Here is a 243,009-nt window from a genome sequence, read left to right as displayed (position 1 = left end):
ATAAACTTTCATGAACCAATGTTTTTTCCGTGGTGTAAAGCGGGTCCCCAACCCCTGGCTGTGGACCAATACCGGTCCATGGCCAGTTAGAAATCAGGCTGCACAGCTGGAGGTGAACAGCGAGTGAATCTGCACATACAGGGATCTAGGTTGCATGCGCCTGTGCCCCGCCCCAGCGGGCCCATGAAAAATTGTCTTCCATGAAACAATCCAAAAATGCCAAAAATGTTGGGTATTGGGGATGTAAAATTGCTAGAACCTCAAATCTATCACTTCCATTTGTAAATGTGTTGCTATGTTCATATAGCATGTAACTTGTGTAACTGAATCAGGATTTCTTCAACTCAATATTCTGGATATGCAAAGCATATTGAATTACCTATACTGAGTTCACACAACTAAGCTAAAATGTAGTTGGCTAGTGTTCTGTAGTCTGTCAGGCAACCATCTAAATTGAGGGAAAACACAGCTCTTTGTTGTTGCTAAATGACATGTCAACTGTCAGTATCAGGGATGGGAAGACATTGAGAATTCTAGAAAATCAGATTTCTCACAACTGAAGAAATATTGTATCACCATGAAACCAAATTTTTGTTGACATCACATGGAGCCATATAAACCATAGTGGGTTTTTGGTGCGTGGTATGAAAAGAATTGGGCCATATTGTATCATTTGTTGTGTATCTAAATGTTTCATGCTATGCTTCAATCAAACGCTGCCAAATTAGTTTACATATACAATATCAAACTACTGTAGGAGGCAAAATCAGAATAGCCATTTCCACTAGATGGAAGCCGAGGGATAAAAAAAGCTCTTTACTGTGTCTGGCAGTCGTGGGAATGTTTGCAGTCCATATAGGGTAGCCTACAAAAGCATTTCTTCTGGGAATTTAGACCATTTTAGACATAAAATAAACCTCATTTAAACCCGCAAGAATACTCGATATTATTAGGAAACTATCATCTTGCGGTGCAAATAGTTCACTTTAGGGGAGCAGTGCTCCTCCGGAAATAAATTCAACAACTGGAATTGAAAGAGGGAAAGTGGAAAAGCTCTACAGAGTTAACGCCACTTTGTGGTGGGTTTTTCTTTTCCTTTTTTTGGATATAATTCTTCAAACGCTTCCAGCTCAACTCCTTTCCTCCGTGGCAAAACGGAGCAGAATCGACCCTTTTCACAGTTGCTGGCCACCTGAAAGCGAGGCAGACTCGCTGTAAATTCCTTTTCTGCATAGCTTCAGTAATTCTTTGGTTCCCCGCTTACGAATAAAACAGGCTCCGGGCGAGCGGCGCAACCAAGCAAAGTGGTTTCAACAGCCTGAACTCTTTTGTGAGAGGCTTCGAGTTTCCTGTGGGAAACGCTGACGGCCAACATGAAGGGTTTTCTCACTTCCTGTGGGCGAACTACTTAGGGGACCGACGGCTGTCTTGCGGGGGCGACTCCCTGCCCTCGTCTGTGATATTGATGGAGGAAGGGGGTCTCCATTTCCTGAACGGGCTTCTGATGAGGTTTCCTGTGTGGATCATCAAAGAAGTGGGCGAAGACAGAGGCTTTTTGCGCGTGCATTAGGCGGGGTACGCTTCCCCCCGAGTGGCGGAATAGCAGATCACAAACGCCGAGCGTTTGCTGCTTCCTGCAGGGGATCCCCAAGCGGAGGCGGTGAGGTCGGAAGCGGCTTGAGCGCGTTCTGGAGTGGGAAGCCCGCCGTCGGGGCTCTTGTGCCCGCTTGTTTCCGCCGCGATGCTGCAGTTGCAAGAAAAAGGGGCATCTCGCCGTTTCGCGCCTGAAAAATTAATGTGGGAATTCAGTGGTCCTAGAGGCGGCTCTGGAGCTCGGCTCATTGTTCTCCGCGAACATCGGTCGCCTCTCCACGGAGCCCTTCAAGCCGCGCCTTCCCTACCCTTTTAAATCCGCCCAGCTCCTCCTCGCGGATTCACGGGACGAGCCCAGAGCCACCTTGGGGCGTTGAGAGTTTCCCTCCCCCGCCCGTCCCTTTCCACGCCCCCTTTTGAACTGACGCCCAATCCCCAGGGACTGGAGAAATCTGTCCTTGCCGCGCCGGACCTGACCGGCACAGTCAGTTGGAAGAAGTGGGGGGAGGGGTATACCTCTTTCCATTGGCTCAGGGTCACAACCAATGGCGCGGTAAGGGAAAAGTGCCGTCAGGGAAAAGGAAAACCCTGAGACTGTGACGTAAAGAAACGGAGGGGAACAACTGGGTCGGGGGAAATGGAATCCCGGGAGAAGAAAAGACTAGCGCTCAGCAATAGGTGTGTGTAAAGAACGGAAACGGGGCGGGCCGGCAGGATGCCCTTAAGGGCTGTGGAGGCTCGAGAGTTTCCAGACAAGAAAAAACGCGCGGCAGCGATGCCGGGTTTCTGTGCGTATAGGTGGGAAGGCAGCTGTGTGTGGATGTGTCAAAGAAACCAGGGACAGCGGAAGTTAGGAGGGGCGGTTTGGGTTGGGTGTGTGTGTGTGTGTGTAAGGGAGCACATGAAAGACGGGGGGAAATTTGCGAGCCACCCGGAGATTTCAACCGAGGTGCGGGGACGTCGGGGACGGCGATCTCTGTGCACCTGGAAGGGTTCTAGGAGTAGAAAAAAGCCTTATAGGCTTAATGGGAGACGGAAGGAACGACTTGTTCTCATTTCAACCTGGTTTTTTTGCAGATTATAAAGTTCTTTCTTATTTAAAGCAAAGACTCTGTTATCTTTCATCGGGAAGTCTTTACTTACATTTCCAGAAACTCTTCCCAAAGAGAACCTGTTTTTCAAGAATGAGCCATTTTATTTCGCTAGATAATTTTGTTTTGTTACTCCTACCTCCTTGAATAGTCACTGTGGTATAAATGAAATCTGAATCTTAAGTTAAAGAGGCTATTACAATTCCATATTTGTATTCAGTATGGGCATGCAAACTCTACAAAACTTGTACTTAGGACTACTGGCAAGTTACACAAGCATTTGCATTGTTCAAGATTTTGCAATGAGCTTGAGTGATTCACTGAGGATCTTTTCAACTTGGTAAAGCCTCCATTTTCAGGAAGTTTGTGTGTCACAACCTAAGCTAGTTTTCAGACTAGTTCCAGCAAAGTACTTCTTACTCATGCTTACGCTTCCTGAAACATGCTATTCCATTATCTGTAAAAGAATCTTAAGTAGTCTAAATATGTATGAAGAATAAGGATATTGCTTAACATTTTGCACAAAGGATTCTGAAATACTGTTTCAGAACTATTTAGCAGTGAAAAATTTACATTGAATTATGTATGCTGGTTTCCTAAACACAAGAAAATGCAGAACTGACAGGTTTCTATCCAAGCTTGCGTCCTGCCCTGACACATGTTAGTGACATTACAAAAACACTGAAGACAGCTTCTCATCCTGTTCTATAAGCACCTTATATGTTTAATCACTTAGGCAGTGATTAAACCAAATTGCCCATGAACAAATTTACCTTGTTTCTGCTTTTCTATTTTTTTTAAAAAGTGGATCTATTGTTTTCAGGGTTATGAATAATGTATTTTTGGAATTTAAGTGAGACTATTGTATGTTTGATAAAGATCTGTCACTAAAACTGAAATAGTGAATTTTGTTATAAGTTCATCTTAATAAAGTGTTGTTCAATTAAAAAAATTTTCCCTAATTAATATTTTAACTGGAACATGATGCCTTTTGAGACCTCCCCACTTGCCTTCCCTTCTTTTTTTGACATGGGAATGTATTCTCTTTTTCTTTGTAAAAGTCTCTCAGAACATCTTATCATGAATCATGCCTCAATTCTGGTTGTATTTATCTTATCTCTTCTATTTATCAAGATAATATTAATTTTTTAAGAAATTATCTTGAATGAAAAAGGAGGCCTGCCCCTCTCCTCTCCCCCCACACACAAATTTGAAGTCAAGACAATCAACTATCAAGAATACAGTTCTAAACAACCTGCCATGGTATATGAAAATATAGACTGTGCTAAAGATTTTTTCCAAATTAAAATGAAAAAATGATCAGCATCAAAAGAATATGGGATTAATTTTGTTGCTAAGTATTAGTGTTTGTCCTCCCTTTCACCATATCTGCTTAATTAACAAATTTATGCATTTAATAGGCAAATATTTGTTTCTAGTATAAATCTCAGAAGTATGTAGGATAATACCTAAAACCTCACAAAGCCATAGTTAAGCATTTTATGTACTGATAAACACATATATTCAGTTGGTTTTTAGTGATACTATCAATATATTGCCAGCTGGGCAAGATAATATTTCTCCTGATCTTAAATAAACTTACGCCTTTTCTCTTGAACAATAAGCTCTTAGATTGTATTATATTTGATACCTTGGTTTGAACCTCTATGATTTAATTCTTATTTTTCTAGAAGCAGGTCTCAGTGAACTCATATGTTTACAATTGTATTCTGTTACATTGAAACAAATTAATTACTCATTACTAATGTCATGGTTGAAAAATATTTAATTGAGACTTGTATGATCTTAGAGAACAACTCGTGAGTGATTCACGATATAAGAAGCTTTTAATCAACCTTTAAGACAACATTTATTGCTGATATATGATTTATCACCTATTGAAATTCCAGAGTTCTGAATTCAGCTGAAATGTAAGAGAGAAAAATGTTGAATTAAGAGGAAATAATATCCAACAGATCCTAACTGATAATGTAGCAGACAATGAAATTATACACTTTCAGTTTAATGCCGACATTCTCTAATATAACTTTATATTCATGCAGTAATTTCATATAAGTCTCAGAACATACAGTATTTTATTGAATATTATGGGAAAATAGGTAATCTTGGATTCTTTCAATGGATAATACTGTGAGTAGTATAGGTTTATGGCCAATCCATTCTTTTATATTTATGAAATGACATAAAAAGTTTTGTGTTACTAGGGAAGCAAGTGTGTTAGATAAGAAATTGCCTCCTACTTTTGTTCTGGTTGCAGTCATCTTTTTCTTTATTATTAATTGTAAAAAATAATTGCCTGCTTTGTTTCAAGTAAAATTAATAGAGTGAACAGTATTCCACTGTTTTGTTTACATGGACCAAGTGTAACAATGTGGCTTTTCTAATGGATGAACAATGAAGGTTGGCTGCTTTAGATGTGAAATCAGAGTTTAAATATAAATATGTTAAATATGTTTCAAAATAGACTCAAAATCCATACAGAATCCCTTGCTCGATTGTAGATTGTACAGTGATTCCATCAGTTGTGATTTCTTGCTAAGGACATGTATACCACAAATATGTAAACGTGTGTATGTGTGTGTGTTGGTGAGTGAGTGATATTATAAGGAATGTGAATAAACAGACAACTGCATTTGTAACATAAATCAATTTAAATGTCTCTAAAACCTTCTTTCCTTCAGATCCAAATTATAGTTTGCAGAGGGCTGTAATTGATCAAATGACTGGTACAATAATATATATATAGTACAGATTCAACTTTTTGAAAATCATTTTTAAAAAATGTTCCAACACTTAATCCATGGCAGTATCCGTGGTCTGTTAAGAAATTGTGTTTCATGAAGTGTTTTATTCCAAAACAGCAGATCAATCTGGCAACCTCTTACTACTTAATCCCTAAAGAAGTTTCTGCTATACATTCAAAAGAGTCTGTTTTATTAAGTGCTGGCTACCAGTGAATGCTGGAATTCCTGAACAGCATGCATCTGAAGACTAAACCAAAATATCAGTATCTTTGTATACTTACCACAAGAGAAATGTGGATTCATGCCCATTTCTGGTCATCCATATGTATAGTATTATGTTAGAAATTAGAAGCTACTTGGGGGTAGGGAGAAGTTATATATTAACTCTCTGAATGTATGGACGTGTGTCATGACCTGCTGTAAGGCGTATCCAGTGCCTGCTCTGAGAAAATCTGAAATGAATGGATCGTAATAATGACTTGTGCTAAGGAATTTCTGATGGCAGTGTAGAATGGCAAAAAACCTTGAAAATACTTATTTGAAAATGACACCTGTAAACTGCAAGAAATGAAAGAAAGAGGTGAGTGGAATAGTACAGATTAAATTGTAACATGCTCTTAAAAGACTCACATGTTAGTGTGAACTGGGGCAATAGATGTGGAATTCACAGCATGGAAATATGTATTCAACAGATGTGGAATACCCATGTTTAGCAAAAACTATAGCCAATTATACTCTCAGACATAATAACCCAAAAGCTAGGTTATGTGTTCATTGAAAGAAGCACACACTAAATAGGTATTCATGCTGATATATCTGAATATTACATGATGTATCTGTATACATATTAGTTAAGCTTCTTAATCTATTGGAAATCAATTAATTTAGGACAAGTGAAAAAAAATGTTGGACATATTTATCTTATAATTAGGTGGTGTGACTTAACAGGAAATTTTGGTAACTAAATATAAGTGTAACTAATGCTTAAAACACTATTATATACTATTGCATTGTAGAATAGATTATACATACATACATACATACATACATACATACATACATACATACATACATATATATATTATGTACCTTGATGAACGTATCTTTTATGTACACTGAGAGCATATGCACCAAGACAAATTCCTTGTGTGTCCAATCACACTTGGCCAATAAAAATTCTATTTCTATTTCTATATATATATATATATGCATTATCTTATTCCTAGATTGAGGGGCCCTACACGTAACTCATTCCCAGGTATCTCTGATTGGACTCTTTGTGGGGCTGCCTTTGAAGAGTATTTGGACATTTCAGCTGGTACAAAAATGCAGCAGCACAGGCAGTTATGTGTGTTTTGGTAGAACACATTACACTTCTGTTCTGTGAGCTTAATTGGTTACCAGTTTGTCTCAGGATCCAAGTCAAGATGCTGGTGTTCACCTTTATATTCCTAAATGGCATGGGACTGGGTTATTTGAGGGACTATATTTTGTTTTCTTCTGCAGTTCTTTCTCTTCTACTCTGAGGACTCCAGGTATTGCCACGTCTACAATCCACACTTTTTTGCCTTTCTTATTGACAATTGTTAAGTCACGGGTGCCTATTATGTGGCAGATGCTTGTTTGTTTGAATTCTAAAGTCCCAGAGCACTTTAGCTGCTTCATTTTCTACTTCTTTCTCTATTTCATGTTCCCATCAATTCTTGCTTTCAGACAAATAGTATTTCTTGCAGATCTTTTAATGCACAACTGTTGCTACTTTGTCATGCTGTTGTTTGTATCAGTCTGTGCAACCTTCTTGAAGCAGCTAACCAGGTAATCCACTGTTTCTTCAGCTTCTTTGCAGAGGTGGCACTTGCTATCTGTTGCTGTTTTCTCAACAGTTTTCTCATGACTTTGTATGAATTTGTTCTTAAGGCTTGATTTTGTGCAGCCAGAATAACCCTCTCTTTCTTCAACTTTATTGCTCTTAGCCATTATTGGACCTTGCTATTATCTGTTTCCCCTACTATTTTTTAAATGAACTGGTTATGTAATGCTTTGCCTTCCAGTGCCTCTTTTCTGTTCTTCATTTGGTCTTTTTTGGTAGGCCAGTTTGGTCTCTCCAGTACTGAGTCAGCCTTCTTGGTATTCTTCCAATGGTCTATTTTTTTTCTTCAACAATCTGATATACTTGCAACATTCCCTGCCCACTTATTTTCCTTGACAGTAGAGTCTGACAACATTGCTGCATGGATGAAGGGCATGATTCAGAATAAGAGAATAACAGAGTTGGAAAGGACATTGGAGGTCTTCTAGTCCACCACCACCACCACCCGCTTAGACAGGAAACCCTACACCACTTCAGACAAATGGTTATCCAATATCTTCTTTAAAACTTCAAGTGTTGTAGCATTGACAACTTCTGGAGGCAAGTTGTTCACTGATTAATTGTTCTAACTGTCAGGAAATTTCTCTTTTGTTCTAGGTTGCTTCTCTCTTTATTAGTTTCCACCCATTGCTTCTTGTCCTGCCCTCAGGAGCTTTGGTGAATAGCTTGACTGCCTCTTCTTTGTGGCAGCCCCTGAGATATTGAAACACTGCTGTCATGTCTCTTCTTTTCATTAAACTAGACATACCCAGTTACTGCAACTGCTCTTCATATGTTTTAGCCTCCAGTTTAATTATTGTTATTATCAATTCATTATTATTATTTTCCTGGTTATCCTATCCAGGGCTTTTAGTTATGCTTGAGTCCTTTTCACTATTCCAGATGTGTATCTAATGACTGGAATTGCCCAGGTGTTAATTGTCTTGATGGTATTGGTTCCATTAGTTTGGACTTTAAGATCCTTCTCACTCTCTTGGTGTATTCATTTCTAACCTTGTTCTTGACTTCAGTATGCTTGATGTTGTCACCTTGAAGGATGCCCATATATTTGTAATGATTTCATCCAGACTCTTAATGTGATTTCCATAGGGCGTCTTGATTTTTTATATTTCCATAGGGCATATTGACATCACTATTTTTCCCCATTTGATGGTAAACATGCACATTTGTCCAGTCCAAACTCCATTGCAATATCTTGGCTGTATATATGGACAGTGTTGAACAGCAATTCTATTTCAGATGGTGTTTATGGTTTGTTGCACAGTCAGCCAGAAATTGAGACTGAAATTGGCATTTTTATCCATCTATTGAGTCCTTCCCAAGGATCTGGGTTAGGCGGATGTTTATGTTTGATAGTGTTAGTAGTATTGTTGTAGGATATAAGCTATTCTAAGCAAAGCTGCCTTTTGCAATTATCATGAACTATTTTTTAGATTGTTGTACATTTCCCAGAGTAATTTGTTTTGTGAAATAAATAAAAAAATAAAATAAAATTATGCCATACTGTATTGCACTACAGTATACAGGTAGTCCTCGATTTACAGCCATTCATTTAGTGATTGTTCAAGGTTACAATGGCATTGAAAAAAGAGACTCATGACCATTTTCACACTTATGACTGTTGCAGAATTCCCATGGTCATGTCATCAAAATTTGGATGCTTGGCAATTGGCATGTATTTATGATAGTTGCAGTGTCCTGTGGTCATGTGATCACATTTTGCAGCCCTCTGTCAAACAAAGTCAATGGGTAACCAGGTTCACTTAATAACCATGTTATTAACTTAATAACTGCAGTGAGTCATTTAACAACTGTTGCAAGAAAGTTCATAAAATGGGACAAAATTCACTTATAACTATCTTGCTTAGTAATGGAAATTTTGGGTTCAGTTGTGATCATAAGTTGATGAATATCTGTATTGCATTGAGATTCCTGACTCACTGTTTATTACATTTGTCTTGCCTTTTTATCAGGAAGAAAAAAGTTAGTGTGCTGTTCCTCCCACTATTTATATTAGTGGCCTAATGCCTAGTGCAAGAGCCAGTCTGGTTAGTTATTAAGGCATCAGGCTAGAAACCAGGTGACTCTTCTGCCTTCAGCATGAAGACAGTTGGGTAACCTTGGGCCAGTAACTTTCTTTTAGTCCTATGAAGAAAGCAATGGCAAACCATTTCTTAAAAACCTTGTCAAGAAAACTGTAGGAAATTGCTCAGACAGTCTTTGAGACTCATATTATTGATTGAAAGAAAAAACATGGCTGGTCTTTCAAACTCAAGGTAATCAACTGTAGCTTCAATACTTAAAATGTGTTCACCATTGTTTGTTACATTTGCTGTGTGTTTGAATGTTTGTACTTGAACACTACTTTGCTAACTACTTTAGCCTGTTTATAGCTTCCAGCCATCTTAGGTTTCAGTATTCAGTGAATAGGGTTGTAAGACATTAATATGAAACCCATATCCATGACAAATTGCCTATACAGGCAGTTCTTATTTAACAATGATTTTTTAACTGACCATTTGAAGTTACAGTAGTGATGAAAAATTAACTTTATGACTAATTCTCACTTTTATGGCCTTTGCAGGCCTGTAAAGCAAAGGAAAACTGAAGTAAGATCGTAACTACAGTCATAGTTTCACTTACCATAGTAACTGCTTCATTTAACAATCAATTTGCTGGCCCCAATTGTGGTTGTTAAATGTACATCTTACATATGTACTAATCTCAGCTCACAATCTTCTAACAGCCCATAACACAAAATTAAATCCTGCTTCCTACACAAAATATTTACATACTATAATTTTGACTAATGGAGAAAAACAGTTTGGGGAAAAGTTATTTGAATAAATCTTTGAATATTTTGGGGGGTGCGGTTACGCTGTGTCCAAATTTTTTTCCATTAATTAATTTGGACAACATCTTTTGTAAAGAAATTTCAATTGCACGTATATCAATTATTCACCAATACTTGTCCAATGGAACTTAGATGTTCTAATAATTTCAAGTTGACTTAATTTTTTTCTTGTATGTTAAGTAAAACTTTCAATTCTTGTTGAAGGTTTTTGTCTTTAACTTGCAAAAAATTCTTTAAGATTGAAGCGAGTCTTTTGTATGGAGATATAAAATATATGTTCTTCAGTGGTGAAATCCAATTTTTTTTTACTACTGGTTCTGTGGGCGTGATGTGGTGGGTGTGGCTTGGTGGGCATGGCAGGGCAAGGATACTGTGAAATCTCCATTCCCACCCCACTCCAAGGGGAAGGATGTTGCAAAATGTCCATTCCCACCCCAATCTGGGGCCAGCCAGAGGTGGTATTTGCTGGTTCTACTGAACTACTGAAAATTTCTGCTACCAGTTCTCCAGAACCTGCTGGATTTCACCCCTGATGTTCTTGCCGTAAACTATTTAGAGAAAATAAAAGGATTTAATTGTTTTAAGATTCCTTATGTTTCCAACGGAACGCACCAACCTGTGCGCTCTCACAGAGAGGGACTCCTTAGGGTGCCGTCCGCCAAGCAATGTCAGCTGGCGACCCCCAGGGGAAAGGCCTTTTCTGTGGGGGCTCCCACCTTCTGGAATGAACTTCCCCCAGGACTCCGCCAACTTCCTGACCTTCGAACCTTTCGCCGCGAGCTGAAGACATATTTATTTATTCACGCAGGACTGGCATAGAATTTTAGATTTTATTTGGTTTTTAATTTTTTAGTGGGTTTTATTGTTTTAAATATATTTTAATCTGGGCCAAATTTAATACATTTTTTAAATATTATTTTATCTTGTATTTATTCTGTTGTTATGTTTTATCTGGTTGTAAACCGCCCTGAGTCCTTTGGGAGAAGGGCTGTATAAAAATCTAAATAAATAAATAAATAAGTACATACATACATACTTTATATTATGTTTCTTGAAAACTATGAAATCTTACCAGATGCCTCCTTAAACTGGAATTTATGTCTGCTACAAGATTGGTGGTAAATAAATAAATTCAATCAGTCAATAAATATGTACAGAAATGTATTTTTTCATAAAAATGTAATAAAATTTCATTAAAAAATGTATTTTTTCCTAACTCTTCCAAAGTATGCTTGTGTTAAGACTTTAATTTGAATTCTGATAGATTTAATGCATTTATTATTCGAATGCATATGAATGCCCATCTTAAATTCATGAATCTGGGCAGCTAACAGTTAAAAACATTATAAAAATATAACAATACAAACATATCAAAGTATATGCCATAGATTTTGTGCCATAGATAGTGTTTTACATATACTCATAGAAACATAGAAATATGTAGGCCATTTACCCATTTCCCTTCTCAGTGTAACAATCTAAATTAAAGCATTCCCAGCAGACTGACCATTAACCTCTGCTTTTGCTCAGTGAGTGAAGAAGAGCTTACCATCCTCCTAGTCAAATGGTTTCTTTCCCCTAAACTTCATATGAAATTTACTTCCTATAATTTAAAACTATCATTCTGAACTTTGAAATTATTGAGAACAGGGTTTTTGTGTGTGTAATATTTCATATATTTGAAGAATGTTGTATCTCTCTTCAGTTATCCTTTCTCAAGGCTAAACATGCAGCTCCTTCAATTTCTCTTTATAGATTTTAGTTTCTAGTCTCTGATCATTTTTGTTGCACTTCTCTGATTATGTTCTAGTTTGTCTGAATGTTTCTTAAGTGCAGTACCCAGAAATGAAATTAGTAGTGATGAGATCTGATCAGTGCAGAATAAAGTTGATCTATGTGATATACAGTATTCTTTTCTAATCTAACGACAGGTTATTTCTGTCTTCTAGAGTATTAACTGTACCAATAAAGGACAATATTTGTAGCTCAGGGTTGAAATGAAGGGTCTCTGATACTTTCTCAGCTTGCTTATTTTCGTGCAGATGTTTCATTACCCAAACTACATTACATCATCAGTGCTCTGCAAGAAAACAACCAAACTCAGAAAGCCCCAAGGATCCCTCAACATTAGCTGCTCCATCCAATTTTGTGTTATCCAAAATGTGATAAGGATTCCTCCATTTCTTAGTCCAACTCACAATATAAATATTTAAATAAGGTATTTGAACCTTCTTGAACTTCTCTAATTTGATGAACAACCATTGGCGAACATTCTTTGAATATTTTATAATAGTTATTCCTTTCATCATGCACCTAGTCTATACTTAACTTGCTGCTCAAAATTCAATGGATACTTTTTAAATGCTTTGCTGAAATAAAGATATATTAAATGTATATCATTTCCACAATGATCATTTTCACAAAGCTTCCACAAAGTTTGTTTTCAACAAATATATAATTCTGGTAATTGCCACATTGTTTTTAAGATGTTCATGATACTACTTTATAATTTGTATGAAAACTTCTTAAGTATTGATGTCAAATTGATTAGTAATTCTATGTAGCCTCCTTTTCTCCATTTTTGAAAATAGGAATGATATATAGACAAATATATGTGACAAATAACTAGTCAATAACTAGTGGTTAATACCTTTAATACTCATATGGTCTGGACATCTAAGCAGTCAAGAGATAGTCCCAGACCATGTTTCTATGAGTCCCATACTTTAATCCTATCTCTTTCCTCATCCTACTTTTCACAAATTTGCATACTTTCTTTTGTTAGAGAGTTTGAAGCAAATAGAACAGGAAGTTGGGTATGTTTAGCTGCTTTATTATTAGCATTTTGCCATTTTACTGAGCATTTTTATTTTGAATGTATCTTAAAGTTACATGTAGACCATGCAACAGCTAAACTGGTAAATTTCAACATTCAAAGCCTCAGCCACATTGTCAATCTGTGTTATCAATTTATATTAAAAAGAAGCTTCCTGTATTTTCATGCAAAAGTAGAATTGAAAACTGTATGGAAATCCTGCAGGCCAGCTCAACTTGAGTTAGGTAGACCAATATTCTAATTTGATATCGGACACCATCTTCAGTGCATTACTCACTGAGCAGGTGCTTCCAATAATTGAGAAAGATATTTTAAATGTGCACCTGTTACTCTGCCAGTTTCACATATACAAAAACTGTGAATTAAATCATGAACTAAACTCTATGAGAAAAATAAGAGTAGATGGTAGGGATGACAGCTAGTAAACATGGATTTTGTTGATTCAGACATAAGGAACTTAGAAGAAAATGGTCAGTGACCTAACCACAGTATTCACCTGGATTTCATGTCTGTTAACTTGGGTATCCTATTTCACTCTAACTTCTGAAGGCATACTGTAATATCTTCCAATTAAACTCTTTAAAAATGTTAAGTTTTGCTCTGTATAATTATAACCAAATTCAGACACCTCCCAAAATTATATTAAGAGTTTTAATTTGGGAATAGTGGGCACCCTGGCAATGCTTGTGCTTCTCTACTTCAGTCCATATACTACTAGAGTTTAACATTTCATAGTCTTTACAGTTCAGGGGATATATAGAATTTCTCCCCCTGTATGCTATATCCAGGGATCTCTTGGGAGCCATAATGGAAAAAGAAGATGGCCATCTGTATTATGGAATTCACTTAGGGTATTTGGGCAAGACTCCCATGATAATTTCTGACAGGTCCACATCATCCTGCATCCTGTGGTCTAGTATTTATTGCACATGCTGTACCACTGAGGCAGTCCTAATGTAACTTGGAAAGAGCACGTCCAAGACCTCGTGTTTCTTGGGGGGGGGGAAATCCGCTAGATTTGGTAGACTACAGTCCCTATTAACTTGGTCACGATGGCCCAAGTATAGCGAAGGGATCAGACAAGGGAGCCCCGAGGATCCGTCCAAGGGAGAAATCGCCGTCCCGTGTTGAGGGATCCTGCAACTCTGCTGTTAACAGACGGATTCCCAGAAACCGGCTCCTCGCTGAAGCGGAAAATTCAAGATTTGCGAAAGGCTCTTATTTGCAGGTGCCTTTCTTTATTCTTTCCCAAACTTGGTAACCGACAAACAAGTTTTCCTGCTCCTGAAGGTCGAAAAACTTTTCCAAGCCAAGAAGAGGAGCAGCAGCAGGAGCAAACTGCCGGCCAAGGCGGGTTCTGTGTGGGCAGCTTAGCGCTGCGTCTGCAGGAGGCCACGAGGACTCCGGTAAATGCCGCCTTTCCTTTCGGGGTTCTCGGGCAATAGCCTGTGGGGCAAGTAGATAAGGAAGGGCGCCGCTACAGCTTCTGTAGCGGCACGTTAAACTCGACCTCCTCTTTCCTCTCCTCGATGGGCGGGAGGGAAGGAGGGAGCGATAGGAGAGCCGGGTGTTGACTTGTCTGAGCGCTTGTGTCCCCAGCGCCCTGTCAACATTTGACGTCCCCTCCCCCACTACACATCTTCCCTGCGTCCTCCTTTCCCGGGAGAGGATGGGAGGAGCTTCCTCTCGGACTGAAAAGGCCACCGCGAGTGGGGGGGGGGAAGGTTAGTGACCTGACCCCTTCCCCCTCCGCTTTTTAGGAGATCTGGATTCTTGCATAAATTATGCCAGCAGTTGATGACGTTAGGGGGCGGGGCCTGGGGAGTGCGCGCTCTTTCCTCCCTCCCGCTCGCCCACGGGAAGGAGGGTGGATAGTGGCGTCGGGGGCGCGCCTCGTGGCGGGCGGAGGGAGCCAGCGAGCGGACAGGCAGGGGGCGGTAGCAGCGGCAGCCGCCTGGCTGGCTGGTGTGTCGCTCGGCTTCTGCGGACGCGCTCGGGAACTATCGGATTAAACTTGAATCGAGTGAAATTACACAAAGGAGGGAAGCGGATCCGGGACCCGGTGGAAACCTCGAGGACCCTCAGTGACCCCCTGGCCGGCCCGGATCAGGGGTTTCCGCCCGCCTCGCTTTGATTGCCCGGCCGAAACCAACTCCCGGTGCGTGTGCGCCTGTGTGGGTCTCTTCTCTCCGCGCTTGCTTGCTTGTTTGTTTGTTTGCGGGGAAGAGGTGCTCCCGGGCGCCCCGGCTCTCCTCGCCCCCTACTCCGCTTCCGAAGACGGCGGCGAGCCCATCCCGACCCGGTAAGCGACCTCGCCTTGAGAATCGGGGAGAGCCGGAGGGCAAAGGCGCACCGGCTCTGGAGCTACTGCCCGGCTGGCCGGGCCCCACAGCAGGTCGGGGGAGGGGTAAGGAGAGCAATGGAGCCAGTGTGTGCGTGCGCGGATCCTCGCCCGGTTTCCGCCGGTGCTGCTCTCTGGTCCATGTGCATCCCCGGCCGAGGAGCTTTCCAGGATGTGGGGGTGGGGTGGGGTGTGGGGAAACGAGAGAAAGGAAGGAGGAGGAAGCGACTACACCGGAGAGCGGGAGCCGGAGCGACTCCGGCGGCGCTTCTCTTTCTGACCTCTTCTCCCCTTCCCTCCCCCCCTCCACCCGGTTCTTTCCTCGAGCGCAAGTTTGGAGGGCGATTAAAATAGGAGGAAAAGTTGGATGAAAGTCTCCTTGAAGGCAGGGGGAGAAGCGGGGCTGGCTGAGGAATCGAAGGGGGCGCGGGGGAGGGTGGGTTGGCGGAGGCGGAGGACTGAGGGACTCCCGGGAACGCTCTCCCTCCGCCCTGCTGGCCATGCCGAGCGCTCCTGGCCCTGGCAGCACAACAAGCGCTAACAAAGTGCGGGGGCCGGCCCTCCCCGCCTCCCGCTAGCCTGATCCGGGGGCTCATCGCGCGGACACATGGAGCCGTTGGAGGCGGCGGGGAGAAGTGAAGGAGAGAAAGAGGAGAGGGAGCGCGAGGGAGCCGAAGGAAATGGAGGTGATGGTGGGGCGGGGGGGGTTGGTGGCTGTGGCTGGGTGGGGGGGGGGGGGAGAGGCACGAGGTTGCGCCGGGGTTATTTGTCTTCCCTGAAGAGGAGCGGGGAGGTTGGCGGTGGGAGTGAAACGGGAGTCACACGCGGGGGACGGTGCGGGGAGGGGTTCCCTACTGTTTCCTAACAACCCAAGAAGAAAACTGAGGGGGGTGGTGGCGGGAGAGGGAGGGAGAGGAGAAGGGGGAGAGAGAGACGCTGTCTAAGCGGGCTGGCGGCGGCAGCAACAACAACATAATAGAGACTTAACCCCGCGGACCAAGTCTGCTTCCCTTTCTCTCTCTCCGTGTATGTCTTTCTCTCCTCCTCCCCCATCGCCACCTTTCGCCTGCGCGCTTCTGTCTCTTCTTCCCTGGTCAGAAGCGGGTCGCCGAGAAGCTTTCTCCGGTGTCCATAGTTTTCCCCCTCCCTTCCCGAAACCAAGGCCATTTTGAGGGTGAGCGGAAAAGGTGGTTTGAGGCCAGGCGGTCAGGGAGTGTGTCTGTTTAGGTTTGATTCAGCCGAGGACGCGGAGCTAGCCAGGGATTTGGTTTCTGTCGGGCTGGGGTGGGTGGGTGCGTTGGTGCGGGGCGCTGGGCTGGTGGAAGTGAGAAGCGGACGCTGGAGGGGTGGATGTTGGCGGGGGGAGTTGATGAGGGGGGTGGGGAGAGTGTTGTGAGTGGGTCTCGGGGAGAAGGAGCAGCCATCATTATACTGCATTCATTTTTTTTCTTGATGGTATTGCATAAGGAACACTCTCTCCTGGAGCGTTTGACACCCTCTTAAACTGAGAATGGGGGCAGTCCTGGGGAGACATCAGGCTTATGGGACGGGTCTGGGTAGGCAGTAAATTGGAGAGTTTCTCCAAAGCACTTTTGAATATTGCTCAGGCTTTGCTTGAAAGTAGTTTCTTTAAGGAGACAATAGACAAAAGAAAAGTAGCAGGACACGGGGAGTTTCCTTTGAAATATTGAGGGAATGTTAGGTGCAACAGTCTACTCTTTCTAGTTTGCCTTTGTTTTTGTTTGGTGAGGTGTTCAGTATGGTTTTTAGAAGGCTTGGGTTTTAAAAAAAGTGATTTCCCCCCACTACTTGGTCCTTGTATATTTCAGTTTGGAAAGTTAAAATCTCAAATCAGTAATTGCCCCTGTCCTGCAAAAGAAATGAGTTCCATAATTTTATTTCCTGAGAACTACTGGTAACTCATCTTTTTAATTGAAGAATATCTATTTTTATGTATCATAATATGCACAATAAATACAAGAATAAAAGTTGAATGAAATATTTCTCTTTTCTCACAGATCATCCTGTGTAACGGAGACAAAAAAATCATAGTGACTATGACTCTAGCAGCATGGGTAGCTGATTTATCCCAATTATAAAGCCAGTTAGTTTGCAGTAATGTGTGAGTATTGTTAATTTTAAAAATCAGAGTTGTTAATTATTTTTGTAGATGCCATGATTCATAATTTTCCAGTTAGAACACTACATCTGTTGCTTGAAGTGTGCTTGTTTTACTGCTGAACAGCAGAGGCTCTCAGTCTTTAACCTAAAATGGCAGCTTAATTTGACTAGGGCCCCATTCATTGACAATGATAATAAAAAGGCTGAAAGCTAAATGTAGCTGAATACATTGTTTAGAATACAACTGAGAATTCTGCCTTCCTTTATAGGATATGCAGAGACCACAACTTGCATCAAGACTATGAAAGTTCCCCCCAAAAAACTGGTAAATGTGGAATTGATTTATGAAGAACACATGGTTAATAATTGGCAAGATAATGTAGTGATCATGAAATAGCCAGTTCTAAAATAGAAAAGCAGAAAAGTGATCTCTTTCAAACCCCTTTTCATTGGGTTTGAAGATGTGAGATATATATATATGAAGCATAAAACAGGTGAACTGTCACTCATATTTAAAAACAAAATTGCTTTTTTGGCCATCATTTTAATAATAATTCAAAATGTAACTTATTTTTGACAAATTTGTTCTTTTTAACATAAGAAAACCAATTATTGCAAATTGACTGTAATTTTTATTGCAAGTGTCTAGTTTCAAAAAAAAATTTCACTCTTCCAGAACTCAACATTTTTAGAACATCTGTATATTTAAAGGTACACAAATAGCATATCTTTACTATTACATTTTATTATGTTACTACTTCTAGGATCTAGGGGAGCCCATTTTGTAAAGGTTATCAATTTCCTAAGTTTAATTAGAAATATACAAGTTTTAGAAACTCTTGCTTCCTTTTTCGTGCAATTTTTAAACAGGTTATTGTTGGGAATATTTTATTGATTTTTCAAAGAAATGGTTGTTGAAATAAGATACAGGACATATTTAAGATCTGCAAATAAATGTAGTCTTGAAAACTTTCTATGAGTGAAGAGATATTTTAATCAACTCTATTGTAGCAAATAACTCACAGTAACTTGAGAATCTTATGACATTATTATTCTAAAACTCTTCCAAGACAAGGAGATTGTATTGATGCTGATTTTGAAGATTGATAGAAAAATTCTCGAAGATTCAGACTGCACTGTTATAACATAAAGCATTTATTTATTAATTTTGTCTGACTCTGGAAGTTAAACAGAAACTCTTTCAGCTTATGTAGAAAAAGAACCTTGCAGTTCCCACAGTTCACATTGCAGATTTGGGAAAGTTGAAAAATCTTCAGCTTCTAAATGGGAAATATTCTTTCACATATAAAACAATAACCATTAGGAAAAAACACATGATATTAGATATATGTTATGTGGCCGAATATTCACAGATGTAAAGTTAAAAGCATCTTTCAGTTGCTGAAAGTTCAGGTGGAGGTAGATTCTTGAGAGGCATTTTAAGGTTTTCTGCAGCACAGGACAGGGAAATACCCTTAACCATTTTGAATGTCTGCCTTATCTTTACAGTTATGCTCACCTTTGAATTTAGCATAATATTCAAAAAGAAAACAATACCTTTCCCTCTAAGAGACAGTGATAGATGTAAATTTTGGCTGATTTCTAAAGCTAACAGAATTTGAAGCTCTGTGGAATTAGTTGCCGGGAAGAGCTTTTTTAAGCTATTTTGGGGAGATGTGAAAAATGGAGATCAACAAAGCATTTTGTAGGGCTTTTTACCTTTAAGTTTTGATCTATGAATCAAATTATTTCAGTCATGTTGGGTTGTAGAAACCTCATATCTTCCTCAATATGGCTCTAGATTTTACGTGGACATTCCATTTGCCACATCTTGAGTAACTGTGCAAATTATGCACAATCTTAAAACATCTGTACATAGCTCTAGAAACCATCGTTCAATAGGAGATTCCAATTGTATGTGGGTGTTTTGAAACTGCATATCAGATTTCATGTTCTTTTGAGGAAACACAGTTGTACCCACAACAAGCATGATTACCACATAGTGCAGAACAATCCTTGCTGTGGAACGTACCAGATACCCTTAATTTAGGAACTTTTATTCAGTGATATATCTGGCAGCAATTTTAATGTTTTGAGGTGATTAGAACAAGTCCCATGCATTACCATCAACCATATCTGAATGGTCTGCTTGCTTTTAGTTTATTTCAGAGAGATAGTCAACATTTTTTGAAGCAACCATTATGTTTTATACATAATGATTTATGGGTAAAAGAAATACTGTAGCCCAGAAATTTTCTTTTGGCTGATCATACTGTATTAAGTAGTGATGCTTTATCATATTTGTCTATTATTATAAGATTTAATTACAGACTATATACATTCAGAAATAACTGAGATAAAAAGTACAAAATATACGTAATATTCAGAAACCCATCACTAGAATACATGCTTGCCTCTTTTATTGTAAGTTTTTTTTCCTTTGTAATGGAAGTGTATATATGCTTTTTTAGTATTTTTTTCTGGGTAAGTATTTTTAGGATTACAGCCTGAAATATTTAGGTACAGTATTTGATTGGAAAGATTATGTAGTTTTTCTCACCAGCACATCTTGTAGCATGTCCTTATCATCTTATGTTCAAAACAGATTAGTTGTTAACTATATATTATGATTTCTTAAATAACCTACAACTGTCTATTCATCCAACTGCAGACCCAAACTAATTAGATCATATTATAGAATATCATAAATTATGAGTCCATCCACCCTTCACATTAAAATAGAAGTAAAATACAATATTCTTTTATCGCACTGATCAATGATTTGTATAATTGCTAATATCTACAAAGTTTTCTGAATTAAATATTCTAAAGTTTGAAATACATTCCAAAATTCTTAAGCACTTACATAGTGATCAGTTTCTAGGTTTCAGTACTATCCTTTTGATTCTGTAAATGTAAATTTAGGTAAATACTTGAAAATTTTAGACTGTTAAAAAGTATAATTTTGATCTTTTAAAATTCTAAATTAAGAATTAAGACTAGATATATTAAAATGGAATTGGTTTGGTTATTTTCTGTAGGCTATATTCTATATAAGATTTATTTGTTCATTTGGGACTCTTTAATTCATTTTTTAACATTTATAGTTTTTGTAACAACCATATGAATCAGAATTTCTGATATTGTGGTAAACCAGTTTGAAATTAGATCAAATCAGTGGAATTATGAAGCCGATTCTACCAGTATAGTACAGATAGTCCTCAATTTAAAACCACAGTTGAATGCAAAATTTCTCTTGCTAAGCAAGACAGTTCTTAATGAGTTTTGCCCTATTTTACCATCTTTCTTACTACATTTGTTAAGTGAATCACTGCAGTTATTAAGTTAGAAATATGGTTGTTAAGTCTGGCTTCCCTATTGACTTTGCTTGTCAGAATATTGCAAAAAGTGATCACATGACCCAGGGACATTGCAACTGTCATGTTAGTTGCCAAGTGTCCAAATTTTGATCACATGACTGAAGATGCTACAATAGTCATAAGTGTGAAAAATGGTATAAGTCACCTTTTTCAATGTTGTAACATCAAATGGTCAGTAAATTAATGGTTGTAAATCGAGAACTACCTTTATTTTGATGTTTACTCAGTCAAAATATAGTGTTTGACCTCATGAGATCCTTGAATTTAACCTAATTGCCAGTATTTCATGTTTGTCTAATTGTTGGCAAAGTTTCCCCGTTTGGGCTTCCAGTATTCCAAGATAGAGTGTATGAAATAATAATGTGTACATAGAAGGAACAACATCTATCTATAATTCCCAGGCAAGTGAATCTGGCTGATATAACATACCCAAAAAACTATGATATATGTTCAGATAAAAGATGTAGTGCTGAATTAGAAAACAGAGGTTTGAAATGAACACAGGGCTGTCAAACTCCTGGCCCATGGACTGGATGAGTCACGTGTTGGCCACGCCCAAGCACAGTTTAGTGAAGGGGGGAAAAGTCCCGATACATCACGTGATGCCGCCATGATGCCGTGAGTTTGACAACCCTGCCCTAGGGAATATCAGTTCAGCAGGAACTTGAAAAAAAAGTAATGGCAAAAATAGTCAGTACTTTTCTTAGAGATTTCCATGGTCCCCAAACCCAAGTCCAAAGTTAAGAGGACTGAATTTCAAATTAGAAAATTGGAATATGATAGACTAAACAGTGAAAAAGCAAATTTGAATATTCTATGAAATTTGTATTTATTCTATCTCAGACATAGAATGAATTTCAGGGTGAGTAAACCTGTAAGAGTATTTGATGAGATCTTTCTGCAGACATGGGAGAATTTTCACTATAAATGTTAACTTGATCAAACTTGTAAAAAATTGATCTTAGTGCTTATGTCTGAAATGATAGCAGTGTTCCAAAATTTGAGGGGCTGCCACAGAGAGGAAGGGGTCAAGCTATTTTCCAAGACACTTGAAGGCCAGACACAGAATAATGGATGAAAGTATAAATGTAAACAAAAAAAAACTGATCAAGGAGAGATTCAACCTAGAAATAAGGAAAAAATTTCTGACAGTGAGAACAATCAACCAATGGAACAGTTGTGGGAGCTTCAGCACTGAAGCCTTTCAAGAAGAAATTGGACTGCCATTTGTCAGAAATGGTGTAGGGTCTCCTGCTTGGGTGTGGGGGCTGGACTAGATTACCTACAAGGTCCCTTCAAACTCTGTTAATCTAAAAATAAGTGGAAAGTGGTATAGTTGTACAGAAATTTTGGAATTTGAGATTCTCTGTTTACATAGCTCAGTATCATTTACTATCGACAGTTTATTGACACTGTGAATATCTTTTTGACATAGTGCATTCTCACTGTAGGAATTCAGACTATAATATCTATGAGAGAAATCTATCTATCCTCTTTTTGAATACATCCACTGAAGGAAAACTTGCTACCTTGATTGCTCTTAAATTTTGCCTACAATTTGCTTTCCTATAACAAGACATTGTTTTCTATTCTGCATTCTGGAATTATTTAATAGGTCTTGATCTCCCTGCTGCCTTTTCTCTTAGTTTCTTCTCATATGAAATTTCCAGTACTCTTGTTGTTTATCTCTGCAGCTTTTTGGGGTTTTCTGATTTGTTTTTAAAATTTAGTTCCCGTTAGTGATAACAGAACTTGAGCTGAGTTAAGCAATGAAAGATATAATAAAGTGGTTCTTATGATTTGAAAGTATACTTTTATTAAATGCAGCTTAACATTACTCCATGTAGTTATTTCAGACCATTTTAACCATCAAGAATATTTTCTTTTATTTCTTCCTGCTAGATAGATAGAATCTATCTTGTCCAGTTTTGTGCACTGCAAATTTAATTTACTTTATTTCTTAATTCAATTCATTAATAAAAGACTAGGAAGGATATATTGCCCTGATTGAGAGACACACCACTCGGTACTTCAGTTCATGAAGAACAGCTGATTAGCAATATTTGACTGTTATGGTCAAGTCAGTTGTGCTTTTACCTACTAGACATGATATCTAGCTCATATGTAAGTATAATGCTAATCAGAATATGATAAAGTATTTTGTCAGATTGTTAAGATTCAGTTGAGCATTCCCATAATCTACTAAGGAATTCAAAATAAGATTAATATGATGATATATATTCTTACAAATTCATGCTGGTGTCTGGTAAATTACTGGTTACAGATTTTAGGATCTGCTGTACAATCTTCAGTTATTTATTTATTTATCTGTTTGTTTGTTTATTTATTTAACTATTTTCTCACATTTATTATTTTTATAAATGTTTACAAATAACTCAATGTGCCACACATTCAGCACACCTTCCTTTTCCTATTTTCCCCACAACAACAACCCTTTGAGATTGGTTGGGTTGAATGAGTGACTGGCCCAAAGTTAACCAGCTGGCTTTAGTGTCTAACTCAGGATTTGAACTTATGGTCTCCTGCATTCAAGCGTGGTGTCTTAACCACTAGACCAAATATTGATGTCAGACTGACTGGTCTGTAGTGTTCTGAACCTTCCTTTCTTTCTTTTTGTAGACAAGACCACACTTGTTATCTTCCAATATTCTGCAGGATAGACAATCAATTATTCCTCTCTCCCTCATTTATAGTAGTAATATTTGTGTACCGAAGGCTATGAGTGACTAACAGTCAGAACCATCTTAGAAACTCTTAATACAAATAAATAAGCTCACCAAGGGTTTTTTAACATTTATATAAAAATATAATATTTAATATGTAATATAAATAATATAATATAAAATATATAATATAAAATTTAAAAAAATATAATTATGACAGCATTATAAGAGATTTTAAAAAACCCAAAGTCATATGTTCACTAGCATAGGGTTTTTGATTTTATCTGGTTTTAATTTGAGTGGGTTTTATTTTTTTAATTGTATTTTTAACATGGGCCAAATGGAATCAGTTTTTTAAATTGTATTTTATTCTGTATTTATTTTGTTTGGTGTTTTTATCTGGGAGAAGGGCGGTATAAAAATTTGATTAATAAATAAATAAATAAATAAACTAATACATAACAATATTAAAAGCAATATCCAAGCCTTTTTCTTGGACTAGAGTGTAAAGGCAGCTCTTCTGAAACTCGGGACAAAAGAATAGACTCTACCTCAAAAGGGCATGTGGTCAGCGATTAAAATACTCATTTTCTAGGACCTAAATGAAGTTGATCCTGTTCAATCTGTTTGAACGGGCGGATGAATATGGGAAAAAACAGTCACTCATATAACCCTGCCAGGAGCCATTTTGAACTTTAAAGGTGATAACCAGCATGTTGAATCACACTCGTAATCCCACTGGAAGCCAGTTATGCTACGTTGGATTCACTTGATCCATAGTCTCAAAACTGTTGTTTTGGAGAGGTTTAATCCCAGTCTATATTGATAGAATATCCTCTTTTCAGAAAAGATGTTCTGATAGTGGTTTTCTAGCTTTTCTAAGAATAAAAAAAAACAAAAACGGGAACATAATGGTTTTTTTTATTATTTTGATTGAACAAAAAGTTTGATGTTAAAGTATGATAGAAACAAGTATATGAAGTCACATGCAGAATCCTAAGTATGTTTTCACACACTTATCTGTTGTAAGATTTATTAGAACATCTCCTAAATCAGGGGAAGTCAACCTTTTTACACCTACCGCCCACATTTGTATCTCTGTTAGTAGTAAAATTTTCTAACTGCCCACCGGTTCGGGGGGAGATGTGTGAGCTATTCTGGGACAAGGCTCTTTTGTTTGTGGTCGCACTATAGCACCATTTAGTTTCACTTATGTAACGTGAACTAAACTTATGCGCAGGCGATACAAATAGTATATTTTCAGAAATTTAAATTGTGACAGGGAATTTTATGAAAACCTAATGAAAATGTTTTTAAATAATGCTATGAAAATTTTTTAAAAAGTCAATTAAATTAAAAGGAAAGTTCTTCAGTATTGGACAAAACCCCTACCGCCCACCATAAAAGCTGGAACGCCCACTAGTGGGTGGTAGGGACCAGGTTGACTACCACTGTCCTAAATGAACAATGATGTTTTCCAGACTACTAATTATATGTATATGTATGGAAACTTAATTGACTACAATTTAATAATTTTTAAAATTATGTAAGAGCTCTCATTGGTACATTTTTAATATTTTTCTTCGAATGTCCTCTCTAGGATACTTAGGTCATTTTCCCTTTTTGCTGCTAAGCCTCATTAATATGCAACTAATTTTAATTGGCAATCTGTAGGGAATTGGTCTGCTCATAATACATAGGAGTGAATCATCACATAACAGTGACAGTATTCATCACTGAGTAGCAGTGCATTCTTAAAACTCATGTCTGTGGTCAGGTCTGTCTTATCATAACATAAAATTACCTTGAAGTAGATACCACTGACCACATCCATTGGGTTAGATCATTTTTAATCTATTAATTTTATTTAGAAGAGTGCATAAACACAAATAGAAAATAGAAAACAGATAAAAAGTACAAACAAAGCATAAATAAGTAAACAAGAGAACTAAAAAAATCAATGAAGTTGTGGCTTTCTAGTATATCATTACTATAATAAATTATGAAAATTGAATATATTGCTGTAAATATCTTAAAACATGTTTGAAGTATAAGCAAAGGTAAATAGAAGTATTGTTTCAAAAGTTTTGCTATTTTGCTATTTGTTTTGCTATTTGAAAAACATTTGGTGATTATGATAGACCGCCTTCAAGATATAATTTATACAGATATAGTTTCAGAATAATTCTATGTAGGAATCTTGAGAAATAATGAAATAAACTTTTAATAACTATAATATATTTAATTGCATAATGTTTTTGAAGCTGCATGAGTTCAACAAGGCTAAAAGTATATTTTTGTTGATTCATTTGTATTTGGTGCAGTGTCCAATAATAGCCGGCCAGCAATAAGGGATTTTAGTTGCCCTGATGCTGTTTTTCCATTGTGACAGTATGCTGGTGAAAACTTTCACCATTTTCATCACTGACTGCACTTAGATTATAGGGAAAGAAGTTCAAGTGTGAATGCAGAAAATGGATCTTCAGTGACATTTCATAGTCTTGTATGATGTAAGAAGTTTGTAAACCAGCGGAATGTACCGTATTTTTTGGAGTATAAGACACTTTTTCCCCCCAAAAGAGGATGAAAATTTGGGTGTGTCTTATACACCAAGTGTCGACCCGCTGGACCCCACCCTTTTGGAAGCTGGATATGCAGCCTCCCAAACAGAGAGCCTCTCAAACAGCCTCCAAAAGGTCCATTTGAGAAGCTCCCTTTGCAAAGAGAAGCTCCTTTGCAAACGGAACTTTTGGAGGCTGCAAACACAGCGTCTCAAAAGGAGAGCCTCTCAAACAGAATTTTTTTTTCTTATTTTCCTCCCCCCAAAATAAGGTGTGTCTTACCCTCCGGAGCATCTTATACTCTGAAAAATACGGTAGTTGGTGTTCTGTAATTGCCAAGAAAACTTTCAACTACATCCATGAATGGTTTCCAGGCAAATTTCTCTGGCCTAAAAACAAGTCCTTGAACTGCTAGTCATTGATGAAGTATGTGATTTGTGGATCAACAAAAATGCCTTTTTTAATCTTGGCATCAGTTATTCTTGGAAACTTCAGTCTCAAATAATTTAAACTTCACTTTCCTTGTTCATCGCTTTAACAAACATTTTCATCATTCCAAGTGGACACAAAATATCTTTGTCAGGTCAACATGTGATTCATGAGCCACATATTTCTATCCTGGAACCGAACTGTTTCTAAATGGCCATTTTGTTTAATGCATGACTTTTTTGCATGACTTTCACATTTGCATATGTAACAACAGTATTTGGTATATCCGAGATGCATTCCAAGCAGTAGAGCCACTGCTTTTAGATCTCCAGTACCTGGTATACTGGATGTACTTCAACAACACTAACGTATTTTCTTCCATGTGTACCAATAGGTATTGAAGGATGTACATTGCCATGGTATAAAGACAGATGATTTCTATAAAACAGTATTTGATAGGCTAATTTACAAGTTATTTTCATGATTAGCAGCCAAAAATCTGTAAGATACAAAATCTTTGTTATCCAGTGTAATTTTCAGTGTAATGTTGAGCTTTAGAACATTGCCACCAGATAGGGAAAAAACTATCTGACTTGCTCATTATATTTCCAACAATTTTTAGAGAAAAAATTATCCAATTTCACAATTTATTCAAAATAAATTTAATATTCTTTTTACCCTGAAATTATTATTTTTCCATTTTTGTTACTGCATTCGGACTCTGCATTCATTTGATTATGCAGGTTCAGATTCTGAGATTCAGATTCTTCAGATTCTTGTTCAGATTTGAACTTTATAGTTCATCAATATACAATAAAGCAGGATAAATTGCATGCTATAAGACTGTGATGGTGAACCTATGGCACGTGTGTCAGAGGTGGCACACAGAATTCTCTCTGGGCATGTACGCCATCACCAGTGCTCTTTTGGATTCCAGCACTGGACTTTGCGCATGCCAGAGCACCGGAAACTCGAAGACCAACTAGCTGGTGTGAATGCATGCACTGGCCAGGTGGTCTTCGAGTTTCCGGCTTGTGCATGTGTTCCATTTTGGGTACTCGGTGCCAAAAAGGCCTCCGGACTCTCAGCTGTTTCAGGCTGTAGGGATTGCCATTGCCTATTGCTGCGTGGGCCTCTGCTACTTGCTGCAAGGAGGTAAATTGCTGGTAGCAGATTTTTTTTTCTTGTGCTAATCAAGCAATGCTGAAAATGAAAGTAAAGCAGGCTGTTTACTGTTTGCTGAAAGGAGACAAAATTGCTGGGAGGCAAAGGCAGATTTCTTTTTCTTGTTTTCCTCACCAGAAAAGTTAGGTGCATCTTACAATCCGGAGCGTTTTATACTCCGAAAAATACGGTATATATGATTACAAAATTATCAAAATTGATTACAAAAAATATTCACTTTTTTCCCAATATCCAGTTTTTTTCTAATCATTAAAACCACAAGTCATAAGTGCATTATTTTCTGTTTCATGCAAATCGTATATAAGGAGTTTCCAGGCAGCTCTAAATGTAGACACTGTCTTTTCTCTGATCAAGGAAGTTAAATTAGCTGTCTTTGCAAACTACTCCATCTTCTTCACCAATCAATCCTCCATTGTGGGTGGTGTTGAACCTTTCCACTTTTGAGGATATAATAATCTCACTGCAGTTGTCATGTATAAATACTGAGTTTTAATGACTGTTTGTAGTTGTCTGTCACCATTGAACAAATTTGTTAACACATTTTTTTTTAATGAACGGACATTTAATAGGAAGTGAGAAGAGAGAAATCTGGACTTACTATTTTTCTATGTCCGTACCACACATCAATATATTATGTATTATTGCATGATCTCTTATAAATTGTTTATTTCTGTTTGTATCAACCCGAGATATTTATGCAGACCATCTGGAAATCTTGCGCTTTCTATAGAATTAGCTGAGCCATAAGGAGATATAATCCATTCTGAGACCCATGTTAAACAAATTAGCATGGTAATACAGTTTAAAGTTCAGAACTGCTAATCCACCCTCTGTTTTGAATAATTTTGGATTTCTAGTGGATTGTATAGAAATGAAGACTTGATTTGTTTGGTTGCTCTGAAGTTTACAAATTCCATTATAAAATGTAGTATTCCCAGTATAAAGAATTTCAACTAAGCTATATGGATGAATAGTTCAACTTTATATAAGACAGCTTTTTAAAAGTGCTTTTGCCTGCCCCATTTGTATGCAGGTTAACTTGATATAGGTACTAAATATAGCTAGGACCAATTTATAAAATCTTTTTCTCACAGGGAAAGACTGTGTATGGTTATAATGTGCATAGTATTCAGATTGCTAGTTGACAAGTATGCATATGGAAGGATGAGGTTAATTATACACAAGTTACTGTCAGGTGAAATATTACGGTTCCTAAATTATAGTAGGTTTTTTTTTTAACAGTACCTCTTCAGATTTAATCGGAATCTGAAAGACTCCAAGGTTTCCTTAAAAGTAGTCACTTGAAAATTTTGTGGATGAATCTTGGTGTTCAGACCAAGTGGGAAATCACTCTTTCCCATACTTAACATTAGCCTTTTCTATTCCTTCCCTTTCTATTATATTTCTTCTACAGCAAACAGTAGCTATAACCTACCCTTTCCTCACATATAATCTGCAAGGCATCTTACTGAATACAAAGTTTAGAGATTGACCGGAGTCACTCTTTGAGGGAGATGTGCAGTTCAGAAGTTTGAAAAATAAATAACTATGTATTTCCCAGTGGAATATTTAATATATCTAAGAAAAGTTTGAAAGACTGTAATTCAGCTGCCAATCAGAGTGGACGAAATTAAAAATAATAATAGTTTGATTTAAGAGGTTTCTTTTGTTAATAAATAATGGCTACTATAACCAAACTTTGGCCTAGATGTGTAACTCATGCAATGATTTGCATGCAATCAGAAAGATGTAGTAAAATAATTTTATATAAGTAATCCTCAAGTTATAACCACAGTTGGTATCAGAATTTACTTTGCAATAAGCCCCTGAGTTGCAATGCAGTGTAATGCCACAGCTGACCCCAGAGTGTCTGCTACTCCAGCCTAACCCAGCAGCCTGGCACAAAGGCACAGCTTCCTGGGAAGCACTAGGACCGTGATGGCGAATCTGTGGCACACATGCCACAGGTGGCATGCGGAGCCCTCTCTGCGGGCATGCAAGCCGTTGGCCAGCTCAGCTCCAGTGTGCATGTGAACGTGCCTCCCCCCGGCCAGATGATTTTCGGGTCTCTGCAGCAGGGGGCGGGGAGCATGTGGGAGATGTGCATGCATGCCCGGGGGGAGGGTTGCGTGCATGTGCAAGGTGGGGGAGTGCAGGGGGGAAAGGCATGCCCCCCCATGCCAAAGGGGATAGTGAGGGTTGTCTGCAGCACTCCATCCCACTGTCTCTCAGCTTGCCTGTGGCTGTGCCGAACAAGCCCCAGGACAGGGCGTCGGGATTGCCTGCCTCCTCCATGCTTCTGCCTTGACTTGCTGCTGGTGCCTACAACCAGAAGCCCCGTGCCCAGAAAAAGATGAGCGAAAGTCATGCTGCCAGCTGTGCACGGTTTGCTACATTGCCCAGATAGGAAGGCAGAGGGCGGAGCCGCGCGTAATGCCCACAAAACGATTCCCACTCCTGCTGGGTTAACGCACAGCTCCTTGCCTTCACTTTCACAGAGCCCTCACTACCCCCCACTTGGCCCTTTTTTGACTCATTGAGGGGCATAGCAGGCAGCGCTTCCCTGAGCCAGGCTTGTGGACCAGGGAAGCTGACCCTCCAACTCACAGAGCCGGCAGTAGCAGCACGTTTGAGTTCCTCAGTAGCGGCATTTTTGGGGCATGGCAGGATTCTGAGGAGCTTCCTCTTCTTCTGCACAGAGAGCTTATTACTGGTAGTGAGGGCTTGCGGAGGGCGGAGGAACGCGCACCAATTTCATTTTCATGACAACTGGCTTAAGAGTGCTGGGTGTGGGAGAAGAGAGAGAGAAAGCGTTTCGCTTTTTATGCATATCTTTTCACTTTTCACTAAGTTTAAAGGTGTATTTCTCTCTGTGTGGTGGGGAGCGGAGCTGTTTCCAAGAAGAGATACGGTGCTCGCTGTGTATTTTCAGGGCAGCGAGAAGACTCAGAAAGAGCTCCGCTACACACACACACACACACACACACACACACACACACACACACACACTTAAACTTAGTGAAAAGTGAAAAGGCTTTCTCTCTCTCTTCTCCCACACCCAGCACTCATGAGGATCCAGGGCAGGCATGCCTTGTCAACAGTAGGAAGAATGTAGTGAAGGTAAGCTGGGCTGGAGGGGAATGTGGAGTGCAGCAGACCAAATGTCATAGATGGCAGCAGTTGAAGCAGCCCTGCAGTTGTAAGTATGAGTGGGTTGCCAAATGCCTGAATTTTGAAACATGACTGCAGGGACGCTGCAATAGCTGTAACTTCAGGGATCGGTCACTGAAAGAATAGTAAGTAGCAAGTGCGAGGACTACTTACATAACCTGGCCTTTTAAAAATAGGCTATTTTTAGTTGGCTTACTATAGATAATTGTAACCCTAACTCATATGATTTATGTACTAATGGATAGATCAAGAATTTTGAAAGAAGTGTCCTACTAGCTTTATTAGTTAACATTTCTGTAATAAGTGATATAAAATGTGAAACTTGCATTCTTTTTAATATGACAAGTTTTTTTCTGTCTGAAGTTACCTAAAAGAAGAGTGATTTGGTAAATTGAACACATCAGAGAGATAACCAAAATAATTTTTGTTGGTTGCATTTATAGCCTCTTCCTGAATTTTGCAGTAAGACCTAGAAGGATCACAGCTTTGTAAGCTTAATGGCCAACAGATGGAGCTGAGTTAGCATCTCTCTGCTACTTCGGGATGCAGGAATAGAAGACTTAGGAGAGGCAACAGTCAAAAGAGAAAAGGAAATACGTGGATGAGCAGCAAGGGTTGCAAATGCTGTAAAAGTGAGGTAGAAGTGAGCAATTTGTTAACATATTTTCATAGTAAAATTTATAAATGGATTTCCAACAAATTGTAGAGAATAAAAAATGTAATACAGAACTGTATATCTGTCAAGTTATATGTAAGTGACAGAACAAAGCAACTTAACTCAGTGGGTTATATAGGTAGTCCCTCGACTTACGACCACAATTCAGGTCAAAGGTTTAGTTGCTAAGCAAGAGAATTGTTAACTGAATTTTGCCCCATTTTACAACCTTTCAGTTGTTAAGTGAATCACTGCAGCTGTTAGATTAATAACATGGTTGTTAAGTGAATCTGGCTTCCCCATTGACTTTGCTTGTCAGAAAGTCACAAAAGGTGGACACTGGAATCGTCATAAACATGAACCCATTGCCAAACATCTGAATTTTGATCATGTGACTAAGGGGATGTGGCAACAGTCATAAGTGTGAAAAGTGTTCATAAGCCATTTTTTTCAGTCCCATTGTAACTTTGTACACACACACACACACACCCCAAAAAGAGATCTTGCAAAAAGCGCAAGCTGCATCATTCAGTAAAAAAGGTAATTGGAAAGGAAATGGAAAGAATCTTGACCATGTTACACAATCTTAGCATTATATAAACAAAATGGCAGTGGAGAAGAGAGATGGCTTGCATCTCTTCCCACTGGATTTATGAATTTCACAGGAGGTTTCAGTGAAACCAGATTTTATCTCCTGGAAAAATTTAAGTTCCTTATTGTTTGAAAAGGAAAAGAAATCCTATCCAATGTTTTAGGTTATTGAAAAAGTACCACAGCCCATCATATCCCATTGCTACTCTCTACAGAAAGAAACAAGGGAATCAGTTGTTTGCTTCAGAAAGAAAAAAGGGGGCATAGCTGCTCAGTCTGCCTTACAGATTTCATCAATTCAGTTCTAATGCATTGTCAGAATATTTTGAGGGTGAAAAGAAATTTTATGCAAGTAGGATTTCTTGGAGTATAGGGAGCAAGTCAGCTGTCAATAGCAAAGAAACAAATGAATTTATTAAATTTGCACTTGCTATTTGGCCTTATTAGTACTTCCTTCATTAGAAATAAATAGCATGGTTTAAATTATACTGAACTACAAACTCCAGTCAGTCAATTTAGCTAGTAGTATGGATGATAGGAGCTAACTTTGTAAATAAGGCAGGCCTAGAACTCACAATGTCCCTGTTTGTAGCTCATTCTTTACCATTACGCCAAACTGGGTCTCACTGCATATTTTATTACAATACAAAATCTTGTCTCTTAGTACACATCTCTTGTCTCTCGTTAAATATATAGGGATCATAACAAGTTCAGGCCTTGGATTACCTCAATAGGTCTGAGAAGTACTTCAAAACCCTTCAAAACCTACTATTAGATATAGAAATATAGTTTAACTTGCTTTATCAAGATATTTTTCTGATAAGCATTATCAGGTAAAATGTTATTTGTGAAGATTGTCAAGAAGAAGTAATGATGATCTTCATTATGCTTTTTTTGTAATAGCCTTAGAGATACTTTAATGGATATATGTGAATATTTAAGAGGTTTGACTGGAAAGTTCTGATACAAGTACTGATATTGTGGCTTTATACCTTTGCTATACTTTTGTAATGCTTTGTGGTTGTGTCTCTTTAATGCAATCTGTGTTCATGTTCGGTGAGGGAATTTTGAAGTAGAATTGTTCTTAATTCCAGTAGAAGACAATATATGTAGCTGAGGTTAGAATTGTGGAGTCCTTGGTGCTCTCTGAGCTTGCTTGCTTGCTTGCTTGCAGATATTTCATTACCCAGCTAGCTAACATCATCAGTGACTTAATTATATAACAACGTAGCTCATCTAAATATTTTACTGCAACTATTCTGCAGTTAGGATTTGGTTATTTAATTTATTTGTTATTTTTTTTGCCATCTATCTCACCAAAGTCCTCAATGTATGACTATTCATTCAGTGACCATTTGAAGTTAGTGCTGAATGAATGGTGGTTAGAAGTGGTCTTCAGAGTTCTGACACCCCTGAAAGTCAATGGTGAAGGTGCCAGGGAATGTTGCAAATCATTAAGAGTAAGTCTCCCCTCCCTGCACACCCTCTCCCAGTCTATCTGCTTTCATATTGTGTTGACTACTGCATCCTCCCAAACCTCATCACACTTCTCTTTCATCATTGTGCATCCTTCCTAACCCTCATTGTGCCTACTTTAAATAACCCTGTGGTTCTTTCAAGCACCCTCTCAGAACCTTGCCATCTTCTCTTGCATCCTCATATACCAGACATTTCCATTGACCCTTGTTCTGCCTCCCTCTCACCCTTACACAGTTTTTTGTGCGTTCTCCCACTTGGCAACAGCCAGTTACTTGCCTGCTGGTCTGCTTGCAGTCCACCTGCAACTTGCAACTTCCTGCAGTCGTATTCACTGTTTTGGTTGTGGAAAACTGGGAGGAAATTGCTTCACCTAACAACTGTGAGAGACATCAACTGAGTCTGCATTAGTAATGTGGTCGTGCTTTATGATCGCATTGCTTAGCAGTGGAAATTACAGTCCCAATTGCTGGTATAAGTTGAAAACTCTTTGTACCGCAATAAGAAATATTATTGCCTTTTTCAAGTATACCACCAATTCACTTTACTACTGATGATGGTCTATAAAGCATTCTTTATTTAAAAGCAATATTAATTCCCATGGACAGCATACCAGTTAGAGAATTCCCATTTACCAAAAGATGAATGCATGAGTTACATTTCCAGGTTATTTTTCCTGACATGATGTTACGATACTGTTCACCACATCAACTTACTTTTTGTCTTTTTTGATAATGTGGACACACTTTAAACAAACCATTGGTTGTAGCCTCAAATCGTTACTTTGGAATCTATGTGAAATAAATACGATACTGATGGCTGGTAACACACCTTTCCTTGCAGACCATTTCTGTCATGTTTCTTTGTAGAAAAGATCTGTAAAATATGAAAAAATGAAGCAGAATATCCCACCTGTTATTAGGAGCATACTATCCATCTGGAAGCTGTGCATATAAGATTAATCAAGCCATTCAGGATGGATACCAGAAACAACCAGAGCTGAAAATCTGATGGAATCACTTTTAAAATGCCAAGTTGTACAAACCTCAAGATGGGCAGGGAATTCGAAAGAATAAGGTCACAACAGAACACCCACCCCCAATCTATCATTTAGTCCAGTTTGCCTTACCTTCACATGGAGGGGGGAACTCTCAGGGCCCTCTTTAGATGTTTTTAACTATATAGCTTTGATAAGGTGATACCTGATTTATTTTCAATGCTACACTATAAAGTTTATATTCATGACAATGTTTTTTTATTTGGTCCAGAAGCCTCTTGGTAGCTAGAACAGTGCTTTCCTAAGCAATAATACCCTCAATAGCGGGCTTAACCTGCCAGCCACCTAGACACGTTGGATTTGCTGTGGATTCCATGTCATCTCCAAAGACTTCCTTTATAGTGTACATTATGAAAATCTAAAGTAGTTTTGATCAAAGTATGAATTATCATCTGCAGAGTGATTATCTTAGTTCAGGTATGATTGTAACCTGACTATCATAACTAATGCACCAGCCAAAGCTGCGCAAAAGCCAACCTCATTGTAGCTTCCATCTACTCTTTTAAGCAATAGACATTGACCAAGAGAATCAACAGGTCATGAGCCAACTACTTCAGGAGGAACATAACCAGAATAACTACCAAAACACATGTTTCTAGATATTTAATAATATATAGCAATCCAGTTTTGAAGGATTAAATATGAGCTTACTTCACCCTTTACACACCACTACGGATACAGGTCTAACCTTAGGTAGATCCTTGGCTCAACATGGAGTGATGATATGCAGCTGAATACCTTCAGCATACTGTTGAATTCTCACCTAAACATATGAAGACTTCTTCCTACTGCTTCATATAGAAGTTAAATAATATAGGGAAGAATATTGAACCTTAAGGCACACTAGAGCAACCATATCTTTGAGCACCCCTGACTAAAAAGTTACACTGGACCTCTTTCTCAGGGCATGGAAATACCTTGTGGAACTTCGATCTTATGAGTTCTATCACAAGCAGCAGCTTGTGGAGGATCATTAAATGTATCAGTTGTAGGAATTTTAATTATCATATTCTGAGGCTGTATGCCTTTGAATAACGGATTCTAGAGGGACAGTACTGTTGTTTTCCTACTTTGTTAAAGAGTTCCTGGACAGGTGTTGTCATGATTGGAAATTATCTCATTCATCAAGAACCCAGTGATTTTATAAAATAATTCCCACTTACTGTAATAAAAGTATACCATCAGAACATTTTATTTATGAAAAAGTTTCAGCAGGATGGTTGTTTTTACTTTGAAGGAATACTCTATTCACACTTGTTTATCCAAGTGCTAGAAGCCATAACAATATATCTTCCCATTTATGTTCTTTCAGTAGGACATGCTAGAAAATATACTTAGACACTGATGATTAAAATTTTAATGATTAAAACAGCAATATGTACCAATAAGGGAGAATATTCATAGCTCAGGGTTGATATGAGAAGTCCTTGGTGTTGTCTGAGCTTGACTGCCAAGTTTAGAGAGCATCAAGGACCCCAGCAATATACACATAAATACAAAACACTTGATCCAAACAAATAAACTGCAGGTTGAAACTAAAAATCTCAGAGTAATAACAGTTCCTGACCCCATCCATGGGCAAAGATTGGGATCATTCTAATCTCCAGTGGTAAGGTGCTTCACAGAGCAAGCTCCATGACTGGTGCTACTATTCATATTACTCACTTTTGTCCTTGGACTTGGGAAAAATATCAGGCAGGAAGGCATTATTTCTACCATAGGAGGATGCTTTTGAGGGTGTTTCTGAAAGTAATACTATATTATTATCAGATACCTGTCCTTTCTTCCTATCATCATTTTATAAAAGAAGACATTATATCAAATCCTATAAGTATACGCAAAGAAGTCGAAAGAGACTTTTCTTTTGTAAGAAGGAAAGCATACAAAAGGAAGCCCACTTCCTAATGAGAATCGTACTAATGTTACTCAAATATATTTAATAATGGTGTGCAGTTCTTCAAATGTAAATGATGCTGTGCAGTTTTTAAATAAAAAGAGTATAATATTATTATCCATACATAGACTTGCATAATCGTAGACTTTTTTTCCTTGAAAGAAAGCATAGATTTAGTCCTGCAGCCTCTGTATAGTGACATTATTTTAACTGCATATGAAAACCAAAGAGGAAAAATTATGTAAAGTTATTTCATATAAATGTTGACTTCAGGTATTTATTTTTGAGATAACTTATTATTAAATACTTAAACTTCATTAATGCCAGTTAATCCACCCGGACTATAAATCCTCTTAATTCTTTTCAAGTTTTCTTGTCTCAACATCATAGGTTATATAAAACAATTATTGTATCATGGACGCAAGCTGTAAAGGCTGCAATTAGGCTGATATTAGTCAATGGACATGAAGCTGCAGCTGGATTGTTGTCAACTGGGTTCCTTTTCTCAGATATTTTTAAGCTTATGGTTCTTGAATAAGATTAAAAATCTGGGCTTGGAAAATATTTTAGTTTTGTAATGTAATCTACATTCAGAAGTTTTAAAAAATATATAACTCGTTCTACATTATTATACATTATAAAGGATGCTTTTTTTCTGGGTTCCTGGAGATGATGGCTTTAAGACAACAAATCAATAAAGCACAAAAACATATTTTCTAACATTGCTAGCATATGCCCATGGAACCCATTTGTCCATTTGTTCTGTCTGATTTTTAAAATTATTAGGAAGCAATAAACAAAACTTTACTAAATGCTTGTTTTGTGATTGAGCATCCCCACCGTAACAGCTGATTCATTTTTAAATAAGATTCTTTGCCCAGCTAATAGATGCTTTGTGAGAAGTCTTTGGACTTTCTCCATTGTGGTGGGGAAGATCATCCAGGAATGGGTAATACTCTGTGTCTCTGCTTGGAGACCGAGTCAGTTTTTCTTGGCCACGCCTCCCCTGCTTGGGTGCTCCCCAGTTCGATTCAGTCTTCCACGAGTAGAGACTGAGAAAAAGAAGCTCACCCATTCCTGGATTTCTTCACTCCGTGAGACGGAAAGGCCTTAAATTTCCTTACCAAGCAAGACTTGGTGATTGCTGGAGAGCGATCTGGGGGGTTACCGGTCTGCCAGTAAGGATCAGCCGAGACCCCTGCCGGTCCTGCGCCTAGCGGAGGGGGTCACTGCCTGACAACGGGCAGCCCCTGGCAATCATAGAGGGGCTCAGTCACTGTCTGGTTTTGTCCAGACACACTGATAGCGGCGAGGGCTTCTTGCGCCAGAAGAGCCACCTGCTGGCAGAAGAGCTCTGGCAAGCCAGTCTGCCCCATCTAACAAGGTAACGTGCGGATGCGACCAGTGGCGTTGCAGCGACAGCAGGAGAGCTCCTTTCGAGCCAGGCTGCTTTCTACCATAACACGAAGGACGTGCCCTGTGCCATTACAGCCGTGCCAGGAGAGTTCCCTTCGAGCCAGTCTGCCTTGTAACCTGAGGTGAAACAGCTGATGCGCCTAGTGCTATGGCAACTGGACAGGAGAGCTCATTTCGAGCCAATCTGCCTGTTTCCACACATGTAACATGGCAAAAGTGCTTTGCACCATTTGAGCTGTAGTGAGAGGGCTCAGGGTGAGCCAGCCTGCTTGGAGTTAAAAGAAAAGAAAAGCAGCATGAATATTGGCGCCATTTTAGCTGCTTCATCGGCTCCGCCTAATCTGCCCCGTGATAACATGGTGGGCGGTCTTATCAGCATTGGAACATGAGTGGCAGTTGCTCTTTATGAGCCAGTCTGATTCGCTGTGCCTGGAGGGGGTGATTAACATGATTAGAGCACTGGAGAGACGGAATAGGGGAGAGAGTCGCTCATGGGAGATTTTGCCTAGTATTAGGCATAGCCCTCTGCCAGCCATCAGCGTTCAAGTCTTCATAGAGCTCCTCTCAAGCAGCACCCGTAGGGTGGATATGGCAGCCTCGAGCTGCAGGGCTCACTGGCAGACAGCCAGTTGGTCTAGTGGTTAAGACACCAGGCTAGAACCCAAGCGACTGTGAGTTCTAGTCCTGCCTAAAACTGTGGCAGAGATGGTAGAACTATGGGAGAGGTCAGACTCCTCTCAGGAATCTGCTGGGCCACAGGTGGCGCTTGATAGCAAGCCTTTCACATGCGATCTCTACCTTGACAGATCTGGTCTCCCTTGACCTGCAGATTACAGCTTGTTCATGTCTGAAACAGTAGACCTGCTCCCTCGGGGGAGACTTTGTCACTCCTGCCATGATCTTCACCCACACAGTGGTGGGGTCTGTCCCAGTTGAGGAGCAGAGCCAGGTTTAGCTGACTACCTGACTGTTAATTTCTTAAACCGCTCGCCCTTAACACAACTACAGGCTGCAGCAAATTCACTCTCTAAGAACTATGCACAATATCACTGCCCTCACTTGGCAACCATGCCACAGGGCTCACATGGAGACTTTCACAGTCTTCCTCCACAGGTTCTCTCCAGTCAGTGTGGGTTTCTTATAACAGAGACTATCAAGATCACACATTATATACAAATATACAACATGGCCTCTGTTCCATCAGTCTCTCCCGGCCCATCGTCTTGCCCTAATTAAGTCCGGGCTCTGCAGGACCTAGACCACAGCCTGCCTGGTATCAGAACTAGCTTCCAGGCCCTTCTCGGGAGGCAACATGCTCTGCCTACATGCGGTTGGGAACCAACGGCAGATTCTGGTTATTCTGTCGCTCGTTCCTTCCTGGCCATGCTCCAGAGACGGGGTCAACTCAGGGGTGGGATCTCCCATCTCCTGGCACTGGAACAGCCCTTCATTCGGTAACATGGTCCTCGCTGCGTTACTACAAGCACCGGAGGCTACCACGGTGACAGCCTTAATTTCAGCCTCTCCCTTGTCTATAGACACGAGGAGAGATTTTCCCACTGAGAACATGATGGCAGCTGCTACTTAATCAGGGCATACGGTCAGCCACCTGGGCTATTGCACCCTCAGCAGCCATTCCCCCCCCCTTTCCTTACTGGACCTCGTTGTGAAGGCTATGCCTCATTCAAAGGAACATTCACCTGGCAATGTACATTCACATCAGGGAGGTGGCGACCTTAGGAACGCAGCTGGATTTAGGTCAAGACCATTCTCAGTGCGATACAATTTATCCACTGCTTCCTCGTTGATGATCCATCCTCGGCCCTGGTCTTGCCATTGGCTGGCGATGATTAAGAATAAGTGGTAGTTGACCTGGGAACCTCTTAAGGGTTCTACCCTCCTGGGGGAAGCGCTTGCTCCGGTCCTGACTGGTATTAAAGGTGTAGGTGAGACCAGCCTGCCAGATTCCGACAACCATCCTGTCACTTCTTTCCTTCTTCTCAAAGATGGTTCTTTCAGGCCAGAGTGGGCTTTGATTTCAGCCAACCTCAGGTGCCCTTTCTGGCAGGAAGGGCAGCCAAGGAGCCATTTGGGTGATTGGAATCACCAATGGCCACAAGGTAGGAAGTCATTTTGGACCTGGGGGTATCGGCCCTTGCTCAAACACATTAATTTCAGGTCGGCTGACCCCATTGGCACAAGCTTTGGCCTCTTCAACCAACACGGGGCCGCTACCCTAGGTCCCTAGGGACTGATGGGGTTGTGGTACTATTCATCCCTCTTTGGGGTTTCCCTGGGTTTTGGAGGACGAGGGAGCATCTCTTGACTTCGAAGGGCATTCTCGCCTCAATGGCTCTCTGCTGTTGTCACACAGGAACTCTCGCTATATGATAGGCATTCCTTCAAGTCTTAGGGCAGCCGATATCCTCGACACCATGATATTCGGCCTTTTGTAGGCACCCACGACGTACAAGTGGTTGAGGGTAATCTTCCCTATTTACCTTAGGTGAGGCCACTAAGGCGCCAGTAGTATCTGGATGTCAGCAAATTTCCAGTCATCCTCTGGCCTTCTGACAGGACAAGGTTTACGAATACCGAGACAGGGTTCCATGAATTGATCCTTTTAACACTCCTTGCAGGTAGCTAAGTTAGTCTGCGAGCTTACTCACATGGGGTGAGTAGGGCCCTCAGCTCTTCCCCAGCTATAATACCAAACTCAGGCTCCATGGCCAATCTAGGGCATACCTGCACTCCAGATGCTGAAAGGGGTCTCCTGCCTTGCCATAGTTGGGCAGGGGTGCCATTCCTACCACAGTTGGGATTTCTCAACCGGTATAACTGGGGTGTCACTGCTGCATATCCTATACATTCAAGGGACGTGGTTTCTCAGTTCCGTCCAGCCAGCGTTCCCTTAAGGGTCAGCCATTGGCAGAGGAGGAAGAGATCTCCAAGCATGCTACCTATTGACCGGGGGAATCATTGTCTTGAGCCACCACATCACTAAAACAGTTCAGGAGCTCTATGTTAGACCGACACACCTTGCTGTTCCCAGGCTACCTAACTGCAGATATTAGAGGACACCTTGCAAGTTCCCGTTCTCGGGCCCTAGGGGAGGGCCCGGATTCCTTGAGCCTATGGGTGGAGAGACCCTTCAGTTCTCAGGGAAGGCTAAGTCTATATGGGACTCACTGCCTTGTGCCACCTCTCAACGGACAGGAGCGTTGGATGGGCTCTGACATTACGGAGTTCAGCAGCTCTGGGTTGGACTAACGCATCTTACTTGACCCAGACTACCTATCTGTACACAGATTTTAGACCGCCTTGTTGGTCCCTGTTCCTGTGCCCTCCGGCAGGATGCAGATTCCTTGTGCTTCTAGGTAGAGAGACCCTTAGGTTCTCAAGGAACGCTGAGTATGCGCAGGTACCGCGAACAGAGGGACAGGCGTTGCCAGACGGCACCCACTTCTGTCACTGCTCCAGCACCTGGGGATTGGCTTCAGGTTCCAGTCCTGGTTTTGTAGACCATGGCCACGGTTTACCATGACGACCTTGTCCACAGGTAAGCAACAGTGGGGACGGGGGACACATTTACTGTTCAGCTCCCCAGGGGTGCTCATCCACTTCCCTCCCACCTGTCTTGGATCCGGGACCGTGTGGTTCAGGCTGACCACCCAGCGTTCCCAGTGAATCCTGGGATGGGATATCCCCCCAGTGTAATTCTGGTCATTACTGTCTCTGGGTGGCCGTTCCGATGGCAGGCAATGATGACCTGCCCAGTCAACCTTGGCTTAGGAATCCAGCATGGGCATTGGTCTGAATGCTGCTTCTATTTCATGTCTGGAGTTTCTCTGCTGCAGAATATTCATAGGATGGGCACTTGATAACCCTTTGTGGGCAGGGAGTCACCTGTCTTCAGTGTTGACAGTGGGGCTTGGAGTTACTTCCCAGCAACCATGGAGCGCTGTTACCTCCAGGACTGAGTGGCCTTGCGACTTCCAATGCTGCTCAACCTCATGACCAGACCCTAGCGAGGTTTGGGAAGTCTTCCATAGGTGGCGGGCCACTATGGGGGTAGTGGGCCTGGGCGGAGTCCAGCCCTACAAGGTGGGCTTCCAGTTGGACCTTTCCTTCCATCCAAGGCATTTTCCTGGAGCCACAGGTGCCCAGAGATTTTTCCGCTGCCTTTCTGCGACGGTCTCGTCCGTTAACTGCAGATTGCCTGGCAGAGCTTGACCAACTGGGTTTCACCTCATTTCCCTATGGAGGTCCTCCTCCTTTGGAGGTGGGGGACAGAGTTTCTTCTTTCTTACTTCCAGGGTTCTCCAGGGGCACCAAGATCAGGCCATCGGCTCTGGGACCTTGGATTTGGGCGGGCATTGCCTCGCATGCGTTCTTCTGGATCTGCCAGTGCCTCATGCGTCTCAGCGATTCCACTTGATGCGCGGTGACGCTTGTGACGCGGGATGCACATTCTTCTATTGGGTAGGTAGGTAGAGCCATTTGGTCTCCCCCATCCCCAGTCTCTGCTGTCGCAGGGTGGATGCTCGCTTTTCGATTAGGTCAGCCTTGGTCAGGCGAGTCCTCCAGAGCGCTTGAGCAGAGCAGAGGACTTCAGACCAGACTGCTTCCCTCCCGTAAGACTAACCGGCTTTGGTAAGTCCCATTCCTGGATGATCTTCCCCACCACAATAGAGAAGGGGCATTGGTGTTACCTGATACGCTCCTGTTGTGTCTGCGCCCCCGAACCGGCCCTCCTGCCAGAAACTGACTTGGAGCCGGGCCTGCTGCCAGAAAGTGACTTGGAAAGTGAGGGGGAAGGGCCGTCAGGACTTACCTCGGGAGCACCGGCTTCCCTGGCTCAGCTCCAGCAGCCAGAATCAGGCCAGGTGGAAGAGATAACGAGGCCTCCATCCCCTGACTCTTTCCCCCCACAGGCCATGCCTGCAGACCCAGCTGACGGCAATCAGGCTTGGTTGGACCTTAGGTTTCGTAGGCAGGAGAGGAGGGAACAACAGAAGCAGGGGTGGGGCAGGCCTAGGAAGTGCTGAGTCATGGAGCCACACCCCACAGGATATAAAAGGCAGCAAGAGCTGCTGTGTCTCTTTGTAACAGGCAAATCCACTGATTGACTAAGAGCTGAAGTTTGTTCCTGGGTGACTCACCAACGTCGTGGAAGATAACGAAGGCTCTTGGCAGACGCTGGCTATTCTGCTGCCAGAGCTGATAGTGCCGGCTAATTAAGCCATCACTCAGATGGAGGCGAAGGAGGACAGAACAGCTCCTTAGGGTGCAGGGAAGATTATCCAGCTCCACCCCGGTGACCGTCTCGTCCTTAGTCTGGGAGGGGCTTCTGTTTTCGCAGATTGTGAGCCTCATCATCATCATCGCTGCTCCTTTGTCGAACTGGGGAGCACCCAGGCAGGGAAGGCGTGGCCAAGAAAAATTGACTTGATCTCCAAGCAGAGAAGCAGAGTATTACCCATTCCTGGATGATCTTCCCCACACCCTGAGAAAGAGCGTATCAGGTAGGACCAGCGCCCCATCTGAAATTTTAAATATGCCATTGATCCAAAAAGTTTTTTTAAAGCCTGCATGATAGTTTGTTCAATTTAAATTGAAGTTACTTGGCAACTATTGTGCAAAAACCAGAATAGTAGCAAGAACTGTAAACTCAAGCAAGTTTTAAGTTATTTATTTAGGTTGTTCAGTTCCAAATCTTTGTGATCCAATGGACCACAGTCTGTTAGAACTATTGTATTTATGAATATTCTAGTTTTGATCAAATTGATCTGTTAAATATTTTGAGCAAGACATTTTTCTGATAGACTTATACATATCAGACAAAGGTTAGTAATCAATATGCATGCTTTGCATCCATTTTTTGCTCTTCGAGGGCAAAAAGAGGCTGTTGTGAGTGACCATGTCTTTAAGTGGAACTAGCCAGCCAGTATAGAACTATAAGCTGAGCCTAGTGTTTATCTATGTAAAAAATTTACTTCTTGACTGGTTAAAGAATATTGAGAACTGATCATTACCTAGTTGATAACAAGCATGAATGAACTACTGTTATTTCATTTATTTCATAACCTAATCATTACTTTTTAAAATTCTATCAATACCACAGTAATAAACAGTTTCTATTTCTGCTCAAGATATTTTTTGAAATAACATTTTTGTACCATCATAAAACAAACTCAGTGCAAGTGTATTTATGGTTTATTTAAGTAGCAGAGGAGCAGGTGTATATTTATGGAATTACTTGGTACACTGTAAATGTAGCACTATTATCCACTACTATCTTAGAAATATGTGTGAGGTGCCACAGGAGTCAGTGCTCTCTCCACTCCTATTGAATATCTACATGAGTCCACTTGGTGAGCTCAACCGTCATATGCTGATGATACCCAAATATACATCTCTGCCCCTGCTGAACTAAACAAAGCAGTGGATGCTTTTTTTTCAGTTCCTGGAGGCTGTGAGGATCTGAATAGGGTTGGGGGGGAGGGGACGCACAACAGATTTCAGCTGAACGCTGGTAGGACTGAGTGTCTTTGGATTTTGAGGTCCTCTGGTTCTAGTATTATTCCATCTTTGGTGCTGGATGGAGTTGAACTACCCCAAAGAGATCCTTTGCTTAATCCTAAATTCATGATTCCTACTTCAGCAGCAGGTGGCAATCATGGTTAAGAGGGTCTTTGCTCAGCTTAATGTTGTGTGCTTGTTGCATTCCTTCCTAGATCGAGGAACCCTATTCAATCACTTATACCCTAATCACCTCTTGATTGGACTACAGATACTTATGAAGTATCTGTAAGCTTCAGCAAAGGCAGAATGCAGCAGCATGAACAGTCATATGTTAGCAGAAGAGCACGTTAACATCTGTGTTCCAACAAGGTGCATTTGTTATCAGTTTGTTTCAGGTCCACTCTAAAATACTGCTGTTGACCTTTAAATCCCTAAATAGCATGGGGCTGGGTTATTTCAGTAACTATCTTTCCCTGATTAAATCTGCCCATCACACCAGATTTCAGTGCAAAGGGCATGTTGCAAGTTCTGTTGACAAGGGAGTTTCATTTAGTGGGTCCTAGCTGGTGGATCCTTTCTGCTGTGGGCCCCAATTTATGGAACATCTTTCCCCTGAATTGAAGCTGGCCTCATCCCTCAAAGCTAGTTGTGTCAGCAAGCATGGGGACTGGTGAAATATTGAGATGGCTCTTGGCTAGTTAAACACCTCCTTTTCTTCTAATCTCTTTTTATGCTGTTTTTTATGACATAATTTTAAAGTTAACTTTGTTTTTAACCTTCTTGTAAACTGCCCAGAGTTACTTGATTGTGTGATAAGAGGTTATATGATTTATAAACAAATAAAAATGAACCTACCCTGATTGTTGTTTTTTTGCGTTTATTGATGTTTCTTAATGGATGATTTTTTTTTCCATTCCTTTTCCAATATAAATACAGTTGGTATGCATTTAACGAAAATAATTATTACATGCATACAAAATAATCAGAGATATTTTTCTTCTTCTGATAGCTCTTATTCATGCTCTATAATTGTCCCTGCCATAACTAAAAGTTGTTAGGGAATGCCTTTACTTCTCTTTTATTGTGTTGGTGAGCTGCCAGCCAATAACCTTGTTCAGGGTAGCCAATTCCCTGTTGGAGAAAGGCTATCAATTAAAATGGCCTGCCTAACCACTGGGACCAATTTGCATCTCATAAAATTGCTCAGAATTGCCAGATTCTTGACATTTCTCCTGTGCGCTGCTTGGAGAGTCCAAGAATGGGTTTCAATTCATCTGATTGGCCAGAGACTGAGTTGCAAATTCTTTGGCCACGCCTCTTCCTCCCAGCCGAGCCTCAGTTTTTTCAACTCAGTTGGCCTAGAGAGACTTATAGTGAATTGATCCATCAAATAATTAGATTATAATTAGGACAATTAGAAAAAAAACTTTCATCTATTCTTTGAAGTGGCTGGAGCACTGAGAATGTGATCGGCTTGCCTTCCGCGCCAGGAGTAGTGCTGCGATTGGGCTAGAGCTGCCATTGCTGCGTGATTGGCTCATTAGATCAGCCGAGGTGACTGAGGCCACAGGAAATTGAAACCGGCTTTTGGAGACCAAGGCTTTGGTGTGGAGCTTGCTGACTGCTACGAGTTGCAGTTGAGGTTCACATGCCAGACAATCGGAACACTGATAGCCCTCATTGTTGTGTCTTGCCCGCTCTCACCGCAGCCGGGGTCTGCTTATCTGCTTCCGAACGCTGAAGAATGTCCTCCCGGCCCCAGCCCTGGCTCCATGCCCAGACAGGCTGAAGAGGGGGCATCTCCCGGCCCCAGCCCTGGCTCCATGCCCAAGCAGGCTGCAGAGGAGGGAGCACCCCCCAGCCCCAGCCCTGGCTCCATGCCCAGGCAAACGGAGCAGCTAGACCCCTCCCCCTCCTCCACAGCATGTGAGCCTGAGGAAAGTTTATTTCCAACAGCTGCTGACTGGAGTGACCCTCGCATCAGAAGACTGGATAGGCGGAGGCAACAGAAGGAAGGGAGGGGCAGGCCTTAATGAGTGCTGAGTCATGGAGCCACACCCCATGGCCTATATAAAGGATCTGCTTTCTGGCAGTCTCTGAGTCAGGCAAAGTCAAACTTATCTTGCTGAAGTCACTTTCTGGTCTCCTGCCTGCTCTGAGGACTTTGCTAGGACTTTGGGCAGAGCTGCAGAGGCAAGCCTGATTCGGATTTCCCTGACCCGGCCGTCAGCGGAGGAGTGGGACACGACACTCATTTTGTGGGCAGCAGCCATGATCACCAAGCTGCTGCGTGCTGCGAGTGGAGCCAGGAGGCTTGTGAGGCAGCATCGGTGCTGTGTGAAGCTCCCTGACGATGAGGCTTTGGTCAGGAGCCAGGAAGGCAACATTTACGCGCAAGTAAACTGTGTTGCTGGTTTCAGGTGCTGATTGCAGTGTGGCGTTTGTAACCATTTTGCTGGTTGCCGTTTTCTTACTGCTGCTGCTGCTTTGCAGCTTGTCTTGTGCTAACAAGCCATGTTGTCGGTTTGGCCCTATTCTGAGGACTAGACTGCGCAATATCTACCCCAGCATCCTTGATCAGTGCTAAATCATTCCTCAGGGAATTAATTGCAGTCTGTGAGTCCTTGGCAAGGCAATCACTAATAGCGGTTACAGCTATAATGGCAGACCACATGGATTTTGATAGCAGTAATTCTGGGGCATCTTTACCCAGGCAGCACGTGGCTTAGTGTTCTGAGCCTAAGAAGGGTAGGTCAGTAGACAAAGGGCCTTCTATTAGATCCGAGGCCAGATATTCCTAACCAAGATCTTCAGCATCTGAAAAAGATGCCAAAAGAAAGCAAAAGGTCCTGAAAAGCATTTTGCAAAAGGCAGAGGCAGCAAGAACCCCAGTAATATTAGGGAGTGCTAGTATGTCTTCCATCTCCTTAGCACCAGAGATACCATCACAAACACTATTGGAGGACCAGTTAAATTGATCTCCTAATGTGATTCCGGATCTGCAGGGAATCTGCTATTCCCTTTTAGGAAGTGGGTGAGCATGCATCCGGTCTGCTTCAGAATTGCTTGCTGTGTCTGGCAACAGATCTTCCACTCCTTCTGCCACATTCACATTCCTACAGCGGCGGGACTCCACCCTCAGGAGAATCCTGACCAGGGGTTGTCTGTGGAATTATGCAATGCCATTGCACACACCATTGCTCAAGGTATTGATGCAGCTCTCACCCAAAGTGGATTAATGCGTCTGGGCCCCTGCATCATTACTTGCATCCAGAGAAAAGTTATATCAGGGAATCTCATTCCCCACCTCCATCAATGCCAAGTGAGACCTCACTGGAAGGGGAGGAGAAATTGGGGGAATTTTGAGTTTTCCAAGGATAAAGGGGTCTCCCCAGACAAACCCAGGTATTCTGGGCTTTTTTGGCCTAACTTATATAAGACCTCATTGTTTAAGGCCAAAACAATAACCAACATGGGAAGAACGGGGAGTATTGAGGAGAACCCCATGGAATCTCAGGATCCTAGTTGCCAGCCTCTTTACAGAGCAGGTCACAGCACAGGAGGTGATTCCATCACCAAAATTTTTTGTGGATGTCATTCAAAGGTATTGGGATCAGCCTGGCTTTATCCCTGCCCCTAGTGGCATGGATAAGAGAATGTACCCAGCGGAGTAGGAGCTAGAAGAACTCCTGCAGATTCTAACGATACGCCACTGGCCACCTTGGCTTCAGTGGCTATTCTCCTTCTGACTTTGCTGAAGGGCAGAGGACAGGAAAGCAGAACCCTAAAACTCATCAGGCTGCCGCATGGGCAATTAGATCGGCCACAGTAGCTTCCTTTTTCTCTAGAACATCGCTCTTGTGGCTGTGACAAATGCAGGCCAGGGTCTCTCCAGAGGATACCCATCTGCAGCAAGATATCAGTAAACTCATCGCAGCAGTTGAGTACTCCGCTGATCTGGCTCCTAATGTTTCCAAGTTTGCCTTAAGAGCTCTAGCATCCAATGTTACCTCCAGGCACTTGTTATGGCTACGCCAGTGGCAAGCTGACATGAAATCCAAATGGAGGTTAGCATCAGGTCCATTCAAGGTTTGGGGCAGCTGTTTGGGGAAGTATTAGATCCAATCCTGGTGGAAGGGAAAGATAAACGCAAGGTACTTCCTCATCTTTCCAAACGAGCAGATACGAGATCTGCTTCCTTTTGTGGCTTGAGGCGGGATTCTCTGCCCCTCAATACCAGAGACAGTATCCCTATAGTATGGATAGGTCACAGGACAGGTCAGCCTTCTGTGACAGGGCTCGTCAATCACAATCCAGACGGCTCTATTGGAGTGCCAATAACTGACCTTGCCACTGCATGAAGCGACTCTCTGTCACACATCCCCATTGGCAGCCGGTTAAAGATGTTTGCCAGCCAGTGGCAGGAGACCATTACCGATGCTTGGGCATTACAAACAGTGAGGCTTGGGCTCACTCTGGAATTTTGTTCAAGCCCTCCATGATGCTTTATTCAGTGCCCTGTGGCCAGGGATGCTAACAAGAAGGCCCTGATGGAAGCTGATATTCAGCACCTCCTGGACATCATGGCCATGCCAGTAGGTTAGAGAAGTCTCGGCTTTTATTCCATCCTCTTTCTGGTTCCCAAGACTTCGGAAGGACACAGGGCCATTTTGAATTTGAAAGATCTCAATGTATATATAAAATACAAGAGGTTCAAAATGCAATCCCTACATACTATCCTGCGTGGCATCAGACAGGGAGATCTTTTAACATCCATAGATCTCAAGGAGGCATACCTCCGTGTTCCCATCAGACTGTCTCAGGTAGTTCCTCAGATTCTCATATGCAGGCCACCATTGGCAATACAGGGCGCTATCCTTCAGCTTCTCCTTGGCCCCACGCTCGTTCACCAAGCTTCTAGATATCATAGCAGTGCATCTGCGGGCGAGGCCTATTCGCCTGCAATGTTACTTGGACAACGTGTTAATCCAGTCATCGTCCTTACTGCAGGTGAGCAAGACCTTCAGTTCACGATCCAAACTCTCCAGTATCACTGCTTTTCTGTGAACTGGGAGAAAAGCCATCTAACACCATCCAACAGTGTAGCCCATCTAGGGGCGGTGATCAACACCCAGACATTGCAGGTATTCCTGTTTCAGGAACGCCGAGCCAGTATCAGAGAGATGGTATCACGGGTCAAGTCATTGGAGCTAGTTCCCTTATTGCTTCTTTCCCAACTATTAGGGAAAATGATATCCTGCCTAGCTATAGTCTCTTTGGCTCAATTACATACCAGGGCCTTACAAGGGCTGCTCTTGCCCATTCAGAGATCAGGGCACAGCAATTCAATTTCCAAGATCAGGGTTCCCAAACAGTACTCCGCTCCTTGGATTGGTGGATGTCAGCGACCATGAAGAAAGGCTGTCTCTTCCGAGAATCTTCCCAGCTGGTTCTGATCTCAGATGCCAGTCTCTTCGTCTGGGGTGTCCACCTGGACTCCAGGATGATTCAAAGTTGTTGGTCCCAGCAGGACCTTCTCAACAACATCAATTGGCTGGAACTGAGAGCGGCTTATCTGGCACTACGCTATTTTCAAACCAAATTGTCAGATTAGCACTTACTGCTCCTGACAGACAATGTAACAGCCAAAGCGCATGTAAACAGGCAGAGAAGTACCCGTTCCAGGGTCCCAATGCATGAGGCGAAGGTCTTAGGCCTTTGGGCAGAAAGACATCTGTGGTCCTTGCGAGCGGAACACATTTCCAGGATGGCCAATACCCAAGCGGACTGGTTGAGCAGAACAACCATTGACCAGTTCGAATGGCGTCTCCATGCAGACCTCTTTCACCAAATAATGAAATGGTTCAGTCTTCCGGTACTGGACTTATTTGCCAGCCCACAGAACACTCAGCTGCCGAGATTTTTTTCTTGGTTCAGGATACACATGACAGAGGGAATCAATGCTTTCCATTGCCCGTGACTAGCCGGATTGTTATCTGCTTTTCCTCCAACCCCCTCTACTACCGAGGGTCATCAGGAAGATCTTGACAGAGGAGGGAGAGGTACTATTAGTAGCACTTCACTGGCCACAACGCCCATGTTTTGCGGACCTGGTGACACTTTCCATCTCTTGCCCATGGAAAATTCCTCCTCAAAGCATCTCCCTGTTGTGACCGAGGCCCTAGTAGTGATTACCAAACACAATTGAGGCCTGAACAAACTTATTTTATTAAAACAGCTGAGAATTAATCCATTCTCAGCTTAGTCCAAAATAAATTCTTAATAAACAATCTTGTGGCCTTATCACCAACCTTTTTTGTCTGGCAAAGTTCAAGAGACAAAGTTCAAGAGACGCTGACAAGAAGCACTGGAATCAACATTGCTTTTCCACAAAGAACCCAATGGCTCATTGATGCTCTTTTAAGCTTTCTGGGAGTGGCCAATCATCTTCTGGCCTTACTCCTGAGTTGTCCATTTTGCTTCAACTGCTCTTGCCTTCTGGCAGTTCTTTTTATGTGTGCACTAGAAACAGGCTCCTCCTGTTCCTCTGCCTCTCTGCTGTCCACCTCTGGAGGTTCCGGAGTCCATGCGTCGCTCCCAGATGGCTCTGGCCCCATTTCTGCCTTTGACGCAGAGGCCTCGGCCAGGCCTTCCCCTGATTCCAGGACTGGCCCATCGTCCTCCATAGCCTCCTCATTGTCTGACTCTGCTGCCATGTCCGCAGGCTGCTGGCAGACCACAACACTCCCTCAGCCAAGGGGCCCTACAACACCCAGACCCTCAATGGCTCCATTTGGTTGTTGGCACTTGAAAGGGAGATCCTCCAGAAGGGACTATTTTCTGGCAAAGTAATTTCGAATATTCTTGTTTCCCAATGGGTGTCAATGAACAGGATATACGAGGCCACATGGCCTTCGTTTTCTCTCTGGTGCGCTAAGGAAATCTTGGTTCTGACATCAGCGACAGTTCCACAGCTCTTAGATTTTTTACAACTGGGTCTTGATAAAGATTTATCCACAAACACCCTCCAAAGGCAGGTGGCAACCTTGGCCACTATTATATCAGGCAAGGGTGCGAGTCCTCTTGCTCAGCACCCTCAGGTGCATAGTTTTTTGAAAGGGGTGTCCAACCGGTTACCACCAACAGTCCACAGATACCCAACTTGGGATCTGTCAGTTTGGGATTGCAGGCGCTCACGTCCACCCCATTTGAGCCCTTAGGATCAGGCAGTGTCCAGCTGCTTACCTTCAAGTTTGCCTTTCTCATAGCAATCACATCTGCATGCAGGATTTCAGAGCTGGCGGCTCTCTCTGCGCGACAAGACTTGTGCATTTTTTACGGATAGAGTAGTTCTCTGTTTGGACCCGACATTTGTGCCAGAGATTAACACCTGGTTCCACAAGGCACAAGAAATGATTCTACCAGACTTCTGTCTAAACCCCAGACACCTGCATAAACGACGCTGGCATATGTTACATGTCCGCAGAGCACTGCATAAGTACATACACTGGACGGCATCCTTCTGACAGATGGAAGCTCTGTTCGTTTCATTTCAACCCAGATCTATGGGCAAGAAGGTGCCTCCATCCACCATTGGATGATGGCTAAAGACATGCATTGGGTTGGCCTATGAACAACAGGCCAGGCCAGCACCGAGCCACATCACGGCGCACTCAACCAGAAGTGCTGCGACCATAGTGGTGGCCTGGGCTATGCAATCTTCAAACCTTGAGATTTGCAGGGCAGCTACTGGGCTTTTCCCTCACCATTTGTGAGGAATTAAAAATTGGACATGTTTGCCTCGGCGAAGGTGGCATTCGGAAGATAGGTGCTCAAGCCGGTTTTGCTGGCCAAGGGGACCCTGAACCAAACGTTTACCCACCCTACGAGCATTTAGCTTGGGTATATCCCATGCTTGGACTCTCCAAGCAACGCACAGGAGAAGAACGTTGGACTTACCTGAATGTTCTTTCTATGTGCACTGTGGGAGAGTACAATCCGAGGTCCAGGAGTGATCAATTTCATCAGTTGGGCTATGTCCTCTCCAGATCCATCTTTCATTGAAAAAACTGAGGCTTGGCTTGGAGGAAGAGGCGTGGCCAAAGAATTTGCAACTCAGTCTCTGGCCAATCAGAAGAATTGAAACCCATGCTGGGACTCTACTGCAGTGCACATAGAAAGAACGTTTAGGTAAGTCCAACATTCCTTCTTTTTTTTATTTATATATAAAGAGTTTTTATTGGTCAAAAAAGATTTATGCAAATACATATCAGGTATGGTAAATTTTCATTTTTCTTATACATGATAAGAATTTTACTCAAAATTTTAAACACATACAACAGCCATATGGCAAGCAGGTGACACGAAGTAGCTAAGTTTCAATCTTACATACACAATAAGGAAGGGTCAAGAATAATCAGAATATCATACGAAAGAGAATAAGGAAAACCAACACAATACCAAATATCTTTGTCACTTCCTAGTTTTGGATCTCAGAACTCTGGGTTCAGCCTGACCCAACTCCAGGGCGCAACATCGCAGCCGCCCGCCCCCATGGTCTATAACCTCCCTTCTTCAATTCCTGGGTCATCTAAATCCAGGAGGGCTTTGTGTTCCTCCACGAGGCCGCAGCCTCCGCAATTGTACTAATTTTTTCGTAATGCCCTCCCGGAAAATCATCAATCCCTCTGGCATCAGCCATCTGAAGCCCACTCCTTCTGGTACAATTTGCTTGATAAAAAGTAATATTTCTTTCTCATTTCACGTACCTGTCTGGGAATCTGCCTCAGAATGGCTATCTCCTGCCCCTATAAGTCAGTGCCCCACTCCTATGTTTTCTAAGAATTTCATCTCTCGTCTCTCTTTTCACAAATTTGACATGAACCTCTCTAGGAACTGCATGCGTGCATATTGTGAATTAACTCTATAAACTCGATCCACATCCCAATTCATAAAATCAACACCTCTCCCAAGAAATTCTCCCAACAGTTTAGTCACAACATCTCTCAAGTCTTCTTGGTCCACTTCTTCCAAATTTTGAAACCTAAGGAAATAAGACATTTTATCCATCTGTAGTCCAAGCACAGCATTGCTTGTCGCCTCCTCTTTTCTGCACTGCCCGCATCTCACCCTCCAGACCTTCCACTTTCTGCTTAATTTCTGCTGAGACTTGTTGAGTATCCTTTAAATCCTTTTGGATAGTCACAATTTCTGCTCTTATTTCAACCAGTTTCTTGTCCATATTAGATAACTTTTCCAGAATTCTCCATTTCTCCAGCAGTTGGTCTCTGACCTTTGCCATTTAAAAAAAATTTTCAAAATCCTCAGGCAAGCACAGTATCCTTATAATTTCCTCCGGATCCACCAGGGGCACTCACAGGAGCAACGAGTCCAGAGTACAGTTAGTCAACCAGGAAGTCAAGGGAAGTGATGTCATCAAGATTCTCATAGTGAAGGCGGAAGCTGGACGCCACCATTGTTCCTCAGAGGAGGGGGGCCTCAAACCTCCCTCCTAAATTTCTCCATCACCTCTTCTCTCCAGAGCTCCACAAAACCGTAATCTTGTTATTTTAAGTTCTCCTCTCTCCAAAGTGATTCGCTCCTTCCAGTCGCAGGGGAGAAAACCCCCGCACTCCGGAGTACTCCACTCACGTTTGCCGATATTCCCTTCCCTTCTTCATTCCTCAATTCTTCTCCGTTCCCTGTTCACCACCAGGCTGCTGCAATTATAAATCCAAAGCCCCGGTGTCACCGGGCACAGCGGCCCAGGCGACGACCAAAGTAATGGCCGCGGCCTGTGGCCTCCGAACCCCGCCGAGCCTAGGACGCGCCAGCATCGGTCCCCCCAGTCCTGTATATCGGCTGGGAGACCCCTGGCGAGCCGTCCGTGCGGCAGGTGTCCTTTTCGGAACATTCCTTCTTGACATTTCATGAATGAAATCATAGGACAACTGGAACAACATGTTGTGTTATCTGGAATTCATTCCGCAGTGGATAGGATGTTCTATTTCTCTTCAACTACCTGTAGTGGTGGTTCTCAGTGTATATTATGTTAATCCCTTGCTTTAGGAAGTGGTACTGTAATTCTAGAGCCTGAACGGTGATGTACTTCCTGCCTAATATGCCACCCTTAACTTTGCCATCTTTGATTGTTAGTTCCATCTCAAACCTCTTCTGGAAAATTATTGAGATTTTGGTTATTGGATATCTCCAGAGTACCCTAATGGATTATCGGATCTATATAGTCTGGATTCTGATTGGAGCATGGGAGGAGGCAACATTGGAGGGACTTCAGTGGGGGTAAAGTGCCCCCCCCCAATCCTTTTAGATCCTTTGATAATCATCAAACAAGGATCCAGATATCTTTCTGAGTCACGTGAAAGGGTTGGGAACTGAAAGCATTGTTTTATAGTAGTCTCATTCCTTTCACAGGGAACATTTGCAGGCTGTCATTGCTGGAGCACAGTGATCATGCAGGCTGTTACTGTACTGTCTTATGGAGAGCTACATGTCTCTCTGTTTTTTTATTTAATTCAATATTAAATGCAAAAGTTGCTCAATATCATAATCACCCCTGAATTTCCTACCTGATTTTGCAAAGGGAGTATGATATTTAGTCCATACTTAAGGGAGTAAGTATAGGCTAAATATCAGTTACCAGAACAGGAAGCCACGCAACAGTCATCTGAGTCTTGTCTGAATTTTCAGTTTATTGTCCCTCATCAGTCCATTACCATGCTCTGATATTGATTCAGGTAATTCACTGCCTCACCCGTATTGGGTGAATTAGATAGTATTCTGTAATATGAAAAATTCAAATAAGCCTCAGGGAGGGTCATGATTCAGGTTCTCTAGAGTAGAGCTGTAATCTCCCATTCATACTTCACTCGAAGCAGCCGGTCAGATAGGAGCCAAACCACTGTAAAACAGTGAACTGAACTCAGAAGATTTTCATTATGTATGGAATAAAAAGGTTAATGAGTGAATCTGTTAAATGCTATATATTTGAGCCTGTCTCCCTCTGGCTTCATTAGTTTTGTTTCTGAGATCTCTAGATGTTGTTTTTAAGCCTCTATAACAGGGGTGTCAAACTCACGGCCTGCAGGCTGGATGCGTCACATGCTGGCCATCCCATCCCCGTTTTAGTGAAGGGGAAAAAACGTTGTGATATGTCATGTGATGACGTGTTGTTGTAAGTTTGATATCCCTGCTTTATAAGCTACCCAGAGATGCTTGGTAATTGGTAACTTGGAAACGGAATAAATAGAGAAAGGAAGAATTGGATTGCATGTAGTCTCACATATAACTAAGGTCTTGCTATCCCAAAGGAGTCTTTGAGAGTTTCTCCTCTTTTTGAAACATTACTTATGACCAATATGTTTTATAGATGAGATATTTTATTAGGCCAATTGAAAATTATTAAATAATGTACAAACATTTGAGCTTCTGTAAATACATCCAGGAAAGATAATTTAAAATCCCAAACTCAGGCTGGAGGAGAAAATGGTTAGTAGCACATCTTCATCTGTTTCAAATATGGTAATGGCTTTGAGTTGCACCAAGGACTCTCCCATGCTATTTGGAAGGTTAAATCTATGTTCATTATATACAAGTTTCAATGGAACAAAATTGGATAAGATTACTTTGTAATAGAAGAGAATACATGTAATTATCTTACCCATAAGTAGTCTTTCAAAGTTATTTTAGGGCTGTGCATTGGATTTGGCCAAACCTCAGACTTCAGATGGAACAGGCTAGTCTAAACCTGCTCCATTCCAATTCCAGACTCCTCATCTGATCTGTATCTGCAGTTTAGAGATATTGTAGGAGTGGATTGAAAAGGCTGTCTTTTATATTTTTGCTTCAGTTCCATTGAACTCTGGAAAAATGCCACCATTTTCATATGAACAACTTTTCATTGTATACTCATCCCTCAATCAGACATTTGGCATGGGACTATAACTGTAATAAATTTTTTCACTGTCTGTCTCAAAGGCACAGAGACATCCATTTAAAAAATTGATATTTTTTTTCAGAGAGAGAATAGGTCAAAACTCATGCTCCAATTTCTATACAATTTGGCATGCTTCATTGTTTCATAAACTTCTAGCCAATCTGCAAACTTCCTGCCATTTTGCTGAAAAAACAAAAGTGACCATTCAAGTTTTTCTATTTTAGATTATGGGATAGTGAACACTTATTTTCCCTGTATTGTGCTCTGGAGCCAGACAGTGAGTCAGATGAAACTATTCTGGATTGTCCTGAACTGGGCTGTTTTCATAGTTCGGAATTAAGTGGTATTTTTCCATACATAATTTATTCATATAACTAAATTTACTTCAGTAGATTGACTTAATAAAGCTCTTTTTCAGGTTTTATAAGCTGGAAATTGTATTCATATACACTTATTAGTAAATAGTTATCACTTGATCTTAAATTTTCCCACAAAGTTACTGTTTTCAAATTCAGATTCTAGTTTGGGCTACCTTACTTTCAGTTAGTAATTGGGCTATATTTACTTTGTGTTTTGCTTTTGCACACATAGTGCATATGCTTTATGTGCCAAGATCTGCTGGTTTATACAGTGGTTTGCAGTATTGTTGCTGTGTATAGCCTTTTGTTGAAATACCTATTGTATGAATGGGCATTTGTGAAATAAAACAGTAAACACTGCTCTGTACTTTTCTATTATCTTGGCTAAAGCAGAGCATCAAAATGAAATAGCATATATTTTGTATTCAGGAGCCACAAGGAGCCACTTGTTTGGGCACATACAGAAGTTGAATGAATGAATGAATGAATGAATGAATGAATTTATTTTGAAATTTAAATCTTTGGTTGAGAAGAAATACTTCAATGTTCCATAAATACTTTCATGTAATATTGTAGCTGATCAATTTGTTCCTCACACAGTCAGTATGTGTTTTACTAGCCATCTAGTACACTTTCTATTTTAGGTATATGGTTTAGTACATTGCATTCAGGAAGTGTACATTTTGGGGCAAGTTGATAAAATTACAAGTTGCCTCAATTTCTATAAAAATAATCAGAGAAATATTTAATAAGGTAAAGGTTCCCCTTGCACATATGTACTAGTCGTTCCTGACTCTAGGGGGCAATGCTCATCTCCATTTCAAAGCCGAAGAGCTGGCGCTATCTGAAGACGTCTCCGTGGTCATGTGGCGGGCATGACTAAACACCAAAGGTGCACCAAACGCTGTTACCTTCCCACCAGAGGTGGTCCCTATTTTTCTACTTGCATTTTTTATGTGCTTTCAAATTGCTAGGTTGGCAGAAGCTGGGACAAGTAACGGGAGCTCACCCCATTACGCAGCACTAGGGATTTGAACCGCTGAACTGCCAACCTTTTGATCAACAAATTCAGTGTCTTAGCCACTGAGCCATCAAATATAAATAGTTATATTTTATAACATAGTGCTTCTGGATTGATGAATATTATATTAACATGATTCTGCATTGCAAAGAAAAGATTTTATATAAAAAATATAGGTTGGAATCTTGAAGCCCTGCTGTTGATCTTCAAAGGCCACTTAAATTTTCCAGTAATTAAAGAACACTTGGTAATAAGACTGACTATAACTGTCCTATTCCTTCTACTATCTTGGTGTTTGGGTTTTTACCTGATGAAGAATGAAATAGAAATGAAGTTCGTAAACCAAAATTTTGCAACTGCTCTTGTTACATGTAGTATACATATGCAGAAAACAACGATTCTATGGTTGACCCTGTGATTTATCTTAGGAAAGCTAGTTTGATTCCTAAGTAAAAAAAAAATTACTATGGTGACCATATATCTCTCTCCTTTCCCAAACAGCCTAGACATATACTTTGCCCTTTTTCCCATTGCTGGGAACCTGCTGGTAGTGGGATGATGAACTAGTGTTGGGTGCCTTTCCCAGAAAAAGGAAGGCCATTGTCAGTGAAGCAGCTGAAGAAAGATATATATTCTCTATCAATGGCAATTAAAACTGATGCTTTGTGTGTATGTTCCTTCCTTGATCGGGATGCCTTGTGCACGGTCACTCATGCGCTCGTTACCTCTCGCTTGGATTATTGTAATGCTCTCTACATGGGGCTCCCCTTGAAGTGCACTCGGAGGCTTCAGTTAGTCCAGAATGCAGCTGCGCGGGTGATAGAAGGAGCTCCGCGTAGCTCCCATATAACACCGCTCCTGCGCAGACTGCACTGGCTACCTGTGGCCTTTCGAATGCACTTTAAGGTGTTGGTTACTACCTTTAAAGCGCTCCATGGCTTAGGGCCTGGGTACTTACGGGACCGCCTGCTGTTACCACATGCCTCCCACCGACCCGTACGCTCTCACAGAGAGGGACTTCTCAGGGTACCGTCCGCCAAGCAATGTCGGCTGGCGGCCCCCAGGGGAAGGTCCTTCTCTGTGGGGGCTCCCACCCTCTGGAACGAACTTCCCCTGGATTTACGCCAAATACCTGACCTTCGGACATTCCGTCGCGAACTGAAGACATCTTTTTATTCGCGCGGGGCTGGCTTAAATTGATTTTGACAATTTTTTAAATTCTTAGAAATTAATTTTAAATGGGGTTTTTTAGCTTATTATATATTTTACTTCTCAGCCCAATTTTAAAATAAGTTTTTTAACTGCATTTTAAATTTGTATATTGTACCGTCTGTTTTATTCTTGCCTGTACACCGCCCTGAGTCCTTCGGGAGAAGGGCGGTATAGAAATCAAATAAATAAAATAAATAAATAAATAAAATGTATGAGGATTATGCAGCTAGATGTATTCCAGAATGTGTGTGAATGTGCCTGTTGTTAACAGATGTGTGGTTCCAGCCAATACATACTTCAGATTTCTCCATGTCAAAATGCTACACAGACTTAGTATATATATATATGTATGAATAGAGGGAGAAGGAGAGGGGAAAGGAGAGAAAGAAAGAAAGAGGGAGAGAGAGAGAGAGTTATGAGTGCATGAAGGCTATTTCCACGTGATAGACACTACCTGGCCTGCCTTGGTACCTGATGCATATTTGATCTGCAAATATTGCTTATCCTTGATCTAGAGGCTGTACATTGATAAAAGACAAATACAGGAGAATATAAAAATGCTGTAGTAAAAATATTTTAAATACAATAATTTTATAAATATGCTTTCAACATAAATTCAAGCAAATAGTTGTACTTAGTGTCTTCCTGAGATATATAAAATAACTGAATATATTGGTCTGCATTGAACTTTCTATTTGTAAAAGTTTCTCTTATTCTTGATTTTTTTTCATTATAGCTTTTTTCAATAACATCTCATTTCTGGAAAATTATGAAATAAATTATACATTTTTATTATGGGTATATGAGCTATATTATCAAAAAACATTTTAAGGAATTCAGATACATGAACATTGGTTATATACCGTGTTTTCCCCGAAACGAAGACCTCTCCGGATAATAAGCCCAATCGGGCTTTTCAGCGCATGTGTTAAAATAAGCCCCCCACCAAATTAAGTTCCCCACCAATTACTTACATGAATGCACAACTGGTCCTGCCATTTCCTCAGGTTGCTTGATGCGCAAACAACACGTTGTAAAAAACTCTTCTCGTGAGTTCAATAAAGTTTTTTTTACAACATGTTTCCCTGGACACAATACTGAGGAACACGACGGAGCTTGAAAGGTAAGACGTGCGTCCTGCTTCCCGCCCACCCCACTTGCCACCCCCAAATTGCATCCCTAAAGGGGGCGGGTGGCTAAGCAAGGGGAAGGAGCCCTGCCAAGCCAGGCAGGGTGGGGGTGGGGAGAAGAGATGGCAAGGGGAGCCATGTCTCGCTCCATGCATCTCGCTTTCCCCCCGTCCCACCTGCCACCCATCTCAATAAAGAGACGCCAAGGGAAGCAGCCAGGCTGCTGTTGCCATTAGGGTGGAGTGGGATGTGTTGGGCTGTGAGATATGCATCTTACCTTTCTAGCTCGGTGGCATTCCTCACTGTTGTGTCCAGGAAAACACGTTGTAAAAGAAAACTTCTCACAAGTTCGGAAAGTTTGATTTAACTCGTGAGTAGGGTTTTTTTTTTAACGTGTTTCCCTGGACAGAATGGCGAGGAATGCCACGGAGCTTGAAAGGTAAGACGCACGTCCCACTTCTTGCCCATCCCACCTGCCACCCCCATATTGCATCCCTAAAGGGGGAGGGTGGCTAAAGAGGGAGGGTGGCTAAGCAAGGGGCAGGAGCCCTGCCATGCCCGGTGAGGGGAGGAGAAGACACAGCAAGGGGAGCCACGTCTTGCTCCACACATCTTGCTTCTCCCTGTCCCACCTGTCAGAAATGACTCTTGTGAGATTTATCGCACCACCGCCGCCTCATGGAGCAAGACTTGTGCTGTTGCACACACAAATGGCAGCACTGCTGCGAGATTCAACATCCCGGCACAGCCACGAGCGGCAGGACTCCAGCTGTGCCAGTATGTTGAAGCTCTTAGCGGTGCTGCAATTTGTGTGTGCAACGGCACAACAAGGCTTGCAGAGTCCTGCTCCATGGGGCAGCAGCGGTAGCAGCGGTGGGACATGTCAGGGCAGCGGTGGCCAGCTGCTCGGCCAGTGCAAAGAACAGGGAGGGGAGGTGGCAGCGACGATGGGACAGCCAATTCCATGCTTCCCGCCTCCACCCCCAAAATAATAACTTCCCGATAATAAGGCCAAGCCTTTATTTTGGGGTTACCAAGCCCTTATTTCAGGGTTCAAAAGAAAGTAAGACCCCGTCTTATTTTCAGGAAACACGATAGTATACTGACCAATTGCCATTAGTGGTGTATAAAAAGATAAACGTTATTTTTGAATCTGAAAGAAATGATCAGAAACTGGAGGATCTTTTGAATTCCTTCACACTGGTCGTAGTTTACCAGAAACAAAACCTGGAAAATTTTGGTTGTTCTGGGTTTTAGCCAAAACAAAATTCAGATCATAGAATGATTTTGCAATACAAATAGAGAAAGACAGGTCACTTTCTGCTCCTGAATAGTCTATATATCAATTTGCCCTCTTTCCATTTTTTCTAAAGCTTCCCATCTATGGTTCCCCTCAGCTGACTCTGTTGCAGTGGCCCAGCTCATCATATCCCACCAGCCTTCTCAGACCTTGGATTTTTTCTTCTCATCTTCCTTTCCCTCCTTCCCCGATTCCCTCAGATGCTATTACCAAATGGCACAATGTGGGATATACTATCAGCACAATTGTCTTTGCAGTGTTCTTATCATCTAACCAGGCCATTTATTCTGTCTTTGCTATTGGAGACCCCCTCCCCCCCCCGATTCAGAATGGGACAACTTGCCGCAACCAACCTAACCTGTTGTGGCCAACTTGTCATGCGCAACTCGCCATGGTGCAATTTAACAATTAGAGAACAGAGAATAGAATAGAGAATAGAATTTTATTGGCCAAGTGTGATTGGACACACAAGGAATTTGTCTTGGTGCATATGCTCTCAGTGTACATAAAAGAAAAGATACGTTCATCAAGGTACAACATTTACAACACAATTGATGGTCAATATATCAATATAAATCATAAGGATTGCCAGCAACAAGTTATAGTCATACAGTCATAAGTGGAAAGAGATTGGTGATGGGAACTATGAAACGATTAATAGTAGTGCAGATTCAGTAAATAGTCTGACAGTGTTGAGGGAATTATTTGTTTAGCAGAGTGATGGTCTTCGGGGAAAAACTGTTCTTGTGTCTAGTTGTTCTGGTGTGCAGTGCTCTATAGCGTCGTTTTGAGGGTAGTAGTTGAAAAGTTTATGTCCAGGATGCGAGGGATCTCAATTTAATTATTATTTTAATTTTTGTCATTCATATTTCATTCTGTCCCTCCTTTTGCATCTTTTCTTTAATAATTCTATTCCCCCATTTGATATTAGTGTAACTTTTCCTGCAGCGAGTTCACTGCAGCATGTTGGCTATGATGAGTTGGCCACGGCAAGTTGGCCATGGCAAATTGTCATACACCACCCCTAGATTCAACTGTGTCTGGAAAAAGTGCAATGATTTCTAAAAGAATATATCTGCCTGGTGCAATACATACTAGTGATCAAAATATATCTGACACAAATATATAAACTGTGGCATTAGCATAATGACATCATTTCCCATGTTTTATCATTTGCCACATAATGGTTTCTTTTTTTTTATTGAAAAAGTTTTACAAGATTTTTCCCCCATACATCCCCCCTCCCCCCCAACCCCAACCCTTAGCCTCCCTCCTTCCCCCCTCCCCCCCCGACTTCCCAGAGCAAATACAGGGTATCGTATCTAACAATCATAAACTAAAATATGCTAATTAACAAAAAAATCCCATCCCTGTTTTTGAACCTCAACTCCCCTTTTCCATAAAAAAAGAAGAAAAAAGAAAATACTAATACAATTACCTTCTATTCATTTAAAAGCTATTTAGTATTTTGTTATTTCAATCTCCATTATATATATCTTCCAAAAATAATCTTTCAAATATGCTGATAATTCTACCTTCTCATCTAAGTCCATTAAGTTTAAAGTCCAATCTTCTGTAATAAACAGTATCCCATCTTCTAATATTGTAATATCAAAAATTATTCCTCCGTATACCTTATAATCCATCATATTTATATATCCATCATACATAATAATAAACATAATCTTTCCTTATATAAATTTAACATTTACTTCATATTCTTCCCCATATTTCCCATACCATAAATTTCTAAACAATTTACACCCCATTTATCATAAAATCCATAACTTCTTTCAACTTTTTATATTCAGAAATATCGCTTATAATTTACCCTATCCCATGAAAGGAAAGTCTTTTCATTTGAAAATATTACTTCTTTACTCCTTGCTCTTTACGTTTAATAGTTACAACCATACTTTGATCCTTCCCTACGGCTTTCTGTGTTTCTTCTCCCAAATTTACAGCCCCAATTTTAGATTGTATTTGCTTTGCTTCCTTTTCCCTTTTTTAAGCATTCCCACCTCTCCTTTCGTCTTAACTTCTATCAATTGCAAACTTCCAACCTTCAATACTTTAGTATAAAAATCTCTTGCTTTAAAAACTATATTAAGACAATATTTCCCTCCTTTATAGTTTACTGTTAATCCAGCTGGTACATTCCATCTATACTGTATCTGGAGATTTCTAAGCTGATCCACCAAAAAAGCATATTCTTTTCTATTTCTTAACGTTTTAGGAGGAATTTCTTTCGATACCAATACCTTTTGTCCCAATATTTGAATTTTATTTCTATAAGAAACTTGTGAAATTTCATTCCTGATCTTCCTAGATGTAAAATAAATTACTACATCTCTTGGCAAATGTCTCTGCTTTGCAACCCTTTGCAAACTTTGCAAAAATTGCTTTGCAATTAACACGGTAAATTTTTTCAATTTGGATTTCCAAGTCCACTGGTTCCTGTCCAATCAGCTGTGAAAAAGCCTCTGCAAAAATCTTTTTAAGTCCTCTTGTTTATTTTCTTTCAAACCTCTTACTCTCAATGCAAATTCCATAACTCTGTATTGCAATAACACCCGCTCTTCTTCTGCTCTCTCCGCCTTGATCTGGAGCACCTCTATTTTATTTTTTAAGTCCAAGTTAACTTGATTAATTTCTTCAACTCTATCATCCAACTGCTTTATATTTTCCACCTTGGTCTGAAGCTCCTCTATTTTGCTTTTTAAGTTTGAATTAATTTGATCCATCTCTTCCACTTTTTCATCCAATTGTTTTGTGTATTCAACCAAAGTCTTAAATGCTACCACCACTACTTCTCTTATCTCTTCATCCTCAGCTGCAACCAAGTCTTTAATTTTCAATATTTTTTCCTCAATTTCCTTAATTTTTTTATCCCGAACAGAAATTTGAGCCTTCAGAAATTTCTTCAGCTCTTCTTGTAATTTATGTAGTTGAACTAACGGCACTCCAACTTCCTTGAAAACAGCAGGCTGTATTTATACAGAAGCCATCTTACTTTAATTTTATAATTTGAAACAAAGTCAAAGTCTTTTCATAAGCACAGTATTTAAGTTAAATAAGTCAATTGTATAATCCTTCCAGCTTTCATTATAGTTTCTTCATATAAACGTAAAATCCAGCAAATTTAAGCAAAGTTTTAACTGTAACAGTGTTAATAAACACCTCTTTGACTTTCACTTTCATACCCATTATACTCAGACGCCATTTCCTTTCTTCTCAAATGGAATCCACAAATGGGGTTGAGGTCTAGTACTTACATCTACATTGCCTCCTGACATTACTCTGTCTGGTTAAATCAAAAATCCATTTAAACTCAATATTGATCGCAGATGTGGTTGCGGCGTTTTGCTCTGTCAAAAAAGACAGAGACGTCCTGGATCCGGAGCTCTTCGGGTTCCCAAGGGAGCTCTCCCCTTCAAGCCTCCAGGATCATTCCTGGTGCTGTTGGAGGGGCTCTACCTCCACCCGATCGCTCACGTTTCCCTCTTCACCCGAGGGAAAGGTTTCCAAGCCGCTAGACAGCTGATTTTTGCTGTCTTAGCGGCTCTACGCGATCCAGGGCTGGCAGTCTAAAAAGACCGTCCTCAACAACCAGTGTAGCCACAGGAAGTCATAATGGTTTCTTTTTTATAATAGCTTCTTCTGTGTTAAACAATGTTTATAAAATATAGGAAAATAAAGTAAGTAAACTTTTCTTACAGGACTGTGAGTTTCAAAATACATTAAGATTTACATGGCAGGAAATATCTTTAATTTCACTCAGTTCCTTTCTTTTCTTTATAGCGTGTCATCATCGCAAGTTAAATATAATATGTTGCCTATTGATTCACATTATAGGCTTTATGGTAGAACAGAACAGAACAGAACAGAACAGAACAGAACAGAACAGAATAGAATAGAATAGAATAGAATTTTTTATTGGCCAAGTGTGATTGTACACACAAGGAATTTGTCTTGGTAGTTGGAGTACTTCAAAATTTTCTGTGTAGACAAACCTGAACATAGATGTCTTCTTTAAAAGCAGAATTGTAATTATTTCAATATGAACAATATGAAAATTTAAGCAACCTTCCACTGATATACAAATATGTAGGAATATTATTTTGTACAATTGAATTAGATTTTCTGGGAAGCAGCTGTACAAGAAATCAGTATTAAGTTTGGGAAGATATAAAGTGAAGTAAAATACAGGCAAGATCACTATAACATAACTAAGCTTGCAATCTTATATATACTGTTTCCCCAAAAATAAGATCTATCCAGAAAATAAGATACAGCATGTTTTAATGTGTGCGCCTTATATAAACTCTACCCCAAAAATAAACCCGTCTTAAGACCCTGTACAGCCAGCCGCCTGCTCATTCAGTCTCCTTGCGGTGCTGCAACCACAAGACGGGGTGGTGGTGGAGCTGCTCCATGCACCCCACAACGGCTTATTTTAGGGCCTCTGCAGCCCAGGCAATCGATGCCCTGACAATTGCCTCGTGTTGGCATCACCAACAGCCATATGCAGCAGGAGCCCATGTGCCGGCCCACTTTTTCTGCTTGCTCATGGCTGCAACGGAGCATGAGGGTTAGTGATGTGTTGGTGCTGTGGCCGTGAGGTGAGGCAAGTGTTGGGGCATGGATGGCCTGGCTGCAGAGGCCCTGAGGTAAGCCAGTGGAGAACGCATAGGGCAGCTCCACCTCCCCGACTGGTGGCACAGTCATGCTGTGTGGCCTCTTGCCCCACCGCGAGCAAGCAGAAGTGGGTCTCACATATATGAGGGGAAAAAAAGACAGCCTTGAAAATAAGATCTGGTGCTTATTTTGGTGCCCAAAAGAAAATAAGACCTGTTTTTATTTTCAGAGAACCACAGGTAGGTGCTTATACCTATATAGGGATGTTTTATAACTATATCTGTTTAACAAATATTAGAGCTATTCTTGTATGTACAATTATCAACAAGCTACATTACTCATTATGAAGAACTTTACAAGATAATTTAGTTAAATTGTTACATTTCTAATATTTAGGGGTCTTAGTGTGTGTTACATAGCAGATTATATATGGGTTAAGTAACATTTTATGTTACTTTTATAACAATTAAAACAAGCAACATTAAGCAAGAGTTTAAATATTTGGTTTTATATGCCAGAAAATAGATTAAGCATCCTTGCATTAACAGCCACTGCTTAGTACAAAATCTCCAGCTCACTGTTGTAACCTTTACCTTTTTGTGTCCTGTGACACTCATTTTGTCTTTGTGCTCCAATTCATGATGGTTATATTTTCCTCCCAATCACATATGTGGTGTTATTACAGAAAGAATAGATAAATTATTTTCAGCAATGCCAAATTTGAAAGAAAGAATATTAATTGTGTACAAGAATAGCTTGTTTAAGCTGGGACTTTTCTGTTGCATGCCGAGGACAAGACGGAATCCTCTATAAAATCAAAGAAGCTGGTTTTCAGGTAGTTTTTAAATGTTGTACAAGTAGGTAGTCATCAGATGACTTAATTAATGAAAATAATGCAGTAAGCTAGCTTGTTTGTTTTGGATACTGTGTTTTCCCAAAAATAAGACCCTGTTTTATATATTTTTTTGCCACCAAAAAAGGCACTAAGTCTTATTTTCGGGGTGGTGGTGGTGTCATCCACTGACTCATCTCACTTGCGTGCGTTGTCCCCGGTCTCCTTTTCCTGCCAGAGGCCTTCAGGAAATTCTGAGAACTGCAAGGCTTTCCTGAAGACCTCTGCAGCCAATAATAGAGCTCTGGATTGGTCCACTCAGAATATAGCTTGTATTTGAATTTTTTTCTAATTTAAATAAGTAAAAAGAAAGTAGAATAAGATAATAATGAATTGAATATTTTACTGCATTCAGTAGCCATATAAGTTTATCTGTAAGTTTCCTTTTAAAATCATCCTATATACAGACTATAATCTAAACTTCAGTTTAGAGTATGAACAACCACGGCAAAACATTAGAATAATTACAGTGACTGAAAAGGTAAAATGTACTTTTAAACTTCAGCTGCTGCCATAATTATAAACAAGCAGTGTGGCAAGGTATAACATCAAACTGTTAATCTCGTATTTTTCAGGAGAAATGGGTAACCACAGGTCCTGTTACATAGTTTAAAGGCTTAAAATATGATTGATTAGGTAAAAGTTTTTCTAAATAGGATTTATTAAAACATCAGTTTTCTGCCATTTTGAAATTGAAAATATAACAAAAATTACCATATTTGTGGACTATAAGACGCACCTAGCTTTTGGGGAGGGAAACAAGTAAAAAATTCTGCCTCTGCCTCCCAGCAATTTGCCTCCTCGCAACAAACAGCAAACAGCCTGGTCAGCTTCAGCACAGCCTGATTTAGCAGGAGCAGCTGATTGGTGGTTGGATTGGCCTCCCAGAATACTACCAATTAGCTGTTCCAGGTTGCAGTGATTGCTGCTGTTGCCGCCCATCGCTGCCACCACTTACTTGCCCCATTTTCAGTCTCCATGTGCTCCATTTTCAGCCTCCGTGCATCCTGTTTTTGGCCTGTTCCAAGCAGTGAGGATTGCTGCCGCCACCTATCCCCGCCGCCTGGAATGGGCCGAAAACAAGATGCATGGAGGCTGAAAATGGGATTCACAGTCTAAAATGGGCACGGAGAGGCGACGATGGGCAGCGGCGATCCCTGCAGCCTGGAACAGCTGATTGGCGGTATTCCAGGAGGCAACTGCCAATCAGCTGTTTGTGCTAAATCAGGCTGTGCTGAAGCTGATCAGGCTGCTTGCTGTTTGCTGCAAGGAGGCAAATTGCTGAGAGGCAGAGGCCGAAGGGTGGGCGGGACTTCAGCAACATTTGTTCTATAAGATGCATAGACATTTCCACCCACTTTTTTGGGGGGGAAGTGTGTCTTATAGACCGAAATGTCAACGTTCCAGAAAACCCCTCCTGCAGAAAAGACTTGAAACCAACATCTTTCAAAGTTCTTTTACTAGCATAGGTAAACTTGCACAGTTGGATGAAAACCGAAACTTGGGATTCCGGCTCATCCCTCAGTAATACAAATCCCAAAATCTCCACCCTCATGACCCCTCTGCCGGTCACATGCTCCAATCCTCAACCATCCCATGCGAAGCATCACTCCAGCCATACCTCCTGATGCGAACCCAGCCTGACCTTGACCGGCAGGAAAAAAATGTTGTTATGTCTAATTCTCCCTTGCACTACCACCCTCCTCCCCTCCTTTCCCACAGAAGAGAATTGTGACAGCGAATGGAAGCCTTCGGCCTAGTATGCTACCTTTATAAACAAAGCCCACAATTCTTTCTGTACATTTGATGTGGTCTGCATAGTTTGTAGACCCTATCAATCCTTCTAAAGTGTTAATTGTGGTATTTGGCCAACACATATACAAACAAAATAAAAATTTACCCACTTTTAGGAGTAAACATCATTCCCAGATAAACTGTGGCAGATGGTTCATCCTGCAACATTATTTCCATTTTCCTTTAATTAAATTCACCTTATTTTAATTCTATCAAATAACTCACAATTCCATCTAAATTCTAATATTAATCTAAATCCGGGAGTCCAAATAAAGTTTCTAGACCAGGAGTGGGCAATTAGTTTTTCCCAAGAAGCCATATGAGAAATGAGGATTGTTGTGGAGGGCTGCCACTGTCCCGCCCCTGCTGCTTTCCCACCTCTACCCCGCCCCCCTGCCACTGTCCTGACATTGTTCTCCACCATTGCCACTTTGCTCCCCATTGTTGCTGCCATGGGCCAGACAGGGACAAAAGGCTAGATGTGTTCCATGGGCCCTAAAATGCCCAAGTCTGTTCTAGACAAGATGGTATAAGAATCATACCTTCAGTCTGCAAGTATGTTTTTTTCTTCTCTGTTGGTGAGATACAAATAAACTGCTATAGAGTATGAAGTGGGATTTGTGGGCAGTTCCTACCCAGATGGAACGAGATAAAATGCCTACAGGGCCTTTATGCTGTTATCTATCCTATTATTGTAAGAAATATCCTTTGAGAATGTTCCAAAACTTCAGCTAGTGCAAAGAATGGGCAGGCTGCTTTCTAATACAAACTTCATTGACCATAGAACATCTGTCTTGCATTATCTGGGTAACTCCTATTTTGTTTTCAGTTAGGCAGAATTACACATGTGGTTTCTTTCCTATAATTCCTCAAATTGCTTGAAACCATAACATTAAAATGCTGTTTCCTTCTATACAGTCATCTCTAAATTAAAGATGAGCTTATCTACTTATCACAAGAAGTATCTGAACTAGATGGCAAAGTCCACCATAGATAAAAGCAGTAAATGTATTTCCCTCATTCATCCAGAAATGAAAGACATGAGGTTTCATAGAAGCATTGAAGCAGCCTGACTCTTCCACAAGCATGAAACATACATGGAGTGCATATAAAAGTACTAGCTGAAAATCCGTGCTCTGCTACAAAACTATGTGATCAGGCTTGATAAATTGACACTTAGAGTTTGAAAATAATGAGTAGTTACGATCTGGCCTCTCCTCTCTACTTCTCTCCCTCAGCCTTGCCCCACAGAAACGTCTCCTATCCTATCCCTTTCTCTCTCTCAGGCTTTCTAGCCCCTTCTCTCCATGAGGCTTGCCTCACAGAAGCCTCTGTCCTATGCTATCCCATTCTCCCCAGAGTTATTTTCAAGTTGGGAGGGGGGAGTAGAACTAATTAGCATCAGAGCATGTTATAATAATATAGGAAATACTAATGCTGTCATGGTCATTTTTAAAAATCCTTTCTTTGTGAGCACCTAGAAGCCACGAGGGACATACATGGCAAATTTCAAGTTTGTAGGCTTCACGGTTCTGGAGATTTCATGATTAATGCATGAGTGGTTTTCGCTTTTATATATGTAGATAAGGGGTTGGGGGGCAGAACCCACATCAAATAACGTTCCCTGGGAAGCAAACCTTAAAAATTCGTGTCAGTGACAAGAATAGGAAGTAAAGAAATTGAGTACAGTACTTTCGATCCTTCAAAAATTGCTTCCGGAGCTTCCGGTTTGGCTCCGCTTCGTTGATGGCAGTCTTTTTTAGACTGCTAACCCCGTAGTCTGTAGAGCTGCCAGGACAGCGTCAATCAGCTGTCTGGCAGCTTGTAAATTTCCCCCTCGGGCAAAGAGGGAGAGATGAGCATTCAGCCTGAAGTTGAGCCATCCAGAGAAGCCCCAGAAAAGTTTCTGGAGGCTTGAGGGGAGTGCTCCTTCCAAAGCCTGAAAAAAGCTCCAGACTTGGAGGGCATCTGCCTTTTGGCAGGAAAAAACGTAGCATCCAATCTCAGCGGCAGAAATTGATTTGTGATGGATTGTAACGCGGACAGAGCAGAAACTGGGGTTCTAGCATTTGTTTGTAAGAAGACTGCAAGCCCCTAATAGAGGATACATTTGTTGCGAAGATAGGAGAGAAGAATGCAATTGGCGTTTTGTGGAATGCAAGCAAATGGCGATTTGTGTATTGGAAATAAAAGTCAAGGAAATGCTTAACAGCTAGTGTGGAACTAGGAGATATACAAGAAGATACTGACTAAATGGAAGAAATGAGAATTTTATGATTTATATTTTTTCTTCTTCTTTGGGATTATAGTGATTTAGAAGAAAAGTTTTTTGAATCTTTCCTTTTTAAACCCTTTTTGTCCTCTGTTACTCGGTAGGTTATATATTTTTAAAAAATGGCTTTTAAGCAAATAGTACCAAAAGCCACTAAAAACTTTGAAATTTCTTCAGTTCAGATATGAAAATTAAAAGAAGAAATTAAAGAAGAATTAAGAAATTTTTTACAGGAGTTTCTGGAGACTCGTTTTTCAGAAATAAAACAAAAATTTGATGAAATAGAGAAAGAGATGTTGGATTTTAAGGAAGTGGTAGAAGAGCAGAAGAGGGAAATGAAAATGGTAAAGGATGCAATTTCGCAAATATTAAGGTCTTGTATTCAGATGGAGGATTGTTTGGAAGAAATTAATAAAGCTAATTTAGAGTTGCAAAGGAAAATAGAGGAAATTCAAAAGAATCAAAACAATTGGAACTTAGATAATAGGATGGAAGATATACAGGCAAAGGTAGATAGGGCAGATGAAGAAAAAGTAATATTACAATATAGATTAATGGAATATGCTATAAGGGTGAGGGGGTTGAGGGAAAGTAGGAAGGAAAATTTAAAAGAGATTTTTACGCAAGCTTTTGCTCAGATAAAGGGTGTGGAGCCAGAAGACTTTGAGATTAATATTGAAAGAATTTATCGTGTTAATTCTTGGTGGTCAAGACAAAATAGATTACCGAGGAATGTGGTTATTTATTTTACAACTAGAAAGGTTAGGTATGAAATCTTGCAAGCCTTTTATAAAAATAAATTTCAAATATTGGGACAAGATATAAAAATGATGAAGGAAATTCCTCCTAAAATGTTAAGAAAGGGGGTGGGAATAATACATGGATTGGTTATTAATGTACAGTAATGGTTGAAGATATGAAATTAAAATTTGAAATGATATTGGGGCTGCCCGACTGCCATTTCAGAAAGAAAGGGAGAGAGGAGTAGAAGGAGGGAAGAAAGTAGGTAGGAAAGAGTTGAGAAGGAGGAGGGGAATAAGAAGGTTAAAAAGGGTGGAAGAAGGGAGGAGTGGAGAAGGAGGAGAGGAAGTAGTAAAGTGAAGGGGAAAGTAGTAGAGGGTAGAGGGAGGTGGTGAAGAAAGGAAGTGGCAGTCGGGCAGGCCCGAATCAGCAATAAATAAAAATTAATGATTAATGATGGATAACAGACCGTACATAAATATGATGTTGGAAAATGGAAATAAAAAAAATTATATAAAAAAAATAAATAAAAAAAGTAAAAATTGCTTACTACATACTATGATGCTTATGAAATGGTGAGTTAGATGGGAAAGAATAGTTCCCGTTTTTTTTAATGATTTTAATGAGTTTAAGATCTTTATTTACTTCCTAAAAACTATGCAAGTTATTAATATATTATTAGGAGTCTGCAAAGATGATACATAGGAGTCTTTTCTTAATTTGTTTACATAGGAACTCTTATTTTTATTTTTACTTTTCTGCTTTTTATAATTCTGAAGTTTTTAATATTAATATCTGGCCTCCAGCTGCTGTTATTCAGTGCCAGATCAGTCTGCAATAAGGGCTCTTTTATGACAGGGCTACCTAATGTGTATTACCAAAATCTGGCTGGGTCTGGTAAAGTGATAGCGATTTTGGAAATATGTAGAGGGGGTTTGGGGTGTGGTATTAGCTGAAAGTCTGTGGCGGGGCATGAGTGAGGCCTTTGTTATCCAGAATTCTTTACTTTTTCAGGGACACTGCATTGCAGGTCATTAAGTTGGGTTATAGGGATCAGTTGAGACTGTTGACATTGTACCACCCTCTCTCCCCCACCATTTTGGGGTTGGCAATAGAATTACCCAAACTTATTGTTTTAGGGGACTTCACTATGCCTTCTCAAATTTAAGATGATTTCGGAGTTTATGGCCACCATGATGGCCATGAGCCTATCCTAGTTCATTCAGAGCCTGAGACAGGACAGGCATCACATTCTGGCTATGTGATCTGAAATTGGGGAAGCTGTTGGTGTCTACCTTGCCATGGTCTCCATGGGATTCTCTTGTGTCTGTATTCTTGTGTCTAAACCTATTAGAGTGATCCATGCACTGGTGATTGATGGACCTGCATAAGTATCAGAGGAGGCTGGGGGTTTGTTGTGTCCCCCTTTCCACTTCACAGAGAAGACGCAGAGAAGCGCGTCCTCCAGTCCTTTATATTTGCAACAGACCTGATTTTCTCTAGTGAAAGCAAGACTTGGCAGCTACAATGCAATGGCCTGCCAAGTTCTGAGTCCTTTATCTCTTATGGAGACAGAAGCCCACGTGTCCAAGATCCGTTGCCAAGAGCTCACAGAAAAAAGAGCCTTTACACAGTCCAGGCCTTTAACTCCCAAACGACCGATCTGCAGTTCGCATTTGGTAGCTTTTGTCCGTCACAAGGGCCAGATGGCAACCCCACCCGCTTTTATCCCCTGTGGGATGTGGCTCAGTGACTCAGCATTCTCTGGGCCTGCCACACCTCTTTCTCTGCTGCACATGCCTCTCTTTCCGATGTTGCCTAGGGTCAATCCAGGATTGATCCTCCTCGTCCTCTGTCTGTGGGGGCTCTGACACGCCTTCTTCCTGGCCTTCCACTGGCACTTGAGGCGTTGCCAGGAAGGAGGGACCTGAGGGGGAGGCCTTGTCGGCTCATCTCCCTCACTATCTAAGTCATCCTCCTCCATGAGGACAGGCTTAGGGGCCGGAGTCACAACAGGGTTGTTCCTTTTGGTCTGTTGCATGATCCATCAGAAGCCTTGGTTGCCTAGAATACAATAAGGGGATGACTAAAAGTGTTGGATCATGCTTTCATGCTTGTGAAAAATAGAAATAATCATGGGATGTGTAATTCAAACAGTATTGTATGTCATTAGGTTAATTATTGCTAGTACTAGTATAAATATTGCAGCAAGCTTTCCCTGCTTATAGACAAGACCACTAGTTATCAGAAAGTACTGTGATTGCTCCCTGGTGATTGTGTACAAAGGCACATTTTGGAACAGTTGCTTTTTCTTCTAGAAGATGATGATTTGGTCATTTCAGGAATGGTTGGTGACTTTCTGGAAGTAAATCTATAACAGGAGGTGCTTTGTGTTCCAGACACAATTTGTGTTGCTAATTCTTGACTTAAGTAATAGTCTTCAAAAGTTTTAATTGATGATACACAGGTAGTATTCAATGTAAGAAATTGTACAGTTAAATTGCTGCATGTCCACCATGATCATTTGATTGCATTTTGGTTGCTTGGCATTTATGTTTGTAGCAATCCACAATCACATAATAACATTGTGATGTTTTTTGCCATTATCCAACATCCACTGGATAAAATGGATTCTCTTAAGGGCCACGTGATTCACTTAACAACCAACACTTAATGACTTTTGTTAACTTAAGCCCAAATTCCAGGCTCAATAGTGATTGTAAATTAAAGACTACCTGTAGAGAAAGAATTAGCAGACTAATTTGTAGATAAAGGTTTAGCAGTACTACAATACCAGAAGAAAAATACTGCCTTTTCCCCTGTCTCCTCCTCCTGATAGCATAACATTGAATGTCTGTCTGTCTGTCTGTCTGTCTGTCTGTCTGTCTCTCTATCTATCATGTTTTCCCAAAAATAAAACCCTGTCTTATATTTTTTTGAACCCTGAAATAAGCGCTAGGCCTTATTGCCATGCGCTCAAAAGCCTGATTTGGCTTATTGTCAGGGGATGTCTTATTTCGGAGGAAACAGGGTATCTATTTTTTTTTATATCTCAGCAGGTGGCAGCACCTGGCCCTGCCTTATCTACACATAACTTACTTAGAGTTTAGATGTAAGAATTCCTAGAAATGCTCTGTGTATGAAGTTGAAAAGAACAGTTGAAAGATTGCAATACAATAATGAGGTTCTATATTGTAGACCAGACAGATTATCTAATTCTACTTTATTGTAAGATTACATCAAGAGACTCTTGCAAGCCTCATAGTACAAATCTCCCACTATCTTTTTTCAGCCTGAGAATTTGGAGAATCTCTTTATATGCCTATTATGCATCTGTGGTCTATGTCCTCTCTTACCTGATTGTTCCCCAGGTAGCATCTCTCTCCCCCCCCCACAAAGGTCATTCTCACATACCATTACAGTTGTCAATATAACTGCATGGCTAGATCCATGTAATTATCTGAAGATAGATCTGAATTAAAGGCATCTGTCCCTTAGAACACAAATAAAATTATTTGAGTTAATTAGTTTTCAAGAGTTATAGCCTGCTTGTTCTTTTGCATAAGACAGCAATTCAGGCTCCAGGTCTGTCTGTCTATCTTTCTATCTTGTATTCTGTCTGACACCCAATGACTTTCACTCACAATGAAAATAAGAGAAGTACAATAATAACTCACAAAAAGAAAAAATAGTGAGAATGATAAACCAGATAGGAACAGTTAAAGGGTTTTTACTCTCCCTTATCAAAGGCCTGGGCAAAGATCCCAGCTTTATCCATTAAATTAATAGGTATATTTAAATTAAAACTACGGTAATTCTTGTTTTGGCTTTTTTGTTTAAATTCTGCAAATATTGTACAATACTTAGGGATATAAAAATTGTTTGCATCAAAAAATTTCTCAGTTACTTGAACTGAGAATTGCGTAATATATTATTTTGAACAGATTTTGAACAGAAACAAAAAAATGTTATTACATATGTAAGAGGGTTGTTCAGCAATTAAAGTGTCCCTGTTATAAGTAGCTACAAAAACAAAGAAAAAATAATATACATATATCCAATATTTTAATGAAGTTGTAATATCAAAACAAAAAGAAAATAAAAATTAAATAAAATAAGAGAGATGCATAGAAAAAAATCAAAAAAATGAACATGCTAAATTGAAATAAATGACCTAAATTCATATTTATTTAATCATTTATAATCATGAATTAAATTATTCATTAAATATGGATAATATTGACTTATAAAATCTATGTCAAAAGGAAGCATGTTAGGACATTCTTTGATTGGTAGAAAAAATACTATATTCAGAAATTATTAAATGGAAAATGAAAAAATGAAGAAATACCACAACATGAAGAAATAATTAAGAAAATACTAGAGTATTTGGATAGACTGACATTAAAAAGGAAACAGAAAGAAGATAAGGAATATTATCAAACATGGAATCTATTTTATCAGTGGTTGGAAAAAAGAGGTGGAGATTAAGAACGTAATATTTATTGTTAAGCAAGTTGAATAGCAAGGCAGCACGATATTTAAGCACTAAGAAATGTAATTAATAAAAAAATAATTAAAAAAGAAATTATTAAACAAATCTGTAATTATATTATATTTATAATATATAATATAGATTATATATAATACCTAATCTAAATATAATATAGATTGTATTATACATTTCTTGCATCTAGTGTTAGATATTTGGAGAATAATACTTTTCTGTTAATATAATTGATTGTGTCTTCTACATTCCCTGTATAACCAATATTTCTAAGAAAGCGTAATATTCCATAATTTTGGCTTATAATTCAAGATGCCATTAGCTTGGACAACATTTACCCATAGATTTCTTACATGTTACAAAAAGAAACCAGTAGCATATATGATTTAAATCATGAGTTTATGGACCTTCAGATTTCTTACGCCACCACAAACAAAATTTATAATCTAGTCCATATTTTCTGAAAGATTAATTTGGATGTATTGAGCTTCATTTATTTGGTATGCCAACTTGTTATTCTATAAATCGTAAGTGTCAATAATTTTGACATTAATGTTTTCCAATTTCTGATACAATTTTATTGTTTTCAGACATAGACTCTACTAAAAATGATAGCTTTTCATACTCTTGAGGCTGCTGACACATCTAGTTTAATCCTAATTGAGAAATTAAAAGTTATTTATATTGCTACTGATTTGTGTATTGGACAAAGAAAATAAAAATTAAATAAAATAAGAGAGATGCATAGAAAAAAATCAAAAAAATGAACATGCTAAATTGAAATAAATGACCTAAATTCATATTTATTTAATCATTTATAATCATGAATTAAATTATTCATTAAATATGGATAATATTGACTTATAAAATCTATGTCAAAAGGAAGCATGTTAGGACATTCTTTGATTGGTAGAAAAAATACTATATTCAGAAATTATTAAATGGAAAATGAAAAAATGAAGAAATACCACAACATGAAGAAATAATTAAGAAAATACTAGAGTATTTGGATAGACTGACATTAAAAAGGAAACAGAAAGAAGATAAGGAATATTATCAAACATGGAATCTATTTTATCAGTGGTTGGAAAAAAGAGGTGGAGATTAAGAACGTAATATTTATTGTTAAGCAAGTTGAATAGCAAGGCAGCACGATATTTAAGCACTAAGAAATGTAATTAATAAAAAAATAATTAAAAAAGAAATTATTAAACAAATCTGTAATTATATTATATTTATAATATATAATATAGATTATATATAATACCTAATCTAAATATAATATAGATTGTATTATACATTTCTTGCATCTAGTGTTAGATATTTGGAGAATAATACTTTTCTGTTAATATAATTGATTGTGTCTTCTACATTCCCTGTATAACCAATATTTCTAAGAAAGCGTAATATTCCATAATTTTGGCTTATAATTCAAGATGCCATTAGCTTGGACAACATTTACCCATAGATTTCTTACATGTTACAAAAAGAAACCAGTAGCATATATGATTTAAATCATGAGTTTATGGACCTTCAGATTTCTTACGCCACCACAAACAAAATTTATAATCTAGTCCATATTTTCTGAAAGATTAATTTGGATGTATTGAGCTTCATTTATTTGGTATGCCAACTTGTTATTCTATAAATCGTAAGTGTCAATAATTTTGACATTAATGTTTTCCAATTTCTGATACAATTTTATTGTTTTCAGACATAGACTCTACTAAAAATGATAGCTTTTCATACTCTTGAGGCTGCTGACACATCTAGTTTAATCCTAATTGAGAAATTAAAAGTTATTTATATTGCTACTGATTTGTGTATTGGACAAAGAAAATTTCTAATTGCAGTAGTTGAAAATCAAAATAATCATTATGAAGTAATTGATTTAAAACAGCTATTCCAGATTCTGCCTCATTTCCAATAAAACATTACACCGCTTATGTTTAAAACATTTTTTTTCATAATGTTAAATGTTCATGAGACTCTGAGTTAGAACTTTATCTGTATCCTAATAGGTTCCAAATATATCTAGCTGCACATAAACAGAAAATGAAAGATCATTTTTTCAAAATGTTGCCCTGGGTAATTGCCATGATTTTAACAGAGGTACGTAATAACTTTCCAAAAGAGGCCATACGTGTTGATAATCAGTTAAATGTGATCTGTTCTTGTTGAAATTTTGTTTTCTTAAATTGTGTTTGGACTAAATAATTTATTTAAATTGACATTCCTTTCATGAAAACCATTTTATTTATTTTGATATTTTAAAACTTACTAACTGAAATTCTGGAATTTATTATCAAAATAAATCATTTTATCTACCTAGAATGAATTTCTGAATACTAGAATGCTAAAGTTTTGAAAGGATGATTTGATTTGAAGGAAATTAGATCATATCAGTCCTTTGAATTAAATCTTAAAATCAATGTAAAGGATCAAATCACATGCTGCAAAACACTTCAGAGAGATTTGAAGGAGGTTCAGTGATTTAGTTTTCCAATTTCTTGGTCATCATTAAAGTTTCTTTCCATATGTGAATGACATTGATGCTGACATCTGAGGTGCATAATGAGCCAAATCTCATTATGCACCTCAGCCTCATGTAAACAATGTCATGCAAGCAAGCCTGTCTGTTCGGGAAACAAAATGGTCAAGAGTGGTTTTCTCCTTGATGTTTTGGATATAAATGTGAACTGTACACATTTTTATTTTTAAAATAAAGAATTTCCTGCACTGGATCACAGTTTCTCTCTAGGGTCTTTGCCTCATAATTTGGAAAGTCCCTCTCCTCCCATCTCGGGTGTCTTAGAGATACATGGCGAATATTTCACAAATTTGCGATGGAAAAACCCAGTTTCTATTTCTATCCTATTCTGCCAAAAAATGAAATACTTGAAGGCATTTTGATAGACTAGAAAGTAAATATTTTACTGAATCCCAAATCAGCTTGAAATTTAATCTTGTTACCATCATATTTCAAATTTGAATATTGCTATATCAGATCACAAAATTCATACATACCTATGATATATGTGTTCCATGGTTTCCACATGTTTCCACTACCATTCAATTTCTTATTCTCAGGGAATAGTGAAGAGAAGATATAGCTTAAAAATGATTGACAGAGCAGTCAGATGTTAGTCCCAAACAGTTTATTTTTACCAGTGTCTTATAACTAGCATTTTAGTGGCAGATTTTAAAGGCATTAAAGATTCACCTGGTGTTAGGTAATATATGTAATATTTTAGTTTTAGAAACATTTTAGAGTTTAAATACTGTAATGTATAGCTATAGAACCATAAAATTGTTAGGAGGCATTTAGCACAAAGTAAGCCCTAATAGTGGCTTTAATCCATGTAATCTCTCTAAACCAGAGGGAGTTTTAAAAACCCTGCATAATCCAATCCAAAGCCCTGTCCGCTCCCTTATCCTAGTGACTACCAATCTTGTTTAAACCATACAGCAGACCCTCTGGAATAACCCTAAATTCCTTCTGGAACCTAATCAGACATACTAGTCACCTAATTAACTAAGTGATTAATTATTTGACTAACATTAGTCTAGCAAGATTTATCTTCGATAAATTCAATTCTGATAATTAGCCCATTATTTTCAAGATATTTAACAGACTGTTTTCTGCTCTAGACAGCAGCATCCAAGCAGGTACTGTATAGTTTTTAAAAATTAGAATCATCATCTATTTCAAATCATTTATCACTTCTGTAGGATTTGTAATATTACATCCACTTATCCAACATCCTAATACATTCATGTGATCGTGGAGTTTAAAACATTTGAAGTTGTGTTTCCTGACCATGTTTATATCAGTCTCAAGCATTGGTCCTGCCCCTTGATTCTGTTTTCACTTTTCTTATTATAGTTGAAAATTGAACCAAAAAAAAAGTACTCATCCCTTTTCTTTTTTACTTATTAGCATTTTGTCATTACTATAGAGAAGTTGGTATTCTTTCTTTTTCTTTTTTGTTCTTAGAATTCTTTGCTACTCTTGGCTCATTTTGAGCTTTTGTTTTTATTGAATTATCATCCTGCAACATATCATGAAACTCTAAACTTCTTGAACAAACATATTGATAATAACACAAAAAATAACTGTATCTGCAGCAGGTTATACCAAAAGCAATAACAGCAACCCTACCCGAGTTTAATAGTAGTAATCCTGTTAAAGCACAGTCTTAATTTCTTCCAGCCTGTAATTTCCAACAACTCTTCTTGTGGCAACATAATCTTAATTTGTCTTGTAATATACAGCAGCCCAATCTCAAACCCCTTTGAATGATCATCATCCATTTGGAAAACTTCAGGCTTTTTTTGGGGGGGGTGTCAATCACTCTCAGCATAGCCACAGGGAATGACTGTGTTGATAATTCATTGTTGAGTATTTCCTCTATACTTCCTTCTTTGGAACTAGTGGTGCAGATGACACAGGACTGCTTGAAGTAACAGGATCAGGTTGGCAGACTGCCTGCACAGTTGTTCCACATGTCACTTTAAACCTGCCCATCTGCCAACTGCACAATATAGGAAGCAGGTTCTGGAACCCCCACTATAGTAGATGGAGTCCATTGTGATAAGCATGCACAAAGTCCAGTGGATGAAACAAGCATAACTTCAGTGATTCAGTTCAAGAATCCCTGAAGTCCTTCAAGAACTGAATCTACTTCTTCTCTTGAATTGTGAATCTCTGACTTGTTTGCACTTATGCTTTTAATATTTTCTGTTGAAGCCCCACCAATTTTTACTTCCTTTTCCTATTACTCTTCTACTGTGTGGGATCCTACTTATCCAAAGTTTTATTTATTTATGTACTAGCTGAATACCTGTGCTCCGCTACAAAACTATATGATCGGGCTTGATAAATTGACACTGAGTTTGAAAATTAATGAGTAGTTACGATCAGCCTCTCCTCTCCCCTTCTCTCCCTCAGGCTAGCCCTACAGAAGCCTTTCCTCTCTATTCCCTTCTCTGCCTCTGGCTGGCCCCACAGAAGCCTCTCCTGTCCTCTCTTCTCCTATCCCCCTTCTCTCCCTCAGGCTGGCCCCATATATACTCTTCTCTCCCCTTCTCTCCTCCAGGCTTGCCCCATAGAAGCCTCTCCCCTTCTGTCCCTCAGCCTTGCCACTCAGAAACGTCTTCTATTCTATCCCCTTCTCTCCCTCAGGCTTTCTAGCCCCTTCTCTCCATGAGGCTTGCCCCACAGAAGCCTGTCCTATGCTATCCCATTCTCCCCAGAGTTATTTTCAAGTTGGGAGTGGGGAGTAGAACATCTAACTAATCAGCATCAGAGTATATTATAATAACATAGAAAATACTAATGCTCTGATGGTCATTTCGAAAAATCCTTTCTTAGTGAACATCTAGAAGCCAAGAGGAACATACGTGGAATATTTCAAGTTTGTAGGCTTTATGGTTCTGGAGATTTCATGATTAATGTGTGAGTGGTTTTCGCTTTTATATAGATAGATAAATTAATACTATAAGTTACAGAAATGCAAAAGAAAATAGTAGGAAAGATAGGGGATATGAACGATAGAACCTACATATGCATACATTCCTCAGTCCTCTTATGACAGTTTAATGATGGTTAAAAGTTACTACAAATGTAGAAAAAGTGACTAACAACCTGTATCTTATTTATGACCATTATGTCACACACACCCCCGCAATCATGTAATTGCAATTAGGACACTTGACAGTTGACTTGCATTCATGACTACTTGCAGTGTCCTGTGGTCGCATTATCAAAATGATCATGTGCACCAAGACAAATTCCTTGTGTGTCCAATCACACTTGGCCAATTTAAAAAAAATTCTATTCTATTCTATTCTATTCCATTCCATTCCATTCCATTCCATTCCATTCCATTCCATTCCATTCTACATTGTGATGTGCAATAAAATGTAGCAGTGTTTATTAGCTGAATTCTGAGCAAAGCAATACTTTTAATTTAATGGGAAGAAAATATAAATATTTTCAGGCCTTTCCCTGTTGTGCTTTTATAGCAGTATAGGGCTTAAGTTTGGAACTGCTCTCAAGCCTGTGCCTGATGATTCAATTCTGATAATCCTTTGTTTAAATATAATTTTTATTAAAAGAAATGTTTACGTAAGATTAAAAAACTATGGAAAGGAAAAGTAGAAAGCATATTAAAATAAAAGAAAAGTGAATAGTAACAAAATAAAAAAGAGAAAAAGAAAGATATATAAAGAAGTTACTTCTGACTTTCTTTGGAGCAGCTACAAACATAGTAGATTTAGACTTTTGGAAAAGGAAAAGGACTAGCATCCTATAATATATTTCTTGTCTCCTTTATTTTCAAACTATAAGTTTTTGTTTCTTTTGGTCTTCCTATGCCAATAGTTTTCTTTTAATCAAATGAATTATTTGATCAGGTAGGTAAAATTTTCCTAGTTATATAGAGGTGGAGTTGCAAATCAGAAGATTTATAGTTTAAATGGTTCCTTTGCTGAAAATGTTGAACAAACAAAACGTTGAATCCTCTGATGTGAACTTTGATAGATGATCAGAGACGAGGTGCAGTTTCTCAACCTCAATTCTCTTTATCTATAATATGGAAATAATAATTTTGATTTATCTTTAATTGGTAGGATTATGCATGGGAATACTTGAAAGTACTAAACTAGTAGTATTAAACTTTAGTACTATATTACTCAAGCCAGTATTTGTTTGCAATTTAGATATTTATCAGATTGGATTTACATGTTAGTCAAATGACCAATAAATTGAGGGAAAAATATATTGGGGAACCTAACCATAAGCACTTGCCAGATCAGGTTTTAGTTTATTATAACATTTATTTAGGCTTTCTCTTTTAGCAGATTACATAGCTCGGGAATATATGGTTAAGGACATGTTGTTAGTAACTAGAGCATTTTCAGGATTTTGTTCAGCAGATGGGCTGTTTGCTTATATTCATGTATTATACTGCCTGCTGTGCAGCTGCTTCAGCTGTCTGTTGTATTCTTTTGTTCTGTCCAGGAATGGAAGATAAGAAAGTATAGGTAGTGGATTAACGTAAGATTACTGTTTCCTGCCTTTTGAATTTTTTATATAATAAATTTTCTTACCTGGGTAAATAAAAGTATTAAAAGCTTCCATGTGACATAAATATAAAGCTTTGATATCTATAATTATGACTTGGCTTTTTATTTCCAACCTATTTTTGTATTTTTATTTTTTAGGATTGGTAACAAGCTGCCTAACACTCCATGATCCACAAAATTAAGGAAATATGGAATGACATTAAGGCATTTGGTTGATGACTAAGGCTCTGAAGACAAACATCTTGGTGAGGTGAAACACAAACTAGTATTCTAGTTATAAGGCACTGCATGCTGCAACAAAGATGGCAGATCCAGGAATGATGAGTCTTTTTGGAGAAGATGGGAATATTTTCAGTGAAGGACTGGAAAGCCTAGGTGATTGCGGATATCCTGAAAATTCAGTAAACTCTATGGGGCAACAAATGCCTATTGATCAAGGATTTCCCTCACTACAGTCATCCCTTCATCATCCTACAACCAGTCAAAATCAAGCAAAGTTGACCCACTTCGATCACTATAATCAGTATGAGCAACAGAAAATGCATTTAATGGATCAGCCCAACAGAATGATGAGCAGTGCGCCTGGCAATGGCATAGCATCTCCTCATTCACAATATCACAATCCTCCAGTTCCTCATGGTGGAGGCACTGGTAGTCAGATGGGAGTCTATCCTGGTATGCAAAATGAAAGACATGGACAACCCTTTGTAGATGGCAGCTCTATGTGGGGGCCAAGGGCAGTACATGTGCCAGACCAGATACGGGCACCATACCAGCAGCAGCAACCACCACCTGCCCAGCCACCTTCAACACCATCGGGACCACAGGGACAGGGACATCCTCAGCATATGCAGCAGTTGGGAAATTACATGGCTCGTGGTGACTTTTCAATACAGCAGCACGGTCAACCCCAGCAACAGAGGATAAATCAGTTTTCTCAAAGCCAGGAAGGTCTAAATCAGGGAAATCCTTTTATTACCACCTCAGGACCTGGCCACATGTCTCATGTGCCCCAACAGAATCCAAGCATTGGGCCTTCTTTACGACACTCAGTGCAACAGTTTCATCATCATCCCCCCACAGCTCTCCATGGAGAATCAGTAGCCCACAGTCCCAGATTCTCTTCCAACCCTCCTCAACAGGGTGCCGTTAGGCCACAAACACTTAATTTTAGTTCTCGGGGCCAGACAGTACCTTCACCTACTATAAACAGCTCAGGGCAGTATTCTCGTTATCCTTACAGCAACATAAATCAGGGATTAGTAAACAATACAGGGATGAATCAAAATTTAGGCCTTACAAATAACACTCCAATGAATCAGTCTGTACCAAGGTACCCAAATGCCGTAGGGTTTCCATCTAACAGTAGTCAAGGACTAATACACCAGCAGCCCCTTCACCCTAGTGGCTCACTTAACCAAATGAACACTCAAGCTATGCACCCATCACAGCCTCAGGGAACTTATGCTTCTCCACCTCCCATGTCACCTATGAAAGCAATGAGTAACCCAGCAGGTACTCCTCCACCACAGGTCAGACCTGGTAGTGCTGGAATACCAATGGAAGTTGGCAGTTATCCAAATATACCACATCCTCAGCCATCTCACCAGTCATCTAGTGCCATGGGAATTGGACAGAGGGGTATGGGCCCTCGGAATATACAACAGAATCGTCCATTCATGGGTATGTCTTCAGCACCACGGGAAATGGGTGGTCACATGAGACCAAATGGTTGTCCAGGTGTTAGCCTTGCTGATCCACAAGCAATACAAGAACGATTAATATCTGGTCAGCAGCATCCCAGTCAGTCATCTTTTCAACAGCAAATGCCAACATGTCCTCCCATGCAGCCTCATGCGGGAATTCATCATCAGTCTTCACCACCACCACCACATTCTCACCATCAGCCTTGGGCACAGCTTCACCAATCACCACAGAACACACCGCAAAAAGTGCCTGTCCTTCAGGTAGGGAATGTATTGAATAAAATTTAACTTAATGGACCATTTTCAAAATAATCCTATTAATTTGTGGTTAATGCGGCTGCCTTGTCTTTTATGGGGAATTGCATATACATTAGTGAATTCAATAAATGTATTTTGATTTTGAACAAAATTAAGTTATAGTCATATGTATTTAACAATCATATATTTTTAGCCAAATGTTTTTTTGCATATTGTTTCTAAATATTTTACTTTTTGTGCTGTATTACAAAATATGCATTTCAACCTGTAAAGTCAAGAAAAAGTTGCAAAGGAACAGTTAATTAAATAATCTCCTATAAATTCAAGTATATTATGACAGGGTCATAAATTCAAGAGTATTTCATGTTGGAGTTCATTTGCCACCAATAATTTTTAGTTGCCCTTCCTTGCACTTGTCTTTTTTTTTAATTGAAACCTACAACTGATACTTGAACTTTTTTTCTACTTAATTTTTGTCTTTTGTGCTAAAAAGCCTAAGTGAAAACACTACCTTTTATTTTTTTTTAAGTCATTGTTTTGGCTGAAGATGGTCCAATCATATTTCATACATCTGACGGTGAAGGGGTAACAAAATAAATGATAAGGGGAAACATCAGATATGAGGGGAAAAGGAGAATCATACTTTGAATAGGGAAGAGAATGATGACAAGCTACAATAAGACTGAAAAGGAATCTATTCCCTGCATCAAGGGATGCACGATTTCTAACATTGTCTAATATTTGGGATATGCTATATAATGCAAAACTTTAGAGAATGTAAGCGTTGCTCAAGACCTGTAAAAAAGAAGGAAAGTTCCACACCTTCTGAGTCTAACTAAAAAAGCTATTCAGATTAAAACCTGCTTTTATTCTGAGACTATAATGTCACTAACGATATTAATTTGATTATTTATTTGAAACATTTATGCTTTGCCTTCATCCTGGAAGATCTATAAATATTTTGTAATATAATAATAGTAAAAGATCTCCATTGGTTACAAACTAAATGCATGCCGTGTTTCCCTGAAAATAAGACCCAGTCTTGTTTTCTTTTGGGCCCCAAAATAAGCACCAGGTCTTATTTTCAGGGGATGTCTTACCTGCTTACCTTAGGACCACCATAGTGACACATTCCACACCACGACACCTATCGCACTGCTGTACAACTTACTTGGCCATTTGTGGCCAGATGCCACATGGCTCGTTGTGCAGTCCGTGGAATCTGTCTCCAAGCTATAATGCTGTCTCCCAGCTGTTTTTCAACTGATTAAAACAGTTTTAACTTCTGGAGGATTTTTTTTTGGGGGGGGGATGAAATAATGTTTTAAAAAGCTACCATCAGCTATCCTTTTCCTTTTGGATAAACTCATCTAAGTCCACTCCTACCATTTCCACTTGACTGTACTTTCTTTCACTCTTGCTTCCGTTCTGAGAGGTCAGAAAAGAATGCAAGCCAAGTATGCATATGGTATGTTGCCACTTGTGGCAAGAGGCTATGTGCCACATCGCACCGGTGCTGCCAGTCAAGGCAGAGGTCTACATGGTGAATTGTGCTGGTGCTGCCGCTTGCGGCAGGACACCACAAGGCTTATTGTCTCAGTGCCGCCGCTTGCAGCAGGATGCAGCATGTCATGTCATGCCGTTGTTGTTTTTTTTTTAATTTGCATTTATATGCCGCCCTTCTCTGGAGACTCAGGGCGGTTAACACTATGTTAGCAATAGTCTTCATTCTATTTGTATATTTATATACGAAGTCAACTTATTGCCCCCAACAATCTGGGTCCTCATTTTACCTACCTTATAAAGGATGGAAGGCTGAGTCAACCTTGGGCCTGGTGGGACTAGAACCTGCAATAATTGCAGGCAGCTGCTGTTAATAACAGACTGCATTAGCAGCCTGAGCCACAGAGGCCCTATGTTGCACATGTGAGCAGCGGCCCAGGTGCCACTTAGCCTCCTGCCATGAGTGGCAGCATACCGTATACATGTTTGGCTTACACCCTTTTCTGCCCCCTCAGAAGGGAAGCAAGAGTGAAAGAAAGTGCAGTCAAGTAGAAATGGTTGAAGTGCATTTAGAGGAATTGAGGCAAAAGGAAAAGGATAGCTGATATAGCTTTTTAAAACATTATTTTGTAAAAAAAAAATCCTACAGAAGTTAAAATTGTTTTAATCAGCTGAAAAACAGCTGGGAGACAGCTTTACAGCTCAGAGACAGCTTGAAAGGGGTGCGTGACGAGTCAGCCACAGAAGAAATCGGGCAGCAGTGCAACAGTTGTCGGGGCATGGGAGGCCTGGCTGAGGCAGTCCTAAGGTAAGTAGGTGCAGGGAGCATGGGGCAGCTTCCCCCCGCCCTAGCTCGATTTTTACGCATGCGCCTCAGCCCACCTCGTACAACCAGACGCTGGGTGGGGCTTAAATAGGGCTTAATTTTGGGGTAGGGCTTAAATTAGGCACATGCATGAAAATCGGGCTAGAGTAATGATGGTTAACCTTTTTGCCATCACGTGCCAGGAGGAGGGGCGGGGGGGTTGTGTGCATGCATGCCCACGCGTGCGTGCGTGCCTCCGCGCATGCGTGTGCAACTTCCCCCCCCCCCATTCCTGGCACGCAATGGTCCGGTAGTCCCATTTTTCTTTCTCACCTTGCTCCATAGCCTCTCTGTGAATCTTGGGAGGGTGAAAACTGCCTCCCCTCCCACCCCTGGCAACCCTCTGGAGGCCAGAAACAGCCTGTTTCCCGACTTCTGGGGGGTCCAGAAGCCCCCAAAATCAGCTGGGCGGCATGCACATGCGTGCCAGAGCTGAGCTCATGTGCCCACTGATATGGCTATGCGTGCCACCTGTGGCATGTGTGCCATAGGTTCGCCGTCACAGGGCTAGGGCATTTTTCAGGGAAACACGGTAACACAGGAAAGGTGAGGAAAGACTGTGAAAATAAGTTGAAATAAGATGAAAATTTAGTCACTAGGGTTTCATTATTTTAATTATAGAAATGGGCCACTCAGAATTAACAGCCCACCAGTCCAACCTACCCCAAAAACCCACAGGCAACAGAATCATCTTAATGCCTCTGCTGCTTTCGTCATGTTGACCAGTCCTGACGTCTTATGATATGTTGAAAATTTCAGGTTATTTCTCTATAATCAGTGGCTATATTTGGAACTCTGTTTAAGAAAGTTGTCTCAAATTCTACATCTCATGGGACTAATTATAAAACTTATTTGTTAACTACAAAAAATTGCCTTCTAAAACAGGGAAATTATGCATGGACTAAAATGAATTTCCCATAGTTATTTCAGTTACATGATTTATATAAATGGAACTGAGATATATTTAGCTTAAGAATTATATCTGTTTAAAGATTTCTAGTAAAGGTCTACTATCTCCTAAAGCAATCTGTTCCACTGTTGAATAGCTCTTACCATCAGATAACAGCAAACTGAAAGCTGCCTCCTTATAATTCAGCTCATTCTGTCTTGTCTTTTCCTCTGGAATACCTCTGAATATTTCTTCTCTCATCTTTTCATGTTATAAATCTTCAGATACTTGAATATCATTATTACACCTCCTTGCAGATCTTCTCCAGGCTAAGAATTCCCAGTCCTTCCTATTCCTCATATGGTTTTCCTTTATATATCCCTCATCAGCTTGGCCATCTTTTTCTATAATTTCTACAATTCAAGTATGTTTAGAAAAAACAACCAACCTGATGAGGGGTATAAAAGAAAATCATATGAGGACTGCAGTGCCTAGAACTAGGCGCAGTATTTTAGCTGTAGTAAGACCAATGGGAGAGAAAGAGGAATTAAGATTTTTCTTGATCTTGACCTATACGTCTGTTTATTCCATCTAGGATGACTTTTTTTTGTAGTTACAGCTGCCCATTATAATGACTGTGCCTCCTGTTCAATTTTTGATGTAAGGCTTTGTATTTGTGTCTCTTGAAATGAATCTTGCTGGTTTTTGTTTCTTATTTCAACTTTTCCAAGATGCTCTTGAATCTTGACTGTCTTCTAAATTCTTTGCAATCCACCTATGTTTGTGTTATTTGCAAATTCGATAAAGTCATGTATAAATGCATTGAATAGTACCTGACATATACTATCTGATACTTCAGTTTGCAGAGTTATTGATATATACTGGTTGGATATGATTGTTCAGCCAACTCTGTATCCCTCTGTATCCCAACATAATCCATTACTTTACTAGAATCTCATGGTAAGTTTCTTGAATGCTTTGCTGAAGACATTCCTACATTTAAGTAAACTGGTCATTCTATCAGGAAAGAAAACCGGGTTAGTCACTTAATGGCCAGTCACTTAACGACTGTACGAAGTTACCAGGGACTTTAAAAAAGCTTATGACCCATTCTCAAAGCTAATACTGCTGCAGGAACCTCCCCCCCCCCCCCATGCACACAGAGAGTCATGATCATCTTTTAGGTGCTTGGCAAATGTCCTGTCCTTGTCCATGCACGCATAACACCAAAACCTCAAATCTTTATTGAGGTTTTGCAAGCCCCTTAAAGTTATTCTGCAGGTCCCACTCACACAGAAACACAAATCCCAATGAATCAAAGTCATGAGCAACACAAAGTCTGAGGGCAAGGCATAAGTCCGCAAATCCACATGCAAAGTCCAAGGTCCAGATCAACAATATTCACTGAAGAAACTTACAGGCTTGGCCAAATTGGTTTTACAACAGATGTTCAAGTTGTTGAAGTCTCATTATTATTATAACACAGATTTTTTATATACAAGAAGGGTATAATTCTTAGGGAAATCTGGAAAAAATCTGATCTAATGTAATTTAGAAATATGCTTTCCAATTAGACTTTGTACAGGAATTGTACAGTATTTAATCTTGCCGAAACTTTGCTTTCTTTTTTACTTCATTTGATTAAAAGGAAAAAAATCTATTAAAAGCAATAATGGGCACAAGGTTAGGATCAGGAGTCTCAGCCTTTTTTGAGAGGTGGACATAGAATTTTGAACACATACATGGCAATTCGCAAAAGGTAGCTGCTGTGGTGAATAAGGCAAGTCATAATACTCCCATTTACCAAAAGGTAAACAATTGAAGTTATTCCCAACTACCTCTTTTAGGTTTGCAGGCTATTCTTTACTATTCCAATAGGGCTTTGTCTCTGAGGAAGCATGCATGCTTCTAAACATTGACTTGCAGCTGTCTTTAATTTGGATTTTGAGTAAATTCCTGTGAGATATACAATATCCAGCAGTATTCTGGAAATAAAAGTTATATTTAAGGCTGAGACTGACCAAAAATCTTAATAGCAAATGATAACTCCATATTTCTTGGGTTCAATTTTAACCTACTTTGTCCCATCCAGACTCCTACAGCTTCCAGACTGGAGCAAGATTTCTAATGCATCACTGGGTGGGATGGTGTGGGGGAAGCAAAGTATAGGAGGATGTTGATGTTACTGCATTCCAAATTGACATGAAATCTTCCAACATCTTCACATTGGTGACAGCATCGGCAAAGGACTGAACCATGAGGCACTTCACATATTAAGGGCCAGGGGACCAACCTTTCTTCCCTTCTATATCACCACCATTTATAACTGTCCACTAAGAGAATATTTGCCACTTCCAATCCCTACTATTGGCCTGAAGGATACCATGATTGATGGTATGAAAAGCTGTTGAGAGTTCTGATAATGTAGAAAACCAGGCAGGTAGCCTTGAAGCAAATATTTAGGAACCATTAGTAAGCAAAAAGTACAAAACTGATTTCTTAAGTCCTGGGAAGAGAGATAAGTATTAACAAGTTTGGCCTCTTCCTCATTCACAGGAGTGCAAGAGGGATGGGATGAAAAGCACAATCAGTGTTGCAAGATTATGCTGTTATAAGATATTAATTACATATAAGAGCTAGTTTCAAGTAGTGGCTAAGGCAAAAGTTTAGAATCCAGGAGCCTGTTAATTCTATTCCTGTCTTAAGCACAAAACCAGCTGTGTAACCTAGGACCGGTCACTGTTTCAGCCTAGGAAAAAGGCAAGGGAAAACTACTTCTGAAAATCTTTCCAGGACTTAACACTAATTTGAAGGGACAAAACATTTTTTAAAAAAATATAATTCTGATTGTGCGTCTCCCCAAGCAACCAAGTCATACCCAGCACCAACAAGGGCCAGAAGAAGCTCCACAAGAGTGAGGGGCCAGGCGAGGAAGGGGATGGGCAAGGAAGGAAAGGCGAAGGAATACTAGAGGAAACTGACAAATGTGGTAACACACCAGCGAGGTGAAACGCCAACTTTGCAACAGTATGAGAGATGACACCTCCTGCAGACCTGGAAGGTTCCCTCCCTTCTCTGCAAGAGCATACCGTAAGCAGTTCCATCTGCCTGGTATTCCATCACCTTTCCTTCCTTTCTCCTTTCCCCACCCCACCCCAAAGCAGAGGGGATCACACCAAGAAGGAAGCCAAGGCCAAAGCTGGCCTCGTCCAGGAAGATGCCCTCCCCCACAACCTGTCAGGCTGGGTCCTCCCCCGTATCTCTTGTAGAAGTAGTCAGCCACTACTCCTCCAAGACCCGCTTGACGGTGGAGATTTTATCGAGGTGCATCTTCCCCCTCCCCTTCAAACGACTGATCAACCCCCCACCCCCATTCCCTGCTATACTATGCAAAGCGCTGTTTTCAGAGCTGCCTCTGGAGAAGCACGGTGCAACCCGAGGAATCCACATTGGCAAAAGCGTCGCCCGCCCGCGAAAGCTCAAGGAGATTGCCTTTTGCCTTCCTTCCCAAAGCATCAGCATCCCTAGCTCTTCTGCCTCTCCTCCTCCTCCACTGACCACGGCACGTGCAGTTAAGAGCGTGTATCTTCCTCCTCCCCTTCAAATGACTGATCAACCTCCCGCCCCCATTCCCTGCTATGCTATGCAAAGTGTTTTCCTCCCTGAATCCAAAAGCATGCCTTGCGGCTGGCGCTGCCCACCTGAAAATGCTTTCTTCCCTGGTTCCCTGAAGCACATTGGAGGGGAACCAGCCACCACCTGAAACGCGGTTCTGCGAATTGCATCGGGCCAACGGGTGGCGGTGCTGGAAAGAGGGACGTTTCGCTTAGGGGCTCCCAGGCACGGAGAGGGCTTAGACGGTGGCAGTGGTTCCTCACATTGCTGGTGAGTGAAGTCATTGTGGTCATTGTCTCCTCTGAGGTGCCCGCTGGGGGCCCCGCCTCGGTTGTTTGCTGAAACCGCCGGGCAGATTCCCCCACACCCGAAGAGGTTCGTTCCCCAGGTTGTGCCCCAACCCAAATCCCCACCACCTGGAACCGCCCAAAATGCGACACACGGAGGTCGAAATGTCCGAAGGGTGGGGGCTGGTGGGTGGGCGTGACTACATTCAGAATATAAGATGCACCCAGATTTTCATCCTCTTTTTGGGGGTAAAAAAGTGCATCTTATACTCCGAAAAATACGGTGTTTTACCATCCTCTCAACAACTTTTCCCAAAAGAGAGGGTTTGGACAATTATATTCAAATTGGACAATTATATTCAAATCTAGCTGAATGCAAGGAAGATATCAAATAAAAGGGAGCGTACCTCAGATTCTTTCAAGGCTGCAACTACCACTCCTTCTTCTAAAGAGGTATTGATAGTCTCCCAGATCCTAGACAATTACATATGTGCCTCTACTCTAAAGAAGCTGCAAGGATGGAGGCCAGAGCACAGGCAGCAGACCTCAACCTAGAAAACATGCTAGCCACTTCATCAGAGTCCTCAGGTCAAAAGGAATGTAAAAGATAACATGGTAACACATCAGATATTGTCCTTGAGGAATCAAGGTTTGGACAAATCTGAGTTATCATGCATCCCTAAAAAAGTATTACCTTTGTCAGGGCAACAATGGAGAAGTTGTAATTCTTTACCACCATTATCATGTAGGCCCAAACCTAGGCTCATACCTGTGGTCACTCAAATCCACTTTTTATCTTCTGGTTCGATGCTCCAGGGATTACATCTGCAGCTTTATCTCCCAAGATTCCTTAGTAAACCAAAAAGCCTATAAGATCACCAAGTAAAAAAAGGCCACTTAGGGACAATCATATTGAAAGCCTGGGTTGCTTCTTCATCTCTGATACACAGAAGACCCAGATTTCAACTTGTAGGGCTAAAGGAATATTTTAGGAGGGAACTACCCATTCCTGTCTGCAAGCCATGGATGCAATTTCCTCCACTTTTTTCAGCTTATTGTGTTCTGTTACACATTTCTTTTGCTAGGAATGTATGTACAGTGAAAATATTTTCATAGAAAAAATAAATGACAAATCTGAAAAAAGTACAAATCTGAAAGTACAAATTACACTTACACTTAAGTAAGAAAATAAGTATTAAAATGTATATGTTATAACTTTGCTTTACAAAAGAAAATTCAAGAGCAAACCCAAGAAAATAAATAATTAAATTAAATAAAAGACAGGTTTTTGAAACAAAGGACTGTTCTTTATAATAAAGGATATATGTTCACTAATTATTTATGCCAGTTTCCCAAAAAGATAACTTGCCTCCTACTTTTTAAAAAAGGAATAATGTCATTCAACAAATTCAGTACTTCTGCAGGATTTTGTATAATAAAGCACTTTTGATCTGATCTAACTACTGTATAAAGCAAATTGGCATAGCAAGGTACTTTACAAATATTTTTTTTATAATAACTTTATTAGAATTTTAAATGATTTTTAATTAATAAATTAATAAAAATTAATGTTTAGAGTAAAAGAAAGAAAAGTAAAGAAAGAAAAAAGGAACAAAGTCAAAACTGTAGAAAAAGAAAAAAAGTGAAGTTACTTCTTATTTTTTTGTAGCAGTTATAAGTACAACTGTAAATAACTTCCTTATGATTACAACATAAATTATTTTTTTCTGTAAATTTCTTTTAGTTATCAAAACCACGTATCATAAGTTCATTAAATTTAAGTCTCTTCTCTGATCAAAGCTTTTTAGAAATCTGGGCTGGCTGAGGAACGATTGCCAGCCACAGCAGAGGCTTCCCTTTGGCCGACCCTCCTCCTCCCCTTGTGACCCACTGGCCGGCTGTGGTGGGGCCAGAAGGGTGCACATGTGTGGGGAGACCCTCCTCAAGTAAGCGCCAAAGTGCAACAAAGGTATGCACGGGCGGGCGGCTGCTCGCTTACGGAGGGTCTCCCTGCACGTGTGCACCCTCCTGGCCCCCACAGCCAGCCAGGGGGTCACGAGAGGAGGGGGTGGAGGAGAAGGGTTGCTGGAGCCTTAGTGCAGGAGCAAGCAGTCCTGTACCTGCCTTTGCGCCACATTTGCCCGTAAGGCAGCATTCGCTTCTTGCTGCTTCAGGCTGGAGCTTGCGCCCTCCATCCTAAACCGAAGAGCTGCCGGGGGGACGACACGGCAAGGCGATGGCCGGAGTCTTAGTGCAGGAGAGAAGCTGTGTCTTGTTGCGTCCTGTTAAGACCCTCCCTGCATGCGCCTTTGTTGTGCTTTGGCACTTGCTTGAGGAGGATGTCCCTGTGCGTGCACACCCTCCAGGCCCCACCACAGCTGGCCAGGGGGTCACGGGAGGAGAAGAAGGGGGAAGAGGAGGACGGTCACCTGAAGGGAAGCATCCACCGTGGCAGGCAATCGTTCCTCAGCCAGCCCGGATTTCCAAAAAGAAGAAATAAAATGAGTAGCAAAGCGCCCCAAGGAGAGCTTGCTAGCTTGGCCCAGCCACTGCTTTCAGAGAGGTAGAGAGAGAGAGAGAAAGAGAAAGAGAAGACAGACAGACAGACAGACAGACACACAAACACACAGATAGAGAGAGGACAGAGAGAGACATAGGGAGACACAGAGTGATACACAGAGAGAAGGGGAGAGAGAGGGGAAGATAGGGAGAGGGGGAGACAGAGAGAGATAGAAGGGGGAGAGAAGGGAAGGAAAGATAGATGGGGGGAGAGAGGGGAAGGTAGGGAGAGGGACAGAGAGACACAGAGATACAGAGAGATACAGAAAGAGGGGAAAGAGGGGGAGAGAGATACAGAGAGGGGAAGCGAGGGGGGGGGGGAAGAGACAGGTACAGAGAGAGATACAGTCTAGTGATGCATCCCAGAATTTTGTTTTATTATTTTATTCCTTGACCATTTTGAAAGCTTGAATAATCTCTTTCCATGTGGATTTCCAATCTGTGCTTTGCTTTGCTAGTATGTGAAATTAAGAATATTCAACTAATTTGAATAGTCTGCTAAATCTACGTTCTTTGATATTGCTAAGTAGACTATCTTCTTACAATATGTTGGCTACTGTGTCATTCTTCTGATTTGCTGGCATGTTTTAGTTAGAACCTTTACAGATTTTTTCTTTGGTGCAAGCTTGCTGTTTTTGTACAATCGATATTCCATCTATTCCTATAGTCTTCTGACTGGGTAATAATCAGAATTTCATTAATAAATATAATATTTTGACTTATGTATAGAATTGTGCTATTTTTATCTAGTTTTAGGACATGTAGAGAACTGGGTCATTGGGTAGAGAACACTAGGTCATATTTATGCAGATATATTGAAAATTGAAAAGCATTCAAAAACTTTTAGGTACCACCAAACATCTCTCCTAATTATGAAAGCAATGCAGTTTCCTCTTTGTTTTTCATGTCTTGCATAGTAAATGCTCATCCCTGCCAGGAACTTAAATCCTAAACCCAACCATTGTTTTCCTCATTGAACAGATGAGGAAATTATTCCAAATTCATCTATATATCTAGAGTCACTCAAGGATTTTTATGACATAATATATTAGCTCACTTTAGTGATAATATAATTGGCATTTAATACCATTTGTATTGAGGGGAAAGGGGCAGTATCAGAAATATCACATCATTCCAGCCTTTTTCTACGTGCATTGTAATGTTGCATGCTTTCTCAAAATGCACAAGGAGTTACAGCATGAGGCCACTCCCATCATTCCCATCAAGTTTGCAGTTTTTTTGCTTTCCCCATCAGCTGATATTTATGTTACCTATCTCTGTTAGAGGTTTTCAGATCCATGTTTTTTGTTTCTTGTTTATATGTGATCATCTGTGAGATACAACATATTGACTCACATCTCCCACAACTAAAGCTGTCCCATGTTATAAGCTCTACTGCAGCAACTTTTTATATATATATTTGTACTTTAAAATGGAGCGTTTGAGAGGAGAGGAGATGTATGTGTGCAGTGCATTTTATGTTTTTCATCATTCTTTTGCTACAGTACAATGATCAATAACACAAGTTATTAATAGCTTTGTCAGTTAGCTCATTATTTGCCAAAACAAGCCATTCTTTCAGCTCCATTGCCATGCCTTCTTCTATAATAGTGACTTACTAAGGAGTAATTATAAGAAAACCCACTTAAAGTGCTTATAAGTTGAGGAAATATTTCTAATTATTACTTCCCCTGTTCTTTCTGTTTCCTCCCAGAAAGAGAATTCACAAAGATCTTTTTCTTCCTGCAAAAACAATAATTTAATTATAGTGATTAAAATATTTGATGACTTCACAATTCAGAAGCACAATTTCACTGATATGAATTATTATCTGTGTATTTGGGGCGGTCTCTCTCTTTTCTTGGTCTCTGCTTCTCTAATGTACCGCCTTAGTTCAGTAGTCAGTATTATGAATCTTTTTTAGCAGTCTCTAGGGCTTCAGGCGGTGCAGGGCACTTCACAGAATCGAGCTGCAGTTGCTCGCAAGACCTCCAAGGCAGCCGGGAAGGATGCACGCAGATGGGAGAAAGCCCTAGAGAAGCTGTGTGCCAAAGGGCAAAGAGAGGCTGCCAAGAGAAGCCTGCAAACACACCCCAAGGGGAGAATGACAGGTTCCCGCCATAACGGTGATGGTGCCAGACCCTTAAGACTGTGGAGCGAGCCAAGCCAAGCAAGACTTGCCATCAGGGGTAGCTGGAGAGCAGATTTCCCCACCAGACACACAAATGCCTGTCAGCAAGGCAGGTTACTGAACTCCCTGTCATATCTGCCTGTGGCTGCAGGAACTTGGGAGCAACCCTGCAAGGTGGCCAGGCCTGTTGCTGAAGCAACATTCACCCCCACAGCAGCGGGGTTGCACCCAGAGGAGGCAACAGAGCTTGAGCTTTCCTCAAGTTGCAATTGATCATTGCAGACACCATGGATTACAGCAGAGCAGGTGGGCTACTTCTGTAGTATCTGGATTCTCTATAGATCCAGGATTAGGCCAGGTAGCCCAGCTCCTGGGTGAGCTTTCAGCCTTTCCAGAGCCCTACTCCCCTGCTACCTCCCAGTAGAGCCAGTCATCGCTCTCAGGGGAGGAGGGGCAAAGGGAAATGGAGCTCTCTGAATATGAGGGACTAACACCGGACCAGCCGGTTTTTACAGGGCTATTCCATCCTGCCCTGTTCAAGGCTGTCCTCTTTAAGGCTAGAAATTCAACCGCTTGGGGGCAGATCATTCAGCTTCAGATACAGCTCTGGGCTCAGCTGATCCCACTGACCCCCTCTTCTCTGAACAGACCACGGAGGCAGAGGTTATCCCCTCCCCGAAAATGTTTATTGACGTGGTCCAGAGACAATGGGCTTCACCTGGGTCAGGTCCCAACCCATCCTCTTCTGACAAGAGATTCTACAATGTGGGCCCAAAGGTCACTAGGGCACTCCAGATACCAGCAGTGGATGCTCCTGTAGCTGCTATTTATTTATTTATTTTTATTTATTTATTTATTTTAGTCACAACATCATATAAAAAGGATTATATAGTATATAAACATATATATGAGTAAATATTAGGAGGTATAAGCACCAATATATATATAGGAAGAAGAAAACAACAACAACAACAATAGGACAGGAACGGTAGGCACATTTGTGCGCTTATGCACGCCCCTTATGGTCCTCTTAGGAATGGGGTGAGGTCAATAGTAGAAAGTTTTTGGTTGAAGCTTTTAGGATTATGGGAAGAGACCACAGAGTCAGGTAAAGTATTCCAAGCACTGATGATTCTGTTACAGAAGTCATATTTTCTATGCAATCCTCTTCTGCCATACCTGGTGATCCCAAGGAGACCCTTAAGGCAGAGGACAAAAGAGCAGAACAAACGCTCCAAAGGACCCATCATCCTGTGGCCTGGGCGGTCAGAGCCTCATTTTTCAACAGGGCCTCATTGATCTGGCTTCACCAGCTACAAAGGAGGCAACATGAGGATGCCTCAGGACATTAACAAACTTGTGGCAGCAGTGGAGTTCTCTGCTGATGCCACGCTTAACGCAGCCAAGTTTACCTCCAGGGCCATGGCTTCTTCCGTAGCATCGCTACATCAATGGCAGGTGGACACACTGCTCTGGCTACATCAATGGCAGGTGGACACACGACATAAGTGGAGGCTAGCCTCGGCCCCTTTCAAAGGGGAGAAGCTTTTGGGGCATTCTCTGGATACTATCTTGGTAAAGTCTAGAGACAAAAAAAAATCATGCCATCCTGCTCCAGACAGGGCAAATTTCGCTCTACACAAAGCGGTGGGGTGTATTTTCGCCACCCGTCCTTTCAGGCGATGGACACAGGTGCAGGATTTCCAGGTCCCCAGAGACCCTACAACCCCAGACAAGAGTAGCAGCAGGATCGGTCGGGTAGAAGTAGGCAATTTCAGGCCAAGCCGCCTTTTCAAGGTGGGAGAAGTCAGTCCTTTCGACACTCAAAAGTGACTGCCAGTCCAACCCTCCCATTGGGGATCATCTGGCCCTCTTTGCAGATCGATGGGAGGAGTTTACATTGGACGCCCGGGTCCTGGAGATGGTGAGGTCCGGCCTCTCCCTAGAGTTCCTCTCCACACCCCCGAGGTTTTTTATACCTTGTCCCATTTCAAGGTCCTCATGGAAACCGCTATTCAACATCTGTTGGGCATTTACGTGATCCAGCCAGTTCCAGAGGACCAACGGGATGGGATTCTCTTCCATTCTCTTTGTCATACCAAAGACCTCAGGGGGTGGGGGGTGGAGGGGAATTCTGGACCTGAAAAGGCTGAATCTCCTATTAATCTACAGGCAAGATGCAGTCGCTCCAATCCATCCTGGAGAGCGTCAGAGAGGGTGACTTCCTCACATCAATAGACATGACGGCGGCCTACCTGCACATCCCCATTTTACCGGTGCATCGACAATATCTCTGCTTCCATTACACTGGCCGACAGTTCCAGTACAGGGGCCTACCCTTTGGCCTATCATTGGCGCCCAGGACATTCACAAAGCTGTTATCTGCATTAGCGGCATATCTCTGGGCTCTTCCTGTGTGTGTCCAGTGTTACCTGGGGGATATCCTGATACAGTCCTCCTCTGGCCCCCAGGGAAGGGAGGACCTGCGGATAACAATCCAGGTGCTCCAGGACCACGGGTTCTCAATAAATGTAGACAAGAGCTACTTGTCACCAACAAACGGTTTGCTCTATCTAGGAGCAGTAATAGACACCATGGCGTGCAAGGTCTACCTCTCCCAGTAGCAACAGGTGAGCCTAAGGGATTGGCAAGTCGAGTCAGAAGGGATTGTACAGTACTATAGTACTGGCCCTTCTCTCCCAGCTCCTGGGCAAGATGGTGTTTTGTATTTCCATTGTCCCTTGGGCATGCCTGCACACCAGATTCCTACAGTGATTCCTCCTGCCTTACCAAAGGTCAGGCAGGAGCAATTCACCAGCCAAGGTCAGGATTCCACCGGGAGTGATCGGGTCCTTCCAGTGGTAGACTTCCCAGGCAATTACAGTAGGTGTCTATTCAAGGAAGTAGGCCCGCCTGACTGTTACTACAGATGCCAGCCTCTTTGGTTGGGGGGCTCATCTCCAGTCCAGGATGGTTCAGGGACAGTAGTTGCAGACAGACCTGGGCCACAATATCAACTGGCTGGAACTCAGGGCAGATCACCTGGCCCTCAGGCAGATCCAGGACACGGTGTCAGGCAAACACATATTGATCTTGACAATGTGGCCAACAAGGCCCATATAAACCACTAAGGGGACACCCATTCTAGGTCCCTCAAGCAGGAGGCCGAAAAACTAAGTCTCTGGGCAGAGAGACACCTTCTATCCATCTGGGCGGAACATATTTCTGGAGTAGTGAATATGCAGGTGGACTGGCTCAGCAGGGCCACAGTCGACAACTCAGAGTGGCGCCTGCATCCAACATTATTCCAGGAGCTGACGGATCGCTTTGGACTGCCTTCCATGGACCTGTTCACCACTCAGGACAACACACACCTGGCCAGATTCTGCACAAGGTTTGCAGTACCGGGGCCAGAGAGGATCAATGCTTTTCGAAGTCCCTGGCCCCGAGGACTTCTCTACGCTTTTCCTCCTCATCCCCTCATTCTGAAGGTGATCTAGAAGGTATTGATTGAAAAAGCGGAGGTCCTGCTTGTTGCACTCCACTGGCCCAGACGGCCATGGTTTGCCGACCTGGTCAACCTGTCGGTGGCCAGACCCTGGAGGATACTGCAAGACAGACTCTCCCTCAGCTAGGGGGCCTTGGTCCACCCAGACCCACAGTGGTTCCAACTGACTGTCTGGCATTTGAGCAGAGACTTCTGACCCGGGACAATTACTCCTCCAGGGTGATTCAGACTATATAGTCCTCTAAGAAGGCCTTCCACCAATCGGATATATGATGCGACCTGGAAAGTCTTCTGTTCCTGGTGTTCCAGGTCAGGATTGGACCTTGCATCGGTATCCATGGCCCAAATATTGGAGTTCTGCCAGGAAGGGGTGGACAAGGGGCTATTGCCCAACACTATCCATCGACAGGTAGCTGCCCTGTCCTCGGTCATATTTTGCAGGGATCTGGAGTCCCTCGCCCAGCACCCAACTGTGCGCAGGTTCATTAGGGACACAATGAACCTACAGCCTCCAGAGGTTCATAGGTACCCTACATGGGACCTGACCAAGGTACTGCTCTTGCTGACCAAGACCCCCTTCAAACCACTGAGATTGGCAACGCTGCGCTTCCTAACCTGCAAGGTGGCATTCCTGGTGGCCATCACATCGGCTAGATGGATTTCAGAGCTGGCGGCCCTCTCTGTCACGAAGGACCTCTGTATCTTCCACCCCGATAGGGTGGTCTTGCGGTTGGACCCTTCCTTTGTTCCCAAAGGCTTTCCACAGGACTCAAGAAGTCAAGCAAGAACTGCCTGACTTCTGTCTGGGCCCAGTAACGCCCTGGAGAAGAAGTGGCGCACTTTTGACGTAAGGAGGGCCCTCTGTATATATATTAAAAGGACTTCCTCCTTCAGGAAGACAGAGTCCTTCTTTGTGTCCTTCCAGCCATCTACCCTGGGCAACAAGGGTACTCCATTGATGTGGGGCACTGGATTTGGGTGTGCATCAATAACGCCTACGAAATCCAGGCCCTTCCATTATCTAGATGAATAACAGCCCATTCCACCAGGAGTGCAGCCTCGACAGCGGTGTGGCCGATGCAAACCTCTGTTGAGGAGGCTTGCTGAGCAGCTACATGGTCGTCTCCACCCCTTTCATCAGACATTACAAGCTGCACACCTTCATTTCAGCTGAACCAGCCTTTGGCAGATGGGTCCTCCAGATGGTCCATTCTGATCAGGGGACTTTGGACCAGACTGCGGCTCACCTGTAGGACAAGCCAGCTTTGGTATGTCCCATTCCTGGATGCTATCTCCACCACAATGGAGAAGGCCGTTGGTCTTACCTGATACGCTCCTTCTCATTGGTGCCGATAGCATCCAACCCTACCCTGAAGACTATCTGGTCCGAATCCAGAGGTGGGCACCGTTGACACGGAGACACATGAGTGTCTCCTACGCCTTAGCCAAAAGCTGGGGGCCATTGGAGGTGTGTCCTCACATCTCTGACAGACTCAGTCCAATCAGCTAGGAGATGAAGTCAACCCATTCCTGGATGCTATCTCCACCCAACGAGAAGGAGCGTATTAGGTAAGACCACACCCCTTTTCATAGAATTCAGTACAAGGAACACAAGGTTGTACCAGTAAACATGGATGGCAGTCCATATCCTTTGTCTGAAATGTGCAGAAAGTTTATTAAAAGCAATTTTTAAAAAGCATAATTTAAAGATATATCATTCAAAATCATTTATACTGAATTCTGTGAAATACTTCATAGTATTGAATGACATACTTCATTCCCTCCTAAAACTTTTAAGTTGCTTGCCCAGTCCTTCCTATTCAATAAAAAACAAAAATAAATTAAAATATTTTTATTTTGCCCATCATTTGGGCAAAATAATGAAAAAATGAGTTTTATTTTAATGAATCAAAAACTTCAAATCTGGACATCAATTTGGATGGTGTTACCTTCAAAGTAACCTGTATCAAATTGGACTTTCATTTATGTTTCAAAATGTTAATTAGTATGACTTTATGTGGATACCTTTTTTGTTGCTCAGAGGTTTATTTATTTTGACTGAAGTGAAGGTACTTGAATAACATCCACTAATTTGTTAAGGTTGACACATGTCCCATATTACATGAGTATATGCTTAACTGTAGATTCCTGTTATATTTTATACAATTAACTTTTTCCATGAAAGACATGAAAGGTGGGAATAAGACGAATGCAGAAAAGTATCTGGTTCATTCAGCAATAGAAGAATGATGAAAAGGGAGTCACGAACGCTGGGGAGAATTTGAAAAATAGGAAGACTGCAGGCATAGAATGAATAACTTTAGAATTATCATAATATAATTGTGGCTTGCTTATGGAATAGCTGTGCAGTTTGTTTATTTTATAGATATATGCTACTCCAAGATTGGTAAAATGGAAAAGTAAGACTAGTGTATGTAGAAATTCCATATAGGAGGATTACTTTCTGCCAGACAATGGATAAACAGACCAGATTTTTGCTGATATCTTGAAGATTTTTGCTAATATCCTGAAAAATGTATGGCTTTTGAGAAAGATAGTTTGTTGCACTTTTGTTGATTTAAAGAAAGAGTATGAAAAAATGATTAAGCTTGAATTATGAATGTTTTGTATGAATATGGAGTTGGAGTTGTGAATGACTAGCAGGGTATGAGATAAAAGTGAAATGTGGTTGAATAAATGTCATTCAAGTGGCTTGGAGGCCTGTTGGGGGTGTCCCACTTTGGAAGTGGTTAGTAGATTAGGAAAAGGTTTCAAAGTGGGACATCCCCATTTACATTATTGGTCCTTTTTATCTAGTTTTTTGTTAATTGTTAATGTTTCAATTTTTAATGCTTAATGTTTTTAATATTCTAATCGGTTTGTTCTTTTCTGATATTACAGGCTTCCCAGAGTCACTTCACAGTGAGATGGGCAGCATATACATTTAATTAATTAATTAGAAGCCAATGCAACTTGGGCAACAGAGATTATAAAGGTAAACTTAGGCTCATCCATCACTGTGTGTACCACTACCACATTCAGAACTAGTTGTAGCTTTCAGGTGGAGTTCAGGCAGTTCCATTGCAGTAATCCACATGAGAAGTGACCAGTGCATGAGTGATAAATCAGGTCAGGTCATGGTCAGATCATTCTCTCCTTCGTCTGGACTTTCAGACTGTTACCCACCGCCGCAGGGAGACGGAACCAATGCGTTGGTTCCGTCCCAGGCGCCTGATGGACCCTGAGAGGTTCCTGACGGAGCTTGGGCCGCTTCCCGAGAATCTGGCCAACGGCACAACTGAAGAGCTAGTCGCTGCCTGGGAACAGGCCGCGGCTGGAGCTTTGGACCGTGTCGTGCCTTTGTGGCCTCTGACCCGGCGTCGGTCTCAACCAGCTCCTTGGTTCTCCGAGGAGCTGAGGGAGATGAACGCCGGAGAAGACGCCTAGAGAGTGTCTGGAGATCCAGCCGTTCTGAGGCTGACCAGACACTAGTTAGGTCCTATAGCAGGACCTACCTAGTGGCACTGAGGGATGCGAAACGTTCCTACGTTTCCTCCCTCATTGCGTCGGCAGATAACGGCCCGGCCGCCCTGTTTCGGGTGACCCGTTCTCTCCTTCAACAGGAGGGGCGGGAGGACCCCCTACAAGGGCGTGCCGAGGAGTTTAACGGTTATCTATACGATAAAATCGTTCAGTTTCGGGACGGATTGGATCAAAATTGGGTAGATCCAGACGAGAGTTCCAAGACCCATCTTGTTGAGGTGGTTTGGGATAATTTTGACCTTGTGACTCCCGAGGACATGGACAGGTTGCTGGGTAGGCTGAATGCCACCACATGTTTACTGGATCCGTGCCCCTCCTGGTTAGTACTGGCTACACAGGAGGTGACACAAGGCTGGCTCCGGGGGATTGCAAATGCTTCTTTGCAGGAGGGGGTCTTTCCCGCTGCCTTGAAAGAGGCGGTGGTGAGACCCCTCCTCAAGAAGCCTTCCATGGACCCAGCTGTTTTAGGGAATTACCGGCCAGTCTCCAATCTTCGCTTTACGGCGGAGGTTGTAGAGAGTGTGGTGGCATGTCAGCTACCCCAGTACCTGAATGAAGCTGTCTATCTAGACCTGTTCCAGTCCGGCTTTCGGCCTGGATACAGTAAGGAGACAGCTTTGGTCGCGCTGGTGGATGATCTCTGGAGGGCCAGGGATAGGGGTTATTCCTCTGCCCTGGTCCTATTAGACCTCTCAGCGGCTTTTGATACCATTGACCATGGTATCCTGCTGCGCCGGTTGGAGGGGTTGGGAGTGGGAGGCACCGTTTATCGGTGGTTCTCCTCTTACCTCTCTGACCGGACGCAGACGGTGTTGACAGGGGGGCAGAGATCGACTCCGAGGCGCCTCATGTGTGGGGTGCCGCTGGGTGAGATCATCAGTGGCTTTGGGGTGAGATACCAACTGTACGCTGATGATACCCAGCTGTACTTTTCCACCCCGGGCCACCCCAGCGAAGCTGTCGAAGTGCTGTCCCGGTGTTTGGAAGCCGTACGGGTCTGGATGGGGAGGAACAGGCTCAAACTTAATCCCTCCAAGACGGAGTGGCTGTGGATGCCGGCACCCCGGTACAGACAGCTGCAGATGCGGCTGTCTATCGGGGGCGAGTTGTTGGCCCCGATGGAGAAGGTACGCAACTTGGGCGTGCTCCTGGATGGTCGGTTGTCCTTTGAAGATCATTTGGCGACCGTCTCCAGGAGAGCTTTTTATCAGGTTCGCCTGATCCGCCAGTTGTGTCCCTTCCTGGACCGGGATGCCCTTTGCACGGTCATTCATGCTCTCGTTACCTCTCGTCTGGACTACTGCAATGCTCTCTACATGGGGCTCCCCTTGAAGAGCACCCGGAGACTTCAGCTAGTCCAGAATGCGGCTGCGCGGGTTATTGAGGGAGCGGTTCGGAGCTCCCACGTAACACCTATCCTGCGCAGACTGCACTGGCTACCTGTTGTTTTCCGGGTGCGCTTCAAGGTATTGGTTACCACCTTTAAAGCGCTCCATGGCTTAGGACCGGGCTACTTACGGGACCGCCTACTGCCGGCCTCTATCTCCCAGCGTCCGGTGCGTTCCCACAGAGAGGGACTCCTCAGGGTGCCGTCAGCCAAACAATGTCGACTGGCGGCCCCCAGGGGGGGGGCCTTCTCTGTGGGGGCTCCTACCCTGTGGAACGAGCTTCCCCTCGGGCTTCGACAACTACCTGACCTTAGGATCTTTCGCCGCGAACTTAAAACCTATTTATTTCATATGGCTGGACTGGCCTGATTCTTAAATTTTTAAATTTTAATTGTGGGTTTTAAATTGTTGTAATTTGTATGGGTGTAATGTTATTTTAAATTTCTGGCATATTTGAATCAGTTTTTTAAGGGTTGTTTTAATTATGGTGTATATTTCTGTTTTGTATTTTACTTGCCTGTTCACCGCCCTGAGTCCTTCGGGAGAAGGGCGGTATACAAATTAAAACATTATTATTATTATTATTATTATTATAAATGAGCAAGGCCTGCAGGCAGGCGTGAAATGCTACCAGTTTGGATCGGTTCGCCTGAACCGGTAGTAATAAAAGCTACTGGTTTGGGCGAACTGGTAGTAAAAAAAATACTACTGGTTCGGAGGAACTGGTATTTCCGACGATCAGCTGTGGCACGTGATTTATATTTGCTAGAAAACAAGAAATCCTGCTTTCTAGCAAATCTAAATTGCGTGGCACAGCTGTTTCCCCCCCCCTGCTGTTCTATTTACCTTAAAAAGGCTTCTTAAGCCTCCTTTTTCAGCGCTGCGCAGTAGCACCAGCATGTGCGCAAAGTGCTGTTGGCGCACACTGCATATGCGTGCGTAAAGTGTGCATTTGGCACACACCGTGCATGCACCCACGCAGTGAACTGGTAGCAGACCTCGGAGCATTTCACCCTTGCCTGCAGGTCCATGAAAGGATGCAATTGGTGCATTAAATAAATCTGTTCCAAGGTGATAAATATGTCACCTCACCTTAGCTGTCATCTGCTGCTTGAGCAGGAGCCATGCTCTCTTCCCATCTTTCCTTCTTTTTCTTTGTCTTCCCTCTTTCCCTTTCTCCTTTCCTGTCCTTTCTTGTATGCTCAAATGCAAAAGGGGAAACATTTCTCTTTTGTTTCATTTTTAGTTTGTTTTGCCAGCCCTCTGCCAGGGAAACTGAGTTTGGGAGGGGCGTACATGGCCCCACCAGCCCCTGTTTTCTGCTGGGATGACGTCCTGCAGCCCTCTGCCAGCGAAAATGGAGCTCAGGAGGGCCGTGTGCACCCCTGGATCCCATTTTTGGCCAGGATTGCCTCTTGAAACCCTCTGCCAGTGAAAATGGAGGTCGGAAGGGCTGTGTACACCCCCCTGGGCCCTGTTTTAGGTTGGGACAGCCTCCTGAAGCCAGCCTCTCTGCCAGCGAAAGCTCAGAGGGCTGCACACGACCCTCCCATGCTCCATTTTTGCTGGTAGAGGCACCACAGGCTGGCCCTTTGCTGTTTCCAGGGCAGCTCCATGACCAGATCTAAGCACCCCGCGGGCTGGATTTGGCCTGCAGGCCTTGAGTTTGACACCCCTGTTGTACACCAACTCAGTCCAGATGTGTGCCACCCCATCTAGAATCAAAGTTGAAATAACAAAGAGCCACTACATTTTTCCAGAGTTGAGTTGAAGTCAGTTCGTCCCGATCTAGACTCTTATTGCCTTCAGGCAGGCAGTCAGCATTGCCACAGTATTATCTCTTCACTAGGTATGTAGATATAGAATTAGATGTCATCAGTATACTGATGATACCACATCCTATACTGACAGATGCATCCCCTGCAGTGGAATAGAGCAGAGCAGAATGAAAAATAAAAAGTAAGTTGAATACAGTTGAAATAAGATACTTAAGAAATATAAGATCAGTTAAAAAGTTTGGCAATGGCTTGGGTCCCTAGTCAATATATGGATGATGCCCAGTTGCCTGCTAATGCAGTCTAAATTTCCTTATTGACATGCCTGGAGTGTGTGCAGATATGGATAGGGAGGAGCACACTTTGGCTCAATCTGAACAAGACTGAAGAAGCTGTAGGCCCTAAGAGCCCTCTGTCTTTGGGGGATCATCCATTTTGGCTTGGACAAGGGAAGTTGTACTTCCCCATTCAAGACTGGTGCACAACTGGGGGTCATCTTTAACTCAAAGCTCCTGATCAAGGAGCAGGGAGCAGCTAAGGCTAAGAGGACTTTTGCACAAGCACACCTGGTGCATCAGTTGCAACCTTTCCTGAACTAATGCTTTAAGCACATCCTGAATGGATCGCTGCAATGTACTCTACATGGGACTGTCCTGGTCCAGAAGACAGTATTGTGGGCATGGTTGATCATGCCATATTAAATCTGTGTGACTCCACTGCTCTGCAAACTGCAGTGGTTGCCTGGTGGTTTCAGAGTACAATTCAAAATCCTAGTTATATTTACAAAGCACTTCATGGCATAGGTCCTGTTTATCTGAAGGATACCTATCTCTGGTTGTTTCTTTCTGTCTGGTGTGATTTGAGTCAGGATAGGAAGTGGATCGATAGTTTTGAAGTGTGGTGTTGTAGAATATTCCTGTTATGGGCAACCAAGAAAGCAAACAAATCAACTCTATGTACTCACTCAAGTCACAAATGACAAGGTTCTCTGGAGAAGGCTCTAAATGCTGGGAGAGGGAAGAGAAGATGGCAACTAGCAGCAAGATAAGCTAGATGGACTCAGTTACAGGGCAATGAATACATTATTGGAAGATCTGAAATAGTGACAAATAGTTATGGAGAAAATATATGTGTTCACCAAGAATTGACAATGGCTTGATGGCACTTAATCAAAAGGAAAAAGGGTTAACAATAAATGCAGTCAATTAAAATGGGTTGAATGCAAAAGAAATAATTCAGGAGGTATGATGGGATAGACAAAATGAAGAAGAATCAAATTGCAAAACAATTGTAAGGGCTGAAGTTGACAAGGAGGAAACCACTTAACAAGGCAGGAAATATTACACATAAATGCCAAGCAACTGGTTTCCAAACTGAAGTCTGTTAATTGAGCAGCAGAGGAAAAGTTCTAGGTTTTATACCTGAAGTAAACACACACACAATTTCTGTACTGTGCTGGAGGCTGATTTCTCCATATGTTTGTCTTTCATTTTGTCTGCGATAGTGTATCTTATATAGTTCTATTGTCTCTGAGCTTCTGCTATAAATGTATCCTTCTGTATGGGATTAAGTGTGTAGAGAAGTTTATTGCCAGTCCCAGCATGAAGTCTATCATATAAATATATACATGAACAGCATGAACAGCATATACATATATATGGAGTTAAGGAGTTCCTCAAAAAAAGTGGGAAGCTGAACAAGTAGAACAAAAAAATGTAGTAATTCCTACATGGAAAAGGCGGGGGGAGGGAGAGGGGGAGAGAGAGAGAGAGAGAGAGAGAAATGGTACAAATTTGTTTCCAAATGTTTGGAAACATTTTGAATGAATATAACAGCATTGGGGATCTCTATTTTGAATGTATATTTAAGCTCTACTTTAAGAAAGGTGTATGTTTTTAATGTATTTTTTATCCTTCCTTTACTGTAATTTTCACAAATAACTTAAGGCAGTGGGTGAACATACCTAATATTTCTTCCTCCTATTTTCTAAATTGGAAAAGTCAAAGTCAGCTTTTACTAAGTTTTATCAAGAGGCTTTATAGTTCAAATAAGCAAACTTGTTATCTTAATTAGCTTGATTTTAAAACTCATTTTAATATATTGTTGCATTACATATGCATAAATTGCCATCTGTCCTTCATTAAGCCTCTGAAAAAGATGTTTTCTAAACAGAATTTGCTTCCATGTCAGCAAATGATATTATCTACGGTAGGCATAGTTGGAGCACATATACTTGATGCCAATTTTAAATACTGCCACTTAATTTTCTTGTGTTTTAATGTCCATTTGAGTTTCAGACTGATAGAACTCATTTCATTTATAATGAGTATGAGTAATGAGCAACAGCTAAGCTGCTGAAATGTGTAGTTGTCAAGCACCAGGGAATCAGGAGATTCAGGCAGTTCAAATGAGTATAAAATTTATTGCAAGCTTAAGCTCTCTACAAAAATATGATCTACTAACGATCAAGGAAAATAAGAGGGAATAAGAAGGCATTCAAGGTGGGCTGGACTTAGATCTCTTTCAGGCTCATAGGGACTTGTGACTTACGATGTGTTTGACCAATGTCCCTTGGGCTCAGCTTGATCATCTCCTACGACGGCTTTTAAAATTGTTGTTAAAAACTTTACTAGCTTCTCATAAAATAAAATCTCAAATTAATTCAGATTAGCAAACTATATCCTATATTTTTGCCTTTATTATATATTAAATTTCTGAGTTTATATTTTCTTTAAATTTCTAGTTTCACATTTTCTAGAAATAAAACTTGTATAGTATTAGATCCATTTAGAAATAAACTTTGTATTGAAATTGTCTTATGAGTTTATACTACCATTCTTTACCTTTTAGTTGGTAGGGGAAGGAGTAAAAACACATTGTTAACTACAAGAAAAAGGGGATTTCCTCATATTTCAGAGGGTGATTATATTAATGTAAGAATTAGTATTATTAGTCTCTGGAACTTTGCATATTTTTCTTCAGTTTTATAAGTTTGAACTAGATTTGTGAGAAAAATGAAAGTTATAAAGATTAAATTTCAAATATTAAAAGCTTTTTCTAATATAACTCATTTTTAGATTAATTATTAAATATTAATATTGCAATGAACAAACAAGGTACATTTGTTATAGAAGAGTCATACAATTGAGAGCAACTGAGAATTGTTCTTTACATGTGTATTTTGAGTATATTATAGGAAACATCACGGAAAGAAGCTGCTGTTTGTTAGTGTTTTTCACCCGTTAACTTCGTAACTCAAATATTGTATGTGGGTGGGGGGGTTATTTTGCTGACATTTACTTCCCCTTTTATGGTGTATAACATAAGCTATTTTGGAGGATTTGTCTGTTTAGGTCTGCTAGAAATCCTCCAGCCTCTTGGCTGATTTGGGTTCTGCTTTATTTTTCTTGCTGAATGATGTCAGTCATTGAGCAAAGTTTTATATTTTATAGATGGAAGAGCATTTTCAGTACTTTTTTGGGTGGTGTTGATGTTAGTAAAAGTTTAAAAATACCATTAAAAAAATACAGTATACAAAGGGGGGGAAGGGAGAAAGAGAGAGAGAATCTTATTCTGTGTCAAAGAAGTTGATTTAGCTATCTGCAAATTCCTTCATCTGTATCAACATTCCACTTTTGTTGAATCTTTCCACTTTTGAGTGTATAAAATCTTGCTGCATATATAAAGACAGAGTTCCATGATTTTTTTTCTGGTTGCCTGTCCATTTGTCCAAACAAAATGCGTCTAGTTCCAATTGTTCTTTAAAGTCTTCTGAATTAATATATGTATTTGCTTCTTTTCCTTTTCCCCCCTTTTTCACACCTCCACGAAATATGTTAAAATATCCCTTCATGCTGTTCATGTTTCCCACAAAGATTCAAAGTATCATTGTACAGTCCAGGCAATTACTCTGGTGACAAATACCAACAATACATCATTTTGAGCCATAGTGGTGCAGTGGTTAGAGTGCATTACTACCAGCTGCCTGAAATTTGGCAGTTCAAATCTCACCAGACTCAAGGTTGTCTCAGCCTTCCATCCTTCCAAGGTGGGTAAAATGAGGACCCAAATTGTTGGGGCAATATGCTGGCTCTGTAAACCTCTTAGAGAGGGCTGTAAAGCACTGTAAAGCGGTATTTAAGTCTATTGCTATTGCTATTTTATTTTAAAAAATCTGTTTAAAATTAGAATATAAAGTAAATTTCAAATCTTTCAGCCACAAATTTTCCAATTGTTCCATTGTATATTATAACCAACATTTTAACCCATTTTATCATAGACGAAGTCCTCGAAATACAACTGGTTATTTAACAGCATCTGAAGTTATGACAAAAGCCCATAAGCGGGCTTCTGGTGGCTCCGCTCTCTCCGAAGGACGCCCTAAGGGCGCCCGCGCTGGGATTCTGTAAAAGCCGGCGAAATCAACGGCTGAAAGTACCTTCCCCAGTAAGGAGAAGGGAAAGAGCAGAAGAGGGAAGGGTAGAGCTCTCTCTAGAGGCCCCGTTTGGGGAACTCGAAAGGGAAAGTTCCCTGGAATTCCTTCTGCAAAGCTCCAGCCCCAGTGTGTTTCTGCTTTAAGCAGACAGAGAAGAGAGCGACCACTTCTGCTTCAATTGATTGTTATGGATATTTATAAGCAGACGGAATAAAACACAGGAGATCAGTCATTTAAATTGCAAGTATTAAATCTGACTTCTATTTTTTCTTTTAAAAAAATAATAATTTTTTCCCCTCTCATCTACAATCAACACAATGAAATAAAATGGCGTTTACTTGTTGAGAAAGTGAAACTGAATGGAGATTTTATCTTATTGTACTGGACTGTGGATTGTTGGATTATTTTAGTTTGTTTAAGTATTTCATAAGGGGATTTTCAGCAAGAACTTTGCCATGAAGGTTTTTTCAGAAGAATGGATTCGTGACTTTATACAGGATTATACAGAAAGAATGTATTTAATTATTCAACAATACAATTGGAAAAAATGGCGTTTTGGATGAGAGTTTGGAGAAATTAACCAAAGTAATCAGGACTTGGAATATGGAATGGATGTAAAGCCTTTTTAAAAGTCTGGATGAAAAGCCTGAAGTTGTGCTACAGGAGGCTGTCTCCCGAAATGGAAAAATTCACAGGGTTAATGCTTTCCAAGAGTTCTCTTTTCGGATTGAGGGAATATACGGCAGTAACTCGTGGATTCTTGGACATAAGGAACTATTAGGAAATATTGTGACTGACTTTTCAAAAGGAGTAATGAAGGAAAGACAGAGACTAATGCATCAAAAATGGCAAGAGACAAAAGTATCATTTTTGAAAGAATTTTTTTCCCCCGAAATATTAACAGAAAAGATTTTAGCCTTTCTGAAAGACAATACGTAAGGAAGATTTGGAAGAAATGGGTTGATTATATGTTTTATAACCATCATAAAAGACTAGATATTTGGATTTATACTGGATTTTGACGAGGAAGGACTAAAGTTGAACAGATATTGTAATTTCCCTGTATTGAAATTCTATAATCTGTTGTATTGAATTTTAAATAGAATATTCTCGAAAGATCTTATGTAAGAAAGACTTGGGGGGAAAATTATATGGTTATAGAAGTTATAAGGGAGATATTCTCTGAATTGGATTGGATTTTTATGCTTTAGCTGGTTTTAAATATTTTAGGATTAATTTGTTCTACTGATCTATATATTTTATTACTGTTTATTGTTAATTTTTTGAAGGATTTTGGTTATGTAAGGAGGAAGTCAGAGCTAGAGAGGGAGAATTGGTATAATAGTTTTGGGAAAAAAAATTTTTTTAGCATATGGTTGTTTTATTTTTAACTATACCTTGTGTTTGTTCCGGGAAGCCAGGGGGGGAGGGGGGAGGGGGTTTGTGAAGGGAGAGGGGTTGGGGGGAAAGGGGGGGAAAATTTTTTTTGTAAAACTTTTTGAATAATAATAAAAAAAAAAGCCCATAGGCTACTTACAGACCCATATCGAAGTTACAGCCACTGAAGCACCCCTGTGGCCATTTGTCCTTATGACTGACCACAGGGATGCTATACCACCGCCACTCTCCTCGCCCCCCAACTTGGTCCTCCAGGACCCTGGAGGACTTGGGGCTACTTACCACATGCCCATCACCCATCACACACTTATCTCCAAATCTCAAGTTGGGGAAGGAGGCTAGGCCAACATGTTCCTGGCCACATAGCTGCCTTCAAGAAGCAGCTGTCATTTTCAGCATGCCCAAAATTTCAATGATCAAGTGACAGACCGCTCCATTTTGCTGCCTTAATGTGGTCTACCCAGTAATTTTAATATTAATATCAATTTCTTACATTTTAAATATTAAAAATATTTCTTTTGTTCAATGTTCTGTTGAATTGTGGGGAAAATGCTCTCTGTCACTTGGTTTTCATTTGCAGCATTCCAGGACCATTATTTTAACTGCATATAATATAAATTCTACTTCAATAAATCTACCATGTTCATCAATTAATAAAACTTCTGGATTTAATTGAGGGTTGATATTCAAAACAATTCCATTTCTCTTTTTAATATATGCTGAAATAAATTCTTCACCCATTATTTGTAGACAAATAATGTCTTGCTTTAATTTTTTCAAATAATGATTTCCTTTTGAGAAGCATGTTAAAACATTTATAATTTATACTCCAAGAATTTAGAAAAGTCCATACCTTTAGTGCCTAGTTCAGTATCACCTTTTTCCAATTCCTGTTGCCTCTACTGTGACCATTGTGTTGATACCTATGAAGTCTCCATCTCCAATTCTCCTTTCTGTCTTTCTAAAAAATCTCTTGCCTTATGGACAGAATTCAATTTGAGTCTTTTGCTTTTAAAAATAAAAATTGTTCTTTCCAATTTATCTCATCAAAATGAGATCTATTTCTGTTTTAATTTTTCAGCAAAGAAGGATTTTCTTTTCTCCTACATAAAATCCTAAGAGGAATCCCTTTCAAAACAATTATATTAGTATTATCCATTTCAATCTTGTATTAAAATACTGCTTCAGGACTTGATCCGTTGTTTTCTTTCTAACAAAATACACTAAAATATCCCTTAGGGACATTCCTCCATTGTTAAAAAAATTTCTGAAGTATATCTTGTGTAAGTATTTTTTCCCTCACAGATTGCTCCAATGATTCTCTTTTCCCTCTCTTGCTATTTTTCTAGTAGCAATTTTTAATCCAAAAGTAAAGATGTCTCAAGCAGGCAAAATATAAAGATAAGCCTCCTTTTTTCCCAGCAACATCTTCTTGTTTCAGACACTTTCATTTTAGTAGCTCTGGATACCTTCAGCCACAACAAGCATCACATCTCCATGGCAACTAAAGTCACAGTCTGATTCTTTACCTTATCTTTTTTTATGCAGATTCTGCCAATTACATACACAATTTAAACCTTTAACAGGTCTAGTGAAAAATTATACCAAAGCACATTCATCAAAAATATGTAATAAAAATAAAAATAGGAAAAAAGAAAAATACTGTTTGCTTCTCCATTGAAAAACTTTCTTAGATCTTGTCTTATTTAAGGTGTTTACAAGTCTTGAATATTTAAATCAGTGTCTCATGCACTCTCATTTGTAATCTTGAAAGGTTTACTTCACCACAGAGTTTTATCTTTAGGGAAAGAAAATCACTCTTCATCTGAAGTTAATTACTTCCTGAAGTGTTTAGAAAGTGGGGTAAGCAAGGTTTTAATGTCACTTCTGCTGCAGTTGGGAGAACACATGGAATTTCAGGATTCCTAGCATCTCAACTCCGGTGCAAAACTTTTCCGATTTCTGCAGTTAACTTGGAAGGAACTGCCATCTGGAACACATGTGGTTTATCTCTTGATCTCCCTTTCATCTAGGGAGATTACATTGACCAGAATCTGACTTACAGATGGAATTCATAGCTGAGGTGGCTCTCCTCACCTTTGAAAAGCATCAGATTGCTATGATTCCTGACCAGAAGCTACCATTTCAGTACTTTCTAATGTGCAAAATAGCAAAAGAAAATATTTATAAATCTATACTGACTCAAAATGAAATCAGGTGCTTGTAATGAAGTAACTGGTTACAGATACTTCCCAAAATCTGATGGTGAATATAAATAGGGATTCAGAATTCTTGGATTATAATTACCAAAAAGTCAAAATGAATGGCAGGATATACATGAAATAAAGTGTCCTTGGTGTCCGCTTGTAGCATTTCCATATTCTTCCTAAATGTATTCTGTGTCTTCATCCCTACCCTGTTGTTCATGAGATGACTAAAATCTTTTGATCCAGCTCAGTGACATTATTATGGTCAGTCTTGGATAACTAGAAAAGCTAAATAAGGTCAGACCTGATTAGTACCTGAATGGTAATCCACTACAGAATCATAAGCTGTAGCATTGACCAAAATAATATGAATATTTTGATTAATTATTTTGAGTTATATACTATAATGATAAACCGTGTCCACCTGGTAATCACTATTTTGTTGCCAAGAAAACCATGTGGACAAGTCCACAAAGTCACCAGAAATTAATTTTAAATGTTTTGGCCTTGTTTTTTCTTTTGGTGCTTATAGACTGCTGCTCCTTGCACCAGTTGAGAACCTTCCCAACATAGCTTTGCGGCCCCATAATTCCTATATTCCAAAAAGTGTGGATGTCTAGACCGCTAAATCAAAAAAAGTATGCCTTTTAAGGCATAATAGAATGGCTTTTATACTTCTCAGTGTAAGCTCCTTTTATTTAAAGAAAAATGAAGTTTCCTTTGTGTCATCAATTTGCTTTACTAATAAATGTTCCAGTTGCTTCAGCTTTTTCTCTTATCAGTATTAGAATTTCCATCTCAGGTTTGTTATTAACATGGGATTTCTTACTAGCCCAAGAAATTATGACAGCATGGGGATACCAGCTACAATTTTCCCATTGCTGTTGAGTTAATGGGAGGGCTAATTTTAGTTTTTATACAAGTTGATGAATATTGCATGTTTTAAGCTAGTTCATGTGATCTATGTATACGTTACTCTTACATGATTGTAAGTATTGAATAGAATTAGGTTATTAAAATTAATAGTGCTTTAGTTTAGTTCTGAAGATCCATATGATTTTTATTGTATTTCAGTTTTATATTTCATATCTGTGCTAGGACAAATTTGAGTTTACTCTCCATTCTCTAAACTATGTCTACCAGGCATAGAATCTATAAGTATAGATTCGTAACTATAGACCTAAGTACCGCCTTTAATTTTGCTCCCCCACCCTCAGGCGAGTTTCCACTCTCCTTTGTGTTTTGGAATCACTCTCTGAGTGAAATAGGCAGTTTCCAGATTTGATATATAAATAAACAAAATAAATTAAACATCTGATCTCTTTCTCTTTTCAAGGATCTTATCAGTTCCATCCAACCATAGCTTTGTTGGTCTTCCTCTAGATACATTCATTTTTCCTTCATATATTTGTTTGGTAACTTCAATTTTCTGTTGTGTCTGCGCCCCCCAAGCCGGGTCTCCTGCCAGAAAGTGACTTGAAGCTGGGCCTCCTCCCAGAAAGTGACTTGGAAAGTGAGGGGGAAGGGCCGTCAGGACTTACCTCGAGAGCACCGGCTTCCCTGGCTCAGTTCCAGGAGCCAGAGGCAGGCCAGGTGGAAGAGATAATAAGGCCTCCGTCCCCTGACTCTTCCTCCACCCCCCCAGGCTACAACTTCAGACCCAGTTGATGGCAGTCAGGCTTGGTTGGACCCTAGGTTTTGTAGGCAGGAGAGGAGGGAACAACAGAAGCAGGAGTGGGGCAGGCCTAGGAAGTGCTGAGTCATGGAGCCACACCCCACAGGATATAAAGGCAGCAAGAACTGCTGTGCCTCTTCGTAGCAGGCAAACAAATTAACTAAGAGCTGAAGTTTGTTCCTGGGTGACTCATCGGCGTTGAGGGAGATAACAGAGTCACTTGGCAGATGCTCGCTATTTTGCTGCCAGAGCTGATAGTGCCGGTTAATTAAGCCATCAATCGGATGGAGGCGAAGGAGGACAGACCATTTTCATTCATTCTCTCTGTATGAGGAAATCATATCAAAATACTTCTTTCATACTAGTCACACATTTTAATGTTCACCACCCATTCTGACATATGATGAAGTAAATCAAAGCAAGTGTTAGGACAGCTTGCTCCACTCCAATACATAAGGCAGTACCAATCAGTACAAAGAAGCATCTCATACGAAGCATATTCATCTCATTCTATGTTGCCAGGATCAAACATGGATGCTTACAACAAAACATAAATGAAAGTTAGTCACCATGGAAATGAAATATTTGAGGAAAGCTGCTGGAGTGACCAGAAGAGGTAAAATAAAAAATGAGACCATAAGAGAAAGAATTGGCATAGTAGCAATCCTAAATTACAGAAAAATAGCAAATAAAGTGGATTGCTCACCTGGAGAGGATGTTGTAAGATTTCATACCACACAGGGTACCATATTTTTCGGTGCACCTAGCTTTTGGGGAGGAAAACAAAAAACAAAAAACCAGCAATCTGCCTCTGTCTCCCAGCAATTTGCCTCCTTGCAACAAACACCCTGGTTAGCTTCAGCACAGCCTGGTTTAGCATGAGCAGCTGATTTGCAATTGGATCGGCCTCCCAGAATACCACCGATCAGCTGTTCCAGGCTGTGGGGATCACCGCTCCCTCTGCACACCCCATTTTCAGCCTCCACGGATCCCATTTTCAGCCTTCGCATGTCCCGTTTTTGGCTCGTTCCAGGTGGGGATAGGTGGCAGTGATCCCCACTGCCTAAAATGGACTGAAAACAGGTTGCATGGAGGCAGAAAATGGGGCACAAAGGGGCCAAAAATGGGGTGCACGGAGGCAGTGATAGGTGGTCGGTGGTGTTCTGGGAGGCCGATCCAACCGCCAATCAGCTGCTCATGCTAAATCAGTCTGTGCTGAAGCTGACCAGGCTGTTTAATGCAAGGAGGCAAACTGCTGGGAGGCGGAGGCTGGTGGGGCTTCGGCAACATTCACTTTATAAGATGCACATACATTTCCACCCACTGTTTTTGGGGCGGGGGGAGTGTGTCTTATACATCGAAAAATACGGTGTATTCAAAAAAGAGAAGAAGGTCAAAGAACACGAGGCAGATCCAGAAGAAGATGGAGAGACAACACTACAACAACTATTAACAATGGTTGATACTGCCAGAAAAGTAGAGCCAGAACTTTGTATCTGCTTCAACTCCTGTGATAAGAAGAAGAGGAGGAGGAGAAGAGGAAGAAGGAAGAAAAGAAGACCTATTCAGTCTTGATCCTCTCTTCACATACACATTGATAACTCCTATTTCCACTATGGGGGTACTGGGCTAGAAACTACGGCAGTATTGGCGAAGCTATGGCACACGTGCCGAAAGTGGCACACGAAACCGTCCCAAGGCAAATGCGTGCCCTCGCCGGCTCCTCGTCACGTTCCTGTGCTCAAATGTGCACCGGTCAGCTGGCCGTCGGGTGCACGCGATGCCGGCGGACTGCGCATGTGTGAGGTGGCACACATGCCAGAGGTTCTCCAACTCACATGCGCGAGATGGCACGTGTGCCAGAGGTTCCCCAACACGCATGCTCGATGGACTGCCACCCTTTCGGGGTTGCCAGCACTGCGTGTGCGACGGCCAGCTGGCCGGTACGCTTTTGAGCACAGGAATGCAATGGGAGCCAGTGAGGCAGTGCATTTTCTTCAGGATGATTTCGCTTGCCACTTCCGACATGCGAGCGGTATGCGAGTGTTCTCCAACACTGAACTAGAGAATTATGAGTTCTAGTTCCATGAAACAAGCTGGTGATTTTGAGCCAGTTCCTTTCCTTCAACCCTAGACAGAAGGCAGTGGCTAATCATTTCTGAAAGAAAACTTCAAGGACATGTTCAAGCAGTTGTCAGGAGTTAACACTGACTTGAAGGCACACATAATAATAATAATAATAATAATAATAATAATAATAATAATAATAATAATAATAATAATAATAATAATAATAATAATAATAATAAAAAAATAATACAATGATGATGATTCCCATTGTATTCAAATTTTAGGTTTTTTAGTTTTTCAGAAATTTATGAAACACTTTCCTAGGAAGGCTTAACCACCTAATCCCGATAATTTTTGCAGCCTTTTTAATCTTTCATTTGTATATAGGAACAATAATAGTATTTTAAGATCAAGAGGCAGTTTTCATATATATATATTTAGTAACTGGATAGCGCTATAAGCAAAACACAAACACATTTTAACCTTCCTTCATTTATACTAATGTAGCTTAATCATTTTCAATATTGTAGTATTTATTATTTCATTATTTTTCCCTTGGACATTAATATTTATAGGTAGTCTTCTTAGCTACCACAATTGGGCCCAGAATTTTGGTCATAAATCGTCATTATTAAGTGGGACACCACATGATCTGGCTTGATTTTTCAATTGTTTTTACAATGGTAGTAAAGCAAATCACCACAGTAAGTGAATCACATAGTCATTAAATGAACCAATTAAGTGAATTCAGTATAGCCATATTTTTGCTGGAAAATGGCAGAAAACATCACAAATTAAGGTCATATAACCATGGGATCCTGCAACTGATCATAAATGCAACCAATCCTTTCCTTAACTGATCAAATGGATATTCAGCAAGGGCAGTTATTCTTTGCTTTCTTCCTAGTCCATTTCTTTGATACAAGTTTGTATAATGCTACAATTGTATTATACTACAATTAGCAGTTATATGATGTCCTTTGTTTGAAAAGAAGAAACATTACAGATCAGTCATGATAGTGAATGAGGTAGGACTCTTGGTGTCTTTCCATAAGAGCAGATGTCAAAAACTACTTTTTTATCATACTGTCAGTTTGCCAAGCCTTAAAAGGTAAACCTGTTACACAGTCTTCCTATTTAGATATTGGGATAGCTCCTCTGGTGCTTTATAACTGACCTAACAAATATCAAATATCTCAATGTTATTCTGATGGTAATTGACTTACACAGGGTGGTGGATCCTGTGTTGTATTATTGTTAGAATGCACAGCCTCTCTTATTTCTGGATGCACCTGGCTTTTTATCTTTTGTAGTAATGATATTATTATTATATGTTGCCAGAGTCATCCTGGAGTTGGGCAGCTTTATAAATTTAATAAATAAATAAATTTTCTGAAAAAGGCCTGTTCCATTTCTTCTTGTGACCTCCCCTCATCTCATTCAAAAAGCTTTCTGGAACCATAAGTTGGTTCAATATTTTTATTTCTCACAGGGACCTATAATTCATGGCACACTTTTTAATTCTTTTTTTCTATCTGTCACCTATAATGTATAGAGTAGAGCCAGGATTTTACTCTCATAAGATGCATGCTTTATTGATGGAATCCCATCCAGTCTTTAAGAAGCCAAGATTATTAATTCTTTCTCATTCTTCTAAGAAGGTAAAACCTTGTTTTTTAAATTCATCTAATTTAAAGTAGCAGCTTTAAACTTAACATAGCAGCTTTAAAAAGAATAAAATATCCACATTAGAAAAATAAGCCAGTTTCCTTATTTTTAAAAGTTCAAACAGACTTTTTTATAGATCTCTTCTTTGAAATCAAGTCCCTGAAATTAAGTCTATTTACCTAGCTATTACTTGTCCCCAGTACAAGTTTTTCTTTTTCAAAGTTGGCTTTTAAGGAGTGCAATTTCCCATGTATTAGAATGGTTGTATTATCTTGGGGCCATTTGTGATGTTTTCAAATGTCTTCCAACATGCAAAGTCAATGGGAGAAACATGCTTAGCGAGTGTGTGATTTGATTAATGACTATGCTGATTCACTCAAGGTCTGTGACCAAAAAAGTCAAAAACCTGGGTGTGATTCACTTAGCAAACACATCACTTACTAATAGAAGCTAGATTCTCAGTTGCAGTCATAAGTCAAGGATTTCCTGTGTTTTATATTGACACCAGATTTTATGGCATCTCCCAGTTATCTTGACCACCAGGAGGCACCAGCTTACCAGTTTCATCCTTATTGGGAATCATCAGATGTTGGCAGCCAACGGTTATTCAATAGGGTTCAATGGGATTCTATTGGGAATTGAACTGAGAGACCTTCACACTTTAAATACAGTGCATTAAGGTTAAAAACTATCCAGGTCATGGTGCTCAGCAGTTGCAGGAAGGGATGGTCGTCGTGAGCTAAAACACATTTTAACCTTCCTTCATTTATACTAATGTAGCTTAATCATTTTCAATATTGTAGTATTTATTATTTCATTATTTTTCCCTTGGACATTAATATTTATAGGTAGTCTTCTTAGCTACCACAATTGGGCCCAGAATTTTGGTCATAAATCGTCATTATTAAGTGGGACACCACATGATCTGGCTTGATTTTTCAATTGTTTTTACAATGGTAGTAAAGCAAATCACCACAGTAAGTGAATCACATAGTCATTAAATGAACCAATTAAGTGAATTCAGTATAGCCATATTTTTGCTGGAAAATGGCAGAAAACATCACAAATTAAGGTCATATAACCATGGGATCCTGCAACTGATCATAAATGCAACCAATCCTTTCCTTAACTGATCAAATGGATATTCAGCAAGGGCAGTTATTCTTTGCTTTCTCCCTAGTCCATTTCTTTGATACAAGTTTGTATAATGCTACAATTGTATTATACTACAATTAGCAGTTATATGATGTCCTTTGTTTGAAAAGAAGAAACATTACAGATCAGTCATGATAGTGAATGAGGTAGGACTCTTGGTGTCTTTCCATAAGAGCAGATGTCAAAAACTACTTTTTTTTATCATACTGTCAGTTTGCCAAGCCTTAAAAGGTAAACCTGTTACACAGTCTTCCTATTTAGATATTGGGATAGCTCCTCTGGTGCTTTATAACTGACCTAACAAATATCAAATATCTCAATGTTATTCTGATGGTAATTGACTTACACAGGGTGGTGGATCCTGTGTTGTATTATTGTTAGAATGCACAGCCTCTCTTATTTCTGGATGCACCTGGCTTTTTATCTTTTGTAGTAATGATATTATTATTATATGTTGCCAGAGTCATCCTGGAGTTGGACAGCTTTATAAATTTAATAAATAAATAAATTTTCTGAAAAAGGCCTGTTCCATTTCTTCTTGTGACCTCCCCTCATCTCATTCAAAAAGCTTTCTGGAACCATAAGTTGGTTCAATATTTTTATTTCTCACAGGAACCTATAATTCATGGCACACTTTTTAATTCTTTTTTTCTATCTGTCACCTATAATGTATAGAGTAGAGCCAGGATTTTACTCTCATAAGATGCATGCTTTATTGATGGAATCCCATCCAGTCTTTAAGAAGCCAAGATTATTAATTCTTTCTCATTCTTCTAAGAAGGTAAAACCTTGTTTTTTAAATTCATCTAATTTAAAGTAGCAGCTTTAAACTTAACATAGCAGCTTTAAAAAGAATAAAATATCCACATTAGAAAAATAAGCCAGTTTCCTTATTTTTAAAAGTTCAAACAGACTTTTTTATAGATCTCTTCTTTGAAATCAAGTCCCTGAAATTAAGTCTATTTACCTAGCTATTACTTGTCCCCAGTACAAGTTTTTCTTTTTCAAAGTTGGCTTTTAAGGAGTGCAATTTCCCATGTATTAGAATGGTTGTATTATCTTGGGGCCATTTGTGATGTTTTCAAATGTCTTCCAACATGCAAAGTCAATGGGAGAAACATGCTTAGCGAGTGTGTGATTTGATTAATGACCATGCTGATTCACTCAAGGTCTGTGACCAAAAAAGTCAAAAACCTGGGTGTGATTCACTTAGCAAACACATCACTTACTAATAGAAGCTAGATTCTCAGTTGCAGTCATAAGTCAAGGATTTCCTGTATTTTATATTGACACCAGATTTTATGGCATCTCCCAGTTATCTTGACCACCAGGAGGCACCAGTTTACCAGTTTCATCCTTATTGGGAATCATCAGATGTTGGCAGCCAACGGTTATTCAATAGGGTTCAATGGGATTCTATTGGGAATTGAACTGAGAGACCTTCACACTTTAAATACAGTGCATTAAGGTTAAAAACTATCCAGGTCATGGTGCTCAGCAGTTGCAGGAAGGGATGGTCGTCGTGAGCTAAAAACACATTTATTTATTCAAGCGGGACTGGCATAATAGTTTTAATTTTAAATTGGGGTTTTTATTGTTCTGGGTTTTTAAAAATTTTTTTATAATTTTAAATTTAAATTTTTAATTATCAGCCTTTTTGTAATCTGCTAGATTTTAATTGTTGGTTTTAATTGTTTATGTATTGTGTTTTATCTTTGGCTGTACACCGCCCTGAGTCCTTTGGGAGAAGGGCGGTATAAAAATTTAATTAATAATAATAATAATAATAATAATAATAATAATAATAATAATAATAATAATAATAATAATAATAATAATAATAATAATAATGGTTTATAGAATTCATCTTCCCTTAAGATACAGTTGATTTATTGTGTCATGCCCCCATATATTACATGATTTTAATACATGTACCATCTAGGAGTAGAATGGGATTCTGACTCTAACCTCTAATTATCTGCTTTCCTGACTGTTAATTTGGATCATCTCTTCTTCTTTTCAATAATAACACGTAACTTTTTGCAAGATACTCAACAGCTACGTTTTTTCTTTATTAGCCTTTTTATAATCTATTGGCTGGTAAGTTCTGTCAAAATTTAATCTAAGACAAGTGAATAGTCCTTTTTCACCACATAGCTGCATTGACTGAATGAAGCAATACCTTCATTATTTGGTAAACTAGCAGCAAAATAATTGGCCTGAAATTTTACATACAGCTGAATTTAGTTACAATACCTAAGTTCATCCGTTCACTCAAATTGTTCAATTTCAGACCAATTACTACTATGCCGGTACCTGGTGCTGAATGCCTTCCAGTTTTGCAAAGACTCATGTTTTCTCCACAAACTTCAGGCTTCTTGGGCTTTCTTAAAAGTAAAAAAGATCAGGTTAAATTCTCCTACAATTGCTCTGCTGATATTAGCATCGGGAAGCATCGTTGTCAAAGATCATGAGTGACTTTTTACCATGTTTATACCTTCCACATAAGAAAATGGATGTCAAATGTATTGGACTGTTTCCTGTGACGACAGAGATTAACCATTGCAGCTTCTATTCACACTGAAAATATCTACAGCTTTCCATCTTTTCTTCCTGATCCAGAAATGCCTTCATTGTATGCTTCTGCCTCTTTTCCACCTCCTATTTTGGAGTGGAGGAAAGATACTGTTGGCCTTCCCAGGTAAACCATACAGGAAACATAACTAGATTAGTTAAATCTAATTCATTATAAGGCTACATTAATACAATCTTGCAGGTACAATTTTTCTGCCTATTTTAACCGCTAGACGCATTAGGGCTGGTCCTTCCTAACTTTCTTGACTGCTAAATAAGTATGGACTCTTGTCTCTATTGTCCGATGATTTCCTAGACAGCATTCCCTCTCTTCTTTCTTCAAGGTTACCCATGCACCTCCATAACATGGAATTTGGGATGAAGCGTATTTCATACTTGTGGCATTGAAGGGGCAATCATGTCATAGCTGCCTATCTGGATATGTAGAGAAATGTCTATATTTCAGTGGTGTTGAAAATTAGGAGGAGGCAAGAGTTGCATTACTAATAGGACATCTATATTTTTTCATTTGAAGTTGAGAAAGGGACTCCTAAAATAAAAAGAAGAAAGAAGTATTAGATAAGATAAAAAGAAATATCTCCTTTTTCCACTGGTCACAGTCATGAAGGAGAAAAAAAATGAAGGGAATTCCCAAAATAGAAGGAGGACGACAATCCTACAGTTATCCATTAGCAGAAGAAGATTGGAAAGAATCTCAATACTTACGAACTTAGAAGGAAGAGAAAGAGGAAAGAATTATGGCTGGCTAGATGGGAACTGGCAATTTATGAAAAGATGGTCACCAAATTTTACAATCACCTGATTTAAATGCTATGCCAAGTAGTTTACTGCAAAGCTCAGATGTGAATTTTGATAGTTATTCTAAATAGGAGTGATTAGCCCAAGATTTCTCAGTGTGTTTCTAAGGTTTTATGTAATTGTACAGTAATCAAAATATGATCCACAGATTTAATCTACATAATAACACCAAAATATAGTTGATGTATGAAAAGGCAGACAAAATTAAAAACAAACACTACTGACGTTTTAAAAGGAAGAATAACATAAGAAGTGGAGTAGAGTTGCGGCCCCCTCTGCCCCATTTTCAGACTGAACGGCCTCCTGCAGCACTTTACTGGCCAAAACAGGGCATGGGGCCTCATGCGTCCTCCCTACACCTTATTTTCACCCTCCATGCCCTCCAGCAGCACTGCCGGCCAAAAATGGAACGCACAGAGGCCCTGCGAGGCCCCCGCGCTGCTTGTTTTTGCTCTCCAAGGCCTCCAGCAGCACTCTGCCAGCCAAAACAGGATCTGTGGAGGCCCCATGAGTCCTCCGCATGTCCCATTTTTGGCCAGCAGAGTGCTGCAGGAGGATGTGGAGGGTGAAAACAGGCCACATGGGGCTGCTCACGGCCTGTTTTGGCCAATAGAGACACTGCGGGCTAGTCCTTTTATATTTCCAGGTTGGCCCTGCAGGCCGAATTTAAGCACCCCACGGGCCAGATCTGACTCATGGGCCTTGAGTTTGAATCCCTGATCTAGTTCAACATTCTGTCAAGTGCAGGAATTAGTTCTATGGAATCAATAACAGATAGCTATCCAATTTCTCTTTAAATGCTTCTAGCACAGGAGAGTCTATACCTTCCAAGGCATTCTATTTCATTGTTGAACACCCCTTGATATTAGGAAATATGACTGGATGTAATTCTTTTCTTAAGTTTTTCCTTCCTTGGTTGTTTCTATAATCTTCTGACATTGCACTTATCTTCCATAATTTCTCAGATATCACAAGTCTGAGATAGTTTCAAGTTCCTTTGAGATTCAGATGTAATTATCTGGTCCTTGAAACACCTGTTGATGCTAGTTTCCCAGCTATTTCTTTACTTACTTTGGATTGTCACACTTTTTATGTCATTTGTTCTGCTTACATCCATTTGAACAAAATTCCCTTTTGGGGAGAAGCAACAATCAAAGAAGATTTGAAATGCTCTTCATTAGCCCTTCATCTGTTATTCTTCTATAGTCTTCTCTAAGCAGTGGGTCAACTTTTTACTTTTAGCTTTCCTAAAACCTAAATGGCTTTTGTGCTTTACCCTTTTTTAAATTTCAAATGTTCAGGTCTGTCAAGATCCTTTTGTATCCTGGGCTTCTGAGGTGTTGGCTATTCCTGTCAGCTTGGTGTTGCCTGCAAATTTGATGAGTTCCCCTTCTATTCCTTCATTTAAATCATTTATGAAGATATTAAAGAATACTGAGCCTAAAACAGAATCTTGGGGTACCCTATTGCTTACTTCCCTCTATGTAGATGAAGTTCCATTAAGGACTACACATTGAGTGTGTTTTGTCAGCCAGTTATGAATACATCTGGTAGTGATGCTATCTATCCCACATTTTTCTAACTTACTAAGAAGTAGGTTGTCCCAAAGGTGTTTTTTCAAGATGCAACTGGACTTTCTGGTTTTTCTCTGAAGACGTTTTGCTTCTCATCCAAGAAGCTTGGATAATTCTTGGATGAGAAGTGAAACATCTTCAAACTCTGACCTGGGTGACTGAGAATCTCTATAGACATTAAGAAGAAAGTTGTATCTACTTTGTCAAATGCCTTACTGAAATCCAAGTATACCGCATATGTCCACAGCATTTCGCTGGTCCACTAATTTAGGCACTTTGCTTAGTTATCAGAGCAAACAACTATCAAAATCTGGAAAAAATTGTGGAGATTGATAAATGATTAAATAGCAAGGTAGAAATGACTAAAAGAAAGGCATACTTGGAAAAATGGAATTAGGTAAAAAGAAGATAAATGAAAATATTAAAACAGTCACCAGAAGAAAGTATTTAGAATTTTATGAAACAAAACACAGTATGAAACTAATTCACGGCTTGTACATTTTGCACCTATGTATGAACTCTGAACATACCATATAAGTGGAAGTGTCTTATTTCTATTGATATGAGAGAAAAATCCAATTTGCCAAATCATCAAAATGCTTGTTATTAGTTTGTTTCATAATTCTGCCCTCTTCCTTCTTTCATAGTGATGAAGAGCTGTAGATTTGACAATACGTAACTGGATTTATCTTGCTTACATAAAAGTGCTCTTCATTTATAAACAGTTGATGAACAAGAGATTTTCTATAATTGAGGTAAATCTGGAATCCTGTATCATTAGTTTCTGAAGATGAAAGAGAATTCATCTTGAAAAACCTGCACTACGTGGTGGATTAAAAGAGAATCTTTTAATGTGGTTTGCCATGAACTTCTGTAATTACCACCAGCTGCTTGAGACAATGAAGTTTAAATAGTGGTATCTCCATACAAAGGGACGCGGTGGCTCAGTGGCTAAGATGCTGAGCTTGTCGATCAAAGGTTGGCAGTTCAGCGGTTGGAATCCCTAGTGCCGCATAACGGGGTGAGCTCCCGTTACTTGTCCCAGCTTCTGCCAACCTAGCAGTTTGAGAGCACGTAAAAAATGCAAGTAGAAAAATAGGGACCACCTTTGGTGGGAAGGTAACAGCGTTCCATGCGCCTTTGGTGTTTAGCCATGCTAGCCAATGACCACGGAGACATCTTCGTAGAGCGCTGGCTCTTCGGCTTTGAAATGGAGATGAGCACTGCCCCCTAGAGTCGAGAAAGACTATCACATATGTGTGAGGGGAACCTTTACCTTTATCTCCATACAGTAAATTCACCTAATCATCCCATCAGCTTTGCTCTTCCTGAGAAGAGCTTCTAGTTATATATTTCATTTTGTGAAGCAGAAGGAGGTGCTATTTCTCTGACACTGTTTTGCTATATGGAATAATTTCCCCTTTACACCATTTCTCTTAACATTCTAGAAGTTGCTTACGACCCTGCTCTTCTGTAGAGTGTTTGGTGGCTAGTTAATAGTTGCCATATTTTAACTTTAATTGTATTTTTATTTTTAATTTTTATTTTTTCATATATTTTGGTTGTGTTTACTTTTTCCTTTAGATGCTTAACAAAGTTTGATTTTAATACTTACATTGTGGTCACTTTAAGAGGTTGTATCTTTTTATTGGATTGCTATAAACTGCTGTGAGTCTTGATTGGCCGTGTATATCCTAAAGAAATAAATAAATGGCCTAAATTCTTTTAAGAACAACAGATTACAATTCTAATGTTAAGTTTTAAAACATGGACAGAGGAGATAAGCAATAGGCTTCAGGACCATATATCATTTTAAATTGCTTTGAATATTAATTTTGTACAAATTAATGTTCTGGCACATATGCCAGTGTGTTTTTTCAAATTTTCTTTTATAGCATTTTATTTGTCAGTCCCTTTTCAAGTCATTGATGTACCGATAACAAACAGGGTTATGTGATTTTAATAAGCTATTCATTAATTTGAACAAGGCAATAAAGTCATTCTAGATCTACAGTTAAAAGAATCATGTGTATTTTCATATTCTCTTACCTTTTGCCCCTTTTCATTTGGGTTTGAACATACTGAAGTAACCCTATCTTTCATGTTTCAGTTCCTATTCTAGCAGAAATATGCTTTATTAACAGTTTCTAGAATGGCTTTCCATTTAAAACCTGAAATGTATTTTTTGTTATTGATTTATAACCTGCATATTTTCCATGAACTAATTTAAAGCATTTAGTTATTTAATGTTCATTTATTTTTCCTAGCATTCTCCATCAGAACCCTTCCTAGAAAAACCAGTGCCAGACATGTCTCAGGTTAGTGGACCGAATGCCCAGCTCTTGAAAAGTGATGATTACCTTCCCTCAATTGAGCTACAACCACAGCAGAAGAAAAAGAAAAAGAAAAACAATCATATTGTTGCAGAAGGTTCCAGCAAAGGATTTGGTAAGGAAGGCTTTCCTAGTGGTCTTGATAACCAAGATCCTACCAGAAAAGCCCTAGAAAGCTCCCAGGAAGAAAAAAAGAAAAAAAAGAAACCGAAGGTGAAAAAGGATCCGAAGGATTTGAAGGAACCCAAGGAGAAGAAGGAGCCTAGGGAACCCAAGACACCCAAAACCCCCAAGATCCCCAAAGAGCCAAAGGAGAAGAAAGTAAAACACACTACACCAAAACCCAAGACCAGCAAAAAAGCAAGGTATGGAAGACAACAAATAGTTCCAGTGTTTTGCAAGTTTAATATGTTTAAATTAGTGGAAATGTTTTAAGATTCATTATAACCCATTTTAAATTGTTTTATATTGATTTAGAATTAACCAGCACAAACTAAAATGTTTTTCTTTTGTGGTTTCCAAAATGTATTGTATTATAGGCTGATTTGGACCCAGCTACAGGGCAGAGAAACATAAACCTTAATTTCAATCAGAATTGCAAGTCTGAGTTTGAGAAGATGAAGTTAATACAGGGACACTGACTTCACTAAACTACCCATTCACTTTCTCTTAACTTGTTCTTAAGAATTGGTCCCTCTGTCATTATAGTACCATTTTGGCGGGGAAACAGGATATATCTGCATTCTTCTGTATCAGTGATGGTTAACCTTTTTGGTGCTGAGTGCCCAAAGCGAATGTGTACGTGAATGCATGCCCGAATCTCCAAAATGCAAGCACATCCCCGTGCATGTGTCCCACACATGAGGGCCACCCCCGCGCCCGTTTTGGCTTCCAGGTTGGTGCAGGAGGCTTTCCAGGCCCAAAATGGGGCATGGGGGGGGCCACCTGAGGCCCCTCCGTGCCCCATTTTGGACCTGGAAAGCCTTTTGCACCAACCTGCAACCCTGCAATGCACCCTACTCCTCCGCACTTGCGTGCACGCGTCTCCCACATGCGCCCCACTTCCCAGGGGCACATGCATAGTTGGTGGGAGGCACATGCGCATGCGTGGTGGAGATGGACTGGGGTGACAGCTTGTGTGCCCTCAGAGAGGGCTCTGTGTGCCACCTGTGGCACACATGCCATAGGTTCGCCATCACGGTTCTATACTGTTCATTCCAAATTTTGTGCTGTTGAAACTACATTGTAAATATAACTGGAATCCTGAAAGTATTTTTAAATTTTCCATGAGATAGGATCTTATTGCAGTTTTCTAAATTATCTTTATGAGAATCACAAAATTCTTGGCTAATCACGGAAGAAAATGCAGGCAGGCAGAGGGAAAGAGAGGAAGGATGGGGGGAGGGAGGGAGAGGGAAAGGTAGGGAAAGTTTTTTGTGTGAATACTTCAGTGCCAAAATAGGATGTAATAGGTATATATCTTAACATGCAAGGCACAAATTCAATTTAACTATGCTGTTAATAATGTGACTTTATTTGATTTGAAAAGAATTCTAAAAAAAAATCATTATATCAGGGGACCAGATTTATTAACTATACTGTTAATAATGTGACTTTATTTGATTTGAAAAGAATTCTAAAAATAATATAACAGGGGAGCAGAATATTCATGTGTGACAAGATTGTCCTTATAGAGAAAACACTTAGTTTTGTATTGCTCATTTCATGACCCACTATCCCAGAAGTATAGATCTTTGCATTTATTTATTGTTTTGTTTTTAAATATTAGAAATGTAATAAATAAGGCACTTGAAAGTTGGTTGCATGACATGTTTTTTCAGGAATAATGAAACCTGTTTTGGATACATTTATAGAGGAAGCTTGATCCTCGTTTCTTTTATTTTCAGCCCCTTTTCTTTCTGCACTGCATAACTATTTTATCATGTAAATATATAATTTAAGGAACTTTTGTTAATTTTATGTATTTTGTGGAACGGAACTCAACATATTTTTTAAAGAAAAGCTTAGAACTATTAGTATGCAAACAAGTTAGGTTAAACAAATTAAGTATGATATTTTTCCTATACATCACGTTCATATTTTTAAGCTTGAAGTCATTCAACTGAGTTTAAAATGCAGGCAATCTTTAAAACCTGTAGAAAAAACTGTACTCATATATATTAAGGAGTTCCAAAAAATGATAAATCTGTCCAACAATATTCACAATTAAATCAACTGGATCAATAAGCTAAGTGATTGTCAAACAAAAGCTTTTCAATTCTTTAAAGGTACTTCATTTATCTTTTTGATCTACTGCTGTGATACAGATAAGAAAAAAATATGAAATGTATGATTGCTGTACGCAGCAAAAAGTACATTGTGATTATAGTGTAGTAATGGATATTATAGTTACTTTGTGTGTTCTGAACAGCAGATATGAAGCAATACTATAAGTCTACCACAGATTTGCAAGGATATAAAAGATAGCAGATAACTTATATAGCTTTCTCTAGCTACTTTTTAGTCCCTGCGGCCCATTTTGTTGGGTTATTGATCCTTTTAATTATAATTAGCTTTGTATATATTGGGAAAATGATAAGTTTTGGTCTGGGTGAATTAAAGTGGCTGCAATTTCTCAATGATTAATACCACACTTTTGTCAAACCCTTTGAGTTGAAGGTCTTCACTTCGCTTATATCTTGAATGTTTCTTTTCAAATTCAGTGTGATGATATACAGATGTGAAAACCTACCATTATCCTAATACAGTGATGGTTAACCTTTTTGATGCTGAGTGTCAAAAGTGCACATGCGTGCGAAAGCACATGTGCATGCCTGAACCCCCAAATTGCAACATGAGCATCCCGGTGCATGTGCCCTGCCCCTGCCCCTGCGCCTCAGCCCCAGGTGCCCCATTTTGGCTTCCAGGTTGGTGCAGGAGGCTTTCCAGGCCCAAAATGGGGTGGGGGTGCACACAACCCCCCAAAATGCCATGTGAACAGCCCCGCGCATGCGCGGCAAAGACCTGAAGACCAGCTGGCCAGCGGGAGGTGCACCCGCATGCACGGTGAAGCTTGACTGGGGTGACGGCTGTCATGCCTGCCGAGAGGTCTGTATGCCACAGGTTCACCATCACGGTCCTAATACAAACAAACCTGACTATAATATACTTTTATATTGGTCTTTCTGTATCTTGTCTACCATTCCCCCCCCCCCCAATTCAAGCTAGTTTTAGGAAGGAACACTAGCCGTGATGGCGGGTGAACCTATGGCACGCGTGCCTGAAATGGCACACAGACCCATGTGGCCTGCCAGATGCGGCGTTGCCCGTTCCTCTTCTGGGTTTCTGGCAGGCATGCTCACATACCTATCAGCTGGCCTTTGCGTATGTGGCAGTGCTGGAAACTGGAAGAGCTGGTTTTCTGTTTTCCAGCATGAGCATGTGCACCGGCCAGTTGATCGGCCCGTGTGCATGCGCGGCTGTAATCGGAAGTCTTGCTTGCAGATGTGCGTGTGCACTCTGGAGAATAGAACTACCTTATCCAGTGGCTGTATGCCCCCATGGCAGCTCCTGTTCCTTGTCGCAGCCCTGACAAGTATACAAAGTGCGCACACATGCGCAAAGTACTCCCTTTTTAGCACTTGGTGCCACGCATGCATGCGTGTGTTCCCTTTTCAGCACTCGGTGCCGAAAAGGTTCCCCATCACTGCTGCATAGAATAGGTGGTAAGAAGATTTAAGTTCTGACTTAAATCTTCTGATATTGCATGAAGGACAATCCATAGCATATATCTATAGCATTAAGAAGAATCTAGTGTAATCATTACAGGAGGAAGGAATTAAATGTTCCTGATCTCAGTGCTAGTTGCTGTGTGTATCATGAATGCGATCTGCCTGATTTTTAAAGTCCTTACATAAAAACTGTATAACTTGGTGTAGAGGTTATAGGTTGGGCATCGTTGTTTTTGTATGCTTCTTCAGTCATAGTAAAAAAAAAAAGTAATAAAAAATCACCGTGGTGTAATGATTAAGGTATGAATTAGAAGCTGGAAGACCAGGGTTCTTGAGATAGTTAACATAACATTGGAAGGGACCTTGGAGGTGTTCTAGTCCAACCCTCTGCCCAGGCAGGAAATCCTACACCATTTCAGACAAATGGCTATTCAACATTTTCTTAAAAATTTCCAGTGTTGGAGCATTCACAACTTCTGGAGGCAAGTTGTTCCACTTATTGATTGTTCTGTCAGGAAATTTCTCCTTAGTTCTAAGTTGCTTCTCTCCTTGATTAGTTTCCACCCATTGCTTCTTGTCCTGCTTTCAGGTGCTTTGGAGAATAGCTTGACTCCCTCTTCTTTGTGGCAGCCCCTGAGATATTGGAACACTGCTATCATGTCTCCCTTAGTCCTTCTTTTCATTAAACTAGACATACCCAGTTCCTGCAACCGTTCTTCATATGTTTTAGTCTCCAGTCTCCTAATCATGTTTGTTGCTCTTGAAACATAAGTTTGTATTTTTAGATTTAAGCACGTATCTCATAAAAATATTATTTTTTATTAATAATGATATCATGTTGCTTAGCAAGTTTTAAATGCCACAGTACATCAACTTTGCTTCAGAAATTGAATAATATTTGATTGTCTTCATTTCTTGAATTATTTGGTAACGTACATTTTATTTTTTGTTAATTTCCTATTGCAGTACCTTATGAAAATGCTAATTGAACACAATTTTTAAAGTTAACTTTCAGTAAGTTAGCAGCTTTAAAATTAAAGATACCTTAGTGAAAAGAAATGTCTAGTAATAAGTGTATGCATTACACAATAACCTTTTTCAAGTCCTTGGTGTCTGTGTATGTATGTAACAGTGGTGGGTTGTTCCCGGTTCTGTCCGGTTTTGGAAACTGGTAGTAAAAGTGGTGGGAGGCTCCGCCCACCCACCCGAACGTCATAATTGATGATATGTGCAGAAGTGCGAGCAAAGCGCAAGCGTGCGCTCCCGTTGCGAACCGGTAGTAAAGGTAAGTAGAACCCACCCCTGGTATGTAGATATAGGTATGCAGCAAAGAGCCCATGGGATTTCTTACTACTTGATCCTCCCAGTGAACTTCCAAACAGATTGACTTTATTTATTACCAATTATTTTATGCTACTTCAATCATCTGACTGGCTTACAGCACAGTATACTATGTATAACATAACAATAATTTAATAGTTTATCCACATTATAAAAGTATAATAAATACTTTCAACAGAACTAATGTCATAAAAATTATAAAACATTATAATATCAAAATAATTCCCCAAGTATATTGCCTATTCTTGGCTCAGTTCCAAAGCACACATTTAAAGATCCAAACTTTTAAAAATTTCATGGACATTAAAAGTGAGAGTATAGTTCTTTTATTTGATGGGAAGGCAATGTTCAGGAGGAGAAGTTATGCAGAGAATGCTTGCCTCCAAGTGTCCTTTTTTGTGCTTCATGAGGTATGGGGATTGTCAGCAAGTATGATTTCAGGCAAGTGTTGGACGTACAGATTCTGTTTGGGGCAAGCAGTCTTGCTAGATACAACTAGCTTTCTCGCCATTGTGTGCAGGGAAAGAAGTTTGTGGGACTAAAAAAAAGGTTCAATTAATCAATTCCAACTTCACAAGATCTTTTTTTTTTCACGAGAAGTTGGAATTGATTGATTGAAGGTTTTTTTTAGTCCCACAAACTTGTTTCCCTACATTAATTCCCTGCACACGACTCGACCGAGAAACGCGACAGATCTGGAAATCAGGTAGGCAAAGAAATGCTTGGGGGAAGCAAAGGCATCTGGGCGCCAGGCACTGAAACGAGCCAGTCTCTCTCTAGCAGTTGCCCAGGCCCACTGGAGGGAAGGCTGGCATCTACTGGCACTTAAACATGGTAGCATTCCAGCTCTGGCCAGGAAGAGGCAATCAGCATGGGTGCTGCAGGTAGGATGCCCGCTTGCTTCAGCATCCTCTCCCGACCCTCTGGCATTCTGCTGGCGCTTTGGCCCTGGGCTGCTGCCTTATGCGCAGACCCTGCCCACCGCCTGAGACAGTTTTTGCCTGATTTCTGAATTTTGGATAAGAAAAGGGGAGGTCTTATACATGGGGGTGTCATAGATGGAAAAATAAGATAAATCATAACATTTCTTTAAGCCTTTGTGGATCCCCTGTGACCTCCAGTGTCTGGACCACAGGTTGAGAACCACTGATCAGTTTTACAATTCCTCCAGCAATTCCTGACTGACATAGAAAGAAGCATTGTCCTAAAAAAGCAGCTTTGAAAAGCATCATTGGGACATTGTTCTAAAAGTACGTTAACAATATATGATTTATAAGTTAATATGAGACCTTGGTCCATCAGTTGGTATACTGGGGATTAAGATGCCAGTCTCCAGGTTCAAGTGTGCAACTATGAGGCTACAGGATGCCCAAGGAGTTGTTCACTAGCAGATGCTAGTTTCTTGGAGGTGAGATATATCTGTACCTTATGCAGAAAGAATTTAGCTTTATTCAAAGAAAAGTGCTGCATTCAACTCTATTTTCTTGTCTCACTAGAAGACAGCAAGATAGCTCTTATTCTTCCTTTTCAGGATAGCAGTACAATACAGGAGTATGGGCTTTACTGCATGCCAGAGATAAAGTTGCTTCTTGGCTTCCTTGAAACTGAATATCTTTTCTTTGTTTGCTGGTGGAAAAGGTTGGCACCTGCTTCCAAAGCAGCCAATCTCATCACCACTGAAGATTTAGCTCTGGCCTGCTTCCTCCAGAATCAGTAAGCCAATAGACCTTTGTGGGTTATCTTTGTGCTACCGGGATGGAGAGAGGGAAGTATAGGAGGTTAGCTGTATTGACTGCATATCTCATTATGTCATTTTTCACATCTGCCACTTAAGGAAAATGCTGACTATATTACTGCACTTGTTAAATTATTTTAGTAAAATAATTTATGTGAATCACTAGGTATTTAATAAATATTTAGATTGTATGGTATTTAATCCATAATTGCATATGCTGATAAACTAAAGGTTGCATGAAGTCTTGAAAGCAATTGTATTACCAAAAATTAACAGTAAATTGTGATTTTAAAATAATATAAAGACATTTATTAAATAGAAGAGGAATAATGTTAATTGTATTTAACTACTTCAATCAAATTTAAATAAATCAAATTCAGTTAGTAATCTGCTTTGAGTTGTGATCCTAGTATACCACTTGCATGATGTAAAAGTTGGATTAGGATTAGGACTGGAGACATTCACAGCCATGGAAGCTCTTTGTTTTGGCTAGTTATTCTGTCCCAGAGCCGTCTATGTTGTCATTCAGTGGGATTGCCAAGTACGCCACCTTGAGCTCCTAAAGAAAAAGTGAGATATAAATCTAACTAATAAATGAATGACCTACATATGGTTGTTGACCTGAAAGACTTGTATTTCCCTAATTTATAAAATAGCAGTACTGTCTGTATCTTAATTTTCACATTAACAGTTAAATTTGAGAAATTTTTGATTAAATTCTTGCAGTCTAGTTTTAGTAAAATGTTTTAAAAATAGTCAATATTAGGTTGGCAACATGGCAGTTTATTAATGTAACTTTAATAGAAAAAAGAAGTAACTGAAGGAAACTCCACCTCCATGAGAAAATAATTTAAGAATAATAACCAAATGGTTGCAAAACAAAGTCCCAGGGACTGCCTATATTAGGAATCAGCCTAGTACTACTGAAACTATAGATTATAATCCTAATAGAATTTTTTCCCCATTTATTTACTATGTTACAATGTTTTGATAATTTATTTGGCTGAAATGTTTCTGAATTATGAAAGAGGAATAAGAGTCATATATGGTTTTCTAGATGTATACTACATTATAGAATAAGATGCATTGGTTGAGTATATTAAGATGTGCAATAATTTATTCATATAAAGATGTAGTTAATGAAGCAGAATAAGAAACAGTATTGTGAGAGAAAAGAGGACACACAATTTTGAGAGGAAAGCGAAGGAAAAAATGAATTGTCTGGGAAAGCTAGACGTAGTCTTTGATTTGACCAGTACTCATACAGTGACCTTTTAAAGTGATGATGGTGCTGAACAAATGGAATATCAATTTCCTAAATTCTGTCCCTTGCAGAAGCACCATGTGATCAAAATTTGGATGCTTCGCAGCCCAGCCATGCTTATTATTGTAGCGGCACTCCAACCTTACCCCACCCCCCACCTATCTTTCTACCCGTCACCCTGTATCAACTACCCTCATCTTCACTGGTTTTGAGATGTGTCTGTCCTGGTTACTCAGGCTGACTTTGGGTTGCACTGTGAAAAAGGGGGAGCTGAAAGCAGTCGCCCCCTTTTTTTTTCACAATGCAAAGCAGCTTACTCTCCGCCTGTCTGCCAAGCTGGGCATGCCTCATCATCAACAGAACAGAAAGATGACAAAGTTTACTGAGGTGGCAGAGCATACGGCAGCAGGTGTCTTAGAGTGCAGGTATCTGGGATTGTGTTTGGGCTGTGCATTTCTGGGACTGCTTTCTGCCCTACATGGCAGGATGCAGGACAGCCAAAGGGCACAGATGTGTGTGTGTGGAGAGGTTGATGGATGGGAAAGTTGGAGGCAATCCTTACCTTACGTTCAGAGCTAAATGTAGTTCCAGCCTTCCAGTTCAAAACATTCTTGTAGATAGAGGTGAATTTTAATCTATGTGAGGAATGTTAACAGAACATTTATATAAAAATAAAGATAGATTTTATAAAATATTTTACTTAGTTTTTTATTTGTGTTGTAAAAATTATCTTTGTGAACAGGAGACATTTTACACACTCCCAATATGCTTTTATATAACCTTTATAGACTTGTAGAAGACATGAATAAGAAAGGATGCCTTAAAATCCTTCAGCTGTATCTTTTTCCCCAGACAATTGAATAACTATAAAGGTTCTGCTTGTGCAGTACAAGAAATTGATACTGTCCATATACTGTACCAAGAGTGCAAAATGTTATGCCTAAGGGCCATTATACATCTTTGTGGTATACCTATAGCATTGTTTTCCCCAAATACACTGTAATGTATAGTATGGATAATTAATAATACAGTGCTGTACGAATGCACCAATATCCTGAAAAGGCATCTGGAGAGTGAGCTGGTATGTAAGTATGTCTGTTTATATAGACAGAGAAAGACAGAACAAAATTCTCACCGGTCACCTAGTTTCGCAAGACTTCTTCAGTAGAAGTTTATAGGATTTCAAGTAAAGAGTGCTAAATTCTTGCAAGATTTTGGTTCTTGTGATACATAAACATGCCATTGTAGAGATGGGGGACTTTAACTACCCTGACATCAACTGGAAAACAAGTGAGAGATTGAAAATGTTCCTCATGTGCATACTGGCAACTTTATCTTCCAAATGTGGAGGAGGGAACTAGAGGGTCAGCTTAATACTTATTAATAGGGATGAAATGGTTGAGAGAGTGGAAATTGTAAATTTGGGAGAGAGTGATTATGCCATACTATCCTTCACCATAATGCAGGCAAGAGTAACTGAACAAAGACTAGTATTCTAGATTTTAAGAGACCGGACTTCAACAGACTTCAACAAAAGTAACAGTTCAGGATGCTTGGGAAACTCTGAAAACAAGGTAATAAACGCTTAAATACCACAAAGAAATTAAAATAGGACATTTGACAAGACCAATATGGTAGTACAAAGAGCTTTTTGACAAACTGAAGGTCCAAAAGGACAAGTGTAAAAAATGGAAAGATGAGTTTGTAACTACAGCAGAATACCAGCAAATAGCCCAAATCTGTAACATCAGTCGATACGTTGCAGGAATATCTGAAAAGCTCAGGAGGATTTTCAACCAACACAATATACATACACATTTTAAACTCAGAAATACACTAAGACAGACGTTTGTCCACCCCAAGGATAAAATATCCAGACCAGTGGTGGGTTGCTCCTGGTTCGCACCAGTTTGGGAGAACTGGTAGTAAAAATCTGTTGGCGTTCAGAGAACCGGTAGTAATGGTAACGCCCTCGAACCGGTTCCCCGGCCGTCATATTCATCACCGCCATATTCTTTGCGCATGTGCATCCCATTGCCTTGCAAGTCCAATGGGATGCGCATGTGCAAAGAACATGGGGACTTTTTGGCAGCCTGCAGAGAAAGCGGCTGGCAAAAAAGCCTTTTCAGAGGCTTCCTGGCCAGCCGCTTTCCAGCAGCAGTGGCTGGCTGGGGGCCTCTGAAAACTTGGGTCAGCTTGCCTTCCCGACTCTGAACCAGCCTCCGTGGAAGGTAAGCAGCCAAAAAATATGGCGGTGATGGGGGAGGAAGGCAGGCAAGCAGGCTTAGCCAAGGGGACCACTGGGAAAGCAGGCAAGCATGTTGGGGTCGCCCGGCTAGCTAGCTTCCTTCCCTGTGGCCCTGTCATGCTTGCCTGCCTTCTGGCCTGGCCAGTGGGTGGGCAGCCAGCCCTTCGAGGAGACGGAGCTGCTTTGCTGGAGGTGAGAGGGGCAGCGGCGGTGCTGGGGGGGGGCGGCCAGATGTCTCATACACACACACACGCACGCACACACACACACACAAGCCCCTGTGCCCCCACTGCCGCTTCTTTTGCTGCCCATTTCTCGCCATCCTTAAAGTCTATTGTGAAGAGCTGGAAGACATTTCCTTAGATCTTCCCAAGTCATTGTTAGAGCGTCAGAGATCTAAGAAAACGTCTTCCAGCTCTTAACTTTGTGTTGTGTCTTGCCCGCTCTCACAGCAGCCGGGGCCTTCTTATCTGCTCCCGAACATGGAGGAATGTATGCCTCCCGGCCCCAGTCCTGGCTCCATGCCCAGACAAGCTGAAGAGGAGGGGACACCTCCCGGTCCCAGCCCTGGCTCCATGCCCAAGCAGGCTGCAGATGAGGGAGCATCCCCCGACCCCAGCCCTGGCTCCATGCACAGGCAAACGGAGCAGCTAGACCCCTCCCCCTCCTCCACAGCATGTGAGCCTGAGGAAAGTTTATTTCCAACAGCTGCTGATTGGAGTGACCCTCGCATCAGAAGACTGGATAGGCAGAGGCAACAGAAGGAAGGGAGGGGCAGGCCTTAATGAATGCTGAGTCATGGAGCCACACCCCATGGCCTATATAAAGGATCTGCTTTCTGGCAGTCTCTGAGTCAGGCAAAGTCGAACTTATCTTGCTGAAGTCACTTTCTGGTCTCCTGCCTGCTCTGAGGACTTTGCTAGGACTTTGGGCAGAGCTGCAGAGGCAAGCCTGATTCGGATTTCCCTGACCCGGTCGTCAGCGGAGGAGTAGGACACGACACTTTAAGAATGGCAAGAAACAGGCAGCAAAAGAAGCGGCAGTGGAGGCGACGGCTGTGAGAGTGTGTGTGTCCCTTCGCAAGGACTTAAAGGCAGCTCCTCTGAGGAAAAGAGGAGGTGGTGAAGCCTGGCGGTTCCCCGGGAGAGGACCATGGAGGGATGCGCGTGCACGCACACACACACACACACACACACGCACACGCACACACACACAAAAGACCCTGTCGCCTCCGCTGCTCCTTCTCACCATTCTTAAAGTCTATCATGAACAGCTGGAAGACGTTCCTTAGATCTCCCCCAAGTCATTGTTGGAGCCTCAGAGATCTAAGAAAACGTCTTCCAGCTCTTTAACGATCAACTTTAAGAGTGGTGAGAAGCGACAGTGGAGGCGACGTGTGTGTGTGTGTGTGTGTGTGTGTGTGTGTGTGTCCCTCCGCGGTCCTCTCCTGGCGAACAGCCAGGGCTTCGCCGCCACCTCTTTTCCTCGGAGGAGCTGCCTCCAAGTCCTTGTGAAGGGAGACACAAACACACACATACACACACAGCCCTGACGCTCCAGCAATGACTTGGTGGAGATCTAAGGAAACGTCTTCCAGCTCTTAACGATCGACTTTAAGAATGGCGAGAAACAGGCAGCAATAGAAGCAGCAGTGGAGGTGACAGGGCAGTGTATGCTTGTATGTGTGTGTGTCCCTTCACAATGACTTGAAGGGAGCTCCTCTGAGGAAAAGAGGCGGCGAAGCCCTGGCTGTGCTCCGGCTGTGCCCCGGGAGAGGACTGCGGAAGGACGCACACCCACGCACACCCACACACAAGCCCCTGTCGCCTCTGCTGCCGCTTCTCACCATTCTTAAAGTCTATTGTGAAGAGCTGGAAGACCTTTCCTGTCGTGTCCCACTCCTCCGCTGACGGCCGGGTCAGGGAAATCCGAATCAGGCTTGCCTCTGCAGCTCTGCCCAAAGTCCTAGCAAAGTCCTCAGAGCAGGCAGGAGACCAGTAAGTGACTTCAGCAAGATAAGTTCGACTTTGCCTGACTCAGAGACTGCCAGAAAGCAGATCCTTTATATAGGCCATGGGGTGTGGCTCCATGACTCAGCACTCATTAAGGCCTGCCTCCTTCCTTCTGTTGCCTCTGCCTATCCAATCTTCTGATGCGAGAGTCACTCCAATCAGCTGTTGGTAATAAACCCTCCTCAGGCTCACATGCTGTGGAGGAGGGGGAGGGGTCTAGCTGCTCCGTTTGCCTGGGCATGGAGTCAGGGCTGGGGCCAGGAGGTGCTCCTTCTTCTGCAGTTTGTCTGGGCATGGAGCCAGGACTGGGGCCGGGAGGCATACATTCCTCCGTGTTCGGGAGCAGATAAGAAGGCCCCGGCTGCTCTGAGGGCGGGCAAGACACAACATTTCCTTAAATCTCCCCCAAGTCATTGTTGGAGCGTCAGAGATCTAAGAAAACGTCTTCCAGCTCTTTATCAACTTTAAGAGTGGTGAGAAGCGGCAGCGGAGGTGATGGCCATGTGTGTGTGTGTGTATCTGTGTTTCCCCCTTCACAAAGACTTGGAGGCAGCTCCTCTGAGGAAAAGAGGAGGCAGCGAAGCCCTGGCTGTCCCCTGGGAGAAATCGCCCTGTCTCTGCAGCATCGGTCATGTGACTCAGTGGGCGTGGCCAACATGATGTCACTCACAACTACCCATCTTGCCCTGAGTGACTTCAAGTTGGTCACGCCCACTCAGTCACATGACTACCAAGCCATGCCCACCAAATAAGCCACACCCACAGAACTGGTAATAAAATATTTTGGAACCACCCCTGATCCAGACACAAACTGAGCAGTGTGCTATATGCAGTATAATGCAGTGAGACATGTACATTGATCTGTACATTGGAGAAATCTACTGTACAAAATCCATATTTTGGACAGAGAGGACTACTGGTTTGAAAGAGGGGTTAAAGAGGCCATCTACATTAAGATTGAACAGCCCTGTCTCAGCAGAGAGAGAGAAAGATATGACACTAACTGTCTCCTGGTTATAACACAGTCCTTTCAGCAGTTCCAAAAAGGTTCTACATCCATTTGCACTATTCGAGTGACCCTGAGGGCACAGATAAACCTCTAAGTGGCCTCAACCAGTCTCAGAAAGAATGCTAACAACCAGATGATTGCAAGGAATATAAATCCTTCCATCCTCCACCATTCAGTTAGAACTGAAGAAATTCTTGGAGGAGAAGCAAAATGTCAACTGTCTTTTGAAAAAGCACATTGTGGACATACTGTTTCTACGACTGTGTTTCCCTGAAAATATGACCTATCCCAAAAGTAAATTCTAGCTTGATTATTACATGTGCCCAATATAAGCCCTACCCCCCCAAATAAGCCCTAATTAAGACCCCGCCCACTCCAAGGTGCACGGGTAAAAATTAAGCTAGGGTAGGGATGGGGGCGTTTTGGAGCTGCCCTATTACTTAACTTTGGACAGTTGCAGCCAGGCCTCACACCCCGACACCTGCCTTGCCAGCCCATTTATTCTGCTTGCAAGGCTTTCCTGAAGGCCTCTGCAGCAGATAACAGAGCTCCAGATTGATCTGGAGCTCTGTTATTGGCTGCAGAGGCCTTCAGGAAAGCCTTGCTGGCTGCAGAAGAAGTTCCTAAAGGCCTCCGACAGTGAAAAGGAGGCTGGGGATGACTTGCGTAATTGAAATGAGTCAGTGGATGACCCCCCACCTCCAAAATAAGACCTGGTGTGGGGGAAAACGGGTACTAGTGTGCTATTACTATAGCTATTTTACTATTACTACTAATATGCCACTATTTTATTTTTACACAGTCTGGTCTATCTTTAAATCCTCTTCCTAATTCTTTTCTAGGATTTCTTTTATTCTTAATTTCTACCTTATTAAAGGCAGCATGTAAAGCGTTGGCATTTTCGCAACATGGGTCTTGGCTGTGCCTCTTCATTTTCTTCCAAACCCTTTCCTTGTCTGTGAAGAAAATACCTTTTATTTAGCATCTTTGTTTTTCTGTTGCTGAATTATAAAAACCCACATATCTCCTCCCCCACCTGTTTCAAACTTAAGCCTTTTATAAGCAATTCTGCTGTGCTGCCACTGGGTAGAAGGCTCAAATAAGTGGGGTAAAAGACAACACAGGTGCCTGCAATTTTCCCAGCAGCCTGTTCTTCCACACTGTCTACCTATCTATCTCAGCAGAAAATAAGTTAGCATCTATAGTTAGTTTCTGGATAATTTGCAGTAGATCAAGAAAAGACTGCTGATCATTTTTATGAGTAGCAAGTTTCTTATCCGTCTCCACATAGTTAGGGTTCTGAAATGAAGAATTCAGTGGTAGAAAACTATGTAGAAGACATTGAGCCCAGTCTGAAACAACCAGAAGTCTTAAGTGCATCTTGTTTGTCTAGAGTCATTCCCTCGCTCTAGTTGATGGGTGTGGGTGATATTAATTAAAAAAAAAAAAAGCACAGCTGGTTCTGCAGACAATTCAGAGTGAAACTTCTTTCTGTGTAAGTACTTGAATTTTCTGTCTTAAAAAATAGAGAATACAAAGCACATAACCACTTTTTAGCTTTTTAGAATATTAGCATGTTATCAAACTTGCTCTAAAGAATTCATCAATATGTCAAGCTAGCCACCCATAAGCAGTATTGCGCACAAGGTATGCTAACCATTATTAAGCTAAACTGTATGGTCTGATTGATAGAGGTCACCAGTAAAAAGTAGTAACCTGTCGACTTGCTTTATCTGGCAACAGTTCAAGCACGACAGGCTTACCTTTGATTTAAACAAATTTAAGAAATATGTAAAGTTTGGGAAGCAGTTTTCCACTGATTTGATAAAAGAAACCACAAAATGCTGCAGCGCAGGTGTTGAAAATGTTTGAAAGCTGATTGAGGGAAGCAGATGGCTTTAGTCAGTGGCATCCAGCCAAAAGAGCAGGTGCTGGTCATGTGATCACTGGTTACCAGGGTAATCTGATTGCTCTTGGCGTGCAGATGAAAGGAAAGGGGCCCTGCATTCAGCTGTAGCATTGTATAATTTGTGGCAGTTAGAGCGGAAATAAATGCTGGAAATGGAGCCTCATAGTAGGGGAGGCTACTGTCCATGTAGTATATATACACTGGCATGGTTGGAAACAGAACAGTTGTGAAGATTCATTTTGAAGAAAATGATTGTCTTTTGACTCTTAACACGTATCAACCAATGTTCGGCAGTTTCAGAATTTTTTTTGAGCTTTTTGAAAATTAAATGTGTGTTTATAAATTGACATTTTGAAAGTATAAAGAATTTTATTCTTTATTCTTTGTAAAAATAATGGATTAGAATGATTCTCGATCAGTCTCTTTAGAAACCTTTTTGTTCGACTTAAACATAAAATGTCAAATGAAAACATTTAACTCAGTAAATTATCCAATCTCTCCTTCCTTCTTTCTTGGATTCTGAATATCATGAATACATTTGACAAAAGTACATGTACAATTTCTAGGAATTTGACATAACATCTGATTGAGTTCTGTGAAATTGTGTATGTTTTCATGTGTGTTTTTCAAGTTATCAAAGTGATTTCAGCTGAATATTCATGATTTTGTCTTTAAATAACATGTACATCTTACATCCAAATTTACTAATTTTTGCTTCATCTGCTATGGGAATAGTTTTCAGAAATCCCACATGGAAGCAAAAATTCCAATTTCTGTTCTGAATACAATATCAATCTCAACAGATTTAACATTCCCATATGCTTACTCTACTGTCATTACTCTTGGCAATATGAAGACATTATAAATGCTCAATGTTCTACTTATATCGTTTTAGAAGTGCCTAAATTTTATTTACTGGAGACCAGTAATTTACTTTTTTATGTAAGTTCTTTATTTCTATCCATGCCCCATTTTAATACTGACTTACGCAGTATTGAGATATCCACCTTAGAAAGGAGAATTCTAAAGGAAGGTAATACAGGGTCAGTATGCTGCTTAAGATAAATATGTCAATATTTGTTCTTCAGTTACTTTTCTTAATTTGTTTTATTGTGTATCCTTTGTTAACATTTTCAACAAACTGACTTTTTTGTATTTATATTGGTTATATACAACTTGCAATAGTCCCGCCTGGACTACTGCAATGCTTTCTACATGGGGCTCCCCTTGAAGAGCACCAGGAGACTTCAACTGGTCCAGAATGCGGCTGCGCGGGTAATAGAAAGGGCTCCACGATGCTCCCATATAATACCTCTCCTGTGCAGTCTGCACTGGTTGCCGATGGTCTTCCAGGTGCAATTCAAGGTGTTGGTTATCACCTTTAAAGCGCTCCATGGTACAGGACCGGGTTACTTACATGACTGCCTACTGCCACCTATAGCCTCCCATCGACCTGTGCACTCCCATAGGGAGGGCCTCCTCAGAGTGCCGTCAGCCAAGCAATGTAGACTGGCGGCCCCCAGGGGAGGGCCTTCTCTGTGGGGGCTCCTGCCCTTTGGAACGAGTTGCCTCCTGGGTTGCGCCAACTTCCCGACCTCTGGTCTTTTAAACGCGAGCTCAAGACTTTTTTATTTCACCGAGTGGGGCTAGCCTGATGGAAAATTTTAAGTGGGGTTTTTATGGTGGTTTTGTATTAGTTTTAACTTTATTAGGCCATTTTATAATCAGTTTTTTAATTATGTTTTTAACTTTTGTTCTGTGTATGTTTTTATTGGCTGTAAACGGCCCTGAATCCTTCGGGAGAAGGGCGGTATAGAAGTTTAATAAATAAATAAATAAATAAATAAATAAAATGGGTCTAATAGCATTTATAAAATAATATTTAAAAAGTTAATTAGATTGTGGAAATTGAAACAGCAGAAATAGTTCCTGGAAATCTACTTCATTTCAAAATAGGAACAGATTTGTATATACAATACTAATTAAAGGTATTCTATTTCAGTAACAAGAAAGCAGAATCAGAATCTAATGCAGTGAAGAAAAAGGTCAACAAGGGAAAGGAAGGTTCTGAAAACTCAGATGTGGAAAAAACACCACTAGGATCACCACATCCTGAAGAGGAAGATGATGCAGGAATTCAGGTACTTCCATTGGTCATTTGTTCATACCTGATTGTTGAGCACTATGGCCTCGTTCAGATATAATGCTAATCTATTATTTAGTTTTACAAGAAAACAAAATCACACCCCTTTTAAAAAAACTGCTGATGAGAAATTTGGAAATGTCCATTTGCTGTCAAGTTAACCATGCCTCATTTTATCTGAATTGTACAATGCTCTATCATGAATAAGTTCCTTGAAGTAATTATGATGATGGCTTTTTTTAATTCACTGCAGTTGAGTTTAATGAAAGATTAGGTTTAGAACATTATGATAAATTGTAGTTAATAAAAAATAGAAATTGAAGTCCTGCTGGAATAGGAGATGGGAAATAAATAGTGAAGATATATGCCAAAATACTGATTTTGGGGGTTTTGGGTGCCTTCAGATCCTGTGCCTTGCCTGGACAAGTCCCGGCAATGTTCTTGGCAAGGTTTTTTTTAAAGTCCTTCCTCTACTGAGGGAAAGTGACTGGTTCATGGTCACCCAAATGGCTTTGTGTCCAAGGCGAGACTAGAACTCATAGTCTCTTGGTTTATATCCTGATGGCCTAACCTGCTACACTAAACTGGCTGTCAAGATTCATTCTTACTATTCCTATTATTAGTAGATCACTGCAGCAGAGCTTCTGGTACTCAGAAGCCAGAATTCCTGACCTAACTTGGCAAGCTATGAATATTTTTTTTCAACCTTATTGTTTAAAAACTAGAGAATCCATTCTTTTGAACTTTGCTTCTAAACAATCTTGGTTTGTAATCTTGCAATCTTATTATCCTTGCTTGGGCATTAATACATTATGATGATAGTTAAAATGTCATTGAAAGCTAATGGTTCAGGTAAGCTAAGAAAGTTGAACCTAGCCATATAATTCAAAATCAAATGATTTTATAATAAAGATTATAAAGACTTAAAACTCCTGAAAAAGTGTCAGTCTGGCTTCCTATTGCATTATTTGTATTCAGGCGGTTTTATGAGTTTATTGCTGATAGGGTTTAATCTGATGCTATCTATTCTTATTTATGAATTTTTAAATTACAGCTTTAGTTGAATTGTATTTTATTTACATATACATCTATTCACATACTGTACACATTAGCTATTCAATATCACAGTAAGAAGTTTATACATAATGTAGAAAAAGAGTAAATAACAAATGAAAAAAGGATTTGAAGAAGAAAATAAAATAAAATCTAAATAAGAGTTTTTAGCGATGCAATTTCGTTTCTCAACTTATACCTTTCTATTATTATGACCTATTCTTGTTTCCATCATATCCCTATATCACATTTTGTTGTTTTACAGTCTTTTCTTGAGGCTCTCATTAGCTTTATCCAATTATGACATTTTCACTATTTTGTGATATGATTGTTTTGGAATTTGAATCCTCTTTTATTTTCTTTATATGACCAAGCCACATAAACATCTTTCCTTTATATAGGTCATTCAGTTTTGTATTAATTCAACATCCATTTAGCATCTATTCATTCTTAATCTTATTCGGCCTGGACCGAAACTGGGATGATCCAAGCGAGAGGGAGGAGGCACGTCTTGTTGAGTTTGTTTGGGATGAGTTTGATCTTGTGACTCCCGAGGACGTGGACAGGTTGTTGGGGAGGCTGCACGCCACCACATGTTTACTGGACCCGTGCCCTTCCTGGCTGGTGCTGGCCACTCAGGAGGTGACACGAGGCTGGCTCCAGGGGATTATCAACGTTTCTTTGTTGGAAGGGGTTTTCCCTGCCACCTTGAAAGAGGCGGTGGTGAGACCCCTCCTCAAGAAGCCCTCCCTGGACCCAGCTATTTTAGGTAATTACCGTCCGGTCTCCAACCTTCGCTTTGTTGCGAAGGTTGTAGAGAGTGCTGTGGCGCGGCAGCTACCCCAATACCTGGATGAAGCTGTCTATCTAGACCCGTTCCAGTCCAGCTTCCGACCCGGATACAGCACGGACACAGCTTTGGTCGCGTTGGTGGATGATCTCTGGAGGGACAGGGACAGGGGTTATTCCTCTGCCCTGGTCCTATTAGATCTCTCAGCGGCTTTTGATACCATCGACCATGGTATCTTGCTGCGCCGGTTGGAGGGATTGGGAGTGGGAGGCACCGTTTATCGGTGGTTCTCCTCCTATCTCTCCGACCGGTCGCAGATGGTGTTGACAGGGGGGCAGAGGTCGGCCGCGAGGCGCCTTACTTGTGGGGTGCCACAGGGGTCGATTCTCTCGCCCCTCCTGTTCAACATCTATATGAAGCCGGTGGATGAGATCATCAGTGGCTTTGGGGTGAGATACCAGCTGTACGCTGATGACACTCAGCTGTACTTTTCCACCCCGGGCCACCCCAACGAAGCTGTTGAAGTGCTGTCCCGGTGTTTGGAAGCTGTACGGGTCTGGATGAGGAGGAACAGGCTCAAGCTCAATCCCTCCAAGACGGAGTGGCTGTGGATGCCGGCACCCCGATTCAGTCAGCTTCAGCCGCAGCTGACTGTTGGAGGCGAGTTATTGGCCCCAAAGGAAAGGGTGCGCAACTTGGGTGTCCTCCTGGATGAACGGCTGTCGTTTATTTATTTATTTATTTATTTATTAAATTTTTATACCGCCCTTCTCCCAAAGGACTCAGGGCGGTGTACAGCCAAAAGATAAAAAACACAAAAATATACAATTAAAACGACAATTTAAAACCGAGCATATTAGAAAAAATGGCCAACATTTAAAAAATTAAAATTTAAAATTATAAACCATAAAATAATAAAACCCCAGTTAAAATTTAAAATATTAAAAAATATTAAAAATATCATGCCAGTCCCGCTTGAATAAATAAGTGCGTTTTCAGCTCATGGCGAAAGGTCCGAAGATCAGGCACTTGACGTAGTCCAGGAGGAAGTTCATTCCAGAGCGTAGGAGCTCCCTCAGAGAAGGCCCTGCCCCTGGGGGCCGCCAGCCGACATTGTTTGGCGGACAGCACCCTGAGAAGACCCTCTCTGTGAGAGCGTACGGGTCGGTGGGAGGCATAAGGTAACAGCAGGCGGTCCCGTAAGTACCCGGGCCCTAAGCCATGGAGCTCTTTGAAGGTGGTGACCAAAATCTTAAAGCGCACCCGAAAGACCACAGGAAGCCAATGCAAGCCGCGCAGGATTGGTGTTACTATTACCCGCGCAGCTGCATTCTGGACTAGCTGCAGCCTCCGGGTGCACTTCAAGGGCATCCCCATGTAGAGAGCATTGCAATAATCCAAACGGGAAGTGACAAGAGCGTGAGTGACCGTGCATAAGGCATCCCGGTCAAGGAAGGGGCGCAACTGGCGGACCAAGCGTACTTGGTAAAAAGCCCTCCTGGAGACGGCCGCCAAATGATCATCGAATGACAGCCGCCCATCCAGGAGGACGCCCAAGTTGCGCACCCTTTCCATTGGGGCCAATAACTCACCCCCGACAGCCAGCTGCGGCTGCAGCTGGCTGTACCGGGGTGCCGGCATCCACAGCCACTCCGTCTTGGAGGGATTGAGCTTGAGTCTGTTTCTCCCCATCCAGACCCGTACGGCTTCCAGACACCGGGACAGCACTTTGACAGCTTCGTTGGGGTGGTCCGGGGTGGAAAAGTACAGCTGCGTATCATCAGCGTACAGGTGGTAACTCACCCCGAAACCACTGATGACCTCACCCAACGGCTTCATATAGATGTTGAACAGGAGAGGCGAGAGAATCGACCCCTGCGGCACCCCACAAGTGAGGTGCCTCGCGGTCGATCTCTGCCCCCCTTTCAACACCTTCTGCGACCGGTCGGAGAGATAGGAGGAGAACCACCGATAAACGGTGCCTCCCACTCCCAACTCCTCCAACCGGTGCAGCAAGATACCATGGTCAATGGTATCGAAAGCCGCTGAGAGATCTAATAGGACCAGGGCAGAGGAACAACCCCTATCCCTGGCCCTCCAGAGGTCATCCACCAACGCGACCAAAGCTGTCTCTGTACTATGACCGGGCCGGAAGCCGGACTGGAACGGGTCTAGATAGACGGCTTCATCCAGGTACTGGGGAAGCTGCCATGCAACCACACTCTCTACAACCTTCGCCACAAAGCGAAGGTTGGAGACTAGACAGTAATTCCCCAAAATAGCTGGATCCAGGGAAGGCTTCTTGAGGAGGGGTCTCACCACCGCCTCTTTCAAGGCGGCGGGGAAAACCCCTTCCACCAAAGAAGCATTTATAATTCCCTGGAGCCAGCCTCGTGTCACCTCCCGAGTAGCCAGTACTAACCAGGAGGGACACGGGTCCAGTAAACATGTGGTCGCATGTAACCTCCCCAGCAACCTGTCCACGTCCTCGAGAGCCACAGAATCAAACTCATCCCAAATAACCTCAACAAGACGAGGCTCCGTCATCCCGCTTGGATCATCGCAATTTTGGTCCAGACCATCCCGGAGCTGAACGATTTTATCGTATAGATAACCGTTAAACTCCTCGGCACGTCCCTGTAAGGGGTCATCCCGTCCCTCCTGATGAAGGAGGGAACGGACCACCCGAAACAGGGCGGCCGGGCGGTTATCTGCCGATGCAATGAGGGTGGAAACGTACAAACGTTTCGCCTCCCTCATTGCCACTAGATAGGTCCTCACTAGTGTCCGATCAGCCTCGGAACAGCTAGACCTCCAGGTGCTCTCTAGGCGTCTTCTCCGGCGTTCATCTCCCTCAGCTCCTCGGAGAACCAAGGAGCCAATTGAGACCTACGCTGGGTCAGAGGCCACAAAGGCATGACACGGTCCAAAGCCCCAGCCGCAGCCCGTTCCCAGGCCGCAACCAGTTCTTCAGTCAGATCATTTGACGGCCGTCTCCAGGAGGGGCTTTCACCAGGTTCGCCTGGTTCGTCAGTTGCGCCCCTTCCTTGATCGGGATGCCTTGTGCACAGTCACTCATGCCCTTGTTACCTCCCGCTTGGATTATTGTAATGCTCTCTACATGGGGCTCCCCTTGAGGTGCACCCGGAGGCTTCAGTTAGTCCAGAACGCAGCTGCGCGGGTGATAGAGGGAGCTTCACGTAGCTCCCATGTAACACCACTCCTGCGCAGACTGCACTGGCTACCTGTGGTCTTTCGGGTGCACTTTAAGGTTTTGGTCACTACCTTTAAAGCGCTCCATGGCTTAGGGCCTGGGTACTTACGGGACCGCCTACTGTTACCTTATGCCTCCCACCGACCCGTACGCTCACACAGAGAGGGACTTCTCAGGGTGCCGTCCGCCAAACAATGTCGGCTGGCGGCACCCAGGGGAAGATTCTTCTCTGTGGGGGCTCCTACCCTCTGGAACGAACTTCCCCCTGGTTTACGTCAAATACCTGACCTTCGGACCTTTCGCCGCGAATTGAAAACACATCTATTTATTCGCGCGGGGCTGGCTTAAATTTTATTGGGTTTTTATTGGGTTTTAAATTTTTATTATGAATTTTAATGGGTTTTTAGTTTTATATGTTTTAATCTTAGGCCAATGGTGTAATAAGTTTTTTAATTTGGGTTTTAATTGTATATTGTATTGCTTGTTTTATTTTGGCTGTACACCGCCCTGAATCCTTTGGGAGAAGGGCGGTATAAAAATCGAATAAATAATAATAATAATAATTTTATCAGAAAATACTTCTTAAGGACCCCATTCCTTCTCCATTCAAGTTTTATTTTTTTTCCAATATACTCAACTCTGAAATCCACTTAAAAAGTGGATAGAATCACACGTATATATTCAAACAAGTTATTTTTCACAATAGCAATAGCACTTAGACTTATAAACTGCTTCACAGTGCTTTACAGCCCTCTCTGCGCAGTTTTACAGAGTCAGCATATTGCCCCCAACAATCTGCGTCCTCATTTTACCAACCTCAGAAGGATGGAAGAGTGAGTCAACCTTGAGTTGGTTAGACTCGAACTGCAGTACTGTATTCTAACCACTGCACCACCATGGCACCACAATGCATACCATTCTAGTAGCATTTATACATCTTAAAATTCTGTAACAATTTTCCCATTTTAAGTAAACATTCTACCAAACTACACAAATTAATCTACTTTCTTTATTTTTCTGTTTTTATTCATAACTTCCATTTATTCACACCATTTCTCCTATTAGGCACTGCTATCTAGATCGGCAGTATATATATTTTCAGATCCATATTCCTTACTGCAATATACAGTTTAGCATTTGTTTCAGTTATTCAGCTTCTCAGCCAACAACATAGCATTGTCAGCATACAAAAGTATTTATACATTGATGTCTCCACAAATATTCCTAATATATTTAATTCATAAATATATTAAACACCCAAGGGGACATTACACATATTTGTCTTACTGCTTGCTCAGTATTGAATAATTTGCTAAAGATATTACTTATTTTCACATGCTGCTTCCATCATGTACTGCTTTTAGTGCATCTAGTAACTAACTTTCTTATTGACAGATATTGTTGCATAATTCAAACTATACAATAAACTATACAATAAATCAGCAAACATATAGTAAAATTTATTTCTCATCTTCATGCTTTTTTCAACAGCACACTGAAGAGCAAAAGAAATTCTGGTTTGCATGTACCCTGACTGACATAAAATTATTATATTTTCAAAATTTTGCTTATTGCAAATTATTGCCATCTATTGTGCCCTTTCAGTCTGAATTCTGCTAAGCGTCTTCCCAGGTACACTAAATGAAGAAATCCTCTTGTGGTTGCTGCATTTACTTTTAATGTCACTCCTTTTATACAATGAAACAGTAACAACATTTTGGGCATCTGGCACAGATGACTTCACAAACGCATTAAGTCACATAGCTAGTCAATAAGAAAATCACATACATGGTCACATACACCTGCAATCTTCTGTTTCTCATTATTGTCACAGCCTTCATGACTTACATGTTACATGTTAGCAATTGTTTAGATATTAACATTTATAATGTTAATCTCAATTCTAGTTATTGATATACCATAAATGTAAATCTAAAACACCCAAACTAGCATTCTGTTATTTTAGCATCTTCCCAAATTATTTCATCACTTTTATTCTAAATTCCATTCCTTCTGATGGAACAAACTTATGTTTATACACATCAAAATTGCTCTGTATTTTCTTTGTTCCTTTTAATGTTAAGTGTTTCTTTCTTCCTTTGCACGTTTTATCCTTTGCCTGTTTCTTTACATCATTCTATCAAGAATAATTGTTCATAGTACCCATCAAAGTAATTCTTTACCCTTGTGTAACACTTTGTTTACATTATTGACTTCACTTTGTTCCAGTCTGCTTCCACACATCCTATGCACTTAATCTGTCAACTAATACTTCATACAGGATTCATAATTTTTCTTTCATTCTTCTTTCATTTTGTTTTTGCTTTTTTCTTCTGTATAACTTTTCCAAAGATCCACTCTTGGTACTACCAAAACATGGTCTGTTCCAGGTTTAGAATCTCTGATTACTCTTATAGCCTTCCCTAAGTCTGTCAGTGTTTCATAAACAATAAAATCAGCCATGCTTTTAGAATTGTATTCATTTATTTCCATGTATATTTTGTGAATAGATTTATGCTTAATACATATATTAAAAACTGCACCATTTTTTCAATGTCACTATTCAGTAATTGTACCACACACTTATACTAGTAACCTATGCTTTTTTGTGCATTATAAATTATACCAGTTCATATTTTCTAACATATATTTTAACTTTTTTATCCATAATGAAGCCATCTGTATTTCTTTGCATACAAGCAAGTCCACTTCAGAGGATAATGTTACACCCTTTCGTTTTTTCTTAATTTCACAAACAGAATATTTTCATGAATATTATGCCTTTTACTGTGTGCTCCACTTAAAGTTCAAGTTACAATATTTCATATGGCATGGGATCATCAGGGTTTTGATCAATAGAAACTTTTACACAAACACTTTTTATAAGACAATGAAATAGTACACTAGCATACTAGACTTAAGTCATACCTATAGCCCCTGCAGCAAAAAGGGCCGGTTTAGCTCTGCCTGGTAAGGCCTGTTATTAAGAACACAAAGCCTGCAATTACTGCAGGTTCGAGCCCGGCCCAAGGTTGACTCAGCCTTCCATCCTTTATAAGGTAGGTAAAATGAGGACCCAGATTGTTGGGGGGGCAATAAGTTGACTTTGTAAATATATACAAATAGAATGAGACTATTGCCCTATACATTGTAAGCCGCCCTGAGTCTTCGGAGAAGGGCGGGGTATAAATGTAAACAAAAAAAAAAAAAAAAAAAAAAAAAAAAAAAAAAAAAAAAAAACCTTGCTAATACTAAGGACACAGCACTAAACAATTTTGAAACATTTTGGCCAGTATGCCACAAGCACAACCAAAGTGCTCAGTTCCACTCAAGAATGCTCATGCTATTTATACAAGTTAAGATCTCCAATATGAAGCCTGTGTTTCAAGCCAATCTTAGGTTTTCCAGAATATCACTAATGGGGTTGTTTTGAAAGTTTATTATTAAAAATTCACATGCTTCAGTTTTGATGAAAAGGTGACATAGAAGTTCAGTAAACAAATGGTGAGGCAAATATTGTAGTTCATAGGCCAAGTGAGCCTGGGTATTGAGATATTACATCATTCACGTGTACATAGGATTCTCCCACAGAGATATATGAACTTGAGCATCGGCTCAACAAACGGAAGAAAGCCATTCTGTATTAAAGAACTAATGTATGGGACTAGAAACAAATACTTATTATTGGCAACAAAGTAGAAGCATACACATTTATTTCTTATTTCTTTTTCAGAAGAGGCGTTCTAGCAGGCAAGTTAAAAGAAAGCGTTATACAGAAGACTTGGAATTCAAGATTTCTGACGAAGAAGTTTATGATGCAGATGCTGCTGGAAGAAATTCCCCTTCAAATAACTCTCAATCCGAACAACAGGTCTGTTCATATTTATGCTCTTCCAACTGAGGAATAAACTAAAAATTGTGAACAGTATTGTAGTGTTGCTTCCACGCCAAGGGATTTCCATCTCAGTTTGGCTCAACATGCCAAAATAAATTAGTTATTTAGATTCTTAAAGGCTGTGTTCATTCACATTTTCTTTACATGCCGACAATATGTAATTTTACATAATTTAATGAAATTAATGGTCTGTGTTGAAAAACTTAAAATGAGGCTCCAAAGAGACAGAATTTACCTCTCTGAATTCAGTAGTCTGGCTTCTATGACTTAATAAACCACTCAAGCTTGTCTCCTGCTGTCAGGTACTATAGGAACCCCTTTATGAAATTACTATCTTTTAGTAAGCAGTGGGATATGCTTGATTTTTTTAATGTAGTGTAAATGATGGATAAAATGAATTGAATAAAATGAATAGTGATGATATTACAACGTTTAAAAAAACCTCATATAACTAACTTAGGAAACCATTGGTGAAAATGGGCATACTGAAGTAATTATTGGTCAGTAATTATTTTTAAAAGCTTTCTTAAATCTTTTCCAGTGCTGTGTCAAATATTTGCAACAATTCTGGATTTGGAACACTCCACTAACTACCAGTTGCCTGCTAGACAGAATTTAAGGGACCAGCTTAAGACCTGATTATTTGCAGGGCTGCACCCCTTCTGCCCTATTACTCGAAATAGCAGGAGAGGCTCTTCTGAAGATGGCCCTGTTAATAGAAAGTCAACTGTTTGAATATTCAAAAAAACCCCAATGAGATGCATTTAGTGCACATGTTTAGGAAAACAGTAAACACAGAGCTTTTAATTGATATGTAATTAACAGTCTGATTTATTGTTTCATTTTAGTTGCATTAACTTTGTTATGCTTTGTTTTTGTATTTTTTTATATCATAAAACTTCTTGAATATTGAAATAAAACAAAAATGCAGTGTAAAGTTAGTAAATAAAAATAATGTTTCTATAAATTTTAGCATTAAAAATATATAATGATCCTTTACAAAGCTAACATTTTTCATTATATATTTATTTAGCAGAACTTATAGCAGAATGAAGAGATGTCTTCTTTAAACCATATTTAAGAATGTGTTTCTTCCATTTGCAAAAGCAACTTTTGCAACAGAGCAAGTGACCTAGCTTCTTAACCACTTCTAGAGATAAATGAGCTTCCCTTAGATTGTTTCTAGGAATTGTAAGCAGCCATTTAAGAATTTAAAATTTAACTTGTAATTTCTGCCCTTTGGTTCATGAACCTCTTTATATGATAGCTTCTGATATTTTTCCCCGTTCTCTCTTCTCTGCCCTTATTTCTCAATAATTCTTCCTTCTTCCTAATATGTGAAACACTAATAAAGCTATATGTATAGTGATTTTGGGATTTGTAATGATATGTGGGAATGACCTGGAGGGATGAAGGAAAGAGATGCTTCCTAGAGAAGGATCAGACAAGAGAGGTCGGAACCCCCAATGACTTGATCAGAGAAAGAAACTTGGAAAAGACTTGCATTATTTGCTCAGACAGTTAAAAGAGACAGATTTTATTTTCAGACTTGAAATGTAGTCTTACGATAAACTAGAATTAGCTGATCTGTGTTTCTTGTCAAGTTTACCTGGGAGGGCTGACAGGATGCTGAAAAAAAAAGTTGTCCTAGTAAACTATATAACCTCCACTTCTCTGCATGTAGATGTAGCAATATTCTATAAAAAGGGGAGGAAACAACAGAAAATTGTAAGTTCTTTTCCAGAGTGGCTGCTGCACAACTGCAAGAAAATGATTGAGAATAGGAAATTCTTTCTTTAAAACCTGACTAAAAAAGTTTACAATATTCATCTTATATTGAAATCAAACATGGTGAAATTTCTATGGAGATTCTCCGTCATGGTTGTTCCAAAGTTGCTTTTCCAAAAGGCAACTGGCCTTCCTTGATTTTTTTCCTTGAAAACATTTTGCTTCTCATCCAAGAAGCTTCTTCAGTTCTGAAGAATGGTAGGGAAAGATGATGAATTTTAGAAATAATTTTAAAACCTGGAATTTGAAAAGTTCAATATTATATTTAATATAATTTCCTCCAAAGTGACTGAGAATTATGCAAGTTCAAGTTAGACATTTCCAGAGGGCAATAATAAAGACTGATGATCAGTCCTAACAATATGGATGTTCCTTTCTGTATTTTTATCAATAGTTACTATAAAATATTTCATTTTAAGGAATCTTCTGATGCTGAAGGTCCTGTGGTAGAAAAAATTTTGAGTAGCCGCATAATCAAGAAACAGGTAATGTTTATTATCTTAATCTTCATTTTTAGAATAGTTTGTTTCACTGTAAATTCTTTCACAATTGTCAGTCAAAAAATTAATTATTGGTGTCTATGTTTTTTTTTGGAAAAATTAATAGGTTTCTAAATTTCAGCTTTACCTAATCTGAGAGATTAATTTAAGGTTCAAGGGTAATATGTAAAGAAATTGGAAATAGAGCAGAAATAAATTATAGGATATATGCTATTTTTGATAATTCTTCATAAAGATATTGAGAATAGATTGAAAATTATTATTACACATTCTTGGTACGAAATTAAAATTATGCTTTCATAATAGTACATTCAAAATTAATATCAGGGGTTTTGTTTTAAGGCGAGATTATACGCTTATTAAGAGTGTGCATTGTCTGCCTATATACATTTATTTATCTGCTTTAGGTCGTATAGAATAAGCTATATTTGCTTTGCTAAATCCAATGGACTGAACTCATATCCTTATAGTTTTGTACCTTGGATTCTATAGAATATTTTGTATCTCCAACAGGAGGAGGCTGCCTGTCACTAAATACTTTCACCTCTCTTTCAGTCACTAATATAAGTGATTATATTAGAAAAAACATTAATAATACTATCGTGTTACCAGGGCCAAACCAAAATATATATTATCTAAAGCATCTGTTGCCCACATTTTTCTACCTTGACTAGATTCTTTTGCCCTGCCAGTAGTTTCTTAACAATATTAGAGAATGTTTAATATTCAGGAGACATTTTTATGAATAGTGACCTTCAGACTCCTCCATTATTAGTGAAAAGAACAACCTCTTTTCTGGTTCATGGGGGAACTGTTAAAAACTAAGAAATTCTCCACAGTAAAGTAAGGGAGTTAAACTGATTCTAAATTGGAAATAGTCCAGTTGCTGAATTTGTTTTCACCTATCCCTTTCATCATAATAAGTGATAATCTTGCTAGGAAGAATTATTTTTGGTTGAGACAGCTGCCAAAGAGACCTGACAGCCATATCCAGCACTGCAGCCTGCCTTATTCTGTAGAACAATGGTTCTCAAACATGGCTAATTACCCAAAATTGAGTAACATATTTTTACAGGTAGTCCTTGACTAGTGACCATTATTGTCATAAATCATGCTAATCATTAAGTAGGTCACTACGTGACACATGCTTGATTTTATGGCCTTTCTCACAATGGTTGTTAAGCAAATGCTGCTGCTGTAAAGTGAAAACTATGGCTGTTAAGCAAATCCATTATATGAATGGGTTTTGGTTTTTTTTTGCTGAAAACTGGAGATAAAGACAAGTTTCTAGCAAAAAAATGCTTAACATAACAATGTGTAGCATAAAGCTATTACAATTTTGCAGAATAAAAATAATGTTAAAATTGCTGTGAAGGAAACAACAGACTCAGATACATGGAGTTATATTACATCTCTCAATTAAAAAGTCTATTCATTAGATTTTATGCAGTACAAATCAGTTTAACTAAAAATAATATTCTAAAAAAGAAAAAGATTTTTTCTTAGTTACGCTAAAACTGTGAGGTGGAAGGGTCATCTTTAAGTGCAACCTGTGCTAGAAAAAATAGAAAGGAACAGCATATGTTTAGTATAAGAATATTTAGTAGATCTCTTCATGCATAATCAATATAATAATCCACAATACTAAAAGAATTTAATTTATGCACTAACTGAATTCAAATTAATAAGATTTTTACACTTAAACTAGATTTGGCATCTGTTACAATTTAAGACAATTTTATATATTTTCCTCTGTACTTTAAAGATACAAAGTGTTGGGTTGTTCATATCTCAAAATTATCTGCAAAGCTCTGAAAGTTGCATTGTAGTTATTCAGTTAATGTTTTATTAAAGAATTTTTAATAAATATATGAAAATCAGATTACATATTAATAACTAGGACTATAGCTAGAAAATTCTAGGTTGTAGAATGTAAACAAACTTTAGAATGGAGTTAAAAAGTGGTATATCTCAAAAAGTAAATGATTAGGCTTACAAAAATGTATTTTAAATGAAACAATAAACAAATTGCAATATTAGTTAATGTTGGGAGAAATTTATGGCAGAGGAGTACTTAGATTTCTTTTTTGAAAAATCTCCTTTCAGTGAGTTTAGAATAACACAAAAAAGAATTTCATACTATAAAAATTAAAACTTTAAAATCTTGGCCATTCTACATCCTAAAAAAATATTACTAAATACTTGACAGTGTTTCCTTGGGAGATTCCTTCCTTTTTGGGATAGCAAGTTATCTACTAACTTCCTTCATCTCTACCAGATAGTCTTGAAAGCTAAAGAAGAGGGGGGGAAACTTTCCCTCCACCTTTAGTCATTAATATCAGAAGCTATATCCAAATTGTTTTTGACCATTGCCATTAATTTCTCCTTTCGCAAACTGACTACGGGTAGTCTTTGACTTACAACCGCAATTGTGACCAGAATTTCTGTTGTTAACAAATTGTTGTTAAGTGAGTTGGGCTCACTTTTATGACCGTTTAATCACTATTGCCACAGTTGTTGGGCCGGTGAATGGCGCAGGCTGGTAAGGCCTGTTATTAAGAACAGCCTGTTATTAAGAACACAAAGCCTGCAATTACTGCAGGTTCGAGCCCGGCCCAAGGTTGACTCAGCCTTCCATCCTTTATAAGGTAGGTAAAATGAGGACCCAGATTGTTGGGGGGGCAATAAGTTGACTTTGTAAAAATATACAAATAGAATGAGACTATTGCCTTATACACTGTAAGCCGCCCTGAGTCTTCGGAGAAGGGCGGGGTATAAATGTAAACAAAAAAAAAATAACTGCAGTTACTAAGTGAATCACACTGTTGTTAAACATATCCAGTTTCCTGCATTGATTTTGCTTGTCAGAAGCTGGCTGAGAAAGTCGAAAATGGCAATCGTGACCTGGAACCACAACAACTGTCACAAGTACATGCTGGTTATCAAATGCCCCGACTTTGATCAAATGACCACAGTGGTTGTAAGTCTGAGAAGTCCTGTTCATCTGGGTTGTATCCACACTCTTTAAATACAGAATTGCAATGTAAAGTTGCATCTAAAAGTCTAAAATAACATTCTAGATATGATATGCCATCCTGCTTAACAGGATTGTGTTAAAATTAAGCAATGGAAGTAGCATTTGGGCTTTTGTTTACCTACTTGATATGCAAGGACTTTTCGCCAAGATTTGTGTAATTGCACTATCAAGTAAAACTATATAAAAATACATTAAAACAACAATAAGACATTTAAAGTCCAGCTTAATATGAATACTTATTCAGCAGCACTAATGCTATGGAACCATAAACCATATTAAAACACTACTTGAACAAGTCACAAAACCACAATATAAAGTTGTCAAGAGCAAGCCAAAAATAATACATAAGGCATTCAGGAGTGCAGTTGCTAATTGGGTGCTGCCTGAGAAAATGGTACACTTGGCTTCTCTGTAGCACTGTGGGTTTGGCAGAAAGCCATTTTGGGGTCAAGTTGTTGTGAATGAAGCTGTGTGTGGTTAGGGAGGAGTTAAAATGATTCATGTGTTGGAAATTGTAATGAGTAGAATTTTCAAGGCTTAAGTAAATTCAGGGAAGTTTTTGTATTTCTCTCTCTCTGCTTTTCCTTTAAAGATATATAAGAAAATTTTAAATCCTATTTTTATTGTTACTATTAAATTTCAAACACATGCTATTTTTGAGTAGTATTTTCTATTAATTAAGATTAAGGTGATATTTACCACAGTTGTTTTTAATTAAAACCATTGATCTTGCTTTTTATAGATGGAGAATGGAGAAGAGACACAATCAGAAGAATTCTATGTAAAATATAAAAACTTGTAAGCAAAACCTGTCTTCAGCATTTTTTAAACAGTTCCACAATATGTAAAACATAAATTACAAATATCTAAAGATTAAGTACAAATCAATTACAGATAATGTTCTGCATATGAGTAGCAATACAGACTATTAATTTTAAGTGTTTGGAAGGAGAATGTGTCCTTATGGAATATTTCTGCATATAATAAATGTATCCATAATGTCTTATTTTATACACCATTCAATGATGAGTGGACCTGTAAGTTTCTAACCATGAGATTAGTAACTAGATGTCAACAGAACTCCAGACTAAAAATATATAATAGCTACAATGTTATTTAGCTCCTGCTGCAGACTATCACTATAAGGTAAATTTCAGCTATAGTTGAAGTGAAAATGACATTCTAGAAATTAACATTTAAATTTACTGAGTTTAATAGTTCAACTATAAGGCTAGAATAGAATAGAATAGAATTTTTATTGGCCAAGTGTGATTGGACACACAAGGAATTTGTCTTGGTGCATATGCTCTCAGTGTACATAAAAGAAAAGATACGTTCATCAAGGTACAACATTTACAACACAATTGATGATCAATATATCAATATAAATCATAAGAATTGCCAGCAACAAGTTATAGTCATACAGTCATAAGTGGAAAGAGATTGGTGATGGGAACTATGAAACGATTAATAGTAGTGCAGATTCAGTAAATAGTCTGACAGTGTTGAGGGAATTATTTGTTTAGCAGAGTGATGGCCTTCGGGAAAAAACTGTTCTTGTGTCTAGTTGTTCTGGTGTGCAGTGCTCTATAGCGTCGTTTTGAGGGTAGGAGTTGAAACAGTTTATGTCCAGGATGCGAGGGATCTGCAAATATTTTCACGGCCCTCTTCTTGATTCGTGCAGTATACAGGTCCTCAATGGAAGGCAGGTTGGTAGCAATTATTTTTTTCTGCAGTTCTAATTAGAAGGCAGTTCTTAAGGTTACTTCCTTTCCTATAAAGGTAACCCATCTTTTCAGTCTTCTTAAGAGTTAAGAATAAAAGGTTACAGTTAAGAGTGCCATGCCGTCAACTACAGTTACATGGAGAATAACCCAGGAGATGTGGGGGGAGCATTAAGGGAAAAGTCCAATCACCTCTAAAGTAAGTAAGAGGTGAGAAACAAGACCGCTTTCAATCTTGAAGCAGACTAAAGGCCACCCAAATTTTTTCCGTACGTTAATGAAGCAGACACTGGATTGTGCCAACTGCAGCAACTCTCCTGCAGCCTGAGAGGAATGCCAAGAAAGTTTCATTAGCTAGCAGGAAAGTTCAGACCAGTTATGGGATGATCTCTTTCAAAGTGGACAAGCAAAATTTCAGGAGAGAGTAATATAATTGATGACACCCCCCCCCCAAGAATCCTTGGGTATTTATTGTGAGGCCAGGCAACACCAACCACAGCAATACATCAATTAGCACCAGGATACAATCCAGAAACATTTCCTATTAGGATTATAGTAGGAAAGCTGAAGGATGCTGATGTGAAGATATAATGGGCAGCCTCAAAAGAACAAAATGGCCTAGTGATGCTCCAGCACGACAGCTCAGAGACCAGAGAGAAGAGGTAGACTTGGTTGAATCTTGGTTATCTGTGGAAGGCATAAAAGCCCTAGCCATCTTCCCAACCCATGAGGCTTCCTTTTCCTAAGAATTACATCCTTTGTTTATTAGTATTCAGCTACTTCGGCTTTCAGAAGCACATACAACAAGTGCTATTCCGATGTGGAGAGGGGACAAAGGATGAAAATGAAAAACACAATTTCATAGTCAAGGTCTCCAGCGAGCCTCAGACATAAGGCCAGGAGAGATCCTTTTTTTCCCCAGGGGACCAAAGCATGAGGCATGCCTGAAATCCATTTCTCAAGGGTTTAGTCTAGGAAGAGAGTTAATCTTCAGGATATTTTCTCCACAATTCATACCTCCCTAATGAAAACTATACAGTATTGATTTTCTTTCTGATGATCCTGAATGAATTACTCAAGATACTTAGACTGTAACTGGGCCATAATAAGCAGCAAGTATCTATATGACTGAACCACTGCAGTATTCCACCTGCACCCCCCACTGGCCCACCTGTGGCTCTTACTGGCTCCCCCATGGCACTATGCCTGCAGTCCTCAGAGCCAGCCTAAGACTCTTGCTGGCTTGTCCACACTCTCACCACCCACCTGCAACCCTTGCTAGCCTGTCTCTTTATACCAGGGTTTGAGATATACTACTAGATAACCCAAACCCTGGTATAAATAGCAGTTCTCCTTTCTCTGTGGCCACTTTCAATCAGTGCTGATAGGTGGGGAGAAATCTTGCCCATGATCTCTCATATGTGGTTGCCTTAGGACTTAAAACTTTCTTCCTTTTCTGTTTAATATCTACATGGAAACCTCGGGGTGAAATCATCTGCCAGTTTGGGTCAGGTATCATCGATATACAGATGATATCCAGTTGTATATCTGGCATAAAGATGTAGTCAAAGTCCTGACCCAATACCTGGAGGTTGTACATGTCTGAATGGGGGAGGGGGATGAGACTTAGGTTCAGTCCTGACAAGACCAAATGGTTGTGTCTAATTGGGCCCCCAAAATTCAGAAATAATTCATTGCTGACTTTCCCTGAGTAGCTGTTAGCTGTGACCAAGTCATAGATATACCTGCTGCACCAGTTGAGCCCTTTCCTTCCAGACGTGCCCTAGTCTGAGTAAAGTGACGGTTATTACTTTATAATCTTTTAAGGTATTATGTCTGACTCTCTGAAGGACCACCCATCTCCATTTATCTCTGTTGGTTCAGTCCAGCAGAAGAAAGGCACTTTGTATCCTATTATCATATCCTATTACTGTCTTCTTATAGGATCCAAAATACACAACTACTATGTTGTAATTCCTGCCTTCTGAAACAGTATAAATCCAGAGTTTTATGTGGTTCCCACTGGTATATTGTTGAAGAAACTGGAAGACCTGTTTGTTTCTGAGATTTCAACAGTTTCTTTAACAATGTATAGATGGGAGCCACTTGAAACTAGATAGATATCATTCCACAGGTCAGGAATTACAACATAGTAGCTGTGGATTTTTTAATCTTATAAGATGACTTTGTTTAAGTAATAGAATAAAAATGTGTTTCTAATTGTAAATTACAAAAGTTGTTTGGGACATGAGTAGCCTATTTCAGTGATTAAAAATATTTGTAGAATTGTACCAGGAAAAGCCACCTGTCTTTATAAAATGGATAAGTCACATGCAAATTTTGGCCATATTGGGCCATTCAGGGTCATGTAGAATGCTTATAGTATTACATAAACTCACTGAAAAGTATTGTTGTAATATTAGGAAAAGTGCCTTAAGTCTTGCCTTCTAGGTCAAAGGTGGACAACAATACTTTCGTATCCTATAGGGTTCATCTTCTGCTAACCAACTGCTTATAGCACTTACTATATTTTAACAGTTTGAATCCAGTTTATTTCTTTATTACTTACAATTTATGGTCAAAGTTTTATTATGAGCAGTGTAGAACCAAGGTTACATTGAGGTGGGTGTTGTAGATAATTGTTAAATCTCCCAAACTGCTCACTTCTCCTGTGTGCTGCTTGGTGACTCCAAGCATTGGGTTCAACTCCTTCTGATTGGCCTGATACTGAGTTGCAAAATCTTTGGCCATGCCTCTTCCTTCCGGCCAAGCCTCAGTTTTTTCAACTCAGTCGGGATAGATAGATAGATAGATAGATAGATAGATAGATAGATAGATAGATAGATAGATAGATAGATAGATAGATGCATAAAAAGTAATGTTACCATGAAGACCAGAATAAAAAGGAAGAAAAATTACAGAGTTCATATCTTTAATAACTTTAAACATAAAAGACCAATTCAAATTGTCAAAAGTTTTTTTCTGTATCCAGAAAAATCAGTGTCACTTGCAGGGAGGCATGATAGCTTAGTGCAGTGGTCATCAACTTGTGGTCCATGAGAAAATTTTGGTGGTCCGCAGAAAAATTATTTGCATTTTATATATTTCACTAAATACTATTTATCTTTTAAAAAAATTAATATTAATGATCCGCGGGATTTAAAATTAGGAATTTAGTGGTTCCTGAGGTCCGAAAGGTTGGTGACCCCTGGCTTAGTGGCTTAATGATGCTGGAGATGGTCTTTGCTGCAGCGGTTCAAATTCTAGCACTGCATGGTAGAGTGAGCTCTCATCATTTGCCTCTGCTTCGTCTACCTAACAGTTCAAAAGCATGTTGTATGTATGTAGATAAGTAGATAGTAACCTAGTACAGAGATGAGCGGAATCCTGCCGGCCCTGCACTTCCCTGGTTGTAATGTCTGTTTGTGAGGTGGTTTTGCTGAAGGGAGAGGATGGTGCTGCAGGAAAGCTGCTTTTTTTTCTTCTGATATGGAGGTAACTTTCCCTCCTGACACGCACCTTTGGAAACATGCGAGCGTAAACCAAACAGAGCTAACAAACAGACAGCCAAACTATATTCTTCAATAGCATTGCAGTCTCCTGGCTAATGTAACATCACCAAACGCTAAATAAATAAAAATAAATAAGTGCCAGTTGGTATGTTGTTGTAGATACTATTATATCCAGTACAGTTATTATATTATTTCTTAATTTTGTGTAAGAATCCATATGAATAAAATCCTGCACAATCTTCTTTAATCTATTAGCCAAAATTGATATAAATATTTTATAGTCATTATTCAGCAATGAAATTCAACAGTAAAACTTAGTTTAGATTAAATCTTGTTCTTCTTTTGACAATAAAGCAGTATTAATTTCTTTCCACAATTCATATAATAGATCCCTACAAAATAGAATCCATCACACATTGAAGTGGTTGCAAATGTTGGTCTTCAAAATCTTACAATATGAACTTGGAAGTCTGTCTGGTGCTTTCCCTATTTTAGTAGTTGCAACTATTTCTGAGTTGCCCACATCCAACTCTAGGAATTCCAAATGTGCTCTCCAGTCCCAAAAGTTGTGGTAGAAAATATTTAATCGGGCAATATCTGATTTAAATCAACCTGACTTGGAACATTTTTATTCTGTTAAAATGTTTATGTCAGATTAATTTAAATAGATGATCACTAGATGTTATGAGCTAGGCTTATTGAACACATAATAGCTGTGACTTAGTAACAAAGCTAAGTCATAGCTCAATTCAATACTGTGTTAATATAAAGCAAGCAAATCCCATTTTGCTGTACTCTCTCATACAAACAGGGATTTTTTTAAATGAATTGAGTTCTTTGTTTCTCCAATCACAATGATTATTACTGACAATATCACTTAAGTTCTAAGATATTTTTTTCTCTTAATATTTAGGGAGATGATATTAATAAAAGAGGAAGCATAGTATCCTATCTTCGATACTTAATCAAAATCTCCATTGCAATTATTTGCTAAATGATACTGTAAAACTGTACAGCTTATGTATTATTTTAAGACAATTATATTATTAAGACAATCAGTTTACATAAATATTAAGCTAATAAATAGTGCTATGATTATTTTTCTTCCTTTTTTTTAGTTCTTACCTCCACTGCCAATGGGCATCTGTGGAAGTACTGGACAAAGACAGGAGAATTCAACAGAAGATTAAAAGATTTAAAGCAAAGCAGGCTCAAAATAAATTCCTTTCAGAGGTATCTTTTTATTATTTCAATTGGATTAAATCATGTAGTGAGGCTGAGGTTCATTGATAACTCCATCAAGTGAAGCTCAGTCATTTCTATTCAGTGTACCTACAATTTCTTTTGAAAACTATTTGGAATGTATGCAGGTGCACCATGTAGTAGCTTATAGTGAAACAGTAATCTGGATCTCATATGTCTGTAAATACTTATATGCCTTGAAGAGATTACACCTCACATATTGTAAAGACGGTCTGCCATAGGTTCCTTTTTAATAATACTTTATATAGGCTGGATATGGGACGTGGTGCTAAGACGCTGAGCTTGTCGATCGAAAGGTCGGCAGTTCAGCGGTTTGAATTCCTAGTGCAATATAATGGGGTGAGCTCCCGTTACTTGTCCCAGCTTGTGCCAATCCAGCAGTTCGAAAGCATGTAAAAATTGCAAGTGGAAAAATAGGAACCACCTTTGGTGGGAAGGTAACAGCGTTCCGTGTGCCTTTGACGTTTAGTCATGCCAGCTACATGACCACGAAGACATCTTCGGACAGCGCTGGCTCTTTGGCTTTGAAACGGAGATGAGCACCACCCACTACAGTTGGGAATGACTAGCACATTTGTGTGAGGGGAACCTTTACTTTTACCTTTTATAGGCTGGAGAAATATTTTTTATTAAATATTTTGAAAACAGACTTAGGTACTCAGTCTACTGAAGTGGATTGATGTTTAAATTCTCTTGATTTTTTAATGGTCTTAACTCTTGTGTTTATTGATTTATTTTGGATTGTACTTCATTATGCTGGTTTCTTACATTGTTACAAGTTTTAGACTTTATTGTATTATTATTGTTTTAAAATGATTGAATGATTCTAAGGAACTAGTTTTATAGATGTATGTACAAATAAATAATTTCCTCCTTCCCCACAATGTTGTCACATTTTCCAGAGAATTTCTTAATTTCAGTCTAGTCTATTTCAAGCAAACTAGAGCTAGCTGAGGTTTAAACGTACAGAAAAGCTAGTAATCTGAGCAATATGTGTCATACATCTTCATGTCCAATCAAGTAGCAAAGGAATCTAAGCAAAAACATGTTAGTCCTGAATCTTTATTTCATGTAATATTTAATTAAACCCCTGTTGCTTGTCTAAGCAAACTACTAAATAGTGGTTTGTCTGTCACTTAGTATGAAGCCTGAGCTGCCCACAAAGTTACTGATGATAATTATGTTTCAGTATTGAAACCTCATTTAGTACTTTGTAGATGGTGAGTTTTATGGCTGCCATATCTAGGTGAAATAATGGGGAGATCTAATTTCACTGGCGAATGGGTTAACACTGGATATCCCCTCACTTTACAGTGTCACTGGGACTGAGTATTTACACTGAAACAGAAGAAGAAGGAACAAAACAGCACACTGTGATCCAAAAGATACAGGAGGTTCCCCTCTAGGAAATATGGAATTATATAATTGCCCAAGAATTAATGCATTTTTGTTTATTGTTCTGTCTCAAAAGCTATAGAAACCTCTAGAGATAGAATAAGTTTATTGTGCTGTTCTTTGGTAAATATGGTTTGTAGGACTACAAATCCTTTCTCTTTTCTTTACATCTTTAAATCAAACTGGAAGGGAGCTTAGAAAATTGTTAACAACAGCTGGATATCAGCTGCAGACAATGCTTGAAAACAAAGTAGCTAAAGATTTCATAAGCAATGTTGATTTATTTGGGTACTGTTCTCAGTAGACTATGGAATTGGTGTCTGGAAGCTGACAAACTGAAGTTTAATCTAGGTAAACCAGTTCTAATCAGCATAAAGCCACATGCAACACATGCCACATTCACAAACCATTGCTGGTTCAGAATACTACATGTACTTTCTGGAGATTATTTTTCTTACTAAATTATACCAATTTTCTTTAATTTTTCTTCAGTTTTTGTGTCCAAGATTCCAATTATTTCCTATTAAACCCTTAATTTGAGATTGCTGTTTGATAAACTGTATCATCTATTATAAACCCATAAATTATGAATAGAATGCTCTATTGCCAAGACAGTAGTTTTTCCATGATTACATGGAAATTTAAGAGATTATGGTCACCTTCTAGACATATTATGTAAAGACGTATTATGCTATCATGTATTATTTATTATTTATTCATTCATTCATTCATTCATTTATTTACATGCTTGCTTATTTACTTAAATTTTTCTTACTGGATTTATGTGCCTCCCATTTTGCCAAAGGAAACTCTAGCAGCTTACAATCATTCAATAAAAATGCCATATAAAACATTAAACAATAAATAGGGATCTTAAATTTAAAATTCAGTTAAAATTAAATAAGATGGAGAGGAAGGGAGCAAAGTGCTCACAGGTAGGAGGTGGTTTGTTATGTAATCCATTAGTCACTTCCAGAATTCCACATCCCGATTAGGACTCAATCTAGTTGGCAGAGCCATATCTTCAAGTTCTTTTGGAAAGCCAAATGGGTCTCATCTCAGGGACTTATATTTATAGACTATTAAAACTGCTTCAAGGTTATGACCTTGCTCTTGATAGATATTTATGCTGTCATGATGTTGAAGCAATTTTAATGTTCTTGCTCCATTTTATCCACTTTTATTATAAATAGCTTTTTAGACCAAGACAGTACAAAATATTTTGGATTTTTCAGCATTTTCCCATGTCTGCTGAAAAAGGTGTGAGACTCATGTTCCCAACTAGCTTTGTCAAAGTGGTATGCCAATGGCTTCTTTTTATAGGCAGCTTCATAAATTCCTCGTTTCGATCAGCAGGTGAGAATGAATAAAGTTAATCCACATTAACAGGGCTACATAACAACTTAATCAACCCACTGCAGTGAATTAGCTACTTAATTTGCAAAGAAATGTATTATTTCATTATTAATTAGAATAATTCCTCAGTCATGATGGAATAAGACACTTTTCTCTGCAAATTAAATAGCTAACTCGCTGCAATAAGCAGATTAATTTTTTTAGAGACAGTCCAATTTAAAACACCATGTTATCCAAAACAGTTTCTCTGGGTGGATTACCCCCCTAGATTCATGGTATAATTAATTAAAAAGAAGTTACAACTTAATTGATTAGATTTGGCATTAATCAAGAGATTCTGTATGCTCCGTTCTCTTCTGAAACCATCTGTGATCTATAGACCATCAGGTTCCATGGTGGAATATTAGTGGAAAGTATACTTAGAAGTAACTATTAATGGATAAAGTTAGCTGCCATGTAAGAGATATATCAAGCAATGACCAAGTAGCTATCCAAAACTGATTGGCAAGATCTTTGCCTTTAGAATATGCCAATCAAACAGTTAAAATAATGTACCTGAAAATCCTTGAACTTTTCAGTTATTCAAAAAATGCTATTTGTGTTTGTCTGTTAGCTTGTAACAGTAAGCATGTGAGAGCCAGTTTGGTGAAGTTGTTAAGGCATCAGACTAGAAACTAGAAGACAGTGAGTTATAGTCCTGCCCTAGGCACAAAGCCAGTTGGGTGACCTTGAGCTTGTCACCTTCTCTTAGCTCTAGGAAGGAGGCAATAGCAAAGCACTTCTGAAAAATCTTAACCAGAAAACTGCAGGGACTTGTCCAGGCAATCTCTGTAAATCATTGATTGAACAGATAAAACGACTACACTACACCATATAAGAGGAAGAAGTATGTATTTATAATAAATTTGATTTTTACACAATTATATACCAGTTCTCACATAAATTTAAGAAATAAAAAAAATAAGATCATTGCCAAGATAAAGTAGGAAACAAAGAGGGTATCTAATTTATTTCTTGAGGAATATTTTTTTCTCAATATGATTTAAGCAATAATTAGGTGACTTCTGAAGTTTATTTCTACAGCATATAGCTTTCATAGTTCCAACTTCTATACTGCAAGCTTCAATCTTCAAGAATGCTAAATGCATCATATGCTATAAACATTTTAAGCTGTTCGTTAGTGAATCGTAATTTCCCACTTCTTTTAAAATATCCCTAAACATTCCTATTCCTAAACATCCTTGCACGATAAAAAGTTTTACGCTGTGATTAAGAGGCCCAGTTAACAAAGCGAAAGAAGTTCAATTCTTCAGAAATGCTATCATTCTGGAATGTTGCACTTCAATTAATGCTATAGTTTACCAAACATGCTAGTGTTAGTGTCCCTACTGTTTTATTTACTGATTTTTTTCCTTTATCCATGCTTGTCCTTGAATAGATAGATGATGAACTTTTTAATCCAGATTATGTTGAAGTTGACCGAATAATGGATATTTCACATAGCAAAGATGATAATGGAGAGGTAAGTTTATTTATTTATTTATTTATTAAATTGCACTTGTTTGCTAGCAATATTAAAATGAAGTATGCCATACATTGCTAAACTATTTTCATTTTCATTTATTTTAATGGGTATTTCTGTTACATTTTTGAATACGCATTAATTTTTAAACTATACTGCAGTTAGTCCTCGACTTGGTTGCTTAACAACCATTTGAAGTTGTAATGGATCTGTGGGGAGACTACTTACAACCCAGATTTGAAGCTCCAGTGGTTGCCACTCCCACAATCAAGTGATTGAACTTTGGCTGCTCAGCAACTGGGTCTCATTGATAGTCATTTGCAGCATCCTGCAGTAATGTGACCACATTTTAAGATGGTTTTGCTGAAAAACTATCAGTTTTTATTTTAGGTTTTTGGCAAAACAACTCTCTTAGAAAACCATTGGTCCACTTAATGACCAGAGAGTTCATCAGAAAAACTTGTAAAATTGGATCACATGACTGACTTGTTTTACAACTGTCACGATTTACAATGATGATGGGTAATCTCTATTATGGTTGTAAATTTAAAGATTACCTATACTTGAACATCCATATCCTTCACCTGGACAAAATGTTGCTATATCAATTGATATGAAAGATACTAATATGCCAAAACAATACGTAAAATATGGGAATAGAAAATGAAGAGGAAGACAAGTAATAATGTCAAGATTTTATCTTGTAAGTCACACTGCATTTGTGTGTCAAGGAAATTTTAAAGTGTGGCTTAGGTAAATAATACTGTTATATTTGCTTTTTGAATATAACTTGTTTTTATTATTCTCCATTTAAATTAATTTTTTACATAATTAAATTCATATAATTATTATTTGAAAGTTTCAAATTTAGGAAGTGCTGTTAAGTGATATATTTATTAAGCATTTTATATTACTTATATGGTTGTCGAATCATCGTTTAAAATAAATGTTATTACCACCCTAGCTATATACTGAATATACAGTATATGTTATAATAGATTTTGGATAGCACTAGCGTATCAAAGACCCCATACCTTTATAATGCTTCATGATATACTGTTCATGATATACTTCACCCAGTGAAAGACACGAAAATTTTTGCAATGTAGACAAAAACCCCATCAAATAATTGTAGCAGCAGTGAATGTGTCAGTTTTAATTTTTAGTTCAGTAAATATTGAAATATAAACCACATAAATTGAACTTCTACATGGTTTTAAAAAATGGGGAGGATCATGAGATAATTTTTTTCAAGAAAAACTGTTAGAATGTATTTTTGTTTTTAAATCTGTGGGGAAAATAATTTCACTATTTTCAATATTCAGAAAAACCTTTCATTATTTTAAAGTGTTACATCATGTTATTCATTGTGGGCATTGTGGTTTACTATACATATTCTCCTCATGAATATTAGCCCATAGTACATAGAATGCAAATGTAAGGTTTTTGGCAGGAGACTTCTGTTTTCCAGAGCATCTTCTATAGCAGAATTTTGGCTTTGATTCAAAGAACAGTTCTGTTTTCAATGTTCCAGTGATAGTTCTTGGCAGTTCATCTTGGGTGGGTTTTTGTTGTTTTTTGTTTTTATTTTGAAATGGACTTTGCAAATGCCAACAGTCTGGTGTTGCGTCCCCACCAAAATTTTGTTTATTGGTATTTCCTCAATTCCAATTTTGCATTCAGTCCTGCAAATAGTACCACTTTTATCTTTATTACTATACTTTCCCTTTTCTAATATTGTAGAGAAATGTACTACCAATAGTGGTGGGCTTCCTGACTTCTTTTCTATAGAAGTTTGTGACCTCGCTTAAAATTTGTTGTTATATAGTTTAATATCAATTTCTTCATTAATTGGAGTAGATCACTCATCTGTACTTTCCTCATCTTTTGAATGCAACACATTATCAATATTGATACGATATTTATATCACAGTCTTCTATAATTTCTTCATATCCATTTCCCCAGATTTGTTTCCATTGTGGCCAGGTAAATCAAGGCAGAAAAATCTTTTTATTTTCATCTTTGCCTTTATCTCTTCCATCAGTGTATTTCTGGACAATAGTAAATGTAACAAATAAGAAAGATACTTCTGTGGATTGAGTCTCACTTCCTGTTTTGTATCACATCCATAACGAGCAGTCTTAACTATAATTCAGTGAAGGTGAACCTTTTTGGTGTTGTGTTCCAAAAGTCCAAGCACGTGAGCGCTGTTGTGCTCCCGCGTGCCAGCACCCATAATGCAATGTGTATGCCTCTTTGCGCATACACACATAACCTCCCACACTCTCCCTGTGCATGCACGCCGCACTGCACGTGCACCCCAAGTATGTGCCCCCCCCACTTTTTCCAAGAGGGCCAGCACGCCTCTTACCAGAGGGCAACTAGGTACCGGCCCGGTCCCTGGCGATACAGCCTTTCCCTGGCTGTGGGTAGTGCTCTTGGCCCTGCCATCTTGCCAGCACCATGCGCTGGCCGGGGAAGCTCCAAATGCGCGGCTTGCCTGGGCTCCTCCCCACTGGGAGCCGCCGTTCCCTGGCTGGTGGCAGTGCTCCCGGCCCCGCTGGGAAAGCTCCGAACATGCAGCTTGCCTGGGCTCCTCCCCTCTGGGAGCTGCAGGCTGAGCAGGTGCAGCTGGCAGGGCTTTGGCAGCTGCAGGGGAAAGGGCAATAGCAACCAGCCAGCTCAGGTTCATGGGGCCGCAGGATGAGCAGGTGCGGCTGGCAGGGCTTTGGCAGCTGCAGGAGCAAGAACAAGAGCAACCAGCCAGCTCAGGTCCATGAGGCAGCATTTGCTGGCTGGGTGGCTGGCTGCCCATCCTGCTGCTCCTTCCCCAGTGTTAGCTCGGCTGGCAGTGCAGCAGCAGGTGTGATGGGGGTTGGGTAATGGGCCCAATTGCAAGCGGCGTGGCACCCTCACCGCCCCCCCCCACTGTGCCGCTGGCCAAGCCAGGTTATGGCGGCTCCCAATGGGGAGGAGCCCAGGCAAAAGTACCTTGAGTGTAATTTTTTGTAAAAAGGTGATATTCAGACAGCACGACACAGCCATCCTGTCATTTCCACGCTTAAGTATAACAATGGTTTCCCCCTTTATTTGACAGTGGAAACGTTAGTGGCGATTTTCTATAAAAACTATTTCAGGATTTGTTCCCGGTTTCCTCTAATTCTCTGCAAGCACAACTCTTTAGTCAGATCTCTCCCCCCTACAAGTGCAGCCCTTTTAAAAGGGGAAAGAAGACGGGCGAAAAAACGAACATGTTTAGCAGGAAGCTTTGAAGTTGCCTGATCATCAACTGAGCAAATTCCGGCTCTAGAGCCACTCCACAGCCCATGAGCTGGGCAGAAGAAGGGAAAATTCCCTCTCTTTTCAGTTCCCCATCGGGCTGGCTTTGCCAGAGACCACCTCCCGGTCTCGCAGCCAGTTCCCTCTTGAAGTTTCAAGGGTCGCCATATGATTTCTATGAACTTGAGCTGAGCAGATCTGCAACACCAGGCAGGGCGAAAGCGGCAGCTCCTGGTTTTTCCAGCCACCAAGCTCTCACATAGAGAAGAGCAGCTGGGGAAGTAGACAAGGCGCTGCGGTGGCGGCAGGGGCAGGCAGGTGTTGGGGAAGCATCAAGGGCAGCACGTGTATCCAGGATGCCCCTCTTTGGGTTTTCCGCTTGACGGCGTGCTCAGCCAGTCCCGTCCCCACCTGCTCGGCCTGCGGCTCCCAGTGGAGAGAAGCCCAGGCAAGCTGCGCATTCGGTGCTTCCCTGGCGGGACCGAGAGTGCTGCCCCAGCCAGGGAATGGCAGCTCCCAGTGGGGAGGAGCCCAGGCAAGCTGTGTGTTCGGAGCTTCCCCAGCAGGGCTGAGAGCGCTGCCACCAGCTAGGGTACGGTAGCTCCCAGCAGGGTGGAGCCCAGGCAAGCCACGCATTCGGAGCTCAGCAGCTGCCGGTCCTCCAAAGCCCCACCAGCCGCACCTGCTCAGCATGCTGTGGCTTCCAGCAGGGAGGAGCCCAGGCAAGCTGCGCATTTGGAGCTCAACGGCTGCCGGTTCGCCAAAGCCCCACCAACCATACCTGATTGGCCTGTGTCTCCCAGTGGGAGGAGCCCAGGCCACGGGGTCATCAGCGCAGGCAGCCCACCCACACCACCCTGCCCTCACCAGCTGCTAGTCCAGACCACCTGGGGTCATGCAAGAAGCCCGTGCAGACAGGGAAGGAGGGAAGCCCCGGGTTACCTTGCTGTGCTTCCTTAGGAAGTGACCGCCAGGATCCCCTTTCCACGTCTTTTGGCACGCGGGCCTCTTGCTGGTCTTCATGCACTCATGCGCGCCAGAAATCATACCAGTTGGCTGGTGCACATGCACACTCTGGAAACAGGAAAATCATCTTCCTGGAGTGCACATGCACATTGGGCAGCTGCTCTTCCAGTTTTTGGTACGCATGAAACCCAGCTGGCCGGCACACTGGAACCCAGAAGAGCAACGGGCAATGGCTCCACCTGCCCAGAGAAATGGCTCTGCGTGCCACTTACAGCACGCATAGGTTTGCCATCACGGCTATAGTATACAAAATTCTATTTGTGTAAGTGGTGGACACATATGCCTGCCACTCACGCAATTGGAGCTGCAGTTGCTTGCCCACTGCGTCCATGGACTATCCCCTTTCTCCCCTCCGCCGATCTGCAAAGCCAGAAACGTTGGGGATCACTGATACAGAACTTATATTTTTGCTGGTTTTATATGTATTTTTATAAAAACACATACATACATACATGTGTGTATACACATGCGTGTATGTATGTATAATTTTTAACCCTTATTATTTGCCCATATTTAGTGAATGGGTGATTATATAAATTGAAATAAATTTGAATGCAGACATAGGGGATTAAGCACTGATATTGTTGGTGAAGTCATTAGATCATACACTGAAAAAATTATTTGAAATGTGACATTGTTCAAACTAGAGGTAGACCATTTAGGATGTGGTATTTTTAGCTAACACAATGTTCCACAATGTTACTTGTTGGCCACAAATTCTTGCTTAAAATGTGCCATATGATGAATGAATGAATCAGTCAGTCAATCAGTCTTGCTTAAAACAAAAGTATCTGCAAGATCCAAGAGGCTTGAAAACTTGTATCAGGTGTTGGAGGAGGACTGTGATTTCTTTAAACTCAATAATACATAAAACATCTCAACCTTAGTAGCCATAAACTAGCAATGTTCAGGTCTGGTGGAAAACAAAGGGAGAAAATCTGACTGAGTAAATTGGAAATTTTATTCTTTTGCTTCATTGTTCCTTAGGACAATAAATTACTAGACTTGCCTTACTAAATACCTGCATTTTCCTTATGAAAAGATTTCCTCTGTCTTCACTTTTATTCTTGACAACAAGGAGATAACAACTGGTGAGGGAATTTACATTGCTAAACAATAAATGATGTTCATCCCTCCAGAGGTTGTGCTGCAAAAGCCTTGAGAAGTTCAGTTGCCCTTCAGCACCACACATGGCTTCATTTCAAAGAACTCTCACAGGACACTCGGATCTGAGTTGAGGATTTACTATGGTATATTTAGTTAGAAGACCATGCTAATTATGAGCATGCTATGCTGCGTCAGAAACCAAAATTTTGGTATTTATGGAACATGATATTGTTCAGGGGAAGTTGTATGCTATTAGATGAATCAAATCATAAGACATTCTTCAAATCAGCTAGATTCATGCAGCAAATCCACAGGAGACCAAGCTGGGATTCCAAGTAGAACTTTTGATTCTTTTAGTTCATTCTGTTGAAATTTTATGGTTGGAATTCTATTATAGTGGATTTATGAATACTGATCTCCCACAATAACCACACAGACTATTTCTGTTCTTCTCTTTAATGCTTGGTTTAAGTCACAGACTGCCCTATGCAAAAAACTAAGGTTTGTTTGCCATAGAACAACTTGAAAATGAGTCTCTCTGAATTATTTCAGTAAGGTTTTTAGTCTAATATTGGAAAAAAATATCTTTATCAGATTCCTCATCTTCTGGATGCAAATACCAATCTGCAAATAGCCAAATTTCATAGGTTTTATTTTAGCTTTTCTTTTTAAATGAAGCTGGTTTACCTTAATAGACTGGATTGATACTTTGTTTTACAATTACATTGCTCCCACCATCACCAGTAAATTATAAAGTAGTCAGAGTGCTTAATAATCCATATTAATTTTCTGCTGTTCCTTGAAAAATGATGGCTCTCTAAAGTTTTGCTGTGTGATAGAGAATCTGTTCATCCAGTGAATCATCATGTTTTTACAGTATGTCTGGATTTTGATTGTTGATGGGACTTCTGCTTCAGAGACTTAAAGCTAATGTCCATTCTGTTTTTCTCCACTTAGAGAATGATTTGGTTTGCTGATTAATTATAAAAGAGTGACAGTTTTCTCCCAAATAGGTTATCTATTTCATTAGAATATTTTAGATATGAACAGTGGGATTCCTTCCTTATTAGTACTATGTCCATTGGGGTCTTATCTCAAAACTAATTTGCAGCTACCGTCTTTCAAGTGAACCTATCCCAATATACTTGCAATTAGTGCAATTATGCCATTATCCAGAAGAGAATATTGCGGGCCTGTTTTTTTCTAGAAGGTTTCAATTTAAACAAAAGCCAACTGTTATCTTTGATCACCTCCTTAAGTTTCATGGGCTTTGTGTAGCAGAATCTGGATTGTTCTTGCTTTTTGTAACTCCTTTTCTATTGATAATAGATACCAATGCTTCAAACACTATCATCATGGCAAGTGCAGTGTTCTTAAATCACTGAGGTTGTCGATCAGAAAGGTTGGCAGTTTGGCAGTTCAGATCCCTAGTACAGGTCTCCTGCGTGAACAAGGGGTTGGATAAGATGACCTCCAAGGTCCCTTCCAACTCTGTTACTGTTAAAAAAAATCAGGCAAGAGTCTCATAATTATATAAACTAAGAGGAACATCTAAGAATATTCAAGCCACACCAACTTTCAAGTTTCTTCTGATACAAAATAAGGGATTATTAAAAGTAGTCCAGATTAAGTAATTCTGCACCCTATTGATCATCCCTATTTGGGTGATTTTTCAGACTTTCAAATTAGATAGAGCTACTTATTATACTGTATATTGGATATGTATTGATTCATCCATATCCATCCAATGGCCTTTTCTGAAAAACCTTGCCAAAAAACAGTGCAAGGACTTGTCCAGGCAGTCTCTAAGAATTGCACATGTTTGGATAGAAGAAAAAATGGTTCATCAAGATGTGATGATGCTCAAAAATATGGCTTGGAAACGATCAGTTTCATGTTTCTCATTTGCAGTAGAACACATGTGAGATTTCACAAAATATTCTACACGGAAAACTTACGCTTAAAAAATAGAAAAAGTATTCGGCCTGCTAGAGCTTTCAGAGAGAACTCAACTACATTTTTGTTGATGTTTAAAGGAAAAAGAAAAGATCTAGCTGTAGTTTCAACTTACAGGGGTATGATTTTCAGTTGCTCAAGTCTAAGCCTAAGTGCTATTGCTATTGTGCTGCCTTGGAATCTTTCCCCAGTGCTCAACCTGGCCCATCTCAAAACCATTTGAACTTCTGGTTCCATAACGATTGCAACTGCACTCCTAGAAAACCACTTTCTTTACTGATTCATCACACTTACCTTTGTGTATTCTTCTGAGAGCCCTTTCTTAGTTTTCTAAGGTCAGTCATTGGTGAATTCACAGATAGTTAGTAAAAAATTTGGGGTTATGGATTAGTAATCAGTAACATTAAAAGTGATGTAACAAAGTACTTTCTTGGTTTATGTGCCGTTTTTACATTGAAAATAGAAGTTCAATGAAATATGCTAAGTTTTATTTAGTTTACAAAATTACAGTGCCATTGATCATATTAATTGACTTTCACATAATCATTTTATTTGCTTTTTTCCTCTTAAAGCCTATGACTCATTATTTGGTGAAATGGTGTTCACTTCCATATGAAGACAGCACATGGGAATTAAAGCAAGACATAGATCAAGCTAAGATTGAAGAATATGAGAAACTAGTGGCTAGGGAGCCAGAAACAGAACGTGTGGTAAGATTTAGCTTTCTATTGAAAATGTTTCTTAATAGTAGGTTAATAATGTGGTTTGTGGAAACCACTAATATGATTTGCTGCATTTGAAATAGGAGCGACCTCCTGCTGATGACTGGAAGAAATCAGAATGTTCCAGAGAATATAAAAACAACAACAAACTCAGGGAATACCAGTTGGAAGGAGTAAACTGGCTTCTTTTCAACTGGTACAACACGTATGTAACATGCATTCATTGTAAAACAGTATAGTTTGTTCAAATTTAATATCCCTGAATATTTTAAAATATAGGTTTTTTAATGATCTTAATTAGTAAAAATGGCAACTTCTGTGACTATATTCTTTCTCTCTCTCTCCCACGTCCTCGCATGTGTGTATTTTTTCTGTGCATGAATTTGTATTAAACCTTGAAGGTTTTTTTTCTGTTTTAAGAAGGATGTTTGAATTGACACTATTTAATTCTCAAAAGTAAATGTCCTTATGATTCATAGGATTATTACAGTCAAATAAATAAGGAAGTGTGTTTTGTAAATCTCATTTGAGGAGCTGAATTATAATTTCAGAACTGAACATTTATTCATTGCAGACGCAACTGCATTTTAGCAGATGAAATGGGATTGGGAAAAACTATCCAGTCCATTACATTTCTCTATGAGATATATTTAAAAGGAATCCATGGTCCATTTTTGGTTATTGCCCCATTGTCTACAATCCCCAATTGGGAAAGAGAATTCCGTACCTGGACAGAGTTGAATGTTGTTGTGTATCATGGGAGCCAAGCCAGTCGAAGGATGATTCAGACATATGAAATGTACTTCAAAGACCCACAGGTAAATGTTATTAGTATAATAAAATATGACTTCAAATAACTGTTTTTCCTTGTTGGTTATTACCCCTCATTGTTTCAAAATTTAAAGTAAGGATTGGAAAAGAAGTTGTCAAAGGGAAGTGTTTTCCATAAATTCTGCACACATAAATATAACTCTATTAAGGTTTCCTAAATCAGGAGATTTAAAACAGTAGAATACAGTTTTCGACTCTGATTAAACAAAGATTGATCTATAAGTACATTTTTCTATGTTATCAAAATCTGGAAGTCTGGTAGCACTTTTTCCAACTATTAAAAAGCATAAGCTTTTCTGTGCTGCAGTTCCCTTCATCGGGATAGAAATTTAATATTTTTAATATTCATATTTATCATCCTAATACTTTAATGTTTTACTTTGATGTTTTTACTCTGTAAGCCACTGAGTCGGCTCTATGCTAAAAGGATGGTATATAAATTTAATAAATAAAATAAAAGTAAAAAAAGTTAGGGTGAGTGGTGTGGGGAGACGGCAGATTGTTTATGCAGATCCAAGTTATTAATATGGCTCTCTTCCTACATTGTCACATTATCAGTATTCCATAGAACATTTGATACTGTTGGTAAATACGCAGTGTTATAGTAGCTTTCAACTTCCAAAGTAAATTCTTTGGGTTTAAGAGGTTTAGGTTTAAGAGCAGGATTTAGATATTATCCACAATTCTATCATCATTAGTCAGTGAATGTTTTTGTTTTGAAAGAAATCATTTGAATCATGGATAAGGTTGGTTTAACCATATATAATAATTACGTAATAATCTCTATGTTTTTAGGGTCGTGCAATTAAAGGATCATACAGATTTCATGCCATCATTACAACATTTGAAATGATTTTGACTGATTGTCCTGAGCTCCGTAACATTCCGTGGCGATGTGTGATCATCGATGAAGCTCATAGGCTGAAGAACAGAAATTGTAAGCTGCTAGAAGGTCTCAAAATGATGGACCTGGTGGGTATTGATATTCTTAAATCTCAGAGAAAAGTCTTTTAATTCTGTCCATTTGAATTCCAGTTTTGTTAACATTCTTGTCATTACAATTTTCCTGCTTAAGACACACCTACAATTCATTTGTACACTTCAAACATCTAAAATATCTAAAATACAATAGGAAAAAATGGAACAGATTGAAATATTCCATTGTAGTGGAGATGGGTAGCATAAACTTTTAATAAATAAATAAAAATACAAAATAAATGAATAAATGCATTGTTTTATTTTTTGCAGGAACACAAGGTGCTTCTAACAGGGACTCCTTTGCAAAATACTGTAGAAGAGCTTTTTAGTTTGCTCCATTTCTTGGAACCAAGTCGTTTTCCTTCAGAAACCACTTTCATGCAAGAATTTGGTGATCTAAAAACTGAGGAACAGGTAAATTATTCCACAATATTTCTTTCCAATTATAATAGTCACCAATTTTGAAAAATTCCTCAGAGTAACAGTTTTGTTTTTATTAGAACCAAACTATTTTACTTATAGGAGGTTTTACACTTTATTATTGTCAGAGTGAATATAAACTTTAAAAAAAAATATTTGTAACTTTTAAAGAGATTCTGTGTAAATGTAAACTATTTAGTGAACTTTACTGAAATATAAGAGTCAGCCTGTTATTTAAAATGTATTAATATTTATAGTGATACTTAAAATACAAAGCAAAATAATATCAAGTATTTAAAAACAAAAAAAAATTAAAAAATATTTGAAACATTTGAACAATGTCAGCTAGGAATTTATCTTTAATTCAGTACATCTGGAGATTATTAGATCTATAAATCTGATAAATAGGCTTTTTAAATGAATTATGCAAAATATTACCAATATTTTATTTATTTATTTTTAATTTTTATTTATTTATTTGATTTTTATACCGCCCTTCTCCCGAAGGACTCAGGGCGGTGTACAGGCAAGATAAAACAATACAATATACAGATTAAAATACCATTTAAAAAACTTATTTAAATTAGCCTAAAATTAAAAATTTCCATACTAAAAACCCCGTTTAAAAATTGATAAAATTTCACATTAAATCTAATTTAAGCCAGCCCCGCGCGGATAAAGAAATGTGTCTTCAGTTCGCGACGGAATGTCCAAAGGTCAGGTATTTGACGTAAACCCGGGGGAAGCTCGTTCCAGAGTGTGGGCGCCCCCACAGAGAAGGCCCTTCCCCTGGGGGCCGCCAGCCGGCATTGTTTGGCGGACGGCACCCTGAGAAGTCCCTCTCTATGGGAGCGTACGGGTCGGTGGGAGGCATGTGGTAGCAGCAGGCGGTCCCGTAAGTACCCAGGTCCTAAGCCATGGAGCGCTTTAAAGGTCATAACCAACACCTTAAAGTGCACTCGGAAGGCCACAGGCAGCCAGTGCAGCCTGCGCAGGATCGGTGTTACATGGGAGCTACGTGTAGCTCCCTCTATCACCCGCGCAGCTGCATTCTGGACTAACTGAAGCCTCCGAGTGCACTTCAAGGGGAGCCCCATGTAGAGAGCATTACAGTAATCCAAGCGAGAGGTAACGAGCGCATGAGTGACTGTGCATAAGGCATCCCGATCAAGGAAGGGGCGCAACTGCCGAACCAGGCGAACCTGGTGGAAGGCCCTCCTGGAGACGGCCGTCAAATGATCTTCAAACGACAGCCGATCATCCAGGAGGACACCTAAGTTGCGCACCCTATCCTTTGGGGCCAATAACTCGCCTCCCACAGCCAGCCGCGGCTGCAGCTGACTGAATCGGTGTGCCGGCATCCACAGCCACTCCGTCTTGGAGGGATTAAGCTTGAGCCTGTTTCTCCCCATCCAGACCCGTACGGCTTCCAAACACCGGGACAGCACTTCAACAACTTCATTGGGGTGGTCCGGGGTGGAAAAGTACAGCTGGGTGTCATCAGCGTACTGCTGGTATCTCACCCCGAAACCACTGATGATCTCACCCAGAGGCTTCATGTAGATGTTGAACAGCAGGGGCGAGAGAATCGACCCCTGAGGGACCCCACAAGTGAGGCCCCTCGCGGTCGACATCTGCCCCCCTGTCAACACCATCTGCGACCGGTCGGAGAGATAGGAGGAGAACCACCGATATACGGTGCCTCCCACTCCCAATCCCCCCAACCGGCGCAGCAAGATACCATGGTCGATGGTATCGAACGCCGCTGAGAGGTCTAATAGGACCAGGGCAGAGGAATAACCCCTGTCCCTAGCCCTCCAGCTCACACAATAGCAATATAAAGTGTTATATCCCATTTTAGCAGAAAGATAATATATTATTTAATAAATATAGTGCAGTCTATAAGGATTTGGCTGTACTATTATATCACATGAGCCTTTTTATTTACTATAATTTAATTATTCAATTATAGGCATGATTAAATCTCATATAATTAAGACTTCTTTAGTCATGTAATATCTCCAGTGCATGTTAATTGCTCTGAATGTTTGAGTGTTCTATGTTAGTTAATACAATCTTTTAGTACACGTTAATATAGTAAACAATCTGTTTAACAGATCTCTTTTTACCAGACTTGGTATAAACAAGACGAATGTTCAGTTCAGACTTCATTCCATTAACAAGATAATGTGCATTATATCAAGCATGTTTCTATTAAATTGGAATTTTATTGCAAATGGCACTAGTCATGTCAATTATGTAATTATGCAAATGATGCAAATTCTGATTTAATGGATATTTGGATTTAACAGAAACTCATTTCCCCAAATCATCTGTTAAATAGAGCATTTACTGTAATGAAGTTATTCTTACTGTAATAAAGTTATCCTGTAAACGCTATTGATAATGATAATAGTAATTATGGAAATATTTCCATTTTTCCAAAAATTGCAGCATAATAGAAAATTATGGAAAGATGTACATATTATATAAAGATATTTATAATAGGAATTGAAAATTGTAATATAAACATTTATTTTATCAGGTTCAGAAACTTCAAGCAATTTTAAAACCAATGATGTTAAGACGACTGAAAGAAGATGTGGAGAAAAACCTGGCACCCAAGGAAGAAACTATTATTGAAGTTGAATTGACAAATATTCAGAAAAAATACTACAGAGCTATTCTTGAAAAGAATTTTGCATTTTTGTCAAAAGGAGGTGGTCAAGCAAATGTTCCTAATCTGTTAAACACTATGATGGAACTGAGAAAATGTTGCAACCATCCATACCTTATAAATGGTATGCTGGTTTTCTCTTATTTTATAAAAACATTGTGTAAGGACTGTAGTTATCTGTGTATTATGGCCACCCATCTCACTTACACATGAATTTCAGTAGCTTACACAGTTAAAACACAACTAACAATCTACATTATTTACAAGCTCAATTTTAAAACAAATTGTATTTTTGAGGAGGCTGTAAATCTCCAAATGCCAGGTTTAAATACATACCAACTTACTTGAATGATTGCATCAATGCCTTATGACAATAATCAGCTGTCTTTCTTGTATCTTCAAGCCAGGTGTCATTATTTTCATTGAAGAAATGATTTCCTAATTACTTTTAAAAGGGCATTTCTTTTTGTCATCACTAGGCTTATACATCAATAAATTTAGGACTGCCTAGATACGTCAGACATGTGAACTGAATCACATAATAAAAAATCATGTCAGCTTGTTTATATAGATAATAGCAGTAGCAATAGCACTTAGACTTATATACCTCTTCACAGTGCTTTTACAGCCCTCTCTAAGTGGTTTACAGAGTCAGCATACTGCCCCCAACAATCTGGGTCCTCATTTTACCCACCTTGGAAGGATGGAAGGCTGAGTCAAGCCTTGAGCCTGGTGAGAGTTGATCTGCTAAACTGCTGGCAGCTGGTGATCAGCAGAAGTAGCCTGCATTTCTGCACTCTAACCACTATGCCACCGTGGCTCTCTATAATCATGGTTCATTCAATAAAAAAAGAATAAGTGAAGTTTCTGATAGATCAAAATGTAATTTTGTTTAAACCAAATTAGTTCTATACACTATAATAGTGATTAGAAATAATTATCTAAAAAATAAGTGTGTATTTCTGCTTTCCATTGTTGGTGTGGATTTTTCCTTTCCGCTGTCGTGTCTAGCACACACTATTTTAAGATATACAACAGAATTCTAATGCTTCATTGCACAAATGTTACTGCTATAAGATACTGCTTATTTCCTACATTAAATTACTTTTACTAATTTCTTTTCATTTATAGGATGTGGGTGTCATTATGTTCTTGTTTTCAGTATTAAGATAAAATTAATTACAATAAAAACAAATTGGCTATATTTTAAGCTAGCAAACACCCTTGTAATAATGATTTTAAGATGTCCTGATTTTTTTTTTAACATACTGCTGTTCCGTTTGATCAAACCTCCCAGATTCTGACTGAATTCCAATGAGACAACTCATATTTAATGGTGGAGGAACCATAAATTGCTGTGTGTGGCCCTTATTTTGTTAGTTTTTATCTATACCCATTTTTATTGGGATATTTTTATTGTGATTATGATCTACAGTTAATTTATTTTGCCACAAAGTAGTCATTACCTGATAGATATGGAAGTCATTCAATTTTGAGATACATTTTATACTAGAATTCAGTTAATGTAACCTATAGTTTTGATGGTTAGTGATAGTATGTAAAACACATTCTGAAAAAAAAGGTTTTGTCATTACGTTCTCTGTTCACTGTTATATATATTGTACTTAATGTTCTTAATTTGCTAATTAATTATTCAGTCACTCACTGCTCCCTAATTTGTTATGACTTCTGGCTTGGCACCTCTATGTTGTTGTGAAACTTGTTTGCTGGAAGCTTTGCTTTTATTGTTTGTACTTATTTATGTATTTTTCATGTTAAATTTAAATAAATATATAAATACACATTTACACATAAAACTCTTAGACATTGTATGGAGAACTGGAAGTAAATTCATAGTTTTATCAATAAAACCTTTAGCATATTCACATATTGCTGTCCAATCTCTGCAGGTGCTGAAGAGAAAATTTTGGAAGAGTTTAAAGAAACACACAATCCTGACTCTCCAGATTTTCAGCTCCAGGCAATGATCCAGGCTGCTGGCAAGCTAGTACTGATTGACAAGTTGCTGCCAAAATTGAAGGCTGGTGGCCACAGGGTGCTTATCTTTTCCCAGATGGTGCGCTGCTTGGACATACTGGAAGACTACCTCATTCAAAGACGGTGAGAACAACAATTTAGTTTAAGTTTAGGAAATAAATTCTATAAATTATTCTATTAAAGATTTAGCCTGTGTTGCCCAGAGAAGGAATATTTTACAATAAAGTAGAAGATTGCCTAAACAAAATAACACTCATTAATTCTTTTTGTTCAGAGTCATAGTATATAACCTTTTACTTTAGACTTCATGATTTATTTATTTATTTTTTACATTTCTAAACTGCCCATCTCCCTCAAAGAGTGGTGGGAGCTTTGTTCAAAGCGATAATGCTTTTATAATAAACCATGATTAAAACCATTTTTTAACAGACTGTAACAGACTCTTATAAAAGTCCATAAAATAGTAATTAATAAACCTTAGATTTTCAAAAATGTTTTCTTATTTTTAGAAATAAGATAGAGGGAGTCACGCGTAGCTCACATGTGACACCTCTCCTGCGCAGACTGCACTGGCTTCCTGTTGCCTTTCGGGTGCATTTCAAGGTCTTGGTAACCACCTTTAAAGCGCTCCATGGCTTGGGACCTGGGTACTTACGGGACCGCCTTCTGTTACCTCATGCCTCCCACCGACCCGTACGCTCCCACAGAGAGGGCCTTCTCAGGGTGCCGTCTGCCAGACAATGTCGGCTGGCGGCCCCCAGAGGAAGATCCTTCTCTGTGGGGCCTACTCTTGGAACGAACTCCCCTGGTTTACGTCAAATTTCTGACCTTGGACTTTTCATGAACTGAAAACATATTTGTTTGTTCGTGCGGGGCTTTCTTAAATTGTTGAATTTTAAATCTTAAATTTTCTCTCTAGTTTTAATTGGGGTTTTTAGATTCATAATTCTTAATTATTCGGCCATACTGTATAATAAGTTTTTTAATTGTATTTTAACTGTATATTGTTCTTTTTTATCTTGGCTGTACACCGCCCTGAGTCCTTCGGGAGAAGGGCGGTTTATAAATCCAATAAATAATAAATAATAATAATAATAATAATATTTTTTTCAATTGGAACAATTTTTAGGCTCTTAATTCTGGGTCAGACATAGCCAATTAATTATATCAGTAACATTGTTTTCTGTAACTTTGTGTAATTTTCAGCAATTTGACATACATTTTTGAAGCAAGAAATCTTATAACTGCTCTTTCTGCTCACTTATTTCTTATATACTTCCTTTTATAGCTAGAACAGAAATTGAGCTGCAAAGTTATAAAAGCTAGTAAGAAGAAAAGATGCATTTTCTGAGAACAATGCTTTCAGTCTTGAATTACTGGCATGGAGGGTATACCTTATTAATACTTTGTTTTTGTAGATATCCTTATGAACGAATTGATGGCAGAGTAAGAGGCAACCTTCGTCAAGCAGCTATTGATAGGTTTTCCAGACCTGATTCTGACAGATTTGTTTTTCTACTATGCACAAGAGCAGGTGGCTTGGGGATTAATCTTACAGCTGCTGATACCTGCATTATTTTTGATTCAGATTGGAATCCTCAAAATGATCTTCAGGTAATATTGTAAAAGGCAGTTGACACATTCATTTCCCTAGTGCCCCACTTCTTCCAGAATTTATTGCTCAGATAATATGTTTTCTTTGAACACTTCAAAAATTTTAAAACAACACGTTGTTCTAACATTTGTTCATTTTACTACCTATTTTAATCTGTTTAAAAAAATACATCTCATTTTATATTTTTCCAGGCTCAGGCTCGATGTCATAGGATAGGACAGAGCAAATCAGTGAAGATCTACAGATTAATAACAAGGAATTCTTATGAAAGGGAAATGTTTGACAAAGCAAGCTTAAAACTTGGTCTTGATAAAGCTGTACTTCAATCCATGAGTGGAAGAGAGAATGCTACAAATGGGGTAAAATATATAAGCCATTCTTCTTCCCTTCCCTTTTATATTTATAGCTTTAAAAATAGTATAAAGTTTTCCTTGAGTTGAGCTTAATTTCTGATGATTACTCACATATGCCCTTGTTGTTTTACCTGCAGTAATATGGAATATGGCAGTCATTTACGTTGTTGATATGTTATTTATTCAACTTCTAAGTTTAGTCTACAGCTTTGGGATTTCCTGATTGTTGTCCATCTGTGTGTGTGTGTGTGTGTGTGTGTGTGTGTGTGTGTGTGTGTTTTCGTAGATTTTCACGGGTACAGGTATGTAGGTCTTGGCATTTTCGGGGCTTTTTCAGTGTAAGGTTGAGAGTATCTTGGCTATGTTTCAACGAGGTCTCATTCATCATCTTCAGGCGGGTGCTTTTGGCTTCGTGCTTGTGCGAGCAAAGCGTGGTCGGAGCTGCCGCCTCTGTAAATACTGGTGGGGAGGTGGGGAGTGTTGCTGTGAGTGGGTTGGTTGGCTGTGTGGTTGAATCTTGATTGGTAGATGGAGTGGGTGTTTGCAAATTGGTCGGCTGTTTCGTAGCATCCTGTGTGAGTGTGGTCCTAGTCTTTTGTGTTGTAACGACCTGGTTAATGGGCTGTGTGGAAACATCCTGAGTTCTGGGAATGTGACCTCCTGTAGTGGTTATGGGCTGGGTCACATTCCCAGAACTCGGGACATTTCCAGGAAGCCCATTACCACTACAGGAAGTCACATTCCCAGAACTCAGGACATTTCCAGGAAGCCCATTACCACTACAGGAGGTCACATTCCCAGAACTCAAGATGTTTCCACATACCTATACCCGTGAAAACCTACGAAAACATACATACATATATACATACATACATACATACATATATATATATATATATATATATATATATATATATATATATATATATATACACACACACACACACATACATATATACATACATACATACAGCGCACGCACACGAGAGTGAGATGCTGTTATTTATTGCCATACAGTATATTCTAAATTTCATTTATTTGTTAACTGAAGAAAGGTTTTTTCCTAGTATTTCTTTTACTATATAATATGTTAATAGTGTGTACTTTATTCATTTCAAAAACAATTGTCAGCTAATAATAATCTATATTTTATTCAAAAAAGATTTGACAAACCAATTACATAATCCCATCCAAGTATTCCATTTAAATGTTCTAATTAAAAAGGAACTAGTACATAAAAATCTGGTTATAAAAAAATCTACCCATTCCTGTTAAAATGCCAGGTTTTTGAGACGTAACAAATCAGACCAAGATAAACCCTTTAAGAATTATTTCCATCTTTAATATAACATTTAAGCTGTACAAGTCAATTAAAAAACAAGCTGAAATTATTTAGTGGTGAAAAACAAACTAGAATAATGTGCCTGTATAAGTGTCAACACCGTCTTATAAGTTGGGATGTGACTGTGTTCAGAATTAATCAATTCAAACTGATGTTAAATAAAAGTACATACTTGCCATCAATTAAAATAACTCTGATCAAGCCCATATAAAGTTCAACTATTCGAATAGGATTTTTCTGACATTTACGCAGTTGCCTCTTACAGCAAAAGAGGTCAGGTGTCTGCTAGGTGCTACTGCCAGCAAAGACAAGAGGTGTATTTTTAAGATAGTCAATAATGCCAGTAAGGACTGTTATGATGATGCTATTATGATGCTCCAACACTGGAAATTTTTAAGAAAATGTTGGATAACCATCTGTCTGACATGATGTAGGGTTTCCTGCCTGGGCAGGGGGTTGGACTAGAAGGCCTCCAAGGTCCCTTCCAACTCTGTTGTTGTTGTTGTTGTTGCTGTTGTTGTTGTTGTTGTTGTTGTTGTTGTTGTTGTTGTTATTATTATTATTATTATTATTATTATTATTATTATTATTATTATTATTATTATTATTATTATTATTATTATACATCTTGGCACAAATGATCTGTCCCAAAAAGATATACTTTCTGTGTAGAATGATTTCCAGAACTTGGGGTATGAACTTAATAGTATAGGTTGTAGGCTTATCTTTTCAGAGGTTTTACCAGTTTATAAGGAACAAAAAGGGAAAGACCAGTGTGTAGTGGAGTTTAATGTGTGGCTAAAGGAGTGGTGTAAAAGGGAAGGCTTTGGTTTATTAGTCATGATGTCTGCAGCTGATCCAATGAAAAACTGTACAAAAGAGATGGTTTGCATCCATCAAAGAAAGGGACTGAGTTACTTGGCATTAAATTCACAGATTTTCTGGATAAACATTTAAACTGAACTGCGGGGACAGAATTAATTGATACAGAACATTTCCGTCCCCAGCAATCTAAAATTAATAGGGTTATCAGTGCATGTAACAGATGTTTGTGTGGGTAAGATTATCAACTTTGCTGTTAAGCAAAACCAAGCATTTAATAGTGAGTGCCATACCATGTGCACTGATAAAGCAGGTGGCAAGAAAGTAGGGGGAGTCAGGCACAACACAGGTTATATAGACAGTAAACACAGGGTAAATCAAAATGGACTCAAATGGCTATACACCAATTGACAGAGTATGAGGAATAAACAGGGAGAAATAGAAATTCCAGTAAATGAGGGCAGATATGATATTGTTGCCATTACGGAAACTTGGTGGGATGAAACCCACAAATGGAACATACAACTAGAGGGTTTTAAATTATTTAAAAGAAATAGACCAAATAAAAGATGTGGAGTTGCACTATATATAGGAAATAACTACATCTCTACAGAAATAGAGCATAACAATGACGAAAATTATCTTGAATGCATTTGGGTCAATATTAAAGGTGGGGGAAATGACATTATCATAGGTGTATACTATAGGCCACACAACCAATCAGAGGAAACAGATGAACTTTTTGCTAGGCAGCTAACTAGGGTATGTAGGAAGCACATCACAATAGTAATGGGGGATTTTAACTACTCTGACATCAACTGGGAGACAAACTCTGCATCTGGAAGATCCAACTGGTTCCTAACAAACCTAGCAGACAATTTTGTTTCCCAAAAAGTAGAGAAGGGAATAAGGGGATCAGCCATATTGGACTTAATGCTCACTAACAGAGATGAAATGATAGAAGGAGTTGAAGCTACAGGAATCTTGGGGGTGAATGATCATGCTATATTGGAATTCAACATTATGCAAGCACAAGCAATTGAACAAAGTCAAACTAGAGTATTGGACTTTAAGAGAGCTAATTTCAGTAAACTTAGAGATGGCTTGGGAAGGATTCCATGAATGAGAATCCTCAAGGGGAAAACAGCTCAAGAAGCTCAGGAAATTTTGAAAAGTGAGATTATAAAAGCCCAGTCTAGCACAAAACCAATGAAGAAGAAAAATAACAGCTCTCAAAATAAATCAGCATGGCTGCATATAGAACTCTCTGACAAATTGAACGACAAAAAAGACAAATATAAAAAGTGGAAAGAGGGGCACATAACTAAGGCAGAATATCAGCAAATAGCCCAAGCCTAAGATGAAGTGAGGAAAACTAAGGCTCGCAATGAACAAAGACTTGCCACAAAAGTAAAAAATAACAAACAAACAAAAAGCTTCTTCCAACATGTTAGAAACAAGAAAAAAAATCAAGGAAACAATTGGTCCATTGCTGGGAGAAAGTGGCAAGAAGGTGACAAGCAACAGAGAGAAAACAGAACTACTTAACTTGTTGTTTGCAACTGCCTTTACACAAAGGGAAAAATCAGTCCAACCTATCAAAAATAGCACCCCAAAAAACAGATTAGGAACACAAAATATGGAAGAAAATGGTAAGTGAGCACCTGTCTACACTAGACGACTTCAGATCACCAGGACCAGATGGATTACACCCCAAGGTTCTGAAGGAACTAGCAGATGAGAACTCAGAATCACTGAACTATAGCTTTCAAAGGTCCTGGAGCACCAGGGAACTGCCAGAGGACTGGAAAAGAGCTTTTTTCCTTCAAAAAAGGAAGAAAAATGGATCCAGGAAACTACAGACCTATCTGCCTGACCTCAATACCTGGGAAAATTCTGGAAAAGATAAGCAACAAATCAGTGAACACCTAGAAGCAAATAAAGTAATAACCAAAAGCCAACACGTGTTTGACAAAAACAGATCATGCCAGAATAATCTTATTGCATTCTTTGACAAAGTGTCAAAATTAGTGGATCAGAGGAATGCTGTTGATATAGTTTACTGGACTTCAGTAAGGCATCTGATAAAGTAGACCATAACCTAGTACTAGATAAAATAGAAAAATGTGGGTTAGACAGCATCACCACAAGATAGATTCGTAACTGGTTGACCAACCGTACTCAATGTGTAGAATGGAACTGCACCTATATGGAGGGAAGTATGCAGTGAGGTACCCCAAGGCTCTGTTTTAGGCCCAGGACTCTTCAACATCTTCATCAATGATTTGATCAAGGGGATAGATGGGGAACTCATCAAATTTGGCGATAACACCAAGCTAGCAGGAATAGCCAACACACTGGAAGATAGGCTTAAGATACAGAAGGATCTTAACAGACTTGAACATTGAGCGGTATCTAACAAAATGAAATTCAATGGTGAAAAAAGTAAGGTTCTACATTTAGGCAAGAAAAACAAAATGCACAGGTACAGTATATGTGGTACTTCACTCAGTTGTAGTAACAGTGAGAGGGATCTTGGAGTCCTAGTGGACAACCATATGAGCCAGCAGTGTGCAGCAGCTGCCAAAAAAGCCAACACAGTTCTAGACTGCATAAACAGGGATAGAATCAAGGTCACGTGAAGTTTTGGTTGCCATGATGTAAAAAAAAAATGTGGATACTCTAGAAAGAGTACAGAGAAGAACAACAAAGAAGATTAGGGGAGTGGAGGCTAAAACATATGAAGAACAACAGGAACTGGGTATGTCTACTTTAATGAAAAGAAGGACTAGGGGTGACATGATAGCAGTGTTCCAAAATGTCAGGGGCTGCCACAAAGAAGAGGCAATCAAGCTATTCTTCAAAGCACCTGAGGGCAGGACAAGAAGCAATGGGTGGTAACTAATCAAGGAGACAAGCAACCTATAACTAAGGAGAAATTTCCTGACAGAATAATTAATCAGTGGAACAACTTGCCTCCAGAAGCTGTGAACACTGGAAGTTTTTAAGAAGATATCAGACAACCATTTGTCTGAAGTGGTGAAGCGTGTTGGTGGCAGCGTTATGTTTTGAGGCTGCTTTTCTTCAGTTGGAACTGGGGTTTAGTCAAAGTGGAAGGAATTATGAACAGTTCCAAATATCAGTCGATTTTAGCACAAAACCTTCAGGCTTCTGCTAAAATGCTGAAGATGAAGCATAATTTCACCTTTCAACATAACTCCAAATCAACAAAAGAATGGCTTACCAGAATAAGATCAAGATTTTAGAATGGCCCAGCCAGAGCCCACACCTGAATCCAATTGAGAACCTGAAGAGGGCTGTGCAAAGGAGAGGCCTTTGCAATCTTGACAGATTTGGAACGCTTTTACAAGGAAGAGGAAGCAAAGATTCCCAAGGCAGTATGTGCTACACTTATAGACTCCTATCTCAAAAGACTGGATTCTGTCGTAAGTCAAAAAGTGCTTCAATAAAGTATTAATTTAACACGCTTATGCAGCCACATTATTCTAGTTTTTTATTGTTTTTCCCCCCTAAAAGATTTTAGTTTGTTTTTCAGTTGAATTATACAGCTTGTATGTTATATTAAAGATGGAAAAAAAGTGATCTATCTTGGTCTGATTTTTTTTTTATATCTCACAAACCTGGCATTTTAATTGGGTCATATGGACTTTCTATATCTACTGTAAGTAATAAGAAACTATATTTATTGCAATGTCTTTCATGTTCAGTTGCTTTGAAAAAAAATTCCATCCTTTGATGTACATTGAAATGGAATAAATGTAATCAAATTATTGCTTTATTTTGAATTTGGAAGCATGGCATAGAAATGGGAAAGGCATGATCCAGAAACTTCCAAGTTTAGGAAAAGGTGGCCTCCTGAACCAGCAAGAAGGAAAGTACCATTTTGAATTTCTCCTTCTAACTTCAAAGGAGAAACAATACTGGATAAAATCCCAGGGACCATAAAATTGTTTCCTTATACTTGTTAAGAAAAAAAAGTTTTAATCAAAAATAAAAAGGCAGCTCCTTTTCCTCACAATTTATAGGTTCAGCAGCTCTCCAAAAAGGAAATAGAGGATCTTTTGAGGAAAGGGGCTTATGGTGCTTTAATGGATGAAGAAGATGAAGGATCCAAATTTTGTGAAGAGGATATAGATCAAATTCTTCTGAGACGGACACACACAATCACAATTGAGTCTGAGGGAAAAGGCTCCACATTTGCAAAGGTCAGTAAAAAAGTTAATTTTTTAAAAATCACAATCATGTATGAATTATCTTTCCCATAGATTACCCCAGAATATAGACTTATCCTTAAATTCCACTGTAGCAGACATTAAAATAATGTTGTTGCAAATCAGAATCTAAGTAGTCTATTCGCTGAATCCATACAAATATGCAAATTGAAAACATGAATATAATTTGAAAGCAATTCCCCTTCAATAAAAAAATTGGATACTTTATAAGAAAGCCCTGTAGAAAAACAGAAGAATCTATAAAAGTATCTGGAATATCAAATTTCATACCTTAAAACAAACATCAATGTCTGTCAGTGTATACAGGAAATAAGGTGTTTTAGAGAACCTGTATCTCAACTGAGAATGCTCAATGGGGAACGTATGTATGTATGTACAGGTATGTTCAAAGTTTTGTGTTTTGCATCTTTAACACATGAGATGGAGAACTACCTAGTAGCAATACACTTTGTGTGGAATATTTATTAGGAAGTTTTGTACAGTACTTAAGGGAAAATAATTTATTTCACTGTATTCCAATGAATGCTCCCCATCACTGGTTTTAGAAGAAGGATGCAGTCATTTGGAAAGTAAAATACGATTTTTAAAGGACTCATTTGACTCTTTGTGCTCCAACCCTGTGACACTGCAGCAGATAATAAAGAAAGTTGTCTTTTTGTCACAACACTTTCACCCAGAGAATAAGAATGCTCCTTTTTACTTCAAATGACATTTTGCATCTTAATAATATTTATATGTTTAAAAGGCAGACATTTAGTTATTTCATTTGTTTCTGGCAGACAGGGATTATTGTTCTCATCTTGAGGATACTGCTGAATGAAAGCAGTAGTGTTGTACAGCTAGTGTAGCAGTACATAAAGCATTTAAAGTTGACATGTTTTAAGTCCCATCACCCAGTAAACACTTCTGGTATAATCGGATCTTTAAAAACATTTCATGCACTCTGGTCACTCTCTTTTTCTTTGGATCTCTGGTGATTCAGAACTACCTATTTTTTTATCTTTCTGTTTTTATTTCTGTAGACATGCAAAGACAGTTGAACAAATAAAATAAATTTCATTGCATAAATGTGTGTATATTACAGCCTTTAATCAAACTATTATATTGTTTTGTTTTAGGCTAGTTTTGTTGCATCTGGTAACAGAACAGATATTTCTTTAGATGATCCTAATTTCTGGCAGAAATGGGCAAAAAAAGCTGAACTTGATATTGAAGCCTTAAATGGAAGGGTGAGGAATTTAAACTTACCTGTTCTATTTAATTTACTAAAAGACATTTATTATTATTTTTAAACATTTTTTTATTTTTGTTACAGAACAATCTAGTTATTGATACTCCAAGAATAAGAAAGCAAACTAGATTATACAGTGCAGTCAAAGAAGATGAACTGATGGAATTTTCAGACCTCGAAAGTGATTCTGAAGAAAAACCTAGCATAAAACTTCGCAGGCCGCAGGACAAATCCCAGGGATATGCAAGGAGTGAATGCTTTAGAGTAGAAAAAAATCTGTTGGTCTATGGGTAAGTAAAATGAACTGGAAAATAAAACAGTATTCAAGGCTTTATATTATTTGATCCTTTCTACTTACATAGGGTTGTATCTTATTGCACAGAGAGACTGCAAATAGAAGTCTCATATGATATAACAGATGTCGTTTCTTGGAATACATTATTTTCTTTGACAGTGAACTGGAGGAACTTGGCTTGCATGCCTTACTCTGAATTGTTATATTCTTCAATTTTCCATTCATTTATCCATTCATATCAACTTATCATTCTACACAAAATTCATTGTTAAAAATCATTCTAAACTGAAAAATAATTCACTTTAGAAAATTATTTACAAAAAGTAAAAAAGTCTAAATGTTGTTCATGATGGCAATTATGATTATGCTACTTGGTAGAATCTCCAGAAAAACAAGACTATAAACAGCTAAAATAATAATGATACACATTAATTAGTAAATAGCACAGATTTAATTCGCAGATTAGGTAAATAGGTACATTTTAGTTAATTCTAAAAACTGACAAGATTCAAGGCCAATCATAATTGAACAAAGAGGGAATTCTGTTAATGGGAGTTTGTCTTGAAAGTATTCATTCTCTAGTCATTAGCAAATCGTCAGACAGAGCACACTGAAGAAGTGTCCCTACTAAATCATAGTTGACGGACATATAGTATATTTAAGGGAGCAATTGCCACATATACTTTGTATTCTATTAAAATGATATTTGATGTACCTTCTGAACATATGTTTGTGATAACCAAACACATATGTTTGTGATAATTAAACCTCAGTCAGTTTTGGAGTAAATCCAAATATCCTGTTTTCTACCAACAGCACATGTAGCTATATATTTACCATATTTTCAAGGATAGACTATTGACTGGATGAACAGATTAAGAACCAAATGATTCAGAGTGGGCTTCTTAAAGTGGAAGTGCACTTCCATACATCTCAAGTTAGCTAATTCAGACTTCCACAGAAATGCATTTACTGATTCCAACCACTTTATTCTTACTCAGCTGATTCAGATCAGACATGAACGACAGGAATTTAGAAGACATTTGATGGAAGACACTGCTTCACACATTTTGTTCAACCACAGTATCTGGGTCAAAATACAAAAGAATAATTTTATCTTGCAAGTACCCTTGTGAGTGTGCTTATAGTCTCCAAGAGTCTGTACCAGGGGTGAAATGCTCCCGGTTTGGACCGGATCACGCAATGCGGGGGCAGGTAGTTCAGAGAACCGGTAGCAAAAATCCCTGCCCCCCCCCCACTGCCCACACCTCACTGTTCTTCTTTGTCCCTGAAGCGCTCGGTGGTGATATAGCTGCAAACGGCCTTAAATGACTGCCATGGCACTTCAAAGGGCCGCACTACAGCTGATCAGCACTGTAGTATTTTTAAAGAAGGTAGACCGGGGCCTGTCAGTAAAAGGCAATTGGTAGACCGGGGTCTGTTTTTAAAGAAGGTAGACCAGGACCTCTCAGTAAAAGGCAATTGGTAGACTGGGGTCTGTTTTTAAAGAAGGTAGACCGGGGCCTGTCAGTAAAAGGCAATTGGTAGACCGGGGTCTGTTTTTAAAGAAGGTAGACCAGGACCTCTCAGTAAAAGGCAATTGGTAGACCAGGGTCTGTTTTTAAAGAAGGTAGACCGGGGCCTGTCAGTAAAAGGCAATTGGTAGACTGGGGCCTCTATTTTTAAAGAAAGTTTTGTATACTTTATTATTTTTATTATTTATTATTATTGACCATGCCCATTCAGTCACCTGACCACCAAGCCACACCCACCAATTAAGCCACGCCCACAGAACCGGTAGGGAAAATTTTTAGATTTCACCCCTGATCTGTACACAATACTATTTTGCTAGATGAGTAGAAATGAGAATATGGAATGATGGCTATAAAGACACTGTTCTTCATTACCTTTGCTGCTGCATGTTAGCACAATGAATTTATCTTCAGATTTGATTTTCACTATTTATGCTTCAGCCATTTTGTGATATGTTTCATTGCCCATAGGCCTTCTGAAGTCCAAAAAGCTTTCCAGACTTTACATTGGCAGAGATGTTAAGAGTGATTTAGTCAGCGATCCATTTAATCACACTATTAATATTCAAGTTAGGGTCTCAGCAGAATTGCCAGCCTTGTCACCAAGGCATTCAAGAATTTTTAACGTTACATAATTATCCCAAATCCAATGATCTTAATGGATCCCCCAGCCTACATGGAGATAAAAAAATCTGGCAGTTCTAATTTTATCAGGAAATGCTTATACATGGCAAAAAGAGGTTGACAACGCCCTTCACTTTTAGGCCATTTTCTTCCTATTCGACTGCAACCAGATGAAGAATATGTTCTGTTTCCTAACATCCAGTCAGTGAGCCATTAAGACAGTTCCATGGTTTAAAATAGAATCCAGCACAACACAAGCCAGGAATCAAAAGACAGCCTTGAAATGAATGTTAAAATCCCCATTATTGGCTTCTCCTCTATCAGAAATCACCATGACTAATTCAAGAAATAGCAGAATGGTCAATGCATAAATGTTCTGTTTCTATAGCCTACTATTAGGATACACACCTCTAAAACCAGCAACAGAGTTGAATGGTCTGCTGGTAGACATCAAAGGTCATCTGCGGATCACAACCATTCTCTCCCCATCCCCCCTCCAATTTATGCTGGTATCCCCAAGATAGGCAGTGCTGGGTCAAATCAACCCTGTCTGGTTTCATTAATGCACATCAAGTGAGCTCTCTTTTTTGTGAATTATTTTGGGTTGATCTGGCATTCGTTAACAGTGTTGCCAGATTAAAAGATAAATTGACAGGCAACTTCTGGAATATGGGAGAGAAACACACTGATAGCACCAGTATGCATAGTGCAAAACACCAGTCCTACCCATCACAGTTTAGATTGTACAGCTCCATTTCTTCTCCACCCATCTCTCCATATAAATTCAGCATCAGAGAGCTGCAATAGATAAGGCAGCCATTCTGCAAACATCATGCACAGTATCTCCTACATCAGCCTTCTCCAACCTGGCGTCTAATATACATATTTAGGCTGCCACTCTTACAATTTTGTCAGTGGTAAAATTGAGGCAACTACTGTAAAAACCTAGATTTTCTTTCAAGCCATTTAGAAAATTCAATGATTAAAAATATAGTTGCATAACCATAAATAATACAATTGTTAACTAATCACATACTAGTAATTCTTAAGCTCATTAACAAAAATAATTTTCCCTTTTTTTAAAAGAAACCTGCTTCTGTTACCATCATTCCCAAGATCTTGTGCCATGTAGTCCTTAATTTATTGTCATGGTTGGGCCTGGAATTTTGGTCATAAGTTAGCCAGTCATCAAGTCGGCCACACATGATCTGGTTTGATTTTATGACTGTTTTTCAGTGAAGCGAGTTATAACTGTTGTTAAGCCAGCCATATGGTTGTTAAAGGAAACCAACATCTACAATTGGTACTTTTTGCCAGAAAATGGCAAAACTCATCACAAATTGTGGTTACATGACTATAGGATGCCACAACTGGTTGTAAATATGAGCAGGTTGCCAAGCATGTGACATAAGATCATGTGACTGCGGGGGGGGGGGCAGTATGGCATTTTACAATGGTCAAAAGTACTTTAAAGACTGTAAAGCATCAATTCTGAGGCCCTCATTTCTTCAAGTGTTTGCTAAGCAATGGTAATTAAGCAACAACTATCTATAAACAAAAAACCCTACAACACAGAACCTTAGTGGCACAGTGGTTAGAATGCACTACTACAGGCTACCTCTGCTGACTGCCAGCTGTCTGTAATTTGGCAGTTCGAATCTCACCAGGGTCAAGGTTGACTCAGGCTCCCATCCTTCTGAGGTCAGTAAAAGGAGGACCCAGATTTTTGGGGGAAATATGCTGACTTTGTAAACTGCTTAGAGTGAGCTATGAAGCACTGTGAAGTGATATATAAATCTAAGTGCTATTGCTATTATGTTAGAGGTGTTTATGATAGGAATAGACAGTTAATTAAAATATTAGATTTTGTGCTACAGCAGCATTTATTTTATAGTTTAGTAAACTCAGTTCTGAAAATTTGATAATTTTCAAATAAAGGTTATGCTGCAGCCTTTATTGTATTATTGAATTTAGCAAAACAGCCTTAATGAATGATACTAAGATGGTATTAAATATCTTCGTCTTAGGTTTTGTCCCTGTTAAGAGCTAATACAGATAGAATATTACGGAAATGAATTCAAAACATAAAATTTAAAAGTTAAAAACATACAATTACAGAAATTGCTCTGGGATATGAACTCCTATTCAGAATTTATGAGAGCCATTTACATTAAATACATGCATTTTATTTTTTTCCACTATAATAAAATATTAGTGACTTGCTATTTGCTTAGTAAAATACCTTACACCCACAAAATACATATGTATGTATTAATACAAAAATTCTGCAGTATAAGTAGTCCTTGGCCTATGACTGCAGTTGAGCCCAGAATTAAACTCGTCTATTATGACATTTATTAAGTGAGACCCTCACATAATCTCCTTGCTTAATTACCACAATCCCTGCTCTCTTCATTGCTCCCATTAAACAGATCATGGGATGCATTGGAGTGGAGGAGAAGGTCTAGAAGGCCTGGAGCAGGCTCAGGTCCACACTGCAGCACTTTATTAGGCCATTCATGGCCTATTCCAGGCCTCCTAAGACCTCTCCTGCACTGAAGCACCCTGCTTCCCACCCTGCTGGGACCCATACCCTTTCGTCTCCTTCACCTCTCCCCATCATGCTTTGATCTATTTAACCTTTTTTGAAGATTGTCTTTGGAAAAGAGAAGTGGCCATAAGGGTAGGCAGATTGTAAAGTGCCTGAATTTTGTTCACATATTTGTGGGAGTGCTGTAGTGGCTGTAACTTTGGATACATGTCTAAGTTCCTTCATTCATTGCCATTGTAAATTTTTCAACAGTTGCTGAACAGATAGTTGTAAGTTAGAGCTACCTGTTATTCCAAAATGTGATTTACTTTTTTTTAATATAGTTGGGGACGATGGACTGATATCCTTCTACATGGACGTTATAAGCGTCAGTTAACTGAGCAAGATGTGGAAACTATTTGCCGAACTATCCTTGTATATTGTCTCAATCATTATAAAGGGGATGAGAATATAAAAAGTTTTATCTGGGATTTGATTACTCCAACTGCAGATGGACAAACTCGGGCCTTAGTTAATCATTCTGGTATGTTATCTGCATCTTATTTCATATCAAGTGCTGTTGAAGCCATAAAACATTGCTTTAAATCCACTGAGCAGTAATTCTGTGATCTTGAATAAAGCAAGTATATAGATCTGTACTTTTATGTGAAATGTCTTTCAGTGTTATTGTTGTTAATGTTATTCTCTGTCAGAGAGAATAACACATGAGTGTCTTCATCTGATATTTCAATGCTAAAAGTCCCTCTCCAAGATTTATCTTGGCCATTTCAGTAATAAGTATGTAAAAGTCCAGAAGTATCACTGTTCTTTTGTAAGTTAAATGTGGGAAACTAACTAGCAATATGACAGACAATTGGTGTGTCTGGTTCATTACAGAAAAAGACAGTCATTGAAACCAATTTTTTTGTCATTAAGCAATGCAGTTGTAAAGCACAACATCATGTAACGATGCCACTTAACGAAGGAAATTCTGGTACTTCCATTGGTGTAGTTAAGTAAATCCCACGACATTGTTAAGCACAGTGTCATGTAGTCAGTATTTGTGACCTTCTGCCACCTTCCCCACTGACCTTGTTTGTGAAAAGCTGGCAAATGGCATTCAAACAGCACTGGTCACCGTACCCAGATCTCAATCATGTGACTGCAGATATGTTGCAACAGCTATAAGTACAAGGATTGGTTGTAAGTACCACTTATTCAATGCTGTTCTAAGTTTGAAAAATCACTGAATGAGTGGTCATTAAGCAAGGGTTATCTGTACTCTGAATGGCAATGGCTCTTAAGATATGCATATAGAATCTTTCCTGGCTTTATAAATAGATGCTAAAATTCATAGTTAAGACCCTTTCTATGCAAAAAAAGATGTTCTGCAGTTGAGTTACTACTTCAATATTTTCTTCCAGTTAATAAATTCAATCCTTGTGATTACATACTTTGTTGGAAAAATATGTGAAGTTTCAAATTTATTAATTGATGGACGTCTTTTATAAGTTTCAGCCAAATACTTCCTACATTTGTTGTTCAATCCTGTACATCAGCTTAGAGGTATTTTGGCCACTCCTCTTATTGAACTGGTTCATCTAATTTTTGGATTGCCTTACATGAACTGCTCATTGAAGTTATGTCCCAATAGTTCATTTTGGTAAAGATTAAAGCTTTGATTTGGCCATTCCAAAAATGAAATTATCTCTACTTCTGCTTTTCTATTATAGTTTTACCTGTGTATTTAGCATTATTGTCCTTTATGTTCTATATTTATTTAAGATTCAACTCATGGACAATTACTGGCATTGCCTTGTACAATGTATAGTACAAGCCATAGTCCATTGTCCTCTCAGTTATAGTGAGTGATCTGAGGCCTGAATTTGCAAAAGGATCCCAAACTATGATATTTCCACCATGATGCTTCATGGTTAGGTTCTTTTGTTGGAATGAACTATTATTTTTAAAATGAACTATTGAAATAAACTGCTGGATCATTTAGGATTTTTATATATATATTTGAGATGGATGTCATACACTTTAATGAGAAAAGAGGTTTGATCCATTATACCATTACATGCAAACTATTTTTCTTAAATATTTTCTTAATGGTAGACTGATGAATACTAATATCAGATATGCTTGTCTGAGCAGACTTTGACTGTGGCCGTAAAATGCAAAATAATTTAATAGGGAATGGGTTCTCCAATTCATATTTGATGCTCATCTCATTTAATGGGGAAGTTAATCTCCCCCATTAAAAGATTTGATTATTCTTGAACATCACAAACTTTTTCCAACAAAGACAGTGAATATTGACTCAGTACTGTAGATTCAGTAAAAACATAACACCTTACAGTTAATCAAGAAGCTTGTTAAAGAGAGATCCAAATTGGAACTATGGAGAATTTTCCTGACAATGAGAATCATTAATCAGGGGAAGAGCTTGTCTCCCAGAGTTGTTGGTGCTCCATTGCTGGCGGTTTTCAAGCGGAAATTGGACCACCATTTGTCCAGGATGGTATAAGGTTTCCTGCCTTGGGCATGAGGTTGGACTAGAAAACCTCCAAGTTCCCTTCCAGTTCTACAATTCTGTGATTGTTTATTTAATCAGAATCTCTCGGATAATTCTAAAGGGTTTACAAAGTTTCTTTTAACACTGTATCTACTGCATACAAATCCTCAATGTCAGAACCCTAAATGTAATCTTTTTCCTATAAAACGCCGTTTTGTTTTAATTGCAAATGATTAAAATTGCTGCTTAGCTATATATTCCCCTTGTGCATTAAATAAGCTTTTTGTACCAGCATATGTTGTACAGTTCTAGCATTTGCTTCTGTGTAGGAGAAGGTCACTGGATTGTCTAAGTGAGCAGTTTGTTTCAGAGTTGCTGAAAGGCTATAACAGTGATGGCGAACCTTTTCGGCACCTAGTGCCAAAAAGGGAGTGCGCATGCATGTGGACGTTGTGCATGCATATGCATGTATGGCCCACAATCTGAAAGAGGAGCTGCCCAGGGTACATGCGCGCCTCCAAAAATGAACTTCCGGTTTCAGTTACTGAACTTATGGTTTCAGCCAGTTACTCTTCCGGGTTTCTAGCACGCATGCGCATGTGACGATCAGCTGGCCTGCGCACATGCTCACGCAGAAAAACGGAAGACCAGCTCTTCTAGTTTCCAGCACTGCCACATATAAAAAGCCCAGCTGATTGTCGCACATGCAAGCACGCCAGAAACCTGGAAGAGGAATGGGCAACACAGCGCGTATCAGGCGACATGGCTCCATGTGCCACTTTCGGCACACGTGCCACAGGTTTGCCATTACCAGGCTATAACATTATTTTAAGTTCATTGGCAGAATAATGGGATGTAAACATTGAGCACGTTCCAGCTATAGTGAAACATTATTACATCCTATCATATCATATGTCATGTTAATGGAACTGAAATACTTTTAACTTTGGCACATATTCAGCTAATGAATAAAATTCTACAATATCTTTAAATTACATATATGTAGAATATGCTGTAATAACATTCGTTATTCTGCAACTAGCACCTTTCCTAATTTGCAACACAATTCTAGCTATGCCTATTGAGAAACTGAGTTATACAGGATTAACACCCAGGTAAGTGTATAGGATTTTAAGCAGAGTGCTTAGGAGGGTAAATTGTATAATAGCATTTTGTGGTTTTCTAATTGTTTTCAATTACTGCATACTGTCTTTAACTATGATACTGTCATCATGGAATGGAGTAGTGTAAAGTACGACCTAGTTTTCTAGAAGTCCATACCATAATGATAAAGGGCTGTGAGAAAGTGATTTCACAGGCAGATGGCCTCCTTTGACATGGTGTCAGAGTTAATGCTGAAAAACCATGCATGTGTACATTTCTTAGGCTTGTCTGCTCCAGTGCCCCGGGGGAGAAAAGGCAAAAAAGTAAAAGCTCAGAGTTCACAACCAGTGCTTCAGAATGCTGACTGGCTAGCCAGCTGTAATCCAGATGCCTTGTTTCAGGAGGACAGCTATAAGAAACATCTCAAACATCACTGTAATAAGTAAGTTAATCCATTAAATTAATTTGACCCATTTTGACTTGAACTTGAATGTTTCACGGAACTCATATTCTAGGACCATAATATAGGTCATGTAGATTACTATAAGGATAATCTTTAAATTATGCTTCATCATTGTCACTGTTTAATAGTATAGACCCATACACATTCTTATTTTGGTTAATGCTTAACATTTTTCTTAGGATACAGATTACTGTTTCTCTTCTCAATGTGGTCAATTTAAGTTGCTGTCAGTATTTAAAATGTGGTTGGTCTTAGTTCATTGAATTATTGGAACTTATTTATTTCATGAGCCTGGTGTGTGGTATTTAATCCTTACATGCTATTCAAATAAAGTGTTAAATGTTCTAAATTATTATATGTTCTATAGCCATTATGAGGTGAGATAAGGGACAGACTGTAACTTTAATCATATTTATTTTGAAATTATCCCTGTTGGAAATGTTGTGATTTTGAACAACATATGTTATGAAAAAACTGTATAATTGTTGAGGTTATTCAGGGCTTGGCTGCCTGATGAAAATGAATCATGAGTAATAAAATACATTTAGCTCATGTTCCTCAGAATTTATGTATTAGGAAGTATATTGTTTTCTTTAAAACGTAACTGTTCATCATAAAATTCTATTCTACAAATCATAATTTTTAATTATAGTTACATATTGTAATTCATTTATTGTGTATTTTATTATTTTGTACTGCTTATGGTTATTACTTTTGTGCATTTTCTTGACCTTCTGGAGGACTGTTAAGACCTGGTTTTTTCCTCCTGCATAGGGCCAGGGTGTTAGAGGAGCCCTATAAACATATGTTTTGCAAGTTTATGATATGGCATTTAGGTTTTTTTGTAGTGGATTTTTGTTGTTGTTGTTGTTGTTAGAGGGCCTCATTTTATATGGTTGCCCTTTTTTTTTTATAAATTACTTTTTCATCACTCAAAATTATGTATTTAAGATGGATGGCCATTTAACATTTCTAAATATGCTTCTTAAAAGTTGCTTTGAATGAAGTGATTAATAAATTCATAAATAAATTTACAATTACATCTATAACTGTATAGATTATAGATTATAAAACTGTATAGATTATAGATTATAAAAAATATAGTCTGAATACTCTTAGCTATCTCCTCTTAAAATCATCTTCCTCCCTCTCCCTTCCTTCTCCCCTCCTCCCTACCACCTCTCTCTCATATTCTTTCTCTTTAGACTTATAGGCTGACCAACTCAACATTGACTGTGTGTGACAGATTTTTTAAAAAAATGCAGTACCTAGAAATAAAAAAGGAATTATAACAATTCTTTTTATATTTTACATCAGCAAATATTGCAGGGTATATTCAATCGAATAACATGATCCCAAGTGAACTTTTTACTTTGAATATATAAGTTGTAAATAATTGAAAAGGTATGTAAAAGGGAAGAAAGATGTACAAAAAACATGAAGAACAATATAATTCCAAAAGATTCCATTAAATTAATATTAAACTTTTTTAAAAAATAAAACAATATCTGAAATCAAAGGGTAACCTAGGCCCATTTATGTGTAGAAATGGCTTGTTTTTGGCTAAATACAGGATGGCCAACCTCCTTGAAGTTGGAGGACTGGTTCTTTTCTAACTAAGTTACTTATTAGAATTTTGAACCCAGCAATGCTGAACTTTAATTTCTTCCATATTGGTATGTACTTGATCAGCTGAAGAACCCTTGCAGTTGTGGTTGTTAAAGACCATTAAGTCTCTCAGTATTTTGTTTTTTAAAGACAAAAATGCCAGTTATTTGCCAGGGCAGTTGAAGTCTAAGAGCAGCACAGCTGTTTAGCTAGCATCACATACTTCCTCTATACAAAGACTAATCCACTTCAGGAAGGTGGTGAAGACCTGAATTTTTCCGCAGGCAATGTTAACAGAGTTCTGGCATGATTATGTGGGATCTGTAGTTGTGAGCCTTTTATTGGAGCCTCTGTTGTCTTTTTTGTTCTTTTGTTCTTTTCTCTTTCTTTAAATTGTATTATGTTTTCATGTTTGTTTGTCATCCAAATAGACAGACATGTGCATTTGTTTCATTTATTAAATGATAGTAAATATTATAAAAGGCAGCTATTAAATAAGCTATGTTCTTTCTTTTAGAAGGCTTTTCACTAGGTGCTGCCTATGTTGAAAATGGTTTTACATTTGTGTAGAATGATTTCTAGATTAGAAAAAGTGTCCCAGATATTGCTTTTTATTCTGTAGGCATACTACATTAAAAATTGGTGTCCCAAAGACTTTTACAATATTACAGATGCTTTAGGGTGTCTTATTACTATGCAGAAAGGGCTAGGATAGAAGCTGCAGGGGTGTTGCCCAAACTACTAAGATATACATGGCTAACCAAGTAAAAGGCAGGAATACCTTTGGGCTTTTTTCCCAGTTGGACAACATTATTCTGTGGGGATGAGGAGCTTCAGAAAACTGGGGGGGGAGGGGGGCAGATGTGGTACACATATTGCCAGTTCACATCATTTAGTATTTCAGGTAGAATATACTTTATCAGTGTATTTCTTTTAATAGTTTTCTAGCATCGTTGAGAATGGAAGAAAGTAGATGTTTAATTACATCAATTTGGTCTTTGAATATGAATATAAGATTATGGCTCCAAAATAAATGTTTATATTCTTTTAGAGGAATTATACAGTGAAGCTAAATATGGTATATTCTGTTGTCTTCTAAGGTAATAAGAGAAGTAAATTTGGCAAGAACTTTTTACAAAATAATTTCTTAAGAAAACACTCACTTTTTCCTATTTTTTTAAAGCAAAGGTTTGTGTAATCTAACAAGTCTTAATATTCCATGCTGGGGGTTTATTGTAAGGTAGTAAAACCAGATTTTATATCTCGTTTATTCCTACAACTTCTGATGTGCTTCCAAAAATGGTATTAAGGCAGCAGCTGAGGAAATTTTATGAGATAATGAAGCAGAACAGTTACTGAAAGCCATCTGCTCAGTTGTTTACAAACTTGCTTCAATACTTCAGAGGCAGTGGTAGAGTACGTGTCTAAACTTCACAAGCTGCACTAGGTAGAACTAAATGAAATGCGCCTGGGTTGGGCTGAGCTCGATCCCTCTCTGTGCAGTCTAAGCGGTTGCCAGGCAGGCCTGTTGGAAGCCAGCAGAAAGCACCACACAGAGGTGATTATGTGCCACCATCTGTCACGCTTCAAGCCTACCATACAGCATGGCTAATCAGCCTTGGCAGGATGATGGATGAACAGCAGCAGCTGCCAAAAGCCACTGTTGGCAAACAGTCCTGAAGTTAAGAACTTTTTCCCCTCTCTGTTTTCCTCTCCAGGGTCCTGCTGCGTGTCCGCATGCTGTACTATCTGAGGCAAGAAGTTATAGGGGACCAAGCTGACAAGATCTTAGAGGGTTCTGATTCAAGGTTAGTGCAAATTCAAGTTTATTTGTGCTTCATGATCATGGTTCATGTGAATATTTATGATCATAAAAAAGTTAAAGATTAAACATATCTGGTTATGCTCTTTTATTATAATGCTGCATATTTTAGTTGTTCATTAAGGATGAAGAATTGTTAATTTCATGAAATAAACTACTTCGACAGAATATAAGTGAACAATTTTAATTTATAAATCTAATGTAAAGGTTTTAAAGTGGAAGAAAGTATACCGTTTGTGGAGTTTTTTGCATACTTAATTTTTTGTTTAGTTACAGTTATACAAGTTTGTTCTTTTGATACTTATGCCAGCATCTAAAATTATTTGGAAATGCTAACTCTTTTTCTAGTGAGATTGATATTTGGATTCCTGAACCATTTCATGCAGAAGTTCCTATGGATTGGTGGGATAAAGAGGCAGATAAATCTCTTTTAATTGGAGTGTTCAAACATGGTGAGTGATGTCATACTTTGAACAGAGCTTCTTGGTAAAGCTTTCTGTTACACCAATATTCAGTCATAATATTAACAAGTATAGTTCCAAAGAACTGTTGGCTTCTGTTCCCTTTTTTCCTTCTGCATTAAAAAAAAAATGTATTTGAGTTGTAAATATCAGATGCTGTTTTTAAATGTTTGCAGAATATTTCAGAAGAAAACATTACTTTCTTGGCTGTAAATAACACTAAACCATATTTGTTTAAATAATAGCCAAATAGTTTTACAGTTCTCCATAAACTCTGCTTCCAACATTGTTCACTTACTAATTCTGCCAGTTAGTGTCAAAGTGGATGGTGGGCTTAACCTCTGCTATTAATCTGTACAAGTGCCTCCTGGGCTTTGTTCCAAGCAATATTTCACAAATGTCAGTGCTGAAAACTATGGGCTCCCTTGAGTGGGATGAAGCCTTGTTAACTTTGAAAGACTAGGGAAGTAGAGTTGGCATGATATATACAGTGGGCAAATCCTGATTATAATCCCAATTCTCTGGAGTTCGGTGCAGCATTCTCAGTAGCCCAGATTGTCTAAAGGAGAGAATGAAGGCTTATAAAATCTTTCATGATTACAATTTGGCTTGACACTGTACAGCAGTTAAGGAGAGTGTATTGTGGAATAAATCCTAATTGAATTGTGCTGCTCTGCCTATATACAGGAGTTCTGTTGTGGGCTCAACTGAGGCAAGTCTAGCCTAAAAACCACGTTGATGCCATACACTGTTGGGATCTGCCATTTTCCATCTAGTAAATGTGATCAGTAAGAAAAAGCAGCAGTCTGAAAACTATGATGGGATCAGCATCATATTACAGACAGGCATCATCCTACATATTTCCTTATGTATGTATCTCCAGCATAATGCCCTGGTTTCATTGCAACCAGAACGACAAAAGAAGGTAGTTTGGTTGCATGTAATGGAAGAAGGGCAACTCATAAGCACTTTTTTCTAGGTGTTCAGTATAAATATTTATCATCCTTCTCTTTCTCTTCTATCACTTATTCACACATCTTTCGGGATCTTCATTGGCAGTATCACTGCTTGAAGGGATTTTTAAAATAAGGTTTTCTTAATTTATGATTGGTATAAAAGTATAATCTATAAGGATTCCTGTTGATAGATATTGGTCTTTTTATGTTTATCTGAATGCAGGCTATGAGAAATACAATTCTATGAGAGCAGACTCTACTCTATGTTTTTTGGAACGAGTTGGCATGCCTGATGCCAAGGCCATTGCTGCTGAGCAGAGAGGGACAGATCTATTAACAGATGGTGGCGATGGGTAAGCAGGACATTATAAAAAAATTAATAAACGTACTGTATTGTGTATGCTGGCCTGACTTCACCTATTGCATCACATTTGTGGATTCTCATACATAGGAATGTTTCAAAATAATGTTTATGTTGAGGACAATAAAAAAATAATCATTTTTTTTATTTTAACAATAGGTATTGCTGAGGAGGATTTCCTTTTGCTTCAGGATTCTTTTTTTTTTTAATTGTCTATCATATGCTGCGTAATAAGCATTGGAAAATGTTTTGAGTTAATAGCTCTGATATTTTCTGGATTTTATTTCATTTAGAGGTGATTTTGATAGAGAAGATGAAGACCCGGAATATAAACCAACCAGAATTCCATTCAAGGATGAAATTGATGTAAGATGTAATAATTTATAATATACACGCTTTATAACTAGGTTATTTTGAAATAGTGTGATTTTCATGGTTGTGTGGGTTGTGTATGTATTGGAATTTAATTCTTGTGCTTCCTTGAAAAACTATTATTCATTACATTTTCTTTTTTGTCAAAGGAATTTGCAAACTCACCTTCTGACAAGGAAGAATCTCTAGAACTCCATGCGGGTAAGATTTTGGAAAATCTTGGTGATGAATGGAAGAAAAAAGAGGATAATAATAAAAATGTGATCCAATGTATGTTTCTAGTTGTGCTATAGAATATGTGAAAACTATATTTCCAAGTGTATACAAAATAAAGTGGATTGAGTATGAACATTTCTCTTTGGGTTATCTGCCATTGGAATACAGTTAAGAAAATTGTTCACGGTAGTAATTCAAAGGCCTTTTCATGAAATTGCATTTAACTCTGAGGGATTTATTATCAAAAGTGTTTTTGTTACCTGTTTTTATGATGATATTTTGTGGGCTAGTATTTGTCTTTAATTATGAATACCTCTTATCTACCTTGATAATATTCTCCAGGCAAGCACAGTGAAAATAGTGCTGATTTTGGTCAGCACTACTGGCCAAGCACTTCAACCCTGACTACTCGCTTGCGCCGTCTCATTACTGCCTATCAACGCAGTTATAAAAGGCAACAAATGAGGCAGGAAGCACTAATGAAAACTGACCGGCGTCGACGGCGACCTCGTGAAGAAGTGAGAGCACTGGAAGCAGAAAGAGAAGCTATAATAACAGAAAAACGTCAAAAGTAAGTTTCTTCAGTCTTCCTCATAGAAATGAGAATTGCCTTGCAACATAAATTACTATCTTTAGAATGCAAGCGGATATTCAGTTGGACTTTTGGAAGTATCCTGATATACTAATCTCTTTGTTTTTAGGTGGACAAGAAGAGAGGAAGCAGATTTTTATCGTGTTGTATCTACTTTTGGAGTTATTTTTGACCCTATAAAGCAACAGTTTGATTGGAACCAGTTCAGAGCTTTTGCCAGACTTGATAAGAAATCTGATGAAAGTTTGGAGAAGTACTTCAGTTGTTTTGTAGCTATGTGCAGGCGAGTGTGTCGAATGCCAGCCAAACCAGATGAAGGCAAGCCCATTGTTTTCCATAATACTAAAATATACTTTAGATAGTTTAAGATATTTAAGGATCCATGTTTATTTTCCCTTTTACCCTTTCCTTTTTTTATTTATTTATTTACATTTATATCCCGCCCTTCTCCGAAGACTCAGGGCGGCTTACAGTGTGTAAGGCAATAGTCTCATTCTATTTGTATATTTACAAAGTCAACTTACTGCCCCCCCCCAACAGTCTGGGTCCTCATTTTACCTACCTTATAAAGGATGGAAGGCTGAGTCAACCTGAGTCAACCTTGGACCTGGTGGGACTAGAACCTGCAGTAATTGCAGTAATTGCAGGCAGCTGTGTTTAATAACAGGCTTCTTACAGCCTGAGCCACACCACGGCTCAGTAGTTGTGATCACACATGCTATAAGTTTGCAACTATAGCATTCCAATGAAATAAAGTTAGGGAAAAAATCTTTTATTTGAAAGATTTTAAATTTTTAAAAATTTTAATTTTAAAAAATTAAAAGATTTTTAATTTTTTTAAAAATGGAAGTAAAAACTGCCTTCATGCTTCAGGTATTGAAGGTTGACTTTATTGTAGGCACCCTTGCTCCTCCTAGACTTTTAACAACAAAAGGAGTGGATGCATTCCTCTATAGAACAGTTGTGACTAATAATAGATTCTTTAGGAGCTCTACTCCCTTCTCTGAACTATCACATAGACCTAGAGATTATCTATTTATTTACTATTTTTGTTAGATTTATATCCTCGTTTTCCTTTACGAGATTGAGGCAGAAACAATGTCATTCCTCTTCTAGGTTCTCCCCACAATATTCCTGTGAAGGTAGTTTGGGCTAAAAGAATGTATCTGATACAGAGCCACCCACTGCTAAGAATGGACTTGAACCTCTCCAGTGCTAGTCCAACATTTTGGCCACTATGCTACACTATATTTCAGTAAAGGATAAAAATGAAAATACACAGCAACTGATTCTAACACTTCAGCAACTGAGCTAAGGCCTTTAAGATCCCAAGCCAACTTTGAAATAATTAAGACCAATTGAGACTCTTTGCATTTGCAGAGAATAACATTTGCTTTGGTTTGTGGGCAGGGTTGCTGATCGTGTTTATTTCAATTTGGAAATTATTTGAAGCCCACTGATAATTTATATTATACAACTTTTAAAAAACCTTCCTTCTTAAAATTTTGCTTGATATGTAGTAATTTTAAAACTTTCCTAATTTCTATGCACTCCTTTTTTCCTTATAGAACCTCCTGATCTTTCTACTATGATTGAGCCTATCACTGAAGAACGTGCTTCTAGAACTTTGTATCGTATAGAACTCTTGAGAAAAGTCCGAGAGCAGGTTCTCCATCACCCACTATTGACAGAGAGGCTAAAATTGTGTCAGCCAAGTTTGGATTTACCAGAATGGTGGGAGTGTGGCAAACACGATAAAGATTTATTGATTGGAGCTGCTAAACATGGAGTCAGCAGGACAGATTATCACATTCTAAATGATCCTGAACTTTCTTTTCTTGATTCTCATAAAAATTTTGCTCAAAATAGAGGTGCTGGTAATCTAACTACCATATCTCTATTAAATCCACTGGGTGTTTGCTGTGGTCAGTCAATGTCTATTATCCCAACCTCACTAGTACAAGATGAAAAACCTATAGAACAAGCTGAGGTTAAAGTGGAAGGAGCTGAAAAAGTACCAGCCAAAGAAAAGTCTGGCAATAAGGAGGAAGAGGAGGAAGAGGCAGCAGATGTTGCATTAAAAAGTGATGAGGAGGAGGAGGCTGAGGTTGAGGTTGCTCCTGTAAAATGTGAAATAAAAGATACAGAACTGACTACAGAAGTTGATCCTAAATCACTTTCTGAAAAAGGTTCAGAAGATGATGAAGAAGAAAAACTTGATGATGATGACAAGTCAGAAGAATCTTCACAACCTGAAGGTAATTGTAGATGCAACCTGAATTAAGAATTATTTTGACTACTTGGCAGACCAGATCTTAGCAGTTCTTTCAATGCACTTAAAATTTTCAAGTTTGATCTCACTCAAACTTTTTAAAGTGCAAGACTTTAGTATTTTTCTTTTCAATAAACCTTTCCACATTTATTTTCCTACCAAGGAATGTCTACAAATATTTGTGTTATATATTTACCCTGTTCTTAAGGCACTTGCCAAGTTTGACCTCATTATTGCTTTCTGAAAACTAAGCACAGGCTTAATCATCAACATTGCTGTGTTGTTGTAAAGAAAGATCAGTAGGAATAGATAAGAAAGCTTGAGAATACAGTTTGATAGCTACTATTTTATTTGGTTCTAACAAATAAGGGGTACCATGTAAATAGCATCATCATTCACTTTGAACTGCAATAAAATAGAATATAAAAGGACAAAATTATATAATCCAAGTAAGAAAGCATCCAAGAAAATTATTGAGATTTTGCTAAATAAAATACCATAAATTTATAAATTTAACTAAAAAAATGTAATTTTTCTAAGATAATTTCTCGGAGTTTTTTCTTCTAACTTCATCTCAGAAATAACATACATTTGTCCATTATGATGTACAGAAAATTCCTAGTATTTAGTTCAATCAAAGCTTTAATGATCGTATACAATTTATTATACTATAAATAACTTCCTAATTGGGGGAACTAAATTTTTGGTGATTGTTATTTCTCAACAGGAATGATTTCTCGGGGTAAGAATTTTGATGAAGAAAGCAATGCATCCCTGAGCACTGCAAGAGATGAAACGCGTGATGGATTTTATATGGAAGATGGAGACCCATCAGTAGCCCAGCTGCTTCATGAAAGAACATTTGCTTTTTCTTTTTGGCCTAAGGTTTGTTCAATATATAACATGATTATTATTTGATTACTGAAAAGTTATCAGCACTGAATAACTTAATAGTGTATATCATAATTCAATTCTGTAAAGCTATAGAGCAGATTCTCTTCAGGAGGGATGAGAGGCACTCAAGAATATGAAGTATTTACAGGTTTGGCTCTCAGCAGCTAAACATATCTGATTTTCTCAACTGAAGAGGATTCAATTAGAGGTATTCTAGCTTTTCTGCATAATAATAGAACAGGAAAATAAAGTAAAATTTCAGACTGAGATTTCCTTTTCTGTTCCCTATCACTTAAGGGATATGTTCTAGGTCTGCTATTCAGAAACCAACAACTTAAAATAAATATTATGGTGTTTCCTAAATGTTGTAATGTAGAAGGATTATATTTTTTTGTTTTTTGTAATCTTAAACAAGGATTAATAGCCTATCTCATGCCTAGCTTTCATTTTTTAAAAATAAAATTCAGAATAGATAAAGTTCTCGTAGTGAAATTGTATTAGGTTCATGTACATCTCAGTTTCTGATTTCACTGGGTGCTAGAGAAAAATAAAGTAGTAAAAGTCTTAAACTTCCTAATCACCATAACGGGGCCATCTGGATTAGGGGAAAATAACCTTGCTATAATAGGCTTATTCCTGGGGAAAACAAGCAGCTGGCTACAGCTGCTGAAATCTGCTGGCAGTTTTTATTCTATTTTGTAGTTTAGTGAAGATTAATCCTATCTGGTTATCAATCGATAATTTCCAAATATTGATAATTACTTTGGACAAATATTTGTGATTCAAGATATTGTTAACTGTGTGTTTCCACAGAAAGTGGCTTAAAATTAATGTATTACTAGTATACAATAAACTTGAAAAAATAATGTAAATCAATATAGTATGGTACAAATGTACAAATAACACTATTAGCACAAAATATAATATGTTCATGTCAATAACAGCACACAAAAACATAATCTTTACAGCATTCACATTTTAAAAACAAATATTATTAGCCAAGTAAATGAACTTTCTTAACAAGAAAAATCAGAAGGGCATTGTATAAAGCATAACCTTAAAAGTTCCAAAAATATGCAATTAAGATTCTAAGTATTTTCTATGCAGCAGTGCTTGTTTTGTATTTGCTTTTATTTTAAGCACACTGTAATTAAATTGTTTCAGTATACATGCTTGAGTGGAACTTGAAGTGATAATGGGTGTGGAATGAGAACTGACATTTATGGGATGTTCCGAGATTGGTACCCTTTTCACAAAGTTGAACTTTATTAATAGTGACACTAATAAAGAACCACTTCCTAGGACAGAATTACAGATGGTGTTGTCTCTGACCTACCTAAGACAAAGTTGTTGAGAGTAAAGATTTTATTATTCATTGTGTAGTAGTTGCACTATTACTTGTCAATTCGGCTTGAGTTTTAAAATGTCTACGTAATAGCAAACGCTCAGGAAAAAATACTGCACATCCAACAGTTTGTTTATTTTGATTACCAACAGCAATAATGTTTGTTCTTCATTTATGGGCATTCAGTTTAATTTCAGGGTGATTGGAAATACTTTTCAGATGCAGAATTTCAATTATAATTACTTTGGATCTAAAATTAGTAAATCTGTTAAACCATACAATAATGCAGATTTTGTATTTCCCTTTTGCAGGATCGAGTAATGATCAACCGATTAGACAGCATCTGTGAAGCAGTGCTGAAGGGAAAGTGGCCAGTAAATAGACGCCAGATGTTTGATTTCCAGGGGCTTATACCGGGGTATACACCAGCAGCTGTGGACAGTCCTCTACAGAAAAGAAGCTTTGCTGAACTCTCCATGGTTGGTCAGGCCAGCATCAGTGGCAGTGAAGATGTCTCTGTGTCGCCTCAGTTATCTAAGGCATGTTTTGTTTAACAAAAAGAAAAGGGCCAAAATAGCAGCAAAAAACACATGTGGCAATAAATTCCACTTTTGCCAGAAAAAATAGATAAAAATAAATAACATTTCTCATTAGACAAAAACCATAATTAATTTATCTAATGTTGGTCAGGCCAAAAAATATTATTGATTGGGACAGTGCCATCATATTATGCTTTTTGCATTTTTCAAAAATGCAGTAAAAATTGAACATATTTCTTTTAAAAAAGCAATGGTAAAATCATTGCTCATAATGATATATGTTAATTTTTCATTAGGAAGATGTACTCAATTTATCAGTTCCACGTCAGCGGAGGAGGCGGAGGAGGAAAATTGAAATTGAGGCTGAAAGGGCAGCCAAGAGGAGAAATTTAATGGAAATGGTTGCCCAATTGCGAGAATCACAGATTGTCTCTGAAAATGGGCAAGAAAAAATTGTAGACTTATCAAAAGCCTCACGGGAGGCAACAAGTTCTACCTCAACTTTTTCAGCTGTTCCTTCAAAGTTTCTGTTATCTACCGTTTCGACACCAGTATCTGATGCCTTTAAAAGTCAAATGGAGCTGCTACAAGCAGGCCTTTCTCGCACACCCACAAGACATCTGCTAAATGGTTCCTTAATTGATGTCGAGCCACCCATGAAAAGGAGAAGAGGAAGAAGGAAAAACGTAGAAGGTCTTGATCTTTTATTTATAAGCGGCAAGCAAGCATCTCTGACAACAGTAAGAAAATATTTCCATTACATTATTTTAAAAAAAGAAAATACAGCATAATTATGATAAACATAGGGCCCAACCTGTGAACCTTATGCATCTCCCTAGCTGTTCCCAGAATTTTACAGAATATATAAGAGAAAATATTTAACTTACTCCTGAAGCATTTTAGAGCTGATTTTTCGTATTTGGAGAAAATCAAAGATATATGTCTCTTCTTAATTCCCATCAAAATGCAAAAAAAGAAAAAAAAACCATTTTGGCAGCAGCTATTCTAAAAATATCACCAGCCATTTTTCCTGAAACCCTTGAAAACCCTTGTTTTTAATTTTTTTATTGGCACCCACTGGGAAATTGCCCATTCCTAATATTGGGGGAGGAGGTATAATGAATGTAGGAAATAAATCTGGAAAATCATGTAGAAATCTTGTGGTATCTTAAATATTAATCAGTTGATTAAAACAGGCTTTTATTCATCATACCTTGCTTCGTCAGATGAGTCACAGAAGATTTACTTGCAAAAGTCTAACATGGCTGCCCGTCTGGAATATTTCACTTAAAACAATGCTTATTGATCACATAGGTCTTTTTAGAATAGAAATTGAAAGTTGTTTGCAGCCAGATGTTTGCAGCCAGGTTCCCATCTAACCATTTAAAATAGAAGAGCGTGAAACTGTGTACAGAACATTTTGGTAACTTAGTGTTACAATACTAGTTATACCCTTCATGATCTAAAAATTTCAAATATGTCCACCAGTCCAAATAAAAGTTGTCTATCCTTACTATATAGCCAGATGTGTCTACTTTAAACCACGAAGATACCAGAATGATTGTCTTTATGTATTTTTTGTCATACATGGCATCATAACATGTTTTTTACTTGCCTCTCCTCCCCTTGCCCATAGAACTGCACAGTATGTATAAGCAATGGTGAAATAGCTATGTACATCTATACATACACTTACAAGTACAAGTATTTACAAGAAGCAATGTCTGTTGTTTGTCATTATTGTTTAAAAGACTAACAGTACTCCCCATTTAAATTAGGTGTTTTATGCATCATTCCTGTTGAATTAGCCATTATGTTGAAAGTTAATAGAATTTTGACTTTCTGCAGGAAGATGCAGAAGTGACCAAAGTGTTTGATGAAGAAATGGAACCTCCTCCAGCAAGAAACATTCCATCTCCTGGGCAACTGGATCCTGATACTCATATTCCTGTCATTAATATAGAAGATGGGACCAGACTAGTGGGAGAAGATGCACCTAAAAACAAGGATTTAATTGAATGGCTTAAACTGCATCCCATGTATACTGTTGATATGCCAAGTTATGTACCAGTAAGTGAATACTCTCCTTCTATTTTATTATTTTACCATTTTATTTATATGTGACAAAAGTTCCTAGGATATTTAAAGAAAACACTTTACAATAAGTAAAATAAGCAAACCAGTTGTAAATATTGAAAGTGTCCAATTATTTTTGTGGTCTCTGACCTATTTGAAAAGCTGAAGCTTGGATCCTTGTTTTGGAATTTTGTTACTCTGTTTATATTATGTATTTGTAAAGTCTTAGTTTAAAAATATTACTGTTAAACATTTAATAGTCTTGATGCTATTGTTAATGTTTATTTCAATGATAAAATATACTGTACATATATTTTTATAAATTAAGCATTCATGTCTAGAAAATAATTGCCCTTTTTCCTTTCTTTAGAAGAGTGCAGATGTGCTGTTTTCCCCATTTCAGAAACCGAAGCAAAAACGGCACAGATGTCGAAATCCTAATAAATTGGATATTAACACCTTAACTGGAGAAGAGAGGGTTCCTGTTGTAAATAAACGGAATGGGAAGAAGGTAATCCACTGACTAATTTCCTCTATGACTACCCATTGTTTCATTTAATTTTCATTTAAATGCTTTTATATTACTTTTCTATAAAATGGCATGCTTCAGTCATCTCAAACATTCTGTATGATTTTGTTTGAAATATCGGTATTGAATCAATAATCTCCTTGGAGATTTTCTGGACAGATCAGCCAGATTGTTTCTAGTTTGGCTTCTTATTTCTCTTAGTTTTTCACATCATTGGATAGGAGAAATCTTGATTCTATTAACATTTTGGATTTTAAATTGCAATATTTTTAAGCTATTTGACAATTTTTTGTACTTTATTAATAATGATTAATAAGTCACTTGTCATATTCAGATTATCAGTGACAGTATGTATAAATAAATAATAGGCTAGTTTTGTTAAACTGCATACATTATGAAATAGAGATCTTTTCTTTAATTAAAATTTAATATATATTACTAGATGGGTGGTGCTATGGCCCCACCAATGAAAGACTTGCCAAGATGGCTGGAAGAAAATCCAGAATTTGCTGTTGCTCCAGATTGGACTGACATTGTGAAGCAGTCTGTAAGTAATAGGGTTTTTTTTAATTACACAGGCAGTTTTATTTATTTATTCAATCTAATTCAATTTTGGTACTATCAAACTCCAGAATTACTTTAGGCCTCTCACAATATTAAAACATTGTGGCACAGTTTAAATGAGGGAACCCAGACTGTACCTAATCTATCAAATTTTACCACCTGCAAAAATTGCAGGATGACAGGCAGTTCTTCAAATAAGTAGGCTCCATGCCTTTTAAGTGAGAACCAGCATTTTGAAATGCACCCAGAAGTATATTGGGTAAACAGTACAGCTTGTTAAACAGGTCAGCATACCACTGCTCAAATTGCTGCAACTGTGGATCAGGTGCAGCTTCTGAACGCATCGGTGACAAAGACATGTGAGACAGTGGAGAACTACGCAATCAAGAAAGCATAAATATCTATGCTTCATGTAACTTTACCATCTCTTTTTCTTTCGTATGACTTATTCATTGGTAAGCTTATTCATAAGTGAAAAACTCAGCACCCATATTTGGATCCCATGTAGTTTCCTCAGGTACACTGTTGATATTTAGGAATGTCATATTTTGGAGTAAAAGAAAACCAGAAGATGTATATAATGCTTCTGCAATGCTTCACACATCTATTTTCCCAATTGAAAAGAATCAGATAGAAAATTTCAGTCATGCTCTTTGGACATTACATCTTGCTTCTCTTACAATTGTGTTCCTTGGATTTAATCTGATGTTAAAAACCCTAGTTTTTTATTAGGGATAACTTTTATAACTCATAGATTTTAAGATCAAAGGTTGACAAATAAGATGAGTAAATGACGCCTTTATTATATACAATTGTGAATCATATAAGCAGCATGATGTAAAATGCTCAGTATAAAGGCATCATTCTAAATGAAAACATAATTGTATGCTTGTGCTTCCCCCCCTCCCCCCCATCATCTAGGGTTTTGTTCCAGAATCCATGTTTGACCGTCTTCTCACAGGTCCCGTGGTGCGGGAAGAGGGTGCAAGCAGAAGAGGGAGAAGGCCAAAAAGTGAAATTGCCAAAGCAGCTGCAGCAGCTGCTGCTGTAGCTTCAACATCGGGAATTAACCCACTGATAATGAACAGTCTGTTCGCTGGAATGGATCTCGCAAGCCTTCAGAATTTACAAAACCTACAATCTCTCCAACTTGCAGGTCTCATGGGCTTCCCTCCAGGACTGGCGACAGCTGCTGCTGCTGCTGGAGGTGATTCTAAAAATCCAGCTGCTATGCTGCCTCTTATGTTGCCAGGTATGGCAGGGTTGCCCAATATGTTTGGACTAGGTGGATTGTTGAATAACCCAATAACAGCTGCTTCTGGAAACACCACTATGGCTTCCAGTCAAGGAGAAAGTGAAGATGGCACTTCAAAAGTAGAAGAAAAGAAGAACGAGAATGAAGAGGACAACAAAGACTCTGAGAAAAGCACAGACGTTGTTTCAGCTACTGACTCTGCAAATGGATCTGTTGGTGCAACTGCTGCTGTGGCCTCTGCTACCACCACAAGCAACACTGGATTGCCTGCCAACCCTCTAACCTTCAATCCTTTCCTTCTGTCAACGATGGCCCCTGGTCTGTTTTACCCTTCTATGTTTCTACCTCCGGGATTGGGAGGATTGACACTACCTGGTTTCCCAGCATTAGCGGGACTTCAGAATGCAGTGGGCTCCAGTGAAGTGAAGGTTACGGATAAAACTGAAGAAGCTGCCTTTAAAGATGAAGAAAATCTAGAGGGCAGCGATGCAGAGGAGAGCCTTGATAAAACTGCAGATTCCTCTGCTTTAGAAGATGAAATAGCACAGGGTGAAGAATTAGACTCACTTGATGGGGGGGATGAAATAGAAAACAATGAAAATGATGAATAAGCAGTACAAGTTACTGTTCAAGTGTTTTAAACTTTTGACAAGTGGTAGTCCTACTGTTTACACTCACAGTTAATGTCCATACTTAGTTTTATAAGCTGTTCTGTAACATAGTGTAGCAAACAAAAAGTCATGTTATACAGATGAGTCAAAAGGTATCTTGGTCATTAAGTATTGTGCAGTGCATTATTTATTATCCCTAGAAGAGATGAAATGGAGAGGTGACCTTATCTTTTTAAGGAAATTGATATAATGCTCTGCTTTTTTTCCTTTTGGTACCATTGGTATTATAAAGCAGCAACTTGTAATAGAGTGGCACTAAATAGAAGGAAGTGCTGCTGAAAGGAAGTATGAAGTTATATATTTAATTATTAATTTTTAATTTTTTGCTGTGAAGGTCAAGATATTTTAACATGCATATCATTCTTACATATCATTTTGACTGTATGGAAGTTCACTCGTGCACAAATGTGCACATGCACACCCACACATATATACACACATTCTCTGACAATCTCCATGATAGTGTGAATGTCTCTCTGTCTTGAGACACAGCAATAATAAGGCAGCTGTTGAATGTGAAGAGTACCTTTTGGAAATTACCCATTGAAAAGGTTCTTGCAGGATAAAACTACAGTTAAATCGTCTCGTGATTTTGTAATGCACTGGTAAAACAATTTTTTTTAAAAATCAGGTACCTTTTTAAATTAAAGGACTTTGTTACTTTAGCCACAAAGCTAAACAGATTACCTCAACTCTAAAGTAGCCTTGAAGTTTACAGACATGACTTTGTAAATGTATTTGTTTTTCTTTTTTTGTGATGTCTTTTTATTCCCCCCACCCCCACCTTGGAAATTGCTATCATGTAAGATAAGATGTAAATTGCTGCCAACTGTAGTAATGATGCTTTTAATAAAAGTGACTCATGATATGTAAGGTGTAATTCCTAGAATATAGTGATCACAACTGATTCATGCTCAACAGAAACAAATATATCACTGCAGTCTTCCCCCTGTATCTTTCTTTACCAGCTTTTCTATCTCCAAATATACTAAATTAGTAGTCTAGGAAAAGACAAGGAAAAAAAACCTGAATTATACTCGTATTGTTCAACCCTTAGTGAAGCTTCAGAAAGATGCACAAAGACCTGCATTACTCCCTCAACATATTTTCAAATGTGTTCTGTGTGTGATAATGTGGTACATTAAAGAACAAAAGGGTAAAAGAAAAATGAGGCTTTGATAGGCATGATATCTAGGTCATTTATCCTTGGTTAATGGGTAGAAAAACACAATACTGTAGTTTGAGGAAGGAACATAAAGGCACTGTGGTGGGCTGTAGATTAATGTCTGTGATGCTAGAAAGCCCTGTCAAACATCCTACAGGAAACTAAAACTGACCCACTTTATAGAACACCTAAGCTGCTTCTGAAATGCTGCTGGTTTGCACCTTTTTATGACCTTGGATAATGTAGCTTTTGAGAGTTATGCCTTCACAGTGCTGTCACCAAAATGAACATATAGCAACCCTGCCATGAAGTTAAAGAGGTAGGCATTTCACCTTGGAAAGAAGAAAGAGAATTCACCAGGATGCTCAGTTCCATTTAGATCAATCCTTTAGACTACTTGAGAATACTGTAATAATTATCAGGAGAACAAAAATAATCATTTACGCTAGCTGTGTATATTTCTTTAGTTCTGCTAATAGTTGCTAATAAAGTTTAATGAGACTATTTTTAAAATAACCAGTTCAGTTAGAATTGAGTGTGGAGAGTGAAAGTGTTGCCATAAACAATGAAAATAAAATAATGAACAGCTAGTAACTAAATATTGTAAGACTGAAAGATATGAATTGCTTGAGTTAGTCCAGATCAAAATGTCATGTTACCTCCATTTCAATAGATCAGAGTAGCTAATACAGGTCAGGATTTTTTTTTCTTCGTACATGCAGTGGACTGTATGTGTTGTTATTGCCTGTCAAACTCACATACGGTGTCTGTTATAAAATTCTAGAAACCAACAGAGGGCCATCAATCTGATTGGGAGTGGCATGCCTTGTATCTATTCATATCTACCTGCTAAATTTTCACTAATGGCTTATTTTCAACAAACTATAGAGTTTATGGCAAAAGTAACACTATAAAATATTATTTGTCTTTGCATAATTTAAAGCATTCTGTTTTATACTGGCAGAAAGTAATTTAATGAAGGTTAATGATATCCCTGGGGAAAGGAGTTTTAATTGTCAAGAGCAAAGGCAATTAAAAAATGGGCACATGCACTATCTGTCTATAGAACATTTTATTTCTGGCTACTGTGTCCATTTCTAAACTCTACAACTTGTCTTACAATGGCCTAAGTTGTCAGTACAAAATAGGTCTCTGCCTATTTTATTAATAAATAGTATTTTTTTTAAAAAAACACCAAACATCTGTGAGAAGACTTTTTTCATGTAGCAAGTACAAAGAGGCCATCCTTTCTGTTGGAAAATCAAGTGAAACTATAGGTCCATGTTTAATGAAAAGAATGTTTTGGTTCCATTGCAAAAAGATTTCATACAGAAAATTTATGGTATATATTTATTTTTGCATATATATTATATGCATAATTTTCCACTTTTCCTTCTTGGACATGTGCATAGAGGAAGCGGTCTGGACATCAGTTTTCTTACAGTGCTGTCTGCTAGTATGCAGGATCATAGATCACTTGCATAGACCAATATCAAATAGATCAGAGGTGTCAAACTTGCATCATCACGGTGGTGGCGTGACATACAACTTTTCCCCTTTGCTAAACTGGGTGTGGGCGTGGCTAGTGTGTGATGCATCCGGCCCACAGGCTGCAATTTTGACAGCCCTGAAATTAGATACATAGAAGGCAAACACCAAAAGTGCCTTACATACTTCCGTACATATATTTGTATGGCAGGCAAGAGAAGCAATACTATTGAACTCCACAGAACATCCTTTTACATACCCATCTCCAAAATTTACATCAATAATTTATAATGTTACCTTATTTGTTTGAAATCTAAGCAAAAAACATGGGAAAAGCAAAGCAAAGGAAGACTGGAATGATGTGGACAGTAGGTAGCATTCTAGCCTATGAGTGTCCAATGGCTCAGTTCACCCATCAGCTATTGATTAATAAAAACTGGCCATGTGGATAAGTGGATCTTTAGCAGAAGTGTAGAAATTTTGAGATAAGGGAAAATGAGATACAGTAGATTTTCTAGCATTGCTTTATCTCTTAAATTTATTTAGAAATTAAAGAAACATCTTGTGGTAGAAGGGTTTAAATATGAAAAAGGCTGTTTCAGAATTGCTGATTCTGAAGTTTGATATGCAGTTTTGGCATGGAACGACCAGAAATTGAAAAGAAATCCATCCCTGTAGAATAATTAAACTTAACAATATATTCCAATATTGACTTACTAAAATTGTAGTGTCTAATTTGCCAATTCACTCTAAATAATTTCCAGATTGGAATCATTTTTTTAATAAACTATGCAACCAAAATGAATTAGCTATCAATATGGAGGTACAAATCTGTATAATTGGCATAGATTATTACAGTACTTGCAATTTGATTACAAATTTGGTTTCAGTGGTATCAGTTTACTACTCATATGCTACAAAGCTTATGTATAAGAATTTGGGCAGAAGTATTTTTTAAATAAAGGAAGTAAGTTCATGCTTTACAAAATCACATTTTGGTATGGAATGTAGGGATGGGAGTGTGCATGTGTGAAAATACTCATCTTTTAGTACTGAGTACCGTGTATATTATATGTACTAAGGAAGAAAATACAAAATTATTTGTACTAAATCTATTCTGATACCTTTTCCCCCTAAAAAATAACCGCAAGGAGGGGAATGGTAGTGTTTGGATAGGAACAGTTCTCAGAGATAAGTAGTTTAACCAATTGCCTTGAACCATTTTTTTTCTCGTGAAAATCACCCTACTGATCAATTAATAGATTACAGAATGAGCTCACAAATGAAATGTATCACTATGAAGACTTCTTTCTGTACTATATTAATATAATTTGGAAATACTGGTATTGGCTTTCTGTTTTTATTCAAACAGTGATATTTATTATTTTAGAAAATGCAAAGAATTGCTGAAGCTTAGCTATGACTACATGTAATTATTAAACTGGTTTAACATAATCAGCAACAAGATTACTGGCCGGCATTCTTTGCCTCTCTCAACCATAAATTGAAGCCCAAATAAATGCATGGTTGTTTTAGTAGCATATCCCACTGGCTGCATTCACAAAGTACACTTAACCTGTTACTGATTAGCTTCATTTTGGGATTTGTAGAATACATTGAACCATGAATTAACTAAATGAGTTTGGATACACATAATGCTAAGCCACAAAAAAACAACAACACCCAAACCTAAGCCATTAGTGAAGCTTGTTGAGTTGTTCAAATGCATCTACTCTGTTTTCCTTATTTGATTAAGTTGTGTAAACATGCCCAATTAAATTAAATATTTTTCATCTTAGGTTAGTTTCACAACTGTAAAGGCACCCATAATTTTGCTATCACACAAGTAATGTACTGGATTGTTCACATTCTTGACTTTGCAAAACTGGAGATTTAATGGAATAGAACTCCCTGGTTCTTATTCTCCTGAGCCTACTTTTTATGTCTTTCTGAATTTTTGTGTTTTCTGAATTTTTTTTTATTATTTTTTTTTGGGGGGGGGATTGGACCACAGAAGAAAACTTGCAAAACTTACCAGATGGTACTCCAGAATGGCTTAACTAAACAGTTAATGCATAACAAGGGTCACAATGTGAAAAAGAAAATTAAGAATCCCTGCTCCAAAATGAATCCTTTTCTGATACTGAAAACAAAAAGCGCACTCAGCTTTATTGATGTAGTGATGTGTTTGTGTTAGTGGCCGCTTGGGCTGAACACCAATTTACAGTGTGACCTTCAATGAACCAGCATTTTTCTTAAAGGCTGCCTGGAGAGCCATGACAGATTACATCAGCCTAATTCGTTTCCAGATATGTTCAGCTCTTTTAGACAAAGGAGAAGCCAGCACTACCTCCAAAGCTTTAAGTGGTAAATTCACAACTGGACTTTCTGATGTAATTGCCATTATTTCTCTCAGTTGATCAGTCCTCAACATTCTTCAAGAAAGCTGGCCATCTGCCAGTTATGTATGGCGAATGGAGACTTCAGATGATGAACGCAGAGGTCACTACAAAGGCCTATGTTTATACACAAGTGTGCTGACCTACATTACGTTTATGTTTAAAATGTATGTTTTGGCATTCATAACTACTTTAGAAATGCTTAAATAAATTTTAAATGTGCAAAATATGCCATTTTAATTATATATAAAGTATTTCAAAAATAAAAAAATATGCAGCATATAAACAATGAAAACAAAGGCATAAGCCAGGAATGGAGAATTCTATGGTATCATACAAGTTAAACAAACACTAGAATTGAGTGTATTAAAAACATTCATATGCTTAGACAAATAAAATAGTTTTTGTTCTGATCCCTGAGAAGTAGCAAAACAGGTACCAGTTGTTCTGCCCTTGGAGGTCATCCTTGCGAAGGCTTTCTAGCAGCTACCTGCTGGACCTCAGCATGATGGAAATTTGCAGCAAGGGATCTGATGATAGCGTGTGTAGGAATAAACACAGAAGTATTTTCTCACAGACTGATTCAAAGCAGTGAAAGCTTGCTAGCACCTTAAATTTGTATCAGAAATTATTTGTGCATACAAAGACAGCGTACAACTGGTATAAGATGTTCCTAACCTCTAGTTGTGGTGCTTTCCAGTCTTATTTTATAATACCTGAAATTTCCAGTCTGTCTTCAAGAATATCTATAAAAAATATAGCGACATGTATAGTATCACTTGATGTACAGAAGACTATAACTGAGACATTTCTTTGTAGCTGGGATGAAAACCTGGTTATGTATCCTGAGCACTTCCTCTTGTAAAATATCTTTCACGAATTGACACCAGACCCTACCTTCCCTTTTTTGCATTACTTCCATAGTGCTACCAGTTTTAGAACTGTGTGGAATAACTGTCAAATCAGATAATTTTTTTGGTAATAAATAAATTGAGTGAGTTACAGTTTAAAAAATACATGGAAAAAAATTCACAGCCAACAAGGAGAGCATGACTCCAAACATCTACAATAGAAGAGGGCATCACTGTTACTCTGTCCCCAAGGTCTGGTAGAATTGTCAGTTCTTCAAGTATTTCTGAAACAACATAGAAAATAGCATCTTCGTGATTCTCTAGGGATACATCATTCTACTACTGTCGAAGTGCTGTCCCGGTGTCTGGAAGCCGTACGGGTCTGGATGGGGAGAAACAGGCTCAAGCTCAACCCCTCCAAGACGGAGTGGCTGTGGATGCCGGCATCCCGGTAAAGTCAGCTGCAACTGTGGCTGACTGTTGGGGGCAAGTCACTGGCCCCGATGGAGAGGGTGCACAACTTAGACGTTCTCCTGGATGGGCGGTTGTCTTTTGAAGAACATTTGACAACCGTCTCCAGGAGAGCTTTTCATCAGGTACGCCTGATCCGCCAGTTGCGCCCCTTTCTTGACCGGGATTCCCTATGCACAGTCACTCATGCTATTGTTACCTCTCGCCTGGACTACTGCAATGCTCTCTACATGGGGCTCCCCTTGAAGAGCACCCGAAGGCTCCAGTTGGTCCAGAATGCAGCTGCGCGGGTGGTAGAGGGAGCCACTCGTGGCTCCCATATAACACCACTCCTGCGCAAGCTGCACTGGATGCCTGTGGTCTTCAAGGTGCTGGTTACCACCTTTAAAGCGCTCCATGGCTTACGACCGGGTTACTTACGGGACCGCCTACTGCCACCGTTTGCCTCCCACCGACCCGTGCGCTCTCACAGAGAGGACTCTTCAGGGTACCGTCAGCCAAGCAATGTCGGCTGGCGGCCCCCAGGGGAAGGGCCTTCTCTGTGGGGGCTCCCACCCATTATTACTAGGCAGGTGCTGTAACAGTTGGAAGTCTTAATTTCCTCATTTTAGGACCAATGTTTTTACAGCTTTTCATGTCATTTTGAGAGTGCTGGCCACTGTTTAATTGTGAGTGTCCTTTAATTGTCTAAAACACATGGACATACAATCTTCCTTCTGGAAACTCTCTCCAGCTGAAAGTAACAGGACAGATTTGCAATTCCTGGTCTCTTGTTTGGATGACAACTGAGTACTCGCTGTGTATTTATATACCATCAAAAAGACTACATATAAGACTGTATACCATCAAAAAGACCGTATATTGAAAAACACAGAGCAGACCTAAATTTACAGTTACTATTTTCTTCTTCCTAGTATTATTCCCATGCTATGGCAGGGCCCGCTTGTTGGCAAAGCTGTTTTCATTTGGTTTGAACCTGGCCACTTTCAGGAGTGACGCCAAGTATTTAATGGGTGGATAGATCACATCAAGGCGCACAGTTACTGAGTCTATTACTATAAAACTCCAATACAGCTAGAAATAGGTAACAGGTAATCTGTATGTTGGACTTCTTCGTTTTAAAATATAAGACCCTCTTAGTTGTTGGCTCAATGGTACTCAAAATGGTACTCAATGGTACTCAAAAAAATTTGCTCTTTATAGCTTTTTAGTGAAAAGCACAATACATTCTGTTTAGAACTAATAACTAGCTTAATAATTAGTATTTATGTTAGGTCAAGTGCTTTCTTTCTAAAAGGCCTTTTCTTTATTTCAATGACATTTATTCCCTCATTATAAACAATTTATTTGCTCATTATAAACAAATAAAAATAATAGTTCCTTCCTCCATTTACAGGTAGTCTTCAATTTACAATCACAATAGGGTTTGGAAAATTCATCATTAAGTGGTGCAGTTAAGTGAGGTATCATGTGACTTTTTTGCCCTTTTAATTTATGAAAAAGAGATGTATAAACACAATTTGTGATACCTGCTAGCTTTACCCTGAGGTAAAAGGGGTGGCCAATAAATTTTATAAATAAATGAATAAAATTCTTTTCTGCCATATTATGTGATTCTCATTTGTTTCAAACTCTAAAGAAACATTTGCAGTTGTCAAGTAATTAGAGAAAGGCACGTTTTCCCTTTGCCAAAGATAGAAGAACTCTTTCAGGTCTTCAGCAATGCTGCAATTGAAGCTTCACTTGTTTTTTCATGTGTGATCTATGTAAAAAAAATGTCTCACCATTGTGGTTTCATATTGACTTTTTTTTAATTGAAAAACATTTTCCCCCTTCCCCCCCCCCCCACAAAACCCCCTTCCCCCCTCCCTTCACCCCCCCCCCCTGCTTCCCGGGTCAATCACAAGGTATTGTTATACATAAACCAAACATAGAGTAAAATTTTCCCTTCTAATCCAATTAACCTCATCCAAATCTTTTCATTTTCTAACCTCCCCCATTATATAAAATAATACTTCCTAATTATTCAAAGGCAATCTGATATTTCTTAATCTGATATCTGTTTTGTAAATAATCAATCCATTTTTTCCATTCAATTAAATATCTTTCCTGCGTATTGTCTTTCAAAAAAGCTGAGATTTTAGCCATATTGATTTTTTTGACCATACCTTGTAGATACCCCTGCTTGGTAACAATACAGAAGTGATTTGCCATTGCAATCTTACAGGTTGGTTTTTGAAGACTTGTTTTTTTTAAAAAAAAAAGAATAAGGGAAATTAGTGAGTAGTGAGAAAAGAAAATAGTAAAAAAAAGCAATTGGAAATGTAGAAAGGAAAAATAAAGGAAATGGGGGAAGGATTATAAATTTATATCTTATAAACATTTTAGTCTTTATTCTTATTTTGTTATATTTTATTCTCTTTCTCTAAGGTTACATCTTTCTTTCTTTTATCTATCTATATCAATTTATCATTTATTTACCCTTTCTAATCTTCAAACTTATAAATCAGTAATTCATTTTTCTCTTTTTTCAGCGAAAAGTCCATAACAGGTTCTAGTCATAATAAATGCAGCTGTTAATTTGGTCATCTCTGCTAGTTTTTTATCTCCACCAACCATTCCTCCATTGAGGGTATTTCGAAGCCTTTTCGTTTTTGCACATACTGAATTTATTTTATTTATTTATTTATTTATTATTTAGATTTTTATACCGCCCTTCTCCCAAAGGACTCAGGGCGGTGTACAGCCAGATTAAAAAACAGTACAATATACAAATTAAAACAAATATTAAAATAACATATTCTATAAATGGCCGAAAATTTAAAACTATCAAATTTGACCCATAAAATTCATAAAATACCCCAATTAAAATTATTAAAATTCAAAAGTTTAAAAAATTAAGCCAGTCCTGCTTGGATAAATAAGTGCGTTTTCAATTCATGGCGAAAGGTCCGAAGGTCAGGTAATTGACGCAAACCAGGGGGAAGTTAGTTCCAGAGGGTAGGTGCTCCAACAGAGAAGGCCCTTCCCCTGGGGGCCACCAGCCAACATTGCTTGGCGGACGGCACCCTGAGAAGACCCTCTCTGTGTGAGCGTACGGGTCGGTGGGAGGCATAAGGTAACAGCAGGCGGTCCTGTAAGTACCCGGGCCCTAAGCCATGGAGTGCTTTAAAGGTGGTAACCAACACCTTGAAGCGCACCCGAAAGACCACAGGTAGCCGGTGCAGACTGCGCAGGAGTGGTGTTACACGGGAGCAACGTGTGGCTCCCTCAATCACCCGCGCAGCTGCATTCTGAACTAACTGAAGCCTCCAAGTGCATTTCGGGGTAGCCCCATGTAGAGAGCATTGCAATAATCCAGACGAGAAGTGACAAGAGCGTGAGTGACCGTGCATAAGGCATCCTGGTCAAGGAAGGGGCGCAACTGGCGAACCAGGCGGACCTGGTAAAAAGCTCTCCTGAAGACGGCCACCAAATGGTCTTCAAACGACAGCCGTCCATCCAGGAGAATGCCCAAGTTGCGCACCCTTTCTGTTGGGGCCAATGACTCACCCCCAACAGTCAGCTGTGGTTGCAGCTGACTGTACCGGGGTGCCGGCATCCACAGCCACTCCGTCTTGGAGGGAGTATGTTTCTCCCCATCCAGACCCGTACAGCTTACAAATAGTACGTAATAGTAGAATCCAGACCCGTACGGCTTACGAATAGTACTCTTGTAGCAATAATCCAATGTGAAAATAAGCTACCATGGCTCTTTACTAATTAATACCAACCAAAGGGGGGTGGGGAGAAATCTAGTTTCAACTGAATGTGAAAATGACCAAGTTGTCCACATTTTCATTTGAAGTACTTTTATACATTACAGATAACTCTTTTGAGTCATACATCTCAAAATATAGAATTAATTTTTAAGATATAACATGTGAATTACTATCCTTTTAATCACATATTTTTTTAGCGTACCATCAATATGTTATGTCCCAAGTATTTAGATCATTTTATCATACACTTTTTCACTTCTTCTTTTCAAATTTTAATAAAAATTTATACAGTTAAGCTTTAAAATGTATTTTACATTTTAGCTTGATGAACTACATGTTCATCAATTATACATCGAATGATGTATATTTTAAATTCTGTCTTCTGATGCTCAAATCCAAGTGTTCTATTATCTACCTTCAATCTTTCTCGAACCGTGCATATGGAATCACTGAAAATTAAATCCCTTCTTGATAAAGCATTATTACAGAAATTCTTCCCAACAATGTCAATTGTAATTTGTCTCATTTTATTATATTCTTCTTAATTTCATTCCATGACTTAATATTACTATTCTGGTATAATGTACAATTTATATTGGTTATAATAATGCTATATTATTTCACTTTTTCTCAAACTCATCCTAGGTTAAAACAGTAGACTTTGCTCTTTCTCTGCCATCCATAGAGTTAATGTGAAATCCTTCCTATAAAATATCCTTACTCCAAATAAATTGAGGCATTTTCCCTAGACAATTCTGTTAAATTAGAAGGATGCTCTGGTTTCTAGGAATTGCACCAGCTGTTCTGTCTCTCCCCTGCCCACCTTCCTGGCAATGTTTCTTTTTTATCTTTTAAAAATTCAGTGCAAACAAATCCAGCAGGTAAAACTTTCTTTTAATTTGCAAGCTTTTCTTCACTTTCTTTTCTTTGCAAGCTTTTCTTCACTTTCTTTAGTACTGAACAAAAATGTGTACAAGTGATATGCTTAATGGGACAGGAAGGGGAAGGGGAGTCTGTTGTTAATTAATTTGTTGCATATTACATATTACATATTATTGCATATAGTATTTATTCCTAAATAAAAATATTCAAAAATACAAATAAATATATTTATTCAAAAATATGGCTCAAGGTGACCTCATCTAAAATAAAAGTTGAACCACAGCTGAGCCAAACCAATCACCAAAGAAGAGCAATTTTACCTTGCAGAGATTTAATCTGAGTTTATTTCAACCAATTTAGTTCTCACCGCTTCCAAGGATTGGACAGGACTTCAACATCCTTTGCCTTATCTGAAGGCTGATAAACAATGGTGTATCTTCATCATATAGTTGAAACATACTCCAAGAATACAGACGGATACTGATGATACATTACGCCAAGTAGCTTCCCTAAGATTTTAAATAACTTGATGGAGAGAGCTTGGGTACATGATACTCCCTATTGGTTGCAATCAACTACTATTCCAAGACCTTTTTCACAATAATCATCAATAAATATTCCTATTTTATACCTATGTACTTGATTCTTGTTTCCTGTGTGAAAATGTAGATGTCTCGGTAAAATTTCAATATTATTTTTCAGCACATTTCTCAAGATATCAAGATAACTTTGAATGTCATTTCTGTGGAGTTCTTCGTTCCTCTCGGAGCTTGGTTATATGCTTGCAGTCATTTCATTACCCAACTAGGCAAAATTATCCCTTTTATCCCTTTGAGTACTAAAAGAGCAGTGAAAACAGAATCTTCAGAAATGGATGATGTTCTTCCACCCTCAGCTAACTGAGAGAACATGTTTGCCAGCTTTGATTCAAAACCGTTGTTTTCTTATTTGAGTTCTCCTGAGCTTCTTAAAGAGGATGATCTCCATCACTTCATTCCATCATAGCAGCAGTTCCAACTGCAGTTGTCTGCAGAGCCAACTCCACACCTTTCATCTAGGGGTTTCATCTGGGTTGAAAGGCTGCTGGGTTCTCTACTTGGCAGTTCTGATTTTTTAATAATCTTGCTGTTGACCCAACAATGGTCCCTTAAGTCAAATTAACTATCCTCAACCCTGAAAACTCATATTCCATTCAACTGTTACATCTCACAATGAGAACCCATTCAGTGTTTGACTATAATGGATGAAGCATGGTCCCCTTGCTTTCCCATCCTCTGGCCACAGTACAGCAAAGTCTCCTTTCCCTTTCCTTGAGCTGCAAGGAAGAACCATTGTCAATTTGTTTCTGTAAAGCTGAATTATCAGTTCTTCAGTGTTATAAAGTTTCCACGAACCAAATGAAAAAAAAAGAATGTTTCCCCTATTGCTTTGATTATTATACCATTAGACTACAATGGAACCATATAGAGAAAAAAGAAAAAAAGCAAAGATCTGCTTTAATGTCAAAGAAGATAATGTGGGACTACTGTGTGTGTGTGTGTGTGTGTGTGTGTGTGTGTGTGTGTGTGTGTGTGTAAAGGTGTCTATGTGTGCATACAATTTGGAAAGCAAAGGAAAGGAGCACAGAGGATAATGATGAAGGAACAATCCCTAAAGAAAAAGCAGATATTCATAGATCACCATCTAGCAAGGATTACCTTCCCAGTATGGATAGAAAGAGCAGGAAGCAATTGAACAACCAATCAGGTCTTGTACTGGCCACAGTTAAACCAAACACCACCCCAGCTGCATTGCCAATGTCCTGCAATCCAGATTGGAATTTTTTGAGGGGAGGGGGTTAGGCAGCAGCTGGGAGCAGCACAAAAGACAAGCAGCTGCAGCGAGCAATTCTTTCTGGCAGAACAGAACACATGTAGCAGATTTCCTGATGAACTGGAGGGAGAAAGAAGTCCATCTTCTCATAGTAATGGGGCATTTCCTTCTTAAAACAATGATCATTCACATCTAATTATGAACTTGAGGACCTATCACTTTCTAAACAAAGCCTCAGAAAATTTTCAGTAACAATTTCTATCGATTTATGAGGCTTCCTTGATATTTTAAAACACGGGAGGTAAACCTATAACCGATGAACTGCAGGCTGCCTCCAGCACCTCTTCTGCCACCTTGACAGACCACAAACACAAAAGAAGAATTGCCTCAGCAGTTTGTTTGTCATCTACAACATGTGAGGACTGTAACAGTCACTATATAGAAGAACTATAAGGCTGATAATAACTATAAGAACTATAAGGCCATAATAAAGATATTTGATTTGATCTTAAAAACCTATTAGCAGTCAGAAGACATAGTAAAATGTCTTCAAATGTCTAGGTTTTATCATATGCAAGAACTAAAATGGACAGCTAACATCAAAAATGTCATCAAAAAAGCGCAACAAAGATTGTTCTTTCTGCACCAACTCAGAAAACTCTAACTGCCCAAGGAGCTGCTGACAGTTATACAGAAGAATTATTGAGTCTGTCATCTGCACCTCTATAATTGTCTGGTTTGGTTCTGCAACCCAACAAGACAGACACAGACTTCAGAGGATCATCAGAAGTGCAGAAAAAACAATTGCTACCAACCTGCCTTCCATTGAGATCTGTATACTGCACGAGTCAAAAAGAGGGCTGTGAAAATATTTACAGACCCCTCACATCCTGGACATAAACTGTTTCAACTCCTACCCTCAAAACAATGCTAAAGAGCACTGCACACCAGAACAACTAGACACAAGAACAGTTTCTTCCCAAACGCCATCACTCTGCTAAACAAATAATTCCCTCAACACTGTCAAACTAATACTAGATCTGCACTACTATTAATCTTCTCATCGTTCCCATCATCCATCTTCTTCCACTTTTGACTGTATGACTGTAACTTTGTTGCTTGTATCCTTACGATTTATATTGATATTGATTGGTTCCTGATTGCTTATTTGTACCCTATGACCAGGGGTGAAATGCTCCTGGTTCGGACTGGATCGCCTGATCCGATAGTGATGGCGGGTGGTGGTTCAGAGAACTGGTAGCAAAAATCCCTGCCGCATGATCATCAGAGGGTTTTTTTTTTTAACTTTTAAAAGCATTTTTTCTTCGGTCGAAAAAATGCTTTTAAAGGTAAAAAAAAGCCTTTGATGATCGAGCGGCTCAGCTGAGATCATCAGACCCCTTTAAAAGTTTTTTTTAAAACAATCTCTTCGGCTGAAGAGGTTGTAAAAAAAAAAAAAGCTTCTAAAAGACTCCTCTGGCGATCCCAGCTGAGTTGCCTGATTGCCAGAATCTTTACAAAGCATGTTTTCTACAAGCTCTTCTGCCGAAGAGGTTGTTTAAAAAAATCTTTTTAAGAGGTTCTGGTGATCAGGCAACTTCAGCTGGGATCGTCAGAGGAGCCTTTTAAAAGCTTTTTTCCCCCTCTGCCGATCCCAGCTGAGTTGCTTGATCATCACAGACTTTTAAAAACATTTTTTTACAACCTCTTACAACAGCCCCCACCCATGCCCACCCAATCGCCCGGTCCCCACTTGCCTAACTGCTGCTTTTTTAGGGCTTGCTAATCCTTGCTTCAACTGCTGCAATCAATTGCATCAGCTAGCAACTGAATCTGCCTGCCTGCAATCCATCTCATTGTTTCCTTTCATTATATATATGTTTATATGTTGTATAGTTGTTTCATGCTTATGCTTACATATATTGTGACAAAATAAAAAAAATCTGCCTGCCTTCAATTGGGTAAGTAACTGGGGGGGAAGGAGCTTTAAAAATAGTTAATTGGGTTTTTTTTAAGGAGTTTTTTTTTAGATAGCAATTTAAAGTTAAGGAAGTTTTAAATTTAGCGGCTTTTATCTAAAAAATATAAATAAAATAAAATATTTGTGCAGCTTTCTGAGATTTGGTGTGTTTCTGTAGTGTTTCACTCTAACTACATAAACATACAAAATCTCACAAAGCTGTATGTGGCATTGTGTGTGTGTGTGAGTCAGTTGTGTTGTGTGTGTGTAAAGTGTGAAAGTTGGTTTTTGTCCTTCTCGTGGCTGTGTGAGGTTCCTGCTTGTTGCAGGAGCCATTTTGGGTGAAGTACAGCTGCTTACACTATGTAAGTCATTTGTGTTGTGTTGTGTGTGTGTAAAGTGTGAAATTTGGTTTTTGGTACCTCTTATTGTTTTGTGTACTTTATTATTTTTATTATTTATTGTTATTGGCCATGCCCACCTGACCACCAAGCCATGCCCACCAATTAAGCCACGCCCACAGAACCGGTAGGGAAAATTTTTAGATTTCACCCCTGCCTATGACTATCATTAAGTGTTGTACCTTAGAATTTTTGATGATCTCTTCTTTTATGTACCCTGAGAGCATATGCACCAAGACAAATTCCTTGTGTGTCCAATCACACTTGGCCTATAAAGAATTCTATTCTATTCTATTCTATTCTATTCTATTCTATTCTATTCTATTCTATTCTATTCTATTCTATTCTATTCTAAAAATGTAATTTTGAAACAAACAACAGACCTAACCATGGTTTCAACTGTGAAACTGAACATCCTAACGCAAAATACATCCCAAAATACTAGAAAATTCCTGGAAGCTTGGCATTCAGACAAATCAACATCAGAAGAAATAATAAAAAGGAACAAAAAGACCAGAAAGCATCCTCACCAGCAATCAACACCCAGATAAACAGGAATTAACACCAAGATGAACAACAGACAAATAGCCTAGCAGTAAACAACATTCTAATCAAGGAACTTTCAAGGAAAAAACCAGTGTCCCCACCAATGCTGGCTATAAACAGCCCTATAAAAGCCCACCCTTTTCTAGCTCTAAAGATGTTGCCTAGTTGGGTAATAAAAAGTGTGCAAGAAAACAAGCAAACTCAGATAATACTTAGGACTCTACACTGTGTAGGAGAAGAAAATGATAAAACCATGTCTGTACTTTACTAAGAAAATGAGCCAGATTGACAAAATAATAAGATCGACAATCTAATGCCAAGTTGGATGGCACTCAACATGCTAAAAAAAGAGCACTTGACCTTTTAGAATAGGAAAGGTTTTTTAAGATGCAGCTAGATCAAAGCTTCTGGACCTCTAGTTGCTAGTGTTGCTATGCAGGAGAAGAAACCCCTAAGCTGCAAAGAAAGAATTTTGATGGGAACATACATCATAAGAAGCATGAACAAAAGATAGATTAATACAATGAAAGAGGAAATTGATCAATTACATATTGACATCTTACGTATCAGTGAATTTAAGTGAACTGGAATTGGAAACTCTCAATCAGAAGATCATAATGTTTACTACAGAGGACTCAAAAAACAAAGAAGAAACTACTGCTTTCATTGTCAGGAAGGATGCTACAGAGATAGTTTTTAGGTACAATGCAGTCAGTGACTAACGAACATCAACTAAACTTTTATGAATAACTTTTTAATATTACAAGTATCTAAGTGCATAATCCAGCATCTGATGTAGAAGAGATTGATGAATTTATGGTCATGTTCAATGGACAGAACCCGCAACCAGGATTTGCTTCAGGTTGGAGACAGGAATGCAAAAAGCTAGAATTATTTAAGGAAAAAGCATTGTTTGATTATATGGCCTAGAAATAAAAACTGAAACAGGAGAAAGACTTATCAGTTTCTTTCTTTCTTTCTTTCTTTCTTCCTTCCTTCCTTCCTTCCTTCCTTCCTTCCTTCCTTCCTTCCTTCCTTCCTTCCTTCCTTCCTTCCTTCCTTCCTTCCTTCCTTTCCCATTCTTCAAACTACTGACACAATACATGATTATTATATAATCATCACAGCAGACAGAAATCAAACTGAAGTAAAGAAGTTTGTAAAGGGTGTTGGAAGAAATATCCATCTGGTTCAGTTCCAAGTGGGGAGAAAGACACTGGAAACATGGAGGCTGATTGGAAAGATGGTTTATTGATGAACAGGACCACACGGGTTTGAAGTCCTGGGCAGCTGACCACATGGAGTTGAGAGAGATGGTTATTTATACCCTCTCTTGGGATTTGAACTTGAGCTTCCTGTTCTTGTGCAAGCTATTGGCTGCTGTAGGAGTCATAGCTAACTTTGTAGGTTTTCTGAGTCAAACTTGGTTGAAGCTTGCTGGGTGATTTAATGTCCCCAGGTGATTTTGTAATGCAGTGAGCCCTGCTGCTAGATAATCTTGTAATGTCTTGGAGAATCATGTCTTAATCCCATCAACCTGGAGCTGAAGGTCTTTTATTTTGTAGATAGGCTGGCCCAGTCCTTGTCAATGGGCACCAAATATCTGCTGGGGCAGGTAGCTGAAGCTCTGAGTTTCTGTCTCCCTTAAGATTTCTATTTCTCTTTTAGGGGAAATATAATATTCGGCCTTTTTCAATATTTCCTAAAATATTTCATTCTTCTAGGAGAGTGTGCTAACTTTCTACAAGGGTTTCCAGTATTTCATAAAAGTAGCTTCCTTTACCTTCTAGTACCAACAGTTCAAAGAAGGTGATGGAGGTCACTTTTATAAAATATTGTAAACCTTTTTAATGGAGCTTTTATTGGAACTGGAAAGTGTACTATCACCGAGTTTTGGATTTGCTGATTGAAATGGGTTTGTACAGGGGAAGAAGTGATATATGTAACATAATATTAAACGGGGAAGAAAGATATCAAGTTTGTTTGTACCTGCTATAAACAAGACTGGAAGTCACTTTATTAAATATCTTTTAATTTTTATTTTTACATAAGGGGAGGAAAAAAGCCAGAGAGTATTTTTGCTCTCCCTTTGAGAGAAAAAATATTATCAATGGAGATACTCCAGTCACTCAATCCTTGGGATGGGGAGGGGAAGCTGCACTTAAGGAGGCTGGCTGAAAAAGGTCCATTCTGTGATCCAAGCAGAAATCCAATCTTGAATTTCAGCAAGAAGCTTTTTCAGCAGGCATCCAGAAACCAAGCAGGTGGTAGCCCTGCTGGTTTCCTGTTGACTTTCTGGGGAAGCAGGCAGGGAAGATTGCAAATGATGATCACATGATTGTGGAGCACTTGGCAAGCCATTGTAAATGCAAACAGGCTGCCAAGTTCCCAGATCACAATCATGAGACCATGGCTGTAAGTTTGGACAGAACCTGTAAGTCTCTTCATTCACTGCTGTTCTAATTTCAAATCATCAATGAACAATGGTTGTAAATCAAAGACTACCAGTAATGAAAGTCATGGAGCACAGTGAAACAAATCTGATTAACATGAATTAAAAAGAAGACCAACTAATAACAATACAGAAACCTGCCTTAGAAATGACAATAAAAGCCATGAAGTGATGGTAGTCAATTTTAAGATTAACTACTACTAATAAAGAAAAATAAACAAAAAGTCACGAAATGTTCCATTGAGCATTTTATATCAGAGCAATGAAGGCTATGGAAAAGATATTCAGATCCTATGATGTGTCTATACCTACAAATATCAGCAGCAGAGTTGTTGCAAGAAATTTTTGAACTTTGGTATTACAGAAGATTCTTGAGAATACCAAGATAGGCAAGAAAACAAACAAATGAATCACTGAACAAAGTGACCAAGAGTTGTCTCTTGAGGCAAAAACGAGTAGGCTCTGATTACCATATTTTGGACACATTATGCTAAGATCCCAAAGAGCATTTTATAATGGTAGGAAAGGTAAAAAGAAAGAAAGGAAGAGGAGTGAAGCTTGGTTTAAAGTTGCTTGTAATTGTGTTATAGTCATTGCCACATACCTATGCTATAAAGAGGTTGATAGGTAAACATAGGTTGCAAATAGTTGCAGACAGGCACATGCACACTTCCTAAATCCCAACTGTTTAGAAATGTGCGTCCTGCATCCTGATTGGTCAATCCAACTTTCCGTTCTGTGCTTTGCTGTTTGAGCACCCCCTAGCCAGAAGGAACATTCGCAAATGTATAAATGCAACACAAATAGAATAACAGAATTGGAAGGGACCTTGGAGGTCTTCAAGTTCAACCCCCTGCTTAGGCAGGAAATCCTATACCATTTCAGACAAATGGTTGTCTAATATCTTCTTAAAAACTTCCAGTGTTGGAGCATTCACAACTTCTGGAGGCAAGTTGTTCCACTGATTGTTCTGTCAGGAAATTTCTCCTTAGTTCTAGATTGATTCCCTCCTTCATTAATTTCCATCCATTGCTTATTGTCCTTCCCTCAGGTGCTTTGGAGAATAGATTGACTCCCTCTTCTTTGTGGCAACCCCTGAGATATTGGAATATTGCTATCTTGTCTACTCCAGCATATGATTCTTCATATGTTTTAGCCTCCAGTCCCCTAATCATCTTTGTTGTTCTTCTCTGCACGCTTTCTAGAGTCTCCACATCTTTTTGAGAGTCCTATGCAATGGTCTTGGAACGACAAATGCATGTTCCCTGATGTGCACTGACAGAGAGATGGACCTACATGATTGCAGTGGTGATGGATGCACCATTGATTTTTTATTGATTTTTTACATTTATATCCCGCCCTTCTCCGAAGACTCAGGGCGGCTTACATTGTGTAAGGCAATAGTCTCATTCTATTTGTATATTTATATACAAAGTCAACTTATTGCCCCCCCAACAATCTGGGTCCTCATTTTACCTACCTTATAAAGGATGGAAGGCTGAGTCAACCTTGGGCCTGGTGGGACTAGAACCTGCAGTAATTGCAAGCAGCTGTGTTTAATAACAGGCTTCTTACAGCCTGAGCCACACCGCGGCCTCGCGGATTGGGAGACAGTGTCTCTTTTCCCAAAAAGAGGACCATAAGGGGTGTGCATAAGCGCATCTTCAGGCTTCAGCTTCGTGCTTCTGGGAGCAATGTGTGACTGCAGCTGTTTCTTCCTTTTTAACTGCTAGTGGAGGTTTGAACCTACATACAAACACCCGCAAAAACCTCAGAAAACATATATATATATGCTTATACCTTTATATACTATATAACCTATCTGTATGATAGTTACATATATTGTTGCGACAAAATAAATAAATAAATAAAATAAATAAAATCCATCTATGTAGTTGTTAAGAATCAACATGGACCTGATGGCACATAGTTATTTATCAATATTAAATATTATGATACATTTTTATCTATGCTTTTTCCGATCTCTAAACGGTAAGAAGCACATCGGAATCTGCAAACGGGGGCTGACGACTGTTTGAGCTTCTGCATTTTTGAGCGAACTTTGGAGCAGTTGGACAGCTCCATACCTGGCTGATCCTTACTGTCAGCAGCCCCGCCGGGATATCAAGAGATCAAGTTACAGCAGGTCAGATACTTCGGTCTCTATGGCAATCGGCAGCAATAAATAAATAAATAAACACACCCCAATGCTCAGACAGTGGTGAAAAGTAAAGCAAACATCCAGAACAGCAAATGTCTATGGAGATTCTCAGTCACACAGGTCATGGTTGTCCCAAAAGTGCGTTTTTGGTTTCTTGGATGAGAAGCGAAACGTCTTCAAAGAAAAACCAGAAAGTCCCGTTGCCTCTTGAAAAAGCACCTTTGGGACATCCAAAACAGCAGTTCCGGACTTCTTAGGGTTTTGTTTTTTTTTTTTGCCCCTCACCCCGCCACTAGAAAAGGCGAAGAGCTTTTTACGCGGGTAAACGGGTCCGCCTCCCGCGTCCTGGACGTCTCTTTTGAGCTTGTTTTATGTGGCGAAGCAGATTATGTGTGAAAAAGGGCCCCATTCGTGAGGCCGGAGGAGAGGAGAAAAGAAGGGAGCTTGCTGAGGAAGCAGCTGCCCTTCCCCCGGCAGCGGGAGCGGGGAGAAGGAATCAATATGCAAGGAGAAGCTCTGCTCTGAATGAAGGGAGCCTGTATACTTCAAGCTGTTGGCACGCAGGCACCGAATGACTCCGGTTGTTGGGAGAGGATGCGGGGTGGGGGAGGAAGGGGAGGAAGAAGCGGATTAGCCGCTCCCTCCCCCGCCGCGCTAGTGACAGGCGCCGC

The 243,009-nt window shown here is 39.2% G+C and overlaps 1 protein-coding gene across 7 annotated transcripts; it reads left to right on the top strand.

Moving 5' to 3' along the window:
* The first annotated feature begins 14,903 nt into the window (after positions 1-14,903).
* CHD7 (chromodomain helicase DNA binding protein 7) lies at positions 14,904-225,899 on the top strand. 7 transcript variants are annotated; one of them, XM_058176200.1, is made up of 40 exons: positions 14,905-15,167; positions 17,369-17,472; positions 17,741-17,796; positions 83,542-85,370; positions 129,273-129,703; positions 146,590-146,728; positions 155,521-155,658; positions 157,890-157,955; positions 161,750-161,805; positions 167,362-167,476; positions 171,696-171,779; positions 179,721-179,858; positions 179,954-180,075; positions 180,445-180,688; positions 181,497-181,673; positions 181,950-182,093; positions 184,645-184,900; positions 186,687-186,897; positions 188,193-188,388; positions 188,581-188,748; positions 194,953-195,132; positions 196,278-196,388; positions 196,475-196,680; positions 201,716-201,915; positions 205,276-205,435; positions 208,783-208,872; positions 209,235-209,338; positions 210,527-210,656; positions 210,958-211,030; positions 211,186-211,237; positions 211,595-211,823; positions 211,954-212,162; positions 213,413-214,102; positions 214,844-215,001; positions 216,667-216,894; positions 217,191-217,634; positions 218,743-218,964; positions 219,341-219,481; positions 219,942-220,046; positions 220,985-225,899. In XM_058176200.1, the coding sequence occupies exons 4-40, from the start codon at positions 83,706-83,708 to the stop codon at positions 221,927-221,929; spliced, it is 9,027 nt and encodes a 3,008-aa protein (XP_058032183.1). In that variant the 5' UTR covers positions 14,905-15,167; positions 17,369-17,472; positions 17,741-17,796; positions 83,542-83,705; the 3' UTR covers positions 221,930-225,899. The 7 variants fall into 7 exon arrangements, with proteins under 7 accessions (XP_058032185.1, XP_058032183.1, XP_058032180.1 ...); XM_058176197.1 differs by having other exon boundaries at positions 14,905-15,311; XM_058176201.1 differs by lacking the exon at positions 14,905-15,167 and adding an exon at positions 15,862-16,036.
* The last annotated feature ends 17,110 nt before the right edge of the window (positions 225,900-243,009 follow it).

The sequence above is a fragment of the Ahaetulla prasina genome, chromosome 3 (genome assembly GCF_028640845.1).
Source record: "Ahaetulla prasina isolate Xishuangbanna chromosome 3, ASM2864084v1, whole genome shotgun sequence".
Classification (NCBI taxonomy): domain Eukaryota; kingdom Metazoa; phylum Chordata; class Lepidosauria; order Squamata; family Colubridae; genus Ahaetulla; species Ahaetulla prasina.
Note: the sequence above shows the minus strand (reverse complement) of the source record. Positions and strands in the feature narration are given on the sequence as shown.

Excerpts from the sequence above, each read along its gene's own strand:
- CHD7 (XM_058176202.1), top strand. The coding sequence starts at position 83,706 with ATGGCAGATCCAGGAATGATGAGTCTTTTTGGAGAAGATGGGAATATT. Across the intron at positions 146,729-155,520 it reads AAGATGATGCAGGAATTCAG|AAGAGGCGTTCTAGCAGGCA; the intron begins GTACTTCCATTG and ends TTTCTTTTTCAG. Across the intron at positions 188,389-188,580 it reads ATCCTCAAAATGATCTTCAG|GCTCAGGCTCGATGTCATAG; the intron begins GTAATATTGTAA and ends ATATTTTTCCAG.